The sequence below is a fragment of the Melanotaenia boesemani genome, chromosome 8, assembly GCF_017639745.1.
Source record: "Melanotaenia boesemani isolate fMelBoe1 chromosome 8, fMelBoe1.pri, whole genome shotgun sequence".
Lineage (NCBI taxonomy): Eukaryota > Metazoa > Chordata > Actinopteri > Atheriniformes > Melanotaeniidae > Melanotaenia > Melanotaenia boesemani.
The window spans coordinates 25,970,332-26,190,899 of record NC_055689.1 but is presented as its reverse complement, the minus strand read 5'-3'; the positions used below and the strand labels follow the sequence as shown (position 1 = coordinate 26,190,899).

The window sequence follows — 220,568 nt, the reverse complement described above, 5'->3', positions numbered from 1 at the left end:
CCTTCCTTGGCCCTACCCATCCCCTTAGAATAGGTGTCCCTTCTCTTTTAGTGATAGGAGTAGCAGTTGTCTAGCATCTTGGGGTCAATTTTGAGGGCTACATAATCCCTAAACAAAAAAAGGACACCTTTAGCTTTACAAAATGGAGGGATAAGACCAGTGGGAGAAATTGGGATTGGGCCTCCCATCAGTTGAATACCATGTGCCACTAGATGGGCAACAACCCAAGAAGCCTTACCACAAATGCACATTTGGGCCTTGTTTTGGTCAGTGAATGTCCAAGTATGTTTATTATAATGTATGTTTTGAAGGAAGGAAAAAGAAACTATCGTTTGCTCATCAGTCACTGCCATATATAGAACATGCACAGCTGAAATGCTTTAAAAAAAAAAAAAAAGGAGTTACTTTCTCATTTTAAATTATTCACTTGAAGAGTAAATATTATTTGATATTGTTGATTAGTGATCACTTCTGTCCAAGAGAAAAGACACTAAATTGCTGTCAAGATGAGTTGATTAATTAAAATGATTCATCTTCTGGCCATCATCTAGCGAATAACCACTTGACTGTTTTTGTTGTATATTTAAAGTGTTTTGAGGAAGACTTGTGGAAGGAGTCTTTTTTTCAGAGGGAAGATGAATAAATTAAGCAAATGACTGAAAACAGCTTTGCGTCATTTTTGCCCATAGTTGTGTTCCAAGTAAAACTCAAGGCCATCAGTCCAGTTTTTAACAACTTTATTTATGAACATGGCAACATCTCAATAGTCAAAGTTAATTCAAAAAACAAACCAATAGATTTCATATACACAGCACATGAACCCTTGTTTACCTCTAAGGCATGCTCCTTGTTCTGTCCTCTACACCCCCCTCGATTTCCAAATTGAAACAGAGCAACTCCCACAGAGTGGACAACCTCAATCCATAAACCCTTTAACTACAAAAGAAGTGATTTTAAATTGAACCTCCAAAATTGCTGCATGGATCATTGAAGTATATCAGTTCCTGCTCTCATCCAACTTTCTGAAGTTTTTTGAAGTACAGTTACAGATGAAGGCATTCACAAACCATCAAACAGCTCTAAGTATACTATGTCATCATGGGTAAGGAGAAAAAAAAAATTCCAGGCTGTCAAAACATTATTCTGACCATCACTTTGCAATCACAGACTTAAAATTTCATTGCGTTGCTGCTTTACCTTATCACTGGAGCTCTTGAACGGTCTACGCTCAGCAGTGGGATTGACTCAAAGGATTCCTCCTTTTGGGGAGAAGGGGGGGGCAAACTACGACAGGGCCTGATTCTACGACCTAAGCCTGCAGCATCCTCCAACACTGTGAGCGAGAAGTGAAGGCAGCAGTGTTTCAATAATATATATATGCACTGCACTTGAGGGCAGATTCACACAACAAAAAACAGAAAAGAAAAAAGGTCACGTACTTCACCGTTTTCCACCTAGCATTTGAGCACATTGCTAACTTCTGGCAACAGGTTTGCATGGCATGCAGTTGGTTACACCAGTGTCAACTTAAAGCATCCTTCTACAGTCGCAGTCAGACTTACCAGATGCAAAGACAAAGCCTTTATCAATTATTAAGCAGATATTTGCAAGAGCATTTCCACTTGTGCAACTTTTTTTTGGGTGGGAAAAATCACTTTTCAAGAGTAAAACTTCACGTAACAAGTGATACAGCTCATCATGCAGTTCATTAATGAAAACAGATCCTCAAAACGGACATTTCTTTAACGACGAGGCATATATGCATTGAGGCGTGTTAACGACACAGGTAAGCATTTCTTTGCATATGTATGTATATATAAATGGCTCATAATCACTGGACAAAAACACTTTGTTTCCTTAGGCTTCGCTTACCTGTGTTATGCAGCAGAACCTAAGGTGCAAGGTCTGGGATGACACTGCAAAGATCAGATATATTGCACTGTTTGCCATCAGTGAACAATGCAGTCAAATATTCTGTCTTTAAAAACAGCCTTTCACAACAGTGCTCCATCAGAAATGATCAGTACTGAGCTAATCATAAACACTTCCACTACTAGCATTCCACATGCTTATATGGAACATGTAAAGAAATCATCAGCAGAAACCTAAGCATGCTAAACTGGAACTGTAGATTTCTAAGCAACATGTTGCAATTAATGGCATGTAAAAATGTGAACTTAATGGCACTCAGCAGGGCAGATATTCAGAACGCAAAAACCACATCCTTGCACAGTTCCTACCAGCAATGTAACAGTACTGACATTCAAACCCTCAGTTCAGAAAAACCAGCTGGCACTGAAATGCTACCTACACAATCTACATCATACTGTAAAGACTCAAAGTCTACATGTTATGCAATCAATGGGAGTCACGAAAAAGTCTCAGAAACATGTGGTACAAGAATCATTAAAACGTTTGGAATACTATGCCTCTCAGAACATTTCATACTTACCCAGGACAGGGGAAAAAAATAGCAATTTTTGACAAAAATACTACATCGTCTGCAGTTTATAAAGCATAAAGTATTCGTCAATCAAGTCAGTTTTGTACTTACATTACAGGAGGGCTCAACTGATGGTTGATGAGACTGCTTAGCCACCCCCAACCCTACAGCATCTATGTTCTTATATTGGATAAACACTAACAGAATGGGCACAGCAAAGACGATTTTTGCAATGTTTTTATATTAAAAAAACATTTTAAAAAAACAAATTTATACACATTTGGAAATGGGCAAGGCAAATGTTTCCATACATGTTTTAAAATACAGTGGCAATTTACCTGACTGTCCTGGAAAAAGAACAGCACAAAAAAGGACACTAAAAATATGCAACATTTCTTGAAACCACATTTTCTGAGGAACATGTTCAGAATACCTGCTTACCGCTTTTCTAAACTTGCCTGTGGAGGAGGAAGTGACTATCAAGGCAAAAAAAAAAAATACAAGCTCAACAATATCTGCAAACCAGGCAAAAGCAAAATAAAAAAGGGCCACAGCAACGCAATTAATGCATGAGAGACGATTCAGATACCTGTCAACTTTCTTAGAACAAAACATGAGTCTACAGCTACAGTAAATAAAGTCGGGAAACAGAATTCATAAGGACGTTTGTCGATCTGAGCCACTCTGGATCATTGCACTCGCATGTTTTCTACAAGCCTTATAGACAGTTGGAGAGAGACAGGACAGCACAACTTCCAAGTCAACCTTTTGGAACAACTGAACCCACACATGGCTTTCATTTCAACCTCCCCAACCCCAGGTAAACAAAAACATACAGAAATGCTTCAACCCATTTGCTGTGAACCACCCCAACTTACCAACACAGGAGGTTTCAGTTTGTTTTATTGCAAAAACACAACAGGCAATAGCATTTTTAAAACTGAGATGATTTACATGGTAATGTCTACAGTTTAATAAACATGACTTCTAACCACATTTAATGTAGATACAGGGCTGGAATGACCATATGTATAATTACCTCACTAAAAACAAAGCATTTACAAGAAAAAGAAAAAAAAAAACAACAGAAAAAAGAAAAAAAAAAAAAATCTGAGGACGTGTTCTCCGGGTTATCTGCCATCTATGTGAAACACTTTCAAACCAAGGAAATTTAAGATCTTCATCAAGGCGTCTGCATCCAAACATTTAACAAAGGATTTTGTTTCGACAATGTAGCATTTACTTTATGTCCACTTCACATTACTGGCCCTGTGCAGAAGAAATACATAGAAGATACATTGCATGTTAACAGCAGAAACAGTGGACTCAGCTTCCCAAAATAAAAAGCTAAAAAAAGAAAAGAAAAAAAAGCCTGTTTAGGGAGGAAGAGGTTTGGTTAAGGTTGTGAGGCTGCTACAATCACTGGAACCCTGCAAAACCCTATGGAAGGAAGATGGTAATTGTGCAAAAAGACTGAGTGCAAATCAATGTTGGAGAACAGATTCTAATAGAGTGTGTACCTGAGGGGCTTGTGGTGCTGCACCCATAGCCTGAGGGTTGGCTGTGCCGTAGTAAGCAGCCTGCTGCCGGTAGTACTCTGCCCAGGCAGCGCTGTAGTCTGGCTGGCCTCCGGGCTGAGTGGCAGCAGCTGCTGCTGCTGCTGGAGCGGCTTGAGGGGCCGCTTGACCTGTAGGTTCAAACAAAAGAACCCATTGGTACAGAAGAAACTTAAGAGAAACACTGGCCCTTCTCTGAAAGTCAGGAGCAGGAATCAGTGAGGTAATACCACATGCAACTAAAAACCCAGAACAAACAGCGTGTCTAATGTCTCTGATATGACCAGTACAATATTCATTGCAGCAGTGCACTAAAAGTTCTCAAGAAGCATCTTATCACTATGCATGTCAGATGGGACAGGAGGGCAAACCCACATACTTGCACAGATGCAGATCTATAAAACAATCATTTGATGAGCTAAACAGACAAACCCTGTGGGCCAAATCACAATGCTGAAGTCACCAGAAAACAATCTACACAGCCTGAAATCACCAGACAGTCACAGCATCCTAAATTCCAGGTAGTCAAGGCACATTTAAACAGAAGAAATTGAACTTTCAAATTTATCATCATTGATTTTCTACAAAGCCAAAATAATAAAAAAAAGAAAATGACAAATAATTAAGAACTGGTAATAAGCTGGCTGACCCCTGCTAAACATAAAGTACAATAGTTTTACATGAACTAATTCAAGCATTAGTACGTACTGTGAATCTAACCTATTGTGTGCAGCTCCTGTAGTTACTATGTGTGGCCACCAGGGTCTCTGTTATTCCACTGTTTAATAGCTGATTTATTCCTCATAGTTAATGCGTATTTTAATACGTAGTAAATGTTTTCCTGCTCTATGAACACCAAAGAAATTAAATTAATAATTTTAAAATTCCTTACACAGGAACTTGAAGCACATATTGTAGTTCTGACTACTGATTAAAATCCTCAGACTGGGACAACATTCCTGAACCATCCAGTCCCACAGAGACACAAACAGCTGCTGCTACAGAGCGTGATCTTGCTTTTTTAAGAGGCAGATGAGTACAAAAAGAACAGGGAGATATGGTGTATAAAAAAATTCTACAGAACTTATTGTATAAAGCAGCCGTTCCTTAATGTATCTTGTCATATAATAATTTCCATTTTCCAGCTCGCAAAACAAACTAAAATGTTTCAAGCAGAGATCTAAAACTTGTTTTCAAGCACAAAAAGCTACAACTCTACCCCAAGTGGTTTTCTAATATCCGAAGTGTTTAACATCTGAGGTAGAAGATACTATGAGAAGGGGAACGAACCCACCACCCTCGTCTCTGGGTCGCAGGTCAGAAACCTTCTGCTTTTCTATTGGGCAGTTGTGAAAACAGAAACTCTACAACAGAGCCCTGATAGGGAAATCAACCACCCTTTAACATAAATCTCATAAATCTTCATAGACATTATATTACATGTTACTTTGCAAGAAAAACTGTGCTGAATAGCTGCAGACTTTTGCATTTTCACCATCTAAATTTACATTTACTAGGACACTGAACATTAAGGTGTTTTAGTTAGCGCTTTCATGGATTATAATCTCACAGATTTAACTTACTATGAGATACTCGTGGCATGACAGTAACTTTTATTCTGCTTTACCTATAAGAATCTCTGGTAGTAGGAGTTAAATCATTTCACCAACCTTGTTTCTTGTAATACTCCTCCCAGGCTTTCGTGTAGTCCTGAGGCTGCTGACTTTGTTGACCTGAAAAGACACAAAAAGAAATTATGACTTAGTGCGTTCAAAAACCAAATAATGAGAAAAAAAAGACAATCCACATCATCCTACATTGCTTATATCCATAACCCACAAATCAAACATGAACATTTAACTTTACACACATTCAATAACAATGAAACATTCATGACATGCCATCGGTTCAGATAAAGCCCTGAAATAATCTAGACAATAATAAAAGCTCATATAGGTGTTTCTGTGTCAACAGCTCAGTCCTGCAGATAGTCAAAAGTGTTGCAGTCTAAACAGCACAGGCGTCAAATGCTAAAAAGACAAGTGGAGGCACAGTGAAAAAACAGCAGGCCAAATACCCAGACCTGAAAAGGAAGTTGATTGAAAGCCCAGTGGCTGTTTAGACTGGCTTTTGTTAATAGGTGAACACTGAAACTACGATCATATACCCATTTTCTTGTAATATTCCTCCCAGGCCTTGGTGTAATCTGTCTGTCCACTCTGACCTGCAGCCTGTGGGTCACCTGTTAAAAAAGACGGTACTTGTAATTAGTCAATCATTCTCAGCGGTTTGTCCTCCACCTGCCTGGGTTGGGCTGTCAGCCTAGGGATGGTGGAGGAAAACTATCCTGTCCCTGGGGTAATATCAAAAAAAGAAAGGCTCTGCAAAAGCAAAGTCATTTCAAAGTGAGGCCTGTGTTCAGTTAGCAACAGCAGGAAGACGTGAGCACAGGACACAACTAAAGTACATCTAGTTGACTACGCTCCTCTAAGTTTGTTTTAGTAGACTGCATTTTCTTAAAAGCAGCATAAACTTATTTAAAGGGCACTTCTGTTACCTTGGCCATTGGCTTGAGTCGTGCCTGGAGCTCCACTGGTTGGAGTCATGGAGGCCTGCGGCTGCTGGCTGTACTGAGCATAATAGGCTGCCCACGCTGCTGCGTTGGCATCAGCTGCTGCTTTATCTGGTTAAAACAAACAAGTTGTTTTGTTACCACATAAATGCAGACATACAGGCTCTTAAAGCTGCATGTTATGTGTGATTTTAAGCTTTATTTACTGTCCCTAAGATTTGGATCCAACTGTCTTCCAATTAATGTCCACACTGGATAATTGTGAGTGTTTTTGCTTTCAGTGGCTACTCACTTGGGTCAGGTTGTCCCTGTTGCCAGTGTGGATAGCCATTACCCCATCCTTGAGGCTGATAAGGAGCAGGAGGACCACTGATGACAGGAAAAAAAATACAACCATCAGCTCTTTATATTCTCCATTTCAGCTCATCATTCTTAAAATCACCACAGAATTTCAAAGTTAAAAAACGAGATTGTACATACTGCGGTCCTGGAGGTCCCTGATTGTATGGTCCAGGGTTGTATGGGCCCATGGGAGCCCCTGGGGGTCCAGGTGGCCCTGGAGGACCATGTGGGCCTGGTCCTCCATGTGGACCAGGGGGACCGTGTGGGCCACCCATTGGGGTAACTGGGCCCTAAAAAGGAACAAATCCAGACACATTGCAATCAGTAAAAAAAAAAAAAAAAAAGCTCACAGCTGAGGTCTGCCTTCATTTGGAGGGTTGTTACGCAATATTCAGTGTGTCTCACCCCAATTTTCTCCTCTACCAGCTGCCTGGCGTAGTCGATCTGTTGAGGGGAGCCTCTGACTGTGAACATCTTTATGTTGGGATCGGCGTTTGGTGGCGGATTCCTCTGTAGCTCGATCCTGGCTCCAGACTGCTGGCTGATGCCTTTGATTGTCTCACCACCTGAAAAAAGTTCACAAACTTCCATGACTCACAACTGCTAGCTCTAAAATCTACTAATTGTCTTTAAAGCCTCTTAACCTTTTACAACTCAAGAGTTATTAGTCCCGGTTTGTAACCGCTTTGTCAGCTTGAGTGAGATATCAGTCATACTGAGGAAGCATTTACCTTTTCCAATGATCAAGCCAGTCTTCATGGTTGGGACTGTGAAGGTAAACTCCTGCAGACCACCAGGGGGGCCCATGTTCCAGTTGCCCTGCCCACGACCACGCCCCCTGCCACCTCCATGTCCTGGAGGACCTCCAGCCTGGACGCTCCTCAGCAGGTCAGAAATGATCTCTGCTGCATGCTGAGCCTGGTCAGGAGGACCCATGATCTGTGCTATCCTGTCTGGTGTGCTACCGTCGTCTGTACAGAGGAAAATGGGGGACAAAATAAAGACAATTACAAATGGATGTCCTAACTTCAGTGTCAACTTGTGTTGTGATCACAGCAAATTAACCTACATTTTGTTATAACTCAATTAATTAAACTAATTATGTTTTAAAACAATTACTCCAATGTGTCTCTATATTCAGGTCTCAGAAGGTTAGGGTTAGGGTTATCCATCAGCTTCTCAGCGTGGTGCATGAGTTTTCATCATAGACCATACACACTTTAAAAAGTCTAAGTTAATCTGGTTTCAGCCGGCTTTTCAGCTGAGTCACTCACCTGGTTTGAACTGAATTCTGACGCCTGTGTCATTCTGTATTTTCTTGATCATCTCTCCATTTCTCCCGATAACAATTCCTACTGCAAACCGTGGGACAGGAACCTGCATGTGTGACAGATAACCACATTACAGGGATTCAAACCTTCATTTCCAGGTCGATAAATGAAGCAATTAATAAAAATGAGGACTCACATCTAAACTGTCGCCTCCGATCCTTGAGCCATACTCTCCCCGCTGCTCCCTGAAGCCCTGGTCTCTGATCAGCTCCATCACCATCTCTTTGGCTTGCTAAAGAGGAAAGAAATTCAGACAACTAATCAAGTACTTCTTGTGAAATAGAGGATAAACCAAAAACAATATCCGGGTATGATCATATTCTGAATAACTGAAATGGAACATGGAAAACTCACTTGAACTTTGAAAGGTTCTCCTGAGATGCGGAGAGGTTTGTCTGCACCCGTGTTCTGGGGTCCATCTTGGATCATGACCATCTTCACTCCAGCTCTTTCCTGGAAATCAACACAACCCAAAATCATCAGTTATCAAACGCTAATTTTGTTAACTGGGTATCCCGACATTAATGTCTCGCACTCTGACCTGAAGGCTTTTGATAGTCTCCCCTCCTTTTCCGATGACAAGGCCGGCTTTAGAAGCAGGTACCATGATTTCCTGAACAGTCATTCCCGGCCCATCGTTGTGGTGGAAAGCCGGGGCTGGACGTCCCTTCTCGACTATCTCGGTCAGTAACCTCTTTGCAGTCCTGATGACAGAAAATTTATCTTAACAAACTAAGATTGTAAACTAGGCTCTCAGATTTTTTTTCTGACAACTAATAACACTTTATTTTCTGCACAAAGGGAAAGGAACACGGGCACTTACTGGATTGATTCTGGTGGTCCTGTTAAAGTCACCGACCTGTCCGGCATCCCTCCACTGTCTAAAAACCATAAGCAGTAGTAAATACAAAACTGTGCAGCAAACCAAAACTATATTTACATCCTAGTGTCAACAACTAAACCAAACTTACCAGGGGCAATCTGTATTTTACACCCAGACTCCTGCTGAATACGTGAAATCTGCTCACCGCCTCTTCCAATGACTAGTAAAAAAAAAAAAAAAGTAAATATGAAATACCAACAAACAAAAATGACAGCTCACTTTAAAATAAACACTTACTAAATCCAACCATTCCATCGGGAACCTTGAATTCTTCTGACATTGACCTGGATGAAAACAAAATCAGTGTAGACTTTTACAGGCCTGACAAAACCAAACTTCATCTGTAAAAATTTTAATTAAACTTTGTCATTTACCGTGGGGGGCCACCCATTCCTCCCATTGCGGAGAAAGCTATAAAATGGACATTAGAGGACAAACATACACGGTAATGAATAGTGGTCGATGCACTTAACTGCCAGATTGGGCAGGTTTTTGGCCAAATACTTTGAAATGATCACAATAACTTACCATCATTTGTTGCTACCTTCTTTGTCTCTGGTTGATCTGTGACCGGATGACAGAATAGACAGCATCAGTACCACTTACGCCTGAATCCTTGTGTTTACACAATTATCGTAATTATCTTAAGTTTAAAAAGTTGAGCCAAAGGATGCATACAAAGCTGGACTATATTCACATTTGCCAGTTTTGTTTCTTCTAATATAGCATCTTCAGAGTCAGCCCTACCTTCCAGATGATTATAATATCTAGCCTTAATTTATAATGGGGAGGGGCAATTTAATTATTTTATTCCTGACAGCTAATCTGGCATCAGGGATTATGAAAGCACATGAAAACCATTAAATCTCTTTCATTTATATAGTGATGACTTTTACAGCTCCCTGAAAGCCTCGCAGCTGGGCTTTAACACCTTATATTCAAGTAGTATTTACACTTTTACCCCCTTTATCTCTGATTTTACTCAAGTTACATATATTTAAACATTACATTAAAACATCTATCATTAACTGGCTCACCACAGAAATATAAAATACATTCACAATGTGAGTCATTGACACATGAGAGCTGTGGAAGCAAACAAAAATCCAGTTACACATGCATTTCAAGTCATGGTTACATGGGCTTCAACTAAAACATTATGAATTTTAGTTTTTCATTAAATTACATCACTGAATCTGTGTTAACCTTACTGATCAAAAATTAATACAGATATGAAAGCATATTTGGTAGTAGTAATACACGCAGGCAATGATCAACCATCAAGATTTTGCATTGAAATCGATTTGAGCCACTGACCGATATCCAGGTTAGGCATGGGAAAATACCCACCAGCGTCCTCCAGGGGCCTTTTCTGGCCTCCGTAGCCAAATTCATTAGTTGGGGGAGCCGCAACACCATCACCGCCGATTTTCGCTGCGATCTGAAAAAAATAATTAGAAAATAGATGGGGGAAAAATAGGTTAAGATTAATAAGGTGCTTGACGTGTGTGAAGCATTTGCAGAAGCACGCTGCCTGTGGCCTACTTCTCTGTCCGGAAGTCGGGCCAACAAAGGAGCGCGTACATTTTCTTGTTAGAAACAGATTATTATTACTGGGACATGCACAACTCGCGTTTCCAGTAACAACGTCATATTTGTTCACTTTAGTCTGAGCTCTTAGCAATGATCACGCATGGAGCTTGATCTGTTGTCACCTTGGCAGGGTGGCGTGACGTTGGTCATCACCACAGACTAACTTAGCCTAGCTTAGCCTCCCGTGAGCTCAACGGGGAAAAAACATTAAAGAAACCACCACAACTTGCTCTCTGCTCCAACTTCTAAATATTAATCTTTGAAATGATCTGACTCTTTTCCTTACCTGTCGTGCTCGCTGTAGAGCATCTTTAAAAGCATCGTTCATTCCACCACCGGCGTTAGAGGACGGGGGAGCCACGCTGCTGTAGTCTGCCATATCTGCTGCTCTTCTCCTCGGTGGTGCTACAAGATGGCGGGTTTCATTCACGTCGTGCAGACGAGAAAATTCGCGTAAAACGTGTAGTCTCACGATAACAGAAATAACATCCGATTCAGTTACCCACAAGCAATAAGTAATAATAATTAAAAAAAAACAGGACTTACATTCCTTATCTTTCTTTTCGCTTACTACTTGATTTTCTTCATATGCCTTTAATATGAAGATATTAATAAAAGAGGCCCAACCCAATCGATTACTAAATGCCAAAATTTTATTTAGTCCAACATTGAGTAAACAATTAGCCCAAAAAAAACAAAGCAATGAGTAGTTTCAGGATTATTTCTTCATAAATTATCCTCAAACATGTTTGTCATTGTGGAACAATTGATGGCCAGTGCTACTGTTTATAGTTATGCACGCTTTAGAGCCTCTATATATGGTGGTTATTTCTTTTTATATTGATGAAAAATGTTAGTTATCAGGTTGTAAAACAAATTCCTGTAATCAATTATACAAAAGAAACACATCCACATTTTGTCTGACTCTTTTTATGCAACATTTTTTTTTATTAAACAACCAGAATAACAACACATTTGCTTATTTACACAGCACATTTCAAGTGACCAGCTTTCATCACTTGCTTATTGTATGTATTTCACATCAACCATGTATCAGCCCTCAGTGATGTTTTCTGTGTTAAGGAAAGGCACACATCCTGCTTAAACCCTTTTCCAGTACTTTTTAAACATGTACTTATCATTAATAACATCACACTATTGCTGAACTTTTCTCTGCATCTCTCAAGACTCCATGGAAGAAAACAAATCTTCAAATTTTCTTGTCAAAGTGTAGTTTATCAGTGCACATGGAATAGCTCTGATGAAACTGGCTCCCATACCGTTATAAAATCCTCTAAATCCATTTCTTTCATATATTCCAACAAGTCCTGGTAATACACCTGAGGCTGGGCGAGAATCTGAGCTGAAAGCTGGAAAAGAAGTCAAATGATGAGAAGTAAAACATTAAGGCAGATTGCCTCTAATATGAAACTGTTTCAGAGAGATTTCAGACATTACCTTGAGCTTGTTGCTGAGTTCGGATCACTGCCAGCGGGTAACTGCTTATTTGTCCCAAAGCGAAAGCGACAAAACTGAAGAAAAACAGTTTGGATTCACTGTTGTAGGCTGGATCATTCTTTGCCCAGCTAATGATTGACTGCAAAAGGAAGCACGTTAGTGTGTTTTAAAATAAAAGTGCACTTAGTTGTTTTATTTTGCCCCATCTCACCTGATGAACTGCACACTCCACACCTGCATAGGGGATCATACAGAGGATGCTGGGCTTAAAACCTCTGTAAAACGAGGACAAAGACTCATGTCTGTAGATGGATCTGAGACACGCTGCAACACCATGATATGTGCCAGCTTGCTGCAGGTTCAGTCTCACCTTTAACACCTGTAGAACAGATAAGAGGAGAATGACAATACTTAAGTAAACCTCCACTGACACACTGAACATATTTCTTAAATGCATTATACATTAACATTTATTTAATCATTTCTCTCCTTTAATAATGGTTGTTTGTTTTAATATGTGTTGTTTGTCTTTATCACTTTGGAAGATTGATTTCATCCAATCCACCAAGCAGCACAAAACAAGAGTGAAAAGCAACAGCAGAACATTGCAGGGGCATTGTGGCACATTTTTGGGGGGCATAAGATAAACGTTTAGCTGTGTTGCTCGTTCCACAGAAGCATGGCTCTTACAAGTTATACCTCTTTACAAAGGTGACTTATCAGGCTTTCTAATGATACAACACAAGACCAATCAGTATTATTAAAGGGGAGAAATGACAGACCAAACACAAATTTCCTTACTTTTTGTAAGTTTATTATCTAAATTAAGCTATTATGACAGCAGATTTTCCTTCATGTGGTAATTTAACTGAATATAGGTGTAAGAAAACCCAGTTTGTAATCTATAGAGTTAGATTTCATCAGCTGAGATCAAATCACACTATTATTAGGACTGCATCATAAACACAATTTAACTCTTTTAATATCACAATTATTGTAAATTCAAAACTTTACTTATAAAACATTTTGTTACTTTTATTGGTAAACTGCCTGACAAATTAAGTCTTATAATTTACCCTCATTAATGAAAAATACTGCTAATTATCAGTGACAGAAAGTCTCTAAAAGGACCTTTCCAAATGTATCAATTGCACCTCAACATCCTCCCAATGTCCAAGTAATGAATGTTAAAGCACTCAGACCTGCCTCTGAGCTTTGATACCTCTAAAGGGTAGAAGACGGCGTGAGCTACAGCTCCGGAGGTGCAACCCAAGCCGAAGCGCTGCTGAACTGTCAGAGTTTCCTGGGTTGTGTGTTGGGTGTAAACCTTCATCTGGGTAGAGCAGAATGACTCTGAGTGCACTTCTTAATTAGAAACAAGAAGCCATTCATAAATTATTCAAATTGAGGGGCGTGAGCAGCTGCGCCCTCACTTGTGTGTAGATAAGACATTGCAGTGTTGACTGTGGTGTTCCTTTCAGCATATTAACAGCATTGCCTTGCCACATTGACCGTAAACCGCCCGCTCTCATCTCCTGAAAGCCTTGAGAGAGGGCCTTGGATCCTCTAACCTGCAAGCAGATGGGAAAATAAACAATAAAACATTGTGATGGCAATGTTAACCCCTTTTGTACTCACTCAAGATACTTGAGCATCAAAAACAGCTCTTTGTGTATGAGACTACAAGATGCTACACTGTGGTCATAAAGAGATGGACATGGTCAGCAACAATACTCAGGTAAGCTGTGGTGTTCAAAAGCTTGCTAATTAGTCTGGGATTTAAACTGTAACTTGTGGTCTTAAATAATGGAAATATGTGAGATGTGGTTGAAAACTTGGCAAAATATGAAGTAAATTTTGGAGCTGGACTTCTAAAACTAATTTAAGGTATTAAATTGAGAATATTATGAGTAGCTTGTTCAGCAAAGAGCTCAGAGGTAGTTACTTTTGCTGTGTAACTGAGATGAGAGCTTTACATTCAACTTAAAACTCACCACACTTTTTTTTTCAGTAAAATAAAAATTCACCTCCATGAATTTTTAAATTGGTAACAGAATGACAGCTAACCTGAAGCTGGGTTTTCAGCCGGTCTATGGGTGCCGTCACAGTTCGAGATACAGCATCTGCCAGTCCTGCTGCTAGAACAAACGCTCTCCAGGCACCAAAACCAGACGCTTCCTCAGGGAACTCGATGGGCATCGCACGGCTCTCCCCAACATCAAAAACCTGCCAGAGGACCAGCAGAGAAGCTCTTTAATCATCCATTGAAGTGATTTGTCTTTTTTAAATGATAGGTTGATGATCTTACCAGGCTGTGTTTCCATGAGGACACCAGCTCCCTGATGTTGTCCACAGGGTTGAGGATGATATGATGCAGGAATTCATCCCAGTCCACCGTCATGGAATTGTTCTTATCCATCCTGGTTACAGCAAACACAACAGCAACAGAAAATACTCGCCAGGAAATAATTCATCGTTATGACCAGCTCTGTGTTGTTTAACTTAGTCAAATCCTGAAAATGCCCTCACAGAGCAGTATTAATCTATTACATTTCAGACAAAGAATAGACTCTGATGCATGCTTTTCTGGCAAAAGTCCATTTATTTACTCGTCTGTACCTGCAGACTTAATGGCTTGCAGCTAAATAAACAAATGCATTAAGATTTGTGTTTTCCTTTCTTGTAATGATCAGGTTGTGTAGAAAACAAAGTGCACCCTCTTTCATTTCTAAGTTTCTCAGCATCCTTTATATCAGGAGGTAATTAAAATCCATCTCGTCCTTAGCAGGTGTTGTGTGAAAAACTAAAGTTGTCTGTATTTTGTTATCAGTCTCACGCGTCATTGTGGATGAATTTTGACCTGCTCTTCTTTACATTGTTGCTTCAGTTGATAGAGATTTGCTGGCATTTTATTTATGCACAGCTCCCTTAAGGCCCCTTAATTTTTTCAATCAACTGGAAACCTGAATTGTGACCATGGAATGTAGACCATGGCAACATGTTCATTCTTCTAGTTATTTTGTTGTAGATTTTCTGCTGAGAATGGGCTTCCTGTCCTGTTGCATCACTTCTAGGCCAAGTTAGCTGTCACACATATGGTTTCACATTTGACTCTAGAAGACTTTTGTAGTAGATTGTGGTCATCTCAATGACTGCAAGATGTCCAGGTCCTGTAGCTGCAAAAGAAGCCCAAATCATTGACCCTCCACCACCATGCTGGACAGTGGGCAAAATATCCATACTGATTTATTTTGTTTGGTTTTCATCAATCATAGCACTGTGTATCATGGCTGAATATATCTACTTTTATTTAAGCTGTCAAAAGAACATTGTTACAGATGCCCTGTGGATGTTATCAAATTTCTACTTCTATAGAGATGCTCACATTTGCTGATGATCGATAAAGGGTATTTAATCAGTAACACCTAGCTGCTACTTTCCTTCTTAATTTTCTTGGAAACACTAGTTTCACTTTTTTTCCACACACTTCTTCTGCATTTTAGCTTAGTTTCTGTTAAATAAATAATGATGCAAAGTAACATTTCACATAATGTTGCACATTTCAGGTTGCATTTAAGGTTATAGGACCCAGTAAGTGATACATAAAACCTTAGAACTGAAAGAGTGCATACATTTTTTCTTTCTTATAACATCACTACACTCTTAATGTAGTTCGGGTAGATTGAATGGAAAAGCTTTTAAAGTGGTTCAGAATCTGCTAATTATTTTACTGACATCAACATTCAGAACTTCTACAGTCTCAGTTTGAACTGATTATCTTAAATAGTCAAGAAAATACATTACTGTACAGTGACGCTGAATTAAACCTAAAGCACCTGTATGTAATGCATTAATTATTACTAGGACTTAAGTCTCTATTACCACTGTCTTTATCTTTTAAAAATAAATAATACCGATTCAAGTGCTTTTAATGGTAATGGACAAAAAAAAATCTTACATTTGTATTACTTTTTTTGCATTCGGCTTTGATATGATCACTCCTAACTCCTTAAACAAACATATGATGTCTTCCTGGTCAATCTCTCCTGATTAGAGAAGAAATACACAGAGTTACAAACACATACTGGTTCTACTGGTTCTATTATTTGTAGCAAAATATCAAATGATGATTGTAAGGGCCACTGAGCTACTTTAGTATATGTACCATAAACACCTCTCATATTTCCATGCCAGATTTTCCTGTCTGACCTTGAAATGCACATTTTACTGGAAGGAAATAAACTTTAATTTAAGTTTATAAAGAAAAAGTGCAGATACACACCATGCATTTGTGTAAATTATGTTTAAGAAATCCTTTAAAGAACATAACACGGGAGGTGCAAAAGTTAAACAAGAACTGATAAGAAGTTATTGTGCACCTTATAGCATTTCCTGGAAAAATATAAATTTGATGGAAAATCTGACATTTTACAAGTGTTGAAAAAAGATAAATCACTCACCACATTTGTTCTTGTCAAGGACATGAAAGTAAATTTTCCATTTCCTTTCTCTGTCCATCATGTAGTTGAGAAACTCTTGATAATCCAGGAGGCCATCTTTATCTTTGTCATACAAATGAACGATATTCTATAAGAAAAAGAAGAACTCCGTGATTACTTAAACGAGTTGTGAATTAATCAAACTTGTGCCAGTGTTATTACGCCATTTAAATGACTGTACCTGGACCTTTCCGTCCGCTGAGAGGATCCCATGTTTCCTCATTTCATCTTGGAGTTCTGCCACCGAAATGAACCCATCATTGTTCTGGTCCAGTTTGGCGAATAAACCACGGAACTGATCCATGCTTCTTGGAGAAAAAAAATTAAATTATCAAGGTTTAAAAAAGTATTAAAGCACAGCTTGCTTCACTCGCATCAGGACCTTTTTACTGAGTGGATTAATGGACTGATGATCATGACCTGCAGCTCTGCACCGACGCTGAGTCATTGGTAGACCTCAGAGGTACTGCAGCAGAGGGCTGATATCAGCAGTCTGAAGAAGACAACTCACTTCACGTGTGGTGCAGCAGGTGGCGCTGTGGCTGCAGAAAACTCCACAATCATCTTCAGCCTTCTGTGGCGCTTGTGGCCCCTGATGTTCACATACTTGTGATGGTGATAATGAGAGAATTCATCATGTGAGATATATTCACACATGGATAGATGGGGTCTTTCACTTGTGGTTATCAAATATAAAATATCAGACACTTAACAAGTAAAATTCTCCCTCTTCTCAGTTTTTAATGTGTGCAATCACTAATATTTTGTGGTTTCATTCCATATGAAAAACACATACATGAAGTTTAGTTTCTTATTGTGAGTCTGTTGTGTCAGTTATTTTAGCAGCTTCTGAAAAAGAGTGTTCAGATATCAAGGATCTCATCTTCTGTTTCATTAAGCCTTAAACAAATAAAACCACAACTCCCTAAAAGTTAGGACGCTGTGTAAAAATAAAATGTAAATAAAAACAGACGGCAATGATTAGCAAAACTCTTAAACCCGTATTTTTTCCAATAGAACATAAACAATATATCAGATACTGAAAATTAGTCATTTTAAAGTTTCATGGAAAATATGAGATCATTTTTATTAGCATCCAAAAATGTCTGAACTGGGGCAACAACATGCTGGAAAAGTAATTAGCATAAAAAAAACAACAACAACAACTGAAGGAGTATCTGACAAATAATTACATTTATTGGCAACACGAAAATAACATGATTAGGAGGTAGGTTAAAAATTAGGTAGGTTAGGAGCCTCTAGGATGTAAAGATTAACTTATTTTCGCACATTTTGTAACAAACTGTTGCTGTGGAACAATTTCAGAAAAATGTTCCTCAACCTAAGTAGTTTTTAATTACTTCTTTTTTTATTGCCATTTTACACAGCATCCCAACTTATTCTTAACCGGGATTGTGAAACAATGGAACAAAAAACAGATTATTTGTTGTGACATTGTCATTGAAAACATTTACGTTAATTTAACTGCTGAATCGAAGTTATTTTTGCATTATTTTTCTGTTAATAAATTGAAAGGTCGCGGTAGTGGCGGTGGAAATGAGAGGTGGATGACACGTGTCTGCCTTGATGACGTCAAACCCCCACTAACGGGACCTCTTTTTGTTCATCTCTCACCTGGACGATGTGTAAAGGACCCATATTTAGTGAATGACGAAACTCGGGATTTGGTTTCTAGAAAGACCCCCTCGATTCCAGTTTAGACCCTGTCGAGCCGGACTCAACCAAACCGGAAGCTGACTTTCAAAATATAATAAGTATGTTTTGAGAAATAATTTTCAGCTAAATGATTAAATAATATTATTAATGCTTCTCAAGCTTTGTTCACACATCAAAATTGTATTCTATATTAACTGAGGACACTCGTATAAGTCAATAGGTAATAAAAACTGAAAAAATACACAAAAGAAATAAGAAGGAAAAAAGAGACTAAAAAAGCCTCTTTTCTGGGATTCATCAAAGTTACCATTGTTTCCAATGATGATATCTTTTCACACACTTGGTATTATTCCAGCCTGATTCAATCACCTGGAGGTATTGGTGCAACAGCCTGTCATTGTTTTAAAAAGAACAACTAAGTCAGTCAGTGGGTGTAAAATGTTTGAGATTAGAGTGTGAATTTTTCAAGGTTCAAGCAACAGACAAACATAGGAATACATAAATAAAAATCCAACAATAGCATTTCTGTGCATCTTTAAAAAATTGCCACCTTCCAAACAAGAGCTTTGAAATTTGCTTTGAGAAGCCTGGAAAACTTGTTCTGAAGACAATTTAAAGAAATACTGACTTTCAAGTTTTTTGTATTTAAATGTTCTTTCAGCATTCCTATTGTTTTCTTTTCTTTCACATTTGCCCATGTTTTAATAAGTCACTGGACCAAGGTCTATTTTCTGTTTTCTTAGTAATATATGAAGATATGATATGTGTCTCTAGACTTTTTGTTATTTATTAGGCTACTGTGAAAATAGATTTTTTAAAAGGGGGCCCAAAATCAATTTATTGGAAACACACATTTGCAAGAGCATAACAAAATGCATGTCTTTAAAAAAAAATAATAATAATAAAACTGAACTTTTATTTAACCAGGCAAGTCATTAAGACTCATATTTTCATTTGGAATGGTGACTAAACAAAAGGCAAAGCCATAGACAGAGCACACATTCAGAAACATTATAAACCACTGCTTGCATACAGTCATAATAAACATTGCAAATAATGGAAAACATAAGAAAAGAAAGCAGGGTTATCAGAAAAGACAAAAAAGACAAAGAAAAGATGGGAACTCTGTAAAAGAAATGATAGTGTCGGTAAAGGTTGTGTAAAAAAAAAATAAAATACATAAGATTTGAGAAATATTTTCCAGCAGAACAGATCAGCTTTGAATTCCAACTAACCGGAAGCAGCATCTTAATGCTGTCTAACTTAACTTTGGCAGTGTGGATGCAGGGGTGGGAGCTGTGGCTATTTAAAGAGGGTCATCCAGTCACGGATAAATAACAGAGGGTCCACAGCGTTGACTAACAACCTCCAAATGGTCCTCATCCTGCACTCTGTATCTGTCTGCGGCTTCTTATTATTTATCTGCGGGCTGTGACAACCATCTGTCGAGCAGACCCGGAGCCGGTCCAGCAGCTCTTCGGTGGGGGGTTATTCCGCTTTTTATTTTTTTATTTTTTTATTTCAGTATATATATTTTTTCCCTTTCTGGCGATAATGGGAAAGGATTATTATAAGACGCTTGGTATCTCTAAAGGAGCCACAGATGATGATATAAAGAAAGCTTACAGAAAACAAGCGCTGAAATGGCATCCGGACAAAAACAAGTCTGCAGCCGCCGAGGAGAAATTTAAGGAAATCGCCGAGGCATATGAAGTCCTGAGTGATCCAAAGAAAAGGGAAATTTATGATCAGTATGGAGAAGAAGGTATGGTGTAATTTTAATCGCATTAAATGTGTTGTCAGTTTGGGGAGGGGCTGGTCTTTTTCTTTTTCTTTTTCCCCCCTGTCGTTATGAGAGAATACCGTTATAAACCAACTGTAAAGCTGGATATTTGGATGTAAAACACAATTTGTTTCAAGTCACACACTGCAACCATCAAACTAGTAGGCCCAAAAAACAGCTGTTCAGCAGATCATGGATCCACACCTCTGTGCATTTTATTATAAGGATTAGCCTATTGCATCATTTTTTTCAGACATAAGCTTCTGATTTAAGATAAATCAGTGTCTGCTCCCATTTCCAGATTTTCCACTCAGAGATGTTATATATAAAAAATATTTTAACTATGTAACAGCCATACAAATACAAGCATTTAAAAAAATGCATGGACTGAGTAATGTGTGGAGGGGAATTTTCAGTCCAGATGGAAATGGGTGGAACCTATCTTATGTCAACTTAAGATTTTTACCCATAATTTAGACTCAACATTACCAGAAAGAACAAGTGAGGTGGAAAAGCTGTTTTCATTATGGCCCTAAAAAGTCCAGCAAGATCAGAGACTGTAATTGCTCTTAATTAGTCATAGAAGCACCAATCCATCATCTTATTTGTTATCAAGTAATTAAGTTGTCATTCATGTATTAAAGACGTTAATAAAGCCCAATCTCGCTTCCTTCATTTGGTATTACCATTTGACCCTACCCTTTCATTTTGCAGTGTTAATGTGCCCCTTTACGTCCATGAATCAAGAGGTAATGCTCATTGAATCATTAAGTTGGGGTATTGGGGTGCATTTGGTTGGCTGTGGATTATCACCAGTCCTTGATCCCCCCCAAAAAAGGGGTACATATCCTACTTTAAAGAATGTTAAACAGAGGTGGGCCAAATGGTAATGCCAAAAGGAAGAATTGGGACTAGCCTCATATGTTACCATGGTTATATCCCCTAAAACAAGAAAAGAGAAAGAATCAGGGTACTGCTGTTCAGCTGTGGCACTGGCAGCACAATCAATTCCGGCCTGCTTGTTTTTTGGAAGTTTAAACGCAATGTAATAAAATCTGTGCTTTAGGTATTTTAGAATTACATAAAAACCAGAATCCTTGTGTTTTTTTCACATTAGATTGTTCAGATCTTCTCGAACAGTCTCTAATTTTTTACCACAAGTCTACTGTGACCACAAGTCTATGGTGAATGGACAAACCAAACGCTGGCTCTAGAGCAGACCTTTGAACGTTTTTTTAGCACCCTAAAAACCCCAATTTCACCCTAAATTTCATCTAACAAAATTTTAACTGATTTTTTTAAAAAAGCTTTTATAATCTTAAAATACTTTATTTCCTGTCTTGACAAAGATCTGAACATGTCACCTTAGTTTTGGGCTAATACCACATTTTGGTTTTATAACAGTGCTGCCTTGTTTTTTCCAAATATATAATGCTAAATACTGTAATGTTATAATCTGGATTAAGCCTGTTCTGCTCCCCCGGACGGTGCATCTCTACTGTTCATTTGCAGCAAAAAGTTCTCTAACTTGATAATGGTACAATAACTGGTCAATCACTTCTGTTATTGATCAGGTCTCAAGGGAGGGAATGGGCCCACTGCTGATGGACAAGGCCCCACCTTCACCTACACCTTCCACGGGGATCCTCATGCCACTTTTGCCACTTTCTTTGGTGGCTCCAACCCTTTTGAGATGTTTTTTGGGCGTAAAGCAAATGGGCGAGATGACGACGATATGGAGGTGGATGGAAACGACCCTTTCAGCTCCTTCACCAACTTCAACATGAATGGCTTCCCTCGGGATGGCCACGTCGGGCAGCAGCGCCGCAAGCAGGACCCAGCCATCATCCATGAACTGAGGGTCTCCTTGGAGGAGGTCTTTCATGGGTGCACCAAAAGGATGAAAATCTCTCGCAAAAGGCTAAATCCAGATGGCAGGACCATGCGGACGGAGGATAAGATCCTCACTATTGAAATCAAGCGAGGCTGGAAAGAAGGAACCAAGATCACGTTCCCACGAGAAGGAGACGAGTCCCCCAACACCATTCCAGCTGACATTGTCTTTGTCATAAAGGATAAACCTCACCCCCACTTCAGGCGGGAAGGCTCCAACATTGTGTATCCTGTTCGTGTGAGCTTAAGACAGGTGAGGCTCTTTCCATTTTGGCAACTTCAGCTGAGTGTTTCACTATTAATAGAGGCTGATAGATGGATTAGTCACACACACTAGTTTCAAGTTCACATTCAACTTTAAAACTCTGCTGCGCCACCTCTAAAAAGCCTGGTTACAATCAATAACTGTAGGTAGTCTGCCTCAAAACCCTGGAAACTACTAGCATCCTGAATGAGCATAGTATTTAGCTACACACTCTTTAACTGTGCATTTATGTAATCTGGATCATTAACATGGGGAAATTGGAGCTGTATCGCAGGGATGGCAGAGAGGTGTCACCCACCCACATGCACAAGGTGCAAGATGTACTTATATGGTTCCTCCCACTCTCCTCAGCTCTCAGTGATAAATCTCACAGCTTCAACTCCGAATATCTCATCACTTTATGCAAATGGCAGGAGATCAGGGGTGCTTGGAGTGATTCAAGGAGAAGAATCAAACTTTTTATCCAAATTATTTCTAAATTACAGCAAGACATTTACAGTTCGTTTAAAAAGAAAGTTGTAAGATTTTATATATTAGAACATAATAGAAAAAATCCTTTAGTCCCTACACAGTTTTAAAATGAGGTGATTTCAACCTCAAATAACAAAAAAATTACAATGCATAAACCAAAAATGAAGAAGCACCCTTACAGGAAATAATAAAGTAAAGAGCTGTTCATCAGATTCATTTGATTTATCACCAAGTAAAAGCATCTCCGTAAACACGTTTTGTCAATTCGCTGGTCTGATGCTTTCAGGTCAGGTGTGTCTTAAAACATTTTCAAGGAGGAAAGACATCAGCAATATCAGAAAAGCAACTGTTGATGCCCATCAGGGTCCAAACTATTTGAACTTCATCATTCTACAAGATAAGCAGTCAGGACAGTTGCCAATCTTCCCTGAGGTGAGCATCCCAGCAACTTCACCCCAAATTCAGACTGTGCAATGTATCAGAAAAGTTCCAAAAAAACTCAAGAGCTACATCGCAGACTCCACAGGCCTCAGTTAGCATGTTAATGCTAACATTTGTGGCCTTATCGCTAGACTGAATACAAATGGATTAGTTGGAAAGTTTACCAGGAGAAAACCTCCTCTCTCTATCATAGGAGAGCTGTATATAAACAAATGCCTGTAAACCTCAATGAACTGTATAAATGTTGTAAACAAGAACAGACTGAAATTCCTCCACAATGATGTGAGAGACTTATAGCATCATTCAAGAACTACTATTTAAAGTTATTGTTGCTAAAGGTGGTTCTACAAGATAATGAATCATTGAGCCGACTTTATTCTCACACTGTTTCTGTAATTTGGCTTAGTTTTTGTTCAGTGTGTAATATGGCATGTTTTTTTCTTTATTTGAAGTTGTATTTTCCAAATTCTAAGACTTAATTAGGAGCAAACATATTTTAATTATATGCTAAAACATAAAACCATAGAAGTGAAAAAGGGTGTACTTTCATTTTTACAGCTGTATGTGACTGAAATATCACCTCCCTTGCTGTAAATCAGCATGACAAGTTTAGATCAGAGGAAAAAGGAAGATCAAGAAGGACATTTGATCTTTAAACAAATAGATTTGATTTTCCTTTTTTTCATGTAAAGTCCATCCACAAATGATGACAAGCCTATTATTGTGCTTGAAAGCTCTGAAAAAAACATTTAATGCAGAATAGTTAAGTAATTAACTCTGTGAATAAGCATCTTTGTTGATCTTTAATATAATATTTTGCAAAATCTGCAACAGTTTGATCAGAAATCATCTTTATTACCCCTGTCGAACATTCCTGGAGCATAAGCTTTTGGACATTTTTGACTGAAGAATGTCCAAAATGCTGATTTGTGAGAATAACAAGTGGCAACAGGTTTAGTGCATCTACTTTTTAAGAAATAAATGAAACTGCAGCTTTTAGATGTCAGACTTAATTTTTTGCAGTGTCACCATTACAGACAGTTTTAGTTCCAACTCATTATGTATAATTTTTATAATTACATACAAAAACTGAGATGTCTTAAGATGGTTCATGGTTTGAGGTGTTATGAAAACAAAGGGAAAGACAAGCTGTTATATTGTTAGCAGTCATGTTTAAGGTTGATAACCCAGCATCAGTCAAGCTGTAAAATCTAGTATAACCAAAGTTTTATTTTCTTTACATTTGTGTAACCATGATTAATATTTAATATTAGAAAATATCCAGTCTAAGCTCTTCTACTATAGAGGTCCTTATAGGACAGCATTTGTTAGACTCACACTGCACCATGTGTGACATATTCACTGAAGATGGTGCCTACTGTTGTGCTGCTGTGAGTTACATCATTTGTTGTGCCTTGCTGCTCCTAGACTGAATTTGGTTAAATGATGTCTATTGTTATTAGGCTGTTAGTTAGAGTAGGGAGGTAATTACTGAAATCTCTCTGTTGCCTGGTGATGATGACAGTGACCCACTTTTTTAATTTTGCTCTCACAAATTTGGGGATGTTATTGACTGAATTGAAGGTGTTTTTTTCAGATGCACCTAAAAGAAAGCCTAGAGGTTAAGGGGTTAATATATTTTTTTGCATTAATATCAGCAAATGAAATGATGTATGTGTTATTCTTGCCTGCAGTGAATCATGTGTGGGTAGCTCTCCCCCTTGCTGATCCACTCACACCCTACTTGCTGTCTTTGCAGTCTCTGTGTGGATGCTCGGTTACCGTGTCAACGATAGATGGGAAGACGTGCAACATGAAGGTCACAGACGTCATCAAGCCTGGCATGAGAAGAACTGTAGCCGGACAAGGTCTCCCTTTGCCCAAGAATCCGGAGCAGAGAGGAGATCTGGTGGTGGAGTTTGATGTGAACTTTCCTGACACGTTGCCTGGCAACGCTAAGGACGTCCTGAAACGGCATTTACCTGCTTAGGCCGAAGGATGCGGACTGAACGAGAATGGGGGAAACAGCATGACAGCGCTCAACCTCGATAAGAGGCACTCTCACACAAGGACAGTTGTGACAGTTCACAGATGGACCCCCAACCGATGAATGTGCAATTTCTATTTTTGAGCTGTTTGTTGTTTTTATAAGTATCATGCATGCTGCTGAGCTGATGCAAGTGCAAGTGAAAGACTTCTTGGACTTTTATGTAAAAGTAAGTGGGCTTTGCCTCAGTCAATTTATCATTTTGATCTTGGGGATATTTGGCTGTGAAAGATTTGCCAAAAAAATCCCAGAGATCCTGTGAAAACTTAGTGCTAAACACGTGTTCTTTCTCTTATTTAGATTTGACGGGAGTCATCAGTGACACTGTTAAAAACTCTCATTCGTGTTCATTTTGTCAGGCTGTTCATTAGACCAGAGGCTCTTTTATTATTTGTGTGCAAGTTATTCAAGAGGAAAGAGTTTGAATGAATTCAACTAGTGCAATGTGTGCTTTTTAAATATTTACACGTGAAAACTTGAATTTTAAAATAAACATTTCCACATGAAATGATCTTGAGCCGTTTCAGTCTTGGAGAAGTGGCATTTAAAGTATCCTCCTCCAAAAAATAAATAACGTAATATTGATGATTGCTTTAAAATAGCTAGAAGTGTTTATGAATTATTAATAGCCTGCTCTGCAGTATTATAAATAAGGGGTTCTTTTTAAATTTCAGAAAGTGAAATGAACACATATTTTGATAGAGATGTGCTTATTTTGTTGTTGTCAAATATATACAGACCCGTTTATGATGTGCAAAGATAAAAATTAAAAATATCTTGACAAAGTTTAATGCAATAAGTCACTAATGGCAAAAGTATGAATGTTTAAATATAGGTGTATGGTCTCAGCTGCTCATTTTCAGCTGCCAACACAAGAAGACTTAATGTTCTCCCACCAGGGGGCGCCCTCTCACTCATCATAAGGTCTACAAAGGGAGGTCCTGCTGATCTTAGCAGAAGACGCCACGTCCAGCTCTCTATCTATGAGAGAGGCAGTTGAGTGGCACTAATTACTCCTCTTCCAAGCAAATATTTGTATCAAATGCCCCATCTGTCCCTGAAATGCTTCATGTGTGCACATCAGAATGTGTTAAAGATTTGTGCAAATGCTGAGTCACTATCATCCAGGGAGGCTGGAGTGTAAACACATCTGCTCAGCGTGGGAGCTTGCCAGTCGGTAATCCTTTTGCATAAAATATTTGCATTCATTGGAGCCGAACTGATCTGAAATCAGATAATAATGTATTTCTAATAATGGTTTCTGTCAGTGTATTGTTAAATAATGACCACATGCAGCCTAGAGCTTGGGATTTAAATGAAAAAAAAAAATGCAAGTCAACAAAACTTAATTTAATAGTCTAAATTGTGTGGTCGATAAACAGTTATTAACGCAATATTACTATTTGCACGATTCTTTTTTTAATTTTCTGAAAAGTGGTCATTGTTGTAGCTAATTTTCTTACTTTTCAGTCACATTAAACTCATAATCTTTTTGTTTTTACTGTTAGAATTTGGTAACTTAAGTGTCTCCAAATAATGTTGGGCTCTTTTGAAGAAATATGACACTTTCATCACTAAACCGTCAATAAATTAATAGAAAAAATTTACTTTCTGATACTCTAATTGCTCATCTAACTGTTTTCTATTTCAAGTTATTTTATGATATTGATAGCATAAGTGTTACATCCTAAAACATGAGGGTAAAACTGAGAAGTAATAAACTTTTTAAATCAGTTTTAATTCTATGTTTAAAGGAAGGGCACATTAGGAACAATTTACTTGTCTGATATTATTAAAAATGTAGGAGTAATTGTTTTAGTCTGATGTCCCTGAGGTGTACAGGTGCATCGGGGGATCCGGCCCTCTCGATCCCCACTGCGCCTGCGTCCCACCGCACGCTGATAGGCAAACAGAGAAGCTATTGTTAGTCGAGGAGTACTGGGCAACAGTAGCAGGTTGTGTCAGGGTTTATCCCACACTCACCCCCTACCTGTTGAATATTTACACATTTATTTGCAAGCCGAATCTCTCTCGAAGAGCAGAGTCAGAGTTCGGCTGTGCGCAGGTGAGGAAAGGAAAAGTGTTAGCGGAAGGAAGGCATTAAGGAATCGAGGAAGTAAATGAGGACGACACGACTGTTGGGCACGGAACTCAACAGGTCAGCTACTTCAATGTTATAACAGCGGCTCGGACATTTTTTATCCACTTCGAAAAAAATAAATAAGACAAGTAAAGATGCCACTGGGACCATGGAAGAAGAAAAACAAGTCAAAGATAGAGCATTTAGTGGAGAACGAAGAGGTCAGCGGTGGACACGCAGGTGTCGGAAGCTTCGGTAAATCCTCCGTCAACGGAGCGGGTCTCCCGCCTCCACCTGCCAGCCAGAGGCCCAAACTGGTCTTCCACACGCAGCTTGCTCACGGAAGCCCAACCGGGAGGATTGAGGGATTTACCAATGTCAAGGAGCTGTACACGAAGATAGCTGAGGCGTTCAGTATAAACCCACCTGAGGTAGGAGCTCATCTGTCTGAAAAGGAGAAAATAAACTACTTCAGTGACTGAGTGTTGCATTCAAGTCTTAAATCTCAAATTTACACACGTGAAGTACGCGAAGTATTCAGACAGACTTATTTTTAAAGATTTAGAAATCGCAGTGCTAATTAAAAATTTTTAATTCAATCTATTAACATTTTTTAATTAGATGTATTCATGGATTTATTTGAGATGCGGTAGTTTATAAAGGTTAATATTAACACAAAACAATGATTTGGCTCATTAAACAGCCTCTGCTACTTTCACTTCACTGATTATCATCAAGTCCAAAGAACAAACTTTGTCATAACATAAGCTCTTTTTTGTAACTATTGTATATAGCATTAACCATGTCTCACACAATTATTGAAGGAACCTGTTGAAAGGCACGTTTCATTTACCAATGAAGTAAGATTTGCTTGCAGTGAAATAATTTGAGGACAAATACAAAATAATTAGGAAATAGATCTTTTTTTTTTATTATGGTGTTATGTCATTAATACAACAGATGTGACACAAACGGGGCTTATTAAAAAACAAACAACAACAAATAAATGTAAACATAACCAGAGATACAATTCAGTTCCTGTATAAAATTACAAATAAACATGTGACATGACTGAAGCCCAACATTGAAAGTTACTATAACTTGCAATAATCCCAAATGATGTAAACAAAGAATAAGTTTCATCAACTTTAGCTGTGTTCCTTAACATCAGTAACTGTAAACAAGTTGTTTACTGTTAAATAGTCTTAAATACTTGTAGGCTCTCTAAATTTGCTGTGAGATTACAGTTAAATTAGGGGTAAACAGGTTTGATAGTGGCTTTTCCAAGAGATTATTCTTATTGTGGCCATTAAAAGTCAGCTTTATGACATACTTAAAAACACGCCCTGCCAACTCATTATAGGCCTGCACACACTTATCCCTATAAGACCATAAAAGAGCTTTGTAATCTCTAATGTACTGTCACTGGGTACCTGAAAAATGATGTGCATCTTTATTTAGGAACAATTCATTATATTCATTTAGCATCAGATTACACTGGGGAAGCAAGTGCAATCGCTTCAGTGTACATAAAGGTTCTGGAAACAAAAGCAGGTTCTGCATCTTCCCTTGAGACCAGACTGTTAAAGCTCTCCTTTTCAAGTCAGAGAGCGAGTGGCATGTTTGGCTTTTGTCAGCCAGAGTACATCTGAGTACGAGATTCGGGCTTCCTTCCCCCCTTTAGGCTCTCTTCATTCATCAAGTGCATTAATCGGAAAGGAATTTGTCCTAGTGGCATTGGTATACAGTGAATCACACGGTGCAGTGTAAGTGATTTCTTTTGAAACCAGCCGCTCTCTGAAATGACATCAGAAAATATCTTTAACAAGACTGAAACTGCAGTTGTTTGTGTAAATGGGACTCCGGCCATATGTCAGCAAGTATTTGTTTCATCACCTCTTGTAGTGACAGTCATTAAGATTCTTGTGTCTCTGCCTGAACTTGTTTGATTGTTTAAACAGCACCACAGCACGTTCTTTTTCAAATGACAACAAAATACTTCAGATGACTTTAGCTGATTTTTATACGTTGCAGTGGAAGACTGGATTCTTACCTTCTTGAGCAATATGCTGCTTTTCTACCAGCTCTAAAAGTGGTTGTGTTGTGGTCTCCATGTTTGAAAAAAAGAGAAATTACAGGACAGAAAGTAGTTAAAGAACAGTGATAAAATAGTAATGAATTAATGATTTAAGTATATGAATTAATGCTTGCCCAGTGGGAGGCAAAGTAAGAAATAACAGCCCATCAACACATCAACCTGTGGTTCTGCAATTAGTCTGTATTCAGTGCTGCGATTTGATGTTTTTTATTATCACTTAGTTGTTTTAGCTCTTGTCTCTTTTTCACAAATGTGACACAAATGAACCCGAAACCAAAGACATAGAGACAGACGACAGAGTGCGATATGATAGTAGTTGTTGTTCGGCTCCACAGGAAGTCCCTGACGTCCGGTTCATTGGGCACTGCCTCAAATCTAACTAGATAACTTGTCCCAGTCACAGCCAGATTCATCCCAAAGGACCCAGGGAAGCAGCTCTGCCCAGGGCCTCCTCCCTTCATAAACAACACCAAACCTCTCTGTGCTAAAGACTGAACATGACCCATTTTGACTGGACAAAAGATAAAAGCACTGTCAATTTTCTGAACAGGAAAGCAGCTTTTTAGGAGTACAGTTAGCAACACAGTTGCAGGCAAAACAAGACTGTAAGTTTTATGTTTTAGAATTGTTATCTTTGGTTATGACTCCATCACAGCACATAGAAACTGAACCAAGTGTTCAGTGTGTATCATTGAAATCAATGGACACCAACTATGGTCCTCGAGATCTACCATCCTGCAGGTTTTAGTATTTCCCTGGTACAACACACCTGATTCAAACGAAAAGGTTTTCCAGCAACTTGTTGTCAACATCTGCACCAGCCTGTTATTGAGTCAGGTGTGTTGCAGAAAGGAAACACTAAAAGAAAGTAAAGGAAACACTTACACCTGCAGGATGGTGGATTGCTGGATGATAACTGCCTTTAGTTGCATAACTGTTAAATGTCTTACGTTTGTTTGTACTCTGTATTTTCTCTGGGCTGTTGCGTCATCTTGGACAGCCAGGACATCCTCGTAAAAGAGATTTTTGATCTCAGTGGATCGTTTCCTGGTTAAATAAAGATTATAAAAATATTGCAAAAACCGGAGTTGGTGACCACTGATTTAAGTTATTCTGCTGGCCGTGATACACGGTAGTTTTGTTTCTATTTATTTACAAAATTATATTTATAGAGATGTTGCTTCATAGAAAGTACATAGGCTTTTTTTGTTTACTGGTTTAAAACAAATAAACAAAGTCTTTGCATTGTCGTCATCAGGTCTGTGTATCCGCCTGCCTACATTTTGCATGGCTCTCATAAAAAAAAGTAGTTTCTAACAGAAAGCTTTGAGGAAATAAAAACAAGCTAAACCAGTTAAATAAAAAATAGATACATTTTTATTTTAAACTGGGTACATTATGATTATGTTTTATCTAAATACTGGCATTATTTATTCTTTAGATACAGAAACGGATGCTAACTTGTTCACGTGATCAATTATGAGGAAAATGTTTGGTTTGCCAGAACAGTTTTGACTCATTTAGCAGGAGTGTAAGAACTTTTGGGGCAAAAATAGGTATTTTTATGAATTTTTGGCATTTCCATGAATCCATGTACAGGAAAAAAGCTGATGGAAACATGACTGAGGAGAGGATTGTGTAACTAAGTTACCACCAGCTGGTGTGGGTTAAAAAGCGCACCTGCTTGTGTAATTTTTTATACACAGTAAGTTTCATTTTAAGAATGTTATCACTTTAAGAGATCAGAGGTGGACTCAAGCAGGTATGTCAGACAAACCAGAAAATTTTGTTATATATTAAAAAAAAAAAAAAAAATGCTGCTTGGGTAGATAACTCACCTTCATCCAAACAAAATCTAATACTAACGATTAAAGTAAAATAAGGAACAAAGATGATGAAACGGAACAGGCAAATAGACTCATAGAGAGGATCAATCAATCAATGGGACACAGGAAAAATCACCTGGCAGAGCACTGATGAGAAAAACAAACAAAGCAAAAAATAGGGATATTCGCAAGGAGAAGAAAGTATAAGGAAAAGTACAGCTAACTAAGACAGATTTTACTGTGAAGATCTGAACCCCAAAAGAAGCCAAAACTAAAAGAAACCAAAAAACTAAACCACAATGAAAACTATGACAAATCTAGACATGACTCATCCCTGCTTGAAAGGGCCACTCACACCTTGTGCAAGCAGCAGACTGGTCTAATTTTACGTTTGCTGACGAGTATTTCTCTGCTTCTCAGTCACGTCATTCTTCTCTCATTCTAATCATTATATTTTTATGTTATAAATCATTTTGCTCTATTGTACTGACTGTGATATACTTATAAAAGAAGTGCTGTTGGCACAGTTTTTTAGACTGAATGTTATTGAACACTTGTATGTAAACTTTCCAATTATGATATGAACCTGTAGAATAAGGTTAAACTAATTCCTTCATTTAACAATAAAAAAACAAATCCTTTTATCATGGTGAATGGAATTAAATATTACATTATCTGTGGACCTTGAGTTGTATTGCTATAGAAGCACTTTGTCATTGCAGTCAAATTCTATTATTTAATTTTTAAATCAAATGTTCAGTTAGTTTAAGCGATTTGAGAATTAGTAGTCATTTTCTCTCGTTTTCTAAGAGGAATAAAAGAAATTTGAGGATGCAGATTGCAGGTTTACAGTATTTTTTTTTTCCTTACAGCTTCATCTTAGTGTAGATGATATTTGTGTCTGGGTTTAATTTCCAACCACACATATCTGTTCAAGTGTTTGTTGAAGAGCATATTAGGGGTCTTATGCTGCAGAGTTCATTCAAACTGTCAAATACAGTCTACACTTAATGAGAAGACTCATCTGAGCATCAGATGCTACTAAATACACCATCTGCTTTCGCTCTAATAAAGCTGCCATATATACAGTTACAGTTCTGATTATTAGTTATTATTTTCATTGAGCTTTATTAAATTACTCTTTAGGTTAAGACATGCTTGGAGTAAGTCTAGTTTAATATACGACTGATCAAAGTATTTTATCATATTTACATTGTTTTTACATGATTTATTTAATGTAATATTTTGATAAAACTGCAGTAAAATAGTTGTAAGTAATCTACATTATCTTTTTTGTGGTGTAACAGAAACCGGCATGTCTTCAATTAGAGAGATTGCTTCCTTGAAAGCTCAAATAATGAATACTTTTAACATGAACTTCTTTCCAGTGATGCACCACCTCTGCCATCACTGCAAGGGAAATGAGAGGATTAAATAATGAAACCATGGCCCAATGACATACCTTGATCCAAAGGAAGCTACACAAAATAATTACTGCTTGTAAACCGGTTGTTCTGGGACGCTGATGTTTTATGAGCTGTTGGCTAACTCTGATTCAGTTTATGTAATAAACCGTTGGGTTGTTGTATGTATTGTTCTTGTCTTAAGATTTTTCACCACAAATAATCCTCAGACTGTATTCGAGTGTTCTTGGAATCATTGTGTGTTTAATGAGGTTATTTGTCTTTATTTTTTGCTTTAGGGTCAGTCTTTTTTCTTTTTTTTTCTAAGGAATATATATATATCTATATGTATATAGATATATATATATATACATATATAGTCATAGAAATACTTGAAAAAAAGAACTAATCGCAGCATGCAGCAGCGCGTATAGAATCTACACATAATAAACTGAGCAGACCATAACATGCTACAGCCTTAAGGTTAAAGACTGGGATCTTTTTATGTCCTCCCAGTCCCTTTGCTCTGGTCAAAGTCTGCTCATTGGCCTTCCAGCTGTAGAATTTAAGGTGTGGTTCTGTTACTTTGCCTCTTGTTCACCTGTTTACCTGAAAACGTGCATCCATTTGCCTATTGTTTGAATATATGGTTTGTGGTCACGTGACAGAGCCATACAAGCTGTTCTTGTTACTTCCATGCTCACAGCCAGACATTTCTTAACAACGGGTATGTGGGGGATTAGGTGAAACAATCTTATTCAGTGGGGCTTCAGTCGGCTGCTTGTATTAGCCAGTCTCCTGAGTTCACTTCCTAGATGTTATTAAAAAATAAGACAAAAACAGGTCAAGTCACAATGAACTCCAGTGTTCCACTTTTATATGTTGCACTCTTACAGTGTCGTGTTTTTCTTTGATTTGTGCATTGTTTGCTCACTCTGTCAGCTTTTTTATGCATATAAATGTTTGAGATTGATTAGAGCATGTTCAGTCTCTGATCCAAAACAGGATTTAAGTTGGAAGACCATTATCAGGTCACTTTATTTTTGGTTCTGAATTGATTAAAAATAAATAAATAAATAACTAAAAGAACAAACCCCTCAGCCACTTCTGTCCAGGATTGAGAAAATTGATGCAAGTTAATTGCAGTGTTAAAATGATTTTACTCTACAAGTGGAAACTTTATTTTGAAGCACACAAAACTGCCTCAAGATACTCTAAAAATGATGCTGCAACATAACTCTGGTGAGCATGTTGTTACTAGTAATTGGTTCATTGTGAGCATGACCTCTTGTGAATCAAACTCACCACTAACTGGATTAGATCTAATGTGAAGTGAGCTAAGTAGTTGTTTACTAGCAGAGATGGAGGTGAAGGTGTTGCTGGGACAACACTTTCATCCGTGACAGCAGGTTTTGAAAGGTGACCTCAGGTTTCTATTGGCCGCTCCAAGGATCAGTGTGGCATTAGAGACAAAGCAACCTTGGTTAAAAAGAAGTTTGTATTTGTTTCCACCTGATGGGTGTGGTGATGTAGGAGAGAGTTCAGCCACAGGTTATTAAACACCCTCCCCCTTGCTTAGTCTTTTGCCAGACTTTGGGCAAACATTTATTTTGATTTATTTGTATGTGCAACACTAGAATGAAAAAAGCAAACAAACCAGTTGAATTTGACTTCAGTAACTAAGGCTTAGTTGACTCAGTTTTCAGACTAGATTTTTCTACAGAGGTAATCAGTACTATGAAAATACAAGTCAGTTTACTATGCATGTAAATTAATGATATTTTGATCTGAAAATTGCAGCTTGTATTGTTTTCTCTCTAAACTGTCTGTATCTTATCACCTTGAATGCACCACAAATAGTGTGAAGTTAACTTTTTTCAACCATGGTTGCATCTTCTTATCAAGTAGCATTTTCAAAAAATATTCTTATTTTAAACTTAGATTAAATGAAACAATTAAGCACCCAGGGATCTGTTGACAGACAATATTTACAAGGTGATGTATTATACATGTTTGGTACATTTTTAATAATTTTCCGGCACAGAAAACTCTGTTATTCTCATAGTACACAGCACCAAAAGCTTTTAGTTTCATTTTAATGTTGTTCTTTAGTTGATTTTCTTTTTATTTTATGTTTTATTCTTCAATAACAAAAGTAGACTGAAAAATATCTCTGAACCAAGGCATTTAATAAGCTGTATTTTTACAATATTTGGTATGTTTATATGTTAATATGTATCTGTGTACTTTTGTATTTTATTTTTCTGTCTACTGGGGTCAGATCATGTTTACAAATTAAACTTTGTTCTCAAACACTTTATCTGGTAAAATAGTGGTTAAAAAAAAACTAGAAAGTGTTTTATTTAATATGTCCAACATCTTCTTAAACAGTCTATTAAGACATGACAACAGCTTATTTAATTGTCATTGGTGTGTGTGGGGGTTTTGGTTAAAATAAAGACATTTTAAACTCGTAACTTATGGTTTAAACTTTAGTACTCTCCATGGCTGTGAACATTGCAGTTCTGTTTTGTCCTGTTTGTTTCGTTACTGTGAGTTAACATGTTTTTGGGACATGAATATCTTTGTTTAGTTAATTACAGATGGACCTGTTGATAGGAGGCTTAACATTACTGAAACACTTTTTATTAAAAAAAACCTTTGTCATCTCGGTCTTGAAGACTCGCACATCAGCAGGTCAATGATTACCGCAGGTTAAATGCTGATGGACGTTATTTCCTGTTGAAAATGCAGCTGCACCGCAATACGCACAGCTTACATCAGCAGTCCCTGTAAATTATTAAAAGTGTCCAACACAGAAAAAGAAGCAGATTAAGAATGCATTTTAGAACAATGGCTAATCAAGCTGTCACACATAAATCATTTAAGATGCATCAGCTGGGTTTTCATTACTATCATTGATTCACATTAAGATGAGATTAATAAGCGACGGTAAATGGAAAAAAATAAATATATCTCACAATAATAGGCAAGACAAAAAAAGCTTATAAGCTAGCTTGTAGTGGATTTTAAAGAAGATGAGATTCATTAGAGTGAACGGAAACAACCTGGTAAATCAGCAGAGATGACTAAATTAAAATAACATGACAACCATCTGTTTTCAAGAGTTTTCTAGATGTTCACAGAGATAAATGTTATTCTGGGGGGGGAAAAGTCCTCACTATATTATTCTCGTAGATGTCCACAGCAGTTTTTTTCTCCCCTAAGGTTAATTCCCTCTTTGGACAACTACTTCTTCTACTGAAGTATAACCACTTGCAATGCGGACTGCCACCTTCTGACTGCACTGGGGGGTGGGGGGTTGCTAAAAATTCATTTAACCAGCCGATGGAAATGTATTTCCTATTCCAGCTTTTTAGAAGATAACTTCAGGTTAGCCTTGCCAGTGAATGGAAGTATAATAAGATATTGAATAAATATATTATACAAGAGAGAAGGTGTAATGACTTTTTTGGTGATTGCAACATTTTTTATTTTAATTGTACTGTAGTAAATAGTTGTCAAACTCTGAATTAAGAGATATTACAAGAAAATTAAAAAAAATTTATTAGGTTCTGTCAGAATAATTAGATTTTAATTGTTTAATCAAAACAGACCAGACACTGTGTTTATTTATAGAAATATGTGCCCACTCTCCTTATTAAATTCTACATTTCCAGCAGTTCCCTGTTGTACATTTAACGTTCCCTGCTTAATCTTTCTGACCCTGTTTTCTGTCATCAAAGGACAAGTAAAATAGACTGTAAACTGTTTGCAGTTGAGTTGCCAAAGAAACAGGTTTTCTAAGCTTTTAGTCAACACTGTTTAAATGCATTGAATATTTCAGAGAGAGGTGCAATTAGAGGCTGTATTTATCTAGTCTTACCTTTCATCAAACAGAGGCTGATAAATTGATGTATCATCTAATAGTGCAGCTGCAAAGGATACATGTAGGTGGGTGGGCAGGGGAGAGATTAATTGTGTACATGTCCCTGTACTGTTATTAATATTCTATTTAGTGTCTGTTTAACAGATCACTTATTAGGCTGCTGGAGCTGGCCATCTTTTTCATCTATGAAAATGGCAAATTTGTCTTGACTGAGTCTTTGCTATACACTCTGTTGATTTACTATTCTCCTCTAAATTATGAGAATTGTTATCATTTCTTATTATTAGTGATAGAGAAATGATTTGTCTATAAAATACCCCCAAACTACTGTAAATCCAGTTCAGAAGCTGAGAGTAAAATGTTTAGATGGTTTTTGTTATACTATGGGTATATACTGACCCTGAAAGTGTATAAATTAAATTATTAGCATATTAATCCTCACATTTTAGTGTTTCATTCACTTTAAGTGAGATCACACTTTGACACAAATACACATGTTAAACTGTAAAACATAAACAAGAGCATCTCAACATTATGTCTCTTTTCTTCATTGTTTTTCTGGTTTTCTGCTTTAAGTAGAAGCTAATTTTGATTTCCTTCTATAAAAACTACATTTCATAGCGCACAAAATCATTTGAGTATTTCTGTTTGAATTTAAAACTATGTTCATAGTATGAGATTTACTATAAAAATGAACATTTTCTTTAAAATTACTAAATTGGGCTCCTCTCTGTCACTGCAAAGAGAGAAAAAGATAATGTGCTACAGGTTGCTGTAGTATGAAATAAATCATGAATTTATGAAAATGAATAAAATATAATTGAATACAATCCAATTAAAAGAGATTAAAGTGTCAGAACTGTCTGTTGTAATAAAAAACTGTTTGTTTTGGGGACTAGCTTTCAGGAGGTCGTTTTATGTGCTTCTTATTTCATGTTTCAGACCAAAAAAGAAAAAGCAGAGCTGTCTGTGGCCTTTAACCTTTGCTGACTTGTTCAGATTGATCAAGTTTAAGCTGTAGAAGTTAAGCCCTCTGCACTTTGACAGTCAGTGAGAGTCAAGTCCAGCTTGTTTTGTTAATAATAATAATAATATTAATAATAATAATAATAATAATAATAATAATAATAATAATAATAATAACAATATTAATATTAATAATAATAAGCTACATACAATATAGTTTATACAGAGTTTTTCACCTATAAAAAATCCGGTATTTTACAAGCTGGTCATAAATTAGATAGATTTCAGCTTAACTACTTACAGAGGCAGATGTCAAATAAATTCACTGTATTAAAAAGTAGAATATCCTCTCAGGTATTAAGTGACATAAAAAGAAAATTAACACACTTTTGAATTTAATTAAGTGTAATACTTAAGTCCTTAGTTACTGTGTTTTAGTTACTATTTGAATAATATGAGGTGAATTGAGCCAACAGACTGTTGAGCTGAATCATGAATCACATTTAAAAAAGATGTCAGTCCAATCTGACTTTGGTATTTTAAAATGTGTCAAGGCACTTTGCCCTTATTAGAAATCATCCATCAGCATTAGCTTCAAATTCTAACTGAAATCTGTTAACTCTCCCCTCATTATTTTCGTTGTCCTTTAAAGCTCGGACACGCAAGTATCTCTGTTTGGGCTGATAGTAAATGAACTGCAGTGAACCTCCTTTGACTTTCCATTTTACCATTTTGTTACTGAGGTTTTGGTCAGTGTCACAGCCAGTGGGAGGCCTTGTTGTTGTTCTTATGAGTTAACAGGCTGTTGCTGCCACGTGTGACATTGCTTGCTAGTGTGAACACAGCCCATCAGGAGGAGAGGAGTGCTGAGATGAGCTGCCTGCCGTGAAGAGAAGCGGCTTAATGCTGATCGCAGCCTTGGTAACCGAGTGTAGGCGTCTGCTGCTGTTTCTTCCACCCACTCTTGGGTAATGCCCTGGCCCAGGCGGAGGGAAGAAGGGGGGGAGGCATGTGTTATAAGAAAGAATGACAGTCATCAATTCATCCACAGTGGCCCCCCTCTCTTACCACAGACATTGGTTTCTTCCCTTCTATAGTCCCTTTTATTTTCTCCTTCTGTGGCCTCCCTCTATTGTAACCCCATTCTTTTATAGCCTGGTAGCCAAAGGCAACAAACAAGACTGTGTGTGTGTGTGTGTGTGTGTGTGTGTGTGTGTGTGTGTGTGTGTGTGTGTGTGTGTGTGTGAATGAATAATGCCTGTTGGTACACAAGCAAGGCAGGCCCTGCTGTCAGAGGCTGATTGGTGCAGAGTTTATCCTACTGATAAACAAGTAATAATCCCTTCCTTCTCAGAGGTCACCTACTAAAAACTCAGCTTTTCAGAGCTCATGTAGGAACATAGAAAGTAGAAGTTAGATGCATGACTTTAATTGACAACACATTTTTCCACAGTTAATAGATACCTGTTAAAGTAGAACTCGTCCACTGACTGTGAAGCTGAGTTAGGCCTTAATAAATTATTCACAAACACTGCAGTCTTCCTCCTGGGTTTCACTGTCTAGTCTCTGTTTGAAGAGCTGTTAAATTTGGCTACTTGTGCATCGTGTTCCTGCTGATCACATTTTCCTATTTTCACCCTGGCAAGATGCATCAGTCACAAGGCGTGATGGCAGATTTCCACATTTCTAACAGAGGAGGAAAGGTCATTTTCTCTTTTTGCTGCAATGAAAAGCAAACACAGCTCCCTGATGATTCCTGTATTTAGCTAAGTGACACAGCACTCTGTCATGACACTCAAACTGTAATGTACTTTTATAAACCTGTCACTTTCTTCTGTACAGATCCTGTTCTGCACCCTCAACACACACAAGATTGACATGGAGAAGTTGTTGGGAGGTCAGATTGGCCTAGAGGATTTTATCTTTGCCCACATTAAAGGGATCAAAAAGGAGGTAGAAGTTTATAAATCTGAAGACGCTCTGGGCCTCACCATCACTGACAATGGAGCAGGCTACGCTTTCATAAAGGTAAGAAGAAACATGACTTCTTACCTGAAACACATCAGCATCAACCTTTGCTTCATCTCAAGATTCAAAGATTCTTGTGTCAGCCATGTCATTGAGGTTTTTTCTTCCTAATTCTTTGACAAAATTGTGCTAACAACATACAAATCAGGTCATCAGAATTATGCATCATGAACCCATATCCATACACAGATGCAATACCTTTATCCTTTTATTATTTCTGTAACTAATGTCTATTTAATGTCCACTAAAAGCTTACAAGGTATACATGGTCCAGTGACCTATTAATAAATCAATGACTTATGCTGATTTCATAATCAAAACAGACATTGATGAATTATCTTCTTCTTGTAGCATAAAATATCATTTGACTCAACTTTACCAGAGTGGAAGGAACCTTTGAATGTTGAGTTCATTACAGTACACAAGGAAAGAATGTCAATATAATACTTGAAAGCATTACGTATTAACTAACCCTTTCAGCTTTACTTCCTTATGACTTCATTGTGTATAAAACACTATACTTATTTAAGTTAATTTATACATAATAAATGCTGCGGTTTAACAATTCAAATCAGATTATCAAAATCTTAAAGTCTCTGACGTTTCCTGCAGTCACCTGACATGTTTACTGCTCTGCCATATTGAAAGTAGCTTTTCAAACTCATTTTGGCCTGTGTTGATGGGTCCTGGTCTAATGAGCTTATCTTCTCCCAGTCAAACTGCTCACATGTGCCATCATGTGATGCTGCTACAGCACTGCATCCTGATAACCCGTCGGGGTTACAGACACTAAAGGGACAGTCCAGTCACTTTGTCACTTGTTGTGCTGCCGCTATAACAGAAGAACACTTACATTACATTCATTACAGTGTCATTATGCGCTAAGATTTCATCTTTGATGTAGGAAAAATTCATCAAGTAAAGCTCTACACACATTTATTTAGACATTTGACCCTCATGAGCAGGACTAGCCCATCCCAAATTTCCCTGAGGACTCTCTGAAGGGATTAATAAAGTATTTCTATTCTATTCTATTTTATCATGGTATAGAATAGAATAGAAATACTTTATTAATCCCTTCGGAGAGCCCTCAGGGAAATTTGGTCTAGCCTTTCTGCCATATGTCAGTGTCTTCCCCCCTTTTTCAGCAGCAAACTTTTGTTCAATAAAATTTTTTGTGTAATAAAATGTGGGTCAGACAACATTAAGCATGTCTGTCTTTAGCTTTAAACATATACGAATGTGTTGAAATAAAGAAATAGATCCATATCTCATGCTTCGTATGACATGTGAATGTCTGAACTACAGAAGTATTAGTTCATGGTAAAGTGGCACCTTCTTTTTTTAATGAAGCACTCTATCTGCACCTTTCCTCCCAATTCTTGGATTGCCATTTCCCGGAAATATCTGAAAGCCTTCAATGATAACAATTTGAGATAATTCCTGAAGATATGTTTCTATGAAACAACACACCACACTCGAGAAAACAAACTTACACCCCTCACTAAGGCTTTTTTTTAGCTTGTCCATCATCCAGTGAATTTCCGTAATGTTAAGAGAAGAGATGCCACATAATTCAACCTCTATCAATCTTCTTTGTCCGAACTAATCAGTTTTACTTCATTGCTTATTTTAAATATCCACTATGAAGTGGATAAATGATCATGACAAATGTTTATTTCCTTTCTACAAAGCTTTGAAATCTCACTCAGACTGACATTGTGTTATTTACATTTCTTGAAAGTATTTATAGTACAAAGAAAAATCTCTCCTGTGGTTTTAACGCGGTCATGTAATTGTATTTGACACTGACTTCTTCCTACTTCCCGTCTTTTCTCTGTGGCAGCGAATCAAATCGGGCAGCGTTGTGGACAAAGTGAATCTGATCTGTGTGGGCGATCACATAGAGTGCATTAATGGACACAACATCGTCGGAACGCGGCACTTTGAGGTCGCCCGCATGCTGAAAGACCTGCCCAGAGACAAGTCTTTCACACTCAAACTGGTTGAGCCGATGAAGGCTTTTGGTGAGTAAGAAGTAAGATGTGTAGGTGATGTTCAAACAAAACATTACATAACTGACCCAGACTTCAGGAATTAAATGTCAAGTGAGGATGAGATCAAAAAGAGATAAGTCAGACATTTAGTGTAATTATTTGCTTTACAACAAGCAAACAATATGAAATGTTACGTATTATCAGGGTTTGTGATTAAGCAATGAAAGAAAAAGATGCATAAATGAAACTCACTCCTCTATCTTCATATTTATCCTCACAAATCACAGAAAGTTCAGCGGGATGAACATATCTGAGCATCTTTTTGAAAGTTGCAACACAAGGAATTATGGGACAGAATTATCTCCTTCCTTGCATAAAGGATGGTCTACATATTGTATGCTGAAGGAGACGATAAAGGAAGCATTAGAGATTCTTTCCTTAGTATTATTGGTAATTTGATCAACTCTTATCGTGTCTGCGACTCAAATACATAAAGGTTATTTCACTCAGGAAGCTCACATTCAAGCCACTGACACCGTGATGAGGAGATCAGGGCTTTTTGTTGATCACACAATCTATTGCAGGACTTCCTGACAGAACATATCAAGTGCTGTGTAATTTAGACAAAATAGTAAACAGCAACATTTCTCACCTTGAGGGTCAGACAATGAAGATTCCTGAGACAGCAGTGGTTGTTTTAGATTGGAAATGACTTGATTTATGCAGTTTGTCACGCTCTGTTGACTAATATTCAATAGACCGGTTCCACTGAGTGCCTAAACTTTGACAATTTGCTTCGGATTGATGGTTTACAAAAGACAATATGGGACACCCATCAATCAGCCAATGTGTCTGAAGCCTTAGAAAAAGATAAATATAAGTAATTAGATGGATTAGATACTTACTGTAATAGGGTTCTCATAAATTATTAGAGACCACAGAAGACCTTCGATGAGCATGGCTTTACTTTAAAAGGTGCAGATCAGATTATACTACGCTACTAAATATGATTTTACTTGGTTTTTGTGCTTTCCTAAATGGAAACAAAAGTTTTGATGTGGATTTTTAGATAAGGGCATAATCAGCAGGATTTAATGTGTTTTTTTTCTGTCATTTATGAACAAGGTGAATGTTGGAACGATTCATTTTCAGCAACATTGTCTTTACATTGACAGAAATGCTCGAGCCAAGGTCAAAGGGTGCCAAACCTGCCAATGAAAATAAGATCGGCACAGGAAGGGGAACCCTGAGACTACGCTCCAAAGGTCCAGCTACGGTAGAGGAGGAGGTGAGGTTCTCAGTGTTTTGTTTCTTCTCATTTAAGTTCTCCTGTGACAGTGTAAAATGTGAAAAAAAAAACACCACTATTGAGTCTAGGGCTATCCTAAATATGTTAGGCTTTGCTACCATGCAGATCACAGTAGGAAAAACCTTCAGATCAAAATGGATAAAAATCTGTAGGTTTCTGAAGACTTTTGGTAGGTTTTATTTCGTACATTTTGAAGCTAATCCAGATTTTAGACTGTAGCCGTTTTTGTCATCTATCTAGCAAAGCTTTATTAGTCTGTTAAAAACTAAATTTAAATGGCCTTTTCTTGAAATACAACTAAAGATAGTAAATATTGATTCATGATGAATTAAAAGTGGTGAGTAATTGATGAATGATCAAGGTTGTGCCCTTCATCAGTTACACTAGCAATAATCACTGTCAAGAATAAGCTGCAACCTACTGTCCTCCTGTAGCGTTATTGAGCTCATAGATCTAAAATGTGGTAAAACCATATTGTTCAAGGATTATCTCGGAGTTATTTGTGTTTTCCAGCCAACGGAATTTGAGGAGAAGGCTATACAGAAAGTAGATGACCTTCTGGAGAGCTACATGGGCATCAGAGACACTGAACTCGGTGAGGATGTTTTTAGGAGCACAAATCAGTCTTAAAATGTTTATCTTTACTCTGAAGGATATTTATTGTTTTCTGCACCCATTGGTCCACACCAGCTCAAATCAAGGCCATCAAATGTAACAGCTCTGCAACAAACCCTGCTATAATCTCTTGTTTTTAAGGAGTATCAAGGTGTCAGAGGGGATAAATATACGAGCTATGCAGTGCCATTATGCTATGATTTAAGCACAAAGTTTTCTCTGCACAAATGCAGTCTAACTGAATCACACGGTATTCTGGAGGTTAAATCTGAGTGTTGCTTTTGAGGATCTGATGAAGTTCCTGATCTTTCCTCTCCAGCTGCTACGATGGTTGAGGTCGGCCGCGACAAGAAGAACCCAGATGAATTTGCCATGGCGCTCGATGAGACCCTCGGAGACTTCGCCTTTCCCGATGAGTTTGTCTTTGACGTCTGGGGAGCAATTGGAGACGCAAAGCACGGAAGATTTTAAGTTCGCTGCTGGCCCCCCCTCAGATCTACTCACCCTCATACACACACTCCCTCACCAACTTAATATCCTCAGAAGCCAACTGGATAAACAGAATTAACGGGGTGGATGAAGTGATCTTACCATCACTTCGTTCTTAGGTGTAGCTTTACTCAGTGTTGACTTAGGTGCGTCTGCGTAAGGAATTTCACATGTCAGCATGTCTCTTTAATCTGGTAAAGATGTCCATGAAACGTGGAATGCAGTTTCTGACCTTGGACCTGCCTCCAGCAGGCTGAAGAGTTGGTGATTCATTCCAGATGTTGTATAAATCTTTTGCACACCACCTCAGAAGCAAAAAAGCTGTAAGCTGCATCTTAAAAGCTCACAATGCTGAATATTTAGTCAGCAGGTGTTTGTCCCACTGGTTAGAAAAACATGCATTTTTTTCCATTTTAAAGCTCAGTTTTGATCATATTTTCTAGCTGTGTAGTTTTGAGCATACAGATGTATCGCACAGCCTTTCATAGACTTTTTTTTATAAGTTAAAGTGTTGCTTATTTTACAGAAGCAGCATTGTGTAATTAAAATAATTCTAGTGATTGTAGAAATATATTTCTATTTTCAGCAACCTTTTTATGTCTTTTAAATGGGGGGAAATGTCATGTCGAGCAGCCATTACATTGCTAATGCTCTTAGCTCTCAACTCCTTCGTGCCCTTACATTTCTCAGCTGGAGCCTTGCATCCATCTGTCAGACTGAGCAATACAAAGAGCAGAGGGTGTTTTTTTTTTTTTTGTTTTTTTGTCTAAATGCCTTTTAGCCAAATTTACAACACACATTCCTTTTATTTCTCTCATTCTTGTAGCTGAACTTGTCACGATATATTTTAAGACATCCATGTGTATCTTTTTCCTATAATTTATTTTGTGTAAAATCACGTTCTGGAAGACATTTTACGAGATGTGGCTGGATGTAAAAAGCCATTTAGAGGGTTACTTTTGGAAGGGGCTCAACCGCAATGTCTTAATTAAATGCACTAGGATTAATGGACTCTCGATGACAAGATGAATTCAAATAGCAGCTTGATTAATTTAACCTGCTGATGTAAACTTCTGAAGCAGTTTGTTTTACAAACCATAAGGGATCACAGATGTTGATAGAGAATAAAAATTTGATACACTGGTATTCTCCATGCTGTCTTGAATGCATCTCATTCACAATAAAATGACTCGTATCACTCAGTACAACAAACTTTTATCTGCACACTTGCCTTTGTACATGTATAAAATACATCAAGACACCAAAGTTTTTATCCCTCATTTTGAAACTAACAAAGCCGTTGGTAAAAGGAAAGACTGGTGTTACTTCACATGCAGCAGAACAAAAGCAAAATGGTTGAAATATAGCAAAGTACACAGAAATTAGCAGGATTATGTGAAAGACTGGATTATAGTATAAAAATCAATGGTTCCCAACTTAAGGATGTCACTGTTTGCACGTGAATAAAATCACATTTCCTGGGTAATAAAAAGTCTGAGAATAAAACGCATCAAGCTGCTCTTGCACAGAACACTGCATATGTAGGTTGTGTGTTTTATTAAAATTGCAAGTGATAATTCTTTAAAAAAGTACTTGATTTTCTGTACAAAAGCCGATTGATGCATTTAATGGTTTCAGGATCCTGAATCAAACATCAGGCAGTGCAAACAGTCTTCATGTGCAAACTGGATCACAGAGTAAAAAAAAAGTCAAATTAGGAGCTCTAACAGCATCTTTATGTTCTGATTTGAGCACCAATTTACTGGACATATGAACATACTTCAGGGAGAAATTAAATCTCCTTTAACCCATGGTGACATGTAGGACCACAACATTTACAGCCTCAAGGACGTGGAATACCTTGGCTATGAAGATGAGCTAGACACGACGTTCCACCAAAAAACTCGATCTTGGAGATAATCCTTAAAATATGCATGTCCATGCAGCAAAGAGGGGGTCCCACGTTTGTTTTTAAGATGGCAATTGGGTGGATACTTCTATGGAAAAACCGTTGGGAACCACCGACATAAATCATACATACAAATCTAGTGTTGTGCACATGGTAAGTACCACTGCAGATATAACTTAAAAACTGTAGAGGATCTTTGGAAGCACATCACTGTTGGTGTTTAAATATTATTGAATAATGAAGAACTAGAAAGGGAACAAGTGGCAAGCCCTAAACTAATATAATGCTGTAATTTCTAAAAGAGTTAACCATCATTACTGTGATAAAGCTCATTTTTTTGGCACAACAAACCTTTTTTTTCCTTTAGATAATGATTTATTTTTTCTATGATCATGAGAAACAAAGGATCTCTTGTAGGACCAGCTTGCACAGATGTAATCTTGACAACTTTAGAAGCTGATCAGAGGTGAAAATATCTGGACGAGCAGGGATGGGCTGATGTCTGAGTAATTCCATCTGCCATCAGGCTGTAAGAGACATTTGTCCTCAAACCATCAGCCCAGTTATGTTTGTATCAAAATGAAAATAAATGGCAGGCACAGCTGTTTTCTGCTTCTAGACTCTTAAAAAAAAGACCACGTGTTATGGTTGTCCATTGAAAAAAAAAACTAGGCTTTTTTTGTGCTTTAACAGCATAACTGAGTAAGATAATATCCAATACCAGGAAACGTGGCAAGCTTGAGTTAATTATATCCTCTACAGTCAGCAAGTACAGTACAAGTCATTTGGTTAACAGTAACTTGCATGATTTTAAAACAACGACAGGAGAATTAGGACAAAATGAAATACTCAAGCACCGATGTCATTAAAAGGTCGGCTTTGCTCCATCAGCGAGACGGAGCCCGCTGTTTGCTGTACGAGTAGAAATGATGAGGAGGGCTGTTAGCGGGAGTGATGAAGCCCAGGCTCAGGTAGAGGAGGTGTAGCCCTTACAGCCTGGAGCCCGCCTCCACCTCCTCACAGCTCATCTCCAGTGTGACCCCGCTTGAAGGCGTCGCCCGTCAGCTTCTCCTCCGCCTCCCTCATGCCTGACACAACTGAGTGGAACAAGAAGCAAAGGCAGAAAATACACACCATGATTAACTGATGCTGCTTTTTGTACTTGACTCAAACGTGAGTTCTGGAGGAGAAAATGGAAACTAGTAGATGTTACTGTTAACAATCTGGGTTGTTACCCTGTTCTGCGTTGCTGTAAAAGTACTTATAGTTGGGGTTCCCGTTTTTGTTGGTGATTTCAGGATGGACTTTGCCGCTGGGATCTGTGAGCAGAATAAGAAACATCAAACAAAAAGTTTGTTTAGTTCAAATTAAAATACAAACAAGTCTGCAGTTTTTACTTTTCATTACAGGTTGAACTTTGTACTTGATGAATTAGTCCTCAGTATCTCTTCCTACCACTCATGACACAAATTTATTCAATTTAAGATGGATGGGAAGTTAAATCTACTTTTTTGGCTACATGACCTGTGAAAACTCCCAGTCAACCATGTTATATCTGTAAATGTTTTACATTCAAAGCTCCTGAGTTATTCAGGAGGAGTTAACTGCTCTGCCTCCAAAGGGAATCCCAAAAAGGTGTTTACACGGAGGAAGACACCAACCCTCTCCAACATACCGAGGAAAAGAATCCGAGGAATGTATCCTCCATCTGGGCTGAAGGTCTCATCCTTTGGCTCCTCCTCATCCTGTTTCAAATAAAGTTAAAATGATCATTTACAATCCTGGAAATGAATCCTAACCTGATGTGCAAGTGTTGTTTTGTAACATAATGACACAAATAAATGATGTCCACATCTCCTCACCTCCAGGTTGACCATTACAAAGTTGTGTGCCAGTTCAGAGATTTCCTTGGATTCAGCAAATTTGGGCTTCAGTGCTGATTGTAAAAACAATAATATGGTTAAGTTATTTACATCAGGTAACGTTAAGCTTTTACTTTAGAAAACCTTTAGTTTTTACTGATAAAGCCTTGATAAGTGTAGCCTTTCCTTTATCATGCCTGCATACAAGATATGTGTATTTTCAGTCCAGGAGCTTTCACAACCCCCAACTCCTCTCTGAGCTTCAGTAATAATTTCCTCTTACTGTTTGTTTTTACTGTCTGCATCAGAGACTTGGCTGACTTCACATGACATGCTTACTGGTATTTATTCACCTTTATATAATATGATGGTCAAAACCATACTGTAGCAGCAGCTCCCCATTAAATGGAAAATTATATAATGTATGCATTAATTTCCCTAAGTGTAAAATCTTTAAATATCTTGTTCTGATCCAGTACTGACCTACAATATACTTGACGTTCAATGTTATAAAAAGGAAATGATGCTATTTTTGCATGAAAACTGACATAATGAATGAACTAAATCAGCCATATTAAGCGCAGAAGAAGCAGATCGGATATTAAACCGTGTGAGTGTAATTTGTCTGGAATCTGGTTTACCTTTGCAGGCTCCGCACCAGCTCTTGTGGATGAGGACCATAATCGGCAGCCCGCTGTCAACACAACCACATGAGAATGTGTCAAAGCCAGAATAAAAACACCCCATGCAAAGCCTGAAACGTCTGCACTCAATAAGCTACAGCTAGCTGCACACGCTCTGAGTAGGAGAAACCAACTTGTCAGTCTGCTCCAGACATTTTTGTTGAGTCCTCGGGGTAATGTTTGCACAAAAAGCTGCTCGGCAGCTTTACAGACTGTACCATTTCAGCTCACCTGGCCTCGGCTTCCTTCTTTCCATCATCCAGTGTCCTCCAGTTGATATTATCTCCAAATCCTGCAGGAAGAGCCAGTTAATAAGCAAACCAGCCTTGTGTAAGTGGCATTATATTTCCCCACTGCAGGGTGACCTGCTCTAAATACTGAATCAATACAAAAGAACTGAGAGGAAGATCAAGCTGCTCTGTAACCTGTTAATGACTTTACTAGCTTATATCTTATTACTGCACCTCTCATTACTGCACCTGTTCATCAAGGTCCTTTTTTTCTTTCTTTAAAACATAGAGATATTTTACATCCATATACAGTAGCAGTCAAAAGTTTGGACTCATTCAGATTTAATGTGTAGGTGTACCCAAGTGTTTGACTGCTAGTGTACCTCCAAAAAAAAAAAAAATTAATAAATAAAATCCCATTGTTTACTTAGCAGCTTGGACAATTATTTATCTTTTGCGAGGCCATGGTGAAGTTGAAACTTTGTTTTTACATTCTTAACCTATCCCACACTATTCAGAGTAGAAATTCCTTCAAATGGGAAATAAAATAATTAGCTGTGGTAAAAGATTAAACACATTCTCTTAGCCAACGGCGTTCATTTCAATTCCTGGATTGTCTGCCTCAAATTTTAACCGACATCACCAAGAGTGCATATTACTTTCCATCTGTTTAACTGGTTGAAATATCTTGAAACTTTAGACTTTGTCAGGTTTTATCTGATTTTCTGCTTCAAAAATAATTTTATAGGCAATTCATTTAATTTTTACCTCGGTATCTATCACCCAGATTGAACAGGAATTTATAGATTATTTTTTTTTCATTATTAGAGAGTGTTACAACTAAAACATGCAGCTTTACATAAATCAGTTTCACTTGCATATTATCATAAAGTATGTACTATTGTTTTCTATTAATATTTTTCATTGATGCCTTAAATTGTAACCCTAATGCCCTCTTGTGTTCTAATTATTTTTTGCAGAATTTTATCTCTTGAACATGCATTTACACTCACTGGCTGCTTTATTAGGTACACCTTAGTACTGGGTTGAATCCATGCTTTCAGGCTGTTTCCACCCAATTCTGACCCTACTGTCTGAATGTCGCAGCTGAAATCGAGACTCATCAGACCAGGCAACATTTTTTCCATCTTCTATTGTGTGATTTTAGTGAGCCTGGTTGAATTGTATATTCAGTTTCCTGTTCTTAGCTGACAGAAGTCTGGTCTCCTGCTGTCTCATATGCAGGTTCGATGTGTTGTGCGCTCAGAGATTCTGCATATCTTAAATGGTGTTTAACTGATGCTTATTTGAGTCTTTCTATCATCTTAAAAATCAATTTGTACATTCTCATCTGACCTCCAACCATTCTCTGTAAACTCTACAGTTAGTTGTGTGTGAAAATCCCAGTGGATCACCAGTTTCTGAAATATTCAGACCAGCTTGACTTATACCCTGCCATGTTCAAAATCCCCAAAATCCCCTTTCCTCCCCATTCTGTTGCTTGGTTTGAACTTTAGCAAGTCATTTGGACCATGTCTACAAAAATAAAATATATTAAGTAATTAGCTGATAAACTATTTATGTTAAAGCAATTGCACAAGTATGTAAAAGTGGCAAGTTAGTGTGGGTGTACATTTTAGTCTTTTTTCCACCAAATAAAAATAAATAAATGGATAACAAAATTCCAGAAAACAAATCCTAAAATGCAAAAAAAAAAAAAAAAAAAAGAAAAATCAGAAAAACAATGGTTATTTATCAATAATATGTTCTGTAAGTTTCTGTAGAGTTTTCTCATTTTTATTTAATTCTTTTTTAAATCTCAACACAACCATAATAGGGTCGAAATCTCAGATGATAAATCATCATACTCAAAGGTTTGTACGTCTATTAGCAGCAAAAAAAAAGTTGGTTAAGATAACCTGAAAAACAGGTAATTGTGTGTACCCGACTTGCAGACAAAACACGCCTTTTTCTATAATCTTGAACAGGACACATACTTTGTTATCCAGGATACAAAGACAGACAGCTCTCCTCTACCGGTAGTCACACTGAATGAAGCTACACACACAGAGCTCCCTTACACAACAATCTGAATATTTACTCACCTCTCCCGCTGGCTGCTTCGATAACATCTTGAAAACAGGACAAAGACAATAAAACATGCAACAATGAGAAAACGGCGAAGTTCACTATAGACGTTTGCATTTTTTACTGGCTTTCTTCCTCGCAGCTGCGGCTAACAGGTAGGGGTAACAGCAATGACTGCTCGACAACCAGCGACCCGGAAACACATCCGCTATTATTATTATAGGTCCGCTCCTTTACTGTCAGATGGGTGATGACCCGGGAATAAGTAATAAAGAGGGGGTGGAGTTTAATGTTCACATGATGAGGAAAGCTTTTGCCGGTAGAAAGAGCCTTTACCAAAAGAAAGGAAGCATGGAACTTTCAGAGCAAAGTTGATAATAATAATAATAATAATAATAATAATAATAATAATAATAATAATAATAATAAAATAAAGTGATATTTTGCACACGTACATTTCAGGCTGTAGCCTGCAGAGTGCAACAGGGTCAGTTGGAGGTCTCGTATAAGGACAATGCATTAGGAGTTGGAATGGGTGTAACTTTACTGCTTATTTTTATTTAACTTATCTTATTGTTATTATTGTTATATTTATTGCATTCTATTAGCCTCTATTTTGCTTTGTACTTGTATATATTGTGTCTTTTGCTTGTCCTGCTTTACTGTTGGTGTTGTATTGCTACTGGTACCCAAATTTCCCTGAGGGCTCTCTGAAGGGATTAATAAAGTATTTCTATTCAATTCTATTCTATTCTATTCTATTCTATTCTATTCTAGTGATGCTGAACAGAACCACGATAAATTCAGAAGTTATTGAGGAATCATTTTAATTTACCGAAGTTAAATAAAGGCCACACATCAAGATTATTTTGTCAAGCTAGAACATTTCCTAAGTTTATCCACTCTGATTAGTTTGTTCTATCCGTGTGGTTTAAAGGGGTGTTCCACCAAAGAAGCCGTCGGATCTGAGAGGGTCATTCGTTTTAAATTGAGTGAAAACTCCATCCACCCGGTTAGCCGCTCGGTCGCCCGGGCAATAAATAGTGCGAATCCACTAAACGTTGCGCGTGAGCGTGCGCAAGTCGCTTCCTATTGGCCAGCAGGCATTCGTTTTCCGTTTGGAGGGCCGTTCACGTGACATCACATCCACACAACCGCGTGCTCTACACGACTGTCTGAAATAGTCAAGTTAAACAACGAAATATTGGCATGAAACCGGAAACATACCTAGAAACATAAGTTTAAAAGCATAACTTTGTGTTATAAAAATAATTATTTAATCACATGCACACCAAACATACCTAGAACACATTGTATCCTATGTGCAATTTTGAGTCTTTTTCAATTTTTATACAAATGTCGGAAAATTTCATGTACAGCAAGTTATACAAACTTTACTGCGAAAATTAGAACAGAAAGTCTGTGTTATGGTTGCTAACTTGATGCTGGACTAATCCGTGGTGCTCCATTTGTAGCAAGAACAGTTGTGCGGACTGTTAATCTCTAAATACAGGTAAATATATCATTTAAATTTGCGGCAGATATCCAAGCTTATTCTTTTATCGTTTAACTTTTATCGTTAAAACAAATTTTGCTAACAGTGTACTCAGGACCCACGATAAAATTCTTTGAGCTTGTTCGTTTCGCAACAACGCTATCGTTAGCTCAATTAGCCTATCACTTAGCAGATTAACTAGCTACACTTAAATTAGATACAAATATTATTTTAAAAAATACACGCTTCAGGTGCTTCTCTTCATTATATTACATTTTTGTTATTCTGTGATTTCGATTACTTGAGTAAAACTGTCAAGCGATTTGTTAGCATGTTGCTAGCCTTTTGCTAAGTAGTGAAGAAGTGGAGAATTATAGCTCGAATAGCTTAACTCATGTTATGACCAGCTACCACATGCTACTTCCTTAACAGCTCGTTGTTTTTTGGACTGTTTTAATCTGAGTTTTGTTTTCTATTAGTTTTCGAGTGGATATTTGGGAATAAAATCGTTCTTTTCTTTCTCGACAACAGAACACTATGAATCAAGAAAAGCTTGCCAAACTTCAAGCTCAGGTCCGGATAGGAGGAAAGGTATAGTTTGACACTAAGTTATATATTTTGGAGCTTGTTATTTCAATGTTAGCACTGCATTTTAATCCTTCCTATTGTCATCTGTTTGTTGTTTTTGTTTCTTCCTGACCTCAGCATTTCCTTTTATGAGCCAGAGCATTGGCCCCTTGAGCATTGGCCCCTTTATCTGTGGCCTCTGTGGCTTTGTTCACATCTATTGTGAGATCCTAATTCACACTCTAGGTGGCAATATTTGTTCATTTTTTTCCATTACTCTTTGAGTTCCCATATGTTGCACCACATTGACACTTCGGAACAATTATCCAGAATGAATTAAGTATAACTATTAAAAGCAGCCACATTGGCACCTTTTCAAAGTAACCCTTCTACACCAAGTCTCTATTTTTATTTTTCCTTCTATACCAGTTCACATTGATCGGTCACAAATAAATAAAATTGCTTCTGCCAGTTGTGTACTGTGCTTACAAAAATCCAAATTGTATTCTGATCTAGAGAGAGAGAGATTGCAAATTAGCAACGTCTCAGTTTGTTTCCAGAAAGAGTTTGATGCATATTTAATAGTTTAATAGTTTATGTAAGTTTAAATTGGGATTAAGGAGCAACTTTAAGTTAAAATGCTGCTTAAAATTCTGCAAGAAACGCTGGTTTATGATAGTTATAGACTTGTGTATAACTGTGCTGAAAAAATCCACACAAAAGAATAACAAGTAGAACATTTAGCTTTTTAAAACTTTTTATTTTTATGAGCAGGGGCCCTTTGACTATGTGACATGAGGACCGGGTACTGGCACATACCACCACTGACCCAAATTGACATGGTGCTGTGTACCGAAGCTCACTTTGGTACAGAGCTCTGAAATGATAGCTGTTTTGGGATGTAGCTGCAGAACTTGGGTCCGTTAGTTCCAGAGTACATTAACCATTTTTCGTAAAGTTGGAAACTAATGAATACAAGATGGCAGTCTGTTTATGTATCTATTTTTTCTGGACATACCAAACAGCAGTTCATGGTTGTTTTGGCTCAATTGCTAACTGAGTATAAAATTAAACAAAAGCATAAAGATCCTAAAGGGGTCCAGGAATTTAGCAAAAAGATGAAATCCATATCTAAGTATATGCCTGCTGTCTTTAAAAAAATATATCTGATTGCACTAAATTGTAAAATTTACTTTGCTTTATTGTCTTACTCTAAACCTAGGGAAATTCTAGTCATACAAATGAGGTAACTTTTATCTCACCATCCTTTAAAAATGTTGTGTAGCCCTAACTTGGACTAATTACTTCCTTTTCTTATGGAAATATTTGCTTACCATTGCATAAAGATTACTTACTTTTTTCTTTCACAACAGGTTAATTTAGTGCCTACTAACGTTTTCCTTGCAGTTGAGTTTCTTTTGTTCTAATTGAGAACTAATAGCAACACAATTAAAGTTTAAAGGTTTACTTGTGGTCTTTAGTAGGTCCCAACCAAATAAACTAAGGAGAAAGTGACCTTTTCATATTTAATTATGTTACATTCTGGTCCAGTTAGCAATCAAAAGCCCTATTTTTGACACTTAACACCTGTTCTTTATTTTAGGGAACTGCCCGCAGGAAGAAAAAGGTGGTTCACAAAACAGCAACAGCTGATGACAAAAAACTGCAGGGCTCACTGAAGAAACTGGCAGTAAACAACATCGCAGGGATAGAAGAGGTGAGCCATCAAAGCGAAGCCGATGTCATGCTGTCGCAGTGTGTTTGCACTGTTTTGATATTTTGTGTCTCCGAACCCTGAATCTTTTATCAGCGCTGTGTCGTAAGGCACAAGGAAAGATAAAAGACTGGGACAGCCTCAGTAAAGCGTTCCACAGTCATGTCATCATCTGGTTATTTTTAGAGCTTTCAACATACACACTTGCCACAAAGTGTTTGAGTTACATCAGAGCGCAAACAAAAACAAATGCTAACTTGATGCATTGTATTCATTTAGTCTTGTGTTGTTGCCCTTTTTTATTTATTGTAAATTATTGATACTATACTAAATATGCAAATTTATATTAGACAAAGATGTTATTTAACCTTTTAAGTTCCATGACGTGTTGGTTAAGTAGCAGCCCTTTTAATGACTTGGGTAGTGAAGCAGACGTATAAAAAGTTAGCTGACTGTGCATCACTTCTATGTCTGAAGTATTTGCCCATAATTCTGGTTTTTAAACTTTATATAGTAATACTAACTTCTCCTGCCTGCACAGTGCCTTGCACCTGGACAGAGATTCTTATTCAAACAGATTTTTTCTTTCCTGCCTCTCAGGTGAATATGATTAAAGATGATGGCACAGTGATCCACTTCAACAACCCAAAAGTTCAGGCATCTCTGTCTGCAAACACCTTCGCCATCACGGGCCACGCCGAGACCAAACAGCTGACAGAGATGCTGCCAGGCATCCTGAGCCAGCTGGGAGCCGACAGCCTCAGCAGCCTGCGCAAGCTGGCTGAACAGTTCCCACGGCAATGTGAGCACACACACAAAAACACACAGGCTGAAAGGCTCACTGTCACACTATCAGGTTTGTTGGTCGAGTGCTGAGAGATCAGCTAAAACTGTGGATGTAAATACTCTGAGTAAGAGGGAACACATGGCCAGAAAAAAGACTGAGCCCAAAATGTTGGATTCAAGGTGCCTGTTTTCCGGGTTGGGTTGTTGTTTTAGATACAGCTTTTCAAATCATTGTAAAATCAGATGTAGATTTGGTTGTTGCTGCAGCATATCTGTAAGGGCAGACCTGCTCTGGAGCAGGCTTTGTTTCTGTAAACAAGATTAGATGGAGTACTCCAGAGGCCTGTACTACTGTACAGCACAGTGTCAAAATGACCCCCTCTGGCAGTTCTAGTGCTAAAAAAAAATCCTGGATCCAGACGATCTTTTGGATGGAAGCAAGGCAGGAAACCAGTTGTGTGTATATATGCTAAGATGTCGCGAAGCCTTGGTAACTACCACAAGAGTGAGGTCACGTTACCGAAAATGACATTTTTATAAAGAGTTTTCTAAATTCTCTCATGGAGGAGAAGATGGAAGCATCTTGCTCCAGTGAGGAGCAGATGGAGTGTTTCTCCTGCTCCGGTGTAACGCTGTGTGCGTTCCCAGTTGTCATGGGAACGCACATAGCTGAGCAAGCTGAACCTATGCCATTCTAGGAATTTCTGAGTCGTATTACGGCTTTAAATGGATCCAGTATTCTTTGTAGGTTTTATTAACATCAGCACGTTATCTGAGAGCTGAACTTTAAGAATATTTAGAGCGACTCCACTGAATGAAACGGTTTCACCAGGACATTTAGGAAGTTTAACTTCTTTTGTTCTGTCGCCCAGCATCTTGTCAAGGATGTCTGCTCCTAACTTGGTCCTCTTGTAGTAAGAGGAGCTGACCATTTCTCTCCCATCCAAGTCTTCCTCATTCATTTGTCGGAGCAGAGCCAAAGCTTATTCTGGATTCTTCTGCTTCTGTTAATTTTTTATTGCTTTCTCTGCAGCATTAGTTTGTCTGTTAGCAACACAACTCAAAAAGTTACGGATGGATTTTATTCATTTTCAGGAAATGTGAGAAATGGAACAGTTGATTAGATTTTGAGGGGTGATCCAGATCACTGTCTGGATCCAGGAACTTTTTTTTAAGGATTCTTTACTATCGGGCTTATCTTTATCCTGCTGCGTTACTGTACAGAAAGAAAAAGTGTCATGAGAATGTTTTTAACTTTGAAGATTCCTATCTTCCTGTTACCTTTAATAGCAGAGCTGCTACCCCAGCATCTATAAACCTTGATCAGTGACTACAGGAGCTCACGCTCAATTAAATTTACTTATCTAATTCCCATCAGATTTTGAAGAATTCAACAAACTGGATTAAGTAAGACATTAAGAAATAAAGAGATGGTGTTTTACACCAGCTCCATATGCGCTTCTCTTTTTATTTAATCAGGTGGTGTTTTGGTTGCTGATTTCATAAAGGACCTGAGGGTTGAAACCTTATCTGATTAAACAAAAGAAACATGCACATGGAGCTTTGGTGTGTGACACCTTTTTTTTTTATTTCTGAAAGCTACACCCTGCTGACACATCACTGACTCAGACATTACCAGCTGGTCTTGGCTGAACTTGCTTGAAGCACAGTTGAATATTCTGCCTTGTGTCTTTACGTGCACTTGCACATATTTTTATTGCAGGTTTTTGCAGGAGTATTTTAGAGTAACAGTGAACTGGAAGCAGTAAGGAAACCCTAAGAGACCCTAAGACTGATTCAGGAGGGTTTGGATGTCTTACAGTCCAGCAAACTGCTTTATTTATTTTGATGCAGTTACCATTCATGTGAACACAGTAAAGCAAACATGGAAAGTAAGATCAGCATTTCCACTTGGAGATGCAACTTGACGTGTAATGCACAATTGTGCAGAGTCTCATGTCTTCGTTTTAAAGTATTCCTCTGGAGCTTTTGATCCTATCACCTCCTCTTTCACTACAGATGGAGCTTGTTTTGTTGACATCTACCTTGACAAAGAATAAGACATACTGACATTTTGATTTCGTAGAGCAACTTTTAGCAGGAAAACAATTAAATTGAGAAATTGTGTGAAAGAAGAGGGCTTTATGGTTCAGGTAAAAAAAAACTATTTCAGGTTTTTAGACATCACTGAAACATTTCTTCTGAATGTGAGTTTTAAGCTCTAACTTTTGTTAATTTTATTATTTATTTTTTTCTTGTTTCAGCTGCGATGGACATGAAAGCTGTCAAGGAAGTAAATGCAGAAGAAGAGGATGATGATGTCCCTGGTAAAGATAATTAAATAATGTGAACAAATGTAGAATGTTTTTTATTCTTGGGCTTCTTTTCTGGTCAGTATCAGCTTTATTAGTCTAAGTTAACCTTTTTTGGAAAAGGTTGTTAGTTTGATTTTAACAGTTCAGTTAGAGAACATTAGGATTAAATCACTTTCTTCTGCCAAACACCAAATTAAGATTTTCTTTTTTTTCTGCCTCTCAGATCTCGTGGAGAACTTCGATGAAGCTTCAAAGAACGAAGCGAACTGATGACTTCTTTTGTCCCTCTCACTCAACCATTTTTAATGTTTTTACCTCCTGCAGACTCACAAAGGGTATTTCCTTTAGTGGTGAAATGGTTGTTGAAGGTGCAGAGGATCACCTCCAGAGAAGTGAACACCTTCACTTTCTTCTGCTGCAGCAGCAAAACATGCAGATTGGTTATGATTTCAGTAGGTGGTGATATTGTGGATGACTCTCAGCACCCAAAGGACTCACTACTTTAGAAATAAGTTTCCTATATGACTAAACATGGCTGGTATTTAAGAGATTCTTTATAATTCACATTTAAAGTGAATGGATGATTCACTTAGCATGACAATGGTGTCTATGAATTTAATAAAATGTTTTTGGGCTATTTTGTGTTTCATTGGATTTTTTTTTGCAATCTAGATTATTTGGATTTTTACTATTAAAAACAAGTAGTTCTATATCTTTTTACATACCTACATATCACACAAAGGGATCTTTCCCTTGAGCACACATTTGCTAAAAAGTGGAGCAAACAAGTGAGAGAAGAGACAGAATTTTCTCATTTTTGGGCCTCATACACACGAGGACACACATGACTCTAGAAAATCAATAGAAAGTAAATTTTACACAATATGGGTTCTTTAAGATGCAACATAACTTTCCACCTCCAGTTCTTGAACAAGTTGATGTAAAAACACTAAAATAAACTGGGAAAAACAGCCAGACTCACTTTATTCACCCGCTACACACAAAGACATTCACACAGTTCATTAGTGTGGACAAGTTTGTTTGGACAGGAGCCTTTTCAGGTGTGAAAATATCTTTAAGTTTCTGCATGATTAATTGTGTTGGAAGGGTGTTCCACACACTTGTGGCTCTAAGAGAAAGGAGATTGGCAAAAAGAGGTTTTACCTCTGGGAACACTACATTTATCTGATGTCAGAGTTACAAATTTTCTTAAAGAGGAGCAGCAAAGTTATAAATAACTTTAAATAAAAAAGGAAACAATATTTTGTTATTTTCAAAATGCAGTGTTTTCTTTTAGGATGATACAGTGAGTATAGAGTTCTTTAATGCTTTTTTTTTTTAAATATGTTTTTCTTTTTGAAAGATTTCCTTATCGTTCTCAGTGAGCTTAAGTGTTTTTTAAACTTTCTTCATTGCATAAAAGACAAAATGTGTTCCCATTTTTTAAGTTACAAAAAAGAACAAAAACAAAAGGGTAATTCAGTCTGACTGCTATGAAATTGTATTTTTGCACCAGCAAAGTGATTCCCAAAGAGCTGCATGAATAAGCTGTTAACTTGATATATTTGGATGTACAGTGTGTTTTTATTTATTTATTAATTTCTTTTTCAAAAAACGTGGAAAGTGGAGGGGCAAAGAAGTGGCCCAAAAAACTACAACAGATTACTAACAGAATACTATAACAGAATTACAGGTTACATATATATATATATATATATATATATATATATATAAATCCTGACCTATAAATCACTGAAGTCTCATGGTCTTCCTGGCAGGGTTGCTGTTAAAAAGTTAGTACTTTGTGAAGGTAAACAGGAACAAATCATTGGGAACAGGTCTGGAGTGATGAATTCTCCCCAAAGTCTGAACTGTTATTATTGAAGCAGTGTGGGATCATGAGAATTACAGAGAATTGAACAAAAGACAGCAAACATCCAAAGAAAAGCCTAGAAAAGTAATTCAAGAAGAATGTACAAGAAAGTTGAAAATTTGTCTAAAAGGATTCAGATGGTGATGAAGAAAAATGGTGCTCAAACCAAACATTTCATTTCAAGCTCATTAGTATGTTTTCGCTTATTTGCATTTCCATTTGTATTTGCACATATTTCAGTTAAGTTCGTCATCTATTTCCCTCTATTTATTTATTTACTTATTGGTAATATATAAAGAAATGACACGTGACTAAACCTTTTGTGCAGTGTTAGACCTATATCAGTTACAATGCAATATGTAAACTAGCTTAGTACTGAAACATAAAAAAGCTTATACCCAAGTAAAGATATTTAGGAAGTGGCTAAATTAAGTGTAATGCATGAGTAAGTGCTTTCTAACACTGACTAAAAACAACAAAAAAACCCTCTCACATTCTACTCTATTTTAGTTCATCTTTAATCAGCAGATATTATTATTAATCAATTTTGTATGTTACTTTGGCTGATAATTTGTACTTGTATTACGTTTTTGTTTATAAAAAAATATGTGTTATTAAAGTCGGGGTTTGTGTAAGTGAGCAGGGGTTAATAGAGTTTGGGTGGCTTTTACAAACCACATCCCGTTTCATTGATCATCTCTGGCGTTCTGTGCTGCATTGTGCTGATCGATGGCTCCTCTGCTGTCATTCTCTCATAGGGCTGACAAGGTTACGGGAGATGAATGAGCCATTTTGGCTCTGAGGGTGTCGTGCGCGGGAGCGGGACAGAGTTGCGGACCCGCCCCGGGGCCCACCACATCACCTTCCGGCCGGGCTGAGCCAAAATGTCCCTTCTGTAGCAGCTGGACCACAGAACAAGCTGGACGGAGATGCGGGGTAGGCTGTGTCTGTCAAGTTGGAGACAAACAGCTGGAGCTAAACCGGAAACTACCCATGGACACCACAAAATAAGATCACACAACTGAAACTTCAGCTAAATGACAAATGATTAATTCATACTTTGCTGACTGTTATGTCTATTAAATGTGAAACAAGCACAGAAACCCTCTATTTACTATAGAAAGGCTTGGCATTACCACTTGGTCATGTCTTTCCACTTTACAGAAATGAAATTCCTTGTTCCTTTTGGGCAGCAAGACTGTATAATAATAATAATAATAATAATAATAATAATAATAATAGATTAGATTTATTTAGTGCTTTACAGCGCTTACATTGGATCCATTATTCATCCACTCCAGTGACGTGCGGTGAAGTTTATGGTTGGTGAGGCACTGATTTACAATTGTAAGAGCTGAAAAGAGCATCTTATTTCAATATTCATTCAACAACATGCAACTGGTAATGCTTCATATCCTATCAGCATTCCTCTTTCAATTACACTCACACACCCACTGTTACTAACTCTTCAGTGAGAAAAGTAGCTACTGGCTGTCCTAAAAGCAGCTAGAAATCGCTAAATGACATCATCTAATGTGCATAATAGCCTGGTACATGGAGGCTGCTGTGGAGAGGAATGTTATGGGAAAGGCAAAAATGGACGAAAAGACAAGCTTAAAATGTTTAAAAAGGCAAAACAAATTAAAATAAAAACAAATTCTTTGGTTAATATTTTATTTTATTCTAGTTTAGTTTAAGTGTAGGTTGTTTAATAATTAGGGGGCTGCAACATTTCACAACACTTGTTTTCCTCCACACTCGTCATTAATAGACATTAATATCTGACGGTAAGCCAGCGCGAGACCATCCTGCACCAGCTTTGAACGTTTCATTTTCAGCCTGTAATGAAACAGGTGATCATCTCCTGCTCTGAATGCAGCTACTGCTGCAACCAGAAGCCTCTTCTGGTTGCTTTTGGACAGGAGGGGGGCCTGCACAGCAGCACCCACTCCTCATTGAGAAGAATAAACTACTTTAATATACGTCAGTCTACAAAAGTCTCCAATACCGAAAAAGTCACTAGATTTGTCGCTAGTCGCTTTAAAAAAAACAAAAAAAAAAAAACAAAAAAAAAAAGGTCGCTAAGTTGGCAACACTCACACACCGTGTTGGTGTTTAAGTGCGCCCCCTTGAGGTGAGGCAGAGTACTGTTTGCCTCACCTGCTGGCTTTTCTCTGCACTTTATTGTATAATAAACGGGGCTATTTCTCTCACAAATACATTAAATACATTACACAGACTGTAGAGAGTCATGGTGTATAACAAATATTTCTGTAAAGTGGATATTGGCGATATGATGAGGAACAGAAAACGGCACGTGTCATGCAACCCAGTTTGTACTGGATGGCACAGTTAGAGCTGAGGCAAAGCTCGCCCGTGCCTCCACCGGGGTTTCTGCACTGGATTTGATCGGGAAATACTCAAATTTGGCAATTTGTACTTAATAGGCACTGCCTCACCTGCCTCCCCTGACTGCACGTCACTGATCCACTCCTCATTTATACTTGGTGATGGTAGCTACATGTGGCAATTTGTGGTCATCTAGCCATTCACATGCCCCCTTGCTAATGGACTATTAGTCCTTGATCCCTAAAAAAAGAATGAGAGACAGGGCCAAGACGAGGAACAGGGATTTTCCCCTGCTCTTTCTGTATATGGAGGAGTTTAGAAACATATCAGAACTTATGTATCTAAGCTCTTCGACAAATTAACAAATAATTAAAGTTATTTTTTTGATAACTGATGTACAATTTTCTTACTTTCATTCAGAGCCTGACCGGAAACTGTTTCAAGGCCAGCTGTATATTTCGAAATCTCTGGCTGGGTAGTTAGGGTTCATATTTTGAAAGGTAAAACCGGAAATTTGGGAGTTCCATTCTGGGTGACCTGACGTTTCTCCTTATTTTCCAGTATTAAACCTTGGGGGAGGGATCCTTGAGTTCTGTCGCACAACTACGGTAGACTGGAGGCTGTACTTTCTGACTACTGTTGTTGTTAAGAGTCAGGCAGCCAGTGGTGGGTCTAAACGAGGATACGCAAAAATAGCTTTTAAAGGCGATTAGCTATGACGGTCGCTAACGGAGGGGCTTCGCGGGAATGTACGTAAAGATGAGGATTCCTCCGGTGAGTAACTGGGTTTGTTTTCATGACATTAGGTCTGTTGCTCTTCTAACGCTAAAAACCGCCATTACAACGGCGAGTATTGTTGCAGGCAAACTGACTGAATTGCAATGTGGTCTGCATGGCTCACGAAACTGAGGAATCCCAAGAAGGTGCCGTAACGGTTACACTTTAATTTTACGTCAATTATACAACACGTCCCCCTTTGCTTTTCGGTGTTGTAGCAAGATGTTACAACAACACTTAAAGAAACGACAAGAGGCAAATACTTTCCTATTTAAATGATTCTAAGTTAACCTGAGAAAGACCGCTCGTGAGATAACCGTTTTAGGTGGCTCGTTCCAAAGCCCACCGTTGCAGTAACAGCGTGAGTGTCCGTCAGAGCAGCAAGTCGTTGCCGTCAACGGGCGCACGACTATCCGTTGAACCGCTGGGGCTAATACTAGCCGCTTCATTCCGTTGGCACAGCGTTTTACTTACGAAGCTGTTGTTAATTGGTCACATCACGTGTTAAAAATTAGACATTTTACCACTCTTTTCAAACGACTTTGTGAGAACTCTTGGAAAAACTTACTCGTGGCCTTTTGCAGCTTTGGTGTATATTTAGCTAGCAACCCAGCTAATACACCAGCCGAAGTTCTTCAGCAAACAAACCCCAGCGGTTGTGCTTTTTGAGGCTGCATCGATTCAACCCGCTTCACTGGACAACACAGAGTCGTTTTCCAGGTGTTTACCTAGTTTACCTGTGAATGATATTTATCCAGCCAGGCTGTGTTTGGCCTGCAGGAATAACCACAACGCCACTTATGGTTGCATAACCCAGGCTAATGATCACCAATCTGGCCCAAGAGTTGGCTTTTTTGTGTATAAAATTACATTTACCTCATCACATGGGCACAAGGTCTTTTTTAAAGTCCTGGGGAGGTGGATTTGAGGAAGAGGGTCCATCTCAGTGCCACTTTGGCCAGTCATCAGCTGAGAGAAATAAAAAAAATGACTATGAAATGAAAACAACTCTACATAGTATTGCATACTATTTTTTTTAACACCTGCACGTTATTTCACCCTCATCTTTTCCATATCCAAACTAGCAGATTGCCCATACTGGATCTGAAACACACCAGATATTTGATAAGGGTCTCTACCTGACACAAGAGAATATGATGCCTCTCTCCATCTGCAGGTGGTATGAAAACCCAGAGGGGCTGATTGAGTAGACAGATCCAACAGGCACCCATGCAAAGATGAGCTCTCATGTGTACAGAGACTTCCCAGATGTATGTTACTGTGTGCTTTCAGAAAGTATTACAAGTCTCTCCCTGATGGCAGCCCATCTCTCTGCTCTGTTTTTACTGTCTGGAGGTGGTTAAATGTAGATCAAAACATATGGGAGGGAGAGAGAGGAAGCTCATAATCGCTTTTGACACTTGCTGTTAAGCACAGCAGCTCTTTCTACTCTTCTTTACCTTTTTTCTCTTCAAATCTCTGTGGATTTTCCTTTTAAACCTTTTGCTGTCAAATAAATTATCTCCTGTTTGAGAGAATGTGACCTTATAGTGAATATAAAAGTTCTGCCATGTTTTTCTTTCATGTGTTTTGCTTTTATTTATTTCATCTTCAGTAGTATGGCAAGCGGAAAAAAAAGCTTATAAGAGAAGGAAGCGGACAACTCCCAGTGTACTCCCAGTTAGGGTGTTAAACATTACGTAACAAATGTGTCACTCAGTCATGCGATCATGTTGTTATTAGGTTATGTCAGTCCATTCTTAAACAGAGGAAGTGATCATTTGAGGTTTCCTGTGTTCCCCATCAACAGACGGTGTCTGGAGTATGACAATGTCAGATTTGGATCTAAAAGTGCTGTTTAGCAGGATTCAAGCTTTTAGTCCCTAGAAGTTGGCTGCACTTTTGTTGCAATGAAAAATAAAGTTCTATTCTATTCATTAGAAATAAGAGTAAGAACAGATATATTGGCCCAATCCCAATTCATCATGTTGGCCATACATGTGGTCCTACTAGGAATGCACAATATTGGATCTTTGGCCAATATGCCAATATTTTACAATTCATTTGGTTGATAACTGATACCGATGATGATTATTTCATGAATAATTATCTTACTTTAAGGATGGCAGTATTATAATTTCTCAAAGCATGTTTAGTAATTTATTTTTATTGATCAACATACAATGTAACTTAAAAAGGCTCCAACAAACTACTTTATTTGTGGGTAAAGCCAAAAAGAATTATTTTAGTAACATATGATAAAGAAAATCAGAACTGTTGGTACCTCCATTGCGTCTTTATATTCTCGTTGGTGAGAGAAGGGCCTTAGGAAAAAAACAAAGAACAAACATTTTCAGAAAGACCTTCTCATCCTTTGTTGACACCAGTACACTCGACTGTCGTAAAATAAGGAGTGCTGGGATGTATCCCTCCTGATTCTCTGTATCAACCAATGGCAGGCTTCAGGGGTTATGCGTCAGGACTTCATCACACCATCATGCATCTGCATGCTTCAGTGCACGGCTTTTATTACTCCATCTGTAAGAGCCGTCTTCATCACTCATTGTGACACATGCCTCAGTGTCATGAAAGTACACAACATAAGGTTATGATAGACATTTTCTGTGATACTTATTACACCAAAAAGTTATTTTTAGCATGAGGTTAGACTGAATTCTTGGTTAGGACGTTGGGATGTGAAGATCTGGTAAAAATCATTAAATGTTTACATTTTGATCAGTATATACTGACATTTTCTAATTCTAAACGTGGAGCTTCATTCTTTGCACTCCTAAATGTTAAACTGAGAGTTCTTTCACACTTATTATTTAGATAAAGATTTTTTGCACTTTTTGTAGCTTTAAGAGATTTGTTGAAATATGTACTATGACAATCTGTTTTTCTTGTGCTCTTAGTCAAACCGGTCAGGAAGATTCATAACTACTGGTCATGGTGGCAATCATACAATATATTTCAAAAGCAGCTTATATGATCTGTCTCTGTATCAGCTGGTGACTCCCAGCCGGGTAACCGAACCTCTCAAGCACTCTTTAATATTTCATGAGCTGGACATTTATGCAGGACATTTAGTCTTAATTTGACAAGAAAACCATGGGTTACTCTCAGGCTTTAAATAAATTTGAGCTCTTAAATGACTTCATGCATACTGGAACATATTCTTTTTAAGAAAAATATCTTTATAAAGAAACATCCTAAAATATGCAAGCAAAATTTAACTTAATGGATTAAAAAAATGTGCTTACTTAATGTATTTCCATCTGACTGGTCAGGAAGGGAATGCCGCTTCCTGATAGGAAACAACAGGAAATGCAGCCTTGTCTTGACAGCGTGGACTTAATGAACTGTTTTAACACTCTGCTCCGTCCGAGCCCCCTTGCTGTTTATGCCCTTGTCTTATTTAATTTAGCTGCCATCCCAGGATATCCAGTCAGACGTGCTTTATTGTATTAGTAGTGTGTTTCATTATGAGTATGTCTGACTTAAGCTGGAGCCTGTAACATGACTGTTTGTAAATGCAAGTCTCTAAAAAAAGTCCTTGTTTTTACTTTCTATCATTTCAAAATTACTTTTTTCACTTGTAGATGTTTGTGCGTTGTCTGGTCCTTATATTTATACTAGGGCTGTCAAATGATAAAAATTTTAATCACAGCTTTCAGATGAATTAATCATAATTAATCACAGCTTTCAAATCACTTATGATTAATCACTATTTGGGAGTTTTTATATGCCTGAAATTTGCCCGTTTTTAATGTAATGTATCAACAGAAAGAGCCAATGCTGCAAATATTTACTGTTAACTAACCTTCCCTTGGGTAAATGTCAGATGTCCAAGGATCAGTAAATGCAGCATGTAATGTACATCTATGGGTGTGTCCCAATTCAGGGTCCACACACTTGAAAGTGTGCAGACTACCTAGACTATGGAGTGTCCTCCGTAGTCTACACACTTCGAAGTCCGCTAATGTTCGTGAAACCAACAACAGTTTCCCATTGCAACAACACAGGACATTGAATCACTTAAACCTCTCCTAAACCTACTCATAGGACACTTCAGTGAACATTAACACCGATCGGTATCACAGACAGTATTTAAAAAACAAAAAAAAACAAACTGTCTGAGGCTCTGGTTTTTTGTTTTTTTTTTTCAGCCGGTACACACATCATTAACCCCTTAAAAATCCAGAAATGTCAAATATTACAGAATTTTAATGTCACCATTGAACAAACATGTTTTTATTTATGGACTTGGTTTTGTAACATTTCTACAATGTGTATTAAAAAAACAAAAAAACTTCTCTTTTTTTTAACAAAAATATTTAAACCTAAAACGTACTCTTCTGAGCTTGGTTGCTGATTCGCCACCGTCTTGTGCACCATGAATTCTAGGAGAAAAGAGGCCATGAAGGATGCATCACCAGCAGCTTTTGTTTGAGGCCAAACGAAGTGCAGATTTAAAAGGTGGATTCGGAGGCTCCTTCGAATTCTGTGAATTGGGACAGTGCTTGGTGCACCACGATGACGTATGTAGCAGACGAAGCCGCACTTCAAAGTGTGTGGACCCTGAATTGGGACACACCTTATATGTTGTTCTAAATAATCCCTACCATGTTCTAGATCATAATGCAGAATTCATATAATCATCATATCACCAACCGTCTCCATGGTGATAATTTCTGTCACAAAACCGCCAGATGTGACGACTGAAATTAAACAGCCAACAATGATGAAGAAACTCTGATAACACTGATGATCTGGCTATCCTCAATTTTTTTCCCTTTTATTAATTTAAGTGTAAGCGTTTGTGCAGCAGTGCTAAAAGTCCTACAGCAGCATCACCCAAAGTAAACAACTGTAGATTAACTATATCATTGGCTGTTTTACAAGTTTTTCTTCATTTTTTTTTTTACATTAGGTGATCACTTGAGTTGTAATAATCAGTTCAATATTTCATCAAATCTAGACCTTAAAAAAAAAGGTCTCATTTGTGCCCCCCTTTATTCCTTGTCAGTGCTTGGCCCTCCATCAGAACTTTTTTAGAAGCGCCACTGCATGGCTGAACTATAAATCCTTTCAACAGCTACATCCTTTCGTCAACAACTGTGTTAGAGAAGGTCTTGCCAAAAACAATACTTTGGGGTAAATATGTGACGGTGTGAACCACGAACCGCTAGGTTCCTCCTTCTCAGCTGAATGATAAACACAAGAGAGTTAAACCGATCAGCTGATCCCCAACAGCCGTCGCTGCACAAACTAAGACGACCAGAGATCCACCAGAGCAGACACACTGGTGCAAAACGCAGTTGGGCTGTCGCATGTTTAAATAAGAATACGGGAAAAGTGCGGATGTGGAACCCTCTCACCAGGAAAAGTGTGTGTTTTAAAACTCCCCATCCTCCACGGAGGCGACGTCCATGGGTTGCTCCATTAATGTGGAGTTTATTCTCAAATTCATCCATAGAACCAACCAGCTGATCTTTTCCATCGTGCTTCAATACGTCCCGCCATCATAACAGAAATGATGGATGTATGGGGCTTATCATGCCGCACATGTGTTAATTGCGTTAAAAATTTTAATACAGTTAATTACATAAATTATTTAACGCCATTAACGCATTATTTTTGACAGCCGTAATTTATACATACTTTTTATTGGTATCTTTAAATACAATTGTATTAGATGAGGGAAGATGGATCCCATAGTATATTTTTTGTGCATTAATTGAGTTAATCTAATTTGAGCCAGTAAAGATTATCAATTAATCTAATAGGCAAGGTAAAAAGCAGCTGATATTATCTGAATTTAGCTTTGTCAAAGTCAAACTTTGGATACCACAAATCATATCAAATTGTCATGTTGCAACCTAAGAACTCTATCACATTATTGATTTATTTATTGGGGCTCTTTAAAGATCAGTTGGTTAATTGTAATGAAAACAACGGTTCACAGAACTGTAGCAAGAGGTAGTGTAAAGTGTCTGTTAGCAGGTTTGTAAAAATGTAATTTGGCACAGTTGTTTGTTCCAAATTTCAATCAAGTGCTTTCAAGACAGTAAATTGGGCTCAATAGTTTACTGGACTGTCGTAATGGTCATCAGGTGAGCTGTACTGTCTTGTACAATCCTTATATTCTTTTACATCAGGCCACATCACAGCCCTGCTTCTGTGGTGGATTTTTGATCTGTCATTAGTTGATGAGTTGTAGCTGTTCATGCACATTTTGTAAACATCCTACAGCTACTGACAGCTGACAGCCTCTCTGACTGACACTCTGTCATTCATGCATGTCTCCTTTTAAAGCATCATTTCAAGTTTACTAAAAATACAACTCCTTCACACACTTAGATTAAATATGCATTATTCAGCGCATCTGCAGAGTAATTAAATCTTAATCAGGGATGGGCTCCTGTCCTCATGCAGACATATCTGTGTGTGTTTGTTCACATGTGTTTATGTGTAGACCATATGTTTTTTTTCATGCTGTTATGGTGCAAGTTTTATTCAGTTTGGATGGAAATATCTCAGTGCACAAGTCAGGAATACCAACTTTGAGACATTCTGTACATTACATTAACTGGTACATGTGATTTTTAGTTTCACATTATTTGTTTTAGTAACCTAGAAATTTATAACATTATTAGAAATAACAAAATATCTGAATTTTTTGCATTAAGAGTACTTTTTATTATTCATTGCTTAAATTCAGTTTTGTTGAGGATAACTTTCTTTGGGATGCATGTTTTCAAACGAACACACCCACGTGTGCACAGAAACGTTTTACTTAATACCAATCTGTGCTAGAACAGCTTTACTGTACTTCATTGGAGTAACAAGGAACTGCACAGGTGATAAAAGACTGTTTTAGGCAGTGGTTGGAGAGTTGCATGCAGGGGTTTTATCAGTTATTAGTAAGTGATTATCATGTTGGCTGCCAAATTGTGGTTTAAAATAATGATAGTATGTGATTGTTTTTAAAATGTCATTGTTTGTGCTTAGTGTAAGTAAGAGTCACGTGTCATCACTCCATTAAATAGCAGTTTTGCTGCTTTCGTCTGTAGGTTATCTTAATTGAAAGACTCCTTTTTGTTGTGTGAGCAGTTTGTTTGCGCCTTGCTCTTGGCCTGGCTGAAATGGTATAACCAGTCGTTGATTGGTGTGTCCCGTGCCCTATCTATGTTTTGTGCTGACATCATGCCTATGCTTGCATTTTCAATTAATGTGTTGATGCTACTGGTCTCTTGTAGGCCTTCTTTCTCCAGAGAATTTGGTCTCTAGTGTAATCCATGGTATGTCTCTTCCTTTTTGAGAATGACCCTGAAATTCAGTCTGTTACTCATTTGCAGCCCCCACACATGCACTCACATATCACACACTCCATCACATCACATCCCAACTCCAAGGTCTCATTGTGAACAAGGACAGTCTGGGCAGGTTTACTGTGCAATGATTCAGGCTTCAGCCGCTTTGCATTCATGACTCAAATTACCTTGTCGAGCTCGGATGGGTAATGGCTGATTGCATATAATTGTGCATTAAACTGATGAGATAGATGATGCACTTTATTTTCAGCTGATTCATGACTTTAATAAACCATCACAAAGTGCTCTAGTATTTTGTTGTGATTCAGGTTTTTCTTGATATATTAATGAATACATGATTCCCTTCCTTTTAATCATGACTTATAATCACTGATTGTTCTTTAGCTAGTAATGAATTTAATCATTGTTTGTCCTCGTGATTATTTTTCAATTAATTAGCCCTACAACAGTGGAAAGCTCTTGCATGAAGTTTACAAACTCGAAAGTTAAATGTCTAACCCTTTAACATGCAGAATTTCACTTAAAAATACAGAAAACCTGCACTCATTACATCCAGCCAGCTTTTACTTTCTATGGCTCTTTCTGCTTGGAACTGCAGGGACAGAGTACTGCATTATGTTTATTTATTTTTTTTTTTTTGTTTTGTTTTGTTTGTGATTATGTAAATAGAAATATTTCAAGTAGTATTATAAATTAAATACACACATAAATTATACAAGTATTCACATTTTACACAATAGATTTCTCAGTCCATTCTAGAGTTTAATTTTTAATTTTTGCATTTTGTTTGTTAGCAAGATTATGCAACAACATTTATGCTGTATTGAAACTTTGTATTGGAGGAAAAGCATTCATCGATTTTGGTCGGGACCTTTTTTAAGTGTGTAAATGCTGCAGTAGTGATAGATGCACTCTGAGAGACACAGGATCTTTGTCAGTGTCCAGTAGTGTCTGGTTCCAGGACATTTGCTTTAAGTCTTCTTCTGGCTTGCTGGTCAGGCCTCTGATCAGACTTGTTGTGCTGCATCCCAGAGATGCTAACAGATAGTGATCTGGGAAGTTTGCAGGTCAAGTCAGTGAATTTTTGGCTTTTCAGCATATTCTCATTCCTGTGCAGTATTTGCTGCGTGAACCAAGTGCATTCACCTGCTGAAGGAACCAATCCTGATAGTGACAGACAAGTTATATCCACATTACTTCCAGCTCCCAATAGTTATTTTGAGAACATTGCATTGTAACTAACTGATCAGTGCTATTTGTTTCAGCTGTCAGTTTAATGTTGTGACTGATCGGTGTGATACATAAGAGAACTCTGTTTTTAGTTGTAGCAATACTCGATCTGCAGTGCAACCAGCAGTAATTCAGCAGCATGTTTAGCAACATAAGTTGATAAAAGGTGCTCCCCCTCTGTGTCTCAGGTGTGGGCGCTGGGCGCTTGCCAGACTGGGTGAAGTGAGAACTAAGAGGGAAACCCACTGAGGAAGAACCACCACCTGGGGCTGCTGAGGAGGACCTCTGTGCAGGTGAGAACTAACATATTTTTATGGCCTGTCCAAACAGACATTTCCACTTGAGTCAGGATTGGGTGGATAATTATAAAGAGTGTTTCTAGCAATAAAACAGTTCATTCACATGATGTTTTGATTTTATCACTCACATTACTGGATAACCTTCTGTATAGAGTACACAGAGTACAGAGTATGAACTTGACTTGTAAATTACCCAGTCATATGAATTTGCATGATATTTTACCAAGTGAAATACGTGTCTCAGCATATAAGCAAATTAAGACAATGCATCAATGGTGTCTGAACTTTGGCTATTTCATCAAGCACCTTTGCTTCAAAGGAAATGTTATCAGAGGGTGAAACAACTTGTTAATGGAAACTAATAAACAAACTTTTTTATTATGATTGTATGTGTATTACCTCAGTTATTTAGCATTTTCTCAACTGAGAAAATTTGGGTATCTTTTTTTTATCTCTGAAACATTTGCACTAAAAGACCAAGTTGTTCATTTCTGAATCCAGAGAGCAAGTGGTGAACTTTTTTTATACAGAGAATATTGTTAATATAGGTTCTAAATGCAGGTTTTTTTTCATTTCTAGAGTAAATTTTGAGCTGAGGTTTTTAGATCAATGAGAGTGTATCAGTATTCTAATTTGACTAATTGTTCTAATACCAATAAGTGCATTTCCAGCTTAGTAAATTCAGCCAAGAAGCTTTCAAATCATAAGAATGACTTGACCTCACTCATATGAGAGAGAACTGCTTGGAAGGAAAATGAGAGCAATAGGAAGCCGGAGGGGCTGTTTCTACTAATGATATTTAAGTGAACCGGGGTACAGAGATATGAAAAGGGAGGTATGAGTCAGACCATGGAGGGTATCTTCTTGTCATAAAGAAACAAATTGTTGCTGAGAACAAGCTCCTCTTTTTTTCAGGTTCACACGGCCATCGGCAGGGTGGAGCTTCCTGACCCATGGAGAATTATTTCCAGGCCGAGGCCTTTAACCTGGACAAGGTGCTGGACGAATTCGAGCAGAACGAAGGTGAGCTCTGATGTTGGTTTGGATAGTTGCCATCAGAAAACGGGCAGCTGGTGAGACGGAGCTGAAAGAGAGATGAATGAGACGAGGTGTAGGGTGAAATGAGGACACCTCTGTTGGTAAATAATCAAGGTGTCGTGTAATCTGCCTCCACCCACTGAGTTTGAGTGATATTTCTAGAAGGACAGGCTGTGTAGGAATGGGACTAATTTATTTGCCACTGCCTGTGGGGTTTTGTCAAAGTATATAGAGATGCAAGATGAGAATCCCCCCCCTAATGATCACAATAAGAAACTGTGTTAGGGCATTTTTTATAGAGTTTATTTATAGTAATTGTAGAGTAAACACTGCAGTACTGAGCTGTGCATCTGCAGACTAGGTTTGCTTATTGTAGATGAAAAACTGCTTTTTCTGCATTCATGGATGATGACACCCCCCCCCCCCCCCCCCCAAAAAAAAGCAAGTCCTGCTAATTCTCACACACACATCGGCATTGTGAGCTGAGTGTGTATTTTGGCAGTGAGTGATTAACTGTGTCCTCTGCCAGAGATTCAGCTTGGCAGATTAAGTTTGTGTGTGTGTGTGTCTGTGTTAATGCGTGTGTGTGTGCTTGAATCTGGTACACCACACACTAAAACAGCTTAGCATAAATTCCAGTGGAGGGAGGAGAACAGTGTGTAGTAGTTGACACGGGTATACGAGAAAGTCATTTCAAATACACATTATAAGAATTTCCAATCTTATTACACAGCATTCATGTCAGCTTGTCAGTTTGACTGATTTCTCTCAGGGACTCGCAAGGCATTTGGCCCACTTTCTCAGAATTTTCCAGTTTATCCACACACTAATTTCCCTTTCCATGCCAACCTCATTTCTCAATTTGTCCCCTGGTTTGTTCATGCCATTTTTAGCTGTGTCGATCACCTGGGAGTGTGTATCTTTGTATCAGTTCTCTGTGGTGGTTCTTTTGAGGCATTCTGTCTTGATATTCTTAGTTGGTGATCTCTTTACCAGCTGTCACCTCTTTTTATTTATTTATTTATTTTTTATGTCTTAAATGCAACAAAAATTCTACAAACTGAAAAAAGAGAGTAAGAAAGTTACTAGCTAATGATTAACTTTTCACAAAAAATGAAATAGCTGTTTTGTGTATTCATTGTAAATTTCCCCAAAATAGAGCTAATAAAAGCCCAAAGCAAGCACGCACACACACACACACACACACACACACACACACACACACACACACACACACACACACACACACACACACACACAGACTCGGAGCAGAAATAGCTGTTTTCATATGTTGCAAAATTTTGGGTTTAGGTGAGATGGCAAAAGATTTGAAGGCAATTTTTTGGTTTCTTTAAAGTTGCAAATACATGCTTGTTGATTCATGTTTTTAATGTGTTATGTAAGGATCAATGAAAAATACTGGTTATCTAGCAATTAAAATCTATACTAGTTGCATGTATTTGTCCATTTCTCATAAAATGTACTGAAGTTTTCTTCTGTCTCTGCAGATGAAACAGACACGCCGATTCTCTCGGATGCCAAGTGGACTCAGATCTTGGCCCCACCTGCCCACATGCTCTCTTTGAACCCTGCACTGGCCCATGCAGATCTCAGTCCCCGGGAAAGTCCTCTTCCCTTTAAGTCCCTCAGCGATTCATCCTCCAGTGCCTCGCCAGGAGCTGACCCTAAAAGGCAACCTGGGCCAGAACCTTCATCCTGGGTAGAGGAGAGGCCGGCCGACGTCCACAGCCCACCCCTCCCTCAACCAAACATTGGCAAGCTGGTGGGCACCGACGACCTCTTGCCACCCCCTGTTACGGCCTGTAGTGCCGTGGAGAACGGCTGCCCGGGTAGCCCACAGCTGGATGGGCTCAGCGAAGAGATAAGTTCTCCTACAGGAGTCCAGCCTGGTGCCCCTGACCAGGCACATAAACCTGGAGAGGCGCCTGGCTCAGTTGGAGGGGGGAGTTCCACTACTACTCACTCCCACTTTACCTTTGAGGTGGGATTAGGACAGAAAAAAAGTCCCCCTGAAAATATACTCCCAGATCTTTCACCTGCAACGCAAAATGGGGAAAGTGTTCAAGATGAGAGCAGCACTGCTGTTTTACAAGACTTTGGTCCAGAAAGGCAAACTGTTAACTCAAAAAAGGAGCAGGAAGAAAGTGTGAATGGGGGTGAAGTGTTTCAGACTGTGTGTGAGTTTAAGGAGAAAGTCATGTCTCCTGGTAGGGCCAGATTGGAGGAGAAGGAAAAGAGATGCGATCCTGAAGGACAGATAGACCAGCTCCACAGAATAACCAGCCTTCCTAATGGTTTCAAACAGGAGATCGAGAGCAACTCCAAGCTTAAGGACACGGAGGAGAAGCATGAGGAGGAAGACTTTTCTCCCTCTTCTGTGCCCTCCAAGGAAGACTCTGTAACTGAGGAGAAAGAAATGGAGGAGAGCAAGCAGGAGACGAGTGAAGGTGGATCAGTGGGGTCAGGTAGCAACCAACCAAAACTCAACAACAACCGGCTTCAGCCTGTCAGCGTTCCCTACGGAGGGGCACGGCCAAAGCAGCCAGTCAGCCTCAAACTCCAGATCCCACAACCGCTGTCGAGCCAGGTCCAGAATCAGCTCGGCCCGTCTGCTGTAAGTAAGAACAAGAACCTCGACAACCAGTGTCGGAGAGGCCTGCCGTCTGAAGCATCGCCTGGTGGCACGGATCAGGGTGCGGTCAGTGTGAACGGAGACCATTCTCCATCACTGATGCCCTCAGAGAGCCCAGACAATGACCTTCAGGCTGGTCAGCAGGGTGCTCTGTGCAGAAAGGCTCCAATCACACTGGGAGAGGTCGCCCCAGTGTGGGTGCCGGACTCCCAGGCTCCCATCTGCATGAAATGTGACGTCAAGTTCACCTTCACCAAGAGGAGGCACCACTGCAGGGCCTGTGGCAAGGTCAGTGAAATTCAGTTACAAACACTGATTACAGCAATATGACCTAAATTCCAGGGACAATTTAGTTGTTTCAGGGTACGTTCTTTAAAATTATGCTTATGAATAGATTTTAAAGTAGAGATTTATCTATTCAGTTTTTCCCCCTTTCTTTTTAAGCTGCCTTAAAAATTGTGACTTTCAATCCTTTAAAATATAATTAGTGTGCATTAGGTTTTGGGGTAAGCTTTTTAGTATTAAAAAGACATCACCACCCAATTGTGCCACCTCACCTGAACCCAGAGTAGACAGACGAACTGGGATATAGTACAACAAAAAAGACAACTAACACATGGTCTCCAAACATCCTCTGATATGTGAGTAATTTGCCTTATGTTGTATGTAAAATGCAGTATTGTAATAAAACTGCTGAGAGATGGTAGTTTGCAAAAGATGGTCCCAGGAATATATAAGTACTTCATAAAATTTATGAAAACATGCTAAGTGGTTAGCAAAATCAAATTTTCTGTGATCCTAAGAAATATTATTGACTGAAAAAGACAATACTTTAATAATGTAGCTTCTATTCAGCCATTTGTTTGCAGATAGACTCAGTGGCTGTGGAGGTAGCTTTCCAGCTTTATGTGCTACCCATGCATGTCACAGGGTGTCCACACAGGGCTTTAAAGGGAAGATGTGGTCGCTGACACTGCACTAGAAAATCGCTGGATTGCTACTTAATTTCCCATGGTGGTAAACAAACACTCACACTGCCACTTGAGCTGGGAGGAGGTTGCTCTGCAGTAATACCTACACCTGCACTGGGGATGCAAACACAATGCGCAATACAATCCTTAGAGCATCTACCGCCAGAGTGGTTGATGCAGAAAGCAGATTATGATTGACTTGTGAGGGCTCTGAAATGAAAAGGATCATCCACTCTTTGTTAAGTCATTAACTAAATATATGTTACTGGAGGATGATGTGTAATGAAGTGGTAGTACACTGAAAGTCTTGTATACAGCTGCAGTTCATGTGTATCTTTGCAGCATCTGTAAGGTCAAACTTAAATAATAAGCTGTCTGTGTTCACCATTTGTAAGATCGTGGTGTAAATGATGCATTTCTGTGTGTTATTGTGGTTATTTTTTAAGGTGTTCTGCGCAGCGTGTTGCAGTTTGAAGTGTAAGCTTGTGTACATGGACAGGAAAGAGGCACGCGTTTGTGTCACCTGTCATTCAGCCCTGACAAGTGGTAAGCATCATTAAGCAGTGTTTCCTCTTTCCAACATATATTTTATATTAATACGTTAACCTGGGTCCTTTTCGATTTTAATATTCTGTGAGAAAAGTCTTATGGTAAATTGATATGTTAAAAGAACATGTTGCAGTGGTAAAAAATCATTTGTAAAGCAGAAATTGTGGCACAAGCAGTTGCATTTAAGTCCATCTGTCAAAGGTTGACAAGAGGTAATATAAGAGTACAATTACCAGGAACTTATTGTTTGCTTATGGAACACACACACAGATCAGTCCCTTACAGTATTTCCTGATATTTTCTGTCTCTGTCAGCTCAATCATGGGAGACACCAGCTACTTCAAGTAATCAGAGTCCAAACCCAAACAACCCAGCAGAGTATTGCTCCACCATCCCCCCTCTGCAGCAGGCTCAGGCCTCTGGGGTTCTCAGCTCCCCCCCTCCCACCGTCATGGTGCCCGTGGGAGTCCTGAAGCAGCCTGGCAATGAGGGTATGACCTTTACCAAATATAGAAAATATTCTTTCAACCTTGTTTTTCACCTTTTGCAGTGACATACTGTCCCGGCTGCAATAAAAATGTATAATTAGATTACAAGTTTGCCGTTTTCAATGACATAACCCTGTGGTGATTTTATCCGATTATGGGTTCTAAACCAACAGAATCTCTCTTGTTTAGGGTCCCTCTCACGAGACCAGAGGAGGGTGTGGTTCGCTGATGGGGTCCTTCCTAACGGTGACACAGCAGAGTCCTCCAAACCTTCAACTTCCAGCCCAGCTCCCTCTCAGTCACGGGGAATCTCTGCATATTCAAACAAATCTTCTACATCCGAGTCCTCAGAGGTGAGCTCAGTGTGAAAAGCATTCAGCCCCAACTAATGCCATTAGGTCGGCTTGTAGAGTCACATTAGCTGTGGCGCCATGGTGGATGAAAGTAGTCACAAGAAGCTCTTTCTGTGGTGGTTTACTTGCTGGATTTATGGGGTTAATACAGCAAACAGAATTTAGAAAAAGCATTCCTTGTGGCTTAATCAGAATTAGAAATGCCATTCGGGTAAACTGCTTAAAGCGGAAATGTTCTTTACTTGGATCGTTTATGATAAGCCAGTAACATGAATAATAAGTTCTTACAACGAAACAGAAGTCGCTGAATGCCAGCTGTCAGGGTGATTCATGGCCTGTAGAGTGGTGTAATTGTTTAAAATCGCTCAATCTCAGATGACCAGATGATGCTATGCAGACTAAACTTGAGCTTCAAATCACACTTTTACATTTTAAAGTGAACATGACAGTTTCAGTCTACTAGTTTTAAGAGTCTACTAGTTCTTAAGTTCAACACTGACACAGGGAAAGCCAGTGAGACTATTTTTTTTCAGGAATATTAGAAACAACCAAACTTTGCTCTTCGCAGCCCATAGAAACAGTGGCATGATGTTTTCTGATGCTCTGGTTAACTCAGGTTACATCAGTTAGAGAAATGTATTTCTGTTAGATTTTATTTTTATATTTGTTTTTTTATTTATATATTTTTTTTATTTTTGCAAACTATTCATGTGGAGAAGTTTTAACATCAGATGCTTTAATTTAGTATCCACTGTTTCACTTTTACCTAAAACTTAAGAACATCAAGGCTGCACAGTGGTGTGGTGGTTAGCACCGGAGCCTCACAGCAAGAAGATCGCTGGTTTGAGCCTTGACTGGGGGTCAAAAGTCAGAAAGTGGTCTTTCTGTGTGGAGTTTGAATGTTCTCTCCAGGTACTCCAGCTTCCTCGAATCGTCCAAAGACATTGTTAGTGTGAATAGTTGTTTGTGTCTCTGTACCTGAACTGCCTCTCACCTGCTAAATGTTGGGTTAGGCTCCAGCTTCCCCCGTTACCCTTAATGGATGAAGTGGTATAGATAATGGATGGATAAAGAACACCATATCTGTTTTGTATCAGTCTCAGTGTTTGAAAAATTACACTTGCAGTACATTTGACTCATGGGGCTATTTGGTTGTTTAATAAATAAATAAATAAAAAGAAAATTTGTTTAGAAGTTTACAGCCCTTTTCACAATAGGTATGCTTACATGGGCAATTATTGAATCTATCTAATTGAAGTCAAGCTGATCAGATTCCAGGTGGCATGTTCACATGGACAATAGATGAAGTGATCTGTGCGTTAGTGATGCGCGGGCCGCCCCCTAACCCGCGGGTCCCGCGGGTTACCCGCGGTTCGGGTCGGGGCAGGTCAAAGAATTTTCGCTTCACTGCGGGGCGGGTTGGTGTGGTTTACTATTCTGAAATATCTAGTTCTATCTATTAATTTTATTTTTTGTCAAACTGAAAATAAAGACCTTAATCAGTGTCTGCATTTTGTTACTATAATATGTAAGACAAAATATTTATCAGTTATTTAAACACAGGTCACGTTTTATAACGTAATGTCCACGTCGGCGCGTAGTAGGCTACGCAGGTGCAGAAAGCGCCAAGCAGACAAGCAACAAAAGATGGAAGAAGAAGTGTTGAATAACTTTCGTTCGGGAGTTTACGTCCTTAAAAAGAAGGAGGGTCAAATGGCTAAATCACAGGTTTGGAACAGGTTCAACGAGGTAATCAGTGCAGACAACAGCAGCAGCATTGGCTATGTGCTTTATAACACTTAAACGCTTAAACGCTTTAAAACACTTTATTTATTTGCCAAAATACATTTTGTGTTGCCAGTTACCAGTGCCAATTTAGGAGACCATATGCACCTTTCTCAGACTAAATAAATGCATTCGTCAATATCATAACATGTGTTTTAATGGGGCGGGTCGGGTTAAAAAAATAGAAGCGGAGGTGCGGGGCGGTTTGGTGCGGTCCAATTTTTTTAAAAGAGCGGGACCCGCGGGTCGGAAAAAACCCCGACCCGCGCATCACTACTGTGCGTTGACATGATGGAAAGATATAATCGTAATGGTTTTAAAAGGGCTTGTTGCATTTTAATTTAGAAGAAGACAATGAAGATTTATCCTTTTTAGTTTGTGCCTTTTGACTGTCAAGATGCTCAGTAATCCTTAAGGCTAGGTAAACATAAAGATTTTTTTAATCTGATGAGATTTTTTTACCTGTTTGAGACTCACACATGAAGATAAAAAATCAGGCATTTAACAGTGTTGATCATACTGTGTGTGGTGTGCTCCGATAATCTCAACACACACATAACGATGCTGTCCCACAACCGATCTAGAATCTAGTCCTCTGAGCCAGAAATCTTGCATGATCAACCGGGATCTAACAAAAACAAAGAAGAAACATGGCAACAACCGGAAAAACGAAGAAGAGGAACCATGGCAACAACAGGAAAACACAACATCCAACATTGGAAGAGGACATACAAGACGAGGGAATGATGGTGGTTTAGGGACTATTGTTAACAGAAAAATCCAGAACTAAAAAAAAAATAACAGACTGGAGACAGCTATATCCTTCCTTGCTCCCCAGTCAGCTCGCTCTCTGATTGACTACATTCCATTCCACGTCACAAACTACACAGTCACCTCAGGAGTTGTCGGCTTTCCACCCACACGTGAAGACTTTTGGTCGTAAATATTGAACATATGCAATACTTTCGATTGTTGGCCATGATCCGTTTCAGAGCCGATTGTCGGGACGAATTCATTCTTTAAACACCTCAGACTAAATGATAATTTTATAGGAAAATAATATAAGACATAAGATAATTGAGCGTTTGCCGCCCTTGGTCAGGAAGAGGCAAAATCAGGACAAAAACAGCCCGATAATCTTTGTGTGTGTACCTAACCTAACTCTCTGTTTCCAACAAAAACATATCCGCCACCATCCAGTTCTGGTTTACTGCCACCATTTTTCAAGTCTTCCCTGAAACTGATCAAGCCATCTAACTCCCACGTGGTTCAAGTATGCACAGGAACAACATACACCACAGAAATCTTTCGAATGAGTGTATACATGGTTCATTTTTCCTGTTGATCCCATTGCAAAAAGGTTAAAAACCACCTTTCTCCATCTTATTGAAAATTCGTTCCGATCAAGGCTGATCAGATAAGCTGAGGTGTTCACATTATGCATCTTTATTCTGAAGATAGTCCAGAATGCTGCTGCTCGAGTCCTCACTAAGACCAAGAAAGTAGATCCTATCACTCCCATCCTCAGATCTTTACACGAGCTTCCTGTCAAAAAATTGACTTCAAAATCCTGCTGTTAGTTTACAAAGACCTGAACGGTTTGGGACCACAATACATTCAGGATCTTCTGGTTCGTTATGAAAATGGTAAACGGTAAATGGTCTGTACTTTTATAGCCCTTTTAACTAAAGCGCTTTACATCATACATGACATTCACCCATTCACACACACATTCAAACACTGATGGCAGAAGCTGCCATGCGAGGCGCTTAACCACGACCCATCAGGAGCAAACATGGAGAGGCAGCATTCAGCTTTTATGCTCCTCACAAGTGGAACAAACTCCCAGAAAACTGCAGGTCTGCTGAAACTCTCAGCAGTTTTAAATCAGGGTTAAAAACATTTCTATTTGCTGCCTATTATCAAAACAACAGTTAAATTCCCCACACTGGAACTTTATTTCTTGCATTTTATCTATTTTATTTGAGCTTTTTTCTTTCTGTTTTTATTTAATTTCTTTTATTTCTTTTAAAGTTTGTTCTTTAATGCACTTGCTATTGCTTCCTGCACCCTGATGTAATGCTTTTAATGTTTTATGTAAAGCACTTTGAATTGTCTTGTACATGAAATGTGCTGTACAAATAAATTTGCCTTTCCTTGAATGGACGTTTGATCTAATCAAAAGTGCTCCATGTTAACGCAGCTGATGTTTGTTTCAGTGTGGGATTATTGTACTTTTTGATAAAGAAGACGTGCTGCTGAATCACTAGAAGGCAGTATCAGTTATAGCTGTTTTCCACTGGTACATATTTGGCTCAACTCAACTCAATTTTTAGGGCTTTCCATTTGGTAGGAGCATCTGGTAGCAGGTACATTTTAGCACCTACTTGGGGTTCCAAGCAACCTGAATCAAGCCAAAAATGTGACATCTACAGACTGCTGGTCACAGATTGACCAGGGAGTGACGTCACTGGATGAGTCATGGGAGTGACTCCTTCATAATAACTCTGCAAAACTCCAGTGTGTTTCATCTCACCTCCTTCTTTAACTCTCTTTTTTTACGTTGAGTCTGATTAAAAAGTAGACTTAGAATAGACTTAGCAGCAGCTGTTGTGTCTTGTTGGTGTCACATACAAATGATGTCTTAGGACTTTCGGGGCACCTCGCTATACTGACCCCACTCACATTGAGGTCGTACTCAGTTGTAATGGAAAACAACTAAACCGAGCTGAGCCAAATAGAGCTGAGTAAGCACTAGCGGAAAAGAGACACAAGAAACAGAGCTATGTGTATCTAAGGGTTGGCTGTCAAGGCACAGTATGCCACTCTTACCAATGATCATGTTGGCAAGTACACACTGATGCTATGATAAACCAAGATGGAATAGTTGTTGCAAGATCCAGATAAACGTTGGGAAACATTCCCTTTTTTTTTTTAAATGTGAATTTAAAGTTAAAAAGTAAATGTTTCGGTGCAGCCCTGGTCGTTGTGATAGATGTCCACAAGACACAGAAGAGCACGTTTGACTGTGATTATAGCTTCAACTGGTTTGCCTTGACCATAGTTAATCCTTGTTAATACCTGCTCTATCCATTTTCACAGCCATAAGCACTCTCTTGGGATTCTACTGTCACTATATTATTACATTTCACTGTGTGTTATAACCTACAGTACATCTAACTGCACATCCCCCACCCCTCCTCTCCACCTCTCAGGCAGCCCATACCCCTGTTGCCCCGGTGGGCAGCCCCGTGGGCAGCTCTCTCAGTCTGATCCCGGAGGACGGGCTCCCTCCCATCCTCATCTCCACCGGAGTCAAAGGAGGTACGGGAGGCCACATCACAGGTGCTTGCCCTCATCCTCACCATTCTGCTGCCTCCTCATTGCTGCTGTTTGTGCTTGTTCAGTCTGTTCCTCCTGTGCTTTGTGCCACCACTCACGTTTTGACCACCCATTGCCAACAAGAGGAGAAAGTTGCTTACATGGGAATGTTGTGGTAATATTTAAATGATAGAGAGGGGTTCCAATTGCTTAACTACATCCTGGTAGCTTTTTTTTTTTCCATGAGCCTCACTTATAACTCTTACCATCTTTAACCTCCCCCTCCTCAATTCTCTTACATCTCCGTCTCACATCCACTGCTTTTCTTACCTGACTTTACCGTGACTCCTCCCTTTGCCTGCTTTTTCTGCTTTACAACTTGCCTGCAGATTACGCTGTAGAGGAGAGGCCTTCAGAGATCATCCTCATGCAGCAGTTGGAGGAGGGAGGTCCAGACCCCCTGGTGTTCGTTCTCAACGCTAACCTACTCGCCATGGTCAAGCTTGTGAACTGTGAGTTACTGTTGTAGAACATAAAACCCTGACTTTAGGGGGCATTTTTGGAGTTAAATAAATCTTTAGTAATGGGAAATGATAAGATACCTGTTTGTTTGTTTTTTTTTTGGTTTGCATTTAAAAAAAAATCATGCTTGATTTGGCTTAGTTATTGTGAGTTACTGAGTATCTGAATGCCAAAGCCATTTGCATCCTTTTAAGACACAGAATGTGATAAATGGCTGGATTCAGTTGTTGCTTAGTAAATGCTTTTTGTCACTCACATATAAACCTATTGCACAAGTATTTCCACTGTATTCAGTACAATATGATAGGAACATTTCAGAACGAGCTTCAGTGTTAAGGCAATGTTGGCCTCTAATGGCAGGAAGAAGTGGTGAATGGACAGCTGTACATAAAAAATAAATCATTGAAGGAAGGTTGTCTGTCTTCTTAAAGCAGGGATGTTCAGTGTCAGTCCTTAAGGACAACCATCCTGCAGGTTTTAGATGTGTTAAAGCAGGAAATATGTACAACCTGCAGACAGTGGTCCATGAAGACGGGAGCTAGACACCCCTGTCTTCAAATCTGCATCATTAATGGATTTTTAAAAAGAAAACCGCAGTTGTTTAATTAGTCAACAATAAGTGTCTTTCCTTAATGTGAAAACCCTTGAGTAAATTTCCAGATTCATTTTTACAATTCTGTAATAAATTAATCACTTTTATGCTTTAAAGTGTATAAAGCATAATGGTTTTGTGATTATTGGCGTTGTCATAAGGATTAAAGTCAACATCTTTAATGATAGAAAAGAATTAGAAGTTTTTTTCCAACTAATCACAGTAATTTCACCCTCTTTGCCCAATGAAGCAGATTCCTAAATAAAACATTTGTAGATTTTTATCCAAACTGTTGGAAATGCTTTCAGAGAGGGAATTATTGAGATTTTCTTTATATAAAGTGCCTTGAAATTACCATTTGCTGAGAATATGCATAAATAATCTAAGGAAAACGACACACATTTAATCTCTGCAGCATTAAGCTTGTCTCACTGTCTTTGCTATTCTGACAGCATTTATCTCAGACACGAGTTGAGCCTCGAGTGTTATAACTCGTGTAAAATCATCATATTTACTAGATATTTGCTTACAAGAGACTGGTGAAATGTTCATGTCTTCTGTGTAATTTGTAACCATGTCCTGATGGATTTTCTGTTCTGTTAACCCTCAGATGTTAACCGGAAGTGCTGGTATGTGACGACTAAGGGCATGCATGCTGTCGGTCAGGCAGAGATTGTTGTGCTGCTCCAGTGTCTGCCTGACGAGAAGACCATTCCAAAGGACATATTCACCCACTTTGTGCAGCTCTACCAGGAGGCTCTCAGTGGTAAGAACCAAACTAGCAGCTCCACCTTTCCCGTGGGTCCATCTTGAAAGACGGCAGCGCATTAGTTGTTCTGTCTGGAAGTCCACAGGTCAGGCCCCCAGTTTCATTCAACCGCTGCCCAGTGAAAAATTAGCAAATTCATGTCATGAATAAATATTAATCTGAGGAGAAAATGTCTGAGCTGTACTTTTTGTTCCACAGAGACCATAGTTGTTGAGCTTTATTTGGAAACCAGGTTACTGTCCACCACCATGTTGTCTGCTTCATGAAAAATAGTCCAAACATCGGTTTGGTCTACTGTCACCCTCCAGGCGTGACACTGCCAGCGCTTGTCTTGCGTTTTTTTTACCTCCATATGGTGCAGAGCAAAAAATAAAAAAACGCTAATATTGGCTGACTTTGATAGCTCGCTCCCCTCAGGCTATTTCCTGTTTCATAGTCAAGCTGGAGCAGTTTCAGGCTGGTGGAAGGGAGCCATATTGTGACTGTCGCTCCTGATTAAGTCTGCGTCAGTCAGACCTTGGGAAGAAGTGCTGGCTTTAGCAAGTCCAAACTCCTGAGGGTTTTGTTTTTTTTTTTTTTTTGTCTTGTCATTAGGGTATTGAATTGGGTTCTGTCTGAAGATGTCGACCCATCAAAAAGATTATGAAAAACTTAAACCCTTTTTGGGTAATTTAAGGTTTTAATACGTTACAGAGTTTAGCAAGACTCCAATCTGCAATGAGTAACATTAGGAGGAGTGACAATGTTTGATATCAACCTTTTTTTTCGTGTCTGTCCATCTCAGATGTCTGTCCTCTCCCAGTTTCACCAAGCCCTCCTCCGCTTCCTCTCATCTCCTACATTTGCTAACTTCCTCTTCCTCCTCTCCTTAAGGCAACGTGCTGAGCCACCTGAGTCACTCGTTTTTCACGCAGAGCTTCCTGGGCAGCAAGGAACATGGCGGCTTCCTCTACATCAGCCCCTCCTTCCAGTCGCTGCAGGACCTGCTACTGCCCAATCCGCCCTACCTCTTCGGCATCCTCATCCAGAAGTGGGAAACGCCCTGGGCAAAAGTCTTCCCCATCCGCCTTATGCTGAGACTGGGAGCAGAGTACCGATGTGAGTTTAGCATCAGACACTTAAATCAGTCACTGAGAGTGATGAGAAATGTTTCAGTCTGAGAAGTTTGTACAAAACCGGATTTAAAAACATGTTGACGATCCACATAGTCAAAACTGGATGTGTGTCAGAGCCAACTCCATTACTAGAAAATGGGTGCTTCAACTGAGATAAAGTTGGAGAAGGAACTGAAATTAACCATACTGTCACCCTGGAATTAACGTGGAGTAAACACTGAAACACAGGCTAAAAGAAAAAGCAAGAATTTTATTTAGAGCACCTTTCAGGAAACACAAGGACAGTTTACAATTCAAATCGACAAATCAAAATAAATAGAATACGAAAGTAAAATAAAATGAAGCAGTTCAAATGCAATACAAAATTAAGGAGTAACAAAACGGTTAAAAGAAGTAGAAATACAGCAGTTTAAACAGATGACTTGAAGAATGTTAAAGGTTGTAAACAAGTTTGAACAGGTGAGTTTTAAGACAAGATTTATGGAGAAGGAGGGAGTTGACATTATGGAGGTCAGGAGAAAGGGAGTTTGGGAGCAGAGTGTCTAAACACCCTGCTCTTCATGGTGACGAGGCGAGGGGAGGGGACCATGAGATGGAGAGGGGTCTGAGGGAACGAGAGGGGATGGCAGTGTGGACCAGTGCGAAAACTGGTATGGAGGACTGAGGTGATGAATTTTAGAAATAAATCAGGAATTTATGGGGAGCCAGTGAAGCTGTTGTATAACAGGGGTGATGTGATAAGAGGACGTGGTTTTAGTGATTGTGTGGGCAGCAGAATTCTGGATCAGATGAAGTGAGTGATTTGTGCGGTAAACTGAAAGAAGGGAATTATAGTAGTCAAGGTGGGAGGTGACAAGGCTGTGGATCAGGTTGGCAGTAGAGTAAGGAGTGAAGGAGGGGCAAATGTTGTAAAGATGGAGTTGTGTTATTAATGTGAGCTTGAAAAGATAAGATGCTTTCAAGGATGATGCCTCAATAAAGAGGCACTACTGAATTTTGGCATTTTTTTCTCTAATGAAGGCAGGTTCACCATCCCTCTTGCATCCTGTCTCTTCTCGGAGTTCTCTTCAACCAGTAAAAGTCTGTCTGATGTTTGACCGTTGTGTCACTTTATTTTTTTTTCTCCCTTTGTCCAAAAATGTCCTTTTGCATTTCTTTGCTGAATCGACTATGATGCGGATTCAAAACAGCCAGCGCTGATGTTCAGTTGTGATGCGGTGCCATAAATAAAATGCCACCGTCACATGATCCAGAAAGTAGTGTGGTTTCTCAGCCTCGGGACGCTTCAGGGCGACAACAGCTCCACAAATTTGCATAATGAATGTCAGTGTGCCGTCAAAATGAGTCACAAGCACCGAGTTTTAAGGTTGGAAACTTGTATGTATTGTTGCTTAAAGGATACACAACAGGGAAACAGAACATAGAAGATTTTAGTTTACTCAATACGATAACAGAAAAACAACTTGAAGCCTGAAGGTGCTAAACAAAACTTAAACAGCAAATTGTAAAAATGGTCAAATTTCTTGTGAAGTTTGTCATGACTTCTATTTAGTTTTTGAGTTTTATGAAAATTTGTTGTGCGATTTTGTTTGTGTTTTACTGGTTTTGTATTTGGTATTAATGTGTCATTTTACTTAATACTTGTAAGAAGAAAAAACATAACCGCAAATGTAGGAACTTTATAGTAGAGCATGAACCATCTTCCAATGGTTTGTTAGGGTAAAAAACAAAGTCACAGACTGATCTACAGAGCTTAGCCTGTCAGTTGTCAGAGAAAGCCTGTAGCTGCTCTCTTAGGTTCCCCACAGCGGCTCATGTAAATCAAGAAGTCTGGTGTGTGGTTTTTATCAGAGACTCTTCTTTACCAAATCCTCTTCTCTCACAGCCAGACCTGCCAGCACAGAGCACTGCCTGGCTTGCTTAAGCCGCTTCCCTTCATCCATCTAGTATGTAAAGAATACATGAACAAAATTCAGTTGAAGTATTTTCAACACAAAATGTTCATTTTACCATAAAATTGACCCACTGCACTCAACTCTTCAAGAGCTGACCAGCAGAAAGCAGAGAAAAGATCCCCACTGAGCTGCAGCTTGAAGATGAGATCTTTCTTTTTCTTTTTATTGCTGCTGAGAGTTTGTGGTTAGATCTTTTTTTTCCAGCTGTTGGCTGAGATAAGGTTAAAAATAGTAATTTAAGAAGCTTCGGTTGCTAAAGAAAAAGGCATTTTGCATTTGTGGATTAGGAGTGTGTTCTCACTGCAGTCACAGCTCACTGTGTTTGATGTGTGGGTCTCATGTTCAATTTATTTGCATTTATTAATGAAGAGGTGGGAAAAAATCAGGAAAGGAAAGTTCAGCAGTAACACACACAAATAACCCCACCAAAGGACCAAAGAAGTAAATTAACAAGCCAATAACAAACCAATGTTTCCAGATTGGTATTTTTGGTATTTGTCATTTTCTTGTAAGAAAATGACAAATATTTATGTGGGAGTTGAATAAGTCGAGTATTATTGCATTTTGCATTTGCCAATGAATATGTTTCTGGTTTTCCAGTTTATCCGTGTCCACTGTTCAGTGTTCGCTTCAGAAAACCTCTGTTTGGAGAGACCGGTCACACCATCATGAATCTGCTTGCAGTAAGTGCACTTAATGTTTTTGCTCTCTATTGTTATTGAATTCATGAGCTTGGAAAGGAAAAACCAGCCTGAAACACAATTCTTAACATTTAATTGCAGCCTCTTTGTAAATGATAAATGGTCTGCAGTTGTGTAGTACCTTTTTAAATGTGTCTAGCTTCTACAAAGTGCTTAAACAAATGTTTCTCATGGGTGAATATTAACTTCTCATCATGTACATTTCCACTCTGTATAAAGTATGCATACAGTATTAGGATCAATTTTGTCAAACAGGAAAGTAAATATAATGCATTGATTTATGCATTTAATGTGAATAAACATTTAACTTAATGAGATTAAAAAAATATATCTGTCTATCCATCCCTGTTTGCAGGACTTCCGTAACTATCAGTATACTCTACCAGTGGTCAAAGGTCTGGTTGTGGACATGGAGGTGCGAAAGACGAGCATCAAAATCCCCAGCAATCGCTACAATGAGGTGAGCTCCTGGTTTAGATTCTGTGACACCGTCTTTAAATTAGAAATGAGGTGATAATTGCTTGTAGTTGAGTTTGTTTGGTCTGACCTGAAAAGTAAAGTTATTGTGTTGGCCTGTATTTTTGGTTCAGCACCAAATTATAAACACAACAAAAACAACCAAATAAAAAAAGAATTGTAACAAAAGAAATTTTGGAGAAGTGATACTGGTTATAATCGACAGGCTGGCTGATGTACATCTTAAGATGTGATTGGTAGTTGTTCAGTGTGTTTCATGCTGAGTTGTACCTCACAGTGATTCCATCCATTCATCTCCAAAAATGGCAAAGCTGAAGGAACATGATGTGCTGATTTACTGGTGTACAATCTTATTTGAGGGGTTAATATAGGTTAACAATTTTAATGTTCAAAAAGCACATTATTGTCATGCTTGACTTCACACCTCCGCTGCAGTCGTTTTAGCTTCTGTCTCTTTAAGGACCTTTAAAAAGCCCCAGTCTGCTCTGCTGAGCTCTCTTCAGTGGTGAAGCAGACACGGGTCTCTACTGGAACTAGCAGAGCTGTGTGGGGTTTATTGCTAAAGCTGGCAGCAAACATTCACAGCTAAACAGGCAGTTTCTCACAGAGACTTTCTTTGCTCTGGCCAGTTTTGGCCCGCGGGCCACTACTTGTCAACCACTGCACTAAGCTATGATGAGTTACTCAAAAATTGCTCCACAAAAATCACATCAGGCAGTTGTTAGATGTGTAATAAGATATTGTTTAATTAAGTATTTATTATGTTGGTAAAATAAGATACAATAGAAAATATAACTTCATTACAAAGATTTTTATCCATACAAAACAAAACAATGTTATTATATGCTGCTCACTTTCAAGGTTGTACTTTAAAGTGTCTGCAGGAAACTCAAAAACCTTTGTATAGAAATGTTGCAGATACAAGGAATTGTGAAATAAAATGATCTAATTTCCTTTTCTAATTCATGTTTCCTGTGGTTAGGTAATTAAATGAAGCATTGAAGCTCCTTTCTGTAGTGTTCTCTTCACATGGTTGCTGATTTATCTAGTTTCACTCTGGAATATTTTTAAACAAGATACTGCATTACCACTCTGTTTTAGGCACGACCAACTACTTGCTATGAAGGTGTTATGCAAATGAGTTATGTGGTGATTTTAATAAGCAGAGAAAGTAAGGCACCAATTTTTAAGGTGTTTTTAGAGAGTTCAAGATTAGATTCTCTTTAGGAAATTGTTGAATAGTTAAAATAAAAAAAGACAAAATATTTTTGCCCCTTTAAGTCGGAGGGAGTGACTTTGAGGAAAAACAAATAAGTAGTCATTTGATAGAATTATATCTTGTTGCACCATTCAGTTTTTCATCAGTTTAAAAAAAAAAAGTACCCATTTATTTTTTCTGGTACTCGTTGAAATATTTACTGGCTGACTGGCTCGCTCACAGCTGCAAAAAATATTCAAGGTTGGTTATTTAATCCATAACAAATCCTAAATATAAGAAATGACAGATGTATATTACAAGAGAAACATCTTCATATTGCACACTTTGTTGAACCAAACGGTTTAAAAGACAACATATAAATATGTTTAATAAAGAGAAATGTAGAAAAAAAGTATCATGGTTCTTATTGGAGCAAATAGTTACTTTATGTTCATTCTGAGTTGTGTCATTCTTTTTTAATGAGAAGCTGTCGCATGAAGCAGAACTCAAAATTCTCATACTTGTTACCATGGTTACCAAACGATGTGGATTTTCTGCAGAGGTTGTGTCGACAGTTTGTGCTCAGAGGACTAAAATAAAACACATCACTTCCTTTCACAGTGGAAACTCAAAGGTTTAGTCCACACGTGTTTGTTAAAATCAACTTTATTGCATCTGTACATCTAAACAGATTCCATACACAGAACGGCAAATCAAGCCTTTCTTTGTGCATTTTTTGTGATCCTTAAACTCTTCTGACTAATGACATCAGTGAAGGAGACTCTCTTTAAGCTCCCTGAACATCAACACACATGTTCTTTGTGTGTAGGTGATATATGGCAAACTCTCCAGGATCCCTGCAGCAAACTGGACACTGTGCTGCCCACGTGTGATAACGTTACTCCCTTCTGGGTGTGAATGAACGTTGAAGCAAAAGAAGTGATACCCATTAAGTGCCATTTGGCTAAAAAAGACTGGTGTGGTGCAGAGTGTGGTGCTGGTTGTAGGGTTTGGCTGCTGATGAGCTAACAGATGGGAAGCCAGTAATGTGAAGTGGGAACCTTCACTTAACAGCTTGCAGGCAAGTCTTTAGCGCAGCAAGTGGTTAAAGCCCTCCAGATTTTCAGTTTTATGTCTAATGAGTAAAGGATAACTTCAAAGAGATGCAGAAACGGGATTTTCAGCAGAATTAATATGTGTACTTTCAACTGCTGATATCCACCAGTGTCAGTGTCCTTTTCTGCAATCTGTCATCTCAGTGCCATCCCGTTTAAACTAAGAACTGCACCACAATACCACAAGCCCACTGCAATTAGGCTTAACCAGACAGCCTCCCTTAAGCCCATTTTCCTCAGCACACAGCCCAAAGGGCTGCTTAATTAGTCATGCTTTATGTGTCCTTGCAGCTGATGAAGGCCATGAACAAGTCCAATGAACACGTGCTGGCCATGGGGGCGTGTTTCAACGACCGAGCCGACTCGCATTTGGTGTGTGTCCAGAACGATGATGGGAACTACCAGACGCAGGCAATCAGCATCCATCACCAGCCACGCAAAGGTGCTGAAGCAAACACACTCTTCACTTCTAAGACTTCCTTATTGCCATCATGTTTTTTTTTTTTTCCAGTTTGTTGTCTGGAAGGTTCATGTTTGCATGGAAATCCTCCTCCTGACTGGGTGTCACTTTATTATTTGTCTCATCCTTTCAAAACCAAAAACAGGTCAGCTGTGTGCATCTAATATGCAGTGGTGATCATTTTTCTTTTTGTCTTGTTTCTTCAGTTACTGGAGCCTGCTTCTTTGTGTTCAGTGGTGCTTTGAAAGCCTCATCTGGCTTCTTAGCCAAGACCAGCATTGTGGAAGGTGAGAACCATGAAAACCAACTAAACTTTACCTGACAAAGAAAAGGGGGGAAAGTCATGCATAATAGATTACTTTGTTTATTAAGTTTTTTTGTGATATATTGAAAACCACACAGTAATATTACCTAATAAATGTGCTTTAATATCCAGAAATACATGGCCCTTCTTCCCAGTTGTTTTATTAAAAAATACAGCCCTTCAATAGACTTTGACCCCTATTTATTTATATGTTTGTAAAATACTTTTTTAAAACTCTAAAGATACCCATTTCAAATTATTTAAAACTTTTGTTAGTGTTGCTCATTTTTGCTTAATTAACTTTAAGGTCCCCTATTTCCGTGGCTCATAGTCTTTCACACCTTCTGGAAGTGCCACTGCACTGTTTTTATCTACAGTGGAAACTGCCTGCTTTTGATCATTATTCAACTCTGTTTAGCACAAAGTTAAGAGTCTCTTTGTACTGGATGATATTTAACCCAGGACTTCTCTGCTTGTTGTGACTGCAACGTGTTGTTTTTAATCTGAAAACGCATCAGTCAGCTCTTTGTTCAGAGATGGAGATAACTCATTCACATATTCTTATATTTCCTGCAACTTCATGAAAGGCTTGTTCAGGTGACAACCAAGATATCTCTGTGTAGCAGAAGTCTTTGAAATGCCTCATTCTATCAAATGTGATATTATTGAATTTATCAAGTGCAGATCAAGCTGAAATAAAAGCTTTGTGGATCCTGCACTCCTCATATTAACTATATTTATCTTATGTCTGAATCCAGCTGCACACTTCCGATTTTAAACAAACTCTTATGTGCCCCTAAACCCACCCAAATAAACCGATTTTCATGTGTACTGACATATTTCTCTCAGCTGTAATCATAATAATGAATCTTTTAGATGGAGTGATGATCCAGATCACAGCTGAAACCATGGACTCTCTTCGGCAAGCCCTGAGGGACATGAAGGACTTCACCATTACATGCGGTAAAGCCGACCAGGAAGAGAACCAAGAGCTCGTCCACATCCAGTGGACAGAGGATGATCACAACTTTAATAAGGGGTGAGATGGGAGACACAAGGAGGAGGCACTTTTTCTGTAAAACCTCTCTATGCACACTCATGATGATCTTTGTGGGGAAGATCTGAGCACTTTTGGCATGGCCATGAGATCGAGAAAGAATTTTACTACATCATTTCTTTAGCAAAATATTCTCTTCATGGAGACTGTTTTAGCCTTGACTTAACCAGAGAGCTAACTAATTGCAGTCACTTACCATTATGGTGTGATACTGTCTTTTTACATCAGCTGCCCACTTGGAACTATCTGTTCTTTATTTAGTGCTTGGCTTTCATTTTCATGCTGCACTTTATTTTTGTTCTAGATTAAATAGAAGAGAAAAACGTTAACTGTTTTCCATCCTAATCCAATGTGGTTTTATGATTTGCCAGCATGGCAGTTATCCAGTTTTTTTTTAAAATCTGGCTTGGGGTCAGTTTTAAAAACAAAACCGCCTTTTGATTTCCACTGGAACATTTCCAGGAATGTTGACTGGTGTGTGTGCCGCCACTGTACAAAATATAATATAATTAGACCCCCCCCCCCCCCCCCCCCCCCCCCCCCCCCCAAAAAAAAAAGAAAAAGAAAAAACCTTACCAAACTGGCTACAACCTCAGAGTCTCCAATGTCTGCAAAACTGCTGCTCCATTAAAGTAGCTGGCAGGTCAGCGCCTTGCTCAAGGGCAGACTAGTGGTAGCTGCTGAGAAATTGAATTTGTGTGCCACATGGAGTCCTGATCAGTTTTACTTGGAGTCCTTCCTTTGTCTCTGCTTGTATTTTCTAGTTACATGTAGTTATACAAAATTTTCTCTGTTTTACTCAGCGTCATCAGTCCAATCGATGGCAAATCTATGGAATCCATCACTAGTGTGAAGATCTTCCACGGCTCTGAGTTTAAAGCAAATGGCAAAGTCATCCGCTGGACTGAGGTACAGCACAGACCACTTAGTTTGCTGAACACCAGTAATAAAATCAGGCCACTCAAGAAGTCTTCCAGGACCAAATGTTAAAATGAGGCTGCAGGTTTATTAATGGAGGATAAACTAAATTCTGGTGTGACACACCAGCAGGATACATCCCAGCTGAATAAGAAGGGATTTAATAGCAAAATGCAGAACTTAACCGTTCTGTACATACTATGATTTAAGGACTAGACCACCACATGAATTCATTTTTAGACATTTTCTTTTCTTTTAATATGTTTATCAAAGATCTTAAAGTAACGTTAATCCAAAAAAATTACATCTACATTTCTTTCCAACTGAACCCTCATTCACCCGCCTTTCCTCCTCCAAGACCCTGCATCATTTTCTTCCTCCTCTCCCTTGTTAGCATCAGATTTTAAAAGTTTTTGTGTGATTCCCTCAGGTGTTCTTCCTCCAGAGCGAAGACCAAACCAACGGGCTCAGCGACCCGGCCGATCACAGCCGGCTGACAGAGAATGTGGCCAGAGCTTTCTGCATGGCTCTGTGTCCACACCTAAAGCTGCTGAAGGAGGACGGCATGGCCAAACTGGGACTGAGGGTCACTCTAGACTCTGACCAGGTAGGATAAAGGAGGCCTGGAGGAAGAATGAGAACAGAAAGGAAGAAGATGTTTCTGGTGCTTTCATACAGTATAACAATAGTGTGTTAGTTGTTTTTGTTTAAGGGTGGCATCACAGACAGAGGGTGTTTGATCAAAACCATTTTTATTATTACATCACATCAGAAATAATTACTGAGCTCCAATTACTTTTACATTTTGTGGATTAATAATGTTTAAATGTATCATTAAATACCTTTTTTTTTTCCTGCAGTATCCCTCATTTTGAAGATGCAAAAGAATAGAAACTAAATAAAAGAAATGGTTTTACATTGAATCTAGCATCAGTGCAGGGTGTAGTGTGCAGAACTGGTCACACTGAAATTAATCAGAAATGAACAAACACAAAGATGAATTACGTTTATTTATATATTTGTGAAAAAGTCATGACAACTTCCAGTAGTCACCAAAGACGATGAAAACCACTCTGCTCCAAGTAGAAAAATGGGATGAATGTTACATAAATGTTACTCACTAACCTCCTCCCATCCTGTTTTTTATGTTGACGGTTTAAACTGACAGCGATAAGCTCCAGGTCTAACTTTGATTTACTTACACAGGTGGGTTACCTGGCAGGAAGTAATGGGCAGCCTCTCCTGTCTCAGTACCTGAGTGACCTGGACAGCGCTCTGATCCCCGTCATCCACAGTGGGGCATGTCAGCTGAGTGAGGGCCCTGTTGTCATGGAGCTGATCTTCTACATCCTCGAGATCATCTCCTAAGAGCCCAAAACCTCCCACTAACCTGCACACTTCACCTCCAAACTGTTTTTTTTTATTTTTAATACCTTCTAACATCATCTTACAGCTTGGTCATCTCCCTCCAACCACTTTCACCTCAAAAGAGCCAGAAAAACTGTGCAGTGCCTGGTGGGGTAGCATTCTTCAAGTTAAACCTATGCATCCACCCATCCTTGGTTTAGTTCCAGAGGGATTCTGGGGCCCGAAGAAGCTCTGAGCAGGATTCTCCATCACCTCTGCTGACAGGTGGAGTGATCTCTGGTCATCTCCACAGATTAGTCTGTCCTGATACCCACACTTGTGACATGCTTTTATCAACTCTACAGTTGAATTTCCAGAGCAATTAGATAACAATTATCAACATTAAGAGGAACATCATCAAGTTTGATAAAGTATTTGAAGGAGGTACGGTTGGTAAAAACTGATAAGAGTGCAGACGTTTTGGACAGAATACCGTTTGGACATGGGCAATCCAACCTATTCATGTGCTAACGTTGGTTCAGACAGTACAGCTAATAACTCTGCATGTGTTATCGTCTCGGTTAGAAGACGCTCGATATATTTTTCAGTCATCAAAGACTTCTTAAAGTGGCCTAAAATAATCATTTACAAAAGTAGAATTGTTGTGAATGTAAGTGTGGATCAATCTGCTAACATCTGCTAACGACACTGAACCAGTGCCACCAATTTCCTGATTTAGGTTTCTTTTTTTAAAGAAAAAAAAAGTGCAGAAACAACATCCTCAAGTGATCAGTCAACATGTTTGGGGACAAAAATAAAAAATTACATACACTTTCTTTATCTAAAACCAGCCTTTTAAAATACACAAACTGGGCAGTCTGACTAAAATCGTATTAAATCAAATTAGATTGCCAAACCCAGATAATCCTATTGAGAATCAAATTTCTCCTGCATGTAAATATTTGCGGGACCCAAACTGGCCCTTTACTCTCTGTGAATGCTCTCCAGTTACTGTTGTGGGATTTGAAGTAAGAGAATCGGGTAACAGTAGAAGAGCAGTAAGGGAATACATACGTGCTGTTAATGTCATAAATCATACACTAAATGTACAGAAATGTAAAGCTGTCCAATTCACTGCTCAGAACGGCACCAAACTGCTACTAGCTAAAATCTCAACTGGAAAATGCCCAAAACTTGAAGCCGAAATGGAGCATACCGTCAGCAAGCAAACCAGAGGGAGTTGTGAAATGATGCAGAGAAGAATAATACCTTGTACATCAGATGTAAGTCAGCCTCCTGTCCTGCTGCTGTTAAAACTGCAGCAACACAATCCCACAGCCTCAGATTCAGGTGGGTTGTGGTAAGATGAGACCAGGACTGATTTCCTACTTCAGTCATTAACTCCACTTTGGAAACATAAGTGTGACTTATGTGTAATGCACTAATCTCCAATTCAGTGCTTAAAGTGTGGGTATCTGGGCAGACCTGTTAGATCCTCAGCTGCTTACTGGACATCACTGTGGCAGCTGGAGGCTCTGAAGCAGTGAACTCTGGGTAAAACATGCCTCTGTGTAGCACAGATGCTGGTACAAGGGAGATGCATATCGATTGCTAAAAAGTTTGGACGATATTTTAAAAGAAAAAAAATGAAACAGAAGAGGAAGGTGCCTCTGTGGCGATTTTCGTCATGTTTTTTTGCACGACGGTGCTCAGTGCCTGCAGCAGAGAATCATCAAGGGAGGGGAAAAAAAAAATCTTGGCACCACTTTAAGCTTTACTCATCACTGACCAAATGCATTATGTCATGAACAACTGCATTGACTTGTATATATTTTTATAAGCAGAACAATTTCTCTTCCCATTACATTATCTGTAGCCTTCAGAGATCCCAGTATTATTGACGTGACCATCAACAACTCTTCTGACTGATGCCCTGTGAAATAAGATTACATGTTACTCTGACACTGTTTAACCCTCATGTCCTACACAGCTGATTTAGGGGGGGGGGACGGGTTTCAATGCTTTATGATTAACTCAAACAATCTGTACATAAAGCTCAAGGACAAGAGGGAAATCTGTTTTTTAACCATACCATCATCCTCAGCATCTCAGCTTATTTTGGTCTTTTTAATCATACAAAAAGAAAAACTGTTAAAGATGTAAAGATATATAAATACATACACTATATATATATACATATATAAATATAGAAAAACTATTAAATTGCAGAAGCAGTGCACTGGAGTCTAAGCCATTTACAGGAGTTGGCCCAAGCGACAGGGTTGCACTGTGTCCTTGTACACGGGTTTATTTTAGCAGCTGGATAGAAAAGAGCATCTGTAAAGACCCGGGGCTGAATGTATCTCATCTCACGTTTTCTGCATCCTTCTAAAGCCCTCAATGAAAGACGTTGCAGAACTCTGAGGAAGTGTTTTCATGGGCCTCAACTAGTGCATCTACGATCAGATTATTCTGCAGCCGCTCTGTCTGCTCCAGACTGTGCCCTCCTTCAGCAACATGGACCTGGAGAAGAAATCTACGAATGTATTCCTTCTGTTTCTTATTAAAACTTAAAAAAAAAAAAAAAAGTGCTTTTGTGTCTGCAAGACTAATCACCAAAAACCACCCTGTCATGTCAAAAAGTTCTGTACAGTGATCCCTTTGCTAATGTCTTTATCTTTAATCGTGCTAAAAGAAGGACTATTAAAAACGGGGAGAGATTTTGTCAAACTATTTCATTAAAGAAAAACAATCTGATTAAATTTAGTCTGACAATCACATGAAAATCTGCAGCAGAGCCAACATTTTGACTTTAAATTAGACCTGTAGTTATTCTCCATTTATTTCACAATTTCAAGTATTTTAGCTGCTCCAGTAATAAAATAATGTTAGTGAAGACTAAAAGGTCAAAATGTACCAGTTATGGGTTAGACTACTGATTTTTTTTCCCACTAATGGCGTCGCTCAATCACTGTCTTCACTGTGTGGCGTTCATCAGGCAGTCATCTTTTAAAACTTTAGCATAATAAAAAGAAAACTTTTTTTTTTTTTTCTAACTTTCTGTTTTCTGTTATTTTTTTTGGCATTATCTGATGTGTGCAATATGTCCGGAATCCAAAAAAAAGGTGCAATTTGTTTGAAAAGTAGCATTTGTTTTGTATTAATTTGTAAAATGTTACTATTCGAAACTGTAACACTGCATGCAAACAGAAACAAGCTTGAAACAATGAGTGAGTTAACTTTACATTTTAACAGTTATATATCCTCTAGATAGTGGATGAAAAATGTGCTCATTCAGTTCTGTCAAATGATTTTTCCTTTTTTTTTTTTTTTATATATATATATTTTAATAAATATCAGTCAAAATTGAAAAGCCAAAAAAAAAGTACATTTTTTCCTTTACACTACGTATGTCATGAAAATGGGTTTATTCCCAAACAAAACTGTACTATATGTAAAATAAAAACTTATAGAAAACTGATATGACTTCAGCTTTTTGTCTTAAAGTTTTTTGCTTATTATAGAAAGAAATTTCAGTAAGAAAACCAAATTGCATTTGTAAAATTAAAACAAGGTATTTAATAACACATTTAAGCATGATCAGCGTTTTCAGTCCACATTTAAAAACAGTCAGTCTTTGACTCTGTTACACATCATCTTGGGGTATTCAGATTATATAAACATGACATCACTGATTTTTGTAAACATGTAGGCAATCCAAATATTAAAAATGAAGTTAAATGGCATCTTTTAACTTATTTCGGACAAAGTTTTTTTTCTTCCTTTTTCTGCACAGAGCAAAATAAACAAACATGACCAAAGTAACACGTGTTGAGGTAAACCTGTGAAATGTTTGCACTTGGCTCAGTAAGTTTGTCATTTCTTTTGCAAGTATTGTTAAATTTTAACATGTCAGTCGGTGTTTTAAGTCAGAATACTTCAAACACATAGTCTTGCATCATTTGTTGGTTTTTCTGTTGTGTCCACTTCAGGAAGCAAATTAAAAAATGAAAACCATTCCAAGTTGTCACGTAAAAGGCTCTTCAGCTGATGAATGCTCCATTATGTTCACCAGCTGCACATTTAACCGCCTGATGTGAGTATTTAGAGCTGAAAGCAGGGACAGCATTACTACTGGTTTAAGGATTGCAGAATAAAAATGAGTTAAGTGCACTGTGGAGCACTTGCAGAGTCGGGTGGAATTTCTCTTATCTTGACTGTGACAACTGTCGCATCACATCACGGTAACTTGAGCAAATTAGAACAGCTTCAAAAATGTCTCACCTTCCATTAACATGAGTATTTTAACATTCACAGGGTTTACTTTTTTACAGAAGTGTACTGTTGTTTTGCAAAGCAGAAATTTGCAGATGGTTAAAGCCGAACCCCCAAGCTCATCTTGAGAAAAATGTCTTTGTAATTCAGGTAAACTGACACTTTAAAACTTTACTTAGTGCACATTTTTAAAACCACCTGATGAGAGGACTAATGCATAGTTTACATTTTGTTGCAGTGAATTAGATATAGATATTCCTCGTTTTTTAAATTAATGTTTTCTGTACTTTTATTTTTTATAGTACAGTCAGCTTAGCATTATGACTGTAAACGGAAAGAAACTTCCAACTTGGCTTTGCTCAAAGGTTACAAACTCCTATCAGAACCTTTGTAAGGCAATAATTAGTGACTAGGTAACATTCTGGGTCGATTCATTTTGCATTTTGCTTCTCAGTCAGTGAGTTTTGTGCATGTTCACGAGTGAGTCCAGTTTCCCTATGCTAAGCCAACAGCTCTGTGCCCCAAAATGCTATCGTTCTACTCATTAAACTTACTAAAGAAAACAAATAAGTAAAAAGTTTAACAGTATAGGATGCTTCTAAAGACATGTCACCTATTGAAGTTCACTAAATGACTTCCCAGCCTCCTCCTCCGTTATCTGCAGATATGATGATGGATTTGTCTTTAGATAAAAATCAGCATCAACTGAATCTGAAGTTTTATGCTGTTCTGCGTTTATGAAACGCTAACAGCAAAAGAGACGTGAGTGTGAGGTTTAGTGACCACGGTCAAACAAAAAGAGTGACGTGCAAAAATAGAACATGGCCTTTAAAATAACTACATAATTGTACCTTGTGTAGCTTCATTATTTCTTGGTTTGCTCTTGTTAAATCTGTAAAAGGTGCTGCTTCATCTGCTTTAGATTTCCACACCAAAAACAAACTGAAACTGAACTCCCAGCAGCCTAATGTGCACATTTACCACCTGTACTACATTTATGAACCTCTGGTGTCGTTACTGGGTTGGCAGCTAAATGCACTTTCAAATATGCAGGATTTTACAGCCACTTTGATTACTTTGGTATTAGTGCATAGGTGTAGTTCTAGATATCAGAGGTGTACAAGAACAGATTCTTTCATATATTATGTTATCTAAGGTTATGTCGGGCAGCAGGATCAGGGTAGGTCGGCACTCTTCATTAGTTGTAAAAACACTGCCGTCCCCAGGAGACCCACCAGAAAGCTGTTTAGGTGTTTGAGATTGTTACCTGAGTGTTTTTCCTCTGATTTAAACAACCTTCAGCTCATTTCCCTCAAGTCTTTCTGATGAATCACAGCAGCTCCTCAGACTGGAGAAGGTGGAGGCTCCTGTGACAGAGGTGAAGGCCTGGAGTACAATGTCTCCTCCTGGTGGACAGCTGTGTAAAAAAAAAAGAACTTGCGTGTCGTGCAAATGTGCAAAAGTTTTAATAGGTCAGAGACTAGTTCAGTGCAAACTGAACACCCTTGATCCCCGACCGCCTTGTGCTCCTCCTTCCTCCTTCCTCCTCCTCTTGAGTGTTTTTGAGTGCCTGTCATCTGTAAGACAAAGATCACACAGGTTCACCATAACTGTATGAAATAAATTGCTTCAAAACATATCTGTTAAAATTACATGACAGGACCTAATTACTCTGTCTCAAAAATAAACCTGTAACCAGCTGCTCCGCAGCTCAGATTAACATTATTAATTAAAAAGAAAACATTCATTTCATTCACTCATCCTGTCAAATTTTTTTTTCTTTGAACTGAAAAATTAAGACAGAACAAGTCAACTCTGCAGGCCAGGAAGGGTAAGACATCAGATTAAAAAAGACAAACTATAATTTAACAGAAGCATCTAAATAAGAACCTTGAGGCAAAGAGAAATGAAAAAGGAAATCAGACATTTAGTGTCTGGTTGAATCTGTGCTACCTTTTATGAGTCGATAACCAGCCAGCGCTCTGTGCTCGTCTGCATGTCCTGACCGCTCAGAGGCTCGCGCAGTCGGATCTTCACCTCAACACGACCTCCTGTGTGCTTTCGTCCATCCATCACCTGGCAGATGAACAGCAAGATGTCACATTCTGATATTTTCTTTATGATTAACTCATTTTGTTAACCCCTTATCAAGCGGGGTCATTTTGGTAAAAACGCCTGCAATATGACCTCTCCAAATTAGAATTACTGCTGTTATTGAACCCTCTGGATTGTAAGTACAGGCTTGGGCTCTTTGTAAAGGTAACGCTCTCTAGTTTCACCCACAGCAATCAGAATCACTGTAAGTATTACTGATAAAGTTATACACTTTGGAACACACAGAAAAAAATGTTTTTTTTTGTCCTCGCCTAACCTGTACGGACAGAATGAGACCAATCTTGATGGGAAATATTGATGTTTGACCTATAGAGAGCCCTCAAAGGTAAGGAAAGTCAACATTTAAACTTTCTGCTTTTCTGTAAAAAAGGCTTTAGTGTTAGCGCTGTGGTTGTTGCGTGTCAAAATGGTTTATATCATCGGAAAGACGAGACTTTGAGCTTTCATTTGATGTGTATATTGTGGGCATTCATGACAGAGGGGCTTGCACACATGGCTGCAATGTTGTTGATTAGTAGTCATGTAACGGGACCAGTATGTCTGCATCATAAGGGGTTAATTTATATCTTCATTCAAGTTGTTCTGTGGTCATTTTTTCTTGTGTGTTCTTTTCTTTTCTTTCTCCAAACTTAATGACGCTTACCTCTACGATCTCCCTGATTTCGCTCTGTGACTCTAGTTTTTCCAACTTCAAGAGGGCCATCCCGATGGGCTTGTCGCTCCGCAGGAAGCCCCTGTGAGACATTCAGCCATTTGAATGTGAGATTGTGTGTGAAATCAGAACATGAAGCAGCGGTTTCGCTGACAATCTACATTCATGGAGAACAACAGGTGGTTCTTCACTCAGAGCTCCCTGAAAATTTAGTTCAGCTGCAACTCAGTGCTTTAAACATATGAGTTGTGGGACAAATCTGACAAAGAATGTAGTCTAATGTAGTTTTTCCAGTTATCTTAATGGTGTACAGTACCATGAGTTTTCACAACAACGAGTTTGGAAGTAATTAAACTACAAAGTCTAAACACCTCACTTTTATCGTGCAATGGGAACTGCGACTCACCCCTTGTGCAGCAGTTCCAGTTTGAGGCCTTTAGACGACACCAACCTCCTGAAGCCGCGGTGGTTACGGTTGATGGACAGCGTGAAGCTCTGGTTGTATTCTGGTGAAAAGACAAACGACATGTTTAACTTCCAATCAGCAAACAAAGTGTTTTGGCTGAAATAATAATTAATCTAACAAAGAAGTACCAAGAAATCTAACATGTTTCCCTCAAAAACACTAACAGTAGTCACAATATGTGTAAACTTTTAATAAATCTGTATTTTTTTAGGCTTTTTTTCTGTGGATCTGAAGAAATATGTCATCAGTAATCAGCTGCCCAATGAAAAACAATTAAACAATAATCATTTTCACAATAATAGTGCCCCCCCCCCCCCTGTAAAAAGGTAAAAATCCTCCAAAAACATGCATGATAAGGAGGCATTAGTGACACAAGTGGGCTTAGAGCCGGTTCTCTCTTACCAGGAGAGTTAGTGTTCTTGATGACAGTCGTTTTGTGTCTCTGCGGCTGATCCTGTTCACAGCAGAAGAAAATAAACACTTTTAGGGGAAAACTGTTTCTAGTCTAAATTAATTTGTTGTGAAAATGAAAGAGCTGTAGTTTGAGGCTGGTACCGTGCTGGGGTAGGGGAAGTCAAACTTGACGTAGACATTCAGATCACTTGGCTGGATTCCTGAAGGATAAGCAAATTTATCCCCAAATATCACATTTATAGTTGAATAAATCATCATTTTTTTGTCTCTGAATGTGATGTTTGAATGTTAAAATAAATGAATAGACAAAAATTTAAAAATGAAAAGTTAGGAGTCAACAGTTCTTCATGGTATCTAAACATGTAAATATTTTTAGAGGTATTTAAAAATAAAACCAATTTTAAAAAAGAAAAGTTTTAACAGTCAGAGTATTTAAGCCAGCTGAAACATGTCCATCCGTCTTAGATGTAGAGACATGTCCCTGCCCTGCTGTTCTGTATTTAAAGATTGATTTGTATATATTGTGTTTTTACCGCTAGGCGTAGGAAGATTCATTCCTTTCACAATGACAACAACCAGGTCAGTGCTGCTCAGCTCTGGAAATATTCTGGAAAACAGAGAAACGACCAAGAGGAAGACAAAAAGAATCATTGACTGACTTGGAATCTAGTTGGAGTATAAACAGCAACATAATCATGCAAAGCAAAGGGACAAAGATAAACATGGATCTGCCTCAACCACTGTGAGACCCCAACAGATGGTCCAGAAGTGGTGTCTGTTCCAGTATTTTATCAACCAAAAGGGATGCGACTCCACTACTCAGATATCCACTGACAGTCGAGTCAGATTTTAGTCACTAATGCTGCTCACAACATGTAAATAGCACAGGAGAGTCTCGGTCCATAGTTATCTCATTTCTGACTCCACAATAGTTGAACGAGCAACCAAACACTATCAGATCAGGGGCATCCTTTTTAAGATTCATCCCTTAAAAGACCACCAGAGGAAACTGCACGATAAAACGTTTTTCATCTGGGATGCTGCATGACGTTGCAGCTTTACGCACCGCGTGACACGCTAGCAAACCGATATAAACACACCGGCCATTTTGAATGTGCACCATGGCTGATTCAGCAAAAAAACACGAGAGATTATTATTATTGGAAGAAAGGAAAAGAAAGAGAGAAATGGACAGAACAATAGATAAGACAAGAGTCAGGATAAGGATGCAAGACGGATCCCAAATTAGCCGTCGACAGGGGGCACGTCACTGTGAAAATGACAATAGTTCTGCATTGCGTCTTTAACTGGCGACACTTCATGTGAGCAGAGTAACACGTTACACTAATGAAACTTCTTCAGTTGGTTACTCACATGAATAAATTTCTTATTTTATGACAACTTCTGTTGAATTTAACTGCAAAAATCCGGCAAAAATGTTCCGATTTGATAACAGAAATCTGATCACTGCATATTAAAGTCCACTGTACTTACCCTATTGATTGCCAACATTTAAGCATTACAATAGAATATTCAAAAATGCAAATTACACTATACGCAGATGAAACTGCACTTATTATGCTCAAAAGACAAAATGCACCACAATAAACATCTTTGTGTTTTTAATGCAAATACAGCTTTAACTGAACTTCCCACCTCACAGTACGAAATGATCTCTCCTCAAAGTGATGATTAGGTGGAGACAGACCCTTCGACTGAGCCAGTTTCAGAACCTCCATACTCTTCTTACAGCTTTCTGCCATTTTCTCAAACCTAAAAGCAAATGTATGAAGACTTTACATCCCAATCAACACGATTCATTTATTCCAAACTTAATAGTAGGGTGGCCTAATAAAAAACATGAGTCTGTATCAAACACATATGTGTTTTACTGTAAAATCTAACTCCTGAAACCTTTTGCAAGACAGATGGACGCTTACTTTGTTGTTTCAGCAACGTTCCCCAGATGTGTGAACTGCTTCGAGTAAGTCAAGCATTTCTAAAAGGGAAAGCAAGAAGAAATCTTTTTCCTCATATCAACAATTATCAACTTCTCATTTCTGTTATTTGTTTCCTATTACTACTTGCTGCTACAAGTCAAAGGAAGTTTACCCAAAAACATAAAAAGAAATGAGTTTTTTAAATAAAGTAACTTATGAGTAAGAAGAAGGTGAACTGATCCTGCAGTTTTACCTCATACTGCTCTTTCAGGATCTTTGACAGCTGTGTGTAAACCTCCTCTGCTTTCTCAGAAATCTGCACTTCGCTGTGATGAACCAGGATGAAGTCGTCCTCTTCGTCACCAGGGGGCGACGGCATCTTCAGGCGCAGCACAAACAGTGTCAGTTACAACTTGATCCCTAAGCTTTTCAGGCCAATACTTTGTACTCTGAGCTGAATCAACACTATAAAATATAAACTTTAAATATTCCTCTGCTGAGAGAGACATCTGAACTGAGATACTATCTGCAACAATATCCCATGTGAAATTCTCTTTTTCACACTGTAAAATCCCACCACCAGAACAGGACTTGTAACTATATGCTTACTGTGCTGATGTCTACAGATTTGCCGCTGCGTGCTGCTTCAATCATGGGGTCCAAGCTCTTTGCGGTGCGGAGGAAAATCTTTGCCTGCTCCATGTCATTCTTCTGCTTCGCCTGCAGGGCCGCTTTCATGTACTGTTTCTTCCGACCCTCCAGGAGCTCCAGCTGCTGAACTGCTGGTGAGTGGACAAAGACAAAATACAGCGCAAGTGGACAGTAGATGAAGTTATGTGGATAATTTAAGATGTCTACTTCTAAACAATTGACAGTTCAATCTTGTGTTGACCTGAAGTGTTAAAAGATATTGTGGAGTGGCAACATGGTCTTTCCACCTAGATCCCGGATAAAATCTCCTGAAGGTCAGCAGGTGAGGTGATGTGAGAATTAAGGAGGTAATCTTCAGGAGCATTTAGTAAAAATAACTGCTTCATTGTCTTTACTGCAGATGGGTTGACCGCTCTTTAAGAATGGACTTATCACCTCTGTGCTTCCTTCCCTTCACTGGCTTACTGTTGGCTCACCTTAAATGGCCTTTCCCCAACACACATCTCAAATTTACTAACCTGGTATGTGCCTTCCCAACCACTGAGATCCACAGATAGTGCCCTTTAATTATCCTCTGATCACAGCTTGTGACAAAGGGAGATCTGGCTTTTTCCATTAGAGCCCCCACGCTATGCAATTCTTGGCCTGCTGCACTCAGATACAACATCTCTTGATACCTCTAATATAATATCAATACAATAAGGAGCTTCATTTGCTATTTTCAATGTACTGTAAAGAAAACAGCAGTTTCCACAACTAAATTTTTCCATCATGTGCTGCCTCTTGCACACTAGTCAGTCCCCATCTCCCTATCTCCAGCTGAACCTTTCCTGCTGTGATGAAAGTCATCTGTATCATGGAAATCATTCTGATCTGAAGTCCATTTTGGAGGGATTTGGTATCAAATAGTTCACCATCACTATCAATATAAACACCAATGACATATCAACGAGAAGAAAATTAGAGAGTTGAATTAACTACTGAAAATGAAAGAGACAAGACTGGAAAGATTCTTCTCCTGTTTCCATCTTGACTGTGTGGTGTTGTTGAGGACCTGATGGTTGTTTGGACAGGGATGCAGCTAACCAGCATGCTGACCTGCTGGAGAGAGTCCTTCCCTCTGAGCTTTTCTGTCAGGTGAAGCTGAAGGAGATCTTTTTGGTCTTGGACCTGAAGTGGAAATGTCTAACACGGGCTTCTTTGGCTTTTGTGGAACAGCAGGTTTTGACTGTAACAGACACAATATATAAACCACTCATCCACAAACAAATGAACAAATAAATATGAAAATCTAAATGCTTGCAAGACAATACTGATAGCTCACCTCTTCCTCCCTCTCATCATCTTCTTCATCTCCTACTTCAGCAACATCAGTAGAAGCGAGTTTGCTGGCAGCCTCAAGAGCAACAATAAGTCCCTGCTCAGCTCCTGCTGCTTTCTGTCCGGGGATTGGAGGAAAGCCTGAAAGATGACATGTAGGTTGACTTTAGAGATCATAACAACTTGTTTCCAGATACAGACTGTACAGAAAAACCCCAGATCTACAGATCTAAACACATCATCCAAATCTATTTTGTCAGGAGCCAAGTGTAACATGGACACGAGCCTATAACTTCAAATACATGATTCTCACCAGGCGGAACCGGCAGCTCATCAAAGTTGACTGATTTCCCTGCTTTGTGAGTTCGGATGGCACTTTGATATTGCTGCAGGAAGGAGGTTAAAGAGATTTTAACAGCACAGCTGATGCTCAACGAATTAGCTTAAAAGGACAAAACGATTAAATTTAACATGTACAGTCTTTATAAAAGAGTATCAATAAACAACTTAGGTTTATGCATATATATTATAAACTTAATGTCTTTTTAAACAGAAATATCTCAGCAATATTTTCTGCAAAAGCTCCAGACTTGAAACCAATTTCTGACTTTTGTATAGATTTGTATGTAAATATGAATATCATGCATGAGCAGGGAGAAAAGTCACATGAAATACAAACAATCTTTTAACAACAGTTCTATAAATTTAACTACATAAGCCAGAAGGTAATCCCTCTTTCTACCTTAGCAATACGGTCATGCATTCGCGCCTTGCGGTCATCTCCGCTGGCTTTAGCCTGAGCACACGCCTCCACATACTTGTCTCGCCTCTGTTCAAGAGCCTCCAACACATCTTTGGGAGCTGAAGGGGCAGCAGGGACTAAAGGAAGAAACAATGAGTTGACATCCAAAGCTGTTTGCACACAGCGTGTTACTACGATAATATCTGATACGTAAGCAGAGTAATGGACAGGTCATGAAGAAAAGTGAAATTAAGAGACTACAACATCTACAAATCTGTCTACAACAACAATACTACCAAATATATCAAACTGAATAGTGCTGGACCTGGAGCTGTTGCAACTGGTTGGGTGACGTGTGTGTTTTCCTCAGAGAAAGGTTCATTTACTGCGGCAGAGCTTCCTCCTGCACCTACAACATAAAAATATGTGATCAACTGACATGTTCACAAGCAGATCCGAAAAAATTGTAGCTCATAAAATTAGTAGACTTTTCCACTGACAGATGGCTGACAAAAGGTGTCCACGTAAAGTGTTGGCCCAATTTAGTTTACTTTATTCACACACACAGAAATACAGCGTATAGAGTAAACATTTTTTAAGCTACTTAAAGCTTATAATAGGGGCCCCAGTGGGCCAAGGTGAAGAGCAGCTTCAGTTTTTCCTGCATCATCTCAAGAACTAATCAGATGATGTCTGTGGTGGAGAAGAACCTTAGTTGGGTAAAGAGCCAGTGACTTGATTTTTTACATTTCAGTTATCTGTTGTGCGCACGTATGACTTCGTTGTTACCCTGGAAAGGAGCACTACCATTAGGATAAAAATCCTTCTCAGGATATAAAAAATCCTTTAAAACTACTTTAAAACTATTTGAGGTAAGTCTTCTTTCAAAGGAAACAAGCGGTTTTAAATACGAAACCACCCAAAAAAGAGCAACAGGGTCATCATTTAGTTTGTAACCTCTCTTTATGTCAGCTAAATTAACTGTTGTACATTTCCTTACCCACATTCCTTTTCTCAGCCATCTTTGCCACCTCTGCTGGGTTTCTGGACTGTCCGATTTCATTAGTAACTATAGAACCCCATTACTGAACTTTGGCAGATTTTCGCACTTTGGTGCTCCCTAACAAAGGTTACTTCAGCATGACTTGCATCCTGTCTCTACTCTGAGGTCTCTTAAGCCATTAAAGGTCAGTCAGATAAGACTCTTATCTTATTGTTTGCTCTGTCATTTTTTTCCCTTGCCTTCTCTGATAATGTCCTCTTGGGTTTCTTTGCTCAAATAGCCATAGCGCACATGCAAATTCAGTATTAATACTGGAAAACAACTTGTTTTAACCAAAACAAAATGTGTTGTTTGATTTCCTGACCCTCTCCTGGAGATGGAGGAAGGTCACCGAGGTCGACTGCTTGTCCTTTCTCCAACGCCTCCACCACTGCATCGAACCTCTGCACAAAAATAAAAAAAACAGACCAAATAACAACATAATGATGCTCTTTGTCAGCATCCGCATTGTTGGCATATTTCACATTTTCCTGAGCGAAATCCTCCTGTCTGAACATGCAACGACACACTCAGAAAACAGAATGCACGTATCCTGCAATGCCAGCTTTTTACATCAATTTTAACTCAAACATAAGAATACATAGTTTGGTTTAATCTCGTGATCAATTTCTGGTAAACAAACTTTAGCGTCATTTCTGCTGATTCCAGAAGTATTTTTTTTCTTTTAGAATATTAGTTTATACATAGAAAGCCAACTTTATTTTGGAGATAGCTCATGGTTATAGCTTACCTTGCTGATCTTGAAGAAAAGTTTTGCTTGCTCCATATCTCCTTGCTTCTTGGCTCTTAGAGCTGCCACCTTGTATTCTTTCTGCCTCTCTAAAAGCATCGCCTTGGTCGCCTCATTTGCTGTGGATTCCCCGGACAAAATAGACAAGTTACCATAGTGAAAGGCTTCATTCATCTCACAGTGAGAAGCTAGAAGACACCCACTTCGCCTTAACCATTAAAATTCATCTTTCTGGAATCCAAAACCCAAAGGCTGGTTAGAATAAACTGAGAGATCCATTATAGATCATTTATAATCCAGTGCACAATAAAGTGTCCTGAAATACAGAGTAGAAAATCTGTAAAAATAAATTATTTATGGCAGGTCGTTTTATAGGATAACAGATACAGAACATTACGGCTAACACTGAACTCAGTATTTGTTAGTTTAGGTTTAAATGTGACAATTACTGTAGATGTGACATAAAGGGACAGATAATAGTGTACTGACTCAAAATGTGGGACAGTAGAGAGGGACAAAAATCTTGTATTATCTGATTATTTTTTACACCAAAATAATCAGGCAAGCTACAGTTTATCTTACACACAACTGAATATACAAACACAACCCCACATTTAGGTCCAAGACTCAAGTGCACAACCACCTGCAACTATGAGCTGCTGTATGATCAGGAATTCTGTTCTCTATCACCAACACTCATCAGATTACCAAATAGCTTCACAGACACTCAATCCACACACCTTTCCCAAACAGAGTCTTTATCTAATCATGTCTGTTACTGAAAAGGCAATCAGATATTCACAGACTCTGCATGCTCTGATTACTGGCACAATTTTTTCTTTCACTTTACGGGAAAAAGTGAAAATGTGTACTAGTTTCCCACTCTCTGTGACAGATGGCGTGTTTAACTTCACGCCAACAACTGAGGTCATCCAGATCTGGTTCAACACTTATTTTCAAGATGATCTGGCAACAAGTCAGGCTGAGACTGAGCATCATGCAGCCTTCAATATGTTTGACAGCATTTGGACCAGAACGTGCATATAACTGCATGTTTAAATTTATTTTTAATAAAACACAACTGAGTAATAGCCAAATTGTAAAAAAACAAGTGGAAAAAGAGGCCAGTCTCCAAATATCATCCCCCAAATCCAGCTGAAGGATCTTGAGAGAAAACCAGTCAGCTCTCTAAGATCTAGAGATTCTTGTTTGTGTGTACAATAAACAATTTCCAGGATTTATTTTTTTTTAATATTGAGTCTCTCTGATTCTCTACAAAAACGTGGAGACAGCATACAGCTTCATGCAGCTACAACAATTATACCGTTTTTATGGGAAATACACTGAAAAACTTTAAACTGGAATAAACCATTAAGTGTTTAAAAAATACAGACAAATAAATGCAGACATTTGGTATCCAAGCTTTGGAGTTTATGTTTAGATGTGGTAAACTGAGAGAGAGGCAACACTTAGGAATAGTTAGCAGCATGAAAAATTTTAAGATTTATTTTTTCTAATTGAATTTTCTGTAATAATCATGATTATCCCAAATTAAACGTAACAAGGGAAACTTACCATCTGTCTGAATGGTCTGCAAGGGTTCAGCAGATCCCTCAGTTTGATCCTCAGGTGATGGGAGGCTGCTCGAAGAGGGCAGGGAAGCAGAAAAAGACTGATGCTCCTCACTGTTGGGTGTGATGATTTCAGGCACAGCAGGCGGCAGAGTTAAAGCCACCAACTCCTCCTGATGAGCGGGCTCAGGAGGTGAAGGTACAGGGGGAGCAGGTCTTGCAGGAACAGTTGGCTGAGGGGCAGCTCTCGGGGCTCCAGTGGCAACAGGCGGAGGGATCTCTGCCTCCGTTACAGGCCTCCCTTTTTTCACATCAGCCAGCATTGACTCCAATGTCTGTAAAGAGCAAAAGTAAAAGGCGGTTTAGCTAAAAGTTGCAGAAAATGTTTAAGATCCCAGCTAAAAAATCACAAAATGTGGAATAAAAAGTAGAATTGTAGCAGTTACGTTACAAACCAATGAAATCTCAGCAGTATCTGTAAATTCCACAAGAAGTCCTATAAAACGGCAGGATTTCCTCCAAACAGTGTAATGATACACACAAGAAGAAAAGAATTTCATTTTTGTGTTTTAGGATTTTTTTTTAAATACGGCTGACAAAAATGTGCACGTTCAGCTGAGAGCAGGGATTTAATTTCACAGAAGATACTTTTTTATTTATAAAAATTGAGTTCGCAACATGAAGAGTGGGCTTGAGCAAATTAAAGATAACATAAAAAAATCTTTACTGTGTAAAGTCATGATAGCTTACACTGAATTGTCATGATCATGTTGATGTTATTAGATGGTATAAGTTTTTTTTTCTATTGACGTTTGAAAATTTGGGTGGTTAAAACATTACAAGTTGAAAGTATGATGCCCTTCAGCCTTTATTGGTAGTACTAATATTTCTAAAGAACCTGTTAATGTGGTATTTTCTGGGCTTGTTATCAATGGGTTTAAAGTGATTGATAAAGAATGAGTAGAGTGAGAAGGTATCTGCTACAGCATAAACAAAAATAGGGTTGACAAAACGCTAACTTATTTGAAGGCCGCTGTGGGCTAAATTTGGGGTTATCTGCCAGACGCGAGTTCCAAAGTATTCCCAAGCACTTCTGTGTCAGCAGCGATACGTTTATTCTTTCCAAGCATGGTTCCAAAACAAATCCAAACAACGAATAAACGATATTCTAACTGAAACAGACTTATACTCTAAATTATGTGATTACACCATCAACAGAAAATGTGACCACCACCGAGCTCACCCCACTTCCTCATTCATTCATCCAAAACACCTGTGAGTTGGTACCTTTCAAACTTTGTGACACACATACGCCCACAGCAACACACCCACCACCCAGATGCCGATGCTGCATGTCACCTGTGCCACCTCATAAATATGCAAATATACTAATATGGCTCCTACAACCTGCTTATCTGAAATTAAATAAAGATGTTAATAACACCTAGACATGCTCGTATGTTTTCATGAAGATGTAGTTTCACCAACCTTCAGGCCACGGTCATATCTTCTAACTTTGGATGTCTCCCCTACAGTTTTGGCATGCTCTATAGCTGCCTTGTACATGGCTACTCGCTCCTCCAAGGTATGTTGGAGGCTGCCGGGTGCTGCTGAGGAAGCCTTTATTTCCTGCTGCTTCACACGAAAAAACACAACATGTACTTAATGTTCATATTCACAGTTAACAACTGGTGGTGAAGAGATCAAAAACTGTGGGATGATAACATAAACATGAAAATATGTAAAAGAGAAAAACTAAAATATTAACTTTAATATCTGAAAATCTTATACAGGCACATAAGACATTCAGAGCATTTCAAACCAATGACACATGCATCAGGAAGTACGTAAATAGGAATGCAGTTACTTATACCACAAAGAATGGAAATTATTTACCTCAAGCGCATCTAGTCCACAAGTGCAGGTTAACAGTTATTAACTAAATAATAACATTTTCAATAGCTCACTTTTGTAGCAAGTGGTAGGAAAGCAGGACAAAAATCTCTGTCTCTTCCTATTACCGGGAACACAGAAATCATCTGACACGTCTATTGGTGGTGTCAGTTTCTAGGCTGGCAGAGATCAGCTTTTATTGTACCTGCACCACTGGGGACTCTGGTGTTTCAGCTTGACAAGACTCATCAGTGACAGAGGATGTGGAGGAAGCAGATACGACATCCTCGCCCTCCTCCTCACACACCACTTCCTGTAGCTCTGCCTGATGGGGAAAAATTGTAACAACTGATCAACGATCAAATTCATTTCTCATACAAAACACTATGTGTCTGAGTTTGTGAAAGTGAGACCAGATTTCCATTTGTTTGTGTCAAGTTCTGTCTATTTATTTCACAATTGAAAATGCAGCAAAACTAAATGTGTTGATGAAAATTAAACTCTAATTTTTTAGTTTAGTTTACTCAGTCAACTGTAAGGATGGCTAGACGTGCATTTACGCTTGCACATGATCTACAGTTCTGCTCCATTTCTACTGGACTGAAAAAGAACAAGGCTTAAAAAATAAAGTCAAATTTTTGCTGAAAAATTGCCTCTGGTTACAAATCCCTATGAGAGCGATGTGTATAAGATTACAGTTCCCGTCAGATGTTTGGATCCAGTCATATTAGAAATTAACGTCATGGCTACGCTGGGCTTTTAGTGATGATGATCTCTTAGTTTGAACAATTAGAACAACTTTTATCAAAGGAATACAAAAGGAAACAATAAATTTGTGCCAAATTCATTTTTTTTTTAATTGAATGTCTTGACAGGACTTCCTTTTACCTTCATAAATCCTGTCATGACATTATTTTTTTTTTTTACATCTTTCAAGTCTCAACTAACCATTTGCTCTAGTCCTCTTCAACACAGAGATATTGGTAAACACATCTTCAGTTTGTCACTACGTTTACACTGACCTTTTGTGTCTTATGGACAAAATATGTCTTCAAACATTACTTTTTGTTTTAAAAGTCAATGATCTCTTTTAGGATTAGAATAAATTCTGATCTTATGCTATGAGCGATACAAACCTCTCTGGAGCAAACTGCTTGCTTTGTAAAACTAGAGGCAGAGCTTGGTTTTTATGCACTACACATTTGAATTACACTTCAGCTCAAGATTATTAAAGCTTAAAATTTCAGATTTTGTTTTGTACTGCTAGTTATCGATAATAACTTTAGTTATAGAAATATGGACTAATACCTCACACTACTAATTTTATAATAGATTACTAAATTTCATTTATTTATTTTACTTTTAATAATGTATTATACTTTAGATTTTGTTGATGTGTTTTATAACTTTATAAAGCACTTATAAAGCAACATCTCATACCTTTTAACTGGACATTATTGTTAATAAATTCTTACACTGCAAGAAACTTTACCCCGGAATAAGACCAAGATTTTAAATAAATACATTAAGCACCCACCAACAGCTCTTCGTCATCTTCAACATTGTCGTCGTCATCATCATCCTCGTCTACATCTCTCATACACTCGTCAGCCATTCTTCCAATGTCCTCCATAGGCAGGGGGTCTACAACACAAACATGTTGTCATGTAGTCACGTAGTGACAGACTGCATAGCAACAATATCTTGTGTAAGAATGGTACAGTAACTATGCAGAAACATGATGCAGAGGGATTTTAGTAGCTTAACTTAAACCTATGCTCAAAATTACAGGTACCATATCTCCAAAAGTAATCACAAAAATCTGGATCCAATCTGAGTATATCCTATGTTCTGTTTTATAGTAATAATGAAGGTGCTCTATGAGAGCTGCTGTCAACAACACTGCAAGTTTAAGGTGGGATTAACAAGATGTCAGTTTGACACCTAAATATATGTGGTAGACTGAGAATAACTTACAGGTTACAGTTAAATTAGCTCTATGATGACAACAATACATAATGGCATTGCTTTCCTTTGACCTGGGATACTGGGGGTTTACTGGTAGTAATGCAGAAGTCTCAAATCAGCTGCAATCACAATTAAGATAACAAGTACACGTTAAATGTAAAAGCCAACTGATTTGATGCCATGATCCAGTACTTTTCACATTTAAACAAGCAGTAATATTTAAGTGAAAATTTATAGTTTTGTGCCGCTTTCAAATACAAGAGTTCAAGAGGTGGGTTCGTAAAATCTCTTTGTCCAGGGTTTCATTATCTAACTATCCGTATATGTTTACAAAACTGCAAACAAGAACAGCTGGACTCACTTTTACCCTTCGGCTTGGCTCTTCCTCCTGCAATAGCTTTATTTCCAGTAATAGCAGCAAGTTCCGCTTCTAGGTCCGGATCGTCCAGATTCTCCTCCATTCCCATTATCATCTCCTCTGGGTTCAGGTCTACGAACAAACCCATCTAAAAGCCAAATTCGTAGTTAAACTTCACACCTTCATAGCAGCTATCACGTTAATGCTGCTTTAATAATTCTGCTTTCGGAAGTTGTTACCTGCTTGGCTGCAGCAGCGCCCTGCCCTTTCGGCATCGGTGCTCTCTTCTTCTTACCAAACATGTTGTTTGTGTTTCTTGTTGTTGTTTAGTAAACAACCCAACTCAGACCCCCGTGATTCAAACTGCACCTAAAAACAAAAACGTATATCGAAAATATGCACCCTGGAGTTAGGTTGCGGTATTGGAAATCATGTGAGCGGTTGTCAGGTGGCTTCCTAACAGTCTGACAACGAGATGCCAACTGACGCTGTTAGCCCAGCTAACTGTTAGCTAACCATGTTTCTTTCTCCAACTGGAAAAGTTTATTTGTGAGCAAGAAGTTGTTTGTCGCTGCCACTGTTAGCGAGTACGTCAAATTGACTAATATAACGTTAGAAGAGCGTGGATTTTTACCTGCTCTTTCACCACTTCATGAGGTAGTAAGTTTCTCTTCTGCGGTTTGACAGCGCCTATTTAACTACGCATGCGCAAAGCAAGTATGCGGTTGGGTGAACCCCGAATCTTGTCTGACAGGCAGGAAAATCTCTCAACGTACGAGTACACGAAATGCATATAAACCAGTAAAGTTAATTTCTGTCTGTAAACTTTAAATGAGATCCATAATTATTTTTCATATACATGAAACGCCATGAATCAAAGAAATGCCATTCCTGTCAGACATGATATAAATTCAGGTGATTAAACAGTAAAAAAAAAAAAAAAAAAAAAAAAAAGGCCTGTAACTGACAAGACATTGACATAAAATTCTACACATAAACCAAAATCTTCTAAAATCTGGATACTTTTCTTACCAATGAATCTGACCAAAGTCTTACATCACAAAATAATGCATTTCATAATAATTTTCAATAAAACTTCAGGTGGAATTTACAATTGTCAAGTTGATTTATGAAGTTCTTCACTAAATATAACGCAGAATTAAATCAGCCTAAGTTTTCCTAACAAATGACAATACAAATTAGTCTTAAGTGTTAACAAATGTTTTATTTACTCTCAAACAGAATACAATGATTAACTGAATGAATAATAACCATCTTTATTCCTTCCATAATACCAGTCAAGATCAGGTTTAGATTTTAAATGCAAAGATAGCACCCTGCTCCGGGTTTGTTTTGAGAGGTTAAACTGCACATAAACTAAGTAAAAGAATAAAAAAAATTATCAGTCACTCTTAAGGACCGTTAACAAATCAGGTGGATGTGAAATCACAAATCCCTGTTGTTGCTGCTGAGCAGTTTGGGGAAGGATGTGCCAATGGACTGGCCATGTCGATAGACGACCAGCTCCAGCATGTACTCATCCACTTTGACCACCACAGATGTCATCTTCTCAGTCGACATGAGGAAGATGATGGTAAAAAGAGCAACCTCGAACTCTGGACTGACACCAATGAAGGAGCCGCCAATTGGCTTCACCAAGCCTTTCCAACTGAACTGCAGGTTCAGCATGTGGTCGTCCTCATCAGGCTTTAAAACAAGTAAGAAATATGATACAAACATTTAGAAAAGTTTTTTCAGTGTGCCAAGTTTATTTAAGTAGCTTGAGATAACGTGTAATGTTCTTACTCTGTCTTTGTTGTCTCGTGCTTTGTAGCCTTTGTAGTCGACATTGCCGCGCTTCTCCTGCAGATAAAACTGGATCCAGTTGTGAAGGCCCATTATCTCCTTGCCAAATTTGGTCTCTCCAACAAACACATGTTCAAATCCACAAGAATCCTCACTATGATAAAACAAAATTACTATTTAAAAACACAAAATATAATCTTTGTGTGTGTATATGAGTCTTAATTCCTCCCAAGATTAAGTCTAAAGACGCCATGTCCGTTAATCTACAGTGTTTGCATTGAAACAGAGAGATAAAAACACTCGAAGTGGCACAACCTGACTTACCATTAAACAAAAATTGGACGTTGAAAAATGAAAACTTTTAATTTTGCAATCTCACTGACTAAAGCATGCATTCAACAACTAAATAAACAACCTTTTCTCAGTAACACATTCTGAGAAAAGGGTGATTTAAATAGCATTTAAATCACCCTGTGCAGTAATATCTACTTAAGGTATAATTTATGAAAAACATCAGTTATTCTCGAAGTATAAATGCTGTATGCTGGAAGTGTGCTGGTTCTGCTGAAGGACAATAGTGCCTTTTTTTTTTTACCAACATTGTTTTTATTGAATTTTAACATAAAACATAATACAAAATAACATGTATAGAACAAACATGTCATACAAACAAGCACCCCTTATGTTCCATTAGTTGGTTGGGGATTAAGTCAACAAATTACACTCGGTCTTAGTTCAGGTTATACACAAAAAATATACATATATATAATAAATAGATACCTCTTGTACTGCAGAGGGCCACTAATCATTTATCCCAGGCACTTCCATTATATTTGTCAAGTCTGTCACCGTTATATAGTTAACAAAGGGATCCCAAATCTGATGAAAAAGTTGTTGTTGGTCTTTGATTAAGTAAGTTATTTTCTCTAGAGGAAGAGTTGTAGACAATTCAGACAACCATCTACTTACTCTTGGTCGTCTGACATTTTTCCATGAAAGGGCTATAACTCTTTTTGCCAGCAGTACGCATAGATCCAAAAATATCTTTTGATTCTTTTTAATTTTCACATTACTTGGATATATGCCTAAAATAAAGAGTCTTGGAGTTAAGGGTATTTGGATATGTAAAATGTTTTGAATATTTTCTTTCACCTCGTGCCAGAATTTCTGAATTTCTGTACATTGCCAAAGACAATGGAAAAGAGTGCCTTTTTCCTTTTCACATTTAGTACATATATCAGGTATGGTTCTATTATATTTATTAAGCTTTTCAGGAGTGACATATGTTCGCATGAGCCAATTATATTGCAATATTTTTAAGCGAGTGTTAGCGGTTCTTAATTGTGCTTTATTACAGGCTTCCCCCCATTCCTCTATTGATATATCTTCATTCAGATCCTCTCTCCATGCCTCCAGCCGCTCTGTGGATGTCTCTGTACACTCATCTATAAGGCATTTATATATTTTGGAAATTAAGCCCCTTCCCAAGCAGTTCGTATCCATTAATTTTTCCAATGTGGACAGTATGGGAATATTCAGTGTTTGGTTTTGCTGTATTCTAATAAAACTTCTCAGCTGCAAGTATTTAAAGAAATGATTACGTGGTATATTAAACTAGTCAACTATTTCTTCAAATGTCATCAATACCTGCTGTTGACTGTAAAGATCACCTATTTTCTCCAGTCCCCTTGCAGCCCAGAGTCTAAATCCCCCATCAGCCTTTGCTGGGGGGAAAAAATGATTCCCCCATATTGGGCTGAAGACCGAGAAAGAGGATGTTTCTCTCAAATAATTTTTAATTTTGTACCATACAGCAACCATGTTTTTCACTATTGGGTTACTTGTATTCTTTTTAAGAGCCTTGACATTTGCTGAATATAAGTATACAGGGAGAGGTAAATGTAAATGAAGTTCCTCCATCTCCTTCCAAATAGGAATCTCCCTTTCTGTAAAATAAAACAACAATGTTCTCAGCTGTGTTGCCCAATAGTACAAAAGTGGATTGGGACATTTAAGCCCCCCTCTGTCAAAGGGCAAGTATAACAATGACAATCTTGTCCGGGAGCGTCTATTATTCCACAAGAATCTAACAAATAGTCGTTTTAGTTGCGTGAACAGGTCATTTGGAGGAGGAAGTGGAAGATTTTGGAACAGGTACAGCAATTTAGGCATAATATTCATTTTAAGGATATTTATTCTTCCTATTAGAGACATTGGTATAGACATCCACCTATCCAGTGATTTAGAAATTTCTTTCATTAATGGCTCATAATTACAGGATACAATATTTTTAAGTCGTGGGACAATTTGAATGCCCAAGTATGTGAAATTATTAACAATTTTAAACTGAGTAGCCATTTTAGGAGGGTTCTTGCTGTCTAATTCATCTAAAAACATTATAGATGATTTAGATTTATTTAACTTATATCCTGAGATTCTTCCAAATACACCAATAAGCATTAATAATTCAGGAATGGATTTCTCCATGTTTTTAAGAAAAATTATTACATCATCGGCAAATAGTGCCACACGGTGTTCCTGCTGTCCAACTGGTATACCTGTTAACACCTGATTTGACCTAATAGCAATCGCCAGAGGTTCGATGGCCATAATAAAGAGTAAAGGGGACAGCGGGTCTCCTTGTCGACATCCTCTTTGTATTTTAATTGCCTTGGAAATGTTTCGATTGGTCATGATTTCAGCAAATGGTTGAGTATACAGTAGTTTTATCCATCTATTAAAATTTTGTCCAAAACCAAAACGTGAAATGATCTCAAATAAATATGGCCATTCAACTCTGTCAAAGGCTTTCTCGCCATCTAATGACAGTATTGCTGTATCTGGAGTCCCCCTTTCTTCGTTCAGTATATTTAACAATAGTGCCTTTTAAAGTTAAACTTCAACCTTTCATTCAGTGGATTGTCAATCTGTGCCATTTTTTCCACACTTCTCCTTTGCATTAGCTTCCCCTGCTGCTGCAGTGATACTCACCCTCCACTCCTGTCCCTGTGGTAGAGGCGGAACCAGATGTCATACAGCTGCTTCTTGAACTGTGCAGGGTCAGACGGTGATTGGCCCTTCTTGACCAGATAGTCATGAGCACACTAAGTGTCAAAGCAAAACATCACATGATGAAACTGCAAACATCTATTAGGACAAAAAATTATAATATAATTTAATAATACAATGAAGGACAGTTTATCAGGATGAACCACTATTATACTGGAAGGTAAAATCTTGTTATTGATCCATAAAATAACAGAACTGTGTCAAGAATTAAATCTCAACCAGTGCAGATGAGAAGAATAAATACCTACACCTTCTCTTCTCACTAAAGCTGAATAAAGTATTTATGAGCAGTCATGTCTTGCCTGCAGCAGAGAGCAGTCTGAGCTCTCAGTCAGGTGAATCCTGGAGGATTTCTTACAGGAAATAAATTTACACACCATGGCACGCATAGTGGCTGGTTAATGTATCCTGCTGCTAATCAACTGAGTCAGTCAGGATTTATGTCTTGTTGTTTTTGCAAAGATTTAAAGTATGGTATTAATGCTGATGGGAAAATCTTGTATTGATGATATTGTGACTCTCTGTAATGGAGACAGATTGTCAGAAATCACCTGACCAGAATTGTTTCTACAACTTTCTGTCTTACTTTAGAGTGTCTCTGGAAGTGAGAGCAGCTGTAGAAGCACATTAAAGGACTGTATTACCCTCCTGCTGGGTCTGCCATCTTAAAACCTCACTCTAGGGGTCCTACACCAGGGGCTGAGATAATAGTGTTCCCATATGGGAACAGGGTATATAAGGAATTGTCTTCTTCAACATTTGTCTGTTGACCTGTGCATTCAAACATTTTTCTGCTGGCTGTGTGAGCTCCCACAATTGCAGTAAAAACAGCTGTGTCTTCTCACTGCTCTGAGAGTCTGTCGTTCATTGAAAGGTTTTCCTAACAATGCCTTTCCAGGCTTTTCATTTGTTTTTATTGCCACATAGTGTGGATGTCATGATGGGCTTTTTTGCTTTTAAGGCGTCTTTTTGCAAAGCCAAGGCAGACCTCGCTCCACATGACTTTGGAAAAGTAATTAATGTCTTTGCCATTTCTTATTAAAACTATTGTAAATTATTGGACATTGATCTTAATGAATCATCACTTGGTTGCCTGCACAGCATATAATTCACAAGTTCATCTTCTGACATGAAAGAAATAGCATGACCACCTGTGTTACTCTACACTGGTTTTCAGTTTATTTGAGGGTCAAGTTTAAAATATTATGTTAATCCTAATGCAGTTCTTTACTTCTGTAAACGTGTACAGTCTCAAACTCTGCCCAGATCTCAATGAGCCAGTTGCTCTAGGGTTAGGGGGTTCAGGCTCAGAAACAGAGCTGACTCAGCTTTTTTTCCTCTGGCTCTCTAATAATCTCAGTTCAGTTCAGTTTATTTGCTATTTGCAGTATAAAAAAAACCACATTGGAAAACAGTTGCAAGAAGCTCAAAGTGCATTGTCCACATATAAACAGACGAAACATAAAAAACACAAGCCTAAATAGACACACATGGATAGGTCATAAGAACACATAAATGCCAGTAATATAATAAAACAACAAAACACTGTATAAATAAGTAGCAATAAAAAGGCAATAAAAGCAATACAATGAGGTGCTTGTTCGAGGTATTCAAGGTGCATTGTTCAAAGTCTTCACAGCTTGTGGAAACAAAGCTGTTAGCATGGCGAGATGTAGTGCATTTAACAGAGCGATATCTTTTCCCTGAGGGGAGGAGGTTAAACATCTCGGAAGCAGGGTGGCCAGAGGGATCCCTGATGATCTGCAAAGCTCTGGTCAAAAGTCTTGATTTGTAGGTGACCTCTAGGACTGGTAGCTCACAGCCAATTGCCATACGAGGACAATTGGAGCTGCCTTACTTCTTAGATAAAAGCTGTACAAAACCTTGAATCATTACAAGACTACTAAAAACCAATTTCTTCTGGCAGGCTTTTTGTTCTGATTGAGAAGGATATCTTAATATTTACTGTACAATTTATTTATTTTACTCTTGTTTTATTTGATCTTACTTCATATTTATTGCTCATTTAGGGTTGGGTTATATATGTATTTTTTACACATTGGTAGAAACTTGAATGTGCAGAAGAAATAGAGCTTTATTGGCTTGATGTAGTCAGTAATTTGGGATTAAGCTGCTGATCAGCAGCTGGATGATCTGGCTATAGAAGCAATAAAGCTGAGAAACACAGATGTTCTTAGATTGAGAAAATAGTGGCAAATAAAAAAAAAAGTGATGCAAAAAGTATAAAGTTTCCTACATGTGACATTTACTGTTTTGCTACCTCAAAATTGAGAGAACGTGCTAAAATAAGGATTTAACTTGAACAAAACATATATTTGTACACGATGTAGAACATGCAGGAATAACTTTGTTCTCAAAGATGCTTTGGTAATACCAAAAGCATAAAATAGAATAAAATGACAATCTAATGTATAAAAAGTGAACTATTTTATCTAGTATCAAGTTGATATTTTCCATAAAATCCTTTTTTTCATGATGGGAAAGGAATCAATATCAAAAAACATGTTTTAAGACCCGACTGAGTGTCTTTTAACTCTGCAGTGTTAGACAGGAACATACAAAGACCCTGTTTGCCAAGAAATTACCTTCACATTAACTTTACATCCGCACTAAATCAATCAGTATCCCAACTCTAGACATTTTGGTAAGTAACCTGAAGCAGAAAGAACTGAAACTGCTGTACCTTCATAACATCAGTCTCCATGATGGCGTTGAGAAAAAGCTTGTTCTCTTTCATCTCCTCCGATGTGACGGTCTCTGAAACGCCCGTGGACATCTCATAGTTGTCCAGCAAGTTGATGAAATCTGCGTAAAGAGGGAGCGCGCTCTTCAATTCATGAGATGTGGTTCAAATAAAACAGAAATATAAGGACAGAAAACAAAGACCACAGAAGAAGACCTAAAGTGTTACGTACGTTCATATGTCTTAATCGTCTTCAGTTTTTCTTCATTGACGTATGAGAAGAGAGGAGCGTGGGCACAGTCTTTTGCATTGTTAGTTCCCTGTGTCACATAACCTGCCTTCCCCTGAATAAAACACAGCATGCACGCACACACACACACACACACACACACACACACACACACACACACACACACACACACACACACACACACACACACACACACACACACACACACACACACACATACACAGAGCAGCCAGCATGTTGTCATTGCACAAGTAACCAAATGAACAAGAATTAGTCATCAACAGTCTGATTGTTTTACATGAAAAAAGACCATTGTGATAGTTTTGCTAAAGGAAGAAACAAATACACAAAGTCAAATTATTATTTTTTTTATTATTATTTTTTTTTTATAAAAAAAAAAAAAAAGTCAAATTATTTAGGATTAGAGCAAAGAAAAAAAATTACATGAATTCAGATTCTTTTTATTGTGTCAACTTCAGAATTTTTTTTTTAAAAAGTGCCTGATTTACTATTAAATCACATCCATATTGCAAGTAAATCTGGGTATAAAGAAGCTGGCTAAGTGCTACTGGACTGATATCTGCAGCGGATATCATTGTGACTACCCACAGCCTATGAGCCACATCCAGGTCATAAAACATTCAGGAATTCTCCCCCTACAATAAGGGAAAAAAGGAAAATGAATTTATATTTAATGAGAATCCAAACAGCTTGAAGAAGTGCACATTTTACTCTCCGTTGTTTGGCTTATATTTGAATAATCATTACTCTGGTGTGGAAATAACTAGCTGTATTTTCCTGCAAAGGGCCTTACTGCTCCGGTACTACTCTAAGAAAGAAGTGTGTTTTGTATAATGGTGGCAGGCTGGTAAGATTATATTATTTTTGCAACAGCCAATATTTCAATGCAAATATTGCAAATTAGTTTAAACTAAGAGCTGGCATGATGAACTAATTCCCATCGGTCCATTCTTTATTAAAGCTGCACATTTCCATGTCAGTTTTTAAGTTAAGTCTCTTTGACAGTAAATTTTCTTCTCTGATCCCAAACTTTTTTTTTTTTTTTGCCCATTTCTTCAAAGCATATTTAAAGAATTATTTTACTTTTTTCCTACAATTTAATGAAACTTATTATTGATTTGCAGCTGCAGTTTTCCATGAACTTCATCCTTGCATTCACTCTTTGGGAATCCAATAAATGCTTTAGGATTTTAGTCAACACTGTGATGTTTTTACTCCGGTCTGAGAATCAGTGTTGGACCACCAACATTCTGTTCTAGCAGCACCAAAACAGACTGTTTGCTGCAGATGATATCACATTTTATGCCTCTACGGTTAACTGGCTTCTGATCCAGATAGATCTGCATTTATTCAACCTTTCTCTGAATGTTCTGCAAATCAGATAGCTGTGCCAGCAAACCGATGATACTCACCTGGAGAGAAATGACATAATCAGTTCCCGGTTTGAGGCGGTTGCTATCAAGGCGCCAAAGTTTATTTAGCACCTCGGTGAGCTCCTGGTTGGCCTGACGACTGTAAAAAAGATAGAAAAAATAAATTAACTAGAAGCAAAGGAAGAAATAATATGCATATTTCAGAGCTGATATTTTGACATATTTGGAGGAAAAAACATGTTTATAGGAACTAAAAATTGTTTTGCATAATGCATAATGCAGGTTGTCATTATTTTTATTATTCCGGATATCTGTTTCCACTCTAAGTATGACTATTCTTAAAGTTCAAATACAGTTTCCGTCTTTACAGAGATGACTGACTGAGGTTTGATATTCTTTAACTGTTTTTAACCCATGAAGGCCTGACTTTTCCTGACAGAACATATTACTTCACAATATCTACAATACTCCAACAGTATAGATAGAAATGACATATTCTGCTGAGTCTTATATCCTTGGAGAAGTAAATGATAAAAAGGAAGTCGACTTGTTTGTTTTCAAAGCCAGTACAAGTTTAGAAGAGTTTTTTTTTTTTATAGCTGGGTCAATCAAAGCCATGATAATTGCATGATTAATTGATTCAGATAACAATATTATCAGTGGAAAAGAGCTTATCAGTCTCTTTTAAGCAGTTTTTATTCAAAAAACCTTATGTGTAAATTACTGAACTTGTAAAACAAGTTTAAGCCAACGTACAGTGATGTTTAGAGCCATGCATGAGTGAAACTCACTACCACAAAATATTACACAACATGTTATTTTAATATTTAATTTGTAATCTGTGAAAAATGCGAATTGTATACTTTTTCTACTGTAAACTGACCCCAGGAAGAATAGCTGATGCAGCATGCTGCTGACGCTAATGGGGATCTCAGTAAACATAAACATAAACATAAACATAAATGCAATTTAGACTCAACTAGACATACTTTAGTGACCTCAGACTTTTAGACTGCTGTGCTACAGCAAAATATATGATACAAATATATGTAACAAATGTGTGTGTGTGTGTGTGTGTGTGTATATATATATATATATATATGGCTAAGTTACATAGTTGTCCTTTTGGTGCAAATAAATTAAAAGTTCTGCTAATTAAACCACCAGTCTACAGTATCTACATGGCTATTTCCCTTCTTTTTTTGAGCTACCCCTTTTATACAAATGCAATATATATATATACATATATGCTACATTGGTGCAAAAACATTATTGCATATATGTCCAAATATTATATTTGACATTTTTCACAGATGAAACTGTGAGAACAAATTACATTTCTTTGCAACATGTTGTTTTTAACTAAATAAGATATAGCTTCAAATTAGTTTTTAAGATGTTATGTGAAGACAACACTGGTTCATCTCTTGAGTTCGGTAACTTTTTGCAGTTTGAATGACTCATAAATCAGTATTGTATAAAGTGGCTTCAGAATTTAAAAAGTTCTTTGCATCGTAAATGTAAAGTATGAATGTGTAAAAGAAAAACTTTAAAAAAATCTTTAGAAAATCTGAAGAACTTTTGCTCAGGACACTAAAAGATTAAAAGAAAGTTTGCTTGGAAGAAAAACAAAGAAATGAGTGACAGGTCAAAAGTATTATTTGCTACTTAAACATATATAGCATGAATTTAAAATGAGCTTTAAAGCATTGTAGCATTCAATCCCATAGTCAACAGTTTAAATAAAACGGTATTGGAGAAAATAAATACAGTATATGGGCTACATTCAGTTAGGTTAAATGTGACAACTATTTATTACTTAGCTAAACAATTAGACCCAGTTTCTGTTTGTATTTCCTGCAGAGAAGATCCAATTTCTCGTTAAATGTTTGAATAAACAATATTTATAATTGTCACTTGTTCAGCGCCTCAAGGCCTTTTGTTGTTGAACTTCTTCTCTTGGTGGTGCTGTTTTTCTTTTGTCAGACAAAATAATGGCAACATGGGAAAACAAAGACCCAGAGGGAAAAACCTGGGCTCTAAATATGACCACACCTCCATCATTAAGTTATCACTTTGTGCAGACGTCATAAAATTAGATAGAACTTCTAAATAAAGTGCCACTAATCTATTTTTTTCTTTTTTTTAAATTTAAAATATGTATTAAGGACCCCATTAACAACAGCCTTTTTCTTTTTTTTTCATAGTCCATTTGCTCGAAAAGTCGACTTCATTTGGGTTATTGTTAATACTCTTGGTCAAATCAAAGAAGGGGTCAGGAAAAAAGAAAAACAAGAAGAAACGTCAGGGGGTTTCAGGAGGACCAAATACAGGAAGTGGACTCCATTGTGGGTTCAGTGCACGACATCTGCCTCTGGCAGACAGTAGAACATGTTATTTAAAAGATCCTAAGAGAAGTGCAGCGTCAACGCTATCTCGGTCTGGAAGTATACCCCCAACCGAGTCCCCAATCGTACAGCATCTAGCGGACTATATCCTGGTTTAAATGCACCCTCAAATAGCCACACCTATGTAAACTCAAAAGATGGTGAGTAAGAAGCAAGTGACAGGAAGCAAACTGAGACAGACTCATCTGTTCTTAATTTAGCCCGGACATAGCAGTGGATATAATGAGGAAGAGCAGTTATGGACTTTAATTGCAGCAGAAATTGTTTTATGTGAACTATATCATGTATGTTCTGTTTTATAATTCAGCCCACTAATCACTAAATGGTTTTGCCACATTTCCATCCCAACAACGGTCTTTGTTCTTCCACACAACATCCTGCCCTAAGAACAGATGTTCGTCTAAACCACTTAGTCTTAAACGTGAAAGAGAACAACAACAAAAAGAACACAAAGATTTTATCTCGACTTTTGTGTTCAGAGAAACCATGAGAAGTGTCACGTTACAGCGTGTTTACATCAACCATTTCCTCCGAGCTATGAACTAACGGGGTCCAAATATTCAACTGAAACTACAGCAAAACATTAAAATATAACTTCTTAGAGTGTATCTCTGTTATTTTTAGACTTTCACACCACACTTACCCCTTTGCCATGGTTTCTTTCAGTGGCAGCTGAATTATGTCCACAGAACTTTAGACGCTGAAGTTAGCTTCCGAGTCGTGGTTTCAGTGTATTTGCAGAGGGCGATTCCACTGGCTTTTTAGGAACTTTGACGACATTAGACCAGTCCCCCATCAAAAACTACAATACGTAGACGCTTCAAACCTGGACTAAAATGTCCAACATAGTATCTAAATTAATTTAAACACAGTTTCTGATTCGTGAAACTTTTATTCAATTTGTGAAAATGCCAACTGGGCTCATTTTATGATGTTTTTGACATCTAAACCACATTAGACTGGGTCCTGTGAAAAACTACAACATAGACTTTACAAACCTAGACTGGAATATCACACACAGCATCTAGATTAATGTAAACACAGTTTCTGATTTGGAAAACCTTTATTCCATTTAACAAATACAAATTAGATAAATCTAATCTGATGTTACAGAAACTTTACACATCTGAGGTATTTTGCCTTTCTCACTGCTTATCATCTAGAAGAAATAAACATGACAACAGTTCAGACTAAAGTAGACAAATTTTTCTTCATAGGACACAAGTTATGTAAAAATTGCATTGGTTATGTCTAAAGTGGATCTTAATACACATACAAAGTAAAAAAATGGAAGCCATGTGAAACCTGACTTTTTGCTTTTGCATGTTTAGGGAATGTCCTGTTTCTATATTCTAAGCTTTATTTGCATGATGAGCTCCTATTTTCCTATTACATAGAATGTATATCCAGGTGTTATGGTTCTTTCTCTGCATTTAACCCATCCTAGTTGCTAGGAGCGGTGGGCTGCCAGGCCAGATTCCAGGGTTTCCAGATTCCTTGATCAGGGGTACACAGTGGTTTATCTTTTGTATGGAATATGCTTTAAAAATAAAATTTGATGTTAAATTGGGTGTTAAAGAAAGAAATTATGAAAGTAGATTGAAAGAAATAAGTTTATCTATATTTGGAGCGAGGGTTGAGATCTTTCTATGTACCTTGAAATTACAGAACTAGTTGGTAGAATATAGAGGAAAATCTAATTTTTGTTTGTTTTGTTGTATTCTGTTCAAAAGACGGTTGCACTATAACGCTGAAAGGCAGTAGTGAGCGTTGACGTATGCCAACTCCCAGAAAAGTAGTAGAAGAAGAAAATAACCAATGGCGAAAACAACAGTTTCTGCGCATGCGCAACATGTCACACTTTTTCTTGGACGTAGAGAGGCATATTTAGCTTACTCTTATTACATATAAGGATTACTGCCTAGTTTAAGGTTTTTATTTGTTGCCGTTTTTCTGATGTTGGACTCCGTTTGGACTGTCAACTAATGCGTATCTGATTGAGTGACAAATATTCAACAGAAAAAAAGTTTAAAGACAGCTAATAGCGTACTAGCTTAGCCTGCTGTAGGAAACAGTGGCAGCATGGCAGCTGTGTTGGGGCTCATCGCTGGCAGCTACGAGCAGATCACATTTGGTTATCAAGTATATACTGGTGAAAAAGTGAGTTGGAATGTTATTTTGTGGTGATGTGTATGTGTCAGTGTTAAACAGCTTATTTCTAATGAAGAATGGATTGAATGTATCTATCCACCCACTTGTATGTCCGTCAATCTAAGGTTTTACATAAAGTAAATGTTAATTTAAAATGTTTTAAAGAAATGTTGCTACTAGTTATATCTACTAACTCAAAGTATTTGAACACTTCCAGATTGTTTATTGTAAGACAGAAAAAAAAAATCAATATATATATATATATTGTTTAAATATTTAGATAATCATGCCCAGAAACCTACATTACATTTTATGGGGCTTTTTCAGTTTGTGTCCCTATTATTGAGCAGGTGTCTGTATTTATTCTATTAATTCATACTTTGTACATGACTTTTCCTCTTACAGGAATGGACAGCCAAAGCTGATTTCACACATCATGCTCACACTGCTTCAGTGTCAGCTGTTGCAGCCAGTGAGAGGTTTGTGGTCACAGGAAGCAAAGATGAGACCATCCAGTTGTATGATATGAAGAAGAAAACCGATTATGGGGCTCTGCTTCATCATGATGGTATGATTAATGTATGTTGGCTGTGTGAAATAATATTTCACTCAACTGTACTGACCGACTGTACAAAGCAGGACCATCAGTTGGGATTTATGTTTGTTTAATTTTCAGAGATTTCCACAGCCATATAGTAATCTTTATGATGTAGATACAAACAAATAAACATGTCAAACACTTTTTAGGAATGCAGATAAAAAAGGCAGTTATTGGTGATCCATAAATTTGATTCAAACACTTTTTTTTACTGTATAGGCACCATCACTTGCCTTGAGTTTTACGGGGCATCTCACTTACTGAGCGGAGGAGAGGATGGACTTCTGTGTGTGTGGAGTACAAAGAAATGGGAATGTCTGAAATCCATTAAAGCTCACAAGTAAGCAAACAGAAATGTCATGCAGTTGGACAGTTTGTTGCCATGATTGGCGCTGAATGTGACAAATCAAAGTTGCTTCTTTAATAATCTTGTTTTTCTCAGAGGTCATGTCACATCTCTATCCGTCCATCCTTCTGGGAAACTTGCACTGTCAGTTGGGACAGATAAGACTTTGAGGTAAAACTTAAAGTTTTCCTGAAACATCAGTTGTACAAATGATTCATAAAATGTGAAGTAATAATGACTCTTGTTATCCTTTTAGAACCTGGAATCTCACTAATGGAAGATCAGCTTTTATCAAAAATATCAAACAGAGTAAGTTTCCCCTTGACTTGAGATGTAAAAAAAAAGCCTTTTTGTTAATTTAGGTATAACATAAGTGTGTTTTCTTTTACACCTCTTACAGATGCAACCATTGTCAGATGGTCTCCAAATGGAGAAAGATATGTGGTAGTGGTGAATGATAAAGTGGATATCTACAAGTTGGAGACAGCCTCTGTGACAGGAACAGTCACAAACCCAAAGAGGATCTCATCTCTTACGTTTTTAAATGTGAGTTCTCTGGCCAGCACTCAGTAACATGTACAGTTGTGATCCTAAGTTTACACACACTGGTCCTGGCAGAATTTGTGGATTTTTGTCAATTTTTCAGAGAATATCAATGATAAAAGAAAAGTTTGCAAACACCAGTGATTTCGGAACACATGGTCAAAATTAACGGCAAGATTAATGCAGCATGTTACCAGAGAACAGTGGAGGAAAATTTGCACCCATCAGCCCGGAAGCTACACATGGGATGTACTTCCATCATGACAAAGATCCAAAACACAAGGCCAAGTCGACCTGTCATTGGTTACAGCAGAATAAAGTGAAGGTTTTGGAGTAGCCATTTCAGCCTCCTGACCTCAACATTATCGAGCCACTCTGAGAAGATCTCCAACAAGCAGTTCATTCAAGACAGCCCAACAATTTTACATGAACTGGAGGCTTTTTACCAAGAATCATCTGAGAAAATAAAGAGCCTGATCAGCGACTATCACAAAAGACTTCAAGCTTGTCATTGATGTTTAAAAGGGGGCAATATGTGGTATTTAGAACTTGGGTATGTAAACTTTTGATCAGGGTCACGTGGATAGTTTCTGTTGTCATTATGATTTAAAAAGAGTAAACAAAATTGTTTGATAAGAAATGGCTTCACCCAACCACTAACCATGAGTGAAAGAAAATTTTTTGTGGTATCATTCATATTCTCTGAAAAATGGCCCAAAAATCACAAATTCTGCCAGGGTATGTAAACTGCATAACTGTATGTATGAAGGATAGACTGCAAAAGTTTGAGGATTAAGTCAAAGTCAGCTTTATCAGTTCTGCAGCATGTACAGGACACACAGAATTGAAATTACTATTCTCTCAAACCTTGGTTTGTAATTAAAATAACAAGGCATTAATGTAAGACAACAATACAAATGTAAGAATTTTGAGTTTAAACCAGTGTTGTGACTGTCTCTATTTAGAACACCGTCATGGCCGTAGCAGGAGACGATGAAACTGTGAGATTATGTGATGTGGAAAAGGCTGAATGGGTGTGTGAGTTTAAGGCTCATGAAACCCGGTGAGTTCTGAGTATTCTGTACAGCACTGCTTCCCTGCCATGTGAATATTCTTGCTTTGCCTAATGTGTGTGTGGTTACTGAAGGAGAAATGCACTTCTTTGACATCATTTTTATATTTGTTTGTGGTTTCAGAGTGAAAGCAGTTGATAGTTTGATTATGGAGCATTACTGCGTGCTGGTGACTGCTTCAAATGATGGTTTCATCAAAATGTGGAAAGTCCATCTTAAAGAGGTGAATCTATTCTAGTTTGTTTTTAATATTTGAATACAATACCTGGAGGCCAAATGAATATATACATATTCACATTTGCAGCGCAGGGCTGTTTATAGTCAATTTTGCTTTAAAAATATGACTTGTATTTGCAACACACAGAGATAACAATATTAAAAAAAAATCTTTCAACTAGAAAAAACAAACATAAAAAACAGTACACATAGCGGTAAAAATGGAAATCATTATTTACAAGATTACCTTGCTTATCTATAGATCTTATGTTTCAGGAGCTGGAATCTCCCACCTTTTTAGGGGAGGTGAACACAACAGCCAGATTGACATGTCTTGCTGTGTGGAAACCTTTAGTGGTGCAGCAAATTGCTGAGAAACCAGCACCTGAGGCTACAACATCTAAAGGTGGAGTCACGCAAACCCAAACTTAATTTCCCACAGTATGTGTGTGTGTGTTGAGTGTTACAACCAGCAGGAGTCCCCGCTTTGTGAGAGTGGGATGAGAATGACCGAAAGTTAAATATTTCTCTACTCAGTATGGAAACTAGCTCTATTACAAAATTTGAAGCTTGAGAAATGCAAACTCAAGAAAAATGCTTATAGGTCATCATTGCCCCTCTGTTCACAGAGCTTTCTCAGGAACTTGCAAGGACAAAGAGAGTCCGAATTGCAGCAGAAGAAGTAATTCTGGAGGATGAGAGTAAACCCAAGAAGAAGAAAAAGGATGGAGGAAAATAAAGTTTGGGCTCTATAATAAAGCATCCTGTGTGTTTAATTATTCACAAACTGTTACACAAATCAGACAAAACATTATGCCCCCTTGCCTTATTCTAAGTAGGTCCACCTCATGTTGAAGAATCAATAAATAACATCTATGTGTGTTTTCGAGTTTCTGGTACTTGGACACAAGCAATAAAAAATACTTTGGACAGTTTGGGGTGGGGTCTTTGTAATAAGGGCTTGTTTCCCACAGATTCCATTAGATTGATATTTCAGAAGTTGTAGGTGAATGAACACTTGAACAGTTCTCCAACAGAAGATTGTATTTTAACAAGGAGAGTCATACGTTCTCTTTCATAATGTTGGTGTGTCAACTTACTCTGTCATGCTTAATTTTTGTTCTGCTGGTTGTATTTTTTTAAATAAATAATTTAAAAATAGCTGAGAGTAATACCTTTTTCTTTTTGTATTGATAACCCTACTATATTAATAAGCCACTATAAAAATTTATTGTAAAAACGTCTAATGCTTTATTTTGAAGGTTCAGCCATACCGGAAATGAAGTGTTTCCGGTTTGATCGGAGGTTGCCAACAAACTTTGTTTTGTGTGATATTTTCAACTTAGCGTAACTAAGAAATGTTAATCTTTATTATACCATATCTGATGTCAGTTCACTAATATTAAAACTGATTAACTTTTTCTGGTTCTGGTGCACTTTGGGTAAAATTCAGATTCCTGACTTCTGGTTTCCAAAGGGATTTATCGCCGGACAGGTAACCTGTTCGTAGTCATGGGTGTTGACTGGATTGGGTTCGGTTATGCTGCTTTGGTGTCAGCAGGAGGAGTCATTGGCTACCTGAAAGCAGGTAGGCGAGGCTCAGTTTACAGTTACTGTTTCATAACTTATGTGTTTAACTTATACACTGTAAATACCAGCTCACCAACTCGTTCTGAAAAAAAAAAATGCAGAAGCTATTTTAGTTTATTAGGTGCAGTTTGCAGATGTTATGCTTTCTGGTGTCAGATTGCTACAGGAAGTAATATGAGATTAACATAAAACTACAGAAAAAAAATCCAAGTCAACTTTCTAATCTTCGTGAAAGCATGAGTTATAATAGGTATGTGTAATATGATGCTAAGAAATGTAGATAATTATCTTCTAAATGTAAATGGGTGATGACAAACATCAAGCCTGCACCTCCTCCGCAGGCAGTGTCACTTCTCTGGTGGCGGGACTCCTGTTCGGCCTGTTGGCTGCTGTTGGTGCTTATCTGGCATCTCACAATCCAAAGAATGCGTGGATTTCACTCGGTGAGTGACTTTACTTTGTTAAACTAAAATGCTGTTCTGTGTCGTGCAGCTTTTGCAAACTCCCACTAATACCTGTTTACCTTCAACTGCAGGTACAGCAGGAACACTGGCTGTGGTGATGGGACTGAGATTTCTCAGCTCCTGGAAGTTCATGCCAGCTGGTTTAATGACATTGGCGAGGTAATGCTGCTTGTAGGCTGTTTGGCTTAAAATAATAGTTTTAACAATCTCCCCACTGAGGGACTAATAAAGGTTTCTTATTCTTATTATTTAAAAAAAAATAGTTTTAATCTTGTCTCTATTTTCAGTTCACTGATGCTGGTGAAGATAATTGTTGGAATGTTGAAGACAAGACCACACAAATCTTGATCATTATATAATCTTTTTATTGTCTTACTTCTATAGTTTTTCTTTTTTAATCATTTGTAAACCGTATGAGGCATCAAACTGTATATTTGCATATTTCTGCTGTGATTGAATAATAAACTCTACGTATAAAATAACCACTTCATATTATTTATATTCTGTTTAAAAAATACAGACAGCTGAAGTGAAACCTTTGTATATAATTGAGCATCACTGAATAGCGTGTTTAATATAAATATTGCTGCAAACAGTCAGGAACACGAAGGAACACACATTTCCCTGTAAAAATGCATTGGGAACTTTTCCCATGAGTCATCCGTGGAGCAGGTTTCTGGGCTACCGGTTGCCTCCATATTTGGCAGTCCAGTCCACCCGTCCATGCACTGGTTGAATATTTATCTTCCCGGGGAAGGTGGGTTTCATTACAGAGCTGGTGCTGGAGCCAGGTATCTCAGGATTCTGAGATCTACTCCATCCTTCAATCTCTGATCAACAAGAAGCAGAAAGTAAAGTGTGAAGAGCTGACATCTTATTTTGTATTCAGTGCTGATTGTTTTTTTGTTTGTTTTGTAACCTTCGTTTGAGGGTGCGAGTTGGTTTAAGGAAATCTTCCTTTTGGATGTTTTCATTCTAGTGTTACTTCTTAGATCAGCAGCTGATGACAGATCCACTACAAGATTAGCAAAAAGAAAGAAAGAAAAATTAGCCCCTGCAATGACAGGTCTCTCATGAAACCTCTCTAACTCCAGGGGTAGTTAATGCAAAAGTTGGATGAAAACATGATGACATGCATTGTTGCTTATGTTTTTGAACATGTAATTATACATCAACCACCAGTAAAGTACGCTTGACCTGAACAAACTACATCTCAAAACCCCAGAATATTCTCTTGTATCATCTGATTGGTATGAAGTAACAATGACTAAAGAAAGTCTGAGCCAATGAGAGGATAGAAAGGCCTAAATTGGTGACCACTCACCAGCTGAGGTGCCTCCTATGGGTGCCAGTATAATTCGCTGTCTGACTGCTCCTGTCTCAGCCTTTTGAAAAGTTGACGTAAAAGCCTTGGTGTTTCTGATGAAAGAGTCTGGACAGAAAACAGATATTGTATTTTGGTATTAAAAGTTTTCAATATTAGCAAAAAAAAACAAAAACAAAAACCCAACAACAAAAAAAACAAACAAAAAAATACACACACATATATATATATATATATATATATATATATATATATATATATATATATATATATATATATATATATATATATATATGTATATATATATATACATATATTTGTTTGTTTATTTATGTCTATTTTTGCTAATATTAAAAACCATACTTGAAACTTACCTTTGGAAAGACCAAGATCCAGAGGGGTCTTTTCTTTCAGAAGCTGCTTATCTGTTATTGTAGAGAAATAACCACATCACATTAAAGACAGACAAGAAGTCAGTGAAGTAAAAAAAAGTCACTTAAAAATTCTCAGGAAGAGGAAGGGATGCTTCTCCAGCCAGATAATTTAGAAAAATGTAGCTTGCGCTGCTTAGTGAATAATGTGATAATCAGTGAGGAAAAAAGAACTATCAGCCTGTTAAACTGGCATTTCCTTTGTCTGTGTAATATTGTAATTAGCTGCAATAGTTAGGAAACTACATTAGCATGCCCAGCAGTCTGTAATGCATCATTATATAAACGGTTCTAGCAGGGATAAACATAAATCATAACAGTCTTTGGAGGATGTTCCTGATTTTTTAGAATTTAAATACTTCCTTTTGCATTAATCACAATGTCAGTAAAATGTGTATAAAATAGTGTTGTCAAATATGAGTTTTGGCTTACTTTGTGTTATTAGAACAGATCCAATTACATTAAATCCTCCAGATCTTTGATAAAACAACTGTGGCAACAACTGCTGTTAACATTAACTGTTTTACAGAGAATAACATGAAGAGAAATGTTCTACACAGCCCATGAAATTGTCACAAATAAATACTCTTGAAACACTTTTTTACCTTTAACCAGAGAAAGTTCAAGGCCTTCTCCTTTGTTTACGCCCCGGCTACCCGTCAGCTTTTTGCTGTTTCCCTCATCCACCACAGAGGAGCTGCTTTTTGGATTTACACCTGAAAAAGACAAACAGCTGAGGCTGAATTCAGTGCAGCTAAATCCAAATACTGTTGTTCAAGACACCTCAACTAATTCAGAGCAGCTTGCTGATGTCAGACGGATATAATCCTGTTTATTCTCATCAAGATTATTTTGTTCTGTGGTATTAATTTGCTATGAACTGATCACCCAAAAAATAGTTATTCTGTGTCCACATTTTGATCATCATATAATACTAGATATTATATGAATGTGGTTAGGCTAAAAAGGGGTAAATGAGTAATCCACTCTACAGGCCACAGACAAAAAACATTAAAGCCATAAGTCTCAATGTGAGAAGAAACAGTATGCAAGTTTTTCAAAAAGCAGCAGGAACTTAGTTTCAATAATCATGAAACAAATAGCAAATTTATTGTAAAACTGAATACAAAACTGTGCTTGAGTATAAATATCAAACTATTTTAGGAATTAAAGATGAAATACAAAAATATCAAATCAGAGTAACAGTAATTCATGATTCTAAAAATGAAACAGTGATACTAACAGATTATGTTGATTTCTCAGATATTGTGCATTATTACACTTAAAATCAAACATATAAAAAATATTTAGGTAGATTGGTGACTCTTGATGACAAATGTAGGGAAATTAAACAAATAGATGAAAAATATGACACACAAAGTAAAACAAATTCCCATCAATAGACTGTCTCCTGAAACAAAATGGCTTAGAGCAGTGTTTCTCGGTTCTGGTCCTCAGGTACCACTGTCCTGCATGTTTCAGTTGTTTTCAGACTTTTAACACACCTGGCTACAATTAATGACGCATTAAAGGGCTTGCAAAGAACTTGATGAGGCGGTCCATTAATCCGAATCAGGTGTGTTGGAGTAGAAAAATGCTGAAAACATGCAGGACAGTGGTACTTGAGGACTGGAATTTAGAAACACTGGGGCCGCCTTCTTTTCAGTCAGCCGGATGAGGACCCAGGGAGAAGTAATAACGAGCGGTGGAGAAAATAGAAAAAGCTGAAAGTTTGATCATTATTCTCAGACAGCCTTTCATTGCTCTCACCAGGTATGTATCTGGACTGGCGGAGGTAGTGCTGCTTGGCAGACAGAGTGGCGGACTCAGCTCTGTTCAGCCCTGTGCTGTTCCGCAGCTTTCCTCCTGCATGGTTCTTTGACTCTGAAAATCTGAATAAAAAATTATTGGATATTATTAAAACTTATGGAAAAAAAACAACAACAAACAAAGAAAATCCCCAAATGTTCTCTTACCGAAGGCTGGGCTTATCCTGAGTGTTTTTCAAAGAAGTGATTGTGGGTTTTTTGGAGATAGAAACTCCAGTATCATCCCCGTCATCCCAGCTGACTGACTTAAAAGATGTCTGGACCCATCGTCGACGTCCTGCTCCGGTGGCGGCTCCTTTCTGTATATATGGATGAGATAATGTTTTTGTCAGTCTTGTGAATGATGAAAATCAATTACTAATGAAGTATCAGGATGCTCTGGTCTTTCTAAAATCTGAAGCTTTTCTCTAAAGTTATCAATTAAATCCAAAGCTATGCCAAGGTTAGATGTATAAACACAGGATTTGATGAGGCTATATGAGGAAGATAAAGTGAGTCTACGAAAAGTTCTAGTTCTTAAATGAATAATGTGCGTCTGAGTGATACATACAGCTTGTAAGCTCCCTGCCTGCCTGTGTTTGACCAGGCTGAGTGGTTCCTGCTGTCCGTCTGTCAGGGTGCTCGTGTTCTCCTGAGGAAGGCGGATCTGCTGGAGAGGCTGATGGAGAGACTGGCGGTAGCTCTGTGGTTCCACTTGGCTTTCACTGAGTTTAGAGAAGTCCAGGTCTGTCTTACAAAGGGACAAGGGCTTTGTTTCTATAGCTGCCTCAGACACCTTTTCTTGATGTTTGTGTCGTCCTGAGTGCTTTAGAGAGGCCCCAAGTGACTGGCCAAGATGAAAGTATGGATACCTCAGAGCCTGAAAAATGTGGTCAATGCAAACATTAAAAAAATACCAGCGATGTGTCTTTTTAGTTCATGTTCAAGCAGGTGTTTTTGGTTTTTCCATGAATGAGAAGCATGCAACAGCACAACATACATCAAGTAGGCTAGTACGTAGTATTCAAGTCAAGTAAAAGTGCTTTGGTTAGAAACACTAATTGAAGGACTTGTGTTTCCTTGCAAACTTCAACAACCAACTGTCCTAACTCAAATCTTTGTTTTTATTCAAATCAATATAAATGAAAGGTTACTGGGTTTTAAACGTGCCTGAACAGCACTTGGTCTTTTTTCTGGGTCCCACTGCAGCATGTCTTTCATCAGTGTGATCGCCTCATCACTGGCATTGGGAATCAGAGATCTGAAGTTGGTGGGGACACATTTTGGGAAGCGGAAGTTCATGGAGGCAGCCAGGCTGAAGCCTTCAGGCCAATCTGACTAATGTGATAAGAAGGAAAGTTAGTTTTACTCAACAGAATCCAAAAATAGTACAGGATTGCTCAAATATTTACAAGTGATGAATTGTCTTTAGGAACGTTTGCCATCACAGCAGATGGACAGCTTATAAAACCTCATCTCACCTTGTTCAGTGTTCCCAGCACCTGACAGATCTTGAAGATCTCATCCACCTCGCTGTTGCCTGGGAACAGGGGTCTTAATGTGTACAGCTCCGCCATGATGCACCCCACGGCCCAGATATCGATGGGAGAGCTGTAAGAGTTGGACTTAAGCAGAACCTCTGGGGCTCTGTACCTGACATAACAGCACAGAAGAACAGCTAGTAAGACATGTTGTGGTAACTTAATTATGTTTTATCATAAATTTATCTTTACATTAAAAAAAAAAATCTGATGTTTTCTTTTTGTCACAGCAGACAACACTTAGTAAAATACCATGTAACATACACGCCAGGGTCAACAGAAAGCTTTTAATTGACCTCCTAATAAACAATGTTTACATATAAACTCTTAAAATCTGAGCTGATTATCTGTTCAATCAATTGCCCTTCCTGTTTATGTTAATGGATGGCTGTTCTGTTGTTAGTAACCAACAGTTTTTTAAAATGTACATTAAATAAGTGATTTTACAGCAAACCATCCACCTTGACTAGTTCTTCATGTTTAATTCACATTTCCATCATCAGACTCTCTCATGTTTGCTTGTAAAATAAATCTCACCATCTTGTGGACACATAATCTGTGTAAGGCGGCTGCGAACGGATTTCTCTTGCTAGTCCAAAATCTGCTATCTTGACCAGCTCTGGGCCCATGCAGAGCAAGTTTTCTGGTTTCATATCACGATGGAAATACCCTAAAGAACAAGAGACACTTAATACAACCGCTGCTGAGGCTCACGTGTGCACAGATTTGTGTCATTTTCTGAAACAATAAAGCCGTTGTCTAATAAGTCTTACTACTCTTACAACCACTTACACTAAGTCTACCAGTAAACACGACTTTCTGCTTATGCAAATCACAGATTTTTAACTGAAATTAAGATGACTTAACCTAAGAATTAAGACAAGCCTTTGGCAAACCATTATATATTAGATGGAAAGGGGCAGAAAAAGGGAGGAGTCTCTTACCGTGCTTGTGAACAAATGCTAAACCAGATAAAACCTGGAACAGAATGTTCCTTATCTCATTTTCAGAAAACATCTTATCTTCCCTGGAAGATCGAGAAAAAGAGAAACAAAAAAAGAGAATAGAAAAAAAACTATATGAAACAATTGTTTTATTGAGGCAGAAATGACACCAAACACCTGTAAGAGCAAAAAAATATTTTTTTTTTCTGGAAATCAAATCTTTGCTCAGTTGGCATCCACACCTGCTCTTTGCCATGAAGTGAAGGAATCTGATGTCATATTTCAGTTGTGCTTATTCATGTTGACTTAGTCACTGGCTATTTGTCAATACCAAGACGGTGAATCAATTTCACATTGAAGAAAATATTTCTGAACTTGTTCCATAATTTTTAGATGCAGTTTGTTACAGATTACTGAACCTCTGCACAGCTTAACACATGAGAGACTCTGCCTCTCTGAAATGCTCCTTTTATATCCAGTCATGTTACTGACCTTTTGTCCATTAACGTAATTAGCTGTCAAATGGTCCTCCAGTTGTTCCAAATATGTGTTTCTACCATCAAATTCAAAATGAGCTAATGCTTTCCATGAAATGGTAAAATGTCTCAGTTTTCAACGACTGATATGTTGTTTATGTTCACTTGGAAATAAAATACGTGTTTCTGAGATTTACAAATCATTGCATTCTGTTTTTATGTACATTTTACACAGCATGTTAACTTTTTTTTGGACTTGGGGAGATAAGTTGACCACATCATTGTCTTAGTATAAAGGGAAATTGGGTTATTAATTAAAATAATTCAAACGTTGTGAACTGACGGCACAGACGTTACCTTTAAGTGACTTTTCTAACACAATCTCACATGTTTGGTCATCTGACAAAAGAAACAAAAAAATATCTGTATGGGAAGGTGCACAGACAAATGTTCACAACAGTTACAGAAAAACAGAGACAAATGCTCATAAAAAAAACAAAAAAACAACTGAACACTCTGGTACATGTCACATAGGACTTATCACATCGGCCTAAGCATGTGAGAGAGATGACAAATGAAGTCTGACTGACTACCTGTCAGTCCTGTCATCCTTATTTATGGACACAAGATCTAGATAATAATTTACCAGAACTGCTCAAGAGTACCCAACACAGCGGAGATCTAACAACTGAGTGTTTTTTTTATTCTGAGCAACTCATCTATAAAGGGACCAAAGCTTTGTGATGATGTCATAGCATTACTGAAAAGATCATGTGTGATGAATAAAATGTGGGGTGTGATAGGTAAGACAAACCAAAGGAGTATACAAGCTATAAAGTGTCTATAAAGGGTCAAAGCCCCTCACCAGTGTGTGAAATAAAGTGTGACCTCACGTGTCATAGAACTACAAAATAAATCAACTTCATATACATTTTATACTAGGGCACCGGGATTTTAAAGTATTTGCAAATATGTTCATAATTAAATCGATATGTAAACATATATAATATTTATATATACCATGTTGTAAATATAGATTATAAAAAAATTTGTGAGCATTTGTCTCTTTTTCTTTTGTTTCTTTTATTTTATTTTATTTGCATGATTATCATAAGAGATGATAACAAGATAATAAAGCAAATAACACAAATATACAAATATATATAAACATTCGTTCAACTTTACACAGCCTGACAAATAATAAAGGTTGGTCAGAAGCTTTATCAATATGCATCCCACTGAGTCCCAGTAGACCCACTGAGTCCAAACTGGGTCCTAAATTCCAAGTTGTTATGCAAGAAATAAGTCAGTCTTTCCAGTGGAAGAATTTCCATACCAGTTCTCCAGGCTGGGTAAATTCTTGGAAATCTAGTGTTTCAGGATTACCTTTCTTGCAACATACAACAATATTTTTTTCATATTATTTCAGCATTGGTCTGTTTTTCTTTTAGTGTTGTGAGCATTTGTCATGGAATCATATGGGAACAGCCTTACTGGGAATTACACAATAAGGCTTTATTATTATAATAATAATTTTTTTGTTTATGTTTTTTTTTTTTTTTTTTTTACTGTTTTTACAAAAACCTTCCTAAACAACTCTGGAAGCAGATTCTAGACAATTTGACTCTAGTTAAGGAAGTACATACAGGAGGGGTTCAGCATTCAACCACATAATCTTGGCTTGTTAGTTTCGTTTTGGGAACTTTGATTTCATGCCATTTTTGTCAGACTAACATGTTATAGGCATTTAGAAAGTCCAGTTTAGGTCTGATCAATAAAATACTAAGAAAAAATTCATGTGAGAGTGCAAACAGCTTGAAAAAGCAGCATTTCATTAAAGAGAAAAGATAGCAAATTTAGTTTTTCTTCTATCTGTATTCAGCAGCTTTGCTCAAGTCAACAATCATTTTTATGAATCAAGTACAATCCCTGAAATATCTGAAATGTCGTGATTCTGATGACTGATGCAGAGAACAGGAAAATTAGAACACAATGACTCAAGCTGACCTCAATGAATAAATAAAAAACAGTGACAGAAAAAACTTTACACAAAAAAAAAAAAAAGTGATTATGACAAATAAATACGGTCTTTCATGTGTTCTTACCTTTCTTTCATAAGCTGATAGAGGTTTTCTCTCATGTACTCAAATACAAAGTAGAGGTTGTCATTTTCCCTGATCACTTCCTTCAGTTTCACCACATTGGCATGGTTCAGCTTTTTCAGTGACTAGCACACACACACACACACACACACACACACACACACGCAAACACACACACACACACACACACGAGAAACTCAGTGTCTGAATAGAAAAACTATAAGATGCACTTATTGTACATTAAATTTAACGTCTTGAAAAGCAAAAATAGCTGGTATACACAGTTGTGACTTTTCCCATCCCATACTTAATACATTATGTAAACTGTTCTTTCAATGTACAATAACAATTATTCTTACCTTCACTTCTCTTAGATTCAAGCACTCATCCCAGGAATAAAACTTCTTCTTCATCCTGTTGTGGAAAAAAAAAAATTGCATGGATCCCCAGGACGAGTAGTTCTTTTTTCCATAAATAATTTATTGATCCCCACTCAGGCCATCTTGATTAATTTAAACAATTCTCTTATAAATATCTGAAGGAATACACTGAAGTGGACGCTCTAGTGACTTTCAAAATGACGAATGGCAAGGAAGAAAACACTTGGTTCAGTGAAATCACTACAGATTATTCAAGCTTTTGTTTCACAAAAGGAAGGAAAAGCATTTAAACAGAAGAGTGCTATCCTCATAGTCAAGCATGGAGATGGTACTTTCAAGCTTAGTGGTTTATTTCAGATAATGACTCAGATGGTATTGTTAAAGTAAATAGCATAATGTTTTTGGACCCTCTAACAAATAATAGGTGCACTTAACTTTAAGTGATGAGTAATGATCTTAAAGCACGCTGATTAGAGGTCTTATTCTACTTTTATCAGCACTGCAGAACATCTCCTCGTCACATGACATGGAGACATGCAGAAGCAAGGTGGGTGCAGGTCAGGTACTGTTGTTCCTGTCTGTCTGGGGAAAAAACTCTGTGACGACATAGCTTTTCTCTCACAGACTTCACTTACTATGTGATGATTTTTTCTTCTTGTTTTGTCAAATCTTTGGGTCTCTTAAATTCTGCCAGTGGGGATATTAATAATTAGTTCTCCCATTCCGAGAGCTTATTTTATACATATGGGTATGAAGTATTTGTCATTTCAAACGAGAAATCTATAAAACAATTAATTTAAGAGCCACTTTGAGGTTGCTGGCGAAAAAACAATGCACTTAAACCTATAGTTGTTATTTTTCTCTTTTTTTTTACCCATGTGGCTATAACAGGTGATAGTATTCTTAGGTCTGTGAGACATATATAACATAAAATAACACATATTCACATACTCAGTAACTGTTGTGAACTAGTTGTACTAATTTTGTCAGTCTTTTTACACTCCATCTGTACAGGTGGAAATAATTTGCACTATCTAATGAGCCAAAATCAAACCTGAAGCCAAGTGATAATCCACCCACGTTTAGACCACATTGATGACAAAAAGAAATCTTTGAACCTGCAAGGCCTCGCTTTCTTATTTTTCTTTTTTGTCCTGCCTTGTTTCTACTGTCTGACTCTGTGACCAAACAATCAACCTGAATGCATTAACTTAAGTGTCTACATTCCTAAAATATAAGTGGAAGAATGTTTTGGCTTATCCTGGGTGAGCTTTCTTCAACTTTTCTGGTTTCCTCCAACAGTGCAGAAGCATGCATATTAATTGGTGATAGCTGTGAGCATGCATGGTACATTGTCATGTTTGTGTCTGTGGCGAGCATCCCAGGAGGTAGAGACTGAGAATGTGAAGAATTAACACAAGCATGTGCAAACTGATAAATGAGTAGTGGGGCTAGAGATTGTAGATGCAGTAAAGGAAAGGTCTACAACCCTGATAACTTGTGTTTCAGGGTTGTAGACATGTTTCAGTAGTGGCCCCCCAGCTCTGGAACAACCTGCCTTACCAGGTCAGAGCTGCAAAGTACAGCACTTTAAAACCCTACTAAAAATACATCTTCTCTCCTCGGCTTTTACTTCTAGTTTAGCATGCTGTCTTGGTCCTCTTAAACCTTTCTATTGCTTAACTTTTAAATTTTGTTTTATTCTTCCTACCTTTTTATTATTATTATTATTATTTGATATTTATGAGTGTATTATGAGTGTGTGTATGTATGTATGAGTGTGAGGCTATGAGTGTATCTTTGTTTTCTTGTTGTCTGACATTTTTATTGTCTGTCATGTACGGCTCTTTGGTTAACTGTTTTTAAATGTGCTATAGAAATAAATTTGACTTGACTTATGCCACATAAAAATGTCAATGTCTAAATACCTTGCCATGTGTTAGGTGCTGTTTTGGTCTTATGATGACCAAATGTGAACAGTATGAAGAGGACTGCTTAAATACAAGCTGTCACTGAACCAGAACATTTGGTGGTCAATTCATGGTTCACACAGTCCCCAAAAAATCCCCAACTTAACTGTAAAATAGAAACCAAAAGGGGATTACAGGATACAATATGCAACGTTGTTGTACCTATTGCGGCAACATTATCAATAACCTACGTTTTCTTTTATGATGTTTCCGATATGCTACATACCATGCAGTTAATTTATACCTTTTTCAATCATCAGTAGCGTCAACTTATTTACAGCCTTATTTACATTAGTATATCTGTGGCATGCTTAGTAAACTCTTGCTGACCTTTAGATTGCCACTAGCTCCCTGTCCTTCGCTCACCTTTTGATTGCCACTAGCTCCCCGGTCTCATTGCTCTTCCCCAGGAGCACACTGCCGTATGTGCCATCCCCTAGCTGCTTAAGCATGGTGTAACGGTTCATCGTCCACGCAAAGTCTTGTCTCTCCTTCAGCCCGGAGCCATGCCAGTCCCAGACACTCCAACAGTCGTTCATTATAAACACAGAACTGTCACTCCACAGATTAAAGAAAAAAGAAGAAAAAAACAGCGCTGCTTTATCCTGCTTCTGTCAGACTACAAAAAAAGAGGCTGATACCAAAAAATAAAACATCCTGGGATTGTTTATTTTCCCTCTGCAGATTAGTGATAGTAGAGAAACACCTGATGAGGGCATTCGGAAAAGTGAAGCTGTCTCAATCTTGCCTGTTGCACTGCAACTGACAAACCTCAGCTAAGCTTTTACAGAGGACAGGTGATCCCTTGCGAGGGCAAGTGGATTAAAGTCATCATGTGATTAAGAATATGTTGCAGGAAGCAGACTCACCGGAGATGCCAGAGATGTAGTTCAAGTCCACAGAGGCTGAAAATAGGACCATAGTGACACATTTGTGTCAAGTCAAGTCAGGTTTCAACAGACTGATGTTTCTCACTTAGTAATAAGCCATCAATACTACATTTACAGCCAGTAACAGAGTCAATAATAGAATAAAAAGAGCCTAAATTTAATCTTATACAAAAATATTCTATAAAGTTACAAGTCACCTATATAAGTATTATGGTGCTGATATATCTGACAAATTAGTATGTTTAATGAGACAGACAACTTGAATGAAATATACATTTGCATTGGTGGTTACAACAATTCACGAACTGTTAATGCATAAAACTAAAGCAAATATATTTGTTAAAATGTGAGAACAACTGTTACATATCAAGATAGGTTTGGTGTTTTATAATTATTTCATTATTGTCACACTTTTATTCGTGTGTTCTATTTTATTTTTTAATGAGGTCCTCTTATAAGCCAAATTCCTGTTTCTCATTCATACGCTACTGAATGCAATTCTAGAGCAAAGGTGTTAAAGAAGATAGAGAAATATTGGCAATCAATTCATTAAAAACAGGTAACAACAAATTCTGTGACCTGATTGAGATTTTTAACCAGTAAATATTTTTATGTACTTTTTGCACTTATATGGAGGGCTGTTGCCATGAAGTTGCCACAGTATTTATCTTTTTTTTTTACCTCATTATGTCACATTTAAAAATAATACATAAAAATGTTTACAAGATATCGTCACTGCTATGAATAACAGACCTATACTCTAAAGTTTTCCAATATAAACTTATGTCTCCCTCTCAAGTTGAGGTAGTTTTTAGCTAAGGGCTTTCAAAACAGAATACTGGATCTAAACACAAGCAAAGCACTTTAAAAAAAATATATATAATAAAGAAAAATAATGTATAAGAAAGCATTGCAATTATGGCTTCACAATTTAAAAAAAAAAACCAACAGTTCAGCTAGTTAGCACGCACAGGGCACCAATCTTTAGCTACGAGGCTAACTAAGCTAACTTTGATTCTTAGTCCGACCATTTTACATCCAGACATATGGTTTGACAGAGTTGTATTATTAGTATTATTGTTATTATTTATTTTCATTTAAGTTTATTTTGTTTTTTAATAGCCACGAATTTATTCTGTTATATTCAAGACACTCACAAAACCGTTTGCTGTGGAGACTCAGGCGGAGTATCTTCGTCTTTCGGGGAGTCAACGTCTCTCTCGTCTCCACGACAATGATACCGTTGTTAGAATTATACATAGCCCACATGGAGTAAATTAAATAGGCGCAGAAGATTTTCAAAGAAAATGTTATCAAGAATCAAGAATTCAAAAGACTGTCGCTTGGAAGTGGTTAGAGGTAAGGCATACGGTAAATGAGAAAAATGGTAAATAATACCCCGAGTTTATGATGGGAGTAATTTTACTAATATCTTGCATATTTTGCACAACTTGGAGTGATATGTGTCCCTGAGATCAGCTCACATCAATTCAACAGGCCCAGATTTAGTTGGTAAAGATGCTGCAGAGGCTGGGTATCATTATTCAGTAAATCAGCCAATAAAAATTTGGACAAAGAGTATTTAATATAGAAAGACAATAACATCAGTCTCTCTCATTTGTTTAGACTGATGGTTAACTAAATATTTTAATATGTAGGTGTTGACAAAACATGCAATATTGTGACATTTATATATTTATGCATTTTACTAGTAATTTAAGTTTGAGTCACAAAGTAAGGAGAACAGGGTTGGTTGTCAAACTTTTACTTAAATTTAATTTAAATTGGTAGCCTCAGATGGATCCATTTTAATCTCTAATGGAAGCCTAAAGTGTCATGTCAAAATTAATGGACTTTCCACTTCTCAATATAAATTTGTTTCAAAGATATGGACTGCCAAATACAACATGGGCTTTTGTGACAACCATCCCCATTGTTAGTGATTTAATTGTAATAAGTGTTACATTTTAAACCACTGTGTAAAAGACTCATGCTATTCCAATAAGGGAAAAAAAGTAAACTGAATAAAAATGTATATTTTATAAAAATCTTTTCATTTAAAGCATTTAATGTAATATTTTAGTTGAAACAACCGTTTATTGAGGCTACAACCTCTCATATATCAAGAACGGACACAATTACTTATAGTAAACAGTATAGTGCAGGGCTACTCAATTCGGTCCTATGAGGGCCGCAATCCAGCAGGTTTTCCATGTATCCCTGCACCAACACACCTGAGTCAAATTAGGTGGCTCTAACAGCCAATCAGGTTCAACACAATGACTCATTAGTTTGACTCAGGTGTGTTGGTACAGGGATACATGGAAAACCTGCTGGATTGCGGCCCTCATAGGACTGACTTGAGTAGCCCTGGTATAGTGTGTATAAAAACGGTACAACAGAACAGACATACGCCTACTAAAATCTAGTATTTCTTTCACTTATAAAATGAACTGGCTGAATATTTTTTGTACTTCAGTATCAGTGTCAGAATTAGAAAATCAGTATCAAGAACAATATAGCAGACAATAACAATACAACAGTATCAGGGGGTGTCTGGCCAAAAATAGTCTTCCGGACAAACTTTCTGCCCATTTTCTATCTACAAAAGAAGAAGAAATTACGATAATCACACCATGCATGCATGGTTTTTGCACATGTGACAACCAACCCCGGAGAGAATTTGACAACCATCCCGAACAGGCATTTTTACCTAGACATTAAGCTAGCAAGCATAAACAATCTCCTAGCAGAGAAAAGAAAAACATTTTGAACTGTAGCTCTCCCTTTATATTATAAAATGGTAATAAGTGTTACATCTTAAAAAGACTTAGAAGAAGAATGCAGAAAAACTAAAACTGTACATTTTAATGTCAAAAACATAAAATGTCCTCTCACCTCAATGTCAAAAGTCAAAATGCTAAATTAACCATGTTGTTTATCTGTGACCACTATAACTAAATTTCAGTACCACCGTCTTTCAACAGTTTCCTCTAGTGGTCAAGTTGTAGCCACTGTGACAACCAACCCCATTCTCCCCTATTCTATAAAAAATATAACTACCAGTTCCTTTCCCCTCAGCAGAGGCAGCTTTGAAAGAGATTTTCCAAACACATTAAGTTTCTGTACAAGGTTTTGGATCAGTTTCATTGGCATTGGCTCATATTTTACTAAATAAAATGAGTTATATTGCACACCACTACTACCTGTCCCACCAAATAAAAATGGTTTAGAGTCGAAAAACATATTTGACTACTGAAAAAAATTAAAATTAAGAAAACTGTTAGATTTTATAGCTTTTATGTGTCACGACAAAGGAAAATGCCTTTCTTGTGCACCATATACACAACAATGCTGTCTGCTCAATATAATCTGAAACTTGACTTATAAATTATTGAGTCTGAAGGAGCTGAATGGAGATGTTTGTTGTCATGTTAATGGTCCTTGACCATCTTTGTAGAGAGAGACATGTCTCTAATTTCCCTCAAGTCCACAAATAGATGCGCTAATATTATAATGAATGAATATTTTATGTATTCTCCAGTTGTGAACGCCCTTACTATCTCCTGAGGTGCAACAAAGCCTGCAGCAGTACTGAGTTTATGGACTTGATCAACTTATTTGAACTATGTTTTCACTGTTTAGCCTCCCAAAGAAATACTGAAATCACTTTTTTAAAATCATCTTCACCTTGGTTTTTCAGCTAAAGCTCTTTGTTCTGCAGATGTCTTTCAATGTTAATTTTTTTGTTTATTTTGTATTATTTTTGGTAATTTCTTGGCACAAAAAAGAGTAAGCCAGCATAAGAATATCCACACATAATTGCACCCTATTTTCTGCTGGAGTCTGGGAGGAAGGGCTGAAGAGCCACAAGTTGGATAGCACCTGTTCTATGGGAATCCCTTCAGATTTACCCCCAAAATATTTAGGTCCTTGTTTAAAACGCGGTTATGTGAGAAAAAGCCTCTCACCCAATGGTAAGATTTTACTAGAATATAATTTAAACAACTAAAATTTCTACTAAGTTTATAATTGTTGTTTACCTGAGTTTGTACTTACCTAGTTTTGATATAACACAACTCGGAAAAATATATTCTAATGTTCTTTTCTGTTTATTTTGCTTGGCATGTTTCTGGCATTTGTGTATTCTGTCTATCTTCTAGTGCCAGGCTTGTTAGGTTTTTATTTAGAAAAAAATGTCTATAAATAAATCTGACTTGACGTAGTTTCAAGATTTTTAAAACCAGCTTTGAATTAAAAGTAAAAGAGAGACAGTTGCAGAACATATCTGGTCAAGAATAAACTTTCTTCCCAATATTTTAGTTGTGAGGCTATATATAAAATGAACTAGAGTAAGGTAGAATTGACTGGTTAGGGGCCTGATTATCAAACATTCTTCCTCGAGTGAGCATGATTTTGACAAAAACACAGTAAAAGTTAGCAAAGAAAATAAGATATAACTGAGGACTGCTCTGCAAGACAGAGGATAACTATTAATGTAGTAACTGTTTTAACTAATGAAAGTGTTTTTGATACACTATGGATCAGCTTGATACTGATGTTTCAGGGTTGCAGTGTGTGAAATAATGCATATTTACTTAAATCTTTTTACCTTGTCACATGGTATTTTGTTCAAAGATGTAAATGGTTAAGGATACAGTTTAATTTCTTTAAAATGCATGCATTATTTCCCACTGTTTACTTACCTGTCATTTCTATATGAATGAATTTAACAAGTGCTCCATCCAGTGGTTAACTTTCCTCCCTACATCTGTTCATAACTGTAGCCCTGTTATTACAAGCATTATTTCTGATCTTTACATTCTTAAACTTTAATAAATGTCACAAAGGTGTTTGAATTTTTTGTTCGAGTGACCAACAGCAGGAAAATTCCACAGTTTAGGTCTGAGTTAGCTTTATTTCCCCATAAAAATACAAACAGGTGGAAATGTTACTGCAAATGAAATGAACACTTGTTAAAAATGTTTAAAATGTTTTGGTAGGTTTGATTGTGTTTGCATTAAACAATCAGCTGAATTAAAACATCTTGGGCTTTTGAAATATCCAAAATACCAACAAAAGGCTCTTTACAGGAGACAAATTTAAGTACCAGCATCCTCAGATATTTAAAAGGACTCAAGTGCTGTTTTGGGTTTCAGGTTAAGTTGTGAGAATTGATGACTGATACTTGGAAGTATTTAAAACAGCACATTGATTAAATCATGAATAAAACGTGTCACACAATTAAATGACAAGTATTAAGCTTGTGAAACCAGAGTTTACTGGAAGGACACTTTGTGTCTATGTTTTTTTGTTTGTTTTTACAAAAAACTGTTAGAAGTTTAAATGTCATTTTAATGGGATTTTAAGTTCTCTGGAAATAATGCCTGCATAAGCAAATAGCCAGTCGTGTAGAAAAGAGCAGGTTCACTGAGCAGCAGATACCAGCTGGTTTAGACATGCAGACATAAAATGTGAGGAATGAAAATCATGACCAGCATTCTCGAAATGGCCATACTGTAGTAATATGACGTGCCATGCATTGCACCTAACATCAGTGCAGTCAGATTGTTGACTGTCTGCGCGGCGGATAGACCTCTTTTTTCTCCTAGGCTGTGCTTTAGGTTACTTACGGTAAGGTGGACCCGCAGTGTCCACTAAGGGATCAGGTGATCCACTAACTACGAAACGAAGGCTGCTGGGGAAAATGCAAAATGACATATAGCAAATGTCGGAGCATTATTCATTCACATTTTCGGCTCAAAATCGGATCTAAATCTAAATGAGCTCCAATGTAACGATGGCACGTTAGGACTGGTGGCGCATCTGCAATTTTTTTTTGTTTTTTTGGATATTTTTAATATATGAAAAATCACATTCACAGGCAAATATTGGTTTCAACATGGGGCTGTGCTACAGTTTGCGTCCCCGGCTCTTCGGGGACCTAAGCGGCTCTATCTCCAACGCTACATCGGATTCAGACCAGCCTCCTGACGCCGCCGTGCCGACTCGCGCCGGGGGAGCTCGCCAGGAGGACACCGGGGGATGCGGCGAGACTTCGTCGCTACGCGGCGGTGGTGGCGGCCTGGTTCGCCCCGGGGACCCAGCCAGGCTCTCGACCGAGGTGCACCGCCGTGGAGACCGACAGTGTGGTACCGACAGTGTGCTCATACAAAACGGGGGTGGTGGAGGCAGTGGAGGTGGAGGTGGCGGCAGCGGAAAGGGCTCGGGGAAGGACCGCGGCCGACGCTTACAGCTGCTGCAAAAAACAAGTACCCAAAAGCAGAAAAACTGGGACAAATTGTTGGTGGAGGAAAAAGAGGCCGAGAAAGAGGCGAAGAAAGTCAGTAAAAGCATTGACAGGGCGCTGAGGGAGCTCAAACGGGAGTATAAACAGACGCATCGGCTGCTGCTGCTCGGTAGGTTGTTTCCCTCTCTGTTATTGTTGGACTAGGAAGATGTTTATTAATAGAAACCAAAACGCACCGGCCTGTCCAGAAATTATGTCACTGCTGTGGCTAGGCCTATTTACCACATCTGATGCCTTGGCTGTGAAGACTACCCTCTACGCCTGTCAACGACAAATGATGAAGATGTTTATGGATGGATTTTGTTGCATTTTAGAAATGTCAGTAACCAAACAATGAAAGCTGTCGAAATGAACCAGGATAGGCGGATATACAGTCAAACCTTTTAGCTTGGGGCTATGTGGTCATGTCTACCTATAAACTATTACTAGAGTATTATATAAGGGTGTGACATCTGTTCAGTGACAACAAAAAAGATAGAAACCACAGATGTTCTGATTAGCTGCCACATTCACAGCAAGAATAAAGAGTCCTTTTAAATTAAAGTGCTGGATTATGTTTGAAATGCCTGGACATTGGCTCATTTACAGTATCCCCCCCCCCCCCTTTTTTTTTTCTACAATAATTAATTATACCATGTAGAAGAAGAAGAAGAAAAAAGGGCTGTAATACAGTTATGTACAAAGTGTATTTCGTACGCTGTGTGCTTTATGTCCAGACACAACAGGCGGAGAGACTTTGGGCAGTCCACGTTATAGTAATGTAAATAATACAACTTTAGTGTTTAATTGCCTAAAGAACAAAAAACCTTCAGGTTTTGGGCCATAACTGAGTAATAGAAACCAAAGTTGAGTACAGTATATTGCCCTTTATTACATTGTAACATATGTCTGGGGACAACAGCCACATTTTTTTTTTGGTTTACAACTGCAAACCTATAAAGAGGTTTCTTAATACAAACAACAACAACAAAAAACCCAACTCCTTTGTTAAGTAGAATATTAGTACATTAGAAAGTTGTATATTGCATTATTCAGTATAGTTTAACAGGTTCTATAACATACAGAGAGGCCACCTTGGTTCTGAAACCCATAAGAATATCATATTATAACAGATGACAAAATAGCCATGTCTGCAAACAAACTGCAAGATTATCCTATCAGTAAAAATATACTGGGGTTAATCTTTCAGTTTACAAGTTTGCAAATAAAACAGACCCAGTTTGTAATTTAATAATACAGAGAACACAACCAGATATAACTTGTGGATTCATAAAGTATTTTTTCCTTACAGTGTAATATTCTAAAACTATCATAACTTGCGGCCTAATCTGCCCATGGACACCAGTAATATGGCCTTTTGGCCAACTGGTAAAACTAGTTAGAGATAGTTGTACTCTGAACTGAAGAAGCTGTAGTTGAGGTTGCTCCTCCTAAACTTTCATTGGCCTTCAGATCTGTGGTTATTGTTTAAATGCGTTTTGTTAATCTTGTCACAGCATGTTTGTAACAGTTTAATTGTTTTTTTTATGTCTATTGTTTTGTTTCTTATGTTTTCAGTATTTTTATTTGGGAAGTCTGTTTTTTTAAAATTGGACTTATTTAATTACTATAGTGACTATATTAAAAGAACACAGTCTTTAAATATATGTAAGGTATAGTTTAATGTTCTTTGATGTCTTGAGACTACCTAGAGTTTTGCCTTTTCTCTGACAACTACAACAGTTTAGTGAATTAGAGTATTTAGCATACCACACTAGTGTGTATGTAATAAGGGCTATTAAATAGAGGGGTTCTATCTTTTCTCTAGTGTGTTTTATGGAACAGTTGCATGTTTCCAATATATTTACTCAATGCGTAGTTATAGAGCTGTGTAGAAGTATGTGTATCCTCCTGGCTAAAAAGTTGTGTTCGTTCTTCAAGAAAGTTTTTGAGCTATTGTCCTCATCGGTTTGACTTTTTCACATGAATTACAGGCTTTGTATAAATTGTATGTAATAAATTCTTACATCTAAATCAGCTATAGTTATATTTAGACTCTAAAGATTAGTCAGGTGCATCACATTGTTATCCAGTGTCTTCAGATGAAGTTGTTGTGTTCAGCTCTCTCTGATTTTGTTGCCCAAAAAGTAGGTTAGAACTTATTTTATTCAACCTACAAGGCTAAAATTAACAGCAGTCTTTGTGTTCACCTTTCCAGCTGCTTTTCGAGAATTTACACAAGAATGATTTAATCACTGCAGTCATAATTTACACAGATTGAGTTTGTAAGTTGGATTTTTTTAGTTTGTTTTTTTAAAACCACACATTCAGTGAAAAATAGGCATGTAAATGAAGCCCCATGATTTTCAAAAATATATCTACTAGACTTCAGTAGAGACAATCTTTATCAGAAACGGACACTTAAGTGTCATTGTGGCGTTGCTGTTAAGAAAAAAATGTGTAAGTGTTGATACATTTACAGTAAAAACAGACCCCACTTGCTTTTGTTACACTTGATGCCACACTGCATGTTTCTGCTTCACTCTAAAAAGTGCAGCTTCTTTTCTCTGCATAATAAATGGCCACCAGTTTAATTTCCTGAGTAAACAGCTCTCACTAATTACACACAGGAAGAAATGGCTCATCCTAATGAAGTCTCACAGGGAACTGTCATACATTCTTCTATGAGCTTCTGCTGAATGCTGCCATGCACAGCATGTTTGACCCGCGTTACTGTGCCACTTCAACGTGTCATCGTGGCTCTGTTTTCCTCTATAGAGTCACACTACCGCTGCTGCACCTCAACCAACACGAGCCACAGGCCATTTCTGGTTTTTCTGAAGAGGCCTTTGGGACTTTATGCCCTGCAGGACTCCTGTTGCATGCTAGAGAACCGAAGTGGTTTGAGTTCCTCTGAAAGTGGACACCTTTCTAATAGTGTTACATTTCAAGGCTACATATGCTAGCTAATCTGGGTCACTTTATCTGTTTGTATTTGCTGCAGTTATTCTGTAAAGTAATGCTAACTTTATGTTATGAATGAAAAAATGAGAATCCCATTTTTTTAACTGAAGCACATTTGTTTTTGCTTTCTCACTGCATACATGTTAAAGTTTTTTTTTATATAATTACAATTTACAAATATCAGCAAAATTATTTTTTAATGAATATTAATGATAACATGTTGGCATTGCAGGTCTGAGGTTAGTTACATAGCTGACAAAAGATTATTTATTGATGCTTTGAACATTCAAATGTTTACTCAGTATTCAGTAAAATAAAAAATCTTTTCAGCAGACATATTTGTTAATTTACCCAACTCATACCCATTTTCTATTGACTCTAATTACCAATAAATGTAGTAAATTTGCTTTATTTAAGCTGCAGTGATTCAGAGTAAATTGGGTTGATAAAGAAATACATAGTGTTTTAAGTGAAATTGTAAAAATTAAGATTTTTATTCATTATGGTAGAAAAAAAATAGTTTTAATGTTGGTAAATGTAATGTGGTAAATGTTACTATTTCTTGGTCATTTGTGGTATAAAATGTTAACTTTGAGTTTTGGATTTTGAGTCAAAACAAATGAACAACCTTTGGCTCTTGGAAAATGTAGTGGACATTTAATCTTTTTTATGAGACTGACTGTCAATCAGTTTATTGATCAAATTAAAATATTAATTTGCTGTACCCCTCATTTATAACAGAAGTCAGTTTAATAGCACATTCCCAAAAAGGTCCTGAACATCACTCAAGTAAAACTTGCAGTACAGATGGGTTGTTAAAATCTAATTAACACTATCTGCAGAGTTAGTAGAGTTAAGATGCCTTCAAATACAACTTGCAGTTTTGTGTTTTAGAAGCTCAGAACATTTCTTTCCCCCAAGTTAAAAATCAAAACTTATTGATCAACAAGTTATGACTTGGACTCCTGGGAACATATTCAACTTTTTGAATAGACTGTGGGTCCAACGCTGTGCACGTTAATTGTAGTTGTAATAACAAAACTACTGTTACATATGTCTCTCGCGTCTTTTAATAGAGTTCCTAAAGACTTTATACTTGACTGCAAGAATAGACATGGGAACTGGAGCGCAAGTTCCTATTATTTTTTGGAGAGGAAGTTACTTTATTGTTTGGTCTTTTGGATCAGATTCTACACTGGCCTGTGATAATATCTGTAGCAGCTTTTCTAGAAGTCCTTAGCTGGCCGTTTCATATCTCAGTCTTATCACCTCTATGGGCCTGAACAACAGACTGGCTGCAGTGCTGCGTTTGACAGAAACTACTGAAAGAAGGTAGCAGGCAGGGCTGGTGAATAGCTTGCTGGAAGTCAGTGGTAAATGTCATGTGTTGTTTTATTATTTGTTTGTTTTTTGAGCCACTGTCTGACATGTAAAAGCACATTTAGGAAACACTTACTCATCTGCAGAGGCACACAACACAGGCCTGCTGTCCCTCCTCTTCCAACGCAAGTAGTCGGGTGAACTTTGCTTCGGCCTAAATGAGTTTTATCATTGACCATTGCTGAACTTTGCTACTCACTGAGTTTCCAGTTAATGTAATCACCGACAGGAGGTACTGGAACATAAGTTATTGTCATATTTATGATACTGATAGCAGAGCTGTGATGGGAATTGTCTTACTTACATCAAAGGAAACCACAGCACATCTGAAGGACATTGGGTTAGACCTGTTCTCCACGTTTGCATACTGTATTATTCATGTTTTATCAAGAGCTTCTGTCCCCACAGAGAGAGCTGTAAAGTTCTTTCCAGCTTTAGGAAAAACATTTCAAGGAGGCTAAATTTAGCTCGGTATCATTTGGATGTGTGCCTCGTTTATACAGTACATGCTTCAGTTATAGTCTGGGTCAGTAAATAAGTGGAGAAGATTCTTGTACAGAAAATAACTCTTTAAAGTGCAGTTGTTATTGCATTTGTTATAACATCTTGCTGATGATTATTATTTTTGTCTGTATGTATTAGCATGTATTAGCATGCAGTCCTGTGCTAAAGATCCAAATGTAATTTTGCATTGCCGAGAACTGATTAAAAACTTTGGTTTATGGTCTTACACTGCCAGTCCGTGGGAATTAAACCCCCAATCACTGGAGGTGAGGCTGCCGTTTTGCTATTTAAGTATGACGGTCTAAAAATAGACGCAAGTGTCAAACTTTGAAATCAAAATTTACTTCTGATAAAATAGAAGATGCGAAAATATCTTTTAAATCTGTACAAGCACACGAATGTCACCAGAAACCGAAATTATTAATTATAACTCCTTGTATTACTTACAAATCTCATATTGATGAATCAAAGCCCTCCACCCACCTACATATGTTGTTGATCTGTGCTGAAATTTTGCTGCTGGATGGATAATTTTGCATTGCATAAAAGTCGGTTCTCACTACACACTGGCTGATTGATCAGTCTTCTGTTGCATGTTGGACCTTCAAAAACTTCAACCCCATCCAAAGAAATGTTGTGATGCTGTGTCACATGAACACAAACAGAATGTGGTCTTGTATTTGAGTTCATAGAATATAAAAACAACATATTAGAGTTAAACTGATTGTTGTACTGGCTCTATTTTGAAAAAAATATATGCTAAATTTATCTTTTGTTGCCTGCAACATATGTCAACAAGGTTGGTACAAGGTAATGTTTAAAATTGTGTCGCATCCCCTCTTTTACCAAAACTGTTGCATTTTCTTTCTTTTTTTTTTAAAAAAAAAACAACATGTCCTCCCATTCTTTCTTCATGGAAGATTTCAGCTGCTTGATAGTACAAGACATTAACTTGATATTTTCTTTCATAGTATGCACCAAATGTTTTCAGTGGGTAAATGATCTGGATGCAGAACAGTTCAGCACCTGCATTCAGTGCTGTTGTAATATCTGCAGGATGTGTTTTGGATTGTCTTGCTGAAATTAGCAAGACTATCCCAGAGAAAGATGTCATCTGGATGGCAGCATCCAATCCAATATGTTCAGCAAAATATTGGACTGAGTTACTAACTGCACTTATGCATCCCCATACCGACCCAGATGCTGATTAAAGCTCCCTCTCCTCTGCTGTGTGGAGGATTCAGCACTCATGATTTCAGTTTAACTTCAGTCCATCTTAAATGGGTTCAGTCCAAGATGAAGCAACAGTTCTGAAGTATTCTTTAGTTTAAAGGGTAAGGTTTTAACTTGTTGATGCAGGTGATGAAACCTCCAAATTCTTTGCAACCTTTTCTGATCTGTTATCATATCATCCAACAATGAGATGTTCCACCATGTATTATTTATTTCTTTACCTTTCTTTCTTTCTTTCTTTCTTTCTTTCTTTCTTTCTTTCTTTCTTTCTTTCTTTCTTTCTTTCTTTCTTTCTTTCTTTCTTTCTTTTTTAGCAGGACCCATTTTTTAATTGTATTTTAAACATTTTACTGGCATTAAGTTAAAAATAAGTATGAATTCCTTTAAAAACTTTTATGAAATTTCTCAGCTTAAACATGTGAAATCTTTGACCTTATTATTTTAAATAAAACATATAATCTAAGTTATTTTAAAACCATAGTTGTTAAAAATTAGACTTAGATTCATACTTATATGATGAAATTTCCCTCCTTTAGAGGATGAATGTGAAAACACATTTGGTGTCAAACTCGCCAAAATGACTGTTCATCAAGTCAAGTTACAAGCAAAAGCAGACCTTTGATTAAAAAGGGAGTTAAAATACAAATAAGCAACAGCACACCATTTTAGTCTCGATAAGAGGCAGCCACAGCAAGCTAAATATAAATATGAGACAGTGCTTCCTTAAAAGGACAATAATTTATGCAGCAAAACCTACTTGTGTGTCATTCATAGGGAGCTGAGAGCATCTACAACACTCATGCAATACTGAGTGTGATCACTAGAGGGCGATGTGGGTCAGTCACTCGTTTTGACCTTGCTTTTTAAGGCGGATAGACTGGATCATTCTCTGGTATCAGAGGACTGATAGAAGCTTTATTGTCACACTGCTACAGGTGAAGTCAGGGTTTTGGTTTGGATTTGCATACTGCACAACTTTTTTTACACTGATTTCACTATGTGAAACTTGTATTTCCATCACATTTGCCTAATTCCTTTTTATATCTGATACAAATAATAAGCCATTGGTTTCTGTGAGCTTTTTAGTGGCCTATAAGTGATTGTAGTACATGTGTCCTGCACATTTATGAGTTTTAAGGGCACAAATGCAACAGAGTAGCAGTGTTAACCTTAATCACGTGCTCTTTAATGAACAGGATGGATTGCATACAACTACTGTCACTTAAAAACAACACAACCGTAGTTTTAGTAATGTAGTGGTTAGTGAAAAGTTCACCCCCGAAAAACCTTGTATTTTGTTCAACAGGAAGCCACAGCAAGCTAAACATAAATGCAACAGTCACACTGCTTTCTGTTTCCTTTACAGAAGCATGACATTCACTGTCAGAGTTAAGCGATTGTTGCTCAAGTCCTGTTGTAGATATGACACTTTAACATATGTCATCAATTAAAATGAAGAAGATTTACTTTTCTCTATAGGTCAAGTGAACTGTTTGGCAACTAAACTTTCAGATGGTTGGTCCCTGAAACAACACCTTCATCTTGTGGTGACCTATAATTGGGGCTGATTTGGTAGGATTGGCTGGTAAATATTTATGAGTAAACAGGGAATTACTGAGCAATTATTTATTCTGAACATCTCTTTCTATTTGCTAAGGTGTGGCGTACAGTATGACATGGAGGTTTGTTAACTTTGTCCCGAAACACTGTAAGACTATGAGATCATTTTGGAATTTCACACACCAAAAAAAAACATAGGACTTTTTCTTTTTCTTATTGCCTAAGGTATTATTAACATATTCTTGTGCTATGCTCTTTGGACTTTGTATTTTGTGGTGGAGTTGATTACATCTTTATGGTGATGTAAAAGACCTAAATGGAATTTTTTATCTCCTTATGTGTCCCTGCTATGTTACAGTAGGGCCATGCTCTGTGTGGATCTTATGAGTTTATTTTGTTACTTGTGCGATTTCTATGTTTTTGTTTAACTAGCAAAATGAAAACGAGAGCCTGATGTAAGTTTAGAATAAAAACCAGGTGATTTGTGTTACAGGGTAGCAAGGCTCCGGCCCCCTCTGAAAACAAAAGCTATCATTTGCCATATTTAAATATTCCACCCTGTTTGCTTCTTAGACTCATTTATCTGAGTCATCCTTAGTGGTGGAAAGAGGTAATATTAAATGGCTAGAAATGAGAAGAAAGTCTAAAATAGTAAACTCACTCATCCTAAAATCCTTAAAGGGCGGCTGATGCTCCGGTTGGAAAACTGTTGGTCTGGGCGAATGTTAAACTACACTCAGTATTTTACTCTTCTCATTGTAATTATGAAAGATACTAATAATTTATTTAAGTACTTTGACAAACTTTTGTTAAAGAAAAGTACCCATTATCCACCTAATATAATGCTGTAGTTTATATATTTGTATAATAAGAATTTATTTTTGTTGCTGGTGACTGGAGGCTTGTTTTAGTATTTTTTAAAGTATTTGGAAGCGTTAAGTAATATTTAATTAAAATAAAACTCACTTACTTCAGGCTCAATGTACCAAAGTACAATACTTCCTAAATAAATTGCATGAAAGTTTTGTAGAAATTCTTAAAAAAAAAAAAAAAAGAAAACAATACAATGAATATGTTCTTATTTTTCAGCTATAGTACCATTTCATGATTTACGTTAAACTGACATTTAAATAGCCCCAGTACTGTGGTGTTATTTTAAAGTACATTTCATGTACTCTGTCACATTCATGATTACTTTGCCAAAACATATGATGACACGCGTTTCAATAAACAACCAAATGTATCAATAATAATGATATAAGGCTTAATTTTACACACAAAACAGTTCCTCTTTACTTTTACTGATTAATACTTAGTACTATATCATGATTTGTGGACAGAGTAAGAAGGTCATTGCTTCTTTTCCTGAGTGGTGCATTACAACTAAGAAGTAGCTGTACCTGTTGAATGAATACAGCAGGATAAAAATGATATTTGTGGAAGATAAGCAAGCTAAAGTTATATGAACCATGAACTAAAGAGACTTGAGTAAAATACAGAGATCTCAGAAATGTCATGGGTTTATGTATAAAATTTGCTGTACTATTTTAGAGTAAATTACAAGAATTTCTTTTTTGTATGAACCTAATTTCTTTATATACAGTTATGTACTGGTACTCTGGTAAATTTCTCTGATTTAGGTACTTATTAGTCTTTAGACTTATGTAAAAGAGTATACTCATTATTTAGGGCTATTTAGGACTATGTAGGGCTGTTGCCCTACAGTCAGGTTCTGCTGAGGTATTTCTTTGTGGAATTTGCATGTTGTCACATTTCCATGTTATCAGTTTTGTCTGGCTTCCTCTTACAGACGAAAAACATTCATGTTTGGTTAATTTGTAATTCTAAATTTACCCCAGAAGTGACTGGAAGCATGTTTGTTTCTCTCATTGGTCTTTTTGATAGCTTGGCATAGAATAAAGTCACCATAGAATATCCCTAAATAGATAAAGATGGTTTAAAAAACGGATGAAACATAACACATAATAAACTTTTTTTCTTCTTTTGATGATAATGCGTCTTTTAAAATTTTGGCTTTAATGTTAGTATGGCTGGAAATTTGCTCAATTATTGTTACTCTGCCAATATTGATTAGTAATTCCAAATATAACAAAGTATACATAAATACATTAGTTTTTATGAAGGTAAGACTAGATTGATGCTCCAAAGGAAGTTTAGAAGCCTGAGACAGGAAATTCTGCTACAATCTGGGGAAAAAGTATTAACTTTTGTCGTTTGCTAAATTCAAGGATAAGTTGTTAGGATGTTTAATCCCGCAAGTGAGTCAAAATAACTGCATATTGCAGTTTTAAATATGAAGGCTAAATACATAAATGATCTGTCTTAAGGTATCTATTAGTTTCTGACTTTGTGAAAAATGATCACTCCCTCAGAACTAATTTGACTGGGTTTTAAAATGAATCACATGCATTTGTGTTATTCTTATATCTAATTTAATGTTTCCGTTCCTCCGTGAAACCATTCTGAGTTTCTCTCCAGGGAGGCTTGCCTCACACTTTAAAAACTTATGAAATAAAGTATTAAAAGGAAGCCCCAGCTTTACCAGCAGCAACATTAAATTGATAGTCAAATTAATGTTTCAGTAATCCAATGATAATATATGCACCGTTCTGAAATGTGAGATTGCACGTGTCAGGTAATTGTAGTAATTTAAGTGTATTAAGATACATGTCTTGTAGTGGAGTAGCTCTGCTGTGTTTTATTTACTTTCACACCTCTTATGGTAAAATAGTTAACATGATAGGATTATATGACAAATACTTAAGTAAAACATCTCCAAAATAGAATGCAAGTACAGTATTTACTATAAACTTTAAATCTTAGCATCTTACCTATACATAAAGAAGCAGTGCAAACAGCATAAATCATATAATGTGTGAAAAATATGGTAGGAACCATTTTGTTCAGTGACTATACAAGTACCCTACATGCTGTCGTTTCGCAAAATATCGGCTGTAGCACTAACTTTAATTTAAATCTGGGCTACCATATTGTGTTGCCAGACCTAAAACGAGTGCACACGGATACAGTAAATGGGTTGCCAGTTTGGGTCAGGGCCATCTCTCAACTGAAAGCCAACAAGTAGAGAGACAGACCCAGCCCCTCATGTAAAGCAGCACAGAGGCGTACGGGCTTCCTCCCCTTTTGTCGATTAGTTTGATACCAGGATAGTGAAGGACTAAATCGGGAATGGCCTTTCTCTCCTTTACCACACAAGTTATAAAATTATATTTGAGCGCGGGTTGTTAATTTTACAGTTTAGCGCAGGTTTGTTTTCCACCTACACGATCTACGGCTACTTCCTGGTGCCACAGAGAGAGGCAGTGCTGAGTTAAAGAGACAGAAATACTGATAGAAATTCAGATAGAAAAAAAAAAAAAAAAAAAAAAAAAACAGTGAGAGAGGAGAGGGGCTGGAGACGCGATAGAAACAGTTGACTGGATTCCCAGAAATTGAAATACCCCCTCTCTCTTATTTATGTATATTTTTCTGATATTTCTTCGCTGAAGCGAGTCGTTATTCTTCGTCGGTTTGGATGACGGTCGGCTGCGGCTGAAGCGGAATTGGAACGGGGAACATATTCCTCCCTCCGACGGAGAAGCCTCACCGAGATTTTTCTTTTTTTCCCCCCTTTTTTATTTTACAGTAGACTCATTCTGGTGTTATTTCGAAACCACAATATCATCCCAGGTGTCATCTTTATATTTGTTACGATTCCACAAGGAAGGGTTAGGGCGACGGAAGATGGGTTGTTTGGGCAACAGCAAGACTGAAGATCAACGCATCGACGAAAAGGCACAACGAGAAACTAATAAAAAGATAGAAAAACAGCTGCAAAAGGAGAGACAAGCATATAAAGCAACACACAGACTCTTATTACTGGGTAAGGCTGATTTATATGTGATGGCTATCTGAAATGTAAGCTAACCGTAATCCCTTTCGTTTACCGAACACGTAGCCCCATTTGACAGCGCTTGCAATAATATGTCATGGGGGTGGATATTGATGGAAGCGAAGGTCCAGAGCCTACAATTAACTGGGTTCATTTCCTAAACATTTCTTGGGTTTTTACGCTAACCAGGATGCCCCCGTTTGAGGTCATTTGGTGATATTTTTCTCTATTTTTGTGGTGTGTTTTCGAAGGTGCGGGAGAGTCCGGAAAAAGCACCATTGTGAAGCAGATGAGGATTCTACACGTCAACGGCTTCAACGCTGAGTGAGTGCTATTCAGTACGCTTATTAAATAGCAACATTAACGGCTCAAAATAACATTAATACTTATTTATATGGCTCTTCTCTTAATGAATAACACTGTCGAGGCCAGAGTACAGCCTGCGAATGGATTTTCCCCAGGCACTGCAGCGCCTGTTGGGCCCTGTATCTCATGCAAAGCAACTAATGTCTCTCTCTCTTTTTTTTTTCTCCTCCTCCTTTTCGTGTGCAGTAATCAGACATATGTGAGGATCTCAGTGTCACACAGATGGCATATAAGTCAGTTTCCTCTTTCATGCAAGAGAGTGAAAGGTTGTGATCGACACAGGCCTATTGATGATTTGTTTTGCTGCAAGGCCTTGCATGGCATTGATCTCAACTGGTCTGTTTTAAACGGGCCTTAGTCATGTAACTGTATGAAAATACTTTTATTTATATATTTATTTAGATTATTCATGGGAAGCATGATCTTAAAGCATATGAGGCAAGATTTTGGACGTTTAAGATTTAAAAGAGAGCGAGCAAGAGAGAGAGAGAGAGAGGAAAAATGGCTGCACCTTTGAGTTTAACCTGTTCACCAGAATCCCACCAGAATGTTTTTATGGTTTTTACTTGAAGTTTGGTTTAAGATAATAAGTGACATTGTGTTTATGGGTAATTCATAGAAGAGGCTGAACATAAAAAGCCAGAATCCAGTTTGTAACTGATTAGTAAATCTAAAGATCAATTTGGATCTTACTTCTTTAGCCGTGGATCAGAGGATAAAACAAACTTTATGGAGGTCGGGATCACTTATGGTAGAGCACGATTAAAAACCAGGGAGCACCTATTATTCCCATGGACTAAATAGTGGGTTGACAAACAAAGCAAACAGCTTGGAAGCGTGTCGCCGCTGCAGTGATTGAGGTGGGGCTTACAAGAGAGCTGTGGCTGATATAAAAAAAAAAATAACCTCATACCTTAATTGTTCAAGGGGATAAAAAGAATAGCTGTTCATGAAAAGTTGTATTTATAATAAATTCCTCAGAGTTTTGCATGAAAAATGAACATAGGCTTGGACTTGTGCAGTACCCCTACGTGACCAGCAGGAAAATCAATTCTATTTTCACGTCAGTCAGGTTTTATAAATAACTACATCAATGTGGTTTTCCACTTAAGTAATATTTAAGATTATAAGCCTTCTTTATAAATGAGGCCCCTAAACTATGTGTTGAATCGTAATAAATTGCAGTCCAACTTAGCTCCACCTAATTTATAACTAATTTGATGATAAAACTATTGTAATTTACTATAATTAATGTTTTTGTAATCGTTGCCTCGTGTGTTCATTCTGTCTCCATACAGAGAAAAGAAACAGAAAGTCCAAGATATTCGGAAAAACGTGAAGGATGCCATAGTGGTGAGTTTCATCTGCATCACCTACCAAATGTGCTCAGTGACTCTGTTGTTACACAGAATCCCACTGTAATCCCATTTTATTGATTATTATACAGAGATATGAACAGTTATTCTTGTAGTCATCCTGCTGAAAGCATGTTTTTGTCTCCTCTTTTAACTTCTGCTTTATAGACTATAGTGTCTGCAATGAGCACTTTAATACCCCCAGTCCCGTTAGCCAATCCAGAGGACCAATTCAGAATCGAATACATCAAAAGCATAGCACCACTCTCTGATTTTGACTATTCACAGGTAAGACGTTTTATGAAGTTCTTATGTGTTTGTATGTCTTCAAATGTCTTTTTTTCTCTTCTGAATATGTGTTTGTGGATGTTAGATGACTTGGTGATGGTGGGGCTTTGTTGTTTTACTGAACAGTACGTCTGATAATGTAGATTTTAGTGACATAGTTCAGGATTGTCAGCTCTAACTTTCTTTCTTTCTTTCTTTCTTTCTTTCTTTCTTTCTTTCTTTCTTTCTTTCTTTCGTTGTCTTTTGCTTCAGGAAAATGAAGTTGAAAATGACAGATAGTTATTAACTTAAGGATCTCGTTTAAAGTTTGATTTCTTGTCATAACTGTATGTGGATTTGAATGCGACGTTTAGCACATGGGACTCATTTCAGTGTGTGATCAACCATTCGATAGCACAAGGTCATGTGTTGGAAATGTAGATCATGTTTTACATAATTCTGAAAGTCTTCCTTGTTTAACACTAGTTTGCATCACCCAAAAAGCAGAAATGACTTAATTGAAACAGGGCTATAGATAGACTCACAGAGATTTGAATGTCTTTTGTTAATGTACTTTTATTGGAACCACACTGAGGTATTAACCAGATGTTTCATGTGAGAGAAATATGTGGCTATAATTTCTGTTTGGTGTATTGATCTGCACTTTTTTAGATCTAACAGAACTTTCCATTCCTTTCATGTTGTTGTAGTACTTAAACCATTCAAAACTGCAGAACTGATCCAAAAGGCATTACTTCTTTTTGCATTGATCACAGGTGATCAGCTGATAAGTGTCTTTTTTTTTTTTGTAAGAGAAAAGGTCTGCAGTTTCAGCTTCAACAGGAGAAGTTGCTACTTTTCTCTGATTTTTGGACAAAATACAGCATTTGAAGATTGTGAAAATTGTGAATCAATGATAAAATTTGATAAAGAAAATTGGTAAATTTTTAGTTATAGTCTCGTTTTTTCATAGTTTTTTTTTTTTTTTTTTTTTTTTAGACAGTCTTACAATCAGACAATTGTTGAAGTCTTGTGGAGTAATTATCTTTTTTTGGGGATATTATAACTGTATTCAGGTCTAATCCACACAATCATAAACTGTACAGCAACGCTTTGTCCTTAAAGTGCTATTGTTTCTGCATTGCCATCTTACATCTTATCATGTTGTTTCCCAGCTTCCCTCTCAGCCGCTTTATGTAAGACTACATCACAAGAGTATCCATTAGAAGGAGTTGGGTGTTAACTTCTTGATGGAGCAGCAGTGGCCCTCACTGTTATGATGTTGTGTTGTGTGAGGGCCGGGGCCATGGGGAGAGTCGGCGTTGAGTTCCCATGCCCGGCTAAGCCAAAGGGAACAACATGGCTCTGTTTGGAGCAACTGTGCTTGTCAGCAGTCTCAGGCTTCGCTTGTGTCACCACTACATTGTCACTTAGTGTCACCAGGCATGATATCCAATACATCAGGAACAGGGCCAGTCAGTAACCTGTGGCTTTCATCTGGTGGCGCCCTTTTGAAATGTGGAAGCATATTTTGCTGAGAAAATTCTGAACAGATGATGTCATGTTTTATGATAAGGTATTAAGACGGATAAGAAGAAGCAGACAATCTGTGACTCTAGGTTTGACTACATGTCTTGCTATGTAAGCATGTATCAGAATGACATTTTGTACAGAGCAGTGCTGTTTTATTTATCAGTTATCAATTACTCTGGTAATTACTCATGTATGTCAAGGATTTTGTCCATGAAATGTCAGAAAAGAGTGAAAACTTTCTGTAACGTTTTCCCAGAGCCAAAGGTGACATAATCAGTGTTTAAAACTAAATTTACAATTATTTTAATTAATATCCAGTGCAACGTAAAAACTCAGATGAGTTTAGCTTGACTACAATAATTTTTCAGGTAATCATTAGAAGCTTTAAGATAATTTTTCCTCTGAATAATCGAGCAGTCGCTGGATGTGGTTATGGTTTGGAACTTAAAGAATAATTATTACATTACCCAGTGATAGTTGAGTAATAGAGCGCAGTGTTGTGAAGTCATGGCATTAGCTGCGTTGGGTCATGACATTTCACAGTTGATGGTCCGTAATCAAGATAGCAGAAAGTATATTCTCAGTTACCTTTTTGGCTTGTTAAGTTACAGTCGATGGAGCAGTAAACATATAAAATCAAAGAACAGTTTTTTTTTTTAAACAAAGAGTTTGTGTTGATTTTTAATTGTTAAAATGCAAAAGTTTAGTTTAGCTTGCACTTTAGGGACTGAAAATTTTTTCAGGCTGTTTTTTTCTTTGTACTGTGTTTACATGTTACAATCCGTTCTGATGGCTGCTTAGTGCTCATAGTAAAGTTTCCCTTTTAGAAATTTTGTCCTATGGTAGCTTGGCGTAACAGACCCATGGACCAGTAAGCGCCGATGCAAACTGTCGTCTATGCAAATGGAAACAAATGCCGCAGCTGTAGCAGCATTAGCCACTAGACAGTGTCTGTCAACTGAAGTGAAGCAAATTCAAATGAGCCTTGGCTCTTGCTTTACTATGTTGTTTCACTGTCAGACATGTTGACTACTGTGTAACTGTGTGTCATTTTACTGCAGAACTAGGTTTTGTCACTACTGAGTATAATTTGAAACCTGTTAATGCGTTTTATATATAGCACAGACAATGGAGTCAGGATTAGGCCCACAGAAGTTTGTCCTCTTTGTTTTTTAATATTGTTTGATGTAAGATGACACAATAATCTACAATTATTGCTTTTGATTAAGACATTTGGTCCCTTTGTTTCCAGCTACATATGTCCAGCGTAACACCTTTCCAGCATTCCTTTGATGTTAACTTGTTAGGGATTTCCTTCTGTGGAACATTTTGAGTCCTAGAAGTTTGTTTTTCCTCTAATTGATCACTTGAGGATACCTGATGTGGGGCAGAGGGTGGCATGGGAGGCTGATCTGTATTTGGAACCACGTTATGAAAGATGAACAGCAGCGCGCCCTCTCCTTTTGCTTTTTGCTCTCTTTTCAAGCTAAATTTGTCTGTACTGTTTAACTGAAATAACCCATGAAAGTCGTCGTGTCGGGTGACTGTTATCTAACACTGATACACTATTCAATTCCAATAAATGAGATGATAGTTTCCTTAGTAGCTAACAGGTAGTCTGGATGATTCAGGATGGAGGTTTGCAGAGGTGGTGATTTTGCTGTTTCTGTACATTTTAAGGCGAAGGCTTTCTGCAGAATGCAACCCCTGTGAAAGAAGTTGCAAGGCATTTGCTTCACTGTGTTGTTTTGAGAAGTTGAATGAAATGTAGGCCATTTTGTTCCGTGTCAGCCTGACCTATATGATTCAATTGACATTACATCACAAACTTTACTTGATTAAACCAAGTCTGAGCTGAAAGTTGGTACTAGCAGAGGCACAAGAAAATCAGCATCTCATGGCTTGTGATGAAAGTGGGAGTGGAAACAGACTAAGAAGACAGGAAAGAGTTTAAAAAAAAAAAACAAAAAACAAAACTTGTGTTTAAGCAAATTCCCTCCTGGTCTCTTTCTGCGTTATCAGTTCCTCTGTAGGGCACTGCAGCACACACTACATTTATTCAAAGGCCCAGTGTCACACGCCTCTGTGGAAAAGAACCCTGAGGACCATACTTGCATTCCCCTCCTCCCTTCTCTGCCCCTTCCACCCTCTACTCTTCATCCTTGCCCCACCAAGCCCTAACTAGGCTAGTCGGGCCCTTCTTCAGGGCTTCAAGCCCCTCCATGTCTCCTGGTGTAAAACTCTAAAGAGACCTGTAAAGCTAGTAGCAGGAGTGTAATCTGCTATGTTGAATCTCGCTCATATCAGCTGAGCTGAGTGTTGAAGTTTGACTTCAGCTGAAGGGGAAGCAAATAAAGCACGTATGGTTCCAGTTGTTTTTTTTTTGTTAATCAGAAGTTTGGTACAATAGGTAGTTGGTTTTGTTGCAGAGAGCCAAAGTATGGATGTGTTATGTTTTCATGTAACGTTATACTTATAATATGTGACATCATAGCATCAAAGTGTTCAGGTTCTTCCTGAAGTTTGTAATCTATTAAAATAAGTGTAAACACACATAAATATCTCTGTGAAACTTGTAACGACTGGATCAGTGGATTTTCTCCATGTTTAACTTAATCACCGGATCTGCCGAGAGGAGATCTCCCGGAGCATGTGATCGTTTATCAGGCTCCTTCTCCCTCTCTCTCTGGTTCAGGGCTACTTTCACCCTCTCTCCCCAGTCAGAGCACAGAGCCAGTGCTGAGTGCAGAGTCATGTGGTGGTACCAGGGTAGAGGAGGAGCCCATCTGAAAGACGTGTTCACAGGCGGCGACGCGGGATGTTAGCCCAATCATCTTTGTTTAGGGCATACAGAGAGTCCTGGGAAATGTCTTAAAGTCATTGATGAGATGAGTTCCTCTCATAATGCTCTGCTTTGTCCAGGAACAGGAAGTCAGCTGAAGCACTAAAACTATGTGTAGTCACTTACAGCATTGCGCCTATGGATAGATTTTGCACAGCGGGAGTGTAGGTTAAAATCTATGTATTTTGGGAGAGAAATTAACTTTTTTTTTTAAATGACTTTACAGCATTTTTTTTTGGTGTGTGTGTGTGTGAAATTAGCCTGTGAATAAGACTCTTAATGCAGTGCCTCATTCATATATTAGAAAGAGAAGCAATACTGAAAGGCATGCACGTTTTATGGTAAGAAAAGAATGACATGGCATTCAGGTTGACTTCTTTTAAAGATAACAGAGGAGTGTTATTGTTTTAAAAAGCTACAGCTCCCATAGTAGCTCTTTTAAATACTATGTAACTACAACAATGCACTGTCATATATACAAGATTAAGCTGTACTACATTTCAAGCACAAGGATTTGTCTTGTACTGTAAGTAGTCTGATATATTGAGGTTTTGTCAGTTCATATCGAGGGGAAAAAAATCCTGATTTTCATTAAAAGAAATCGTCATAAACTGCAAATGCGAAGTCATTTAAATCGATTTATCACCCTACTCTGTGTTTACCAAGTTTTGTGCAGCAACGTGGCAAAGCAGGATCCCATAGGTTTGATTAAATTTGACAAACTCTTAAGGAACTGTGCCCAGTCTTTCTGACTTGTGGCGTTATCTGGAAATCATACCTGTTGAGCAAGATATTCTACTACCAGCTCCTACTAGTTGTAGTGCTTGAGCAAATAATTCTTAGGACGTTGTCACCAACATTACAAGAAATGGGTTGGCTCTTGTTGAAGTGTGTTTTTGCAGAAGATACAGGAACTGTGGGGGAGATTATCCTTTCCTCTTTAAAATGTCTGTAGAAAGTGGACTCTAAAATATATGTTTTGTTGGATTGTTTTGCCATTCAGGGATAAGACACACAGTGGCATTAAGTGTCATATTTTAAATGCATACTGCAAGTGCAACAGCATGGCCCACAGGCTGTGTAGGCTTCTTCATGCTCTCCTGCTATTTTGGTTGTGAAAAAGGGTTCAAATACAAGTTGTTGGCTAGAGTCATCAGTGAAGGCACTCTCAGCCAGTACAATTCCTGTTTTTGGTGCTCTGAAATAGTCATGCCAGTCAGCGAAGCATGATGACAACAAAAGTTGTCAATTATATGTATGTCTTAGTCATTGTGTGACTTGAAATTACAACCACCTTAGTCCTACCTCTAGAGTCAGATCAAAAAAAAGTTTAAAAAAAAGTTTACTAAAATTCACCTTCCTGTTTACAGTGCTTGAGTTGTGAAGGTGTGTGTGTTTGTATAGTTGGTATATTGTATGTTTGGTTATATATATTTGGTTGTATATGTATATTTGGTTACTTTGAAGCACGTCCTTTCCAGGTGATTTAGTGAAGGTATGCATGGTGGATGATCATGTATGATGGCACTGCATCCTGATAGAGCACTTGTGTATTTAGACCCTGCAGATTTGCAGATAAGTCCAGCTGCCTCCAGGCTAAAAGTCTTTCATTTTTTATGCAACTAATGTTCTTCTAAACATTTCTTTCTGCTTTTTACAAAATTGTTATGAGCATTTTTTTTCAGATATTCCAAAGGTGTAACGGGCTACTGTGCATTGGCAAATGAAGTATTAATTCTGAAACTATTCTCAAGGGAAAACTAAAGACATATTTGCCCCCAAAATGCCTGTTCTGAATGAACTTCCTCTCTGGTTTCTCTTCTTCCTCCCACTCAACAAGCTATCTGTGCCGGGCGGAAAACTACCACAAAGCAAATCTCAATTACAGGCAGTTACAAAAGTTTTGGGGTGCTCCTTGTGCTGTTTTTACTTTTTTCTTTTTTTTTTTAAAGAGTTTTTGCAGATTTCAGTAACAGTGAAAGTAAACTTGTAAATGGTCACACATTATATAGTTAACTGGTTTTAGAGTGTGTTTGTTTCCTAATGTTATTTTCTTTTTCCTCAGGAGTTCTTTGATCATGCAAAGAAATTGTGGGACGATGAAGGAGTGAAAGCATGCTTTGAGAGGTCCAATGAATACCAGCTCATCGACTGCGCACAATAGTAAGTTAAAACTTTTAAATAACATTTCTGGTGTTATGATTTTGAGCTTTTACATTAGGAGCTTTAATGAGCACATGTGAATGAACATGGTTGTTTGAGCAGCTCTAAGACAGATAGAAGAGGTTAAGTCGGTGTTTTTTAAGCTTTTGCACCTTGTAAGCTATAGTTCTACCATTTCTTTGTTTGTGCTCTTTGTGTCCTGTTTGAGGTGAAAGCTATGTGGTGTGTGCTGGTGTCAGGTCATATATGAATATGGCTGAGATATGTTTACTCTGGGTGTGGCACGTCAAGCAACAATTGTAGATGTCCTGTGGAAAATTATACATATATCTCCTCACGTCAGCATATTTGACATATCTCCATGGCGATATGCAAAGCCTGATCTGACCTGCATTAAAATGTCAGAGTCACACTCATTGTATTGATGTAACATTAACCTGTAAAAACTGTAATGACGTAATGACGCTTTAGTTAAAGCCAGTTTTTCATTTTGCTGTCAGGTTTGGTCTACAAAACCTATGTGGGTCATGATTTCAGTTTCACTATCATTTGTGCTCAGGTTTTCTCAATACAATTGTACTTTAGATAGTGTAGTTGGGAAATGCTGATAACTGCAGTGTGGCAAGGTAGAGACATTGGCCACGTTTACATGAGAGTTTTAACTCCCCTTTAATTCAGAATAAAAATTAAATCTTCTTGAAAAAGATTAAAAATGACCTTGTGAACACCTAATTCAGAAGGAAAATGACCGTTCCGAATTAAACTTAAATCTGAACTAAGTGGCTGGTTTATTCTGATCTTCAATTCCGCTTTTAATTAATTCCAGGCTTTCTGTGCATGCTCATTCCCTTGTCCCGTCACAATACAGTACTCCATCTCCCTTCTCCCCAGCTGACGAAAACAAAGATTTTAGGCGGAATTGAATAAAGGAGAATAAACGTGTTCTCCATGTAATCCTTAATTGAGAATGATTATTTCCTTGTAAACGTGAAGGAGAATACTTTAATTCTGAATTGTTTAGTTCCAAATGATAAATTCAGAATAAAAAAAGAACATCATGTAACCGTGGCTCCATCTTTGCGTGGAAGGCTCCTGCTCTACCTCGGACACAGTAGAGGGCCCCTCTGTAGCCTGAAAAAGGAAGTTTGGATATGCAAAGTGACCCACTGATTACACTGCTCTCCTTCTGCTTCCCCTCTTGATTCACATGTAAATATGATGGCATGTACATGGTCCATTTTCAGGGGGGAGGGGCCACTGGAAGTAGTCCCTTCCTGTCCCAAAGGTTGGCTCCCTTTATCTCTGCAGGTTCATTCAAAGGCATGCTTTATCAGTACTCGGATATCGGCTGGTTGCTAGCCATTTTGTGAGCTTGTGTTTTATGGATGGAACATAGAAAAGTTTTAGTGATGGTGTAGTACTATTTTCCTCAATATCTTACATTTCCTGAACATAAATTTGACATATGGTCAAGTCTTGCTATGTTGCGGTGCCTGTAAGCAGCTGCCAGCAGAGAGATAGTCAGGTGATGGTTGGAAAGTCACATGAAACTGTAAGGTGGAGCTGATACAATCCATGGTCTGTTTGTCTTTTCTGCTCAGCCAGTCAGTGTTTGTGCACAATATGTAACAAGCTAGTTGGTTTTATTTTGGACACTATCCCAGTATCACAATGACATCATATAATGTTGTGGTATCGTACACATTTCAGACCTATATTATTTCCTTGTTACAAATCTGTATATGCAGCAGTTCTCTGAATGTTGAAATCTGGAAGAGTATTCTATATTGTGACGAAAATCACTATTATCAGTGCTTCAGCAGCTAGCTGGAGCAGTGATAACGTGGCTGTCCTGTGACATGAGTAAACATTAACACAGTAAAATAAAGACAATGAATGGCATACAGGATTTAAATTAAGTACTAGCGGTTCAAATGTGGGTTTTCTGGTGTGTGCTTTGGTTTTGAACTCAGTCGATCTGCTTTTGTCTTTAAATCCTACATCTACTTTTCAAAATCTAAAGTGCTGCCAAATTGCTGTTGCTTCAATATCATTATATTTTCTTCCTCATTTGATTTCTTCTCTCCTTCCCTTCTTGCTGTCTTCCTATCACTGCCTCTCTGGCTGTTACATCACAGCTCCTGATTGGTTAACAGCTGGTGGGCTGTTGTGCTGTTTGGTCAAACAAAGCCATTTAATTTATTCTTTCTTAATTATAATTAGGTAGAGTTTAGAAGTTTTAGAATTTCTTTTTTGTACTTACTTAGCATTTTAAGTATTTTTATCATCAGTTATTTTGCTTTATTAATGCCACAATGCTTTTCTTAGTCTGTCTAGGTGTGTGTGGGATGTAATGCTATAGATTTATCAGAAAATAACATAAAAACGATAACTATTAAAATACATTAGTTTGTCGTTAGTTTAAAAAAAGCTTTTGTAGGGGGAGAAACGGTTAAGACTGAAGTCTGGAAATTGTCAAAGCACATGGCCTCTCACTTACTTCCTCTCTTAGTTTTAACCTGTGAATGAACTCTGTGGATGGAAGACATTCACAGATAATTTGTCCTACCTGGTATCAGACTCATCTGTGTGTAAATGACCACACAGGCACATGGACATTTATTGTTGTTATGACCGCTCACCTAGTCTAACTGGAAACACTGGTAGACAGCTTCAGCGGCCAACTGTGTTAAAAGGAAAGGAGCAAGGTTCATCACACTGGACACCGGTTGTATTAAAGCAAATGTATTTTTGAGTGTGAGGACCTTTCATAGTGTATCCGGTATTATTTGTAAGCACTTGCTACTTTTAAACTTGTATACTCCTAGACTGAACTGGAGAAGCTTTCATTCTTCTTCTACTTTAGCCTTCTTCAGGTGTCCTCTTTTTTTTTTGTATGAAATGTTAACTTCATTTTGTTCATGTAACAGGATCTGTATTAGATCATGAATGTGATCGGACTTCTTTCAGTCATCCAGAGTAAATTAAAGAGGAAGTTGGCTTACATATTGTGGTGTGTAGGAGGAACAGAGGATCTTTGCATATTCACAATCAAAGCTTTGTCATAAAATCTCTAAAAATTATAAATCTAGCTGGATACAATTTTGGTAAAGTGTGTCACATTAAGATTTTGTGGAGGCAGATGATATACCTCTGCCTTTTCATCTGGATTGTCCTTCACAGACCTTGTTCCACTGCAGATATTTATTCCAGCAGGCTTAATGCTGGCTGGTCCATTGGATACAGACACAGGAAATAAGTATGGGCCGATGGTGAGAGCTTGTTATGCCAAAGAGCGTGTCCATATCGATGCTTTTGGAATCCTGTCACACATTGATTTGCCCTCTGCATTGCACATTTATACGTTTTAAGAGCACAGATATGTGTCTGCCAGTTGATTGATTATGAGCTATTTTCAGCTGTGGCAGGCCAGTACCATTGCAATGCCTTGGATGTGTCAACGGCAAAATCAAATGCTTTTTTCACACGCAAATTAGAACTCCTGGCCTGGTCCTAGGAAGTTCCCTCATGTAAATATGCCCATGAAGTGATGGCTGGAATACCAGGCTGCAGCAGTAGAGAGTGGGCCAGAGGAGAGCTTTCTTGGATGTTCATGATGTTGGTCTCAGGGACTTAGTGAAGAAATGGTGCTGTGAAACAGCTGTGTGACACAGTCACAATGAGAATGAGGCCTTGGACAGTGATAAAGTTGATGCCAGATCATATTTGTGAGTATGGTGGTGCTGAAGCTTGATTTAGGTGCCCAGATCTAATTTTTGAAATCCTATTTTCTTGATTATGAGTTATGCATCACAGCCTCTCTCTGGCCACTTTGTGTAAAAATACCATGTATTGTTTCACAACAAGCTTATTCTGGTCAATGTAGTTCACACATTTTTGTAGTTTTATTCTTTTAGTTCGAAATAGAACACCTGAGTATGCTGTCATATAAATAAAGTAGATGAGATGCTAAATATTGTCATAAAACTGTCGTTTTACTATATTAAATAAATTCAAGCTATTCAATGAGAACTTAAACAATTATTTAATAATTTCTTAGCCAAACAGCACAAGTCACTCTTTATATGTTCAGTGTTGTTGCATTTAACAATTTCAAAACCAAGTGAGCTTGTTTAGTCAAAGACTATTTCCAGTAAAAATATTAATAAATTAAAATTGCTACTCACTTTTTTCTGAGATAAATACAAAAGTTTTGTTCCTCAAAGCAGTTCATTAAAAGTGCTATCACTACGTCATATCAAAACTTTAGCTGGACTTAAATTCCTGTGACTTTTAGACATGCAAACCCTTGTACTTTTTAGCTTCATGGAGGTCTGAAGTAACATTCACTCATTTGAAAAATGCTTTATAAATTTATGTGATCTTCCAATTGATTTTTACTGTCCTAATCTTTAAATGGTAAAAATTGTTGTAAAATACTGTACACCTACAACTAATTGTAAGATTATCAGCTGATAAGACGATTATTCTCCCTTATACTGGCAGCTGAAACACTGAGTCTTTCTAATATCACAGGATAGTGGATAAAATGGTCAACTTTTTCTTAAAAGCAGCATCTATTTTTTGTTTTCTATCTTGCTAAAACCACAAGATATTTAAATCACAATTTAAAATAGTTTAAAATCTTCACAGGGTAGTGATTAAAGAATATTCAGTTTAGCTTAGATACAGATGAATATATTAGACATAACAAAAACTGTTAATTTAGTTTTGATCTGCTAATTGACTGGTGATGTGAATGTAGCAGTCACACTCAGTATCAACCCTCTCAATTAGAGGTAGAAAATTATTATATTTACATGATTCTTAGTCAGAATCATATGGCTATTTAGATGCACAATAGGACAGCTGTGGACTTTCCAGATGTTGAGTTATCCTTGTAATGTATTCAAGTAATGTTAGGAAAACGCACTGAAAATTACCACACATTGGATTGATTCTGATTTTAAATAAATAAATAAATAAACAAACAAACAAATAACTAACGCCCAGATGCAGATAGTTACTGACCTCATCAGTCTTGCTTCAAAGTCAGCTTTCATGTTCAGATCATCCATACTCCCTCTGAAGGTATCCCACTTTAAACCTTGTGGATCTTTGTGTACTAAACAAAATTATTGTATGGACTTGACATCTACTTTTTAAATAAACTTACCAAAGGTGAAAGTAACATTTTACTAACATCATTTTTTTAAATTCATACAGTATGATGTCCCCAGCTTTCCCACATCAAAACGAATAACCACTCCACAGAGCAAAAACTGCTCAGGAAAACCTGGAGAAACATAAGAGCACAAGGCATTAACTTGGCCTCCACACCTTAATCCAATTAAAAATCTGCAGGTTGGGTTGGACTTATTCCAAACTGTGTAGGCTCCACCCAGCAAACCAGATATGAACCAAAAAAACAAATTATCCTGCCAGACACCTGAGGAGATCCTCAACAGTGTCCATAGCTCAAAGGGTCAGAACTGGTCTGCTGCTGGCTGTGGACCTACCCTGCATTAACCAGGTTGTGTTCTAGCTGAAGGGAGGAAAAAAAAAAAAATATATATATATATATGTGTATATATATATATGTGTATATATATATATATATATATATATATATATGTGTATATATATATATATATATATATATATATATATATTATATATTTGTGCTGGGCAACGATTAAAATTTTTAATCGCGATTAATCGCACGACATGCTGCGATTAATTGCATCGTTACGCGCAAAATGTCTCTTTCCTTTAAAAAAAGGCCTACAGCTATAAAAAGAAAATGCAGTAAGGTTTGGTTTACTAACACCACATCAGGGCTCTCCAAACTGCAACTCTGGAGCTGCAAGTGTCTCTCTGGACCTTCCACAATGCCTCTAAATACGTGGCTAAAATATTTTTTTTAAATCTATCTTTCTTGTCATTAGGTTGGAAACCATGGACTTTTTTTTCCTTTCTTTTACATAATTTTCCACAAAGATATACATTCCTTAGCAGAAAGTCTGTCTATCCTCTTTTTTTATAAAGGTTTTATGTTTTTCTTTATTTTAAAACCTTAAAAATGGAAATAAAAATGTGGTTCTTCAAAAATAACAAACATCCTATGGTGGCTCTCCATTAAAAATATATATTAAGTTGCCTTTTTGAAAAGTCTCGTAACATTTGCGTCTCTAAAGTAGTTTTATTTATCTGGCTGAGGGAAAAATGGCTCTTTGGATTGGAAAGGCTGCAGACCCCTGCACTAAACACATAAACAGGTTTAGCAGCAATTTTCAGATAAAATATTTCTTCATATATATTTATAAAATCAAATATTTATGACAAAGAAGGATGAAATGTTCAGGATTTACTAACTAAAAGGTAAAAGTCAGCAGGATGAATTTAAAGCTGTGAAGCTGCTTCCTTCTAAACAGAAGGAACAATATGTGATGAATATCAGCATCAGGTGAACAGACAGAAAGCAGGATTAGAATCTCACAGCTTCTAGATGGTGAGGAGAGAGAAATATTCACAATATGCACAATAACTTCCATCCATGCACCTTCAGTGTTTCATTATCCAGGTTTCTGGCCTATAATTTCTCTAAACTTTCATTTTCAGCCTCCGCTACCAGGAGTTAAGGGGTTAACAACTCGTTCCTGGTGTAGCGTCAGGTCTGTAGATGTAACTCTGAACATGTGTGGTATCCACAGAAAGTCCAGAATCTCAGCTAACAGCTCAGTAAAACCATTTCTGTCACCAACAAACACAGTTAAGACAACACATTATTTAAAGAGCAGCTACACAAAGTCCGAAAAATATGTAAACACAAATGATGTCTCCCCATCTCCACCCCACGACATGAACACGAACAAACGGCTCCTCTACTGAAAGTTCACATCTCACAGATTCCACAGGTGGAAGTTTCATCTCGCTATGACCAAGATTCACCGAACCAGAGGTAGAAAAAGGCCTGATTTATGCTTCACGTTTGTAAAAGTCAGAAAGCATGTCTTACCTTTGTTGTCTTGCATGAATTAAAACAGCATTTATTAAAAAAAAATAATAATAAAAAAGTTTCCTGTCCAAAAATTACGATGTTCTGTCCATCTGCATGTATTTTGACAAAGTGAAATGTCGGTTCTTTTTTTCTTCTTCCTATTCCAGACAGAAAACATCTCTTTATTTTAATAAACCCGATCACGTCAGACGCACCGCTGCAGCAGGGAAGAGAGACATGGACGCCATGTTTCTGTCATCAAAGCTGGCAGCCAGCAAAAAAAAAAAAAAAATGAACGTGCGATTAAAAAAATTAATGGCGTTAACTAAGCGTTGCGTTAATGCGCGATTAACGCGTTAACGTACCCAGCACTATATATAAATATATATATATATAAATGAAATTACTGAAAGTTATAAGTGTGACAAGTTGTAGTTTTGGGTGTGGTGTTGTGAAGATGGGCCCACATTTGGTAATGGACAGGGTTCCAGATCTCCCAGTGAGTCCTGAAGATGGGGCTATGCTTTGTAGAGATACATGCATTTAAGGATGGGTCTTGGTCTTGGCCTAGGCTGTGGCTGGTGTTAGGGCTGGGGTTTAGTGGTGGTCACGGGACCCTGTCACCAGCCTGGGGGCCACTGACACAGTCATCTGGGGCAGTAAAGTGCTAAGAATGGCCGGCATTGTCAGCCATTACCGGCCCCTGAAGGGCCTACAGAAACAGAGGGGCTACGCTTCACAAACAGTGGCTCTCCTCAATAAGGAGCCTCTTCTCTTCACGGAAGAGCCCGAGAGAGTGATATTTATACACCGGCTGCATGTCACTGCTGCTTTTTTATGTCACTAATAAGTAGCTGAAATACTTAATGTTTTAGCTGATTTGCTCTACAGCATCTGTTTCTACCTAAAAAATTAATAACATTTCCCTGACTACTTATTCTAAAGACATAATAAATGTGGTTTTTGGTGTGGCTGTGTAGCAGTTAAAACTATGTTGTTTTGTTCAGTTCAGTTCCAGTTTTACATAATTCTCTTATGCAGTATCAAATACACAAACTGTTATTATTAATTTTTATGACTGATTGACTATTAGTACTACTGCTACTTCAAAGGAAGGTGGAGATTTGACTGGCTGAAGTAACATAAATAAAAGGAATGAGGAAGAGAAATGTTTAAGTAGCAAAAAATATTATTTTATATGACTTATTGATTAAGTGCCAAAAATTGTGAACCTTAAAGAAAAATACTAAAGAGCTAAAATCAAATAATTTGGTTCGTTTTTTACCATAGCGCAATTGAAACCATAATCAAAACTACTATAATAATATTAATAAAAAGAAAATTTAGACTTTCTTCATGAAATGGATCATAAAAGGCCTTAATCCAGATTAACAAAAACCTTTGTGTCACTTGTTATAATCAGATGACCCTGCTGTCAGCTGACTGAGGAATAATCAAAGGGGGCACTATGGAAGTGTGTGTTAGAATTTATCTGTGTGTAGTTATGTGATTTGTGTGCATGATTTCTGAGTAAAAGGGAGGAGTGGTTTTGAGCTGAACTGTAGAATGATCTACTGGAAGCTCAGTGGGATTCGATCTACACAAACTGCTGTCCTTAAGGTTGTTAGAGCCCCCTCTGGGACTAAGTCTTTCTCTCACACTGCCCCTCTTGGTCTCCGTCTCTCTCTGGCTATCTGTTCTGTCCTCTCTTGAGGCCAGAAAGTGATAGAGAAGATGTTGCAGAGCACATGAGAACACATGGCAAGTCTTTTCCAAAGAGTGAGTGTGTGTGTGTGTGTGTGTGTGTGTGTGTGTGTGTGTGTGTGTGTATGTATGTGATATGTGTGTAAAATGTTCTTTGTCAAGGCATCAACATCTTCTGTGTGCCTGAGATTAAGTGTTCCTGTAACTGTTAATTGTTTTTTTTCTGTCCATTAGGAGGGAGTTTATGTATTTGGGAAGCTGTAGATGTCAGGTCTGAAAATCTTTCAGCCTGGTGGGGAAACTAAAGCCTAAAGCTGCCCGGCATTGCTTGGTACATGTCACAAGATTAGCTACACTGCCTGTGTGTTTTTATTTTGTTTCTAGAGACCAGAGGCTCTGACAGCCTCTGTTTCATTTTGTCAATAGCCATGTTTCCATACAGTTGTCAATTTGAAGCAAACCTTGTAAAGAAATTAGAATTAGGCACACTTTGGAAATAAATAATTCAAGAAATAATTATTTGACAGTGACTGGGGTGACTTTGTGAGCCTGAAAAAAGCTTTTTGCATGAATTTCAGCGTTATACAATTACCTTTGACGCACTAAACATCAGAGAAGTGTTGTTCATGTGGTTCTAAGGAGGGTACATAAAAAGGTGGAAACCTCACAGCAAAACTGTAACTCCATCTCAGCGTTCTGTATAACCGGAGAGTTGTAAAGGTGTAATGATCACTAACAGCTGCATAAGAGAAGTTGAGCTTCACCATCCAGTACCATTTGAAACGGGAAGGGAACCAAAGTTGAGCCTGGCATGAAAGATTCCTGTATGAGGACCCATGCAGCCACATAGTCTCTCTCCTTCTGAGAGAAATTATTTTAGTCTAGGAAAGTTTTACAATTACTATATGATGATATTCTTTTGCATTAAAATATAACCTCACAGCCTTTCATTTCCTCTTCCTCCCTCATTTCACTGTCATTGTAAAGAAAACACATCACTCACTTGCATCAAATTCTGTGTTTTGAAATTAAAATCTTGGAAAAAACCAAAAAAGACCCTGAAAGCAAAGTGAGTGATACCGAAGGAGACTTCCTTGTTGCTTTGTTGCTGAAAAAGATAACTGTGAATTAACTTTTTTGTATCAGGCAGCAAATAAAATGGTTGCAGTGTAAAGTAAAAGCACTCGGAGAACACTGTCTCCCCATAGCAGAGAATCCTTTAAAAAATTCCTAGATCAAGGCAGTGATCTGGGTCACCCCCAAAATCGAATCACTTGTTCTTTATTCTATTTCTGACATTTCCTGAAAATTTAATCAAAATCCGTCCATAACATTTTGAGTTATATTGCTAACAGACAGACCATTAGACAGACAAACAGACCGGCACCGAAAACATAACCTCCGCCTTGGTGTGGAAATTAATAAAAAGATAAATAAATAAAACTTTTGGAAATGTTGCAGTTTCCATCAAACTCTTCTCTAAGAGATTTTTTTTTGTTTCTAAGTTTTGATAAGGAAATAAAAGTATTAAAATTGTATCATGCTTCAGATATTTCCATGTAAATTGTGTAAATTGTTAGTGTGGCCTATTTTGTGTTCACTATGTACTGTACAGTGATGCTGATAAAATGAGAATTTTATGTTCCACTTAAAGAAGGGTAGCTATAAATAGATGTTTATTTTTGGGTTAAAATGTGCGTCCATTTTAAAGGACAGACAAAGAGCGAGGCCGGTGAATGGCGGATATCTGTGAGGCTGTTACTATGTGCCGACAACGTGCACACATATACCTTTGTATTTCATAGACGCACACATGCACAGCCTCCTGTTGTCCAGGAGTGTATAAGCACAGTCTGCTGGAGGACAGCAGTGGCGCTGCAGGTCCCCTGCTCAGAGATTGTGGAATGGTCGGCCATAGACCCCCTCCTCTTTCCCCTCCTTCCCCGATTACTTTCTCTCTCTCTCTCGCTCTCTCTCTCTCTCTCTCTCTCTCTCTCTCTCTCTCTCTCTCTCTCTCTCTCTCTCTCTCTCTCTCTCTCTCTCTCCCTCCCTCTCTCTCTCTCTTCAGAGTCCCCCCCCACCACCCCCTCTGTCACTCCCCTCTCTCCCCTCGCCTTCCACCCCCCCCACCCCCCTTAGAGCTTATGTAAACTAGCTGTGGAGCCAGGGCAAGCTGAGGCTATTTTTAGCAGCAGCACTGCAGAGCAGAAACTGGCTAGGGTCACGTGTGCACAGCCGAATCAAAGGGAGTATCCCGGCAATGCGCTGTAAACAAAGGGAAGGTCAGTAGCAGAAGGTGAGACACAAAACGCCTCTGTGTTGGTTTTGTGTGTTTGACTGTGTGAGGGTGGCTGTGCCTGGCCATACCTTCTCTTCTCTTAATGCCCGGACATAAAACAAATCACTGAGTGTGTATGAATGCACCCATATGCTTTCCTGCTCACTCTGTCTCCCCCTACCCTACTCACACACACATCTCAACAGAGGATGCACAAGTACAGACTATATTTATTCAAGTTGAAGAACATACATGTTTAAAAAGAAAACTGATGAAAGTAGAAGTACTTGAAACATTTTAATTTAAAGTAAAAAATAGGATGCAAGCGAAATGTAACTTAAAAAAACAAAAACAAAAAAAACAAAAACAACAACAAAAAAACAAGCAATTTCACCAGATCATTCAATCCAAAGTTTGTCCTTAAATCATAACAATTCTTTTTTACAATATTAAAATTTTGTAACTTACAATATAGTAAAGTTATGGAGATAATGATGAGTGGCAACACATACTTGCCTTGACTTGATCTTTTCGTCGATAACTTCAAACAGTTGTCTTTAACGAGGAAACACATGAGAAATAACTTCTTGCTCTAAATCTGCTCCATCTGTAGTGTCCTCCGCTTCACTGTTATCTACATCGAGTTACTGATTATTCTGGTCGCAAACATTACACTCGTGTCTGCGTCTGGTCTGTTTAGCTTTGTTACATCTATTTCTAGATGACTGTACCAAGGGATTGCCATTTTAAAATATCACTCTCCCCATCCATGCAGGTTGAAACTATCATGAAGTTGGAATGGTGCACAGTAATGCAAGGATTGTCATTAAAATTTTTTTTTCTTTCATTCCTATCCATTACATTTAAAAAAGATGCACCAAGCTCCCTTTGTAGATCAAGGAGTAGAAAGCACAGATAGTTCACCTAAAATGTAGTTGGTAAAATTACAAAGTCATCAATTACAACTATGTGAAAATTGTAAATGAGTACTCTAACAAACTATTTATACTTTGTTACTTCCATCCTATGCAGCTTGTTTCTCCCATTTTTAGAGACAGAGTTGGGAAGTTGAATTGATCAAAGAGGAGTTTGACCATAAGGAGACATATTGCTATCTAATCATGACAAGGGCTCCCAGCTTTAAACACTCTCCCTGTTGCTGTTGAGCCAGTTTACCTGAAAGAGCAACTACAGATTCTGAGCAATAGAAAGAATTTATCATAGAGCACATGGCCATGTGTGTTCAGTTTAGCATGTTTGGGGGGTGGGGGGACTCAAACCCTCAGAGCCTGTTAAAAGTCTGGCCTTGTAGTGTACTGTAGTCCACATTTTGTACCCTGCAGGCCTGTCTAGCAGTGAAGCTACAGGGTGTGGGTGTCCAGCCACACCTAGGCAAAAGGTTTTCCTCCACCTTGGCCACTATTCAAACAAGCTTCAACTTTCACCTCCTATGGAATGTGGTCATAGCGGGGCAAAAAGCTATATATAGAAACCTTCCTATATTTTTCTTTCACTATGGTTTGCTGAAAGTTTGACCTGTAGGTTGTTTCATCTGTCTAGGCTGAACAAAGTAGCTTGGAAGCTAACTTAACTAAACATTAAATTGCTGGTTTTTAGCAGTTTTGTTTGGATAATTGATTGATTTCTAACAAAAGATTTTAGAATTTACTCTGCTCACTATACTCACCAAAAAGAAATGCATTCCAATTTGGAGATGAGAGATTTTGCCATGCTAGCCATAATTTCCTTTGTTTTTGTTATTTTTAAGAGTATTCTTGTACTCCAAAGGCATATTCATTCAGAAATGTAATTGTAGTCATTGATGTGTTTCTATGCAACTGAATAAACAGAGGTTCAGAGTTTGTGGGTCTTAATAATGGAATGTAATAGGGGTGTGCCGATTCACTATTTAATCGATTTTTAATCAATGCAACATTTGCTAATTCAGTTACGATCCGTAAATGTTCAAAATCAATTATTTTTCATGATAATTAAATGACAGGAACACAGCTGCTAAATTAGGCAATAACATAAAAGTTGCGCATGTTACTCGGACATATTAAGGAGCTGGACCAGTCCACCCCCTCTAAAGTGTCTGGGCTAATAACAGTAAACAACAGAGATACCAGAAGGTGGCAGCTAGCCTTGTAGCCACTGTTACTGAGCGTGAAATTTACTCATCGAGTTCGAAGGCGAGCGTTTGGAAACATTTTGGGTTTTTATGGACATGACAGCGGACAATAGTAATACTACAAATCTGCAACAACACCACATGCATTACCAGCCAAGGTTAGAAGAGGAGACGAAGCCGCCGGTGTTGACGGTTTGACATACATTGTTAGAATAATAGTATACCATATCCTTGTCTGTTGGTTTAGACTACTTTATCAAAGTGCCATAACTATGTGTTCCTCTTTGATAGATATGCTAAAATGATGTTTAATATTTTATTTGACAACAGTTATTTTAGAGTTAATCATTACACGTCCAATCTCCCAGTTTGAGAGAAGGCGCTAGATGCTAATAAGTAGATACTACAGTACGTGTTTAAATGACATTATGAACTCACTTGCAAGATTAACAGAAAAAATACATAAGTACAGTTTCATACAATGCATCTGAGTTTTTAAGTGCATACCCTTAAGTGCAGTCATAAAAGAGATGCACTTGATCAATGTGCAGTCAATATGCAATATAATACACTAAACTAAGTTGTGGGGTCACAGTCGACTGTATGCCGACGCAATTTCTGAGCCGTCAGTGTTGCTGAATTAATGGGTCATTTGCAGTTTTCTGTGCTATGCATGCTCATTAACCAAGGGTAGTTATTCTGACAACATATGCCAATCTGTCAGAACACCTGTTGTTGCTTTAACTATTGCTAACACATATTTTCTGTAGATTCCCCCCCCCAAAAAAACAAAAACCCAGAATGAAGAAAGAACAATATATTAAAAATCCTGTTAATCGTTTAATAATAGAATCGAAGCACCCTGAATCATAATGGAATTATGAGGTACCTACGATTCCACACCCCTAGAATGTAACGGACCAATACTTGTAGTTTTGTTTATTAGTTGTGTTGTAGTATTTTGTTTGTTGTTTTTTTTTGGGGGGTTTATTTTTTGTAACTATCTTTTAGATTTTGTGATGTGAAGGAGATGAAACAATCTGTTTGTTTGTATTACCTTGTGAAATCTTGGGATCTCTTGGATTTTACTTGACTTAAAGTCCAGTACAGTTTTAGCAAAACTCCAACAAGCTAGATGATTTGAGTTTCACATTTTTATTTTTATTTTATTATTTTCAAAAATAATTATAATTGTATTTTTCCTACAAACTACTGCATTAATCTGCAGTACCTCTTTATGTCCTCTCACCTTGTTCTTACCTGTCCTTTGGCAAAGTAATGACATTGTACAGTTATTACTCTGTGCAGTTACTCTGTCCTGCTAATTACCCCAACATCAAATCAACTCCTGTCTATTTTGCTTGATCTATTTGTATCACAGTTGCAGTGACAAGAAAAAGGACAAAAAGGAAGAATGAATAAAGAAGGAACTGCCTCAGTTCATTTGTTTTTGATTTTGGTAGGAGGGATGTGAAGACTTGATACATTGCTCTCACAGCATCACCACAGTTACTTGCCTCACTATAACCTGGCCTGTTTCAAGAGACTCCTGTTGAAAACTTTGTGACTTGTAACATTTTCATGACTTATCCCCAGTGTTTGACTCTTTACACGTGCAGGCCTGTTTGTATAACTCATCACAATTGACTGTGTGTCTGTCAGATTCTGACAGTATTCAGTAACTCATTATATGCCACTTGGTACACAATTCTTTCCCTGTTTTTGGGAAGATATGATTTATTTTTAGTTATGTGCTTGAGATTGTGGCCTTTTGAAATAATCCGTTTGTGTAGGCCTAATTTTGCTTTGCCCTCCCCCTATACAGACATACACACAGTGACAGTGACACACATACAGTACAGAAAGCCAGCACAGATCCCGGTCCTGCTTTGTGTTGATGTATGGGAGAGTCGGGGAATGGAATGATACAAGTACAGCCTGGCTTAGGAAGAGAGGAGGGGATAGAGAGAGAGAGAGGAGTGGTATGGACTAACTGGGGTTGCCATGGGAACCCAGCTGCTAAAACCAGGCAGGGTCAGTGTGGAAGAGAAGCTGTGTGAAGCAGGAACAGAGGGATGCCACCTGGAGGCCAGATTGAGAACTATACAAAGAGCACACAGGCCTGAAAGGCTCAGGTTCTGGCTGCATTTCAGTTAGAGACACTTTATGTTAACATCTGGAAAAAAAAAAACAGAAAATTTGAATTAATTTGTTTAAATTGAACGTTTTCTTTTTGGTGGATGTGTTTTGTTTATAACCACCAGGTGGTCCAGCATGTACAGTTTAATACAGGATTATGCAATCTGAACTGATACTGTAGACACCCCTGTCTGATATTAGCCATTGGTTATTGACTTTTGATTAGGGTAACGAGGAAAAGCTCATTTTGAGTGGGTCACCGTTTGACTTCCAAGCGGAACAACTAATTTGACATAGAGGCTGCTGTTGTTTACAGGCAAGAGAATTTAAACCTGTCCAATACTGTTGATTAGGCTATTTTACTTTGTTTTCTATTTTTGGAACAATTCACATTGGCTGACATAGTGCATCAATAATCGGCTTTGGTATTTAGAGCAACCCATCAGTCAATTTTAACTGTATTTGGAAGCTCCACATGGGGCATAGTTTAGGCCTGAAAGAGTTCACATGGTCTACCGTGGCTCAAATTTGGGGACTGAGTCTATTTTAAACAGAGGTAATGTAATGGTCCTCATAGACACTGAGCAGAGACAAAGGGGCATTACAACATATTTTACATTTTTATATACAACACCTTTCAAAACCACGACTTGATGCGGCCCTGGAAGGCAATTTGGGAACCTTGAGATAAAGCAGGCACTTTTGTTTACACAAGATTTGGTTTGACTTTCAGGAGTGTCTCTGTTCTTGCTCCTATATTTAGGAAGTGCCCACTGAGCTGTTGATGGATTTGTCTAGTTTCAGATCCATCTCCCAAACTGCACACTGTTCCTGTTTGGATGGATGAGCTGAACCCCAGGCTCAGATCTTTCCACCAGGTGACCAGGATCCTGCACAGCTCCACCTTCACGTAGTGCGTTGCACGTGGCTCTGTGTATTGTAACATTCACTACATTTGACAGTTTCCTGTTATGTAATAAGTTGGTCTGTGTTGCTGCTTTTATTTGGTTCTTTGTGCCTACTGTTGGTAAAAACTGATGGAAATTTAAGTTGACCGTGTCCTAGATTGTGCTTAAAGGAATTATTCAGTTGGTTAATTATGAGCAATTTGGTGACAATAAATAGGCTTAATTTTTTATTTTTCTAAAAACAAAAACAAAACAAAAAAAAAACCCAAACTGTTAAATGTGCCACAATGGCTACATTTACATTACTCGTCATAAAGAGAACGTAGATGGCTTGCTTTTATAAATTTAGTGGCTATTGCTAGTAGGGCCGTGGAATTATGACAATATTGCTCTGTCTACATGGTTAAGCAAAAGCTGCAAGGAATCCTATATGAGAGTCTTTACTTATGCCAGGCTTCAGGTATTTATTTGATCTAAGACCATGTAATAAGGTGATACAAACTGGAAAAAACAATACTGACAATCAGATTTCTGTGTCCACATAACTCTGAAAAAGTCAGATACAAGTCACATAAATGAAAGAAATCAGATTTGAGTCATTTCAGCCAATAATATAACACATAGCATAATCAATCACAGTTATCAAACACTTCTTATTTTACATATGTTTGACTTTATTTGTGCACCTCATTTTTCCCCAACACTGATGTTCAATTTATTTCCAGGAAACACTGGCATTGGAAAAAACTTCCAAATGAACACTTGATCTTCCAGTTCGAGGACAACCACATGGAAGCCCACTTTATCTGCTGAGCTACAGCCTAATGATTTATTCAGACTTTTAAATATGAGAAATTTCTGCTCCTTCTGTTGATGTTTATTATAAATTCAGTATTTTGGGATTTTGATCTGTATATATTTATTTCCAAATAAACAATAGAAAAAACAATCTGAAAGTTGACCAGCAGTGGAAATAGTTGTTAGCAGCATCCAGTAACCTTCGATGTAGAAAATCTGAACTTTTTTTTAATGTTTTGGTGATTTTCCTGCGGCTCTCGTATCTCTTCTGCCTCTGCCCACTCCACATATTTTGTTTTTTTTTCTAGATATGGTTACCACTTTGTTGTAGTTCACTGTTGAATAATTTTTAAATAAACTCTTTTCCAACTAGGATGGTGTTGCTGAGTTTTAAAATGCTGTCACCAGTCGGTTGGATACTAAAGTGGAAGTCCATTATGCTGGCCTGACCGGCTCAAAATATGGAAACTATTGATCCGATTCTGTGCACTGCTAATTAAAGATGGTCCGCTATTTGTAAAAAGTCAACACAATTATCAAATGAGCACATGAGGCTGGGTGTTTGTTGGTGGGAACGTTGGCAGCTTGTTGAAGAGATTTTTTTTTGTCCACAGGTTTTATTTAAGTGTTTTGTAACTTTTTATTGTCTTTTGATGTCTTAAAGTGGCTTTTTTTTTTGTTGTTATTGTTGTTTTTTGCACGTCCTGTGATGATGATCTCTTTTGCTAGACCTTGTCCGGTTCACCCTGTTTTTAGCTTTGTTTGTGAGTGTTTCTTAAATGTTGTGGCTCTTGTGGCAACTGAATGGCAAAAGAAATTATACTGGTGTTCTGGAGGAAGTCTCCAATGAGCTGCATGATGTCCCTGAGCTCTAGTGTGAAATGTTTTAATATCCTCCACCATCATCTTCCCTCTGCCTCCTTTTCTGCTCAATAGGCAGCAACATGTGACCTGCACCACGTGGGGCTGAGGCCTAAGGCCCCCAGCATCAACTCTCTCTCAACATATTGGTGTGTGTGTGGGTGACGTTCAGGCTGTGCATGTGCGTGTGTGTATTCATGCTTGTGTCTGTGTTTCATGGAAAGATGAGGCAAACAACACAGAAAGACCAGGCCAAGTCAAGTGATACTGTCCATAACAAAGCCTATACATAGCAACACAGACTAGCCCGCAGGACCAGTAGAGTGTGTTTAGGCTAAATACAGAGCCAACCCAACCCAGAGGAGAGAGCTACATTGAGGGGGGCAGTAGTAATTTCTTTTACATTCAGCCTGCCAGTTCAGAACAAACTGTCATGGAACTTTAAGAGGCCTCTTTAGGAGAGGGGCTGGTGTGTGAAGACAAAGATAAATGAAAAAATTGCAGCTCATTTAATTTGGTTTCACGGTGGAAGCGGTCAAACCTAAAACACACATATGAATACTGAAGCATTCTTTGCCATGTACGTACTGTACACAGACTGAAAACACATAGAAAACTGGTGGCCTGGTATCCCTCAAACCACAAGTTTGACAAAATAACCACATCACACAAAGATCACTGATGCCAACAGAGAAGAGTTCTGGGAGGAAACTGAGGGAAAACAACATAAACCACACATTTCCCTGGACATTAAACCCAGCTCATCTATTTGTAGCTCTTAGCCAGAATGATTATAGTCACAGAAAACTTTTTTTTCTTTTTTTCTTTTTTTGATAAGGCATTATCTGGACAGCCACACAGTAATCAATGTTATCAAATCTTTTCTAGCTTTTTTTCCCCTGGATTCAGCAGCCTCATTCTTTTCTTTCTTTTCTTTTATTTATTCTTATCTTGTATAGAGACTATATTTGAATCTCCAACACTCCACCGATAGTATTTCTGTCACATGGCAGTCACAAAGCACTCAGTAATTATAACCTAGCTAAGTTTCTGCAATAAAGACTGGCTAAAAATACTCCCACATTAGAGCAGTAATGGGGCAAAAGCTGGAGTTTTTTTGTGTTTTTGTGAGTGAATATCTATTTGTGTCTACTTGGGGGTGATCAGTGTGTATGTATGTATGTGTGTGTGAGATGCTCAGTTTCATTTTGTGTCTTGTGAAATACAGTACAAAGGGTTTGTTTTGTGCAAAGAGCAGCACTAACTGGTATATACTATATATACTGTGTACACACACGCAAATGCCAACCAGAAATTCTATAGAAGTTCTTTAATGAATGAAAATTATTTAAAGTCTCCATTTTATAGTCATATTTTTTCCATATCTATTTGCTGCCTTTTAGACCATCACAATCTATCCATAAACATTATTGCTCTGTATAGTCAGCAGAAATACTTATCTGTCTTTATAAGATGCTGACAGAGCAGTGGTTCCCACCCTAGGTGTTGGGAAGTTAGATAAAGAATTTATATCACCGGTGAGAATAAAGAAAAAAAAGTTTAATCTTTGCCTCTCTGAAATACAGCTTAGTTTTGCACCTGTAGGTCTCAAACTACTAAAAATATTATTATTAAACAATCCAAATAACCCTTAAACATATATCATAGTGAATAAGAGTAAAAATAAATAAGCTTCCATCATCAAATTCCTTTACAAAAATCCAGTAGTAATAAACTGCTCATGTGCAGATGTTCTGCAGAGAGGTTTATGTTCAGGATGACGGTCTAAAGGGTCCACTCAGTTTTGCAATCTAGCCAAAAAGTAACAACAGTCCAAAGGTCTGATTGTAAGTTAAAGACAGAAAAGTATTGAGAGAATTTTACACCGAGGATTAGACCAGTAATCAGTCTGGTTAATAAGTACGTAATGTTATGTATAGCAAAATAATAAATAAGCCATTTTTAGAAGTGCTTCACATTGTTCACACTGCTAGTGTGTGATGAGCAGATTTTAATAACTTTAAATGATAGCATAGTAATCAGAAACTGAAGTAGTACATGCAAGCTGAAAGAAGCTGTATTTATTTTTAAATCATTGGGTTCTTTGTTGAAAGCTATAAATTAACTCCTAAAGTTAGTTTTCAATGTCACCTTCATTTCCTCTATGCTCTCTGATACGCCTGATACAGTGGATCTCATGAAATTAGTGTGAGAAAGTTAAGTTCTCTTTCAGAAATAGCCTAACTTCTCCTTTCGTGTGGACTGTGTGAGGCAGAAATAGTCAATGTGATGAAAACATTGTCAGAGCACATGAGCAGTGTGGCTGTTATCTAATGGTTTATAATGCAGCATTCATGCTCAGTTATTTAATCCTAGTTGGGTGTGTTAGTGTGCTACTTTTAGGACTGAAGTGAAAATGAAGTGACAAGTTGTACCCGACAGAAACTCTAACCGTGTTTGCCGATCTCCTGTGCATCAGGTTTCCTGTATGCTGCAGCTTTGTTGTCTGTCTGGTGACATCCTGAAACTGCAGATGGTTTGGTTAGAAAATCAACTGTGGTGAGAGGATGGCCCTGTTTAGTCCACATATGTGTCATAATTACCAGTCACTCACTGACACCCATCTATCGCTTTTCCTCTGTCAGAAAAACTTTCTTCCTGTTGTAGTTTGTGCGCAAAAAATATTGCAGGGTAACATATGGTACGTCAGTTACAATATTAAATTAATATGCTTTTATTATTTTCCCCAGTCAGGTCACAAAATGGCATCAGAAGAATCCAAAGTGCCATATTCAGACTCTGGATTTGTCTAAAATTCAAAGAATATACCATAATTCTGACAAAGAACTGTAATAATTTCCTGCTTTTAGGGATGCTGCCTCTATCCAATCTTCCTTGCCGTTGATAGAAAATGTTTTGTCACAATAATTGTCTATTTACTTTTAATTAGTAGGCCACTTTTTGCATGGTTTGATCTACCTTGTAAGAGTTAATAATAACAGCAGTACTTAAATGTGACATTTAAGGGCATTTAGAGTTTTCTTTAAGAGGAATAAATTTCTATTTTAAGTTCTTGAGCTTTTTGCGGTACAGAATTGGTTAATTTCTAACCATGATCTGTGACTTACTTAGTTACACTAACAGATGGGTTAATTTCTAAAGTAAACCAAAGATGGATTAAAACTGATTTGTAATGAATCATAGTGTACCACCTTAGAATACTTGTATACCTATTTGCCAAAGCAGCTATACTAATGGGCCTTTATTTGTATATATTTATGTCTGAATGTTTCGTGGCCTTTGGAGTGGCCTTGTTGAACTCTTTTCTTGGAGTTATCCATATCATCCAGGGGGCCTGTGTCACCGTGTGTCCCCAGCCTTGGTGTCCCGAGCCTGCCTGCTGTGCTGCAGAGAGGCCCAGCTGCTGCCACTGCTGCTGCTAATTCCACTGCTGCACATGCTCTCTCTGTAGTGAAGAGATGGCAACAGCAAGCTGTCTAACCTCCACAATAACCGCCTTATGTAATCACTCTGGCTAGAGACAGACCAAAATAGCCCAGACTGAGCATGTATGCCCTCTTGTGGCATGCAGCTGCCTTAACGCTGGCCTTCCAGGCCTTTTCATGGACTCAGATATGGTGATCAAATTGGTGATAATAGCAGCACTTCATGGGTGGGCTTATGTAAGTTTACTTTTATTTTTATTTTTTCTATTTCTTTTTTTTTTATTATTATTGGTATTGCATGAAAGTGACTCATGCTGAGTGACTTAATTTTGTGAGATACACTGTGGCTCAGAGTGTAATTTGGTTTTTGTATGGCTGGGTATTCATGTAGGCAGTTTTCCTAGTTTTTTTTTATTTTGTTTAGTGTCATTCTACTTTTTTTGTGTGTGTCTATTTGGATCTTTCCACAACTGAATAAAGTGTTTGGATCTTTTAGCAAAAATCTAGATCTGTCCTGTTTCTCTCGTTATAGTTTCCTGGACAGAATCGACTCTGTAAGACAGAGCGACTACACACCAACAGACCAGGTCTGTTCTTCTGCTTATCTGCTCAGTGTACATTTTTATTTATTTATTTTTTTTATGTTTCAAACTTGCTTATTTCTTTTTCTCCGTGATGTGCAGGATCTGTTACGCTGTCGGGTGTTAACTTCAGGGATTTTCGAGACGAGGTTCCAAGTAGACAAAGTGAACTTTCAGTAAGTATTTTCTTTGCTTTATAACGGACATAAACATAGTGAAAGTTTTTTAGCAGTTTATTGGTATATTTATTAATTCATAATTTTAGTCTTCTTTTTTGCCCTGCCAATAGTGGCAAGTGGCATAAATCAAAATTTCAGATGGCTATTTTAGAAATAAGCAATTTAAAAAAGAAGCCAGAAATAAAGCATCACTATCACAATAAAATCAGTGTTATCAGTGCATTTCTAGCTTATTCTTTTTCACTTCTATACATGAATTATTCATGTCCCACAGAGAAGCATTGTTCTGTCACATCCACATCCACTATTATATCCTCTGTTATGCACCAAATTTTCCAAACTCTTTAAAAAAAAAAAAGAAAGGAGGCTCTCAAGGCATTTTCCAGTAATTTTCTTTTTTTAACATTTGACTGTGCCCCCTTTTTGCATCACTGTTAGGAATAATCAGACTGGAATGCCCTCTTGGGCGTTCCTGCTATATTTACCTTGGCCTCGTGTTAAGAGCCTGAAATGTCATAAGTTTGTTCCCTCTAACGGCAAAGCATTCTCTAACAAAGCACTGAGCCCAAACCTGCTCGACAGCCGGAATTGGGGGTGAAAAGCACGTCATCGAGGTGACTTAAATGTAAAACAAGAAATATGGTTTCTGAGCCAGATGAGTTATTTACTGATGGCTGCAGTTATAAGAGCAGCTGATAAAAGTTAGAGTAAATGCTTTGATGCCGTCTGATGACATGATGCATTTCCGCTGTCGCAGACACAACAGTCTCATTCTACCATCTGAAATAGGTCTTTGTGTCACATTATATCATCCTGAATGATTGAAAAAAAAAAGATGCGGGTCAAGATTTCCCTCTGGGTGTGCATTTTCCATTATTCAGTTATGATGACTTCCAAATATCTAGCCTGGGTCATGCAGGCCACCATCCATCTAATTAATTTTATTAGTCATTTTATTAATCATCTATTTATTATTCACATGTCCGTATTTCACCTGTTAATGTCAAGTTTATCTTTTTCCAAGCAGACCTGAGATCGGTATCACTTGTATCAGGCGTTTGGTGATAATCTAGTCATTACATCCATATTATGAGACCTGATGCCATCAGCCTGTGATCACAAGGGGGCAGCAGTGAGTGTGTCGTTACATCTGAGTCTGACCCAGTATTTTGTCTCCTTCACAGCATGTTTGATGTTGGAGGCCAGAGAGATGAAAGGAGAAAATGGATCCAGTGCTTTAACGGTAAGACTTTCAGCCAGTCTGTTAACCACACTTCTCCTATCGCATCTCAACCCTTTTTCTTTGCCAACGTCATCATGAGGCCATCTATTATTTCCCTTTTTATTCCTAAACATGTCAAAAAGCTGCCCTGACACTGAACCTCTGCTCTCCTTCCAGACGTCACTGCTATCATCTTCGTGGTGGCTAGCAGCAGCTACAACATGGTAATAAGGGAAGACAATAACACCAACAGGCTACGGGAAGCCCTGGACCTCTTCCGCAGTATTTGGAACAACAGGTGAGTCAGTACCTGCTATTTCAATTAGAACTGTTGAACTTAATGCATTAATGCAAAGATCTGTGGAATTAACAAATTTGTAAAAGACTCCAACTCTTTATGGCAAAATTGATTTTGCGAAGGCCAATGTGGCTTAATCAAGAGATGGCAAACACAAGACAATATATAGAGGATTTTACATATAATTAAATAATTGAAACAAAAGGGAGAGAGTGCTCCTCAGCCTTGATGCAGAAAATCCTTTCAACTGCATCAGCTTGACAATTTTATATCTTTGTTAGAAAAATATAGCCTTAACACAAACTCAATAAACATAGCCAAAATACTTTAGTAGGACCCTATGGCCAGAATAAAAGTCATTGGTAATCTCACTAACTGGTTCCAGCTGGAAAGATCTACTAGACAGGGCTGCTGTTTATCACCCACCCTTCATCAAGCCTGTGGCTCAAGCAGTAAAGGAAGATGAAGGAAAAGCAGGGATGGAGGAGAAGGACACAGAGCATTAAATTGGGCTTTTTTTGCTGATGACAGTCTAATTAGTCTAAAACAATTAGATATAAGCCTTTTTAAACTCATGGAAAAATGTGACTATTTTAATCATTTACCAGGTTATAAACTCAATGTTACAAAAACACATATATTTCCCATAAATTATACTCCACACCAAGTAAACAAACAAGCATACAAGTTCAAATGGAATGCAAAAGCAATAAAGTACCTAGGCACGATCTTTGTTAGAAATTTAACAAAACTACAAAACTGTATGAACTGTATGTATGTACAGACCTGTCAAAGGAAAATGTACAGTGTGAGGACAGATATCTGGTTAAAATAACGCTAGTCACAGCCAAGAAAGGAATCACTAGGAAATGGTATAGAAAAGACCCTCTCACTATGAGGAAATGGATGGACACAGTAGAGGAGATTTTCAACGTGGAAAGACTCAAATATAAATTGAGATGAAAACAAACTGAATTCGAAATCAAATGGGACAAATGGACAGCATACATGTCTCACTATAGGGACGCCACTAAAGACTGAATGACGACAAAGGCGTTGCGTCATTCTAACAAAAGACAAGTACCCCACTGACACTGCTGTTCTTTGTTCTCATACACTGATAATCAATAAAAACTGAGTTTTCAAAAAAAAAGTAAAAGAAATCCAAATTTGGCATCTCAGCGAGAGAAGCTGATTTGGGGCCTTGTGACAACAGTGACCCGAATCCACCAAAAACCATTTTATCCTCCTTATTTATGAAGATTCTGACAGTTTTCAAGCCTGCAGGATGACCCATCGGATATATTGAAGTATTAACCGCTCAGTCGCTGCATCTGACCTGCTGGTCCACACTCCTTACCAGCTGGTTGTGGTCATGCACCAAACTGCTGCTTGCCAGAGTAGAATGGAGTTGTTTCACCGAAGCACCTCTATCACAACGTCAAGCATGTATTTGTTGAGGCTGTAAACACTTTGCTTTAGGCAGTCTCCAAGCTAGGTGTTTATATTTTGAACTGTGATTAATTGCGACTGTGATTAATCAGATTAAAAGTTTGAATCATGTGACAACCCTTATTTCAATTCCAGGGGGTTCTCCTTTATTGTTGTCTTCTCATGCTTATTACTGTTCTACAAAAACCTCAGTGGTTCAGTACTTAATATTTCATTTTTGCATCTAACTCACCCTTTAAAATCATACAGCTCTCCAAACATTTAAAACCGTTTCTACCAGTGAGAGTGACATGACAGTTCACGTTAGGTGGTGTGATAAAGAACTCTTACTGGCTTCTTATTAGGATTTGGTTCTATGTGTTGAAAGTAGTACACATATGTTAGGAGCTCTGATCTAGTAAGGTTGCCATCATGACTTTTATGCCAGCTTCACACCGGCAGCTGGGCGTGCACAATACTTATGGCATACATCATAATTTTAATTTCCGCTCCTACGTTAACAGATTAAAGCACCAGTGGCCTCGAGCTGTGCTGCAGTCACATGAGTTTCAGTACGGCATCCATTTTTCATGTCTGAGATGAGTGTCATGGAAGCGGTTCTTAGCAGAACCCACAGCCAAGACATTTGTTGGTCATGATTTCCTTTTAATTTTGAGAATCGCATGTGACTGGTCTCAAGTCTTTGATGTCTTGAGTTTGAGTCATACTAACCATGGACTACATGAAACTATGGAATTATGTGTTGCTGTTTCCTGACTGGTGTTTGTCATTTATGTTTCAGATGGTTACGCACTATATCAGTCATATTATTCCTGAACAAACAGGACATGCTGGCTGAGAAAGTATTAGCTGGAAAATCCAAAATTGAAGACTACTTCCCTGAATATGCTCGCTACACCATACCAAATGAAGGTTTGTCCCGGCTAAACTTCCTGTGATGTACTTTTAACCTTGCTGTCTCGACTCGTATTAACAGTGACCCTGCTGTTCTTACAGCAACTCCTGAACCCGGTGAAGACCCAAGAGTGACGAGAGCCAAGTTCTTCATTCGAGACGAGTTTCTTGTAAGTACATCACCACATGTCTGGGCTGTTTAAAACGAGCCAAAGTTCATCAGTGTCCAACCATGAATAGACCTGTCCTATTAATTTCTAACTCGGTATTTAATAGTCCTGCTTGTAGTCCCAGCTGTGCATATTTTGTTGCTTTGAACTCATTGAACCTTTTCTGCTGTTGTAAACCACATCATGAGGACAAGCAGTCTGAAAGTTAGCAGCTGTTTTTTTTTTTTCTTTAACTACCATCACTGTTTTTGTACAGCCTCTGATTATTGTGATTAGAACGTACAGTTATGTGAACAAAAATAGCTTTTTATGAAATCTGATCTGTGAATAGAGGCTATGTAGTTGTTTTCTACATGCTGATACTGTTCCCATGGTTACTTATGACTGTGAGACTCAAATACCATTATTATCTATATTATTGCTTTATTTTTAGCTTTTAATACCTTCTTAAAAAATGAAACGTGTATTTCCTGGTGTTTGCAAAAAAACCCAAGTTTGTCTCTCATGATATGATAATGCTTATCTTACATATTAAAATAAAGACATCAGTGCTTGTGGTGGCTAAGACAAATCTAATTTTCTCTTAATTTAGGTCTTGCATGGTAGTTTTGCCAGTGCTGAACACATAATAGCTATTTGTGGTCAGGGTAGCTGTATTTAGATGCAGTTCTTCTTCTTTTTATTATTATTTTCCTAAAATTTCCAGCCCTTTGTTCAGATCTACTCCATGCTTTTTATCTTTATTGTTTAATAAAAGAGGAAAAGCCCTTGTAATGTCAGATTAAAATAATAAAACTTAAGCAATTTTACCTTTAATTTGCAAAGATGTGACTTTGAGTAGCTGTTATAAATGTAAGGACTTTGCTTACTTTTTTGTGTGAGCGGCAGTGAAGCACTCCTATGACTCACATTTTGAGTCGCAGAGACAGGAAGTGGTCTTATTTGATGTGTGTTGTTAAACCAGCTATAGCACACCACAATTTAAAACTGAAATGAAACCTTCCTCCTGGTTGTTTCCTGACATCTCGCGTCTTGTTTCCCCCCTCCCCCCAGCGGATCAGCACTGCGAGCGGTGACGGCAGACACTACTGCTACCCCCACTTCACGTGCGCTGTGGACACAGAGAACATCCGGCGGGTGTTCAACGACTGCCGGGACATCATCCAGAGAATGCACCTGCGGCAGTACGAACTCTTGTGATGGATGGGAGACCGTCTCTGTCAGCCTTCTGTGTTATTTTTTTTCCACCATTCTGCATCCTTGATGAACCCTTCATCCTCCTCCTTCTCATCCTAACCCCACATCCCATAAAGAGACCCTCAGACCACCCCTCCTGTTGAGGACTATGAAGTACTACTGAAGTGTGTCAAAACCTCTTCCTCTTTTTAACTTTTTTTCTCTCTTTTTTGTATTAGTTTTTTTTTTATTTTTGGGGATTCATTCCCATTTCTCCAATGTAAAAGGAAGGTTGGGGAACAAAGTTTGTTGTGTGCCGCTTCTTCTTTTTTCTTTTTTCAGATTTTTCTTTGAGTCCTTCCTTCTGAATGCCTTGATTTTTGTCATTCCACTAAGCCTTGGGCTACCTCCTGATGTAATTTTTTTTGTTTTTGCCCCTTTGTGTCCTGTTTTTTTTTTCTCTCATTGGACCTGGACTGGTGGGTGTGGAAACAGAAAACACACCTGCAGGACCTCAGTGCAGAGGCGGTGTGTGTAATGAAGAGAAGGAGGAATTCCATGTGAGCGAGCGTATGTGCGTGTATATGCTTTTGTGTCACCCGCCAGTTAACGCTGGCACCACCATGACTTTTCTGCCCCCTTTTTTTTGCCTCGTCACCCCCCTCGTCGTCCTCCTCCTCCTCTTCCTCCTCCACTCCGACTCGCTTCTAGTGGATGGAGAGGAATCGAGCGGGTGAAGAGATGAAAATGCACTTTTCATCAGGTTCCTTAATATGTTTTTCTCTTGTTATTGTTTTTTCTCCAGAGGAAGCATACACACAATGTAGCATCACAATATTTATTACCCTGTCACAATGTTAGCTTGCCGAGCTGCAGGGTGGACCGAGCAGCCGAGAGACATGTGGAGTGAGAAATTAAAAGAGGGGAGGGGGCGGGATATAACGGCGAAATGAAGACTGATTTAAATGACGGAAAAGGGACTGAGCTTTCTGCACCTTAGCCCTGCTGCCTCCACAGACTCGGACCTGCGTTCTTTTTCCACACAGACCATCCTTTTAGCTTAGAGATACTGACGGAGAGGGGGGGGGGGATATGTATTGTTCTTTTTTTTTGTTTTTTTTTGTTAACTTGTACACTGTGCAAGGTTGAATTATCCTGTACAGACTGTAAAATGTAATATTATTTTGTACAACTTAATTGAAAGAAAAACAAATCTACTTGTAGATTTTTGTGCCTTGATTATGGCTGTACCTGTAAATGAGCTCAGATGTAAGTATGTTTTCGACTGCGCTGTACAGCTTGATGTCAAACTCTATCTGCAGCGAAAGACTGCGGGTGGGGAACTTTCTCTGTAGAGTTTAGTTTTTTCTGGTTTATAAAAAAAGAGGAAATGCTGTTTAGTAAAAAATAAAAAATAGGGAAAAAAAAATCCTAAAAACCTGTATACATTATGCAAATTAACCACTTACCTGCAGTGAAGACCAGATGTTGCAGCGCCATGCCTTTTTATTTTCTTTTCTCCTTTTATTATATATATATATATATATATATATTTTTTTTTTTTATTTCACAGCTTTAAACAAACATTGGAAATCCATTTAAAGTGTCCAAATTGCAACCTGGTGTTGTTTTAATAGGAACCAACTTTTTTTCGTTTCTTTTTTGTTGGCTTTGTTTTTTTTTTTCCAAATATAAAGTGTGTCTGAGATCTATACTGAAGTGCGTGCCTGTGCGCATGTGTACATAAAACAGAGTCACAGAAGCATTGTGTGCGCGTATGAGAGGATGAGCGTGTGTTGTGTGTAAAATTTTATAAATGTATGTACATGTAAATTTATAGGTCTATATAAATATATATGTACAATTATACATGTTTAATTATGTGTGTGCCTAGGTGTACATACCTATGTATGTATACGGTAAATATGTATACATACACACATAGGAAAGCATGTTTAGAATGGAGATGAATAAATGAGAGCGTGCAATATTAGTAATTCTTTGGTCCTTTGGAGCCATAACTTATGGCACAGGCACTATGAATGTGTGAGCAGCACCCAACAAGACGAGCTCTTCTTGTACAAACAGCATCAGCCTTTTCTTCTGCTACAGTACACGTCTATACCCGAAAGAGAGTGAACTGACTGGAGGTGCAAAAACCTTGTTTGGCCTGGGAGGATGATTAAATGACGTTTTTATTTTCTTTAAATAAAGAGGCACATTAGAGGACTTTTGCTTTATTTCCATCTTGGTGTCCAGTTGTGTTCAGATTTGTTGCCAACGAGGGCTTTTTTTTTTTTTTTTTTTCCAGACTGCTGTGCAAGGCCAGAAATGTCCTTACCAAGATGGGGTTTATTGGTTATACATTGGGATTTTTTTTCTAGAGTTAAAATCCCTGCACAGCAACACAGCTGCTCTGATTAATTAGGAAGGTTTCATTGAAGATATTTAAGCTATAAAGCTGCGAATAATCAATTAATATGGCTTTGTTCTGCTGAGCTGTGTACTTCTACACCATGTTGACTTGCAGGACACTTGAATGCAACTCTAAATTGAAGGAAAAATTACTCAAATCATTACTGTGGTCATGCATGGATCTCAATAAGTGAGCCTTACCAAAACTGTCCAGATGATAAAAAAACAAACAAAACAAGGACAGTAGTTCTAGTGATTAATCTGAAGAGTGTAACATCTATATAGTCATAATAAGCAGGTTTAAACTTCAAACCGGAAGAATCAATGCTCCATTTTCAGGGCTTATACACCAAAAAAAACACACACACACTTGTTTCCAAAAAGCGTTGCAGTGGGCTGTAACAGTAAATCACATGTTTTCCTGCTGTGACAAATCAAAACATCTGACATCTCCTGGTACTTTAAGCTTTAATGACTTTAATGAAGTTTTTAGTATGGGTGGGATTGGAGTAAAATCTCTTTTAAGCTAAAATGAGCTAAACCTTTAGATATAGTGATGATGTATGATAGTATGTTAGCAAATTAGGAAATGGAGTTTTAATAGACCATAATACAGTGGTTTTAGCCATTTTTCTACATTCAACTTATCCCTGCCACTCTGTGTGCTCAGATATTACTATTGATATCCAGGATAGATGGTAGAATATTTTTAGGTAAAAGGCATAACTGTATGGCTGTCAGGTAAAATATCTAAACTAAAACAAATTAAGCCAGCAAATTGGAAAAATATTACATAATGGAGCTGCTGGGATAGGACCAGCCCCCCCTGCAACCCTGCATTGAAATAAGTGGGTATAAACAATGGATAGATTGATGCTTTTCTTTTTTTTAAACAATTTCACAGACATCTTGAGCTTAAGTTGTGAGGATATTTTATAGCTGCAGCAGTATTTCAGTTTATCAAAAAATGTTAAAGACTTTAATAAAAATTTAAATAAGTAATTTTATGGCCAAACTGACGAAACTGATAAAAGACACTTTGATATTAAGGTAAAAACTATGTATGAACTATTAATAGAATAATAACAAAAAAAAAACTTTCATAAAATACCTTTCAATATTTTAAACAGCCTTCACCTGAAGCATTTTAGATAATTTCTGTTTTTTCTTTTTGTTTGGATTTGCAACCATGAAATTTGAATGACTGAGTCAAAACTCCTGCATACTCAATTTCCTTTATTCAACAGAAAACTCTTTATTATTTACAGATCTTCAGAAATGTTTCAACAGTTTGGCAAAAAACCCCTCACAAACATTTGGCACAAGAAGTCAGAGATAAATATATTTCATAAAAACAAGGAGCAGCCGTGATGGAAGATGTGACATTAATGACAGGAGCAGACGGTGTTCAGAGTGAGAGATCGGTGTGTTCATGGCTCACAGGTGAACAGAGGAAGAAACATAAAGCATCAACATAACTCTACTTTGCCACCTTACATCAGATTGTTAATCAGGTAATATTTACACATATTTGTGTTTGATTTGTCCTACTAAATTCCATGTGTGTTCACTCTAATTATTCAGTTGCGCACTTTTGAAGTCAGTGAAAGTTACTTTTCTGAGTGAAAACATTTTTCTTTTTTATTTTCCAAAAGTCTGGATCTCCCACTGATTATTTGTAAGAATTTGGCTCCCATCATCAGCTACATTCACACCACCATCATCATAACCTTTTAGTCCTATAAAGAAATGTGAAACATATATTCATGTCCTTCCCCATGCCGTGACACAGAGTTTATATGGACAGGCTTTTTGCCAACTCAGGACGAGGAACGTCACACTTGAAGAGATCCTCACATGAAGCTCCAGAGACAGTGGTAACAGATTTCACAGAGACTTGTGCTTCCCCAGCAGGACCAGGCTGAGGCACTGCAGCAGACCTTTCATCCACAGACAGTGGGCCAGGAAGAGCAGCAGCAGGCAGGCGCCAGCCGAGCAGTAAACGCCGATCACCGTGCTCTCCTCCGGCAGGAAACACTTGGACATTGTGTAACTGCCGGCCGAAACCGACGCCTGGGGAAGGGGGAAGGGGAGGAGGGAGAAACTGTGGGTTAGAGGTGATAGAAAAGAATTTCTATCAACTGACACGTCTGCAAAGGGTCATCGAACCACCAGGGGGCCTCCTAACATAAGAAAAAATATTAACCCTATTTAATTTTGTCTTCAGATTTTGACCTTGACCATCTTCAACACAGCTTTCAACAACAATCAAGAAGGCAACATTGTGTCATGACAATAGCTTTTAATGTAACCTATACTAGTATACCCATGAACAAAACCCACGTCCTCCCAGCAGGAGCTGCCACCAGGGATCAAACTGCTCATCTTGCAGGTGAGGAATGAATGAGCTAATAATGAGCTCAATATTAACCTCACTGTAAAAGAGAAGGGAAGCCTGACATGCTGGGAACTCACAATATGTGGAAAAAGTGCATGAGAAATGCTCCTAACAGTCATGTTTCTTGTTTATTGATAAAACTGAAACAAAAGAAACACTCATGATGGTCATGAAGCAGTTGGCAAAAAAAGTTCAAGATGCAGGTTAATATAGACATTTTCTTGGCATGTTTCTTTTTTTTTTTTTTATTTTGCTTCACTCACCAGGATGAAGCTGGGGTTGTTCCTGTTCCTCCAGCTAAAGGACGGCACACTGATTTCTGGGTACTTGTTGTCATGGAGAACCTCACATCCGCTGTGGGTATGTCCGCTCAGGATGAGGCGAGGCTTAAACCACTGCAACAGCTGAAGGAGAGAAAGCCACATCCACCTCAGATGGCTGTTTCTTACATCACAAGTTTCCCCATCATCTTATGTATCTACACCACGGTTTTTCTCACAGAACTGTTGGTCTGTGTTCATTCAGATGAAAGTGTCTGACAAGAGATCAAAGCTCTTAGTAAGGGCACAAAAGCTGACCATGATGCGGGCTGCAGAGCACTCACCCTCTGTGAAGCTTCCTTTGACAGCACGTCGTACTTCTCTCTGAACAGCAGGTGTCGCTCTTCAGCAGGCGCAGCATCCTGTCCTTTGCAGCTGGCATCACTCACTCTGTACATAGGATAGTGCTGGAGAACAGAGCAGACAGTCAAGAGAATATGTATATGTGTATATATATATATATATATATATATATATATTAGAGATGGGATTTATGGCTCTTTGAAGGGAGCCGGATCTTGAGGAGACGTTCCTTTCAAAGAGCCATTCAAAAGACTGGCTCGTTCTCACAATATCTTACAAAATTTCACAATATATAAGAATGACAAACAATCAAAATATGTATCTATATAAAATCTACTATACAAGATTAAATATTTATAGGAAAAATATAGATAAAAAAGGACAAACCTGAGCAGTCAGTGCAAATTCTAGTAAATGTTTTCGATAGAACTCACAGTATTTGTTTACCAAACAATACTCTATGCCCACAGATGCTTCACATGAATGTAGCGTGTTGGACATCAGACTTCTATGATGTCACATGTTATTTATTTTATTTTCATTTTACTCAACTGTACCACTTCTTATTTATTTATTTATTCATTTATTTATTCATTCAAGGGGGGTGGGGGGTGGGGGGTTGGGCTTGGCGTGTGTGTGTGTGTAAACGTGTGTGCGTATGACTGTGTGAAAGATTTCATTGAGTGTTTTTATTCTTATGTTTTTAATCATGTAAAGAACTTTGTGTTGCCTATGGCATGAATAGTGCTTTATAAATAAAGTTTGATTTGATTTGATTTGATTTGATGACGGCAGTGTCAAAAATTTGTATATAAAAAGAATGGCTCACAAATGAACGGCTCACAGCTGTGAATCGATTCCCATCATTCATTTAAAAGAGTCGTTCAAAAGAATCGATTCGTTCATGAACGTCACATCTCTAAGAGATATTTATATATATATGTGTGTGTGTGTGCGTGTGTGTGTGTAAAGGAGGACATGTGTGCAGCAAAGAAACTGGCTCAGTAAAGTGTCTAATCTTGAACTTGCAGCTATGTAACTGTTTAAAGAATAAACAAAATGTGATTACAGAACAAAATGATGAATTCAGTCATTTATCACTTGAACAAAATATTGACCAATTCATTCTCCTCAGAGGTGAAACTGCTGTATTTCTTTGTTTTAATTAATGAAATTAAATATCTTCTTATTTTTAGGTATCGGATGGAGTGATTAATCATTAAACTGCAGAGCAGAACACTACTACACCAACACATGCCTTTTTCCTTTGTTCTTGCTGTAAATCGATTTTTAGACCATGATCTGTCCTCTGAACGAGTTTATTTTCAGTGTAAAGCATCAGAAAGTTTTCTTGGACACTTCCCAGGTTTTCTGTGCCACACTTATATTTGCTGCAGTCTTGTCCTTTTTCAGCTCTGGCAAACCAGTAATTGTGGGTTGGCATAAAATGAATCGCTACTTAAGCTACAATGCAGGAATGTCGTCACACATATTGGATTAAAAAGCCTGCTTTGTGGAGGAAAATACGAAGAGATTTACCTGGAGATTATTCAGCATTGTGTGAACAGGTTTGGTAAGTGATTGAGTGTGATGTTAATGTCCTGTAAAAGTCCTGCACTGCAGCTTTAAATGAAGCAATCCTAGAGCTTATTCAGTGGCTGCAGATCAACTCAAAATATGTAATAAAAACATGAAAGGAACATTGTGTTCGTTACAGAAATCCATGATGAGCACAAAAGTCTAATAACAGAACAATGCTCAGGTTCAGATTGGAGGGTGTGGGACATTCCTCCCTGTCCTGCACCTCCTGGTCTCACTGTCATTGCCCACATGTGCAACGAAGTCCTTAAGCAGGATGACGGAATACCCAGAAAGACTGCCTTACAGCAGAGGTCCCCAACCCTGGTCCTCAAGGCTCACTATCCAGCAGGTCATAGATGTCTCCCTGCTGCAACACACCTAATTCAAATTAATGGCTCATTAGCAAACTTGTGCAGAGTTTATTAGAGAGGCACCTCCTTCAATGACAAAAGAATGGGTACTCTGAACTTCTGTTTGGGTAACAGGCACAAGCAACAGTCAGGATTCGTTCCCCCATCCAGAGGCAGAGAGACTCCACCCTCTTGAACAGGCTCCAAGCTAGGGGAGGGCAACAAGTGTGCCCAAACCTGCTTGACGCTTTTCATAGGAGTGGAAGAAAGTACAACCCCCTTCAAGGAGACTGGTTCCAGATTCTAAGCTGCTCATCAAGGAGAACCTGACTATAGTCTAGCCGGGACCTCTCGACCTCGGGCACCAGCTCAGAGAGTTGACATTCCACGTCTCTAAAGTCTGTTGCTGAGGACTGGACCAGTAAAGTGCCTTTGTTTGGCAACTGCCCCACTTACACTGCACCGTTTTTACATTTTCATCTGATGCTGAGCTGATGTACATGACCACTAACCAAAAACAAACACACAAAATTTAATTATTATTCCAAAATGAACAATTTACATAATCTAAATTAATAAACAATAATCTAAATAAAGATTTTAATTTTTTTTTAAATACTACAGTAGGTCAATAATGAACCGAGCTATATAATAACCAAGCTATAACCCAGCTAACTCAATAATCCAGCTAATGGCTCAAAAAGGCATTAAAGTATTGGCGGTTATTAAGTTATTGGTTGCTACACATGTAATGATCATTTGGTCACAAACACAAGGAGGAAGAAGGGATGAGGAAGCAGGTACTAAGCCACAGACCTTGTCACACCGAAAACTTCATGTATCAGCTGATTGCTTTGAAACTCACCCTTCTCAGACTGTTCCACATCAACTTTACTATTTTCCTCACACTCATGTTTCTGCTGCTTTCTAACTTTTAAATGGATAGTTGTCTATAAAAGCACATGATTAGTTCCAGAAATATTGTACATGGTTGGTTTCACATGTAGCACAGGTACAAAAATCTATCAAGTTACAGCTTGCTGCTTATTAACCTGTCACGCCACAGAAAACATCCTGTTCACCGTCTGCTTTGAGCAAGTGCACAAATGTACCTGCTGCACATTTTCTGCTTAGACTGGGCTGAATTTAGACACGGCTATGATTGTTTTCTAGTAGTGCATGTTAGTGAAGCTGAGAGAAAATTTAAACTGATGCATAAGAGTTGAATATTCCACCTGTTCTATGTGAAAGTTCAAGGCACTGCTGCTCCTTTAACTAACATGTTCTGGACATTTTATGAATATTTTTTACTAGACACTGTAGAATCTAACAAGTTTGCATTACTATAAAAAAAAATGCAAACTCATTGCCTCAAAATTATTATTTTTTTTGTTAACTTGAGTAAAAGAGCACAATTAACAAGAGTAATATGAGTTTGTAGAACCTAAATAAACCTGAGTGTGCTATAATTACATGAGGTTATAAAAGAAATCTGATGTGATCAATTCCACTTAAATAAGAGACACTTCACAAAATACTGTTTTTATTTTTTAATCATAGACTCTTTTAATTTTGTTCAGCATGTTTCTGGCCCCACTCATAAAAACGGTCACTCAGTAGATTTTTCTCTTGTGGACTAAATATTAATCAAGTATGTTTTGAAGATTTTCAGTGACCACTGCTGTATATCATTTAATTTATCTTTTAAGGTGGTGCCTGCCGTATGCAGCGTTGTAACACAAAAACATATTCTTAATTCAGTATTGAGTGATTTCTCTGACTTTTTTTACCCAGCTCCTTTGCTGATTGTGATGATGTTAAAACATTTGTGACAAGCTTAAATAGCCATTGTTTGTCTGTTTTGGATATGGTATCACCTGTCAAACAGACTTTAGGGTGTAAAAAAGCCCAATCCGTGCACGGGAAATGCCGGAAAATGGAACATCTGTGATAATCTACTAAATTAGAGGTGCATTGACTCCACCTTAAAGATATGATGCAGGAGCTAAATAAAGCAAACTAGCTCAGCCTTTTCCTCTAATCTTGTTTCTTATAAAAAGAAAAATCTGAAAGTGTTTTTTGACACCACTGAAAACCTTGCAGCTCCCTCACCTCTTCATGTGCCTGTATACTCATAGGAGGACTGTAACAAAGTACAAGACATTAGGGCCAGTATTAATCTTCGCCTTATAAATGTTTGTTCAACGGACTTTTTTACCTGTGTGCTCTTGGTCTTCCTTCACTCCTGTCAGCCTACAGGAAGTGATAGCCTCAGTGGGCGTCTTCAAACCTTGCTGACATTGTCCCAACATCGCTGTTTATAAAAACCTTTGGCGTTTGGTAAAACTGATTAATCTTGAATCTGGCTCAGTCCCCAGCTACTTCAAACATGCTTTGGTAAACCTCAATCCTCAAAAAGCCCAACCTTGACCAATCAGAGCCTAAAAACCACAGGGCCGAATCAAAACTACCATTTGTTTCCAAAATTTTGGAAAAGGTAGTGGCAGGTCAGCTGATGTCCTTTATGGAGCAGCATGATTTCTTTGATCATTTTAATTTTTTAGAAAATGTTCCACTGAAACTGCTCTAGTGAAAGTTTCTAGTGATGTGATAATGTCTGCAGACTTAGGTCATTACAGTTTTGGCTTTACCAGATTTAATGTCTGCTTTTGATACCGTAGATCACAGCATACTGATAAATCGACTTGAATCAGAGATGGGGTTTTCTGGTTTTCTGGATCTGTTCTTCATTGGTTTTCCTCATATATAAAATTAAGAACCTTTAATGTCATTATCATCAATATAATGTCTGATGTGTCCAACCTATCTTGTGGAGTTGCACAGGGTTCTGTTCTTGGTCCCGTTTTGTTTTTGTTGTACCTCTTGGTCAGCTGATTCGTGGTTTTAAAAATGTGTCCTATCATTTTTACGCTGATGACATTCAGTTGTATTGTTCTTTCAATAACTCAGAGTTTCACTTTTTATCTGTGCTAAAAGTGGTTTTTATCAGCTACGAGCTATTTCTATAGTTAGGAGAATGTTGTCAAAATAAGATCTTCAAATGAAATGACCTGATTTTATCTCATCTCGTATTGATTTTCGTAATTCCGTTTTCACTCGTTTCAAAAAGGCGACTCTCAGCAGACTTCAGTTAGTGCAAAACTCTGCCGCCAGACTATTGACAGGTACATCCAGGACAGCCTAAGCGACCCTTATTTTATCTAATTTTATTATGGTTTTTACTTTCAAGACATTACATGGTCAGACCCCCACAGTTTGCTGACTTGCTGTGTCCCTTATTTTCAGGACGCCCCCTTCGGTCTTCAGGCCAGAGCCTCCTGAAGGTCCCAAAGACCCGTTTTAAAACTTTGGGGAAACCTGACTTTCAGGCTGTAGCCACCATACTTGCCCCTGTCCCTCTGTGTGGTCGACTCTGTGGACTCTTTTTAAAAAGCAGTTAAAAACTGTTTCAGGAAAGCTTCTTCTTGATGGTTATTATTTATTTTATGAAATTATGTTGTTTTATTGCACCCGTTTTATGTACAGAACTTTGTGCTTTTTATTTGTAAGAAGCACTTTATAAATAAACTTTACTTTATTTACTACTACACATGATTTAAAGTTCAACTACTTGAAGTCATTGCTGAACTTTGCAGCAAATACTTGGTGCGACCGTAGTTTTCGCTAAACTAATGTCAGACCTCTCTGTCAGGGTGCAGCAGCTGTGTGTATAATTACTTTTAAACCAAGTAACTTAAGAAGAATCACGTAACACCACTAAAATCAGTTGTTCGTTTTCATCATCAAATCAACATTATAACAGGTAAACTGTATTTTTATGTCCATAACTTGTACATTCTGGTGAAAGGTGGATTATCGCTGATATGAGTATATATAATATAGGGACCAGAAAAAATGTTTTCCAGTATGTTTTGATGAAAGGCTTTCCTCACACACAGAAAGTAGAGATTATCAAGTGTGACGTTTTTTTTTATAAACATATCATTGCTAAATAATTTATTGCTATTCATCATATCAGTGAGAAACAAAAGAATAAATGTAAACGGAACAAGAAAAGCAGACATTTTAGTTTGCATAATTGGAAAATAGATGTGACATCATAGTTTATTTCTGCTTTTATCTCATGCTGAAGTCATTAGAAACCTTTTTGTGTCATTTATATCATCGAACAACCAAATAAATAAAAGTTTAAATTATCCAGTACTTTTAGGCCCTGATCTATTAACGCTTTGCGTGTACAAAAACAGGTGCAGACGGCTTTGCTCCGCTAAAATCGGCCCAAGCTTATCTATCAAAGCCGCAAACATGGAACTGCGTCAGTTATCCTGGCAAAACTGCGCCGCTCTCCACTTTGCGTTTCTGAAGCTACTGCATATGCATTATGGGCGTTCCGGCCAGAAAGTGCACATTAGTGGGAGGAGACTATGCAAATAAATCTGGTTTGCGCAGCAGTGGGATTCATGTAGCCCGCAAATAGTTTGCGGTGTTTATGTTTGCTCTAAAAATAGCGTTTCTGAAAAGCAGGTGCTAATTGGCACAACAGTATACGCGCAATGGCTGCAGTAATAATTTTAAGGAGGAGGCACAGACACCATGAAAGGCGACTAAGATAATGCATTTTTTTCTATTATATTAATATATTTAGAATGCCAGAGAAGAGGATTGTGGAGACGATCCAGCGTTGCAATATTAGAATTGCTGGATAAGTTTAAAGACTTTATCATGCCTGTCTTTTATTATTATTATTATTATTATTATTATTATTATTATTATTATTATTATTATTATTATTTCTTTATAGCTTTTAAACCTTTATTATTTCTTATTTGTTCCTTGCATGTTTTTATATGTACAATACCTTGGTTCCTAAAGGTTGTTGTTAGTGTGCCTTATAAATAAATTGAACTTGAATATGAAACTATATTGCAGCATTTCTGGTGACATTTAGATTTTTTTCCTCGACTTCCGCAATATTTTTATTTGTCTCCTTTATTTGTCTCAACTTCTATCGGATAAAAGTTAATTTTGCGTTTGCGGTTTCCTTGCTCTCCAGAACCTTACATGACAGAGCAAACAGCGCCGCTAAATCCTCATTTAAATACTGCTGTTTGCTCCGCAAATGATAACAGGAGCAGTCTTAATAGATCAGGCGCTAATCGTAGAAACATAACCAGAGCAAAACTGCGCAGCAAATGTTAAATAGCGCAGCAGTTTTGCCCTCGTCATAACTCAGCCCCTTAAAGTACTGGATAATTTAAACTTTCATTAAGCTCCTAAAGAATAATTTAAAAGTGAAAGTGCAAAGTTGCATAATAAACCCCTTAATGAAGTGATTCACCTTAAGTACATTTATTAAACCTTTTGAACCCCAAAGTTCATATGACTTAATTAAGATTAGTATTAACAGCTACATTAAAGTGACGTTAAATCCATAATTTGATTCTATTAAAACCAATGTTATATTGTACAATGAATGAACTATTTTATAAACCTTTGAATCTTCATTAGAGTTTTGTTTTTCTTTGGGGAAAATAATTTTTTAAGAATGGCATTATATTGTTATAGAAACTAATCATCGGCTGTTAGGTGTGAGCTCTGAAAGGGCATAAAAGGAAGGACAAAAAGAGGAAACACATGGCAAATGAAAAGTTTGGATTAGCAAACAAAAGGCTGTAAACACAAATTTATAAAATGGTGGCAACTTCAGCAAGAACAAGGACTAGAACAAGACAGAAGGAATTAATGAAATGAATAAGTACAGATAGAGAGGCACATAAGTAGGTTTTTCAAGAAAAAACCCCACAAAATTTTAGATTTAATAACTGATTTCACTGGAAGGGATGTCTGAGATGAGGGACAAGATGCCAGTAAATGGAAAAACAAAAACAGCATGTTGCTCTAAAGACTGCGCGCAGGTTTAATCTGAAGCTCGTCTAAGAGTCACTGTAAATATTTTTTTTCACTCTGCAGCACTGAGACACCATGTGTGAGCATTGTGTAAAACAAGCTTGAAAAAAATCTTTATTTCTCTTGCTAAATGTGTTGATGAGTGGAGCCAACCTGACTTCAAACAATGAGCACATATCCATTTTACCTGTAACATGATGGGAGCTGTGGGAGGATAGGACTGCGAGCCTTCACAACTCTCCATCCCTTTGCTGCTGGACTGCGAGTTCTGCAGAAGAGTAAATATAAAGAATTCATCAGCTGGCTTCTGCACAAGTTCCCAATGTGTCCTCAAACACCCGTCAGCATTTTTATTTCATAATTCTGCGCTCTGTTTCCTGGAAAACTGGCGCTGCTGTCAGGAAACGCTGCATGTGTAAAAAGAAAACACCTGCTCTACCTGCAGGAGCAGGTACACTGGAAGTTTATTATTTCTGTTAACAACTTGAGGTCTGGCAAGCAGGGTGAGTGGGAAGTGTTGATAGTGAAAATGTGACTTCCAGAAATTTCTTCCCACCTGAAGAGAACAGTTGAGATCTCTGGAGAGTTTGATCAGCTCCTTTTCCACCGACTGGCAGATGGGACAGCCGTCGCCATGCAGGGCAACGCTGTTCACCAGCAGGAAGCTGCAGAGAGGAGAGACTGAGTGAGTCTGACGAAGCTGCAGCGAAGCTGCAGAGACGCATCCCAGAAGAAAGATTACTAAGAAGATAACTAATTTCTTATTACTTATGTGATGATTTAGAGCAAAATAAACACGATGAGAGCAAATTCAAATGGGAGAAGTCAAACGATGAGATCCAGAGGAAAATCTTCTGCAGTTATCACAATGAGCTTTTCAGTGGCACATTGTTTTCATAATGTGCCTTTAAACTCTAATAAATTAGATTAAATCTGCTTTAAATGTTGCCACAACTCAACATCACATGGAGGAAAGACACTGCTGCAGTGACCTCTCTAGGATGACAGTTATGAGAAGAGTTCACAGCAAAATGAGGATACTTAGAGCTACTCTGATGTTGAATTATAACATAATAACTGGTCCAATTTAATTGATTTTATTGGTTTTAATAGAGAGATCAAAGATATTTAAGGAAATATTATGTGTTTTTTATAATGAGGGTTTGCAATAAATAAATCTTCATAGTGCTTGGACATGTTATGTTAATATACAATGTTTGATAGGATTATATAAACCCACGTTGACATTGAACACTACTGAAAAGTGAGGAAATTAATGTAGCTTAGTGACAGTATTAGCTTTTCTGACATATTAACAAGGAAAATAAATAAAGTTTGCCAGCTTTAACAGAAAAACCAATAAATGTGTTTAGGTTTTTAAATTATTATATCTGTCTAACTTTATTCTATGATGTGCTTGACATTTAGACAGGATTTAAACAAGATCAAATTTAAGCTTAGCCTTAGCCAGTCAATAACTCTCCATTTTATTCTTTTTTGAGTTTGTGAGTATAAAGATCCACTTTTAATTCACTATTCAGGGGACAAGCTACCTGGTACCCGAAGGAATAAAGCAGCCCAAACCATAACATTTCCACCACTGTGCTTCTCAGCTGGTATGCAGTTCTTCTCCTAAAAAGACATATTTGGTCTTCACTAAAAGGTGCATAATCCAAGAAGGCCTTGCATTTGCCTGTATGTTTATAGTCAAACAGTAATACTCTAACTTTTGCTCTGTTGAAATAGGACAGAATCCACACTTAAAACTGTAAGAAAGCACTAGTATTTAAAAGCCAATCTAGAAACTGGGGGCTATTTTTAGAGATTTCCCTTCCTATTAACACAGGTATATGTTATTTAATAGAAGAGCCAGTATTTTTTATGCAAATATCTTTGCAAAGTGTGCAGTTTCCATGTGATGCACTTGTACTTCACATGACATTTACTGCATGCTCTCTGAACGCCGTGAAAACATTTTGTGCAACATATTGGCTGGTTTCTTGTTTAAAATTGCATCTTTGGCACAGACTGACTGAAGAGATAAAAGTGGCCACTTGTCAGCCTGCAGAGACACATATTTTTCTTGCAGCTATGTTCCAGGTTCCCATGCATGTCACATCCTCCGGAAACTTACTTGACTCCCTTTTTGGTGACAATCCTGGTGGAGGAGGCGTTGAAGACCTTTTCAAAGCGCTGCAACTTGAACCAGTCCATTCTGCAGGGAGACACAACACGTCTGTCACACTGCATGAAAACCTGCTGCTCAGTCTGTCACGTCGGTCTGTCATGCACTGTTACATAAGAGCTGTGCCAGCTCGCTTCCTGCTGCACGGGTGCAATCAAACCACGTATGAGCCGCGGCGTGGCTACATAATCCTACATCTCTGAATCACACACATCAAACATGAAGCTGTGCGATGATATACAGCACAAAATACACAGGCTGAAAATTATGATTAAGAAGAAGAAAGGCTTCTTAGATGCCGTTTTAATAAGGACTGAACATGTCATCATTAGTTGTGTGTGTGTGCCTTTCAATGAAAATTTGAAAACATACACTCACTGGCCACTTTATTAGGTACAGTTGTTGTATTGCTTGTTAACACAAAACGCTAATCAGCCAATCACATTGCAGCAGCTGGATGGATTTAGACATGCAGACATGGTCAAGATGATTTGAAGATTAAACCAAGCATAACAATGATGAAGAAAGGAGATTTATGATGCGCCTCAATCTGAGGCGCCACTTTCAGATGGGGTCAGAATTAGGTGTAAGCAACATGACAGCATGGATTCCTACAGCTAAGGCTGTCTGTGTAACGGTGTGGGGAATATCTTTTTTGGGCACACTTTGGACCTCTGGGTACAAACTGCACATGATTCCAACACCACAGCCTACCTGAGTATTGTTGCTGACCATGTTCTTTCCTTGATGACCACAGAGGACAATGCACCATGTCACAAAGCTCAAATCCTCTCCAACTGGTATTTTGAACATGACAACGAGTTCACTGTACTTCACTGGCCTCCACAGTGACCAGAGCTCAACCTAGTAGAGCAGCTTTGGGACGTGGTGGAATGGGAGATTATCATCATGGATGTGCACCCGACTAATCTGCAGCAACTGTGTGATGCTGTCATGACATAATAGAGCAAAATTTCTGAGGAATGTTTACAACACCTGGTTGAATCTAAGCCATGAAGAATTAAGGCAGTTATGAGGCCAGACACAATACCAGAAGATTTGCCTTATAAAGTGACTGGTGAGTGTAGTTTTTCTTATTTTAAAATGAGCTTTTTCAGTTTTAATGTCCACACACTCTTGATTTTCACTTCGATACCCAACCAGGGTTTTCTTAGTGTACAGTCCTAATCATGAACACAAAGCTGGTGTTTTTTTTTGTGTATGTTTTAATGTTTTGTTGTGAGTGCAGCCTGAGAGGGGCGACCACTCTGTAAAGATTGTAAAAACAAATCTTTCTCAACATAAAATGTCAAAGAACTTGGGGGTTTGGGCTGTGTGGTGATGTGGTAGTTTGCACCGTTGCTTTACAGCAAGAATCCTGCTTTGACTCTCGGCTGGTTCTTTCTGTGTCTCCTCATGCATGAATGAGTGTCTTCTGAGCATTTGGCTAAATCCAAACACGTGCATGTTGGATGAAATGGTGATTCTAAATAGGTATAATGTGATTGAGCATGGTCTCTGTGTTGGGTCTATCCAGAGTGTTCTTTGCTTCTCAGATAGTCCTGAACTGAGTTGAGCTGGTATGGAAAATGAATGAAAATGGGGATTTTCAGCAACTCAAGTTCACACTGAGAAAATCCAGAAACATCTTTAAAAGGGACAAGAATGAAAAACAATACTGAATGATCATTATGGTTCATTTAAAATGGACTGAGGTGACATGGAAATGTATCCTGTTTTCTCTTTGCTGTGCTCTGTTTTTATTTATATTTTATTTCGTGTAAAAACTGACTTTGAGTTTGAGCAGCAGGAGCTGACTCTGCACTGTCTCACGCTATTATATGTTGAACCTCTTTCATCCATCAGCGTTTGTTAAGCATGGCACTGCATGTTTGTGAGGCTGATAATGTTGCAAAATAACGTGTTGTGAGAAAAATGCAGCCGTTTTAAGTTAAGCTGACCCGTTTCATGTCACACACACATCACTTACTCACAATCTCATGTAAATCCGGTAAATACTGCACACCATCTTCAGTCATTTTCTTGTCTAAATTTGGACACCTTGAAATACCAACATGGCAGCTGCCATATGCCAAATTTAAGGCCTCAAAAACATTAACAAGCTAATGGCAGATATCACTACAACTACATGAACGTCTTAAATACAATCTATAATTCACAGCATCAGCTTTTATTTTAGAAAGGTTTCGCAATAATTATAACTGACATGAAAAACTTCAACTTTCGCTGTTAAATGATGTCAAACTGGTACTTCTGCTCAACGACAGAACTTCTAACGCAGAACAAACATTTTTAATCTGTATAAATCATTTATGAACTATTTATCCAGACTTTACTCTGGCAAACTAGGGAGCTACTGAATAAGGACTCATAGCACAAAGCTTAAGGAAAAGAAAAACATTTAGTTTTTTTTTTATGAGAAAGTTAAATCTTTAGAAAGTGGTTGTTGTCAGTGTCACTTGTCACTTTTACAAGAAGCAGCTTGATTGTGTAAGTAGAGCGTTATCATTACTTTAAAAAAAGAGTGTAGGACTCTGCAGGTTCAGCAAACAGTATTCAGTGGAGAATTAAAAAGCATTTTCTGTGGATTCATGTACATTAATAACGTGTAAGCAGGGCTAACTTTAAAAATATATGTTTATTATAATGAAGTCTTTTGTAATTTTATTTAATTTGTTGTTAAGGTAACAGGGTGAACTACCTGTATGTTCTCAGCCATGGCCTCTGCTCTGAATGCATTTACTGCAACCAAGCCCATGAGTCAAATATTTTATATGGTTATGTAATGTGGACAAACTAGTCTTTTCACTTTTGTTTGCTGGCAGTAAAACAGGTTTCACTGACCTCCAGTCAGCCCAAAAAGCCTTTCTATAGACAAACAACAAATTATGCCACTAAGGCGTTATCGTGCCCAGGGGTCTGATAAGTAAAAAACATTTAAATCAGTCTTTAATTCATCAGGAATTTCTGCTGCTCCCCTCTCATCTCCAGAACATAAGGCGGTGCAATGAAAAAGCAAGGAAGAAAAGTCTGTTCTTACTCATAATGGAAACCAATGTCGTGATTTCCAACCAGTACAACCAGCTCTGTGTCGGTGGAGTGTCTGAACATCCTGTGGAAGCGACGTACGTCGTCCTCCCAGTGCTGCAGAGAGACCGACACAAACACAGCTGAAGCAGGAATCAGCTCAGGCCTTTCAGAAGAAAAAGAAAGACAGAAAAACTCCCCTGGGAAGCTCATGAGCATTAACTGGATCTCTGAGGGTCTCGCAGCAGCCTCAGCAGACAACATGAGCCCTTTAATCACATCAGCACTGTTTGCGTTTCGCATCACATGGTTGCTTTTAATTAGTGTTGAAACAATTTACAGCTGAGATGAGGTATGGAGGAAAAATGACAAACGTTTGCAACTTTCAGCATCTCAAATGTGAGAATTTGGAGTCATTTTTTTGTTCCACATCATTGTGCACTGATTATTTCTGTATTGAGAATAAAAAAAATAACTTGTTGCTTTGGTTGCAGACTTACATTCAAAGTTAAGAACACTCACCTCTGTGAATCCTCCATAAGAAGTCTAAAACAAGTTATTATTAAAAACCTTTAAACTGAGATGTCTGAGGATCAGCTGCAGCTGTTGGTCTGATGTTATTTTGTTGGGTTAATGGGCCATTTTTCCACACTTCAGCATAACAACTGCTCATTAAAAAAAGTGTAAAGTACAGAATAAATATATGGGCAAATATTTTGATTATCAATTAAAAAGGTGGAAGAATGTGAGTCAATTCAAGGTTTTTGCTTCAGATTTGAATCTTTTTGTGTTTTGTAATATTTTGATTTAAGTCATGTGGATCATAGATTGCGGTGAAATTAAGAGGATGCAAATATTTATCAAACAATCTAACAAAAGTAAAATGAATAATTTTATTAAGTTCTATTTTAATGTACAAATTTTAATGTCACATAAAGCAAAGTCAAAACTGATTAGTTCAGAAAATCATTGACAGGTTAATCTATAAACCAACGGTAAACCTGATTTCACATTTTGCTTCATTGTCCAAAGCCCCTAAACTATAACTTAGTAGCTAGAGCTGCCAGGAGAGAAACCGAAAAGAGGAAAAAAAAAAAAAAAAAAAAAAAAAAAAAAAGCTCGCCCCCCCCATCTTGTTTTGTCTACTGTCTGTTCCTCTATGAGACTCTCTTTTGTCCTCCTCGTTTCATCTATTAATTAAAGGATCCCAACACGATTTGTGTGAAATCCCAGGGTTTTTGTTCCTAAACGCAGGCGCTGAGAGCGTGCAGGCTGCAGCTGTTTACCTCCTTACCTGCAGCCTCTGGGCCCAAATTGTACAACATGATGATTAAACAACCGGACAGCACCGGCCTCTGCTCTGCATCCACAAACATTTTCCCAAGCACCATCAGCGTCATCATCATCCTCAGCTATCAATAACAGTGTTGATATGCAGACAATGCAAAAAGGAAAAGATGGAGCTCTGCGTTACCTTCTGTGAGCTCCACTTGCCTTCGTCGAAGATATCCCCGAGAATAAAGACGATTTCGGGCCTGAGCAGCCACAGAGCGGTCTGAAAAGCCCTCTCCATCTGCCATTCCCTGCGCGTTGGGACACAACAAGTCAGCGTTATTTGTTGTTTTTGTTTACAATCCCGCCCGCAGAGCCGGTGCACAGAATTGTGGATAAAGCGATGATGAAGTGGTTAAAGATGAAGATGAAGACTTTTACCTTCTCAGTTTGTCGAACCAGTGCCCCCCTACAGCTCCGAGGAGGTGGGTGTCCGACAGCACCATGGCGCGGACAGCTGAGTCCATCGGTCGCCCGTCGATGCTCTCTCCGCCCCGGGCATGACTGAGCTTCGGCCAGGCGCACTTGAGGATGGTGGGGAAGTAGATGAGGTACTCGCAGAAGAAGAAAGCGCCGCCGACCACGACCATCAGCACCACCGCAACCACCCATCTGACGCTAAACCTCGGCATTTCTTCGTTATTCGTCGTTTGGGATGCCCTGAACTGGCGCACTGGCGGTGATGGAGCGGTCCATGAGGCATCTTCACCTCGATACAGACCTGGAGGTTTAGGTCTCCTGCCGTGGGATGCTCATGGCAAGTCGCTGTGGAGGCAACGTCGGCTAAAAAAAAGAAAAGAAGCACCCTGTCGCGTCTGGTTGATCCAGAAAAAGGATGAGAAAGTTTAAAACGCACTCCTGTTTTTCAGGAGAAACATCACCCAGAAGCGGCTTTCACATCGTCTGTCTGTCGGGCTCACGAGTCAAGCTAGAAACATCACTTCCGGTCGTATCTTTCAAAATAAAGCCGTAAAACATGCCTTCTATATGTGATCAGTAAACCCAGTCTGTGCTTCAGCATTTTCATTTGGATGTTTTTTAAATCTTATTTGTATTTTATGGAAAATATTGTGCTTTTTATTTGACAGCCCCTGGGAAAGTAGATGATGGAAAATCAAGAAAAACAAGAGAGCAGCCTGTCTTCATTTTCTGATTTTGTTTTTGGTGTAGATTATTATCTTTCTGGGAAAGAAAAGTCATGTTTCCCCACTTGTATTATCTCTTTTCTCATCTTTCAATTCATCATATAAACTATTTTAGTTCTGGTGTATACTTAAGTCCACAACAGAAAGACAGTTATTTACCTGGCT

The 220,568-nt window shown here is 37.9% G+C and overlaps 14 protein-coding genes across 29 annotated transcripts; 7 read left to right on the top strand and 7 right to left on the bottom strand.

Moving 5' to 3' along the window:
• Window positions 1-720: 720 nt before the first annotated feature.
• On the bottom strand, window positions 721-11,157 carry fubp1 (far upstream element (FUSE) binding protein 1). 6 transcript variants are annotated; one of them, XM_041993736.1, is made up of 20 exons: window positions 11,007-11,157; window positions 10,445-10,568; window positions 9,656-9,691; window positions 9,502-9,538; window positions 9,365-9,411; window positions 9,216-9,287; window positions 9,068-9,125; window positions 8,786-8,948; window positions 8,599-8,697; window positions 8,381-8,476; window positions 8,188-8,290; window positions 7,645-7,884; window positions 7,319-7,479; window positions 7,052-7,203; window positions 6,864-6,940; window positions 6,557-6,682; window positions 6,167-6,241; window positions 5,670-5,732; window positions 3,964-4,130; window positions 721-3,712 (listed from the first exon to the last, which is right to left on the bottom strand). In XM_041993736.1, exons 1-20 carry the CDS (start codon window positions 11,097-11,099, stop codon window positions 3,704-3,706), a joined length of 1,998 nt encoding a protein of 665 aa, XP_041849670.1. In that variant the 5' UTR covers window positions 11,100-11,157; the 3' UTR covers window positions 721-3,703. The 6 variants fall into 6 exon arrangements, with proteins under 6 accessions (XP_041849670.1, XP_041849669.1, XP_041849671.1 ...); XM_041993735.1 differs by having other exon boundaries at window positions 721-4,130; XM_041993737.1 differs by having other exon boundaries at window positions 721-4,130; window positions 10,478-10,568.
• A 379-nt stretch (window positions 11,158-11,536) lies between these two features.
• On the bottom strand, window positions 11,537-17,279 carry slc25a24l (solute carrier family 25 member 24, like). The gene is made up of 10 exons (XM_041991387.1): window positions 16,859-17,279; window positions 16,639-16,765; window positions 16,137-16,224; window positions 14,487-14,598; window positions 14,246-14,404; window positions 13,612-13,749; window positions 13,401-13,511; window positions 12,390-12,557; window positions 12,179-12,317; window positions 11,537-12,090 (listed from the first exon to the last, which is right to left on the bottom strand). The coding sequence occupies exons 1-10, from the start codon at window positions 16,979-16,981 to the stop codon at window positions 11,903-11,905; spliced, it is 1,353 nt and encodes a 450-aa protein (XP_041847321.1). The 5' UTR covers window positions 16,982-17,279; the 3' UTR covers window positions 11,537-11,902.
• Window positions 17,280-19,607: 2,328 nt separating this feature from the next.
• dnajb4 (DnaJ heat shock protein family (Hsp40) member B4) lies at window positions 19,608-26,678 on the top strand. The gene is made up of 3 exons (XM_041991946.1): window positions 19,608-20,119; window positions 21,712-22,283; window positions 24,967-26,678. The coding sequence occupies exons 1-3, from the start codon at window positions 19,909-19,911 to the stop codon at window positions 25,195-25,197; spliced, it is 1,014 nt and encodes a 337-aa protein (XP_041847880.1). The 5' UTR covers window positions 19,608-19,908; the 3' UTR covers window positions 25,198-26,678.
• A 474-nt stretch (window positions 26,679-27,152) lies between these two features.
• Window positions 27,153-45,100, top strand: gipc2 (GIPC PDZ domain containing family, member 2). The gene is made up of 6 exons (XM_041991947.1): window positions 27,153-27,765; window positions 39,359-39,544; window positions 41,391-41,571; window positions 42,717-42,829; window positions 43,364-43,445; window positions 43,785-45,100. The coding sequence occupies exons 1-6, from the start codon at window positions 27,490-27,492 to the stop codon at window positions 43,934-43,936; spliced, it is 990 nt and encodes a 329-aa protein (XP_041847881.1). The 5' UTR covers window positions 27,153-27,489; the 3' UTR covers window positions 43,937-45,100.
• Window positions 45,101-45,152: 52 nt separating this feature from the next.
• Window positions 45,153-50,937, bottom strand: txndc12 (thioredoxin domain containing 12 (endoplasmic reticulum)). Its single transcript, XM_041991948.1, has 7 exons — window positions 50,744-50,937; window positions 48,640-48,700; window positions 48,367-48,419; window positions 47,726-47,799; window positions 47,539-47,608; window positions 47,099-47,182; window positions 45,153-46,960 (listed from the first exon to the last, which is right to left on the bottom strand). Exons 1-7 carry the CDS (start codon window positions 50,841-50,843, stop codon window positions 46,881-46,883), a joined length of 522 nt encoding a protein of 173 aa, XP_041847882.1. The 5' UTR covers window positions 50,844-50,937; the 3' UTR covers window positions 45,153-46,880.
• Window positions 50,938-52,131: 1,194 nt separating this feature from the next.
• On the top strand, window positions 52,132-58,240 carry LOC121645034 (transcription factor BTF3 homolog 4-like). Its single transcript, XM_041993312.1, has 6 exons — window positions 52,132-52,239; window positions 52,753-52,812; window positions 54,392-54,505; window positions 55,103-55,304; window positions 57,553-57,615; window positions 57,827-58,240. Exons 2-6 carry the CDS (start codon window positions 52,759-52,761, stop codon window positions 57,871-57,873), a joined length of 480 nt encoding a protein of 159 aa, XP_041849246.1. The 5' UTR covers window positions 52,132-52,239; window positions 52,753-52,758; the 3' UTR covers window positions 57,874-58,240.
• Window positions 58,241-62,362: 4,122 nt separating this feature from the next.
• zfyve9a (zinc finger, FYVE domain containing 9a) lies at window positions 62,363-97,778 on the top strand. 2 transcript variants are annotated; one of them, XM_041993305.1, is made up of 19 exons: window positions 62,363-62,599; window positions 71,358-71,462; window positions 72,384-72,491; window positions 74,015-75,447; window positions 76,577-76,676; window positions 76,994-77,170; window positions 77,357-77,520; window positions 82,521-82,629; window positions 83,016-83,138; window positions 84,351-84,506; window positions 85,383-85,607; window positions 88,180-88,262; window positions 88,636-88,740; window positions 91,362-91,512; window positions 91,737-91,817; window positions 92,711-92,873; window positions 93,695-93,800; window positions 94,240-94,416; window positions 95,016-97,778. In XM_041993305.1, exons 3-19 carry the CDS (start codon window positions 72,422-72,424, stop codon window positions 95,175-95,177), a joined length of 3,585 nt encoding a protein of 1,194 aa, XP_041849239.1. In that variant the 5' UTR covers window positions 62,363-62,599; window positions 71,358-71,462; window positions 72,384-72,421; the 3' UTR covers window positions 95,178-97,778. The 2 variants fall into 2 exon arrangements, with proteins under 2 accessions (XP_041849239.1, XP_041849238.1); XM_041993304.1 differs by having other exon boundaries at window positions 62,364-62,599; window positions 82,521-82,650.
• Window positions 97,779-100,881: 3,103 nt separating this feature from the next.
• Window positions 100,882-116,050, bottom strand: cc2d1b (coiled-coil and C2 domain containing 1B). Of its 6 annotated transcripts, none has more exons than XM_041993306.1 (25): window positions 115,949-116,050; window positions 115,554-115,683; window positions 115,318-115,462; window positions 114,526-114,632; window positions 113,194-113,313; window positions 112,584-112,730; window positions 111,100-111,430; window positions 109,525-109,643; window positions 109,099-109,177; window positions 108,057-108,140; window positions 107,732-107,868; window positions 107,303-107,375; window positions 106,994-107,130; window positions 106,756-106,897; window positions 105,628-105,800; window positions 105,272-105,397; window positions 105,019-105,077; window positions 104,735-104,851; window positions 103,612-103,685; window positions 103,220-103,278; window positions 103,067-103,118; window positions 102,605-102,704; window positions 102,190-102,280; window positions 101,385-101,507; window positions 100,882-101,008 (listed from the first exon to the last, which is right to left on the bottom strand). In XM_041993306.1, the coding sequence occupies exons 2-24, from the start codon at window positions 115,614-115,616 to the stop codon at window positions 101,388-101,390; spliced, it is 2,655 nt and encodes an 884-aa protein (XP_041849240.1). In that variant the 5' UTR covers window positions 115,617-115,683; window positions 115,949-116,050; the 3' UTR covers window positions 100,882-101,008; window positions 101,385-101,387. The 6 variants fall into 6 exon arrangements, with proteins under 6 accessions (XP_041849240.1, XP_041849242.1, XP_041849244.1 ...); XM_041993308.1 differs by having other exon boundaries at window positions 105,628-105,797; XM_041993310.1 differs by having other exon boundaries at window positions 106,768-106,897.
• A 469-nt stretch (window positions 116,051-116,519) lies between these two features.
• On the bottom strand, window positions 116,520-127,727 carry LOC121643981 (poly(U)-specific endoribonuclease-C-like). The gene is made up of 7 exons (XM_041991641.1): window positions 127,589-127,727; window positions 124,577-124,676; window positions 123,126-123,237; window positions 122,894-123,015; window positions 120,112-120,224; window positions 117,121-117,274; window positions 116,520-117,021 (listed from the first exon to the last, which is right to left on the bottom strand). Exons 1-7 carry the CDS (start codon window positions 127,597-127,599, stop codon window positions 116,761-116,763), a joined length of 873 nt encoding a protein of 290 aa, XP_041847575.1. The 5' UTR covers window positions 127,600-127,727; the 3' UTR covers window positions 116,520-116,760.
• On the top strand, window positions 126,947-148,618 carry pak1ip1 (PAK1 interacting protein 1). 3 transcript variants are annotated; one of them, XM_041991640.1, is made up of 11 exons: window positions 126,947-127,085; window positions 129,502-129,664; window positions 129,914-130,034; window positions 130,137-130,211; window positions 130,297-130,349; window positions 130,441-130,586; window positions 131,549-131,646; window positions 131,780-131,879; window positions 132,149-132,278; window positions 132,502-132,598; window positions 148,548-148,618. In XM_041991640.1, the coding sequence occupies exons 1-11, from the start codon at window positions 127,083-127,085 to the stop codon at window positions 148,570-148,572; spliced, it is 1,011 nt and encodes a 336-aa protein (XP_041847574.1). In that variant the 5' UTR covers window positions 126,947-127,082; the 3' UTR covers window positions 148,573-148,618. The 3 variants fall into 3 exon arrangements, with proteins under 3 accessions (XP_041847574.1, XP_041847572.1, XP_041847573.1); XM_041991638.1 differs by lacking the exon at window positions 126,947-127,085 and adding an exon at window positions 128,785-129,105; XM_041991639.1 differs by lacking the exons at window positions 126,947-127,085; window positions 148,548-148,618 and adding an exon at window positions 128,786-129,105 and having other exon boundaries at window positions 132,502-132,985.
• Window positions 133,165-134,355, top strand: LOC121643982 (transmembrane protein 14C-like). The gene is made up of 4 exons (XM_041991643.1): window positions 133,165-133,460; window positions 133,804-133,905; window positions 133,998-134,085; window positions 134,214-134,355. Exons 1-4 carry the CDS (start codon window positions 133,385-133,387, stop codon window positions 134,272-134,274), a joined length of 327 nt encoding a protein of 108 aa, XP_041847577.1. The 5' UTR covers window positions 133,165-133,384; the 3' UTR covers window positions 134,275-134,355.
• LOC121643978 (serine/threonine-protein kinase MAK-like) lies at window positions 134,608-147,026 on the bottom strand. Its single transcript, XM_041991634.1, has 17 exons — window positions 146,950-147,026; window positions 145,772-145,807; window positions 145,269-145,454; window positions 142,912-142,966; window positions 142,556-142,677; window positions 139,975-140,057; window positions 139,568-139,700; window positions 138,971-139,142; window positions 138,660-138,827; window positions 138,061-138,369; window positions 137,658-137,809; window positions 137,452-137,573; window positions 136,287-136,397; window positions 135,625-135,675; window positions 135,251-135,358; window positions 134,846-134,941; window positions 134,608-134,756 (listed from the first exon to the last, which is right to left on the bottom strand). Exons 3-17 carry the CDS (start codon window positions 145,439-145,441, stop codon window positions 134,608-134,610), a joined length of 2,004 nt encoding a protein of 667 aa, XP_041847568.1. The 5' UTR covers window positions 145,442-145,454; window positions 145,772-145,807; window positions 146,950-147,026.
• Window positions 147,074-201,624, top strand: gnal (guanine nucleotide binding protein (G protein), alpha activating activity polypeptide, olfactory type). Of its 3 annotated transcripts, none has more exons than XM_041991637.1 (12): window positions 147,074-147,151; window positions 163,887-163,959; window positions 165,300-165,354; window positions 165,525-165,644; window positions 172,064-172,161; window positions 193,959-194,013; window positions 194,110-194,183; window positions 195,371-195,429; window positions 195,586-195,706; window positions 197,940-198,070; window positions 198,155-198,222; window positions 199,276-201,624. In XM_041991637.1, exons 1-12 carry the CDS (start codon window positions 147,100-147,102, stop codon window positions 199,420-199,422), a joined length of 1,053 nt encoding a protein of 350 aa, XP_041847571.1. In that variant the 5' UTR covers window positions 147,074-147,099; the 3' UTR covers window positions 199,423-201,624. The 3 variants fall into 3 exon arrangements, with proteins under 3 accessions (XP_041847571.1, XP_041847569.1, XP_041847570.1); XM_041991635.1 differs by lacking the exon at window positions 147,074-147,151 and adding an exon at window positions 151,472-152,211; XM_041991636.1 differs by lacking the exon at window positions 147,074-147,151 and adding an exon at window positions 162,830-163,626.
• A 1,412-nt stretch (window positions 201,625-203,036) lies between these two features.
• mppe1 (metallophosphoesterase 1) lies at window positions 203,037-220,175 on the bottom strand. The gene is made up of 9 exons (XM_041993341.1): window positions 219,640-220,175; window positions 219,401-219,509; window positions 217,940-218,043; window positions 214,828-214,908; window positions 213,250-213,358; window positions 212,881-212,961; window positions 204,816-204,938; window positions 204,475-204,615; window positions 203,037-203,886 (listed from the first exon to the last, which is right to left on the bottom strand). Exons 1-9 carry the CDS (start codon window positions 219,888-219,890, stop codon window positions 203,701-203,703), a joined length of 1,185 nt encoding a protein of 394 aa, XP_041849275.1. The 5' UTR covers window positions 219,891-220,175; the 3' UTR covers window positions 203,037-203,700.
• Between the last annotated feature and the right edge of the window lie 393 nt (window positions 220,176-220,568).

Coding starts and splice junctions, on each gene's coding strand:
- fubp1 (XM_041993735.1), bottom strand. CDS start 11,099: ATGGCAGACTACAGCAGCGTGGCTCCCCCGTCCTCTAACGCCGGTGGT. Junction 7,885..8,187: donor CAGAATTCAGTTCAAACCAG/GTGAGTGACTCA, acceptor TCCTCTGTACAG/ACGACGGTAGCACACCAGAC. Junction 5,733..6,166: donor GGAATATTACAAGAAAATGG/GTATATGATCGT, acceptor GTGTCTTTTCAG/GTCAACAAAGTCAGCAGCCT.
- slc25a24l (XM_041991387.1), bottom strand. CDS start 16,981: ATGGATCAGTTCCGTGGTTTATTCGCCAAACTGGACCAGAACAATGAT. Junction 13,750..14,245: donor GGCTGAAAACCCAGCTTCAG/GTTAGCTGTCAT, acceptor ATCTGCTTGCAG/GTTAGAGGATCCAAGGCCCT. Junction 12,091..12,178: donor AACTCAGCAACAAGCTCAAG/GTAATGTCTGAA, acceptor CTTCTTTTCCAG/CTTTCAGCTCAGATTCTCGC.
- dnajb4 (XM_041991946.1), top strand. CDS start 19,909: ATGGGAAAGGATTATTATAAGACGCTTGGTATCTCTAAAGGAGCCACA. Junction 20,120..21,711: donor TGATCAGTATGGAGAAGAAG/GTATGGTGTAAT, acceptor GTTATTGATCAG/GTCTCAAGGGAGGGAATGGG. Junction 22,284..24,966: donor TTCGTGTGAGCTTAAGACAG/GTGAGGCTCTTT, acceptor CTGTCTTTGCAG/TCTCTGTGTGGATGCTCGGT.
- gipc2 (XM_041991947.1), top strand. CDS start 27,490: ATGCCACTGGGACCATGGAAGAAGAAAAACAAGTCAAAGATAGAGCAT. Junction 27,766..39,358: donor TCAGTATAAACCCACCTGAG/GTAGGAGCTCAT, acceptor TCTTCTGTACAG/ATCCTGTTCTGCACCCTCAA. Junction 42,830..43,363: donor CAGCTACGGTAGAGGAGGAG/GTGAGGTTCTCA, acceptor TGTGTTTTCCAG/CCAACGGAATTTGAGGAGAA.
- txndc12 (XM_041991948.1), bottom strand. CDS start 50,843: ATGCAAACGTCTATAGTGAACTTCGCCGTTTTCTCATTGTTGCATGTT. Junction 47,800..48,366: donor CTGGTGCGGAGCCTGCAAAG/GTAAACCAGATT, acceptor TTTTACAATCAG/CACTGAAGCCCAAATTTGCT. Junction 47,609..47,725: donor TTGTAATGGTCAACCTGGAG/GTGAGGAGATGT, acceptor TATTTGAAACAG/GATGAGGAGGAGCCAAAGGA.
- LOC121645034 (XM_041993312.1), top strand. CDS start 52,759: ATGAATCAAGAAAAGCTTGCCAAACTTCAAGCTCAGGTCCGGATAGGA. Junction 52,813..54,391: donor AGGTCCGGATAGGAGGAAAG/GTATAGTTTGAC, acceptor TCTTTATTTTAG/GGAACTGCCCGCAGGAAGAA. Junction 54,506..55,102: donor ACATCGCAGGGATAGAAGAG/GTGAGCCATCAA, acceptor CCTGCCTCTCAG/GTGAATATGATTAAAGATGA.
- zfyve9a (XM_041993304.1), top strand. CDS start 72,422: ATGGAGAATTATTTCCAGGCCGAGGCCTTTAACCTGGACAAGGTGCTG. Junction 76,677..76,993: donor TCATTCAGCCCTGACAAGTG/GTAAGCATCATT, acceptor TGTCTCTGTCAG/CTCAATCATGGGAGACACCA. Junction 77,521..82,520: donor CTACATCCGAGTCCTCAGAG/GTGAGCTCAGTG, acceptor TCCACCTCTCAG/GCAGCCCATACCCCTGTTGC.
- cc2d1b (XM_041993306.1), bottom strand. CDS start 115,616: ATGTTTGGTAAGAAGAAGAGAGCACCGATGCCGAAAGGGCAGGGCGCT. Junction 113,314..114,525: donor AAGATGACGAAGAGCTGTTG/GTGGGTGCTTAA, acceptor TTTCCCCATCAG/GCAGAGCTACAGGAAGTGGT. Junction 105,078..105,271: donor TCCTGAAAGAGCAGTATGAG/GTAAAACTGCAG, acceptor TTTCCCTTTTAG/AAATGCTTGACTTACTCGAA.
- LOC121643981 (XM_041991641.1), bottom strand. Junction 123,016..123,125: donor GACGATTAAGACATATGAAC/GTACGTAACACT, acceptor CTCTTTACGCAG/ATTTCATCAACTTGCTGGAC. Junction 120,225..122,893: donor TGGAGACTGATGTTATGAAG/GTACAGCAGTTT, acceptor TTTGACACTTAG/TGTGCTCATGACTATCTGGT.
- pak1ip1 (XM_041991638.1), top strand. CDS start 129,028: ATGGCAGCTGTGTTGGGGCTCATCGCTGGCAGCTACGAGCAGATCACA. Junction 129,106..129,501: donor AAGTATATACTGGTGAAAAA/GTGAGTTGGAAT, acceptor TTCCTCTTACAG/GAATGGACAGCCAAAGCTGA. Junction 130,212..130,296: donor GGGACAGATAAGACTTTGAG/GTAAAACTTAAA, acceptor TTATCCTTTTAG/AACCTGGAATCTCACTAATG.
- LOC121643982 (XM_041991643.1), top strand. CDS start 133,385: ATGGGTGTTGACTGGATTGGGTTCGGTTATGCTGCTTTGGTGTCAGCA. Junction 133,461..133,803: donor CATTGGCTACCTGAAAGCAG/GTAGGCGAGGCT, acceptor CCTCCTCCGCAG/GCAGTGTCACTTCTCTGGTG. Junction 134,086..134,213: donor GGTTTAATGACATTGGCGAG/GTAATGCTGCTT, acceptor CTCTATTTTCAG/TTCACTGATGCTGGTGAAGA.
- LOC121643978 (XM_041991634.1), bottom strand. CDS start 145,441: ATGAACGACTGTTGGAGTGTCTGGGACTGGCATGGCTCCGGGCTGAAG. Junction 138,370..138,659: donor AAAGACCAAGTGCTGTTCAG/GCACGTTTAAAA, acceptor CACATTTTTCAG/GCTCTGAGGTATCCATACTT. Junction 136,398..137,451: donor CCAGTCCAGATACATACCTG/GTGAGAGCAATG, acceptor TGTCTTTTTCAG/GTGTAAATCCAAAAAGCAGC.
- gnal (XM_041991635.1), top strand. CDS start 151,695: ATGGGGCTGTGCTACAGTTTGCGTCCCCGGCTCTTCGGGGACCTAAGC. Junction 195,430..195,585: donor ATGGATCCAGTGCTTTAACG/GTAAGACTTTCA, acceptor CTCTCCTTCCAG/ACGTCACTGCTATCATCTTC. Junction 198,223..199,275: donor TCATTCGAGACGAGTTTCTT/GTAAGTACATCA, acceptor CCCTCCCCCCAG/CGGATCAGCACTGCGAGCGG.
- mppe1 (XM_041993341.1), bottom strand. CDS start 219,890: ATGCCGAGGTTTAGCGTCAGATGGGTGGTTGCGGTGGTGCTGATGGTC. Junction 213,359..214,827: donor GTCACCAAAAAGGGAGTCAA/GTAAGTTTCCGG, acceptor TCCTCTCTGCAG/CTTCCTGCTGGTGAACAGCG. Junction 212,962..213,249: donor ATCTCAACTGTTCTCTTCAG/GTGGGAAGAAAT, acceptor ACTCTTCTGCAG/AACTCGCAGTCCAGCAGCAA.